The sequence below is a fragment of the Chiroxiphia lanceolata genome, chromosome 14, assembly GCF_009829145.1.
Source record: "Chiroxiphia lanceolata isolate bChiLan1 chromosome 14, bChiLan1.pri, whole genome shotgun sequence".
In the NCBI taxonomy this organism is placed as follows: domain Eukaryota; kingdom Metazoa; phylum Chordata; class Aves; order Passeriformes; family Pipridae; genus Chiroxiphia; species Chiroxiphia lanceolata.
The window spans coordinates 982,820-1,237,021 of NC_045650.1; the positions used below are offsets into that span (position 1 = coordinate 982,820).

The window sequence follows — 254,202 nt, forward strand, 5'->3', positions numbered from 1 at the left end:
CCACGGCACTCCCTGAGCCCACGGCACCCCTGAACCCATGGCACGCCCACTCAGCCCAGGGCACCTCCTCAACCCATGGCCACCCGGGAATGGGGAGGGCAGCAGGAGGGTCCGTGTCCCTACAGTCCTGTATCGTGGGGGAGTTTCGTGTCTCCTCAGGTGTGTGTGTGTGTGCTGGACAGAGCTGACCCCACTCAAGACTGATGGTGGCCAACAGTTCCAAAAAACCAAGTGAAAATTGGTAGTGCTGGTATCTGTCAGTGGGGACATTCACTCTCCTCCCCGTCCAACTATGGACATGCCTCCCCTCTAACCATGAACATTCCTCTCCTGTAACCATGGACATTCCTTCCCCCTCTAACCATGGGTGTTTTTCCCCTCTAACCACTGACATTCTTTCCTCCTCTAACCATGGACATCCCTCCCCTCTACCCACGGACATTGACTCTCCTCCCCCTGTTCCCATGGCAGGATTTCCCCTCTCACCTGGTGTTGTGTATCACAGACAGCTGATGCGCCATATAAAAGCTGGGATATTCCTGTTTTCCGATATGAGCCATAATTAGTTGCATGCCAGACTTCCCACGTTCTGCAGGGTTAAATTTGTCTGCAGTTTTTCCCCCTCTCACCACTGAAACTATCAAGGGCAGATGTGCTCCCTGCAGGATCAGCCCATCTCCCTTGTGGCATTCTGACAGAGAAGTGAAATCAGGAATTGGTGAGACAAAGTGGAAAAAAACCTTGTGGCTGAAAAGAAACAGTTTTGAGAGAAAACGCTACAGTCTGAGTTTTGGAGCCAATGACATTTAAGGAGAGGGAAAGGTAAAGGCTCTGTAGACTTGTCTCCCATAGAGGGATTCCCACTGAGTCTTGAGAGATCCCATTTTAATGCTTAAAAATTCTTATCATGCAAAGGCCTTGGAAAGAAGTTATCTTCATTTTCAAGCAATATCCCATACACAGAGAAAAAATATATTCCTGAGAATTTACACAGTTTCAGGAAACCCACAAGACACCTTTATTTCTCCTTTTGGCTGTTCATTATAATAGTGAGATTACTCTCAAATTGAGGAGTGTGTTGCATTTAAAAGTTGTTGACTGTTGCACAGAAAGATACAAGCCCAACTTTTAATGTAAATGAAGTGGGTTTATATATTCACAGTTTCAATTTCTCTGGTCAGACTCCAGAACTCAAAGGAGTTGCTGCAGTGTCCGTGCTAGAGAGGATTGTGGAGTAAAGGGCATATTTCTCACCAGTTTTACTTGCCACAGCATAGGATTGGCAAAGGAAGATTCCAAAATCATTAGTAACAGAGAGCAGAAGCGCTCCCAGTTTCCTCTGGAGCAGATGTGGGTTCCCAACTCTATTTTTGTTGAAATCATGGCTGGGCTTCGCGAACAAAGATTTAGGAAAGCTCTATCCACGTTTGTTACAGGCACGCTGGTGGCTTATGAGGCCAATACGAGATAGACATATCCGATTGCAAAAGGCACAGCAGAAAGACTCCTTAGGTGGTGTATTCTGCAAGGCACGATTCTTTCTGCGTTGTCTTTTCTCTTCGATGGTGATCCTGCATGTGTTCTCAAAGGAAATGGCAGCGATATAGATGCTGTGTCTCCAGGCCTCCCAATTGGAGGCCAGAGTAGACCAGTTTATGATGGTCAATATGGCCAAGGCTGAGATGTTGTTTCAGGGAGTCCTTGTATCTTTTCTTCGGGGCTCCTCTCTTGCGGCAGCCGGAGGCAAGTTCACCGTAAAGCAGGATCTTAAGGAGGCGGTGGTCCTTCATCCTTGAGACGTGCCCTTTTGTTGAAATAACCAGTACCTAAAATGTGGGAGTTTATTACAGCTGCAGGATAGGTCATACTTGATACAGCATGGAGTTGGAGTGACAGAGAGGTGATACCTAATCCAGCATAAAACTTGCTTGCAGAGGCTTCACCTGCTATGTTTTTTAAAGCAAATTGGAGTTGGGAGAGCGAGTTTAAATCACTTTAGTCCTTTGCATCATTACAGTTAGATTTACTATAGAGTCAAACCATGACCTAACAGCTCTGGTTTGACTGTTCAATGTGAGTAAAATTTAAGAAGAAAAATTAAGGAGAGAGTATTTAATGTCACAAAGTAATTTTGCAGTATTAGTGCACCAAAATATTTGTCATAGGGAAAAGTTACCTTGTTGATTATTATTGATTGTTTAGCCAATGGAAGGTGGAGCATATTCTATGAGCAGAGGGATAAGATGATGGTTTATGCTCCTGGAACAGCCTCTTGTTCCAGCCTCCTTATGACACCTGCCAAGTCATTTTGCTTGTCTATTTCTTTGCCCCTCAATAAAATACCTATAATTGATTAATCTTACCAAAAGTCTTGAAAATCATCAAATGGCAAAGCAACAGAGGAATAAAACATTGTTCTTTCCGTGTGTGGGTGAGCTCAGACTCTCCAGGCAGAGGTTTCCCGGTTTGCTGGGACATGAACACCCCACAAGGTGCAGAGATGGCTACTGGATCCTGCTGATTCTCACCTTACTGAGGGGTAAAAACTTGTAGCTGTGGTCCAGGGCAGACAGTTGAGGAAAAGTCCCTCCCTTAGTGTGAATTGGTGGATTTATTCCCAAATGGCCTCACAGGTACAGAATATGCTCTGATTTTTCAAAACCACTTAGTGGATTTCAGTATCCAGTTGACATTAATAACTATTAATGACCTGTGCACCCACATCTCCTTAACAGCTTTGACAAAATTAGGAGTGGTATAGCAGCATATTTCAAAAAGCTTGTAGGGGAAAATATATTTGCGTAGAGAACTTTGTGGTATAGGGAAAAAATCCAATATCTGTAGCAAAAGCATGGTGTAATTCCTACTTAAGTGTTTTCAATTTGCTACTGTATGTATAGTAAAAGAGAATTACAACACTTTTCCATGGTAAGTTTAATGTCGTTTCCTTCAATGAGGGTAAATAAATTTGCTTTAAATCCCTCAGGGTTTTAAAAACTGCTTATTAGGAATGCAATGATAGATAAGAAAAATGCTGGTTTGCTTTTTTTTTTCTCCTAAAAAGATATTAAAATAACTTATTCACAATATAGATAAGTAATAATCCAAATGCAGTGAGGTGAGGAAAATCTGAATCTCTTGGGAGCTTCTAAACCTGAAGCAAAAAAAAATTAAAAATAAAAGACCTGCCAAACTTAGATCCTTATATACTCAAAGTAATGGCAGAGTCAGGAACTAAGCAGGCAGATAAAGCCAATTTTCACTGATGTTCCAGGCCAGAACAAACTGGGCAGTGTAAAGGCAGAAATTCTGACTTTCTCCACACTACCTGGGGTTAAAGCTGGGCTGCTGTTTATTTTTTAGATTGAATTTGTTTTTCTGTAGCTTCCTAAAGAAAGTTACATACAAGGAGTGTGATAAATGCAGGATGTGTGAAGTTCTGTGGGATATGCTGGGTAAATGCACTGGAAAACAGAAATTCCTCAGGCTGCAGGTCACTGCTGCAGGTAACAAAAGAGAGAAAATATTCAGGGTTTTAACACACAAGCGGCTCTTTCAGGGGTAAAATCCATTTCCACTTTTGCTGGAGAGATCTGTAGGATGGATCTGTTCCTGCATTGTGGAAAAGGCCCAAAGGATTTCTCTCATGATGCTTACTTAGAGGCTGTTTCACCCACAAAATTCAGGCTATAGAAGATTGAGTAGCTGAAGCAGAGTGTGACAGTTTAACAACCCCAACATGGAGATGCTTGGCTGTGTAACCAGAGTGCTTTGTACCTGATCCCTGTTCAGGCCAGAACTCACCTAAGTCAAGTATTTCCCCCTTTGGCCAGAAAGGTTCCCAAACATGCCCTTGACAACCCAACAATAATAAAATATAGAAGAAACCTCTTGTAATGTCATAGAGTCACATCCAGTTTTTCTGAGATTGTCAGTCTCTTCTAAAATACTTTTGTCCAAAGTATGTTGGTGCAACAGGATGCACTTCTGTAGTTAAAATGGTGATTTCTGGGAATTCCTGGATGATTGATTTGGTACCTTTTGAGAGACACCAAAGGTCTCAATGTGCCATAAGTGTAGAGAACAGGCTGAGCAGGATCATGACACCTTGTTGTACATCATATTCTGCAGGCACTTTGACATCCCCAATGACAGTGTTACCAGTACCTGGTAACAAATTTTATTTTTCCCCCGTGGTTGGCAAACTGGTCCTTGGCCATCCAAGAATATCTCTGTGTGATTGAGTGATGGTTCTGTCCTTTCTTCCTGGAAAACTCTCACCTCTGCTTGTATCAGTTGTGGAAAACTTGTCTCCTACTGAAGGAGCTTCACCTCTATTCTGAAAAAGCCAACTCTGCCAGGTTTTAAACATAGAAGTTGGTGGATTTTATTAAAACCCCGAGGCAAGAAAGCTCATCTAAAATAGTTAAACGGAAATCAAAAGCTCCACGGGTACAAGAGAATGAAATCTTAGACTGGAAACATTACCTCATCCCAACAAACTCCTTACCAGATTAATTATTTTTTTTTTTTGTTAGCATTAACTTAGTTTAATTTTAAAGTAGTTTACTTCTAGTTTTATAATACTAATCCAAAAATGGTTTTTAATAGCATGAGAAAAATACTGTTTGAATCTTGGCTCATGGCAAAATTTTAAAAAATCAATTTATACCAAGTCTTAGTCTTCAGCCTTTCTCCCAAACACCGCCATAGCCAAAGGATTTGCTTTGCATTCCCACTGGTGCAGCTGACTAATGTGTGTCCTGGCACAGCCTGATAATTCCCTGCTCTGTCACCTAAACCAAGCAGAAAACCTCATCCAAGCCCCTGAAATTTGGAGGGTTTCCTTTCATTCAGGCCCTCCCCGTTCCGAGGAGTCTGACTGTCCATAAAGGTGGCAGACACTCACTCAGGATTGGGTACATCAGCAGCACTTTCCTCCTGTAGATGTCTGGAGGGAACTTGGCGTAGTACACCTTGGCTCGCTGGGTCTCCTCGTCGCTCTGGATCAGGATCTTCCCGATGCGGATGGACCGGCAGCAGTCCCGGAGGCCTTGTTCCATGGCCTCTCCTGCAGGGAGAGCACAGGCCCCAACAGCAAAGGGTTACAGGCTGAGAAACAGCCCCACTGCAGGGACAGGGACAGTCCCACCACTGCTGAAACAGCCCCGCTGCAGGGACAGTCCCTCCTCTGCTCCTCTGGGAACAGTTCTAAAGGGAGATTGTTTGTCCTCAGTTCTAAAAACACTTGATGTTCTTTTCCTTTTTTCTGTGCTGAGACAGAAAACCGAATCCCCTCGGTGTTCCTGAGCCCCTGGCTGTTGGTGTTCCTGAGGTGTTGGTGTTCCTGAGCCCTGGCTGTTGGTGTTCCTGAGGTGTTGGTGTTCCTGAGCCCTGAGTGTTGGTGTTCCTGAGCCCCTGGGTGTTGGTATTCCTGAGCCCCTGGGTGTTGGTATTCCTGAGGTGTTGGTGTTCCTGAGCTCTGGGTGTCGGTGTTCCCGAGCCCCTGGCTGTTGTTGTTCCCACACAGCAGTGCTGAGCTCTCAGAGGGCAGAGCTGGCAGTGGCAGAACCAGAGTGTGGGGTTTGGGGAACATCCGTGAGCTCTGCCTGGAGCCCCCCCCGGTGCAGAGTGTGGGGCAGGAGCTGTGGGGCCAATGGATTTGACAGCACAGATCCCAAGGTTTGCACAGCACTGGGAAATAACTCTGCCACCACAGGGCGTGGCTGGAGTGGGGCCCTGGCTCTGGGCAGGAGTGGGCAGTGGGAACCAGAGGAGAAGAGGCCAGAGGAAATCTGTTGCAGCCATTCGTTGCCTAAAATGTTAATGAAAGATACCTTCTGGACATTTGTTATCAAGGATATCTAAGAACAAATAACAACTAGTAATAAATTCTAATAAATAATGGGTTAATAAATCATTTAAGGAGATACTGTAACAGTAAGAAAAGTAGGCTTTGTCAGGTTAGCCAGATATTTTTCTTAATGTCATAGTTTACATGATCTTGTCTTACATCATTCCTCTTTCTCAATCAAAATATGGTGAAAGTCAATATGGCAAATATTAATTAGACTGAAAACTAACTGATAGGTCTCCAAGGGTAATTATAAGTAGAAGTACCACGGAACTCGGCTCCCTTCCTGTGGGATCTTGACCCCATACACTTAATGTGTGATTGCTGACCTGCAAGCAAATGCCAAATAATTATTGGTGATCTGCAGCTGCACAGAAGTTGGGGCAGGTCGCTGATACCAAACCTAATCTAGATCACTTAATGAGCTGAGCTTAAATAAACAACATGTTTTTCAATGCCACCAGATGTAAAGTCGTTAGCCTAAGAAGAGTGTTGCAGCTGGACTAAGGAATGGGTGACAAAGTCATGGAAAACAGTGACTCAGAAGAGGAATAATCAGCTGAAGATGAGCTCCTAATGAGATGCTCTGCCAAGAGTAACTGAAAAGGGAGGTACCAAGGAAGACAAGGGTCTATGGGCTTCAGGAAAATTTCTCTGAGGGCTTGAAAAAACACCTTAGTGAGAAAAAACCCAAGGAACACCGTTTACTAAGAAATAAAAGGTGAAGGGACATTTGAAATGCAGCCTCTAGGAAGGCACATGGCAGAGTTAACACTAAAGGGGGATGAGGCCCTGGCAGAGGTTGACCCATCCCTGGAAGTGTTCAAGGCTGGACGGGGCTTGGAGCAACCTGGTCTGGTAGAAGGTGTTCCTGCCCATGGCAGGGAGTGGAATGAGATAATTTTTAAGGTCCCTGCCAACCCAAACCAGTCTGGGATTTTATGATTTATCTGGTGAAGTGGTGTTTGGTAGTTGGACATCAATCCAGGTTGCTGGATATTTTAGGAATGGGGAAAGCTGTCCATTGAAACGATCCACCCACAACTGGTCAACTGTGGCAGTTCCTGTCACTGAAGAATTACTGGAAATACTTAATGAGATAGTTTTTTTCCAAAGGAAGCACTCTAGTTTGAACAAGAGTTAATTCAGAGGAATCTGGCAGCCTTCATTAGGCAGGAATTGGGAGCAGGTTATTAGAACAGCTCCTGCTAGATTTGTTCAGAATAAATACAGAAACCCTGTGGCTGCAGGCAGGGCCAAAGGGAGGGGTGAACCAGGCACAACCTCCCTGGCTGTGATGCCTGTGTGCTCCCAGGTGGGTGAAAAGGCTGTTTTCACCTAAACTCTCCTCCCTTCTCAGGCTCAGGCCATATTCAACCCTTTTCTTGCATTATGAACATTATGAGTGTGAGTCAAGGATGCCCTCAGCAGCACCATCCTCAGGGCAATCAGCCTTTGCAAAACAACAGCTACCAAAACATGCCTCTGACAGTTGATTGCTGTGCCTTTTGCCTTAACGCCATGCTGGAAGAGCAGGATTAGCCACTGGGAAACTTACACATGCTACAAAGTGAGAATACAACTGAGCACCGTCAGCTTTATTGCTGTCCCTTGGCATTTTGAAAGTATCAGGTGCCCACCAGGTCTTTGTTGTTTAGGGGAAGGAAGGTCTCTGGGCAGCCTTTATCCTTTCATTCATTTGTGTGGAGAAACCAGAATGCAGGTGTTAAGAGTCAAAATCCTTAGGAGAAAAATGCGAGGAAAAAAAAGTGGGAAACACAGGCTGGGGCTGGAGGAAGAGGGATATTTCCCAGATTTTTTGCTGTTCAGTGTTAATGGTCACCCTCTTACATCCAGAACACAGTTGTGATGGTCACTTACCAATCCTTATCTCGCAGCATGATTTCTGTGTCCCCTGTGCAGCCTGAGCTGTGTCAGGGCCTGGGCACTGCTGCCTGCTTAATCACAGTGCTGGCAGGGGGGACCCGCAGTGCCTTCTGCATGTTCTTTTTTGCAGCTGTTTCAACGGCAAATGCTAATTCCTCTCTCAATGTTTTGCTCTTTCTGGGAATTTAAAAATAACTTGTCTAATGAAGCAGTGCTGAGCAGCTCATATGTCCAGACAGATAGGAGTGAAATGCTTCAATTCAGAAAGCAAAGTCGTCCGTGGTGGCAGTGCCTTTGAACAAGTCCCCCAAGGCCCTTTTTCAAATAATCCCAGGACTGGCTGAAATTAATGCGGGAAGAAATTCAGAGAAGGGGGGAGAATCACGTCAAAGAGCCTGGGACTAGGGAAGGCATTTCTGGGTGAGCTGTAATCAGGCCCATCCTATGATATCCCTTTAGCAGTGCAGTTTAGTTGCTCCTTTTTGGACAGGGTTTGATGTATGTGTTCTATAGCAGGGACATCCAAGAACATGAAAGAAAAACGTGGCACTTGTTGAAGGCTTTGCAAAGATCAGTGAAGCTTCTTGTCCCTTGTTGGAACAGCTGATAGCTGAGCACAGAGTGGCAAAACTGCCTGTCCAAGGGCAGCCACAGTTTTCAGTCTCTCCCTCCAAACACCTTGTTTTGTTACTCACCTTCAGTTTTCTGTCTTCTGTACCTGGAGATCACCATCCTCGTTTAAGTTGACCCTGCAGTGGGCACATCTGCCTCCCCAGGACGGGACATGTGAGAGCTGTGAGGGGCGAACATGCAACAGGAGCTGTAGGCATGGTTACAAAATGAGCTGGGAATGATATGCTGGGAAGCAAACTTGCTATGGAAAGGCAGGCGTGGCAGACAGAGAGATACTTGGCTTCTTCCTTTGGGCCCAGGCTGGAGGCGGAAAGCCTTCCCTGCCCACTTCTAGCCACCTTAGCCTCTTGCATTGATTTGCAACATTATTGTTTTCTTGTTCTTTAGAATTAAATAATTTACCTTGAGGTTTCAGACTTACTTCTGTGGGTGCCATAATACTTAGCAGAGTGTAAATGCTACTCTTTCTAATATTTCAGTGATAAAACTCTTTTTCCCCCCCAGCTAGATGAATGATTATTACATTCTTCAAATCAATTCTAATTTTTTTTAATTGCTTCTGATGCCCTTGGCACTGTTGAGTGACAGGGTCTGCTCTCCAGCCTCGGACGCTGCAGGAGAAGAGATTATTGATCCTAAAAGGTTGGTGGTTTTATTTGGGGCAAAGAGGATGAGGGAAGCATCAATTTACCAGGCAGAGACTTGTGGTACTACCTATGCTAACCCTACAAAGATCCTAAGATCTACATCATATATAGCATGTCCATATGTTTTTATTAAATTGTTCTTAGGAGACGCCAGCTCTAGAGTGCAACTCACCATTCCCTTGAGTTTTGCATCAAAAATGCCATTCTGCAAAAGGATGAAATGAAGCCAGAACACAAGGATCATGTGTTACTTTATCTCTGTGCTCATGTCAGGGAAGTGGAGGACTTCTACCACTGGGATATGACTGCTAAAATCAGGAGCTTCTCTCCCTCTGTGTAGAATAATGAATTTCATCATCATCCTTCATCCATCTCATTTTATCCTTCCTCCATCAAACAAGAACGGGGCCTGTGTGATGTCCAGAATAGAGCAGGTAATGGCACATTTCCCTTTTTGAACTATAATCTTAACCTGGTTCATAACTATAGCCCTAAAATAAAACTTGTGATTGCTCCTTGCCTGACAACACAGGTGCTGTTCTCCATAGCCAACATGAGCCTCCATGTCAGCATGCATCCATCCATCTCATCAGGTTTCCTGTGGGATAGCATCCATCCATCTCATCAGGTTTCCTGTGGGATAGCATCCATCCGTCTCAGCATGTTTCCTGTGGGATAGCATCCATCTGTCTCAGCATGTTTCCTGTGGGATAGTAGACTTCACAGGCTTGGCAATAATTGAGAGATCTGCACCTTTTTGTTCTCAAATCCCAACCCTAACTTTAAACAACCTTGACCAAAGCCTTACAGTGACTGTCTCACAACAGGAGCTCCTTGGGCTTTTCAGATTCAGTAAGAAAACTGACTCTTCAACTCTTGGTTTCAATAATCCTGGTGTCAGAACTCCAACAGAGACTGGAAGCATCACAGAGTGGTCATGCCAAGCACCCACCTTCAAACAGAGCCAGGTCCAAATCCTGGGTGCCCAGGATCCAGCATGTAGCCAGAGGCAGACTGTGTCCTAAAGTGATTTGGGATGATGCTAAATCCCTGACATAGCTCCAACCACTGCTGGACAGATTCCCTCACTGAACATGCCAGGGGCTCTTTTCAAAACGAAACATCTGAAATAGTGTCCACAGCCAATGCCAGCATTTTGCTTCTCTCCGATGGGAGATGAAGGAGGGATAAACTCCTTGAAAATAATCCTCATGGTGTTAAATAACATGATTAAGCAGGCTGCCTAATTCTCCTCGGTTTTAAACCATCCTGTTTATCCCTGGTTTCAGCTCTGCCCCTTCACTGCCCTGGCCTGAGCACCCTGCTCTGCTGCAGCTCGGGGCTGCCTTGACATAGCCCTGTTTTAGCAGCTGCCTGCTGTAAAAATGTGCCCTTATCTCTCAGCCTGCAGTTTATGCTCAGTATCTTTATTTCCCTTCATGGAATCATCAGACATTTCTGCGTTTCATCGTGATAAATACCAGACTGTTGAATCTCTGGAGCTGCCAAGAAATGCATCTTGGCATAGCACAAATAGAGCTGCTATTTTTTTTCGTTCCTTCCTTTAGTTTAACATTTATCCCTGCTATTGTTGTCCTTAGAAGGATAAATAGGGCTGCATCTTGCTAGCCAGTTGCTCCAAATACATTAGATTAAAGAACAAATAACATGATAACCAAAGGTTATGAAGACTATATTAATATATTATATTGAGATAGTCAAGCAAAGATGTGATAATGTGCTATTCATTATACAGGTGCGCCAGTGCTCACTGCAGGATAAAATTAGATTGGCTCATCTGTAGGTCATGTACCTTATACAGCTCAGATTTTCTTCTCTCTACACTGGTAGTGCACTGAAACAGGAGCCCATCAGTGCCAGCCCTGCCCTCCACACTGAGGTTCCTGTGGTCACAGTGTACTGCACAGTGGAAGGCACAAAGGGTCCTGCTCGTCTCGGCTTTGGTACCTGCTCATCTCAGCTCAAGGCATCTTGGCCATTTCCACTTTTTAGATGCCACAGGTTTCTCTTTCCCCCGCTCTCAGAGAAGATGGAAGATGGGCAATGTGCGAAAAGATAAGAAACACATGGCACCTGTTGGACAGGCTGGTGTGTCAGGCACTGCCCAGGTTATTGGCTCTGGACCATGAGCTGAAGGACTGTTCAGTGATGCTGAGTGACTCTGAGGGGGTGATGCCTTGAGTGGCAAAACCAGCTCACAGAAACCATAGCTGACAGACTGAATAACAATGTGGGCCCTGCCCTTCCCTTCCCTTCCCTTCCCTTCCCTTCCCTTCCCTTCCCTTCCCTTCCCTTCCCTTCCCTTCCCTTCCCTTCCCTTCCCTTCCCTTCCCTTCCCTTCCCTTCCCTTCCCTTCCCTTCCCTTCCCTTCCCTTCCTTCCCTTCCCTTCCCAAACCTTCCCTTCCCTTCCCTTCCCAAACCTTCCCTTCCCAAACCTTCCCTTCCCTTCCCTTCCCAAACCTTCCCAAACCTTCCCAAACCTTCCCAAACCTTCCCAAACCTTCCCAAACCTTCCCTTCCCAAACCTTCCCAAACCTTCCCAAACCTTCCCAAACCTTCCCAAACCTTCCCAAACCTTCCCTTCCCAAACCTTCCCTTCCCAAACCTTCCCTTCCCTTCCCTTCCCAAACCTTCCCTTCCCAAACCTTCCCTTCCCTTCCCTTCCCAAACCTTCCCTTCCCTTCCCTTCCCAAACCTTCCCTTCCCTTCCCAAACCTTCCCTTCCCTTCCCTTCCCTTCCCTTCCCTTCCCTTCCCTTCCCTTCCCTTCCCTTCCCTTCCCTTCCCTTCCCTTCCCTTCCCTTCCCTTCCCTTCCCTTCCCTTCCCTTCCCTTCCCTTCCCTTCCCTTCCCTTCCCTTCCCTTCCCTTCCCTTCCCTTCCCTTCCCAAACCTTCCCTTCCCTTCCCTTCCCTTCCCAAACCTTCCCTTCCCTTCCCTTCCCTTCCCTTCCCTTCCCTTCCCTTCCCTTCCCTTCCCTTCCCTTCCCTTCCCTTCCCTTCCCTTCCCTTCCCTTCCCTTCCCTTCCCTTCCCTTCCCTTCCCTTCCCAAACCTTCCCTTCCCAAACCTTCCCTTCCCAAACCTTCCCTTCCCTTCCCTTCCCTTCCCTTCCTTCCCTTCCCTTCCCTTCCCTTCCCTTCCCTTCCCTTCCCTTCCCTTCCCTTCCCTTCCCTTCCCTTCCCTTCCCTTCCCTTCCCTTCCCTTCCCTTCCCAAACCTTCCCTTCCCTTCCCAAACCTTCCCTTCCCAAACCTTCCCAAACCTTCCCTTCCCAAACCTTCCCAAACCTTCCCAAACCTTCCCTTCCCTTCCCAAACCTTCCCAAACCTTCCCTTCCCTTCCCTTCCCAAACCTTCCCAAACCTTCCCAAACCTTCCCAAACCTTCCCTTCCCAAACCTTCCCTTCCCTTCCCTTCCCTTCCCTTCCCTTCCCTTCCCTTCCCTTCCCTTCCCTTCCCTTCCCTTCCCTTCCCTTCCCTTCCCTTCCCTTCCCTTCCCTTCCCTTCCCTTCCCTTCCCTTCCCAAACCTTCCCAAACCTTCCCAAACCTTCCCAAACCTTCCCAAACCTTCCCAAACCTTCCCAAACCTTCCCTTCCCTTCCCAAACCTTCCCAAACCTTCCCTTCCCAAACCTTCCCTTCCCTTCCCTTCCCTTCCCTTCCCTTCCCAAACCTTCCCAAACCTTCCCAAACCTTCCCAAACCTTCCCAAACCTTCCCAAACCTTCCCAAACCTTCCCAAACCTTCCCTTCCCAAACCTTCCCTTCCCAAACCTTCCCAAACCTTCCCAAACCTTCCCTTCCCAAACCTTCCCTTCCCTTCCCAAACCTTCCCTTCCCTTCCCAAACCTTCCCAAACCTTCCCTTCCCAAACCTTCCCTTCCCTTCCCTTCCCAAACCTTCCCTTCCCTTCCCAAACCTTCCCTTCCCTTCCCTTCCCAAACCTTCCCTTCCCTTCCCAAACCTTCCCTTCCCTTCCCTTCCCAAACCTTCCCTTCCCAAACCTTCCCTTCCCTTCCCTTCCCTTCCCTTCCCTTCCCAAACCTTCCCAAACCTTCCCAAACCTTCCCTTCCCTTCCCAAACCTTCCCTTCCCTTCCCAAACCTTCCCTTCCCTTCCCTTCCCTTCCCAAACCTTCCCAAACCTTCCCAAACCTTCCCTTCCCAAACCTTCCCTTCCCAAACCTTCCCTTCCCAAACCTTCCCTTCCCAAACCTTCCCAAACCTTCCCAAACCTTCCCAAACCTTCCCTTCCCAAACCTTCCCAAACGTTCCCAAACCTTCCCTTCCCAAACCTTCCCTTCCCAAACCTTCCCAAACCTTCCCAAACCTTCCCAATCCTTTCCAAACCTTCCCTTCCCTTCCCTTCCCTTCCCAAACCTTCCCTTCCCAAACCTTCCCACACCTTCCCAAACCTTCCCTTCCCAAACCTTCCCTTCCCAAACCTTCCCAAACCTTCCCTTCCCAAACCTTCCCAAACCTTCCCAAACTTTCCCTTCCCATTCCTTCCCTTCCCAAACCTTCCCAAACCTTCCCTTCCCAAATCTTCCCTTCCCAAACCTTCCCAAACCTTCCCAAACCTTCCCAAACCTTTCCAAACCTTCCCTCCCCTCCCCTTCCCTCCCACCTCTCTCCTGCCCTTCCCCTCCCAAACCTTCCCTTCTCCTTCCCCCCCCCACTCTGCCAACTTACAGCTACCGTTCTCGAGGCACTTCTGCCCCACAAACGAGCTATAAGATACCTTGTGCTCCGGAGAACACATCCCTTAAGTACTTTTCTCTCGGCAAGTGGATTTGCTCTCTGAAGCTGCCCCTGTTGTTATTTCCATTAAAAGGCTGGAAGCTTAGTCTTGCATAATCATGGAGTCTAAAAGATCTCTGAATGAAATCTGAGGGTAAAGAAAAAAAGGTGCAGGTATAGACAAGGAGAAGTAGAAGCATCTCTTGTGCTTCATGTGGAAAACAAAGAGATGCAAGACATAAAATTCCACAGAAAGTCACTTGTTTAAATCCTTCTGTCCCAGTGAGAGAGACCAATAAGCACCTGTGATGTCATTTTGGCTGCCTGGGTTGTCTCCCTGGGTGACTCATCTGCAGGAAAGGCTCTTGACTGGGTGCCCTGTCGATATATCTGCTGGCTGGTCTCTCTGGATGGCAATCACTTCCCCTTCTGCATTTTAAGATTGCTCAACATACAAACTTTAAAAGAAAAATCCAGTCAGGGCTTGTGATACCTTGAGATATCACACAAAAAGACAAAAAGACCTCAATTTTGGCACTCTCAGCTTTGAGCAGCCTAAGGGCAGACCTAAGAGTGCCACATGGTGCCTCAGCCTTCGCCTCTGCACAGTGTGGTTAAAGCTGAGGCTGCCTGAGCCATGGGCAGGATGGCCACACACATGCTCCTCCTCTGAACTGGGCAGGGAGCCCCAGGGTGAAGGGAAAGCACCAACAAAGGGCTGGATTTCAGCTTGTCTTGCCAATATACAGGATTCCCCTCAGAAAACCATTACCTGGACAAGCAGAAGCTTCCTCTTCCTCACCATTTTTTATGAGCTTACTTCTTACCCAGTGCCTGATCTCCCATCTGTGACCCATTTCCCAGCCACTGTCCTGAACGTTGCTCATGGTGGTCACTGCAGCTCACGAGGGCTGACCATGAAGCTCTGCCATCCCATCCCAGCAGGATCAGGTGTCTCTCTGGTCTCTCATCTCAGGTACTTTGGCACAGCCAGAGCCACCTTCTCCTCTGCCCATGGGCAGCAGCTGTGGGTCACTACACCCTCCTTGTTTGTCTGTTGGCTGCTGCCAGCAAAGCAATGACAAGGGTGTTTGGCTGCTTTTAGCAGTTGTCCTGGTTAGAACAGCTGGGACCGATTCATCACTGAATGGGTATAGCCCAAACTGTGTATTCTATAGCCCTCCATGCCATTTCCCAGAAACTGTTGTCAGTAGAGGCCTGCGAGGGGGGGGGGGGGGGGAATGTTCCTGAGCACCCTCATACCCTTTTATGGAATGAGCACCCTCATACCCTTTTATGGAATTCCCCGCTCTGAGGGAAGGACTAAACGCCCTTTTATGGAATTCCCCGCTCTGAGGGGAGGACTGAACATTCCCACCTGAACTGGAGAGTATATAAACCTGGAGTTTTGGAACCTTTTGGGACCACTCGTGGGATCCAGAGGAGGACCGCAGCTCATTGCTCTCAACCTGCAGCTCACCACCACCCTCGGCCGGACTACAATTACCACTTTTGGTTGGACTGCAGCAGCTCTCCCACCAGCAGGTTTTTCCCCTCTCCCTTTGTTTTGGACTCAAGGGGGGGCCCAGGTAGCACCGCTTTGTTTGCGCCCCGGGGTGCTGGGTTGTACATTTGGGCTTTGTGGGTTAGTGCCTGTTGCTTGTCTGTGTGGTCGTACTTATTGTATTATTTTATTAAATTGTTATTCTGACTTGTAATCTCTCTCTTTGAGTTGGCTTGGTTTCCTCTGCTGGTTAACTTTCAAACCAGCACAGCAGTAAAGCACAGGGACTGCTGGGCTTCTGAGGGGTATCACTGCTGAGTGTTGAAATCACAAAGTCATTAAGGTTGGAAAAGACCTCCAAGACCATTGAGTCCAACCTGTGCCTGATCCCCACCTTGTCACCCTGCCCAGAACACTGAGTGCCACGTCCAGTCCTTCCTTGTACACCTCCAGGGATGGGGACTCCACCACCTCCCTGGGCAGCCCCTGCCAAGGCCTGACCACTCTTGCAGTGAAGAAATTCTTCCTGATGCCCAACCTGAACCTTCCCCTGCACAGTTGGAGGCTCTGTCCTCATGTCCTGTCACTGGTTGCCTGGGAGAAGAGCCTGACCCTCACATTGCTACAACCTCCTTCCAGGGAGTGGCAGAGAGCAATAATGTCCCCCCTGACCCTCCTTTTCTCCAGGCTAAGCCCTCCCAGCTCCTTCAGCCATTCCTCATGTGACTGACTCTCCAGACCCTTCCCTAGCTCCTTTGCCCTTCTCTGGACACACTCCAGCCCCTCAATGTCCTTCTTGAATTGAGGGTGAATGAACTGGACACAGGACTCGAGGTGTGGCCTCACAAATCCTACACACTTTCCAGGCATGCAATAAACTAAACACCCTAACCAATCATTCTGGTGAGATTGCAGACATGGATGTCTTCTGAGCGTGTGGCAGCTTGTGAGCTTCAGAGACAGCTGTGGAGCAAGAAATGCAGGAGCCAATTTTCAATCCCCGCTTCCTTCTCTTCCCACACCTTTATGCTGAGCATGATGCCACATGGTCTGAGGTATCCCTTGGGTCAGTTGGAGTCAGCTGTGCTGGCTTTGTCTCCTCTCAGCTCCTTGTGCACCCCCAGCCTCCTCACTGGTAGGAGCAGCAGGAAAGGCCTTGATGCTGCTCAGCAATAGCAAAAACACTTTTCAGCACAAGTCCAAAACGCAACCCTGCACTGTCAAGAATGAACTCAAGAAAATGAACTCCATCCCAGCCAAAACCAGAACACTGTCCCAGTCCTGGGATGGAGAAAGCTCTCCAGTGACAGCAAATGCTACTGGAGAAAAAGAAAACCAGTTACTTGTTTTGCATTCAACTTGTTGGAGCTTGTTTATCTTTGGAATCCTTTTATTTTTCTCAATTAGATTAAATTTGTCAGAGTTCAAAAGCTATGGAGATGGTCCAAAAGACAGGCTGGCAATGCAATTGCAGAAATTCTCTTTCCTTAGGAAATCAGCCTACACCCTGTAATGGTTGGGGAAATGACACCACAGCCCATTAGTTGGTGGCCACTTCCATTTCAAGGTTGCTGTCACCGATGAGAGGGAGAGGGTGGCTTAATCCTTCCCTTCTTGTAATTAAAGCTTATGAGCTGGAGACTCATTTTTAAGGTGCTGCTTTCTGTTGATCTGTAATGCCACTTTAGAGGTTATAACTAATAATATTAGATTTTAATCAACTCAGATTTGGTCGTGGATGCTACTTTCAGCTGGAAGAATGTAGTTAACTGCCACTTGCCTTTTTCCTATTTATATTTTAACTGCCTTGTGTGAGAACAATGTAACATCTTCATTCAGACAGAATTAGTCACTTTATGTAGAAATCTTCAGCATGTAGTAATCTCACTCATATTCAGCCAAGCAGGTAAGCACATACTGAAGTCTACAGTTAAAATCCTTAATTAAATCCTTAAATTAAGCACATACTTAAATGCTTTGCTAAAGAGGAATGTAATCTCCAACATGCTTAAGATAAAGTGTATGCTTAAGTGCTTTATTGAACCAATGCTTTCGCTGCAACACAAAGTATATTTGCAAAGCAAAAGCTGCTGCTATAGGTGTAATCCCATAAAAAATTGGAGGGGGAGCCTGTGGGTGTTTATTAACATAAAGCACATGGCACCTGTTCTGACAGTTCACACCTGGCATTTTGTGAGGTGTAAAAATCCTCTTGAATGGGATGTTGCCAGTGGAAGGTGATCAGCTGTGCCGGGGCCATGGCAGTGCCACGGGAGGGGGGGGGGAGGAGAGAAAGGACAGACCCAGCATGGCTGCTGGGTTTTGCATGGCTTGCAGAGCTTACATCTGAGATTTGGGGCAGGCTTGGTCTCTGTGTTGACTTTGGGGAAGTTAAATATACTTCTAAGTTTGAAATATATTGAAGAGAAACACTTATGAATACCCAAAATGAAGCTATTCACTGTTTTTTTCTATTGACTTTCTTGCATGAAGACAGAAAATGCATCCACAATTTAAGCCCTAGAGGCCTCCAGCCTGCAAATGCTGCAGCACCAGGTAATTTTATGGGAATGTTCCCACATTGTGCTAACCTGTTTCAGCCAAGAAACCCAGGAGAGCCAGTGGCACGGGGGTGGTGGTGCAGTGTGAAGGTTTCGTTAGCGAGACAGACACCAGCCCACAAGCAAGACTTGGGAAGAAACCTTTTGAGTCCTTGAGATGTGATGTTACCAAGTCAAGGAAAGACCCAGCAAGGAGAAAAATGGTGCTGCAGGCCACCCAGGCTCTCTTTCTTTGGAAATGGGAGGTGAGAAATCCAGCCAAGGTGTCAGCACGGCACACAAACTGAAATGCTCAGCAGTGCTGGGGCTGCAGCATCTCCCTTCAGACTGGATCTACACTATCCCTAAACACTGCATAAAGTGAGCCCTTGGGGTGCAGCCTGGGCCTGCTGACTGGCACTTCTGACCCTTTCTGAGGGGTTTTGCTAAGCTCACTGGGCAGTTAAACAAAGTTTGGGTGCTGATGGATCATTTTTCCCATTGCTGCTTCTCTCACACTGTAGCATATTGCAAATCCTCCCCTGGCGTGCTCAGCAGCAAGAGGTGCATTAAATTAAAGCAAAAACCAAACAAGCAAATATATAGAGAAAGCTCAGCTCCTGAGTGGAGGTGAAGGTGTTCTAAACCATCCTATGAAATTGGCTGCAAAATTGTATTGCTGCTTCGGGATGCAAGGTCAACCCAAGAGATGCTGAGGCAAGACTGGTGTCACACAGGGCAGGTTTGTCCCTGTCCAGCCATTGCCAGCCAGAGAGCAGCTCCCACTGGAAAGATGGAGAAGCCAGTGGTATTAAATTACATCCTAATTAAATTCTGACTCTGCTTTCACTCACAAGGAAAAGTCACTGGGCTGTACGGAGCGAGGGATGACAGTTCATCCAGAAGTTATGAGTGTTTTAAGTATATGTGCTTATAATATAAATGCCCTAGATCAACACAAATGCATTTAACAGGCCCTTTCTGCGGCATTACTCAGGTATATGAAGGCTCTACTGTTAATTAAGTGTGTTTTGGTACCACTCACTCCAACTACAGACCTGCCACATCGCAGCCTCACTGGCTGGGCCAGCCCAGGATTGTGCCAGTGCTGAGTCTCCCTGCAGAAAGCATAAGATTGCAACAGGGTCCCCAAGGAATGTTTCTGAGCAACATAACCCTGATTTTGGAGACAACCTGCAGTAATAACTCAGAGAAACATCAGCCTTCCAGGTTTCTCAAAGCCCTGATCACCGTGGCCTTAGACACTTCCAGGGATGGGGCAGCCCAAGCTTCTCTGGGCAACCTGTGCCAGGGCCTCCCCACCCCCACTGTAAAAAATTTCTTCCTTAGATCTAGTGTGAATCTACCCTCTTTCAGTTTAAAACCATCATCCCTTGTCCTATGGCAACAGGACCTGCTAAAAAATCTGTCCCCAAGACTTGCACTATGGAGCTGGAACTATTTCCAGTCATGGGATTGATGCCATATAGGATAGACCAGACGGGTTTGGTGGCCATGGGCTTGACCAGTCCCTCTACAAGTTTTACTTACTGGTGAGCAAACCCTTCTAGCACCACATCAGGTTCAGTCCTTAAGCTGAGCTGCCCACGGGCTTCCCTGGCCAACAGCACCCCCCCAGCACTCGCCCCACTCGCTGCTCTGGCTCCCAACATCTTACATGAGGTGTTATTAAACTGTTAGAGAGTGTCCAAAGGAGGCAACGAGGATGGTGCAGGATGTTGATTTGAAGCCGTGTGAGGACACTGAGGGCACTTGGTGTGTTCAGCTGGAGCAGAGGAGACTGAGGGGAGACCTCAGTGCAGTTCCAACTGCCTGGGCAGGGGCAGAGGAGGGGCAGGGACTGAGCTCTGCTCTGGGGGGACCAGGGACAGCACCCAGGGAATGGCTGGAGCTGTGTCAGGGCAGGTTCAGGTTGGATCTCAGGGAAAGGTTCTTCCCCCAGAGGCTGGTTGGGCACTGCCCAGGCTCCCCAGGGCAGTGGGCACAGCCCCAAGGCTGCCAGAGCTCCAGGAGGGTTTGGATGATCCTCTGGGGCACAGGGGGTGACTCTTGGGCCTGTGCAGAGCTGAGGGTTGGACTCGATGGTTCTTGTGGGTCCCTTCCAGCTCAGCACATTCTGGGATTCTGTGAAGACACAGGGATCTGCATGACTGGCAGAAGCACTGAAATCCTGTGCCCTGTTTTGCTCATCTGACACCCTCCTGGGAACAGGCAGCTTGTGTCTGAGATACCAGCTCTGCTTTGGGGGATCATTTCCCAGCCCCTTGCCAAGGGATCCAGCTGCTGAACACGGTGTCCATGTCCTGCTTTCTGCTGGCAGGGCTTGGAACACCCCAACCTGAACTAATGCCTCTCCTGCCTCCACACTGTTGCTACCAGCATTGAGGGCTGATGAAAGGAACAGTCATTTTTAAAACAAGTAATTTTTATGCCTTTTCTATAAGAAGATGAAGACAGTGGCATTTCACTGCACCCACCTGCTCCTTCCCAGGGAAAGGCCACTCTGGGGGTGCTTCCTGGCACTGCTGGAATTCTGCCAGGATGGGGAATCCACTCCCCCAGCACAGGGGGCTGGGAAGAGCCTCCCCTTCCGACAAGCCCAAACCCATCTCTGCGCCCTGGGAAGGCAAAGTGTTAATTCTGTGTTGACTTGAAGTTTCCATTTCTCAATTAAAAACCAATTCCTAATATTCAATAAATGGCAGTTTTAATTTCTTCTTCATACATAATCTTAAAATGAGATTTTTAATTTTTTTATTTATTCCATAAACAATATAACAAAACTCAGCAAGTTAACAATATGACGTTTTCACCATACAGAGTCAGTCACAAATATTTAAAACCTTTGCAACAAGAACAACAAAACCCAAAATATTACAAGAATAATTTACAAGAGGATCTATAAAACAGCAAAGCGCTCACAAATTTTCCAGTTTCCTTTACACAATATCACTACACTCTTTCACAACATTTCTTTTTATTACAAAATTCCCAACAAAAGTTTAATTTTTTTCTTTGTATTTTGGTTTTTAAAACCAGAAACTTTTAAGTATACATCCTTTTATTAACACCCGAAGGTGCAAAAAAAGGGAAACCTCACACATACAAACACTTCACAGCACTTTTCTAAGAAAAATATACACTTACAAAATATTTTACAAATTGGCACACTTAAAAATATACAAGATTTTGTAGGCGTCTTAGAGTGATCCTTAAGAATTATACTTCAATTGACTCTACAGAATATTTATAAAGCTTATTCTAAAAGAAAAAAGGCAAATAATTTCCAAACATGTTAAAATTGCAGTGTAAAATGTGGAACAGAAATGGATATGTTACATTCATAAAAAGGGCCATTTAATAGTTCTTAAATGCTCAAGGGGGGGATAAAAGTTTTCTTTAGCACCATAAAACAGGAGCAACTTCCTAACGAGGTGCCTCTAGTTCTATGGAAGGGACTCAAGGAGCAGTACATTCACATCTCTGGAGGCAGCAGTCGAGGCGCCCGGCCAGCGCCGGGGCAGCGGAACAGAGCAGCTCCTTGGATTTCTACCCTGCTTCCCACCGGGAGTAAGAGACAAAAGGAGTTTCACCGGTACCTTGGTTTCTTTGTTGTGTGTGTGTGGTTTAGCCTAGGTTTAAGTCTTCCCTTTGTGCTTTTGAAGTGGACGTCTGTCTGTCTAGCTAGCGAAGGGTAGTGAAAAGACCAATTTGATTTCTTGTTTCCTTTTGCACCAAGTGTTTAAAGGCTCAGTAAACATGTCTGGCAACCCAAGCATCCTGCGAGATGGAGGGAATCCTCCTGCTTCACATCCCAATTCCCTTAGATGGCTGTTACTCCACTGTCATTAGTGTCACTTGTTTACCTGAGAAACAGATTTGAAAAGCCTTGCTTCTACCACAGACATTGTACTTTGTTTATTTTATATATTTTTCTTTTTTTTTTTTTTTTTTTTGCATTATTTCACACGCTGAAGAGCTAAAGAGGCACATTCTCAGACAGATGTCAGCGGCTTGAACCTGCAACCTCCACTGGACCCCCTGGGAGCTGCACAGGCAAATCCAACACATCGAGTTGAGAAAAGATCGAGGGCCTGATCCTGCACCAACCGAAGTCCACGCACCTGAATCTCTTCTCACCTACACTGACTTCAAGGGAGTTTTTCTTGGGATTTGACATCACCAGCCATCCAGGAAAGCACTTGTGGAGCCGGAGCCCCAGGAGCAAGCTCTCACCTAAGTGCTTTGCTAGACTGGGAGCTTAGGGAAAGAACGTGGTCCAGCAGGTAAAGGATGACGATGCTTCAAACATCTTTATTTTGGTTCATGGCTCATTTGAGCCATAATGCCAAAAAATTAACAGCAATCCTGACTTTTTAAAAGAGCAAACAGAGCAACAATGGTTTCTCAAAGCAACCACGGCCAGGCTGAGCCAGCCTTGGCTTTTCCTTTCCGAGCAGTCAGATGGCACAGTGTGGATGGGACAGCCCTGTGGCTGCCCCTGCCCTCCTTCTCCTCCTCCTCCTTGTCCTCCTCCCAAAATGCCTGGCTACCTCTGGTCTGCAAGTCATTATTCTCAAGACATTTTTCAAAAACATCCACCCTCTTATGCTTAGAAAAAGAAAAGCAAGATGTAAACCTGGTAAGATTATTTTTTTAAATAAAAACCCAATAGGTTTTTATTGGATCCCCATCAGTGATATTTTTCTATTTACAAAACCTCTCTACGCAAGTGTGTCCAGCAAACGATGGCCGTGGGGTGAGCCGGCTCCTGCTCAGCTGCTGCAGGGTTTTGTTCTGCAGGACATCTCTGCCCGGCACAGAGAACGGATCCTTTCCCAGACCCCGGGAGAACCACACCCCGTGGGACAGCGGGGAGTGCCACCTTCCCCTGCTCTCAGGCAGCTCCTGCTCCAGCTCCGAGGTGGGCAAGAGCCAAGGGCTCAAGCTGTGCTGCCCTGTGTTGTTCTCCTCTTGGACAGACTTTATGACCATGCTTTGGAAGCAGATGGTTCCTGCTTCTTAATGTCACTGCCAATTTTAAGCCCCCCAAACCCAGGAGAGCAGCACTGCCCACACCAGTGCTTGGTGGGACACATTGGAGTAGAAGTGGAATGAGATAAAGTAGAAAAGATGCTGCAGAATAAACATCTTTTGTGTGGCTTGGCTTTGTTGCCCCAGCCAGGAGCCCAGCTTGAAGGTGTGAGAAGGATGGAAGTTTCACTGGGAGCAGGCAAGAGGATGGGCCGAGAGGGGAGCCATTGCAGGCAGGCACAGGGAGCCCTGGGGTGTGGGGGTGGTGGGCAGGGATGGATGGGACCCACCTCCCAGTCCTGCCCCAGCTGTGAGCTGCGCCACGAGAAACAAAAATGCACCAAGAAAGGCAAATGGAAAATAAGAGCCTGTACAGTAAGGGACAAGGCAAAGGTGGGGAGTGATGAAAACCTTGAGGTAGCGATAGGCAGGTGGTGATTAATTCTAGGAAAACACACTTCCAGCTCTTTGAGGAGTTAGTCAATAGGATCCCCTGGGAAACTGCTCCCAGGGACAAGGGAGCAGAACAGAGCTGGCAGATCTTTCAGGATGTTTTCCATAGAGCACAAGGGCTCTCAGTCCCCAGGTGTAAGAAATTGGGCAAGGAAGGCAAGAGACTGGCATGGCTGAGTCAGGACCTGCTGGTCCCAACTGAAGGGCAAGAGGAAATGCACAGGCAGTGGGAGCAGGGACAGGTATCCTGGGAAGAGTATTGGGATGCTTCCAGGTTGTGTAGGGATGGGGTGTGGAAGGCCAAGGTGCGGATGGAGCTGAACTTGGCATGAGATGTAAAGAATAACAAGAAGGGCTTCTACAGACTGAAAAGGAAGGGTCAAAGAAGGTGTAACGTGACTGGCAAATGGGTACCAATAGATGAGAAGGCTGAGGCAACCTCTCTTCCCACCATCCTTGAGTGGATGAACCACAGGACAGGGACTGCAAGAGCAAAGTCCCTCCCATTGTGAGAGAAGATCAAGTTTGTGACAACCTGAAGAACCTGAACGTACATAAGTCTATGGAACCTGATGAGGTGCATCCCACAGTCCCGAGGCAACTGGCTGATGCAGCTGCCAAGTAGCTCTCCATGGTATCTAAAAAGTCATGACAGGTGAAGTCATGGAGAATGGGAAAAGCAAAACATTGCATCCATTTTGAACAAGTATAAAAAGTAGGACCCTGTGAACGACCGACTTGTCAGCCTCACCTCTGTGCCTGGAAGGATCATGGAACAGACCCTCCCAGAAGCTCTGCTGAGGCTCCTGGAGGACAAGGAGGTGATTTGGGACATCCTGTACAGCTTCACCACAGGCAAGTCCTGCCTGTCCAACCCAGTGGCCTTCTCTGATAGGGGTGACTCCATCAGTGGACAAGGGAAGTGCTACAGCTGTCATTTATCTGGACTTCTGTAAGGCCTTTAAACAGTCTCCCATAGCACCCTTCTTTCTAAACTGGAGAGAGATGAGTTTGATGGATGGACTGTTCAGAAGACGAGGAATTGGTTGGATGATCACATCTCAACAGCTCAATGTCCAATGGATATTAGTGACCAGTGGTGTCCCTCAGGGGTCCATACTGGGACCAGTACTGTTCAGGATCTTCACCAATGATGCAGACAGTGGGAACGAGTCACCCTCAGCAAGTGTGCAGATGACACCAAGCCGAGCAGTGTTGTTGACACACCTGAGGGACAGAGTGACAACCAGAGGAACCTGGCCAAGCTTGAGAAGGGGGCCCATGTGAAACTCACGAGGTTCAAGACGGCCAAATAAGAGGTGCTGCAGCAGGGATGGGGCAATCCCTGGGATCCACACAGGCTGGGGGATGAAGGGATTGAGAGCAGCCCTGCCGAGAAGGACCTGAGAAAGAAATTTTTTATGAGGGTGGTGAAACACTGGCACAGGTTGCCCAGAGAAGCTGTGAATGCCAGAGATGGCCCTGGGAGCATTCAAGGTCAGTCACACAGAGCTCTGAGGAACCTGGTCTAGTCAAAGATGTCCCTGTTCATTACAGGGGGGTTGGACTAAATGACCTTTAAAGGACCCTTTCAACCCAAATATCCCACAAAGATCAAAAGGGAAGAGGGTAAATGGTTGGCTCAGGACAATTTCCAAATTTTGAGGTCAAGTAGCAGAGGGATGACTTCGTCAAACCCCGGGAAGGGCCAGTGCCACACCATGAGGGACCCAGGCTGTTTAACAGAGATTTTTGGGGTGGAGATGGGATGACCACCAAAGATGGCAGTGAAATCAGAGTGGCGGGAATAAAAGAGAGAGCAACAAGGCAGCTGGTATTTGTGACTACCATCATCCTGAAACACCGAGCTGGGTTTTCATGGATCGCCGAGAAATATAAAATAGTCGATATGTTCTATGCCTGATCTTCATGCCCTATTGCACACTTCTCAAATGCAATAAATATTGCTATCCAGTCCTGTACAAGGTGTTTTATTACAAGTCCCATATTCATAACATTAAGCATAACAAGCACAGTGCAGGCCAGGTGAAATGTGCTTTCAAATGATGGTTTTGGGTGAAAAAGAAGGTCTGTGCCACATCCCAGCCCTGGACTTGACCTGTCTCCATAAAAGCAGCAGCCAGAACATCTCAAAGAAGGGAGCTGCCAGCCCCTCATCCTGCAGCACGTGGGACGAACGCTGAAAAAAAGGGATGTGCCAACACCACAGCAGTGACTGGAGCTTGTAGTATCTGATGAGCCTACGAATAGAAAAGAGCTGCTGGGGAAGTGGGGAGAGCGTGATGGCTGCAGGCAAGCCCAGCACCCAGGGATGGAGCCCTACCTCAGCTCTTGTCTCCAAAATAAATCCTGAGCATCTTCTGGATCTCCCTCCTGAAGCCAGAGCTGGGGTGGGATACCCCAGGGACCACTCTCATCCAGAGCAACTCACTCCGGGCAACGCCAGCATTTATTCCAAGAAAAAAATGAACTTAAAGGATGGGGCTTCCAAATACTATTTTTTTTCAGAGTTCTTTCTTTCATCTGTTAAATAAAGCACAACACAACTGCTGAGCTGTTCTCTTTGGGATCACAGAGCTGAACCTCAGCTACACCTCAAGACCTTAAGACCTGCAAGCGCTGGAAACATTTTGATTCAAAACAACACTCTGCATCTCCACTTTGATTACGAGTGCTCGCTCTTGTTTTTTTGCTAAACTAACTTCAACCAATTCTGCTGCTTTGCCTTGTACGTGGGCGGAAACAAACCTCCTAGTAAGGAAACCTGAGCCTAGTCCTGCTCTCGTGGGACACCATCTCTGCTCACAACCACATTGGCGACGTGATCTGTCTCACTGCTTTATTAAGGCTCCTCTTCCTCATCAGTTTTCTATTGCATATCAGTCCAAGCCTCGCATCCCTCTGCTCCCAATCACTCCCAGTTCGCAGGGCTCTTGCATATCAAGGTTTTTCGTAAGAAATCAGCAGCAAAACTCACAGGCTCTCAGTTGCACAAGGAAAATAGATATTGGTTGGGTTCGTTATTCTCATGGAGGGCAAGGGTGTGGTGAGTAGGGTTACAAATAAGGCCTTTTGAGAATACATTTAGCATTCAATACTTAATGCTGTTTTAAGAAAGTCCAGTCATGGATGATCCGGCCCTGATTGGTGAGATCACAAATAGCTCCATTGGTTGTTTTTTTTTATGAACTGAGTCAAAGAAAAGGTTAGGAGTTGTATTTAAAATGAATTACTTTGCTTTTGAAAGTTCAAACTATATTGGCATCGCAAGGTTTGACACTGAGGAAACACCAAAGCTATGATGGGAGAGCGCTTCTGACAGGCTCTGCATCGAAAATGTTTAAGAAACTACTCAAAGGAAAAGTAAATAGCAATCAATGTATGAAATGTATTAGTTCTGTTTTTATACCTATTTTAGAATTTATCCCAGGTTCTTATAAAATATATAAAACTGAGATACAAAGAATTAGCAATGTAACTTTGCATTTCAAATGATCTTCAGCTACAGGTTTTGCTTTAAGAAAACAGATACTTGAAAAGCAGCTGTTCTGTAGTCTCTAGATGCAGACACTTGAGTTCCTGGCAAACTTACCGTCAGTGGTTTTCTGAACTCCTCCACCATTGCAACTCTCTCCTAGAATTCAACTCAACATTTCACTATTAAGTTTATCCGCTCGTGGTTTCAAAGAGAGGATGTTACCATTTCCCAGCATCGGTTTCAAAGTTCCTTTTTCCTCCCCCCCCCCTTTTTTTTAGCTTTTTCTCTTTTTTTTTTTTTTTTTTTTTTTTTTTTTCCCTTTATGAGCTTTAAACCACAGGGTGAATCCATGAAATGAGGTAAGTAAATTTGGCACACTTTTAGTCATGTCCATAAAACTTTTGGTAAGTTGTATCAGTGAACAAGATCGTTTTCATCGTGAGTTACAGGTGCTTTCGAAGGGGGGTGGTTAGTACTTAACAACTGGAATGTTTCTAGTAAAACCAAAAGGCATAGCTGCAGAAAACACTCACAACCCAATGTTGATAGAGAAGTAAAAATATATACAATACAGTCACTTGTTCATAGTTTGGCACAATTTTTTGTTGCTGTGGGTAATAGTGCATAAACTACTGTACAACAGTATGACTTTTAAAACAGTCTTTCACAGAGAATACCAGATTAGGTTTGCTTTCAAATAATAAAATTCCCACAATTTCAAACTCTTCATTTCAGCACTTACATTTCAACAGACCACAAGGCAGATTTCGAAAAGGAACCGACGGGAAAAAAAACAAACCCAACTGAAAAAGAAATGGTAAGAAAAGAACCAAACATCAACCGTCTTTCTAGAAAAGGGAGTCTCTTCTTCAAATACAGGAAACCCCAAAAATGTTGTTTCTGCTTTAAGAAGAATGGAGTCCGATTCCCTGCAGGAAAAAATCAAACATTTGATGCCATCTTAGTTAGCTCGTCTGGAGTCACCACGACGGAGCGAATGCGCTAAAGGCGGGCGGGTAGAGAAGATGCAGCTTTAGATGATGCAGGTTAGGAGATACAACAGCAGAGGGGGCCAGAAAGCACTCAAAAATTGCCACGTGAAGCTCAATTAGGAACGAGTTCTCATTTGCAAAGTAAAGTTTCGAGATCTTGGCTTTTGGATGCAGAACCTCTTTTTTTTTTTTTGTGGTTTATTTTTTACAAAATGTTCCAAAAAAAAAAAAAAAGTCTTTCCTCGTCAAAATCATTAAAAAGAGCATGTAATCATGTTTTTTTCTTTGTTTTTGTTTTTCCCCAATAAATAAGTAATTAAAAACTGAAGAAGCCAAACAGCAGAAAAGAGTAGCCTTGTTAGTTTTTTTAACCCCAGCCAAGCCAGAAAATTGGTCATTCTTTTAGGTAGCTTGCAAGTCATAAGTATTTTCATGCATTTAAAAATAATAATAAAAAACCAACCAAACAAACAAAAAAAAGAAACCAACCCCAAAACCAAAACCAACCAAAACTGTAAAAGGGGAATGTCTTTTTTTTTTTTCATGCAACTTTTGCTTTCAGGAAGGAAAAACTGAGGAACAACGGGCCTAGCAGGTGGGAGGGAGGTTAGGGGCATTCCAGCCAGTTTGGTGCAGCATTACCTCAGTTTCTCAAAAGCAGCTGTCACGGGTGGGTCCTTGTGGGGCTGTTCGCGGTCCATCCGCTTGATTTTACAGTTCTCATCCCGCAGTGATTTCGAACTGGATTTATGACGGTAGAGTTTTTTATGGGTAGGTCCATTATTGCCTAAAGTGCTCAGGTTACTATAGTTTTTATCAAAAAAGGGAGCGTGAATGTCCGTGGTGAACCCGGTCGAGCAGTTGGGGCGACTGGAGTCGCAGGTTGCAGCTTTGCTGTTTTTGCTTGAGCCCTTGTTGTTTGACTTGTGGTTCTTCGCTGCCCCCGGCGAGCCACCGTTCGCCTTCTTCTTCGACTCTTGGGACGTCCCTGCCAAAATTTTAAGAGTTTTCAGTTTCAGGCTGTTGGACTCTGGTGACCGGAATATGTCTGGAACACTGTTGTGGCTGACAGGCCCCCACAAGGGCTCGATGGAGGCCATCATAAACCTCTGGACATCGGCCATTCCCGACGCGATGTTGGACAGGATGTTGGAAGGTTCCTCAAACTCCCTCTGATCATCGTCCAGGAGGCTGGTGGCATTGCCCAGGCTGGGTTCTGACCAGCCCGTGCCCCCCTCTTTTCCCAGTGGCCACTCTCCAGAGAGCCCATTGTGCTTGCCCAGCTTCACTCCGGCTGGGCCACAGTGCTGAGTGCCCTCAGCCAGGCCCTTGGTGGCCAGGGCCACCGTGCTCAGCTGAGGGACTGCCCTGCCACCAACAGCTGGAACCTTCTCACCGTTGACTCCCACCGCATTTTTCCCTTTCCTGGTGGATTTCGGCGCCTGCCTGGAGTTCTTCCCTTGTGGCTTATCGGTTCCTTTGTTGGTTTTGGGCGATTTTTTCCGGGTGGCTTTCTGGGAAGAGCTTTGGTTTGTACCCACATTCTTGCTGGATGAACTTTTCCTCTTCGATTTTGACACTTTGCTATTGGTGCTAATTTGACCAGATGGCTCATTAAATGTTGACAAGCATGGACTCTTTTCGAGAAGGCTGACAGAATCTTCATCGTTGAACATATGGAACTGGAACTGGTGATTATTTAAAGCAAACCCATTATCTGCCTGATCCTCGGTCTGTAGGACTCCACAGTTCCACTTGACCTTCTCGGAGCTGTTGAGGGCAGGCTGGGGGCTCTCCTGAAAGCCCTTCAGGGTGCCCAGAGGCTTGGCATCGGAGCCAGCTATCTGCGGGGACAGGTTGGGAGTGTCTGGAGGGGACATCTCCGAAAGTGACGACTGGCGGAACCTATCAGGCGTGAAGTTGGAAATGTCTAAAAGGTCTGTGGACTCCTTCAAAGGGGTGATTTCATCTATGCTCTGCTGGATCACTAACTTGGGACTGCAGTGGGCCAAGAAATCATCATTAATATCATCCTCGCCGTCCTTTTCACAAGACTTTAAACTTAAAGAACTGTAATTACTAGAACTAACTGACAATGAACCCACTGAATCAAAACTAATGAGCCTGCCATCATCTGTACTTAGTGTACCTCGTTGGAAATGAAAGCGCCCCTCTCCATTATTAAAATGACATGACTGATAAGAATCATCAGACTGCACTTGTTGGCTATCCGGCATGTAATTTTTTTGGTATAGCAATTTGCCGCTATTCAGATTGACTTGAGTGTATCCAGAGGCAGGGAGCCCGTCCGTGCCTGGGGTGCCGCCGCTGCCGAACTCGCCCGGCAGCCCGGCTGCCTCCGGCAGGTCACCGGGGAAGTCCTGGCGGTCACTGCCGGCCTTGGCCGGCCACAGGCTGCCGAAGCTGCTCTGCTCCATCTCCAAGTGGCCGGGCGACTGCTGCAGCTCCGACTCAGAGGGCGGGGAGAGCACACAGCTCTGTGCCGGCTGCAGGGCCGGGAAGGGCTTCTCTGGCCGGACGATGCTGGGGAGCGGGTGCTGCGGCTGCTCGGAGGGGTGCTGGGCGAAGTACGGGATACCCGTGTTGCTCGACAAATCCGAAGCATCTAACAACGTCTGCAGATACCCTCCGGGGATCAGGGGTACATTGGTGGTGATATTAGCAGATGGCAGAGGCTTGTCTGAAGAGGAGGTGGATGGTAGGAAAGGAGAATTTTTAGCAACCTTATCCTCGTGGCACTCCGGGAGATGGGAGCTGTCTGAAGCACAGGGACTGTTTTCGTCCTTCAGACGCGCTGCAGGGTCCTGGTTTTCCAGCGCTGGGGAGTCCTCCACTGTACTGGTAGCAGCTTTGATCTTCTTGCACTTTAACCTGGCCTCACTTTTGAATTTGATCCTGCGGAGCACTTTCCTTTCCGTCCCCTTGTGCTCCCGTTCCTGCGATTTGCATTTCACGGTGGCGATGCCCGTGATGTCGTGGACGTGTAATCCATTGGCACAGCTGGGGGTGGCGATGGCTAACGCCGGCAGCCCTTTCAGGCCCACGTCCTCCTTACTGCTGCAAGGCTGCTTGTGATCAGAGGAGCAAGAGCCCAGCTTGTTCACTGACTGCTCGATGGCTTTAATTCTTTGAATCCGGTGCCTGTTTGCTAGCTTGCATTTTCGCTTCCGTGGGTGAGGGAGGAATGAAGCATCTGAGCCGTTAAGATAGAAATTCTGTTTGTGGTAGAGAGACGATCTGAGCAAATCCAGCCGGCTCTGCTGCCTCTCCTGCCAGAAGCCCTTCAGTGGGGCCAGCTTCTTGTATTTGCTGAGCAGCTCCTCGTTCAGAGTAACAGTTGTCTCGTTGGCATCCACTTTGCTGAGCTTCACCAGCATATGCTTCTCCCCTTTAAACCTGTTAATGATGATGTACTTGATGATCACAGGGGGTTCCTTGCGAGAGACTTTTCGCCGTTTCTTGGGGCACCACTCGTCATCGTCCTCCTCCTTGGGCCCGTCCGGGAGCCACTCCTTCTTGTCCAGGATCTTCTCATTCTCGATGGAGTCCACATCGTACAGGTAGTCATCGCTGTACCGCACTTTCCTCTTTGCCCGCAACCCGTAGTTCTGCTGGATGAAGGAGCCAGAGTGGTCCCGGGCCAGGTACCGGCTGCAGTCCTTGATGTCCCGCAGTACGTCATAGGAGGACTCCGTGCAAGTGCTGTCATCACTGAACTCCCCGGAGTCCTCCGTGGAATTCACCGAGTCCAAGAAGTGGCTCCTCTTAGAGCCCACGTACTGCACCATCTCTGTGCTGTTGCAAGATTTATTTAAGGCAGCTTTCTCCTCCTCCTCGCCGTCCTCTTCCTCGCCATCCTCCTCCTCCTCCCCCCAGATGATGCCTTCCTCAGATTTGAATTGAGAGGGGTCAGTGGCACCGCTGGGCCCCCTTTTCAGGGTGCTCCTGCTGTCCCTTTTGGTGCAGTTGCTGAACACGCTGGGGAAGAAGTTGAACTGGGCATCCTCCTGTAGGGTGGTGGTCTTCTCCCGCACGTTGTCCTGGAAAGATTCGTATCTAATCTTTAGGGAGCAGACATCACTTCCCAAGGTGGAATCATCATCGTCGAACATGTAATTATCCACGTCTTCCTCAGAAAACAGATTCACAGAAAGCTCATTTTTGGAGCAGAGGTCAAGCAGCTCAATTTTACTTTCACTAATGAAAGATTCAAAATAGCCCCATTCCTGGTTGGGATTTGTTAGTAAAGGTTCCTCACCATTGCATTTGTCTAATAGTAATCCCTCGTAATAATTTTTCTGAGTGGGGTCCTCTGAATCACTGTCAGATTTTTCTGCATCTCTTTTGTCCGCTGCCCTCGATTTATGCATAGGGAAGCTTAAAAGCTGGTCTGAAAGCAGTTGATCCCCATATCTCATGGTTTCTCCTGTGCTCATGCAGTGAATCCCTATATCAGAGACTGAACAGGTGTCATAATCCCTATTTATATCCCCCACTTTCAAGCTTATTCCCGGCTCTGCATCAATGCCGTCCTTGGATTCAATAAAGCAGCCCAGACAGGTCCGGCTCGGCTGCATCAGGCAGTCTCCCGTCAGCGCCGACATTCCTCCGGGCTCCATCATGGTGAACGGAGCCTTCTCGCAGTCGCCCGGCAGCGACCAGGAGCTCATGCCCTTGGTCACGCAGGACGTGAGGGAGATGGCGTGGGCAGAGGAGTCATCCGAGGTGTGCTCGGGGACATCCGTGAGCCGCAGCGGCGACGGGGGGCTCAGCAGGCAGGGCTTCTTGGCCGGCGGGGCTCGGTGGCACGCGTGGTTTTCCCTTGGCGCCGCGGTCAGGGCTGGGAACGGCACCGTGGCCTCGCTGCAAGGCCTCTCATTGCCACCCAGGGCGTGTGACTCTGGGGGGAATAAGGAAGAGGGAGGGAGGAAAGCAAGAGAAAGAGAGAGGGGTTACTACCCTCGCAGGTCTGCTCGGGTTTGCCACCCCGCTCCCCTTCTCCCAGCATTTGGTGGTGACTTTTCCCGACTGCTCCTTTGGGAAGCAGCACATGCCCTTCCCACGAGCGTGCAGTCCTTCCCTCCTGGATCCAATTAACGTGGTGATGTGGATGGAAGGGAGAGGTAAACACACTCCCCTCTGCAGCAGCTGGAAGAGGTACAAGAGTACGTTTGAAAAACCCAACCCATCCACTCTTCCCTCCTCGTATTCATACCGTTACCTGGATACTGCCTCTCAAACCTGACAAGGTTATTAAAAAACAAAACAAGCCTAATAAAAATGTTCCCATTAACATTGAAAAAAATTAACAGAAAAATAAGATTCTTAAAGAAACGAAGCATCCCCCCCGTGGTGCCTGAGCTTACACACACCTGAGCTGCACTTCTGCTCCAGAGACAGAAAGTTACAGCTGATTTTAAAAACCCAGCAGTCTTTTTGTCACTGTCCATGCCAAGGGAAGGCAGAAGATTACACAGAGTTTAAAGCAATTATTGTTAGAATTATTGTGAGTTATGCCATTCTTCCCTTATCTGTAAAAATGCCTTTCTAATAATGTAAGGATTTTTTTTTTAACCTAAGGATTTTTGTAGTTTTACCTCATCGGGCTCTTTTATGGCAGAATAAAGTTATGAATGCACTTTTATCTGACTTCTGGCTCAACGGACGATATGACCCTTGAAATTTAAATACGACGTCTTTTCATCCACGAACACGCTCTGATATCTCTGTATTAAAAATATATATTCCAATGAGTGCATTCATCCCAGCCAGAGACCTGTGCCGACTCCGAGCCCAGGGCCTTTGTCATGGCTCATGTCTTTCCTTTTTGGTGGCTCCACTGAAGGCAGAGGCAGGAGAATGGAAGCAACGAGGCTTTCCAAGGAGGGACAAACGCTTTAAACCACAACCAGAGAACTAGGATGTGGCATTAAATGGGGTATCCAAAGGGATTTGGCTGCTGCAACCCCTCCACAAGTGCTTTTATTCCCAACTCAAAGGAAAGCAAGTCTCTTGAATCTTTGGCAGTCTGGGAAGGGAAGGTCTGTGTAGGCACATGTACCATGGCCATGATGGAAAACCCACTGAGCAGAGCAAGTGGGCAGGATGGAAAAGGAACAGGATGTGATGGAAGGAGTGGGATTCCTGCCCGTGCCAAGTGTAAAACTTAGAGGAGATCAGAAACCACCCAATCCCATCCCCAAAGCAGTTTTGTGCTGTGGGGGCCTTAGGGATGGACCCCACCAGTGAAGCCCAAACAAAGTACAAGCTGCAGCCAGAACCACACAGTGCTCTGAGGACTTTAAACCACTTTCCAAAGACTCCATAAATCCAACCAGAAGTGCAATGCAAGCATCTTCGACATGCACAACTTGTAAAAGACGAGCCTGGTTTGCTTGAAAAGGGTTAAAAAAAAAAAGAAAGAAAGAAAGAAAAAAGCTGATTTTTGAGTCCCTCCCACCAGTTTTCAGATGAGAAATGCAGAGGTGGTATCTTTTTCCTTAAGCACCAAAACAAATTAACCAGTGCAGTTCCACTTCAGAAGTAAAGTAAAATAAAAAACAGCTTGGAGCTGACAGGAAGCATGGAAAATTTGAGGATAAAAGAAGAATGTCTGTGAATGCTGTAAGACTCAAAGAAGGGGGAGGCAGAAAGCTGAAATTCAATCTGGAATGCTGCAGTCAATAGTCAGAGCTGCTATTATATAAAATAAACTGTCTCTGGGTGTTTCTTTAGGTTTATACTTGTGTGAGTGAACTTAACTCTTGAAATACAAATGCCAAAACTTGATTTTCTAGGGCCCCGTATTGGCCTAAAGTCAGGTGTATGTTCAACTGATGCTCCAAAAGAGTACAGTTCACACAGAGAAAGCTGAGAGGCAAAAACACTCTTCCCAGTTTAACTCAACATCCACCCAAAAGCACATGGGCAAGGGGAGGTGGTGGCACCAGAGTGCTGGCTCACTGCTTTGGATTCAGCAGCAACTCCTACACACCAAGGTTTAAACTGGAAGTTTAAACTCACAGAAGGGAGGTTTAGATGGGATACTGGGAAGGAATTCCTGGCTGGGAGGGTGGGGAGGCCCTGGCACAGGCTGCCCAGAGAAGCTGTGGCGGCCCCATCCCTGGAAGTGTCCAAGGCCAGGTTGGATGAGGCTTGGAGCAACCTGGGCTAGTGGAAGGTGTCCCTGCCCATGGCAGGGGGTGGGACTGGATGGACTTTAGGGTCCCTTCCAATCCAAACTGTTCTGTGATTCTATGTCTAATTAAAGCACTTTTTAAGCCCTGTTTAGTTGAATACCATGGATGTGGTATCGGGTTCTAGAAATCATCCCTCCTTACTAAGCAGGGAAGCACTGATTTTACTGTCCATGGGATCAGACAAGGAGATCATGGCTAGAAAATCCTCTTGCAGCTTCAGCAGCTCCAGCAGCTCCAGCAGCTGTGGATTTACTGTGTGTAGTCAGGAAAGAGACAGAAACCTCCCAAATTATACCACCAGCACGTGCTGCAGGGTCTCTATGGACACCTGTGTGTCTGGAGTTGCTCCAGGTTTTTGGTAATGGACAAGAACAACGTTTGTCTCCACACACCTTGTTTGAAGCTGACAGAAGGACCTGAACATACAGTGTGTCAGACGACCCCTGATATCTAACAGGATCAAATTTATATATAAATAAATATACATCTCAAGATTTATAGGCCAATAGAAAATGTAAAAAGCCATGAAATTAAGCAGAAAACATGCTTGGAGAGTGAAAATGTCAGGGTCTGTCTCCCCTCTGCATTTACTGTGGCCAGTGACTACAGTCCACATGACCTAAGAAACTGCTCAGAGGCGCATTTATTTCAATCAGGGTTTCAGACAGCTGAGCACTGTTACTTCTGATTAGTTATTTTGAAAGCAAGTCTGGAATCGATGGAATAGATACAAAGTTGGGCATTTTGGGCAGGCTGCTGGAAGGGGCTGATCCTTCCTCTCCAAAGCCGGTGGCAGCTGGAATGACTTGGTGACTCCCAGTGGCACCAGTGTGGCCAGTGGCACCAGTGTGTGTGCAGAAGAGAGGTTATGGGAGCTCAAAAGTCAAGTTTGCCTTCCCATGGGAAACAAACCATCCTGGTTTGCTTCTTCTACCCAATCTGTAATTGGCCCCCGCTTGTAGAGACTAAGTATCCTCCAGTTAAATTTTGCTAATATTGGGTGGTGGGTTCATAACTGCTGAGAGAGGGAAAGATTCCCAACATACAGAGGGGCTACACAGTCCTGGATGATTTTTTCCTCCTAAGAAACCAAACTAAAGTCTCTAATTCAAACTGCATGTGCACAGAAGCATTTCCAGCCACATCCATGAATGGGTAAAAGCAGTACTTGTTAAGACCTAAAAAGGTGTAGATTCATGGCAGGAGTGACACCTGTGCAGAAAACACCCATTTACCTCACTGCTCCACATTGCAGAGATACCCACAAACCGCTAAAATTAAACACACAGAAGGAATTAGGAAAATAAGTTGGCTTGCAAGTTGTCGCTGCTCCCTCATGTACCGTAATTAAGTTCCTTACCATTTTCTTTCACCCCATTAATCAGGATAGTTTCTTGGTCTTCTGAGGCACAATCCTGCTCTTGTTGGTCATCCATCAATTTAACCTCTTTCTGTTCACTCCATGCCCCACTGCATCTGGCCAACCTGCACATTTCCAGAAACATAACCACAGTCAGTGCAATTCCCAGGACTGGCTCAAGGAACTGTGAATAAAAAATAACAACAATAAACCACAATAAAACACCCCCACACCACCTCACATGCTGCCCCTACCCTTCTTAAGAGGACAAATCCGATTTATTTAGGCTCTTGGATTGTCACTTTCCACTCCAAAAGCCAAGTCCAATGTATTCCAGCAAAGTTAAAATGTTGTGTATCACCACTTCCTCCCCCAAAGTCCTTCCCTAGAAGGTGGGGCAGTGCTTGGCACCTCTGCAGCACCTTTCACATCGCCCGAAACCGCTTTGCAAAGGTACGTCAGCCCCGTCCAGCCAGGTGAGCTCACCTATCTCCAGATGGATGAGTGGAGAGATGAAGAGAGGAGGACTCACCCTAATTCATCAACACCAACTCTGCACTGGAGTTGGAAGAGAAACACAGATACCCAAGTGACAATTGCTTGCCCTAGCTCTCAGCTACTGCTCTTCCAAGTGCTGCCAGCTATGAAAAACTCCCCCAAAAAAGCAGGTGTTGGGGAAAAAATATTTCTAGTCTCTTCATCATGAGAGCTCCACCCTCAGAAGCCTCGTTTCCCAGGCCCCTACAACTGCCTGCACTGTCCCCACAGGGTGAAGCTCCACCTCAAGTGAATGACCACCAGTCAAGCCTGACTGGACTTGATGGGACTTCATCAAAGCAATGAGATCAGGATCAAGCCCAGAATTGTCCCCGTCCTCCATTGAAGATCCACCCACCCACTGAAACTCTGCCTGTGGAGAGGGAGCAGCTGTGCCAGTGATGTGTCTGAACCCTGGGCTCTGGTGGCACAGGACCCTCATCAGTGCTCTGATAGACAGAATTTCACCTCTTTGACTACAAATTCAAGTCAAAATCCATTTTATTTTCTTCTGGCAACTCAAACTCAATTTTTTCTCTCTCACAGAGCAGGTACAAGATTCAAGCACTGGTTTAGGTGTTTTTCTGGTTTTTGGGGGTTTTTTGTTTGTTTGTTTGTTTGTTTTAAATCAACATTTGTCAATGTCTGCTGTTCCCACAGTACTCACTGCCCTGGGCTTCAGCAGCCAAACTTCATTCATATTCAGATTTGCAGTGGAGTCCTCTTAATTAACGTGAAATCTTTACAACTGCCTTAGTAAGTGAAACCTTCACTGAACTTAAAGATGTTTTGACACCAAGAATAAGATAAGAATAACAAGCATCAGTAACTCCATTCCTTTACATATTTAACTAACCCCTACAGTTTTCCTTTGATGCAAATCCCCATTTCAAAGCCTTCCATGCCGGGCAGTTTGTTGTGGTAAGACCCCTCTCCCGCCAGCACCCGCCCCCTCCCCACACCCCAGCTCCCACCACCGCCAGTAAAGCTGCAGCATCACTGTCCTGTTGGAACAGGAGCAGCTCGAAAAGCCAGAGCACAGATCAGAGTTATCTCCATGCAGCTTGGAGGAGATTAATGTCTGAGTATGAAAGCTGCTCTGCATCTTCCAGTGACAGGCTACAGCTCCGTGCCTCCCTGATAATATCTCCTGCCTATTAAATGTATCTTAATTAATATAAATATTAATAAATTAAGTTTTTAAAATATCTATTAATGAAAATATTAATAAAATATCATAAGCCTCAGGAGAATCAGAGGATTCTCAGGAGACCAGAGACCACATGGACCAGTGTGGCTGCAGGGGAAGGGGCTGGTTGCTGCCTGAGGTATCACAGAATGGTTTGGGTTCGAAGGGACCTTAAAGACCATCCTGTTCCACCCTCTGCCATGGGCAGGGACACCTTCCACTAGTCCAGGTTGCTCCAAGCCTCGTCCAACCTGACCTTGGACACTTCTAGGGATGGGGCAGCCACAGCTTCTCAGGGCAGCCTGTGCCAGGGCCTCCCCACTCTCACGGGGAAGAATTCCTTCCCAGTATCTCATCTAACCCTGCCCTCTGGCAGGGGGAAGCCATTCCCCCTTTTGCTGTCACTCTGTGTCCCTGTCCAAAGTTCCTCTCCAGTTTTCTTGGAGCCCCTTTAGGCCCTGGAAGAGGCTCTAAGGTCTCCCTGGAGTCATGCAAAGTAAAAGGGGAAAGGCTTTGCCATGAGAACAGCCTCAGTCCTAGAAAGGACATGGAGTATGATCACCATTTAAATATTTAATGAGATTTATATCCACAGTATATCCACTTGGCAACATTTCAAGTATCTAAATATATAATGCACATCAGGACACTATGGAATTTTTCCTCCCTAGTCAATGTTTAACCCCCAGGTTGAGGGGTAAAGGTTGATCCAGGGTTGCTGTGGAAAGGTTCATCTTGCAAGTCAAGTCTCTGTTTATCAGTACGATGAGCTGAGACCTGCAGCTCTAAGCCCAGAAGCATCACCATCCTCTCTGCTGACCCAATTTTTGCTGAGTGTCCTGGTTTACAGTGATTTGGTGTAAAATGCCACAGGTGGCCTGTTTTCACCCCATAACACCATCATAGCCATGTTACAGTAATGGCCTGCAGTGAATAAAACACAGGACAAAAGCAGGAACAATAATTCTCTAATACTGTAAATTTGTCACTTCCAGCACACAAAACATCTCCAGGGAGAAAGCAACAGCGTCAACACAAACCACCAGGGAGCTCCCCAAGGAAAGTCCCAAGCATCTGAAAGAATAAGATGGTGCCATCCTATTCCTGCAGGGATTTCCACCAGGGGAGGAGGGAGCAGGGTCCCACACATGGTTTCCATGCCTCTGCCTGCTCCTCTCTTGCTCTTTCAGTCCGTGGGGTCGGTGGTCTGACTGGTTTGCAAACAGGTCCATGAGGAAGGCGTCTGCCTTTCATTGGTTGTGATGGATACTCAAGGGCCAACCTTAAGGGAGAGAGCAGGGCTCACCTGGGCAACAGACAGAGGGGGCAAGCATGGCAGCCAAGCAAACAGAGGCACAAAAAAAGAAAGTTTACAGACTTTTAATCTCGTGGTATTATTATTTTTTGGGATGAGTGTGCACAAGGGGGAGGGAAGTACATGAGGCATGTTTCTGGTGGATGAGATCCAAAGGCTGGAGTAGACAACGGAGACAATGAAATGTAAGAACAAAGGGGATGTGCTTGTGGACAACTATTTTCCTCGACTCAGAGAGCAGAGCTGAGCTCCAGAAACAAGATGGAAAGAACTGAGATGGGTCCAGACAGGGCATCTTCACGTATGGTCAGACAGACATGAAGTGTGAATGAGACAATCTGAGTTTTCAAAGACCTGCTGAATAAGGGCACCTTTGGGAGCAGTGAGACCATGGAAGGTGAGATCCCAAGAGGGACGGGGAGAAACAGCAGCGACTGGGAAAGAAAAGCTGACAAAGGGGCTTGACGTGATGCAGAACAAGAACAGAAGGCTGGGGATAACAAAGAGGAGGAGAACAGCTGGGTCCCTGGGAAGAAAAACTAAACCAGGAGAGGTCTGGGGGATAAAGGTGATGGGCAGAGAATACACTGGGTAGCAGAAGAGCACAGAACACAGAGTCATCTGCAGACTGAAGTATAAAAGGGAGAGAATATGTATTTCAGACAGTGTCAGGCCACTGAAGAGAGGTATGGCTGGGTCACGCTGCTATGAAGTGCTGGTAGGAGGAAAATCAGTCACCAGCTTGAAGTTTATGCACTTGACTGGAGTTAGAGTGGATGGAGGAAGAGGATGGCGGGTGGAAGGCGATGGTCAAAGACGTGGAGTCAGATGAACTCCAGGTCTCTGGAGGAGGAGGAGACAGGAGCACAGCAGGGCTGGCTGTGCTTCAAGGACAGGCACAGTGGGTTCAGTCGCAGGGAAGAATTCAGAAGGACTTTTGTTGATTGCACCACGTAGTTCAGGGCATTGGTCTGCTAAGATCACAGCTGGCACGACAGAGAAGGCACTGGCTAAGAAAGGAGATCAAAGGGAAGAAGTCACAGAAAGCAAACAGTGGAGCTAAACAACAATCCAAATAGTTTTAAGCACAAGACGGACAAATTAAGGGTCAGAAGGACGGGACTGCCTGTGACAGCAATATCCAGGGCTTGGTGACCTGGAGAAATCCCTTTCAGTCCCATGACTCAAGTCAGACTGCAAGTGCCTCAAACCTTCTGCATCACAACTGAGAAAATTCTCCATTCCTCATGATTCCTGTCAATTTTCCCACTGCTTGTGCTAACAGGGTTGCACAAAGGCTGCTAGTGACCAGGCCATGTGCACACCTCTGGAAAAAACACAAACACGGCACCAAAACAGACCCTCTGCTGTGAACCTCCTGCTGCCTCCGAGCAGGTGTCCTTCAGCCCAGGCGGCCAAGAAAACCAAAGCATGTTTTTGTTCTGTTTTAGAACTCCACATGATCCTCAAGAAGGTTTATGGGTGTTGGTGTTGCTGGAGTGGAGGCAGACGTGGTTGGAGATTGAAAGGCAATGTCCCAGATGAGGCCCCAATAGCTCCCACTGCTCCCAACATACAGCAATATCCTGGTGGAACTTCCCTTCATCAGTACCTTGGAGTAAAACCAGATTATTTCTTGTTCTAGAAATTCATAGAATCATAAAATTTCAGAGTTGGAAGGAACCTCAAAGATCATTTTCTTCCAACCCTCTGCCACCGAGTTTCTTATGCTCCCTGTAGGAAACAAAATCGAGAGGCGCTGGTTGTTCACCTGTAACAGAGAAGGAAACACCCAAATTGCAAAACTCAAACTTCTGGACATGTTCTCACATTCACCTCCAGTCAAGTAAACGATGGACCTTATGTCCACTTCTGGATTTAAGCATGTTCCTACTAACACTAATTTTACAGAGACAAAAGGGGAAATGCCACCATTTTCTACAATGAGAAAAATGCATCTGCTCAATGCCTGTCCTCTACAAAGAGAGCAACAATTTCCTTTGCTTCTTTCTCAGCCAAAAAATGCCCATTTCCCCCCAGTATTGGTGCAGCTTTTCTGAAGGATGTTTACAAAGTGTACAGGTCCATCACTTCTCTGCTGTCAGAGGTGCAATGGGGAGACGACATCCTCCTGGGCCTCCCCAGCTCCCCAGTGCCAACTCAAGGAGAAATTGTGCCAAGGGACCTGATGGAGAGATTTCCCCCCTCGAGGACTCTATCTGTTTATCTATCTATCTGTCTGTCTGTCTATCCATTGATATTTATCCACTGCTAGTTGAAGATCTCTGATTCCCATTTCCTGGGCACCACCATTATACCACTGAAGCTCCAGTACTCTCCTCACGAGCAGAGGAGGAAAAAAACCCCGACAAGGTAAAAATAACCAGCCCACGAGCCTGACTGAAAGCCCACCTACACACATGGGAACTCTATTAGATGGTTGGGATCATGCACCAGCAGTACCTGCTCCGTAATTAAAGTCATGAGAGTGTTTCGGCTTCGAGCTGAATAAACAAAAGGCCATGCACACCCAGACCAACCCCAACGTGCCAGCTCCTATTTACACACAGCTTTTACATCCTGAGTGTTGTAGATCATGAGGGGAAATGGAGAGGGAGTATCCAAAGCGAAGGAGAATCATTTTATGGAGAAGTGGGGGAAGAAAGCGAAGAAGAAGCGGTGGCTTTTTTCCCTGCAGAATTGTGAATAAGCGCAGGTGTTCCATATATGCAGTTGTATCTTTCAAAAAAAGAGCTTTAGAGAAATTAATTACATGTCAGAGCCTCTGACAGGTCTTTTAAGAATTGTGATACTTTTGAATGAAAACATTATACACTTAAAAAGAAATACCATGTAAATGTCTCCGAGATATTTACAGTCAGTGGAGTAATAGTAGGAGAGAATTCAGCTCTACCCATGGTATGGGCGGATGCTGAACACGCCGTGCACCTCCCGACGATGTCTCCTGCCTGTACAGGACTTCAGAAACTCTGCTGCACAAGCACAGAGCACAGTTCAGGGCCAGGAACTGGATTGGAACAGGTCCCAGGCTCTCCCAAGCTGCCTGTGCCACTTCCCTCTCCCCTCAGGATTCCATCCTGGAGCAGCCGGTTCCTCTCCACAGCCAGGACATCCCACCACATGCCTCCTCCTGCACTGCAGTGGGCAGCTGCCCCTCTGGACAGGACAACAAACAGGTGGCTTTCTGTTTGGTTGGTTGGTTGGCTTTTTTCATGGGTTTTTTCCCCCCCTTTTTTTCTCGGGGTTTTTCCCCCCCTTTTTTTCTCTTTAGTCCTGACAAAACCCAGGAGACAGGATGGAACTTCCCATGGAAAAAGAAGTGGGGCAGCACCAGAACCCACCAGAGCAATGGTCATTCACTGACCTGAATGGTGCTGTTTTCCTATCAGATTCTGAAATTCCCTAATCCCTTTTATTCTAGGGATTCCATTTGATCCTTGTTTTTTTTCCACTATAATTTGATAACAGGCAGGTGAAGTGATAAACATTTTCACCTACCAGCAAATGAGGATGTATTTTACTACTAAGTCTCTAATGGTATCTCTCTGAGTAAACCTGTGTTTCCATTACTTTACATTTCTATTTAGATCAAGGGTCTCTGAATTTTGCCCAGCACCATGATAAGAAAAACATTCAGAGTACTCCAAGTTTCCAGAACTGACAGGGCTGGAAAGGTGAAGTTCCTAAGGAAAAGTACATTGTGAAATCATCCTCCCACTCTGCCATCATGAAGTGCTGGTCCAGTCTATCAAAAAGATGTCAGACTTGAGGGTTCTGGCTTCAAAGCTATTTTCCCAAGAAAATCTTACAAGGAAATCATACCTCCCAGCAGTTCCCTGGGATTTTCCTATCGAGGATGGCGAGCACATGGGAGAAAAGGCCAAGTGAAGGAGAAATAGGAAACAAAGGGTTTTGTGGGTCAATCCCAGCAGTGAGACACCTAAAACCCTTCAAGAATGTAAGATCTGATCAAGCCAACATTAGCTGAGAATAGGTTCAGGTATAAATACAGATAAAAGCCTCCAATTAGGAATAAATCCGGGGGTGGGAAATAAAGTTGGTAAAAAAAAGAGTTTGCAGAGAAAATGGAAAACACAAACCCATGAAAAGAAGAAACAGTTTCAGAACTAGTGTGTTCCCAGAAGGTGTAAAGGATGGATGAGTTGTTAATATTCATAGCAAGCCTCCACTTTTCCTCAGCTGAAAGTAGATGCAACAATTACTGCAGAGCCCAAGCCCCAACTCCACCAGACCCTCAGATATGACATTAAGAACATACTATTTAAAGCCAGCTCTGAAATAAATGACAGTTTCTGACCTTACTCTGGGAGGACATAAGGTGTGAGTGTTTCAAGAACTGTCACAAACAACTTTAAGGAAAAAGGAAGGAAGTGAACAAAATTACAGCCTTCCTGACAAAGCACACGTTAAATACCGAAGGAGCTTTCTCTGTAAATGTATTCCCAGACATCAAGAGCAGCAGTGTATCATAAAGGGAAAAAGGTGGCAATTAAAATCCTGGAGAAGCTGAAATGCCTGAAATATGGAGTACTTCAGCATAATACTGTCCCGTGTTAGGGAAGGGAGAGCTGCTACATCCAGAGGAGGAGAGAAGCAAAATGCAAAACAAGAAAGAGAAGAATCAGTGAAGAATTACTGGAGAGAGGGGGAACCTTGTGGGGAAAAAAACAAGTTCAAGTTCTCCATGGAGAACAAGTCCATGGAGAACACAGAAAATGGGAGGGAAAAGGACAGTCTGAGGCCAAAACCAAAACACTGGCCTCGGATAAGCACAGCTCCACACCACATCCCCAGGGACTGGGGGTGATCAAGAACCTGTCAGAACCTTGGTGATTCAGGTAGGGAAGAAACAAATAACCCTTTTTACCAAAGGTGGAATGAATTACACATGGGGCAGAGTGACTATTCCCCTGGGAACAAGAAGGGTGAGGAAACACAGGAGCCCAGGTGGACCCAGAGGGGTTTCAGAGTGCACCCGACTTTAGGGTGGAGAAGCATAAAGAGAATTCCTGGTTACCATGAGCAAGGGAGGATTAAAAGGAGTTGCTGTGTTTCCTTTTGGCCATCCTCTCATATTTTATAGAAGTAGAAGGAAATGAAGCACTAATTAGTGTCACCAGCTGCACAGTTTTGAAAAGCACTGGGAAACGGAGGGGTAGATTTCCATCTCCTGAAAATGAGAGAGAATACAGACCAAAGTCTGCACTTAGCTGTGATAGCCAAAAGTAAAAACATTTCTCATTATCAGAATCACAGAAACACAGGATGGTTTGGGTTGGAAGGGATGTCAAAGCCCATCCCATCCCGCTCCCTGCCATGGGCAGGGACACCTTCCACTAGCCCAGGTTGCTCCAAGCCCTGTCCAACCTGGCCTGAGACACTTCCAGGGCTGGGGCAGCCACAGCTTCTCTGGGCAACCTGTGCCAGGGCCTCACCACCCACACAGGGGAAATTTCCTCCTAACACCTAATCTAAATCCCCCCTCTGTCAGTTTAAAGCTGTTCCCCCTTGTCCTATCTCCCTGTCTCCATCTCTTTCAAAGCTCCCTTTGAGTACCAAAGATGCCCAAGCGTTGCCCATAATGTTGCTTTTTGCCTTTCCTCTTTAAAAGCAACTGTATTCCAAGCATGTCATTTTCACTCCATCTCTGGAGATAAAGTTAAGATAAATCAGAAATGTTAAGGGCCCGGATTTCTGAGAAAATTGGGCTGGTATGATGAAAAACTCCAACTCTCATAAATCTGCAAACGTTGAAAATTCAGCACGATCCTGGGGTATTAACCTTACAAAAACACTTTGGAGGACTCTCCAAAGCTAATTATACACCAGTGTGGTCTAAAATAACAAAAGCCATTAAAGAATAGTTCGGGATGGAGATTTCTTGATGGGCAGAATTGCTTCATTTAAATGAACTTATTACCCAAATTCTCTTTCTTTTGCAGTATTTACGGGTCCGTTGACAAGGCAGCATCAGAAAAGCTTAACAAACTCTTCCTATGAACCTCATCTGGAAATATGAGAGACCAAGGTCAAGTGCAGTAAGATTACAGAAGCTGATGAAGAAAGGGGATGTTTCACAGTCCCTCACACACTGGATTTATCAAATAACTCAGCTGAAAAAGGGTGTGTAAAATTCTGTTTGAAGATATGGATTAATATGCAGCCAGAACAGCACAAGGAGATGCTTTTCACAGGGATATGCTGAAGAAAAGACTTAGTCCTAAACTTTACCATTACCTGTTTTTTAGAGGTCTCAAGGTTTCCTACTAGAAATATTCTCTTCTTGTCCCCATTAAAAAAAGGTTTAAATAAAGAACACCAGGTTTAAAAGAAAAAAAGAAGGAAGAGAAAAGGAAATTTTTTTCTGTACAAATTTGTAATATATTAAAGTTTGGACTAAAGAGGGTAATTAAGCTGGTACCAGAGGAGAATATGAAAGCTCATCAGGATATTTGCAGTAACCCTAGTGGGGTAAACATTTCTCTTTTCCAATATCTTCAGATTAGAAATTTTATAGGAAAAAAGAAATTTTAACAGATCTCGTTCGTCTCTTATTAGCAATTAGCCGATGTGGAGTCAGGATAAAAAGTGTTCATTTCTAAAGTACACATAATTGTCATGAAAGTACAGATAGGAAACCAAACAACGGAGTGCTTGGCTTAGGCACAGGAAGGAATGAAGCTGGAGCATGAGGACGAAGGGCTTTAGACAAAGAACTGGCCCAGGGATCTCTGTATGGACAATTCCTGCTCCTGGTGGGGACTGGGGGCTCCTGACCCCGTCAGATCACAGTGCCCAGATGTGGTGGGTAGAAGCTCCCATGGGAAAAGCCAGGAGAGCTCTGCCCAACCGGGCTCCCTCACTGACCCTCCTCTCCAGGATGGTCATTCTGGCCACAACACAGCATGTTATCCCCTAGGGAAGAAGGAGCTGCTCACACAGAGAAGGATTTTTTTCCCTTACTGTGGGACACAGCATCCCAGAATGGTTTGTGTTGGAAGGGACTTTAAACCTCATCTGAACCAACCCCCTGCCGTGGGCAGGGACAGGCCATGTGCTAAATCATGGGCCATCGTCAGCTCCAAGGAGCTATGGAAATGGGATTGCAAGGGTGACATTCTGCAGGAATGTGGAATCTTACATCCAAGTTTCTAGCCAGATCTTTTGAACGTTCCTGAGCAACTCGAAGTTTTATACGTATTTTTCCTTTCTAGGTACATATAAATGACTACACTGATAGCAGATGGGCCCTTCCATACAATTTCCTTTTTAAACTTTCAATTTGATGCAATTCCTGCGTATTCCTTGGAAAGGAAAGCCTGTGCTTTTATCTCCAGAGTACAAAGCTGGGGTTACTTCTGCTCATTGGCTTTTGCTTTTAAAACCTTTAACTACACAAGTAGGTAGCAACTCTTAAATACATCATCATCATCACCACCACCATCGCTTTTCCCAGAGACCACCTCGGTGTAGTGAGTCTGCCAGGCAGGGCACATCTAAAGTGACTTAACACCTGGGGAAACCATGTGGTACCTACTGACTTAGGCACATTTTCCTGAGTACTTTCCTACAGCTGACACAGCTGAACCACAAACTTCCCAGGTAAAATAGCTTCCCAGTCTCATCCGTGATGTGCACCTGAAGAAGTGAATGCTTCTAACTCAAAAGGAGTTCAGGCTAGGTAGGAAAAGGAAATGATCAAAACACTTATCACACCGAGAAAAGAACTTATTAGGCTCAATAAGGAGTTGGAATTGATGACAATTATAAGATACTATCCATTTTTAGCTAATAATTCAGAAATGGATGAATTATTTGAGGAATAATATGTGATCATTTATTTAAAGACTTACACTAGTGTATATGGTGGAGGAAGCAGAGCTGAGGTTGTAGGAACACTTAACATTTACATTTCTGGATGGTTATCCCTTTCCACTCAAATGCGGAGATTTAATAGCAGTGGATGTAGTTTTAGGGCCCTGATATAAAACATCAGGCCATTTTCCAAGGCTGTTTTATACACAGCCCACTTTTCCTTCACTTTCCTATTCACGTTTAACAAGTCCACCAACATTTTGCCTTTGAGAACTGGTTCATTAATTAAAATTCCCAAACAACCCCATCCCACTCCACATGCCTTAGCAGTTCACCAGATTAGATGGAAGCATCAATTAAATCTAAAGCCACAGCTCTTAATTTTACTTGGAAAGATTTTGGGTTCCGCCAAACACAAGAGGCGATTTCTGAAGGCAAAATCCCGCATTAAGAGAGACTACAGCTCCTAAGATATCGGTCCAAATCTCCATCCGTAACCAGGTAACAATCTGGAATGTTGATATTTAAGAGGAAAAATATCTGGACAGCTGCCCCAGCTCCCTGGGAAGCAATGTTTAGTTAAAGTCTTGGATATCACTGAAAGAAGATGTAGGGATGTCACACTGTGGCTGAAGCATTTTTTGAAGTGCTGAATTATTCACCCGTGAACCTCAGATGTGAAATCCAAATGCTCCGGTACTGCCCCGGCTTTAGACAATGGCTAATTCCTTTCTGTGCCACTGTAGGGTCTCTTCATCAGCTTTCTTTCATCTATAATCACAGCCAGGTCATGGATTATTAGTCATATTCAGTGCAGAATTCAAACCCTGCTACGCCAATCAGCCAGCTCGGGACTCCCAAAACGCTCCCCCGGCATTACCACCATGGCTCACCACAGCACCACAGGATCCCACCGCTCCCAGCGCGGCTTCACAGGGACACAGAGAGGGACAAATGGCAGCAGCCATCTGCCCAAGGCAGGAGGGACGAAGGGTCAAGCCGGGAAAGGACACGGAACAACCCGGGGCTTCTGTGGCTCTGCCTGAACATCCCACCAGCAGTGCTGGGCATGGCACAGAATCATGGAATGGTTTGGGTTGGAAGGGGCCTTAAAGATCATCTTGTTTCAACCCCCTGCCATGCACAGGGACACCTTCCACTAGCCCAGGTTGCTCCAAGCCCCGTCCAGCCTGGCCTTGAACACTTCCAAGGACAGGGTAGTCACAGCTTCTCTGGGCAACCTGTGCCAGGGCCTCCCCACCCTCACAGGGAGGAATTCCTTACCAATATCCCATCTAACCCTGCCCTCTGGCAGTGAGAAGCCATTCCCCCTTGTCTTGGTACTCCAGACCCTTGTCCAAAGTCCCTGTCCAGCTCTCCTGGAGCCCCTTTAGGCTCTGGAAGGGGCTCTCAGGTGTCCCTGGAATCTTCTCTTCTCCAGGCTGAACATCCCCAGCTCTCCCAGCCTGGCTCCAGAGCAGAGAGGCTCCAGCCCAAGGGCTGGTACTTGCAGAGCTGTGCAGCACCAGGACAGCAGCTCCAGCACCACACAAGTCAAACACTTGAGTGACAAACACTTCCATACACAGCGCCCTTTCCTGGGATACAAATTTTTTCTATTTAGGAATGGAAGCAAAAGGTATTTGATGGTTTGGGCTTCTCTTCCACCAGCCCAGGTACAGTGAGAACTGCTCCTCACCCCACATGGCAGAGCCTGCTGAGCTGCCTGATGTGCAGCCCCACCAGCACAGCATCCCCACTGGGAGCTCCTGGGGACTGGGGACCCTCCCTTATGTGGCACCAGCCTTAGACTGTGCTCATGTGACTGTCCCAGCAATGCCCTGCAGGTCCCACAACCATCCGCACTCCCCACTATCCAGCATCCATTATTTTCCTTTTGTATATATTTTTTTTAGACTAACGGGAAATCAATGTGTTTCCCCTCCACATGAGCATAGAGGGAAGGAAAAAAATCATAAAGGCAGGGATTTATCAGGCTTTGCTGGAGGTGTTACTTTGCATATCAAGCTGTGTGGATGCAATTGTTTCATTAGGACCTCGGAGATGTTTGTAACATTTAACGAGTCCTGCAGAACAGAAGCAAAAAATACTACAGGCACTGCCGCAGCAAAGATAAATAGGTAAACATCCTCTGCCTGACATTAGTTAATACATCACAGCTTTGCTCACTCGGGGCAGCTGTGAAATCAATTCTTCAGTAAAAATAAAAAATCTGTACACGAATGGGCACTCACGCAGGGACGACGTAACGGGGTGGGAAACCTCGGCTTGGCCGGATGCTCCGGGCCTGCTGGTTTGTCTCCACCTAATGCCAAGCCCTGCTAAGTGCTTTGTTTTTCACAAAATAAGATTTTTGTCCTTTTTTTTCCTCAGAAGTAAACAATCTGACTTGTTTCAAACTTTCTCAGAAGGCAGCAGCGACGTGTTCCAGCCTCTCAAGGACACTTCATTGTCAGTGCCGAAGTATCCCAGCTAAACTGGGAGCAATGATGTAACTGCTAAGAAAAAACAAAACCAAACAAAAAACTCCAACTCCTCTTTTGTAAAGCTACAAAACCATTTTAAACTGGTTCAAATCCCACCTTATTTCCAGATAAACTTCTGATCCTCACACTGTAAAAGGTAAGACTGTGACAAAGTCAAAACCCAACCAAAACCAACCTATTAAATGCCAGCTGAAGCAAGAATTCATGGTTTTATACTGATTCCCCTGGAAAACCAAGACCAGATCCTGCGTAGCTCATCATCTGCGATGAAAATGAATCTGTTGGAACTTCCTGCAGATCCTGCCATGGCTGAGAACAGGGTTTGCTCTTCAAAGACAAGCAGTCACGACATGCAGTGCAATAAGGCAAACCCTGCCCGGCGATCGCACAGCACAGCGGCACCACCAACACCTCACCTTGGATAAAACAGCCTTGGAACAGGAATCTGGCTCTGCCATGAGGATACCTGCTGTCCCTGCAGAGACACAGGTGACCACTACACACACTGGATTTTGCAAAAACAACACTTTCCTCCTAGGTGGGCTTTGCTCGTGTCCTCACTGTCACCCACCCATGTCACCCTTAAACACATGCAAAGATTTAAGGGGGGACCGCCCTCGTGGAGGTCCCTGGCTAAAAGGCTGCCCAAGGGGCAGCACATCTCAGTTTCCATGAGAAGGATGCATGTGATGGATGGGCACCTGGTGCCTCCCAACCCCAAATCTCCATTCCTCTAACAAAACACTGATGTTCTCAGACTTCTGCACACAGTGAAGAAAGGGGAAATACAAAGGAAAATGGAGCCCACGGGCTCTGACTTGGCAGTAGAAGTACCATGAGGAAGGAACAGTGTCATCCATGTGGCTGCACGGTGCCATCTGTACCCTGCAGTGCTCGTAGCTCCAGCAGCCGCTGCCAATGCTCTTGGCCTGAGCTGGACAAAATCCAGCTAATTCTACCCTCAAAGTCAGTGTTAGTGGATGACCAGGGTGCACATTTATTATCTAAAAGAGGAGAAAGTCGCTTCTCTTCTAAATCTTACCTCTAAACCTCCTAAAGCCAGGCCTACTGCTGGGATAAAAGGAGGTGGGAAGGACGTGACCTTCATATCCCGTGGCAGCTCAAGGAGACACAGCCAACTTCAAGGGATTTAACAAAATCCCTACACCACCTTATTCCCTGTTAGCCTTAACAATCTTATCCACCACTCTGCAATTAAAAGGGGTGCAAGGCAGGAGCTTGGGGATCCCACACATCACAGAGGCACCTCGAATCCTGTTCAGACTTTATGAACCATTCAGTGCTTTTTTGGGCAGCAGCCATCGATTCTGCAGCAGCTTTCATCTATTTTGAGCTCAAATTGATTGGCAATTTTGAAGAACGCGCCGCAAATTGCTCTGCTAATCACAGCAACTCCAGCCATGGAACTGCATTAAAATAACATCAGTGCTGAGACAGAAAACCGAGAATCGCCAGGGAATGCTGAGCCGAGCTTGCCTGCTCTGCAGTCTTTATCTTGCCTGCCTGGGAATTTGCAGCCTCCCTGTTTTTTCCTCCCTCTGCAGTGATGTGGTTCCAGACTCCAGATTTCAGGAATTTCAGACTTAGGGCTTCAGTATTTCCAGAGGAGCAAGGGGTTTTGTGGTGGGCATGGCCTTCCCCAGGGTGCAGCCCCCTGCCCCACATCCGCACACCCTGCTCCCCGCTGCAGCTCCAGATCTTCAACATGTGAGTGTCAACAGCACCTGGAAAAGGCCACTCATCCAGCTGACAAATAAGGTATCTCTCCGAGGAAACACTGTCAGACACAAAATAAGGAGAAGATTTTAAACTCCTCTTATGCCAAGTTGCCTCTAAATCCTTTTACTGGAGACAGGGAGATCGGACTTTGTGACAAGAGGGGGAAGAGTCTGCCCTGAGCATGTGGGTGCCATTGTCTGACCTCAAACCCTGGGCAGCTCTGCTTTCCCCCAGCTCTAAACTGACAGAGCCCGGGGGAGCATCATCTCCTCTGTTTCCTAACAGCCTGCCAGGAGAGTCTGTGTCTCCATCCCCTGTGCTGAAGATGGACATCTGTCTCCCTTCTGCACTGGCAGGTGAGATCTCAGCACCTCCCACCGGGGTCTGGAGAACTTGGGTCACCAACTCCCACTCCAAGGTAAGATCACACAGTGAAGCATGTTTGGAAAAGTGTGTTGTCTTAATTTCCAACTTGTCAGTTCAGATTTATAATAAAATAAAATTAAATGAAAAAGTTTCAGTTGGATAAACTAAAAATCATCCCTTAGATTCCAAGTAGGGACACTCACCCAAGGCTGGTCCTGGTCACTGCCACGGGTCAACCAAGCTGTGGTCATTTGGATTCAGTGTGTGGTGCAAAGGGGCAGGACCCTGCTTGGGAAGGGGCCGTGCTGCATCCAGGTTGTCCATGTGAGACAGGCACCAGAAAGCACAGGGGAAACAGGAGATATGGATTAAAATCCTTCCAGCAGACAAACCCTACCATATGCTGGAGGGTGTTCCAATTACTGCCTGTCCTAAACAAAATAGAGAGGGAAAGGGGACAAGCCCCCTCCATGGCTGACAAACACAAAGGTGGAGAGAGAAGGATAAATCACCAAGTTCCCCCTTCCACGCATTTCCCTTGCACTGGTGAAATATCCTCTACAATGGATGAAATCAAAGTCCATCGCCAAGTTCAAGAACACCTTTAATGCAGATCTATTCATTTCGAGGAGTGTCTGCACAATGGAGAGCTTTCCCCTTCACAAATTATTCCAAACCACACGCTTCCTTCTCATTCTTCGGCATCTTCACATTTAAAAAATATGGCACACTGGTAATGAAGAAACATGTTGTATAAACCACAGCCTTCTTTAAAAGGTAGATTTCACAAAGACCTGCCACGGTGCAGGGACAAGGGCCACTTGTTGATAAATTACTTTTACTCGGAGAGTGGAAAGACATATTTCTACACACCATGAGTGGTGCTATTGTTGAGCAATTTGATGGAAGTCCAGTAAAACACATTGTGCAGGTTTTATTTAACCTCATTTAAATCAAATTAAGTGACAAAGATGGTGTCTAGGGACAAAGCAGAGCCGTGCTCATATGTGCATCAAAGTGTGTCTTCTGAGTTAAGGAATATCTACATTGAATCACTCACTTTGGCTGTCCTTATCTCTTCAGGACTTACCTGTAAGAACAAGGACCTGAGCAGCTCCACGGTACAGGTTTTTTATGTTACATGAGGACGGGACAGCAGGAGACACAGCACACAGTGTCACTGGTTCAGGTAGCTCTGCAATGCCACGAAGATTCTACAAAACTAGAAACCTGCAAGGAGAGCAGCCTCTGCTCGAAGCTCAAGACACATCCTGGTCTCAGAATCACAGAATCATTTAGGGTGGAAGAGACCCCTAAGATCATCAAGACCAACCTGTGACCAATCACCACCTTGTCAACCAGCCCCGAGCACTGAGTGCCACGTCCAGTCATTCCTTGAACACCTCCAGCGACTCCACCACCTCCCTGGGCAGCCCATTCCAATATCTAATCACTCTTCTTATGAATAATTTCTTCTTAATGTCCAACCTAAACCTCCCCTGGCATAGGTAATGGAACAAAAAGTCTTGTGGAAAAAGAGAAGTCTGAGAGGGGATCTCATCTCTTTGTGTAACTATCTCCAAGGTGGGTGCCAAGAGGATGGTGCCAGACTCCTTTCAGTGGCCCCCCAGTGACAAGATGAGGAGCAATGGCCATAAAGCAAAACACAAGAAGTCCCACCTCAACATGAGGAAGAACTTTATGTTGAGGGTGGCAGAGCACTGGAACAGCTGCCCAGGTGTGGAGTCTCCTCTCTGGAGACATTCAAACCCACCTGTGTCACCTGCTCCAGGTGACCCTGCCTAGGCAGGGGTGTGGGACTGGATGATCTCCAGAGGTCCCTTACAACCCTAACCATTCTATGATTCAGTGATTCCGTGAAGGTGTCCCTGACCGTGGCAGGGGGTTGGAAGGATGGTCTTTAAGCTCCCTTTCAACCCAAACCATTCTGTGATTCCATGATTTGCTCATGGAAAGATTTGGTACCACTGTGAGAGTTGCAGATAGACACGTGCACAAAAAAGTAAATAACACCAAAATCCCTATGACCAGAAAGCCAATGTGAGAATGGAGTTGAAAGCCAAGATGCATTCAAACCACACAGGAAGCTTTCAAAACCAGACATGGGTATAAAAAGTGCACTGGGTAAGTGCTGCCCAGAAGAGTCTGGGGTTTGCTCTTCCTGAGCCCCAGGGATCTGTGCCAAGGAAATCCCACGTCCACCCCACAATGAGAAAGTTCATTCGGAAAATTTAGACTCCTGGAAATTAGTGCAGAGCTCCAGATCACAGAGATAACAGGCTGCCTAAAAATGACCTGGGATTTCATTAGGCCTGATAACGGTGGGAAAAAAATGTTCCCACATTTGCATTACAAATTCAGTCTGTAGAAACTGTTTCAAAGGTATCTCGGTTAAAGCAAATGATGTGCAGGCGTTTGATTTGCAGCAAATAAGTGATTCTGCCCCTGAGAGCAGGAGCAAGAGCTGCTGGGGATGGAGGCTGCAGGGAAAGCAGGGGCAGGCTGAGCCTCTGCCAGGGCGGATGGGAAGGAACCAAAAGGTTTGCCGTGGCCCAGGATCTCTGATGAACTCCACCTGCAAAACTGCAAAGCAGGAATTGATCCAATCTCCTCTCTGCTGAAAAAACTGCAGTTACAACACGGGAACCTTATGAACTCCAGTATGAGGGATGGCCACAGTGGGGATGAAGAGGGATGGTGAGTGGGCAGAAGTGCTGGGCTTGTGCTGCCACAGCCCCACGTGGTCACACACAACAGTCGCTGTCACTGCTGACTTCCCACTGGTGCCATGGAGATTATTTCCTGATTGAAGAATGGGAGAGGGTCTCCCTCGTGGTCTAGCAGACACCAACGTGGACTCATAGAACAATAAAACAGTTTGGGTTGGAAGGGACCTTAAAGCTCATCTCATTCCACCCCTTGCCAAGGGCAGGGACACCTTCCATTAGCACAGGTTGCTCCAAGCCCTGTCCAACCTGGCCTGGGACACTTCCAGGGATGGGGCAGCCACAGCTTCTCTGGGCCAGGGCCTCCTCACCCTCACAGGGAAGAATTCCTTCCCAATATCCCATCTAATCCTGCCCTCTGGCAGTGGGAAGCCATTCCCTCTTATCCTCCATGCCTTTATCCAAAGTTCCTCTCCAGTTTTCTTGGCGCCCCTTTAGTCCCTGGAAGGGGCTCTAAGGTTTCCCTGGAGCCTTCTCCTCTCCAAGCCCAGCTCTCTCAGCCCCTCCTCACAGCAGAAGTGCTTCATCCCTCTAATAACTTTTGTGGCCTCCTCTGGACTCTCTCCAACGGGTCCTTCCTGAGCTGGGCACCCCAGAGCTGGATGCAGTACTCCAGGTGGGGTCTCACATCAACCTTATGTCCTGGCAAGAAAGATGAGAACAAACTTCAGAGTGATGCATAAATTAAGTCGCAAACTCATCCTCTAGCTGTGCCCATGGCTCTTGTTTAAGGAAAAGGCATTAACACGGCATTTTAAAGTCACTGAGAGGATTCCTGGACATTTCCATGGTGAGGTGATACCGTGAATGATGCTGCAGGCAGAGCCTGCTTTTTCACCCTGGATCTTAAAAATGGGGATTGGCATGTCGAAGTATATTTAAAGCGCAGGGGACAGGCTGCTTTCCCAGCAGGACAAGGCCTGCAGCAATGCGAAGTGATGGCTTTTGGCTCGCCACGTTGGAGAGGTTAATGGAGAAGGTACCGGGTGGCACGTCTCCCAGGCTGTTTGCTAAACCGACATGATATCCCAGGCACGCTGAAAACCTCTGAGCAGGAACTGATAAATGGGCTGTGGAGAGCTCAGGGCTGCAGAGCTCAGTCTACACCCCAAGAAATGTGAGTTGTTTCAAAAAGAGCCAATTTGCCCAGGGCACGGCGAGGTGGAAGCTGTCACTGCCTAAATGAGAACAGGAGCTGTCAGGACTGGCCAGCCCCTCACACGCTCCTGGAGGCAGTTTCCAAGGGCTTGGGCTGTGCTCTGAAAGGTTTATTTGCAAGTTTGTCGATCCTTAAAAGCGCTGAGGGGCTGGAGCATGTCCAGAGAAGGGAATGGAGCTGGGGAAGGGGCTGGAGCACAAGTCTGATGAGGAGCAGCTGAGGGGGCTGGGGGGGCTGAGCCTGGAGAAAAGCAGGCTCAGGGAGAACCTTCTGGCTGCCTCCAACTCCCTGACAGGAGGGGGGAGCCAGGAGGAGGTTGGGCTCTGCTCCCAGGTCAAGAAGAAATGGCCTCAACTTATGCCAGGGGAGGTTGCTGGTAGGTATTAGGAAAAATTTCTTCAGGTGACAAGGGTTGTCAAGCACTGGAAAAGGCTGCTCAGGGAGGTGGTAGAGTCACCATCTCTGGAAGTGTCCAAAAACATGTGGATGTGGCACTGGAGGACATGGTTCAGCGGTGACCATGGTGGTGGGGCTGGTTGACTTGGTGAACTCGGAGGCCTTTTCCAACCTTAACAATTCCGTGAGTCTGTGAAAAAAAGCCAAACCCAAGAAAGCGAGGGAGTAACTGAAAACCACGGCTCAGGGTGCAGAGCTCCAAGGCTCAGATGCTCCAAGGCTCAGATGAACTAAAGACATCTTTAATATCTGAGAATATTAAACAGTTCTTGGTTGTTTTCTTTAATAGAGAGGCTTGTATCAAGGAGATAATCTGTGATAGGTTGCTCTTGTACCAGAAATGACCCACAGAACAGGTGTTGTAGCCACTGGGGGAAGGGTGGGGTGCAGAGGATGCTCGTGAGCCCCAGGGCTCACCCCACATCTCTGATGAGCTGCCACTCAACATTTGCTGCCCAGACAACAAATAACCAGCGTGGGGAGGAACAGGGGTTTTTTCAGCATCCTCTTGGGCAAAAAAGGCTCACAGTGGTGATTCTGGCCACCCATCCAACTTTCAGCTCTGCAGTGATGCTCCAGGTCCAGCCAGTCTCCCACAGAACCCCCCGTGCTGTCAGCCCACGACAAGCAGGACATTTCTATGTGCAGCCCTGTAAGATTTACTCATGCTGGGATGAGTCTGGTTCCACGTCTCAGTCTGCCAGGTGACAAACGTCCTTGGCTCCCATTTACCTCAAGATGTGCTGAGAGCCTTTCAGAATTAAACCTCTTTATTCCAAGGTAAATGACGCATGTTTGGCTGCACAATCTCGTTGCCTATTATCCCCCGTGCCCGTCACTGAATGCAGGTGTCACAGATGGTGCAACTCCATCGTACTAGAGGGTTTTCATCCTCCTTTCTTGGAGCCAGGAATATTTTCTCTCAATAGCAACCAGATCTCTGGGTTGAATTGGCTCAGTCGTGTTGGGTCACTGCTGCAACTCCCCTGTCTACCAGCACAGATTTCTCTTACTGTCGCTTCTCCTGGCATGGATCTGCTAATATTTCATTAACAGATCCCTGATATCTGTTCTTTGGATAGCTTGAGGAAAAAAAATGACAGCGTTCCTCTCTCTCTTTGGATCCGATTGTGGGAGGGAGGTGAAGCGCCATGGGATTCACGCTCAGCTTTAAAAGGATGCTACCAATTTGAAACTCAAAAGTACTTCCATGGTTTTTTCACCTCATTTAACAATCCAGCAGCCCTGTAGAAGTGAAGGATTTTAAATGATCTAAATTTAGTGCTTCCAGCTCACCCAGTGTGCTCAGCTCTGACTGTCTGGTGTCTTTCCAAATGCTTGAGCTCCTGGAGTCAAGTGATGACCTGACAGTCTCACCTAAAATAAAAGCATGTGCCTGACCCACCAGCCTGCAAAGAAATACTTGAAAATACGAACCAAGTGTGACTTAGAAACTCAAAAAACCAGCACACACATAAAAAAGATTTACTTTTAAAATTGCATTATTTAAGCCAGTCCTACAATTTCTGAGCATTTAAGAGTTCACCACGTTCCTTATCTTTTACTAGTTATCCAATCTGCCCACGTTTCCCCCCAAGTCCATCCTTACTCATCCACAGGAATGAATGGCTCCTGTTCTGATTTACCTGCATGATGTCACCATTGCATTAAATGATGCTGATTTGCTTGAAAATGCAAAGTTGCAAGACACTCTATTGTTTCTCCCTTTTTACAGAGTTTCAAAGTAAGCAGAAAACCCATTTTGGATGGCAAATGAAAATAGTATGCGAAGAGTAGTTGTGGTTGGTACCAATTTCCTATCAAAGATCCCTTTTGCACACATGAGCATTTTCTCACAAGACAAGCTAAAGAGAATGAACGGGAGATTTTTCTTGAAAATCTTGTGTCATCCATAAAAATACGCCCTAGCAAGTTAGAATCTACTTTTTAAAAACACAGTTCTAAAATGGCTCAATGGATGAAACCCAATTTTTGCTTTCTGTTTTTTTTTTTTTTTTTTTTTTTTTTTTTTTAAATTGCATCTGGGCTAACAGCTTGAACACTGAGCTGCAGCCTGTGAGACAGAAATACCAGCTCACTCTCACCAGTCATGCTGCTACCAGTTGCTGTAATGATCTTAATCAAAGAGTATTGTGATGATAAAAAAAGGGACTTTGGTTTGCCTGCCTTTGGAATATCCTGAGTATCCGTGTCCACATTACACACAATGCAGTCGGAGAAGTGAAAATTCCCTTGACAGCAAACCACAGAATCCCAGAATGGTTTAGGCTGGAAGAGACCTTAAAGCCCATCCAGTCCCACCCCCTGCCATGGGCAGGGACACCTTCCATCAGCCCAGGTTGCTCCAAGCCCTGTCCAACCTGGCCTTGGACACTTCCAGAGATGGGGCAGCCACAGCTTCTCTGGGCAACCTGTGCCAGGGCCTCCCCACCCTCCCAGGGAAAAAATCCTTCCCAGTATCCCATCTAACCCTGCCCTCTGGCAGGGGGAAGCCATTCCCCCGGTCCTGTCCCTCCATCCCTTGTCCCAAGTCCCTCTCCAGCTCTCCTGAAGCCCCTTTAGGCCCTGGAAGGGGTTCAAAAGTCTTCCTGGAGCCTTCTCCAGGCTGAACTTTCCCAACGGTCCCAGCCTGTCCCTTTAGGAGAGGGTATGTGTGCAGAAGGCTCAATATTCTCCAAACTCCAGGCCATCCCTCTATGCCCCAAAGCCTGTGGGAAGACAAGAGGAGAAGTGCTGCCTCTGGCTCCTTCCCCTCCTGTCATTCCCGCCACAGAACCACTGCCTGCTGTTGGCAGGGAAGGCTGCACCGGGCAAGAGGAGATGTTAAATGTCTATTAACATGCACTGCCCTCATGCTTCCCAAACCCAGAGTGCTGTGGGATTCCCACACCACGTTACCCACACACAGGCGCGTGTTCGGAGGCAGAGGCAGCACAGCCGAGCACCAGCACTTCCACCAGGATCACAGGCAGGAACATCCCAGCCAGAAGCCGCTGTGAAGGCTAAAGCCATGACCTCACCTAAACGGCATTTCAGGGACCAAAGCAACAAGTTTTTGATGGTGCTGATGGGTATTTCACAACATTGTCTGGGTTCAAAAGAATGGACATCTGTGACCATCTCCCCTTGTGGGATCCCTGCATCACCTTCCCTGCTGCCACCTCAGGGCCCTCAGACTCTGGGCAGGATCCAGCCCTGCAATGCCCAGAGCCACACAGGCACAATTTATCCCCACCGGGAAAATTTTACGGTCTAATTTCTGGCAAAAAGCAACAGGTGCTGTAACACAGGCAGGGGAATGTGAGGAGGAGGAGGAGGAGAGTAACACCAACGGGAACAAATGCCTGGATAGACAAGCCATGCACAGGGGGATGCTCCATTTAAATACTGTGTCAGTTCGAAGTTAAGCAAATATGGTGATGAAACAAATAACGTGCTCCTACCTCCCACCAACTGTGAGAAACCGCAGCAGAAATAGGTCGTGTGAGTTCAGATAATGAAAGCACATTGTGAAGTACTATTCATGCCACACACAACCCCACGTGGCTGTGGAGCTGCTGGATACAGGCAGGCTGTGTCTGGGGGAACACCAGGAAGAGGCTTTCCCTCTGTCAGGTGGGTTGCAGAGGAAGAGGTCTGTCTGCAGTCGTGTCTCCTGCGGGTCACACACACGCCAGTGATGCCACAGAAAACACTCAAAAACCTCACAACCTCCTGGGAATCTGCAGCATTGGGAAAAAGCAGGAGGAACATGGTTTTGAAGGCAGCCAAAGAGCTGGCAGTCCAGTATCTTGGGTTGAACCAATGGAGAAGGCAGAGGGAGAATCACAGAATTGTTAAGGTTGGAAAAAGACCTCCAAGACCATTGAGTCCAACCACCACGCCCACCAAACAATATCAGGAATTGCCACATCCACTTGTTTTTGGAACACCTCCACCACTCCACCACTGCCCTGGGCAGTCTGTGCCAATGCTTAACCACTCTTTCAGTGACAAAATTTTTCACAGTATCCAACCTGAACCTCCCCTGGTGCAACTTGAGGCTGATTCCTCTCATCCTGTCCTTTGTTCCCTGGGAGCAGAGCCTAGGCCCCCGCCACAGCTCCCCCCTCCTGTCAGGGGGTTTCAGAGTCAGAAGGTCCCCCGAGCCTCCTTTTCTCCAGGCTGAGCCTCCCCAGCTCCCTCAGCCACTCCTGTTGCTCCAGCCCCTTCCCCAGCTCCGTTCCCTTCCCTGGAGACGCTCCAGCTCCTCCATGTCCTTCTTGTCATGAGGGAAGGAGCCGTGGCTGACGCTCCCTCCTGGGCAGAGGCACTTTGTCCTGAAAAGCCTGGAACGATGGTGCTAAGAATAACCCCACCTCTGAGAGCCTGGCTGGATTTATACCGGGAAAAACAAAGAGGGAGCATCTGTCACCAGCGCTCGCTTGCCAAGATGCAGCATCCAAAGTACTCCATCGAGTCCAGACTGGCAGCTCTGGGCAATCCTGGCCGGAGCTGCATGGGTACATGATCCACACATGTCACCAGCCTGGGCACGGTCCCTGTGCCCACGTAGGTACAGAAACTCTAGAGTTCGAGTCTGTCTCTGTTCCAAGGCTCATTTGGAACCAAGGCTGAAGTCACCCTATTTACCCACCATGACTTTGGAGCTGGTTTGGAAGGTGGGGGGAACAACAACAAAAAGTTAAGGGCATCTTCAGAGGGAAATTCTAGACTTAAGCTGTTATGGTTTTTCCTTCTCCTGTCCTAGGCTAAATTCTCCATTTTTGTTCCTAATAAATAGAGAACTGCAAGGGAAAGCTCTGTGGTACTTAATTCATTAAACGACCAAGTCTTTTTTCAAAGGCAAAACAATGAGTTACTGAAGTTTTTCCAAGTTTGTCAACTTGGAAAGTTGTTTTGGTCTATTGCTTTTAATGCCTTCTTGGACAAGTCAACTGTTTTTCCTGCAGGATGCAATGGAAGAAGTACCCCATGTCCCCAAACAACACATCTCCTTGCACACTGGCATCTCCTCTGCCAAAGCACAGAGGGTGATGAGCCCAGGGATGTAGTGTTTGGGATTGCATGCCCCAACTCCAACTGCTTGGGCCTGTTTTTCTAAAATTATTTTTCATTGGGAAGAGCCAACGCATCGTGAAGCTACCTCAGCTCCTGCGGGAGAAACCGCCACGAAATTCAGGAGAAAGTAGAGAAGTTCAGCTCAGTTCATGGCATCTCTGTGCACAGATTCATTACTATGGTTTAAGTCACAACAACAGTTCTGCAGCTCCTGTGCCCAGAGAGGAAGAGAGATATTCCACAGGCAGGTGACAGAGATGCCTGAGAGGCTGCAGTAAATCCACCTTGGCTTTTCTCCCCACCAAGCCACAAGCTCTCCATCATTTCCCAATTTTCAAAGCAGACTACTCCCGTCTTTACAGCTGACACTTACACACTGTATGTACCAAGGATGCCAATATACAGGGTGACTTTCCTTCTGGGTGTTATTACTAAAATAACTATTGCTGGCTGCAGTATTATTGGAAATAAAACAACATTTTCATTTCACTCCGGAAAAGTGTCTTTGCAAGGCAGGAACATTCCTACCCTTGCACCCTGCCTATTTACTGGGGAAGCAGAGCACAAATAGAAATAGGAAAAAATGTTCACATGGAAACACAAGTAGGTTTAGGTGCAACTTCAGGCTTAATAAAACCTTTGTTTAACATAGCTATGAGCAAAATAAATGTTTCCTCTTTATTAGCTTCAATTAAAAGAGCTGTTTTGTCTGAACTTCTCTGCGTTAAAGTTGCACCAAATCTACAGTGTTGTTTGAAGTCATAAAATCAGAGAATAAGAAAATCAGAGAATCGTTTGAGTAGGAGAAGCCCTCTAAGATCTTTGAGTTCAGTCATTCCCCCAACACTGCCAAGGCCACTACTAACCCCCGTCCCCAGGTGGCACATCTGCACATTCTTTTAAATCTCTCCAGGGACAAAGATTCCACCATTGCCCTGGGCAGTTGTGCCAGGGCTGGACAACTCTTTCAGGGAAGTAATTTTCCCCAATATCCAACCTGAGCCTCCCCTGGCACAGCTGGAGGCCGTTCCCTCTCCTCCTGTCCCTTGTTCCCTGGCAGCAGAGCCCGACCCCCCCCCCCCCCCCCGGCTCCCCCCTCCTGTCAGGGACTTGCAGAGCCAGAAGGTCCCCCCTGAGCCTCCTTTTCTCAAGGCTGAGTCCCCCCAGCTCCCTCAGCTGTATGAGTGTGAAAGAAAACACCGGAAAAGTAACAAAACCTGGAAGTGGGACTGATGGATATTCACTGTCCACAACCAGCAAAGTGCCAGCAGCAATCAGTCCCCTCAGCAGTGAAAAGAGATCTGAATTTTAAATCCCTTTTATTTACACAGCACAATGCCATTATGGATATGCTGAGCAGAGATGAGAAGAGCTGACAAAATTCTCTCTTTCCCCCTTTTTTCCCTCCCAGTGCCATGTGTTGGGCAGAGGACAAGGTTTGCTCTTTCACACAGTTCCAGTGGAGGGAATCCCTGTGGATAAAGATGTCCAGTGTCAAACCAGGAGGCAGCGCTGCCTGGTTCATTCACTGACCCCAAGGCACACATGGGTCACTACTCATCACCCAGGCAGCAGCATCACAGTTGGGTGAGATTCTGCCCACAGGGAATGGAATGATGATGATGACGATGATAACGATGATGGAAAAGAAGAGGAATGATGATGATGATAATAGCAATAATAACAGTCATAATAATAAGCACCCCACTAATGAAATGAAAATATAAATATATAAAATATAAAGAAGAATATAAATTTATAAAATATATATAATATAAAATACATATATATTTTATATATAAACATAAAATTTTAAATAATTTGAATTAAAAAAATCATAGCCACATGAATAAATAAATTAATTTTAAATGGTGCCTTTTTGACCAGGAAGGGATGGATGCACACAGACGTGAGGTAGTGCAGGTGGGTGCAACATGTACAGGAGGCTTGGGGGCTTAGAGGGGTCCAGCAGGGATGGTTCTGGCACATCCAGGGCCTCTCCACAGAACTGGAGCCAGAATGCAAATCCATCCCTCCCTGTACTGCTGCCAGGCTCCAGTAACTCTGCTGATAGTGGAATAACTGAGCTCTTGCTGCTAAAAAGGCCCCTTTGAACGTGTTGGAGTGTCTTACATAAGATGGCAATAAACTGGTACCAAAAAAGAAAGTAAGTAATTACACTACTGCCTTGTAAGCTTTGATTCTGTGCTGTTTGGGAACAATCTGAGGATTTTTTGTTAGGCTTATGAGGGTAATGCAGAGAACAGCAAAGGTTTGGAGGTGGGGTGGTCCAGCTTTCAAGCTTCCATGTAAAAAGCAGGTTTCCTTAGAATTTCACAGCCTGACAGGCACGACTAGAGAGAAGCAGGAGACATTTCTGCCCTTTCCTAGCAGCTTATGTATTATTCCTTAAAAAATAAAAAATAAAAAAGGAAAAGAAAAACTTTCAGAGAAATGTGGTGCCTTTATTCCCTTGTGTTGTTTAAACCTTTTTTCATGGCACCACACAATGAGCTTTCTTCAGGAAGTAGAACAGTAGCTTTTCCTCAGACTACAGTAAAGCAGTTACAGCTTCAGTGCCTTGAGAAGGTGGTGGATAAAATAAAAAAAAAGGAGAAGAAGCAGCTAAAAAAGAGAGAATGAATGGGGAACTTGAATCGGGAAGAAAGGGAAAGGAAGAAAGAAGGAACAGGCATCAAGTGTAGGTATAATTGCAAAGCACCAGCACACTCTTGGCACCAGGGGAAAAAAGGAATTGTAGATGAATCAGGAGTATGACAAAGAATCCCTTCAACAAGTTGTTTTTTATCACAAGTTTTCTGCTCTACAGCTACACTGCAACCAAGAGAAATTGCATCATGTCAACAGCAAGTTTAGAGAGATAAACTGACTCTGCACCAGGGGGAAGATGCCGGCACTGACTTGTGCTTTGCTCACCAGGCTGCAAGGAACGGTGAGAACAGCACAAACAGGGGGTTAGAGCCAAAACACACCTGCACCCAAAAGGGGCGTCTCCATAATTATCCTGGGGCACCCATGGAGATGGAGAGGTCTGAACCTGAGTGTTTTGTGCAGGGAGAGGAACCAGCCCAAGGCAGGGACCGTCCCTGGTGCTGGCACTGCTGGGGCACCACCAACCCTGGGGGCAGTTTGGGCCCCTCAAAACAAGGACACTGAGGGGCTGGAGCATGTCCAGGGAAGGAGCTGGGAAGGGGCTGGAGCACCAGGAGCATCTGAGGGAGCTGGGGGGCCTCAGCCTGGAGAAAAAGAGGCTCTGCTCCCAGCAAAGAGAGAAAACGGCCTCAAGTTGCACCAGGGAAAGTTTAGGTTGGATATTAAAGAAAATTTCTTCATGGTAAGGGCTGTCCAGCCCTGGCACAGCTGCCCAGGGTGTCCCCATCCCTGGGAGGATTTAACAGCCCTGTGGATGTGGCACTTGGGGATGTTGGGTTAATGGTGGCCTTGGCAGTGCTGGGGGAACAGCTGGACTTGATGGTCTTAGTGGGCTTTTCCAGTTTAAACAATTCCACGATTCTGTTTTATGATTCCCTGCCTCTCTGATCCCTCACCAGCCAGCGTGGATGTGCTACTGCACTGAAGGGCTTCTCTGCTCCTTCCACAGGCTCCACCACCCTCCTCCCCGGCCTCTCCCCTCTGCTGCATCCCGGAGACCGGCTGCTGGTTTAAATGCAAATAGTGCACATGCAGGCACAGGATCTTTTTTTAAATTCTGAAAGCTGAGACTTCTAAGTTTATCTCAGAAGGACACTGGAAAGATGAATAGAGAGAAATTATGCAGAGAAAGAGAAAATATTCAAAGAGTAGAATTATGTATGCATAATTGCCTGGCTCCCTGGGGTGCACGGGCGAGTACACCAAGTCACTTTGTGAAATCATTCCCCACAACTCCTGTATCCTAATTATAGTGCCGTAAGTGGGGAGAAGCTAATTTTTAAACAGCCCTGATGGGGTAACTGGAAGAACCATGAGGATGCTGTTAACCCCTTGCCTACCAAGGGGATTCAAGAACGAAGCAAACACAGAAGGAAAAAATGAAATGCTGGTGAACACAATGCATCGTTCTCTGGTTGATTTAAAGGTGTCCACTATGAGAACCAAGCAAGCACAAGCCTTTATGCTAGAGGAGAAATAGGGCAGAGATGCAGATATAGGCCAAAATGAAAAAAACCCACTGGTAAACACAACCTCTGCCCACACTTGGAAGGAGTTTGGAGTCAGCATTGTGGTGCTTCTGTGTCCCTTTGCTCTGTACAGCACATTCTCAGCCAAAAGCTTTTTAAGTCCTAAATACGCTTGTGCAGGAACCTCTTTATCCATCCCGAGAACACAACCACGGCTGTGTGGGACCTCAGCACATCCCCCACCCAGGCCACCACGACCACCTGCAGCAGAAAGAGCTCCATTTGGTGCTCCCTGGAAGCATCTGGTTGGTTGGCATGGGAAGGAGCTGGTTCCAGCAGGGATCTGCTGATCTGACACCTTATCACACCCCACAGGTCGCAGACATGGATGAGGCAGCAAGAAAGGACAACACTATGTGGGGCTGATGCATTGCCTATGCAATGCTTAAACCTGACTTTATTTCAGGAAAATAAAAGGCAGGAGTAGGACAGCCCTGCTTTCAAGTCGTACCAGGGGAGGTTTACGTCGAGTATTAGGAAAAATTTCTTTACTCAAAGGATTGTCCAGCCCTGGCACAGCTGCCCAGGGCAGTGGTGGAGTCACCATCCCTGGAGGGATTTAAAAGATGTGTGGCTGTGGCACTTGGAGACGTGGGTTAGTGGTGGCCTTGGCAGTGCCGAGGGAATGGCTGGATTTGATGATCTTAGAGGGCTTCTCCAATCTAAGCACTTCCATGCTCTCACACTGCCCTGTGAGCTCAGCTAATGCAGAAATCAGCCATCAACTGTCTTTTATTCTCACCATACTCAACAAGGCAGAGCCAACTAAAAACACTGCAGTAAGTCCCTAAATTCAGATATTTTGAGTAAAACTATCACTAGCATTTTGACCGAATTCCCTTTAAATTTCTCAGCCTGGTAATGTTTGTTCTCATTTACTCCAAACCCCTTCAAATGTTCCAATTAGCATTGTTTTTCCTCTACTGGAACAGATGAAGGCACACAATATTAAAATAGAAAAAAAAAGATAAAATGCACCATTTACGCATTTCAGATAGGCAAAGAATAATTTTGTCCCTCAGCCATGCCTTGCACAATACCACTAAAAGCATGAAAACAACATTAGATCTTCCAGGGATGCAGCATGTGCTGTGGCTGCTTCAGCCCACTCCATGCAATACACCTGGACTCCAACATCTGTTGCTAAGGGAGAGAGAACAGCCACCCCAGATTGCATTATTTTGAATCCCCTGGGTATTCTGGTGTTTGTATTTCTACCATGCCCATTTGAGGAGACGGATCTCAGCAAAGCTCTCAGCCTGGGAAATGGAGGGCAGACACTTACAGTTCCCCTCTCTGAGAAAAGCCACCTCCAAAATTTTATAGATAGCCATGCAATTTAAGACCAGAAGACTGTTTAAGAGGACCCCCTACAAAAATAAGCAATTAAATCTTTCCCAGTCACTTCTTTGTTGAGTACAATTATTTGTTCAGAGGAGAATTTGCAGAAAGTCATGCTCGACTCCAAGCATTGATCTCAGCATGTGAAGAACTCTCAGCACAGTCTTACAACTGATGAACTCTCTGCCAAGCCCATATTAATACCTCACCCTCATTTTCTGAAAATTAAATATTCAACTCAAATTGAACAGTTATTTTTTTGGCCAAAGTAATAGACACAATTTTGCTACTTAATCCTCTCCCATTGTCTCAAGTTCACTCAAATTACAGCCATTTGAACTGTGATCTGAGCTCCCCTGTGCTCAACGAACTAATTAGACCAAGGACAGCCAAACTTCCCAACTTCCTGAATATTAAATTCTTTATCTGGCCAAGAGCCACAGGACGAGCACTGCATGTGTGTAAAGGAAGAGGAGGGAAGCAAAGAGTAGAAGCAGGTCCCAGATGGGTGACTTGGCTCCAGGGACATCCCAATGCTCCCCCCTCGTTCAGCTTCAAGGCAGGGGAACAACCACCATGAGCTGACAAAAAAGAAAATCAGTACTGAGTGGGAGACACAGTTATTCTCCTGCATATTTTCTATACTTTTCTATATCTTCTATACTTTCTTTGAAAGAAATGTTCTGAAGAAAACAGGAAAACCTGACAGAGAGCCTCAAAACCTTGCTCTTTGTGGCACTTCCCCCAAAAGAGGAGATTCTGGTTTCTAATCTCATTTTGGGTGGTGGTGGGATTCCATCTCTCTCCTGCTGATACTGCCTTCAAAAACCTCACCAAGGAGCCCTCAGTTTGCCTGAGTTCAGACTGCCCCTCGGGCCAGCGGGTCTCATTGTACCTCGTCTCATCCCCTGTCGTGTCCTCTCCAGCAAGGGCAGGATGACACAGCCATGCAAACGCGAGCAGATCTGGGATGGCACCCAGCTGTGGCACACAAGGTCAGCATGTAAAACATGGACTGACTGTGCAAATTTGCTTCTCCTGCTCTTGGGAGAAGAGAGGAAATAAGGCTCCTGGGGTAATAACATTTAAAAACAGATGCAAAGGAAGAGTTTGAGGATGAGAAGTAGGGCCGGGACCACAACATGTTGACAGCAGCACCTCACCTCTGGCTCAGATCTGGACCCAGAGCAGTAGCAAACCAAGAATTTCCTGAGACATGGTTTATTGCTGAGCCTGGGCTGAGCCTGACACAGAGATCAGCAGCACGGTCACCTCCTGCCTTACAGCACAACAGGAATGACAACACCTGAGCAGAAACTGAAACTGCTGTCTGGACTTGAAGGGGGTCCTGTCTGAACAAGAATGTGCAAATAAATCTGCACCACCGGCGTTAAGTTCTCCAGGTGAGCTTCAGGGTTGTCAATACAGGACTCACAGAATGGTCTGGGCTGGAAGGGACATTAAAGACCACCCAGTCCCACCCCCTGCCATGGGCAGGGACACCTTCCACTAGCCCAGGTTGCTCCAAGCCCTGTCCAACCTGGCCTTGGACACTTCCAGGGATGGGACAGCCACAGCTTCTCTGGGCAACCTGTACCAGGGTCTCACAACCATCAACCCCACTGATTTCATATTATCATTATGATACGTGAAATACCCAAAGAAGAAACACATACAGATGTCAGGACAACAGAATCCTAAATAGTGTTTGATGCAGCATCATCACATTTGCCATCAGCAGAGAATAGGGGATGAGGTCAGGGTGGGCAGAGAGGGCAGAAGGTAAGGAAGGGCACAGGTTCACTCCATAATTCATAATGCCAGATGTGTCTACTGCTCCTTCAATCCACCACTTCCTGCAGACAAGATGTCAGAGAAGAGGTTAAGGAGGATAAGAAAGAGGTTAAGAAAATATTCCTGCAGGAGCCTGTTCAAACCACTTTCAGTGTACCATGAGTAGGCCTGCAAGCGTTGGGAACACAGAGCCAGGATATTCCCCAGAAGACACAACAGGTGGTACAGAGACAGAGACCGCAGGACCAAGGACCACTGTGCAAGAGCAGGAAAGAGGAATCCTAGGAGAAGACTGAATTCAGGCAGACTTCCACAGGGATTTCCAAACTGGCTAAATGGGTGTCAGGGGACTGAGGACAAATTTGCTGTACTTGCTTAGCTGGGTCCTGGGCACCTCCTGGAGACAGATCATCACATTGAGCTGGGCCCCTCCATGGTGGGGAGGCTCCAGGATGGGTCACCTTACAAGGAAGATCCAACTAAGTCCTACCCCGAGTCAGGGCTCTTGGCAGCACTGACAACAGGCCCAGAGGAACAGAGTGCACGTGTCCCCCTTCCACCCCCAGAGCTTCCATTCGGTGCAGATGATCTTATAACAAGATCGATGAATCCTGATATAGCAGCACTCGAGATAAATGTTGCTTCAGAAGGGCTCTTGTGTGAGTATTTGGAGTGAAGAGGAGCTTGGGAGGGATGGATGATGAATGTGAAACAACAGAACATCACCAGCTGCTGGAAGCACTGTACCACCTTTTGTACAAACACACCTTTCAGGGTGATACTTGAAACTACCTGCAAAATTGTTTATTTTCAAGTCTACTTTCCACTGCCTTTACAAAAGCTCTTTGCATCCACACAGATGTGTATGGATGTGTCTGACACAGAGTTCCTCTGTCACTGGCTCAGTGTGCTCCTGCAGCTCCAGATCAGAGGCATCCACACCTCGCAGACGAGCACAGTTCCTCATCTCCAAGTGGGTGAGCGTGGGCTCACCTCCTTCCTGCAAGGCCCAGGTTCTTCAGAGGGATACTCTCCAAAATCCTGGGCATCTTGAACCTCACGTTGTGGACCTGCATGTGCCTTGGAGCATTACATGGGTTTAACATCTCCAAAAAGACCACGACAGGCTACATCTCCAAAATACCTCTAGTCAGGCCACAACCATGTCAACAGGAAAACAAGCATCCTGGTGCCTCTCGAGACAAAGCTGCCAGAGCGCTGCCCAGTGCAGCAGCACGAGCACCAGAGCTCACATCTCCGAAGGGCTGGCAGCACGTGGCATGGAGCAAACCCAATCCCTGCAAAGCCAAGGGATAGCTGGGAGTGAGGCACACCAGGGCATCATTTGAGCAGGATACACCACCTAGAATGGTGGTGTAGCACCTGCACTGCCTAGGACACAGATCTATACACAACAGCTTCTTCAGGAATTTGATTCCCACAATCATGTCATTTTTAAATTCCACATTGACTTTCATTAAAAAAAAAAAACCACACACACACAAAAAAAAAATCTAGGAATCTTCCCCCATCCTTCAGCCAGGTAAAATCCCCTACATGCTCTCAGCTCTGGCTGGCACAGTGAACAGTATCAGGAAGGGGAGGGAATGTTTATAAAATGGTTTTAACCAATTCAGTTTTAAGGCAATCTGTACACAGTGGCAGAGGCAGCCCTGACTGCAGCAAACAGGGAGCAGGCTGGATCAATGGCAGGATGGAGGTGGGGGCAGGAAAGCAGGAGCAGCAGACTGTGGCATTGAGGCTGACAGCTTTGGAACAATTTATTCAGTGAGAAATCCTGCCCAGAGCAACACGGGGGTCTGTGCAGGGAGTACGGCAACGCCTCAGAGGAAGACGGTCCCCAACTCCAGAGAGGATTAATACCAAACACTTCAGGAAAAGCAGGAAACTCTCCTTTTCTTACAAAAAGAAAATAAATAAATTATGGATTCATGGATCCAATCAGGCCCTCTGCAAAAACCAAAAAAGCTGCTGAAGAAACATCACACACAAAAATATACCCAGCAAGACAAAAGCTCCAGCGCTGTTGCAGCATCGCTGCTGGGACAGCCCCTCCTCGGAGCCCACACCCTCAGGGCTCCTGGCTCTGCCACCTCGCCCCCAAACAAAACCCTGCTGCCAGCAATGGGGATGGGCTCTTCATTTCCTGTACCAGTGACAAGCGAAAGGCCAAGGAAAAATTCCCAACCCCTTCTCCAGCTCGGTCTCACATCACTTCAGCAGCAAAGCTTTACCTGGAGACACAGTGTTCCCTCTCCCTGGTGGCCTCCATCCGTACTTTGGATGAATATTTAAGGAGTGGACAGGGAGAGCTGATTTTGGGATAGAACAAAGGCAAGTGGCTTGCTGGGACCCGGTTTTGACAAATGAGGGGAAGAATCGCATCCGATGGCTCCACACGCCCCACGACGCAGACTCGGGAGCTCTGGATCTCCACGCAGACAAAATTTGCTCGGAATCGCTCCTGCAGCCCAAGGATAATGCGATGCTCTTTCCACATCCCACAATCTCCATGCCCAAGCACATATGGTCTGGCTAAATAAGAAGCCTTGGAAAGGCTGTCAACAAGACTAGAGGAAGGTGTGCATCTGTGCAGAAACATATGCACACCCCAGCACTGCACAGTGAGCCACGGAAAGGGTCCTCGTGCCCAGAATCCCACCAAAACCTGCCTGGGTCCAGCAGAACTGGACCAGGGACACCATGGCTGCCACTTTCCTTTGTGCTGCATGACTGAAAACCCGTTGTTCTGCTTCCAAGGAGCCTCTTGCCAGGGAATCTAAGATGCTCCCCATATTGGTCCAGGATTTCACAGCATTGCTGCTCCGGCCCTCGTTTATAGACCCACTTATGTGTTTGTTTCAAAGTCTGTACTTTATGTTCATCTGTGAAAATCTCCCCCGTGGTACTAAAAGCAATGGAATAATCTACTACTTCAACCCTCATCCCTCAGAGAATTTTGCAGTTTAAAAAAAAAAGAAAAAGAAAAAAAAAACCTGGTTGAATTTGATTAAACCTTTGGAATCTCTCCAATATTTCCAGTTATTCCATCTGTAGAAACACTCTACTGGCACTTGGCACATTCAGAGCATTAACTGCCTTCTAAATCAGCAGCAGTTCTGCCTAACAATTTGGCATTTGCACAGTGCCTTGTAAATCACCCACCTTACATCTCTGGGTACGAGGACTGAACCCTCCAAAAAGCCCATTACTGCCTCGGAGAAATTCTTCAGGAAGAAAATACCTTCTTATGGGCTTGTCTCTTGACAAAAAGAGGGGGGGGTGGCATTCAGTGGGCACAGTACTAACACCGAGGCTCATGGTGTTACTATGGCAGTAAAATGAAACCCAATGCAGCCAGCTGGTTGCTATACTGCTATTAGAGCTTCTTTTCTGGTTTTGACCTTTCTAGAACTCTCCAAAAGGCATTAATCTCTACAAAACCCAGCCAGGATCCCAGGTGTGATGTCAGGTGAAGGTGTTGGTGCCGGGGTCCTCCTGGCGGGCTCCATAGAAGAGATGATTCCCATTCTGTCGGCCAGGATTTGCTTGTTGTTTCATTTTTATTTTTTTTTGTAAGTCAGGAACCAGGCTCAGAACGACTGCAGCTCCAAATCAAGCCACAAAGCAGCAGGAAAGCACTCAGCAATATCAGCAGTGATTTGTGCATTTCTTGGTTGCAAACAAAGAGCGGAGAAGGTCGGCGTTGTTACCTCCCGCTTCCACGGCACCTCTCCTCTTTTGTCTACCCAAATCCTTGGAGGCTAAAAACCTCCCCTTCCCAAACAGCTCCTGGCTCCGAGCTCTTCTGAAAACCCTTTCTCCTTATCTTTATCCACACCTGACCCTTTCTTGTGCCTCCCTATCGACAAAGTCTAGGGAAATCATCAAATTAAGCTCCCAGCTCGTGCCTTCTCCCTTGCCTTTGCCTCAGACCTTGTTTCCTGCTGCTGAGCTGTGCTCTGGTTAGTGGGTCCTTCCCAGCATGGATTTGGGCTGTGAACTGTATGGGGGGAGGAAAAAAACATAAGGAAGAAAAGAACAAGGCAAAAAAGAAAAGAAACACATGCAGTTAACTCTCCTTCTCCTCCTGCCCTTTGCTTCTAAAATCTGCTATATTGATTTGTACACGTACTGTGACCCTGCAGTGTCAGAAATCCAGGGTCACCTGAGGACTTTGAGACGGTCACTGTGCCCTGCAGTGGGACTGCTTGCAATCTGACAGCAAGACCGAGTTCAGGGTTTTGTGCTTAAAAAGGGCTGCCCAGGACAGTCAGGGTTGGAGAGGAATTTCTTATCTCTTGTTTTGCAGGTGGAGATCCAACACAAGGAGCTGAACTGCTCCGGGCCTGTCCCACTACAAGAGGCAGTAATTCCAACTAGTTTACTCATCATCATTCTTTTGGAATTAGTGGCTTAGTTAATGTTCCCCATGCTAATATTTAAAAGAATTGTATTTTTTCCATTCTTTGGTGTTCTGTACTCTTTTCTTGCTTGGTGTCTTTTTTCTTTTAACTCCAAGGAAGAATAATTTCCCTTGGTTGCAGTTAATTGCACCAAGCAGTAGTGAGGACCCACAGTCTCCTTCGCCCATTTTTAATCAGTTCATCAAGCAGAGCAGGGTCCCATCCTACACCTCACCATGGATCAGCAGGATCCTGTGCCACATCCATAAGCCCAGGGTCTGGGTTCTGAGGCACTTAGTGTTCCCCAGCAAATGGCTTAACCCACTGCTCTGCAAGGAGCTGCTGGGGACTGGGTGTCACTGGGACCCCAAAGGATGCTGCTCCCCCAGAGCTCAGCAACACACCCAGCATGTCCCTCGTGCTCCCAGCCCAGGCCCTGGGCAAGGTGCAGGGGCTCCAGTGGTGCCCTGGCACAGAGGCTGGAGCAGGATAAAGGATCCTGAAGCTTGGAGAAGGACAGTTGAGCTCAGGTAAATGCTCCCAACCAGGGCTGGGAGAGTGTGGCCAGCACTGGCTTCTGCAGCCACCAAAAAAACAGATGAGTCTCGACTCTGTGGCCACTCTGCACATGATGAAAATGTCTGCTCCCTCACATCCCCAAACCCTAAAAATAATAAATAACTAGAGCTCTGCCTGCAGTCAGCGATGCATACGAGATGACTGCCTTCTCAACACGAGAGCAAAAGGGCAAATGAATCACATTACACTCCATGAATAAAAACAGAGTCTTAATGCAACAGCGACTTAATGATTCTGTCTTGGATGCACGAGAGTTTGGCCTCATTGTCAGAAGTGCTGAGCATCCTAAGTCCCCCCTCAGCCCGTGGGGATGGCCAGCACTTGACACCTTGGGGCTGTCCCATGTCCCACCCGTGCTGAGGAAATCCCCCCACTTGGCAGGGAGGCTTTCCCTGAGGTTTGGGAAATTAAAAGCTGTTAGCAGCTGGCCTGGGCTAAAGACCTCATATCTCAACCTGCTGCACCCAAATCCACCTCCAGGAAGGTTTGCAGCTCTGTTTGAACTGTGCTTTTACTCCCTGCAAAGTGAAGATGAGCAAGTCCTGCCCGTGATGCTGCCCTTGGAGCAGAGTGCAAGCCCTGCACTCTCCAGAATGTTTACCACTGGCACCAGGAGGCAACCAAGGCATCTTTCCAGCCCAGCTGGCATATTCCCTATGCAGGAGTGGAAGGGGACAGTGGTATGAGCCTCCCAAAATGGAGAAAAGAGCATTTCCACACAACCCCGTTAGCAAGGTGCTCACAGAGCTGTTATGGAAAAGCACATGTGGAGGGACAGCAGAACAAAACCAAATCCCACTGTCAGGGCACTACTGGGAATGGGCTTCTGCACAGCCCAAGGCTGCCAAGCAGCAACACAAGAACACAGGGAGATCAGGAATAAACTCCTCTGGGACCCTGCTGGGGTGCCGAACACGCCACCTCCCCTTCCTGAGCTTTCTGGGCTCCCTGTGACATTTAAAACCAATCTTGTTCCCGCTTTGTTGGGCAAACCTCGCTGTTCTCTTCTAAACATCCCCTTACACTGCTGGGATTTCCCATAGGAAGCTCCAGTGTCACATCCCTGTCACAGTCAATGTGCCATCAGTGCCAACGTGCTGCACTCCGGCCCTGGCAGCAGCAGGAGGGAGGAATGAAAAACCCCCCCACCTTCCCTATTTTCCTATATCTGTTTGGAAAACACATCCCAGAACAGCCTCTCCAAAACAACATCACTCCTCTGGCAAACAAAAAGGAAGTCAAAGGCAAACTATTTATTGTCAAACCCTCTTCCTTGGTTGTAAAATACTGCTTAATTTTATCCCTTAGGCATCTATTATCTCATAGCCCATATTATTTTTCCAGCTATTACTGCTGAATTTTCCCCATCCAGAAAGTCCGTACAGACACCAGCCAATTTCCGTCTTGGCATAACTGTTTAGGAGAAACAAGCAGCTGTTTCACTGGGGTCCTAAAGAATAGAGGGGGAATCGATGCTTCTCTCTCCGTGAGCTGCCCACAAGAAACCTTGGAGGAAAGTCACGTGTTCTCTGCCACCAGCACTGTCACCCTCCCAGGGGACCCTTGGTGATCAGGGCATCCTGCAAAGGCAGGGAGGAGAAGCTGGGGGAATCCACCAGACCCCTCATTTACAACCCCCCTCTGTGGTAGAAATAAAACATATTTATGCTGAGCATAAATATGTCTTTTTTTTTTCTTTAAGTAAAAACTGCTGATTTGTAGTCAAAGCTTAAAATAAAAAGTAAAATCTATGGCTAATGGAATCTGCTTGTCAAAATGGTTGGACTGCTTCTGTCTCCCATTTTTGACAGAATTTGTTTTACCTCCTGTTGGCTTGGTTGGTTTTTTTTACCAGCAGGGTTTCTGTGGGGGCTCAAAATTCTGCAAAATGCTAACACTGGCCATGTAAGCAAGCACAGGACCTTCTCAAGGAACAAAGTCCCCAAGCCTCATTTTATGGAGACCTTGGCCACGTGATTACTGCTGTCAATTGGCACAGGAAGGACCAGCACACATCTGACAGAGGTGCAGGTTTGCAGAAGAGACCCCAGGAAACAATCTCTGCTTCTCAGACTAACCCAGACTGTAGCACAGAGCAAATGGCAAACAAGTCTAGAAACTCTCACTAAAAATATATATGATTGAAGCAATTAAGTAATAAGCAAAATTGCAAAATAATGTAAAGGCATACAAACGAGCCAGAGTTCCTGGTGAAAGCTGTAGAATACAAGGTGTGTCTGCGTGGGTGAGGTGGACAGAAAGCTGGGTGTCCATCCTGGTTTGCATTCCTGTGAGTATTTTCCATGCAGAAGTATGTCAGAGAATCAGAGAACATCCTGAGCTGGAAGGGACCCACAAGGATCATCCAGTCCCGCTCCTGGCCTTGCCCAGACACCCCAACAACCCACTTTGTCCCTCAGAGCTTTGTCCAAACCCTCCTGGAGCTCTGGCAGCCTTGGGGCTGTGCCCACTGCCCTGGGGAGCCTGGGCAGTGCCCAACCACCCTCTGGGGAAGAACCTTTTCCTGAGATCCCTGCCCTGGTACAGCTCCAGGCCATTCCCTCAGGTCCTATTGCTGGGGTAGGGATGTAATTCAGCCAAATTCCAATTTGGGTTAAACAGTTGCTGACACCATTTTCCCCTAAGACACAGCTATTTACAGTAGTCTTGGGATACTGGAGTTTACTTTTCATGCCATGCCTGCACGTCCAAGGACTTCCCAGTGAGTGGGCAGAAAGGGATTTGTGATAACAGAGAGGAATAGGAAAACGTTCCTTAGGGACCATGCAAAGCCTAAGAGAGCTCAGCACCTGGCTGTGGGCAGAGCATCCCCCACATCTTCCTTCATTTAAACACTTTATTCCTGCTTCCAACAAAAGACTTTCCCGTCCTGGCTTTAGATGCTCAATTAAAAAAAAAAACACCAGAGCTTTGCCACACTCCCATCCTGTCCAGTGGGTGTTCCCCCAGCAAACAGGAGCTGCAGGCAGAGGCCGCGTGGCAATGAGTCAGGGAGGCAGAAAGGCGTGAAAGCAGGATGAATGGAACGGCAATAAACCCGCAATTTTTCAGCGTGGTACTGAGCTCCTGGATAACCTCCATCCATCAGTGTTTTCGGAGCCTGGGAGCTCTCCAGGGCTGTGCTCACAGCGGGGCCACTGGCACAGAAGGGGCTGTGGCCACGCGGGTGCATCGCCGTGCCACGGGCTGAGGCCACCGTGAGCTGTGCCAGGGGCTGGGGTCATCCAGCCACTCTCCATCTCCAGCCCCTCGTATCCTCCTCCAGAACAACGAGGAAAACACTCAGGCTTTTACCAGCATCTCACCCGAGGCATGGGAGAAAACTGATGAGCAGCAAGTGCCCCAGGCCAGGAAATGGACCTGCTTGGGGACTCTCCAGGAAGGAGGAAAAGGGCTCACACATCTCGGGTCTGACCCCAGCAGCAAACCAGGTGCACTGCTTCAGGAACAGGAACCTGAGAAATATATTTAAAAAGGAAAGTTGTTCCCTGCGAAAAACTGGAAAACAATTCAAAAGACCAAATCAGAAAAAGAAGATTCTTCTCAAGTCACCCTCAAAAACTCCAGTGCCCTTTCATTCCCCATTTCTCATGGAGGCACAAAGTGTGACAGCTTCTCTTTGGGGCAATGATGGGCAACCTTCCCCTTCTTCATATCTACAGAGAGATTACATTAACATCACTAGGAAGCAGAGGATAGGGACTACCTCAATCCTTTATTTCCTGGAGCATCAAGTACAAAATACACTCCCAGCCCATTTTTAGAAACAGTCACTTGTTTTTGCAGAAGGATCTAATGGTTGCCTGCACCTCCTGCCATCACTGCCCGTATCTTGCTCTATCCCCTCCATCCTGGTGGGAGATCCATCCACGCTTCCACAGCACAAAGCAGCTGTGCACAGGCTCTCCCTGCATGTCAAGCTCATAGCATTACACAGAGAGCTGGCAGCCCCAAAAAACAGAGCTCTGCATCCCCCTCAACGACCAGCTTGGACACAGGTTGGGGCAACATGTCCAGGCTGTGAATAAAAATCTCCACTCTCTCCTCCAAAAAGAAGCTAATTCCCCATTAGTGCTGCAGCAAACTCAGGCAGTCAGCAAGAAAAAAGCTTTTTAAAGAGATATAACCAAGGATTTTTATATTGAAACACACGCCACAGATGGTGGAGCAGACGAGGATTAATTCATGAATCATATTTCTTAAATGATACAATCTCTCTTTTCACTTCCATACTTTCCCTTTTTGACTCAGAAGCAGGGATTTAAGATGCCCTTCCCAGATATGAATTTTGCATGAACTAACACTGCAGGGGTAAGAAAAAAAACCCCACAGCAGCAATAAACCAGAAAATCCAGATGTTTAAAAAGAAGATCACACATGTAAGCAAAGGCATTTCCTGTCCATCTACACAAGAACACGTGTGGAAATGCAACATATGCAAGCACAGAACTGGGAATGGGGTGGGGAAATGCATTCCCTAACATTTGGAGCTTACTAATGCTTCAGCCAGGGTTCTGAATTTCACAAGAGCTCATTTTTTATCTCCTCCTATTTTATTCACCACCCTCGCAGCAAAAGAAAAGCCTTAAGAGAAACATTTGTACTGAAAGGCCCTCCCCGCTCTGCCAGGCGGGTTTGTCCCTCCTCCAGCCCCCATCAAGGCCTTCCTTCGGAAAATCCCGGCACAGGCACCGCCAGGCTGCTCTCCAGGAAAAGCTCGTGGAGCCCCCAGAACCAAGGGACTGCAGAAACCAACAGAAGGCAAAACATCCTGCCCTGTGCACACGGAGCCCCAGCCCAGCTGAGAGAGGTTTGAAGCGGGAGAGAGAGAGAAGGAAATGACACGAGAGCTCTTCAGCAGCAGGAGACTCCGATCTCCCAGCTCCTGCTCAGCTGGGAAGCTCCTTCAGACCAGCCAAAGCCATGCCAAGCCCCCACCCTGTGCAGAGCCACTGCTCCCACCCAGGCAGGAGCAGAGATGGATCCAGGCTGAGAAGAATCAGTACCAATACTCCAAACTGGCGGTACCAACATTCCAAACCGCTAGCGCGCTGCCCTTCTGGGCACCTTCTCACCTGCAATACCTTTCTTTCACCACCAAATCAGCATTTCAGTCATTTTTTCCACTTTGCACACAAAGCAGCTGTGCATGTGCTTAACAGCTTCTTTACACAGTCCTGCACTTACTATTGTGGCTTTACACACAAAATAAAGGTGAAAAAAATTACTTACCCTTCAATTATTTCAACCTTTCCCTGCTCTGTGTGTGACGTGGGCTTCTCTTTTGGTTACTATTTCCAGATTTGGTCTTTGGGTAGGTGAATGGAAGAGGAGAATGAAAGGAGTTGTATTTGATGACGATGAAGACTGCAAAATAAAGAGAAGCATTTCAGTCAGAACAGTCCTCTCTATACATACAGATCAGATTATATTAAATTAAATTAGTGACACCTACATAAATGCTTCCTACTGTTTTTACGCACACATACAAATATCACAACTGTCAAGGAGAATGCGGCTGTCAGTGATACGGCAGGGGGGAAAAAAAGAGCAATTTCTAAAATGGAAGGAGAAAAAGGAAATCTAGGATAACAACCAGCATTTGAGCAGCAGCAAAGGGGCTGCTGCCGGTTTGCAGGAGCCCATGGAACTGCCCTGGGAGCACCGGAAAGGGCTTGAGCAGTGTGGAAGCACCACGGGCAGAGAAACTGCAGCAACAACCCCAACAAATGCTCTTCTGCTTCCCAAAATACCACATTGGCTTGTGAGAAAGCAGGGAAGGAGCCGAGTTTCAGAAGACACAATTCCCCCATCCCCTGGAATGATGGAAGGACTCCTAGAATGGGAAGGGATTAATAATTTGGTCACTGCACCAGGAAGCACCCCCCTAAAAACCAGATTAATCTCCCACCATCTGCTTTAATAGCAGAATTTCTGCTAAGTGGTTTTCCCCTCCACAGCCCCACACATCCATGTAAACAGACAAACAAACCATTTGGCCTCCTGCAGCCCTGGCTACGCAGCTGCTCGGAGCAGGGCTGCTGCCTTTGACTCCATGCCAAGGTTGAATTCCTGCCATCTCATTTCCTCCTACACCTCATGCCCTGCTCCCGTGCAAACTCTTGAGGTGCCTCCCCAAATCCCTGTCCATCTTACTTGGCAGCCTGGGATCCTTAAATATCATTTCATCGTATTGAGAAAAAGAACCAAGATGAGGAATGAGAGGAACCGACTTCCATGCTATTATTTTTCTCATGGCAACTGTCCCATCTTCTGGATGCAACTGGCACCTCCAGCACTGTGAACCCCAGCCCAAACACCAAAAACACGCCTGAAAAGCATGTTTACAAAATTACTTCGGAGATGCCATGCCAGGTAGTGGAAAAAATCAAATCCTTGAGTCAAGGAGACTGTCTCTTCGGTTGGAAAATCACAAAGGCCACCTCAAGGAGTATATAAAAATACATGCTAACATTGAAGAGGTAAAAACATAACACTAAATAACACTTTTTATACCCAGATCAGCATTTAACACTTGCCCAGAGGCCTTTGATAAATCCCAGGCGCTTTAACAAAGCAAGGAACCTTTTCACTGCTATTTAGCAGAACAGGGCAAGTAAAGTACAAGAGAATAAAACTGCTCAAGACATCAAGGACCAAGTCAGAAAGAAACAGCCAGGTCTCCACATCCAGCCCCTCCATCACCAAACACCCTGCCAGGCTGCTGGATTGAAACAGAAATACTATTGTTAGCCCTAAGCAACGCAGACTCATTAACATCTATTTTAGTGCTATAAAATATATTTTTAAATAATTGAAAAAATAATCTGGAGGAAGTGCTAAAGCCCAGAGCATATTTTCAGTATGTCCCAGCTTTTCCAGAGAGATTTCAGACCCGCTGGACAGACACAGACCCTCTTGGAGGCCACGGTGCGGGGACCTCCAGCCACCCAGAAAAGCAGCACGTGCAACTCCCTGGCCCTGCTCCTCCTCCCAGGTTGTTCAGTTAGAGGTAAATCTAAAAATGTCACTGATTTTAATTACTCGTGGACAGCAGAAACCCCAAAGTATCATTCCCCACAGGTTTTTAATGTGTAGGGGGGTTTATATGTGAATAACACTTGGAAAGTCAGAAACCCGATGCCCGCAGGGACACGTCCTCGAGGAGCTCGCCAGCAGAAACCCGTCAGCACAGACAAATCCTGGTGAACACCTCCCACAGAGCCACAGGTCAGTGTGCAGATCTCAGCACCTCATCCCAAAAGCTAACGGAGACAAACGATGTTTGCAACTTGTGGAGCAGAAGCATGACCAGGGAGAGGAAAGAAGGTACCTCCCCACCCTCGTGAAGAGCAGCAGTCCCCATCCATCCCATGAGCTCTCAGGAGAGGGGTTTGGGGTTGGTTAAGAGGAGCAGTGATTGTTCCAGCAGTATCCACAAGTATGTCCAGAGAAAAACACGGTGCGGGAGGATATTGAGCCACGGAGGCAGAAGAGATTCAGCACAGAGAACAGAACCCAGAGGGACACATGGACACACAGACACAGTGCCCTTCTTCTACCAAACCCAAATGTATCAAGAATGCAAAAGATGCACTTTATCTTGTATAAACACTTTATAAGGCAACTTCAGTTTTCCATCTGATCCAGCCAGCCCTGGACCATCTTGGATAAAAGAAAACGGGAGGAGACAAGGAGGGAGAAGAAATAGTTTTCTTCTTTTTTACTGTCAAAAAAATTTATCACAGACTTTGTGTTTCACAGGTTTCCCCTGCTTTCAGAGTGGTCTTTAATCGGTGTTCTGGTGGGGGGAAACAAAGAACCAAGACAATTTCTTCTGTTCCAGAGTGGGTTCAATAAACACCCACCGGGATTTGCCATCCCAAGCTTGGAGACAACACCTTCCCCAGGACCAAGAGGCCACCCTGTCCCGGGGCACTGGCCACGGTACAACGGAGCTGGAGGAGCCAATGCTCTGATATTTAAAGCCACTCATCTCTCCCCAGTGTGGAGAGGCAGGACGTGCTCTGGAGCCCAGCCACGGTGGTCCCTGGCACGGTGCAGATGGCAGCGGTTTGATACCCGGCGCTCGACGCAATCTGCACGAGCTGCAGCAGGTACCAAGTTCAAAGTCAAAATGAACATTTGTTCTACAACAAAACACATTGCAAATGATCCCTAACAAATTTTAGCTGTTGGTACAGTCAGATAAGAGCACAGTAGCACAGATCATCCCCGTTGTTACTGCAAGCTTTGTGTTGCTGAACATGTGAGTGGCAATGCAGAGAGCAAGCGATAGTTTGTATTTTGGTATAAATTATAGAGCAGCATAATAGACCTGAAGAGGCAGCTCCACTCTTCCCTGCATTGCTTCCCTCACATTTTGAAGCCCATTAAATTTCTTCCTGTTTAGTTGCTTTATTTTGGTTCCTTGCTGCATAAAATTGCTGCGCGTACGCCGAGCGCCGAAGCCGAATAAATAATGGCAAAACTTTCCCTGCAAAAACTCCGAGAGCTGTTATGTAAAGCAGAGAGGGTATCAGCGGATAGAGACAACTCAGAGGCAACCTGAGGGTTGGGATTCTGTGTCAGCTCGACACACAGGGGAAATAACCCTTTAATCCAGTGCAGTGTATTTCATTTACTGTAGTGTTATCCAGTTCGAAGATGTTATGAAAGGAATCCCTGGAGAGACTTAAGACTTCAAAACCAGCCTGAGTTTGAACTTAATTCCACTGTTGCAAAAGGCTGGAGCTGTGGAAGATGACCTTTTCCGTACCTTGCATGCCAGGAGCCATCCTACCTCATAATGTCACACCAAATTAGAATATTCTCTTTTTGTTTTACTCAGGATTTTGGTTTGTCTTGTCTTTTTAATTAAAAGCATCTGTCACTATTAATGAAACGGGGAAAAAAAAGAAAAAATATCAGTAACACAAAAAAAATTAAAGCCAGTGATGTCCAGAGAGATGAGGAGAGTCAAAAAGCTGGATAATTAACAGCGGAACTTTCCCCTCCACATGAGCTCGCCACCAGAGCCCAGGTGAGGACTGAAGGAGCATTGGTGCCATCTCCTTGCTGCTCATCACCTGTCCAAAACAAAGGGAGGCTCCTCAGATCCACCCCCCAAATCCCATCAGCAGCAGGACCTTGGGTGGCCTCTTCTTGGACTGGAAATGAGAGGGGAAAAATACTTTTAAAGTGCAGACCTCAATATTGCTCAGGTCTTGTCAAGGTTATCCTAAATAAAAGCTCAGATACACTTTAAAAACCAGACCATAAATCCACGTTAGTGAATCAGAAGCTGGTGGAAGGAACCTCTGTGATGGCAGGGATGAAGGTGTGAGGTCTGATCTTCCATCAAACGGAGGAGCTTCACTGCCCAGGGAATATTTTTAAGCAATCCTGCAGGAAACTTATTGAACAAGTCATGGAAACCCCAGTTAAACTTGTTCACTACTGTTAATTGCCTCCATGGACTTTACTGGTTAGAGGTGAACCATAAAAGGCCAGTTTTCACTTGTTGCATCTTCCAATTTGGATTGTGAGTGTAATTAAATGTACATTTATACTTTCCAAAAATAGGGTTCTCCCACAAAATACAAAATTAATTACAAAATGTCTTCCTAATGTGAAATTATTTAGCCTGTTAAAGTGGTACAAACAGCTTTATTGGATCATTAATGGTTAGAAATGTTCAGTCAGCACAGTTGGAAAAAATGTAAACTAAATATGTCAAGGATACGTTGCTTTCAACTCTCACTATTTTTTTCATGTCTTATTTCATGGTAGATAAGTGAAAAATCTTTTTACCTGACTTAGTGAGAGGCTCATTTACTCATGCAAATTTAAAACCAAGTGTCATAATACAATGAAATTATAAAAACATATCAAAAAGGAGTTAGTGAGTCACTAAATTTAGCTCCTAATGGAGTTCAAGCTGTCTTACACAGTTGTATGTGCTCTGGTGCTCTGTAAACACCAGAGCAGAGCTCGGAAACCATCCCATGTGCCTGGGGTTTCTGGAGAAGTCCTTCATGTTTCCAGCCCTCCTCACCTGGATCTAAGGGAAACTCGGATTTTGATTCCAGCCAAGGTTAGGAAGACACCCAGCATTAAACAAATTAAAATCTATAGTGAAGAGTTCTGGGCAAGCACCGGGTTCTGAGGAGCCACATTCCAAACTCCGGTACCAGAGCAGACCTGGGGTGATTTGCAGGTGAGATACTCAACATCCCTCGGGATTTCCCTGCTCCCTACAACACAGCGGGGCTGACACGGGGAAGCACTGACTTTGTGGGCTGGAAGACACTGAGCAACTCGAGGGCTTGGCTCAGATCTGCAGATCCACACAGCAAGGCAAACTGGTGCAGGTGAAACAACGGCAGCAAACCAGGTGCTGAGGCGGGAGCAGGATCCTGCCCTACAGCTGGGAATTTTCACTCACCCATAGTCCAAGGGCTTTATGTTCAGAAACACGTCATTCCAGGAGTAAGCTAAGAAGACGAAAGGATTGTAAGAGGAGGAAAAGGGAGGGACAAGGTTAAAACATAATCAGTCCGTCTTACAGACCTCCAATATTCATCAAAACCAAAGTACCTACTAGACAGAGTGGGGAAAAAAGGTGCCTCTGCAGAGCAACCGGCTTAAGATACTGGAAGGCAATTCCTCCTTAGAGACTCTTCTGGTACCTAAGGGGGTTCCAAGAGAGGTACTTTGGACAAGGGGGAATGGCTTCCCACTGGCACAGGGCAGGGTTAGATGGGATACTGGGGAGAAATTCCTCCCTGTGAGGGTGGGGAGGCCCTGGTACAGGTTGCTCAGAGAAGCTGTGGCTGCCCCATCCCTGGAAGTGTCCAAGGCTAGGTTGGAACAGGGCTTGGAGCAACCTGGGCTAGTGGAAGGTGTCCCTGCCCACGGGAGGGAGGTGGAACAAGAGGAGCTTTAAGGTCCCTTCCAGCCCAAACCATTCTGTGATTCTACAACACCCCTGCCCACCAGGCCAGGCTTGGGTTTGAGTCCCAGCCTTAGGACCCCCAGATCTGCACAGGGTGGATGAAGTAGAAACCACAGGAGGGGAGGGACGGAGCAGCACTGCCCCAGGCAGCCCCCATGAGCCCCTCCACCACAGCTGCAAGTGCAAAACTGTGGCCCAAAGTCCCATGAAAGGAAGAAATAAATATTACCAGTGCTTCCTGACTTAACAGAAAATTGTGAAAATAAGAGCCTGTAAGGAGAAGAGGCAAAGGAACTAATGGAGAAACATTAAGTTGCATTGAGGGCTGTGTTAAAGGTTTATAACGTAGTCTCCAGACAAGTCCACTGATATTTCTGAAACCTCATCGATTCACAGGTCAAACCGGGAACAAAAAATATCAGTTTTAGAAAATATCACCAGCTGACATACAATAAACACACCCCACTCCTATGCACAGGTAAATACGGAGACCTTTCCACGTGAGAATAAAATCCACTGCAGAGCTCGACTGTAACTATAAAATCACTGACCTGTCCTCATCTGTAACATACACAGGCTGATACAAGGAATTAGGGAGATGTCCTACATAACTGCTTTAATTAATTTGTGAAATTTTGCACCCTTCTTGGAGGTGGGCGACATGGCACTTTGTGCTCCCTTGGATTGCCACCACTCTCAATTTTATTTTTATCCTGAGTTCAATATGAATCAGGCTCTGCAAAAGACAAAACAACCCACTGTAATCATCCAGCATGCCAGTTAAACTTAAAGATACCCTGGAAATTAAAATTAAATGCCATATCTATGAAAAGAAGCAGACAGCTTCCTCAGAAACAACAAAAAAAGCCCATATTATAGGAACACGACCATGGCAGCCCAAAATTGTCACTGAAGCTGTTATATAACTTACTACCATCCTTCACATCTGCATAGTGTAGATCTTCATCAAATTGGGTATGTTTTTGCACATTTATCATCAAGATTTATTGAAGTTGATTCCATAAATTTCATTGAGTTGTTCACTGCTGCTATTTGTTTCCAAGGCAACAAATGCACTTTGCCCAAGCTGCACAGTCAATCACGACTGTTCGGAATTTAGGGGTCCCTGCCCCTCGTGCCACACAACGCCTGCACCTCCCAATGCCAACGGCAGTGCTGGCTTAGTGGTGGTAAGAATTAGCAAATTTGGGGGGGATCTATCAAAAAATAATCCCTGTTAGGGTAGAAAAATGTCAAATGAAGCAGGCAGGGAGCGGGCTGCCGGCAGGAAGGTGGGATTCGTGCGAAGCCCCCGCTCCCATCTCATTTACACCTCGGATGGCTGGAGGTTGAGAAATCCATTCACAGGTTCAGGAGGAGTCAGGAGGCTCTTTCCGCACAAAATAATGACAGAAAGTCGTCTTCTGGTTGCAGTCGTGGAAAAAGGGACAAGAACAGCAGTGAGGGGAAGGGAGAAGCAGAGGATTTACAAACACTGACCATGTGCCCACATCTCCCCATCTGATGGCGACGGCACTTGCAGGGACCGGGAATAAGAGCCCAGGCACAGAGAACTTGCAGGCAACCTTGGAAAAGTTCAGCTTGGGATAGGGAAAAACAAGCACCAACCTGAAGGAAGTGTTATTTATCACCCAATTTCATGCTATTCAAAAAGCAGCATCAAAGGTGTCCTGGCCCCATCGGTGCTGGAAGAGCTCAGGAGCCACCTGGGAGTACCTCTCCCTCCACACCACAGCCCTGCAGTGGTCACGAGGCAGAGGGACAACCCACCATGTCCCACACAGCATCACCAAAACACCTTGGAAATACAGGGCAATGACAGAGGTAACCTCAGCTGCAGGAATGTAAAATTCAAAAGCAGGAGGTCGAGGTAAACCAGGCTCTGCTCCCAGAGGCTCCTCTGGGAACAGCCTCCTGCAAAAAGCCATTACATCAGCATTTCTAAAAACAAAGCCAATCTTGGATGCGATGCCAGTGTTTTAATGGGACACAATGTTTTTCCAAAGACAGTGCAGTTATTTTTATTGATCTGCCATAAGCAAATATCCACGACTGCAACAGAGGTGGCTGCCAAACTCAGCACACCAGTGGTGGTCAGTATAGACCGAACTGCAAACTTCATGGTGTGAATCAGGGAAACCTGAAAACCATTCAGCTTCCAAACCCAGTCACAATGTGCCATGTAGCTGCAGAGGAGACAGCCCCAATTATCCAGAGCACAGGAAGCTGCAATCCCTTCTCTTTTCCCCGTTTTTTTAACAAAATTGCTCTTTGCTGGGTAGCACATTCCCTTGGATTCCCAGAGTGATCAGAAAAGACAGCATCCCTGATCACAAAAGCCACTCGTTCTGTTGCTTTCAGCCTCAGAAATGTTAAAGGATTGTTTGCTTTTTAAGTGCAAGTCCACATTTAAGAGGAATAAAGAATTTCTCTGGCAGGCTGGATCAATGATGCAGCAAGCCAAGCATGCGACCTCCCGCAGGGAGCCTGGGTCCGGCGCTCCTGGAAACAATAAAATAACCTTACACTGCTCCTGATCGACTGCACAATGTGGGAAATGGGGGAAAACTTACTCCTGACCCTTGATGCAACGAGCCACCTCCTCCAGCTGTAGGAACTGATTGCTTTCATTAACACCACTGTGGTCAGGCATGTTCATCTCCTTCTCCCCATAACTGCAGCAACTCGGACTGGCATCCGCAACGCAAACACAGCTTTCACAGCTGTGGCAGTGGTTGCAGTCCATGAATTGCCCTCTTCTTCCAGGAACAGTGTTGGAAACATATGGCCCTGCAGTCGGGTGACGGCTGAAGAACATCCCACGCTGCCGAAAACATCTAATATAAGGATATTCTCCAGCCAGCAGCACAAAAGCAGGGAGAGGGTATAAATAGCCTTTGAGGAGGGTGTATAAATAGCTGTAGGTAACATTTGTATGCTATAAAAATCCTTCATTTTTGGCCCAGCTTTGCAAAAGTGAGTTTCCTTTCCCAGCACTTCGCTCATGCTTTGGAGACTGGCTTTCCCTTCCCTTCCAGTCAGCACAGTGGGGAGAGGGCAGGGGCTGCTCCCAGTCCACCAGTGCACCCTTGGAAGAAAGACAGAAGCGAATTTCCCTTGCCAGCTGTTTAAAAGAGACCCTATCAAGGCCTATCCTATAATGTCCCTAATAAGGAACCAAACCTTCAATACACTGAGATAGATCCTTCTCCAGGTGGCAGGTGTGGGGCAGTGTGGGGCTGCAGGGCTGGAGGACAGTGCTAATTTCCATGTCTTCCTCAGACGTAAAACCCAAGTAACTACACGCACGCACATCTCCTGCTATCTCTCTCTCCAGAACAAATCCTATGTGCCCCCTGAAGTAGGAATTGAGCTGTCAGCCTGGGAGCTGGGTGAGCCCAGCCTGGGAGTGCAGCTGGTGCGTGTGCAGTGATACAGACATCTGCATATCACGCCACCCCTCTGCCTCCCTCCCTCCCTCCCGCCCTCGCCGGGGCCATTCTTACAAACCCACAGAGGACAAAAAAGCGCTCTTTAAAAGACCTTATTTTCCTCCCTGGCTGTTTGTTGGCGATGCAGCCTGTGGGTTCACACGGCCAAAGGAGTGGGAATTTCACACGGTGACAGGCTCAGCTCAGCAAGGCTGTCCCCTCTCCTCTGCTGCAGCACCAGCATCCTCAAGATGCTCCAGCCCAGCCCCATCACTCCCAACATTCCCCCTTGGCTCTCCCCACATGAAGCAGTGTCCTGGCATATCCACACAGCCACGATCCCACCTCGCATCCCTCTCCAAATCCCTACTGGGGGCAGGGTGAGGCCAGGGAGGGAGCAACCCCCTCCCGCGCTGCCTCCCTGGGAAGCGGGGCTGGAGAACAAGGCTCGGCAATGAGCGCTGGCACCGCTCGCTCGCCACCCGGTGAGCGGCTCCCCGTGGTGTGCAGGTGGCTCCTTTGATTCCTGATTACTTGTCAGCCTTCCTTCGGGCTGGCACCGTGCCTGGGTCAAACTTTGCAGTGAGCGGCTCACCCCACCAACCAGCCTCTCCAAACCGCCTCTCAGAGCTCCCACGCCTGCGGGAAGGGAATGTAGGGCCTGAGCAGGGAGGTACAGCTGCAGCCCGGATCACCTCGTGGTGGATGGGACCCGTGGTCACAACTGCCCCTCCAGGGAGGGCTCCTCACCATCATCCATTGAGTGATACCCCAGACAAAACCTTGCATCGCAAGGAGAGTGCACAGGTGCTGTAGAGTGGAGCTACTAAAAAAAGTCGTGTTGAATTTGTCCCCCAGTTCATCAAGGCCAAAACGTTGTGTCAGAATGTGCCAGTTTTAGCAGAAATCTCACCAGGAATGTCTTGGAAAGCCCAGACACCCGGAGTAACTCACAAGCGTCATCTCCCAGGCAGGAAGACCTGGGTCCAAGTCCCTGCCGTGTCCAGTTCCCACCACGCATCAGGTCCCCCACCCCTGCCAGGGCAAAGCCCATGGGGCAAAACAAGAGGAGCAAAACCATTCAAGGGAGTGAAGCAAAACCATCCAGGGGTGTGGAGCACCACAAAAAGACACAAGTGTCTGGACAAGCCACTACAGAGCAACAAACCACTGTGTCTCATCCGCAGCTCCTCATGCTGGTAACAACAGCTACCCCAGTCCCACGCTCTTCAACAAAGCTGGAGAGCTCAAGACTGTGCTGGGGAGCCCCAGCATCCTCCAGGCAGCTGGTTAGTGTGGCCTTTTTTAACTTTGCCCAAACCCTGCTTTAATTCCCCCAGCATTTTGGGCACATGGTGTTTCCCAGTCTGGGTTTGACCCTTCAGCTGAAGCCCTCCGTGCGTGAGTGTCTGTACCAGCAGGGACTGCTTGTATTTGTGGGAGAATGAAGGAGCTAATTCAGGGCTTTGGTGAGATGAAAGGAAAAACCTTAATTAAAATAAGTTTTAAAACTCATCAAGATTTTTTTTTTTTATCTTACTCAGATTAGCATCCTAAGATTCCACTCAGAATCCAAACGCAATGCTTCCCCTCAGCTGCTGTGGGCTTCGCACACAAAGCCCTTAAGACATCAAATCCCACACCAACATAATAAAATAAAAATTGGGGGAAAGTACATCTGACAGTAACTAAAATTACATAGACTGTCTCCAAGAATGCAAGTAATGCCCTTATTTTGTGAAACCTTCCTTCCCCCAACCCAGCTCAGAACGAGCAACATGGAAGCACTCTGCAATTCATGGAGGGTCCAAGCAGCTTTTCTTCTTTGTGGAATCATGGAATGGTTTGGATTGGAAGGGACATTAAAGCTCATCTCATTCCAAACCCTGCCATGGGCAGGGACACCTTCCACTAGCCCAGGTTGCTCCAAGCCCCATCCAACCTGGCCTTGGACACTTCCAGGGATCCAGGGGCAGCCACAGTTTCTCTGGGCAACCTGTGCCAGGGCCTCCCCACCTCACAGGGAAGAAAGGGATGGTTCACACAAGGGTTTCCAAAATAACAACATTCATTTCCCTGCAGATTCTCTGGCAGACACCAAGAGGAGCAACTTGATTGAGCAACTCCAATCACCCCATGCTGGGCTGCAGGCAAAAGTCCTCATCCTCAGCTTAGGGAACCTTGTTCCAGGGTAAAAGCAGGGGTGGGATAAGGATACCTTTCCACAACAGCCTGATTTTTTAAAGAAAAATCCCAAACCAGAGGCACTGAAGCTCTGCATGTTTGCAACACTCACTTTGATCCTGACAGAGACAGAGCAATGAGTGGTCATGAGTGCATGAGAAAATGCCATTTATCATCGAGGTTCTCCAGCCCCTGACTCCACTTCCACCATTGTGCACGATCCCCAGGCATCCACCAGCACCTCCAAGGGAGGATTTTTTGAGGAACATCTGAAGAACTGCCTCACAAACGTTTTATAATGAGGAGCAAGCACAGAGAGGGAGAGTCTTCCTGTCATAATTCCAACTAAAAAGATTACATCAAAGGTGACAAAAATCCTTCCTGCTCAGAGGTTTCTCCAGGAATACCAGTCCTTACCTTCCAGTACCCAACTGTCCCCAGTCCTGGAGTACAGGATGGAATTTGGATGCTTGCTGTGATGTACAGCAAGGCAGGGAGGAGGAAAAGCAGCATTTCCCAGCAAAATATTTGACAGATACTTGTTCTCCACCTCACAGCAGCCTGAGCCACTGCTTTACCTGTATTGCATTCCAGGTACCATCAGTTCGATATTGAGTTTGCTTTAAGAAAAAGAAGAATCAAATCGATTTCTTGCGAGGATAAACTTGCAACTAAAGGGAAAAACTACAATTACACTTTTCAGCCATGAAAAGTAAATCAGATGGTGCTGAAATCCCAGCAGAAAACACAGATTAATTAAAGTCTGCACTTTCTAAATCTGTTATTCAACTAAACACAGCTGTTAAAAAAATGATGCCTTTGCTTTAATTTCCATGTACATTCATACCACCGAAATACTGCAAAAAACATTATTAAGTGTGTTCAGTGGTTGCTGGAGTTGTACAGGAAAGGAAAGTACACATATATGCTCAATTATGACAAGGAATGCTTTATTTCAAAGAATAAATTTTGCTTGGGAGCTCGAATACTTCCTCCAAGGATGGGATGGAATTTATTACAATGAGAGGAGGGCAGGAATGGGACCTTGAGGTGAAGCAAACCAGCATCATCCTCAGCAGGGTGGGAGCTCGGGGCACTCCCTCCTCCTGCATCACCAGTCCATGCCCACGGCACGTGGATCCATCAGCCACATCCCGGTTCTCCTTCTGCTGCAAAACCACTTGTACTTCCAAGTGCTTTTGGCCATCTGTCCATCACAGGCAGTGCTTCCCAATTGCACTGATTTCATTAACCCTAATATATTTTAAGATCTCACACAGATTAAAAAAAAAACCCAACCCACAATCAGCTTTTTTACAGGGCCTCATCTAAAGCCTATCAAGGCAAAGAGAGGCTCGTACTGCACCCTGCGAGCTGCAGATCAAGCTCTGCTTCCACACGGAGCCAATTTATTCATCAGGAGATGGCACAGTCACTGATGCAGGGAAATCATAGAGGAGACACAGCCCGGTCCCCTCACACATCCCAGCCCCGTCACGCTCCAGGGGGGCTCTGGCAGGGTGTGTAAGGCTGGCACAGCACAGCTACACCGACACCCTGTCAGCTGGGGACAGCCCAACATGCACGAAACAAAAGCTTTCCTTCTCTCTTTCCCCCCTCTTTCCCTCCAAGCCTACACGAAGGATCAAAGTGGAGAGCTCCTTGCTCTGTCACAGGGGGAAGTGAAATTGCAGTGATTTGAATGGAACCTCAAAGCCACTCTGCGATTCAACTCAATCAGGAGAAACTTCCTCCCCAGCCCTGACGCAGCTGGTCCTCCCCTATGGAAGAGAAAATAATACTTGAACCTTGTCTCCTCTGCAAGGGGTAGAAGGCATGGGAGAGTCCTCACTGCCTCTCAATCCTTCTGAAGTCATTCCAGCTTAAAATATAATTAGGATGATCTAATACATTAATATATTAACGTTGGCAATAGCTCCTCGCCCCGATACCAGCCCGGAAAGCCTCTCGTAATCGAGACTTGTGGTCGCTCCAGGCAATGGTACGATGACAATGATGCCACCAACATACAGGTATTGACATCAGGAGGGGACTCGGATCTGTGACCTTGCAGTGGGGAAAATCCAGCAGCTGGATTGCCAGTGCTGAGTCATGGTACCTCCAGGAGACATGGTGTGGTCACCCAGCACCGACACAGCACAACACCTGCAACTGCTGGCACAGCATAAAGTGTGACAGTCATTTTCTTAAAGTACAGTGAGTCCTTATTTGCATTCAACCTCAACAAAAATCCCTGTACTTTCATTCCCCTCCCCTTCCTTTGTTGTTTTATTTAGGAAAGCAAAACTGGATAGGAAAAAACATCTTCAAAGTTAAGGAGGCTGTAAAAAAACCATTCTCAGGTCCAAGGAGACCCCTGAGTCTCCCCGTGGTCAGTCAGCTGTGTGGAACAAGAAACACGTTGAATGAACTGGTCTAAGTGACTCCTCCACAACTTCACAGAAAAAGACACTTTTCAATAGGTTTTATTGTCAGTGGCTTTTGCATTAAACACCTCACTGCATCTACTTATTATTGTTCCCCTGCCTAGTCTACTCAACCACAGCAAGTATGCACCTTCTGCAAATTCCTGAAACATGATCAACTAGGAGAAAAAAACTATTAAAACCAAGGAGGTATTGGTTAAAAAGAGGAGCTGTATTTCTCAGGGATGAGCGAGATACACTGGTAGTGAAGTACTTCCTATAATCTTCCATTACAGGGTGAAGGTTTTAATAAAAAGAAATAAAAAAAGCTCACATTTTGATCTTTTCCCAGAGCTAGACATGGTTTAATTAGCTTGATCTCATTATGTAAACTGGAGAGGAAAAAAGAACACCATTAAAGCAATATCCCACTGGCAAATGAGACAACCTTGACATCAACTACGATATTTTCTTGGAAAAGTCTCCCCCGCCTGCGATGCAGCTTCCACACCTCTTCCTCATCACCAGGTCTTCATCATCCCACCTCTTCCAGCTGCCCTCCTCAATCCAACAGCATTTCTTGGTTTTTGCTTCCCTCCAAGCAGCCTGAAAGGTGCTTTAAGGAAAAACATCCAGCTCGATGTTGTCTCGGTTCTATTTAGCCCAAGATCATTCAGTGTGTTCTTTAGAAAAGATCAACTGGAACTAAACGCTGCCATAATATACTCCATCTGGTAAAGTACATACTTTTGTAATAACACATTCAGAATTCAATAAGAAAAGCCAGAATTATAAACAAGGTGTCCATAATGAGCCTCAATATAATTATTAAAGCAGATAAAGTAAGGCTGGGTTTCAATACAAGGAAGTTATTTGTACCTTAATGATAATGAAAAGTAAAAAGCATCTGTAATTTCCGCTGAAATGTATTTCAGAAAGTCAACTAAGTGCACGTCACTTTGTTAAGACTATTCTTATTATTGTGTTTGCACTGACAGCAAAATGCTTCTTAGTTCCAACTCCCGGGTTATATAAAAATATGATTAGAACACTATAACAATACAACAATGGATTAATTTGCCCAAGCATTACATTTGGATCTGAAAGACTTTGATAATTTATTTTACCAACTGAAAGGTGGTTATTTTGGGATCCTGGCTTATAACTAAGTAGTTCAGTGCAGCATTTTCAAATATTTTTTTCATATATTTCAGCACTGGCAACACTGTGAGGTTCCAGTGACTTCCACCTGAGCTTTTGTGCTAGTCCTACACCAAGCCTTATCCTGGGATTTAGCCTGGGCTGCCTACTCCAAAGGGCATCACACATCCCCCAGCCTGCAAAACAACCAGACAGTGGTGATTTATGTGGTAAAACCACTACCCAAGTAAAAGAAAATGACATTTTTTGGGGATGCTGAACAATCGTACCTACAACAGGCAAGGAAAGCATAGAGAACTAACCAGTGTTGAACAGTGCAGTTAACAAACATGGACCAAAAGGTGTTGCCTGGAGGACAAATGATATAAAGGAAAATAATTAATAAGTCATCTGTTCAATGTCAACCAGAACCACCCTCTAGAACAGCAAGATTAGCACGAAATAATCAGAGATTATTAGCAAATTCAGGTGTTCCACCTCAAATTAGATGGGGATTAGAAAGGAGTGGAATTTGCCATTTTAAACTAAAATGGGGAGCAGAACCACATTTTTTCAACAAAGCAAAAGCCCCCAGGACCTCAGTTATTGGACTATTCAAAAAGAGAGCAGGTCTGCAGAGGCAGGAACAGCCCAAGGATCAGAAATAAAGACCAACCAGAAATGTCCAGCACTGGTGCCAGAGCACGGACAGGACAAGCACAGTCCTGACCCTGGGGTTCTTGGAGGGATTTCCCAACTTAAACGATTCAGTGAGCCCATGATCCAAAGATCATCGGATCCGACCATTCCCCAGCACTACCAAAGCCACCATTAACCTGTGTCCCCAAGTGCCACATCTCCATGCCTTTTAAATACCTCCAGGGATGGGGACTCCACCACTGCCCTGGGCAGCTGTGCCAGGGCTGGACAGCCCCTACCACAAAGAAATTTTCCCCAATATCCACCCTGACCCTCCCCTGGCACAGTCTGAGGCCGTTTCCCTTGGCCTGTCCCTTGTTCCCTGGGAGCAGAGCCCAACCCCCCCGGCTCCCCCCTCCTGTCAGGGGGTTGCAGAGCCAGAAGGTCCGCCCTGAGCCTCCTTTTCTCCAGGCTGAGCCCTCCCCAGCTCCCTCAGCTGCTCCTGCTGCTCCAGCCCCTTCCCCAGCTCCGTTCCCTTCCCTGGACATGCTCCAGCCCCTCCATGTCCTTCTTGGAGTGAGGGGCCCCAAACTGACCCCAGGAATTGAGGGACCTCGGCCGTGCCCGGCACACAGAGGTGGTCACTGCCTTGGGCCTGTGGCCACACTACTGCTGATACAAGCCAAGATGGCATTGGCCTTCTTGTCATTAATTAATTGATTAATTAAAGCAATTTCCCTTTTAATTGCAGTGGCAAAGCAGAGAAAACAAAGTGCCCAGGGAGGCTGTACTTGCTCACGCTCTCTGCTCACAGCCAAGGCAGACTGTCTTGTCCTAACTCAAGTTACACTGAGATCCCACAAACTGGGAGCTCATGTTGGCCTTCCCCGGATTTAACCCATCACATATGGCAAACACAACTACTTCATTTCTGGATTATTGTTTCAGTAATATCCTCAGCTTTCAGGCAATGAAATTTGTTATGTAGCAAATCACCCAAATCTTGAAAGAGGCTTTTTTTTTATCCTAAGGGAGATTTTAAAGGAGTAAGAAATTTCAACTTCTTCCCTAACTCTAGTTATCTTGCAACTAACTTTTATGCTTATTTTTGGGTTTTACAAAGGTGAATTCAGTAAAATATAACATGCCACATGCCCTTTTTCACTTGAGAATTGAGTAAAACAGACTAAATCTTCCAGAAGAGGAAAATTTCCAGGAGAGGGGAAAAACTATGAGGTCAGGCTCAATGACATGACTGTTAAAAGGTGTCAGTGAAGTCTTCTGAAAGGTCTCATGCTCCAAGTTTTAATTAAAAATCATAAAGCCTATAAATGTTCTATTCCGGGTTTTCTTCCCCGGAGAGTTTGGGGCAGAAGCTCCTGGGTGAGGATTACAAACAGGACGTGCAATTGGCACCTCAAAATGGGCATCAAGAAGGATGGGTCTGAAAAACCTTGAATTTTGTGCAGTTTTGAGCAGCCTCAACTACTGTGGCTGGAATCCACATGTAGTGTTTTGTATAGGTTTTGTCCCCTGCCAGCAGCAAGACTGATTTACAAGCTAGACAGTGGGATAGTACAGATTTCCAAAAGGAAGAAGAGAATAAAGGACAAATGCAGACATGTCTACACACAGAGTCATTTTAAAACTCTTCCCGCCTTGCTTTCCATGTGAAATCATGTCAGTTTCCCATTCATTACTATCAGTGCTCTTGCTGGATTTGGAGGATTGCCCAATTGCTACTGTTGCCAGAAATCCAAAACATCAGAGGGGTGATTCATCTGATGCCTTGACAGCTCGGGAGCTGGGCTGGGGTGGGGGAGGACCCAAAAAACCAAACACCAGGATGGAGTCAAATCCTCAAATCCTGCCAGAGCCACTGACACCACTAACACGGGCAGGGTCATCACTTCCAGCTGCCCCTGTCCTGGGCACTCCATGACCAAAGGATGGCTCTCCCAGGAGCAGCAGCAAACACACCTTTATTACTTTTGTCAGCACCTCAGGAGCTAATTGTCACAGCAGAGCAAAACTGTATTCCCATTCATTCCATAATATCTGAAGCCATCAGAGAGTGTCCAAAGGAGGCAACGAGGACGGGGAAGGGCCTTGATTTGAAGGCGTGTGAGGACACTGAGGGCACTTGGTGTGTTCAGCTGGAGCAGAGGAGACTGAGGGGAGACCTCAGTGCAGTTCCAACTGCCTGGGCAGGGGCAGAGGAGGGGCAGGGACTGAGCTCTGCTCTGGGGGGACCAGGGACAGCACCCAGGGAATGGCTGGAGCTGTGTCAGGGCAGGCTCAGGTTGGATCTCAGTAAAAGGTTCTTCCCCCAGAGGCCGGTTGGGCACTGCCCAGGCTCCCCAGGGCAGTGGGCACAGCCCCAAGGCTGCCAGAGCTCCAGGAGAGTTTGGATGATCCTCCGGGGCACAGGGGGCGACTCTTGGGGGTGGGCCTGTGCAGGGCTGAGGGTTGGACTCCATGATCCTTGAGGGTCCCTTCCAGCTCAGCATATTCTGGGATTCTGTGATATGAAGACAGGCTGAGAAAGTTCAGGCTATTCAGCCTGGAGGACAGAAGGTTGTGTGGAGACCTCACAGCACCTTCAAGTATCTGAAGGGGCTACAGGGAAGCCAGAGAGGGACCGTTCATCAGGAACTGGAGTAACAGGAGAAGGGGGAACAGATTCAGACTGAAAGAAGGGAAATTTAGGTTGGATATTAGGAAGATGTTCTTCCCTGTGAGAATGGGGAGGCCCTGGCACAGGTTGCCCAGAGAAGCTGTTGCTGCCCCATCCCTGGAAGTGTCTAAGACCAGGTTGGATGGGGCTTGGAGCAGCCTGGGACAGTGAAAGGTGTGGGGGGTGAAAGGGGGTGGAACATCTTTAAGGTCCCTTCCAACCCAAACCATTCTGTGATTCTATCCTGGCAAAGCTCTTCCACTGACACGCCAGTTAAGTCTTGTTTATATGGTGCTCGCTCATCCAAAGAGTTCACAACTAGAGAACAAGGGAGGCTTTGTACCTCCTTGCTCTGCTATGTTAAAAATTGATTTAGCATAATGGTTTCAAAGAGATTTTGTAAATCAAAGCAGGAACTGTCCTGACTCACTTCTCCAGCAGCAGAATGGAACCTGCTGAATTCCGAAAAGGACAGAGCCTCTGTTAACACACATAAAGTGATGAACCAAACAAACCCACAGTTTAATAAGCTGCATTTCACTGAATGCATCTGCTCTCCACTAAGACGGGATTTTCATCTGGAGGAGAACAGGGAGCATTGGGGTCACACACAGCTTCTCAGGTACCACTGTCCAGCTGTCCTGCTCAGTGTGGACAGCTACTCATGGCAGAAACATGAGATACCTTCTCCTCCAAGAATTTATCATCATTCGGGATTCAGCATTGCACTATTCCCATTCTATAAATGGCTTTCAGCATTAAACTTGATTTAAAAAAAAAAAGTAAACAAACACAAATGGGCAAAATAAGATACACTGAGATAAAGCAAAAGGGCTCTTGCACACGTCCTAAGACCTCCAACACACAAATTACCTCCTTCAAGGAAAACACATTCCCTTTAATACACTGGATATGCAGAAATAGCTGTAAAGCAAAAAAATCCACACGTTCAGAATCATTTATAGTGAGTATCTTTGATGGTTACAGCATCTTTTGAAGCAAAACACAGCCATACTTGACAGAGTCTGATTCCAGGTGGGACAGAGCTGCTCGGTGCTACTGACAGCCCAGCACTCATTAGATCTTTGAGACAAATTCCACATCATTCCTTACAAGCAGCACAGAAATCCTATCACTAATTCACATATGAACAAGCAATCTGAGCTTTAAAGAGTACTCAAAGCTCTACACAGGCACAGAAGAAATTTTGCATATTCCAGCTCCTGCGGTTACACAGATGAGGTAGAGTTTGGGAGGGGTTCATTTTGTTTTCTTTTAGAAGGAGGATATTGACATTTTCCCTGGCTTGCTTTTTAGTGCAACACTTAGCCTTGTTTATGCTACTTATTTCTCACTTAAATCAAGAAGATCTCTGTGCTACTGCATGGAAATGTTTTGTGTCTCTCCACAGTTCCCAGCTCCACCAAATCTACCCTATAAAATCCCTGTGGAAAGATGAGGACTTGTCCCAGGGACATATCTAGGGAGGTCTGGAGCCACAGAAACAGAAGACATGGAGGAAGACATCACGTCACAAACATTATCCCAAGGAATGTTTTAAAGCTGGGAGCAATGAGAAATTAAAGGAATTCATACAGAGAACAGTGCAGGCGGGGTTGGTGGAGAGGCAGCGTCAGACTCACGCTGTGCCCCAGGATGCAAAAACTGGGAAAGTCCTGGCCAAGCCCAGATTCCAGACAACCATTGTGAGATGGTTGAGAAAAAGTGGGCGAAATTCTTCACTCATCAACACATCCTCTTTTATTCTAGTGTCCCTGGAAGCCCCCATGGCAGCCAGGCATTGCTGGCTTTGCATCCTCCTAAGCCACCTGGAAAAATCCTGCTTCCTTCTCAGCTGGCCAGTGGTACATCCCAGCACCACGGTGCTCTGCTGGCTCAGGCACCCCAGGAAGGAGCCCCCCAGGCTCTGCAGGGATGGGTCTCCCAAGCACAGCAGGTCTGCCAGCCCCGCCTGTGAGCCGGCATGTGCCACCGGAGCCCGTCCCCAGGAGCATGGAACCCGTCCTGGTGTGCCTCAGCCAGGGATTAGGGGAGGGGAAAAGGAAGGAAGAAATTGTTCCTCCTTCTCCTACTGACATGTGAACCAAATACAAACATCCCTTAATTAGTAACACCCTCCAAATCCCCGGCAGCTGCAGTTTTGATGGGCATTTCATCTAATCCAGCAATTCTTTGCATGAAAAACAACCACCTTAGCTCCACTTGGAGGATTATGGATTTTGGTGGATTTCTGTGGGTGCTGAGTTAACTCCCATGGAGCACCAGTCACAGCGAGACAGTCAGCAGGTCCCCAAGGTGCAGATGAGCTGCCTCAGCTCCAGCCAGGGCTCCCAGCCCAATTCCAGGATTTCACAACCAGCAGAGAACTTGCATGATCACACCAGTACAGCCAGAAAAAAAAAAAAAAAAGTCTTTTTTTCCTGAAAAAACTGTGGAGGAATATTTTGGAAATGCTGCCTCAACATGCCTCAACATGTCTCTCTTCCCCTCTCTCATCCTCCTCATCATCAAGAACCTTCAGCGCACAGCAGCACCTCTCACCTCACAAGGTTTTTGTTCCATTGCTTTTATCTCAAATGAAGTTAGAAGGAAAATGATGGGCTGTTATTTCAAGAAGAAAATTATCTTCTCACTGAGAACTCCACATCTCTCCCACCTTCCAGGCTCACAGGAAGGATCCCTCTGGGAGCCACTGGCTGCCACAGACCCAGGACACTCCGAAGATCCTGGCCCACCACTCCTCACGGATGAGGGCCCAGGAAAAGGTACTGTACCAAGAGCTGGCCTGAAGCAAGGAATTTATGCAAATGAGAAAAATGAATATTTAAATAAAACATTTATTAAGAACAGATTAACTCTGTCAATCACTTCTCACTTTTGTTTTGCTGTGCGAGTGTTCGGAGGGGCTGCACAATAACCAGTTTCGGTTTTTCCAGGGTATATTTAGTTCTGTATTTAGAAGTGCAGCTTCCTCAAAGATTTTTTTTTTTAATTTAAAAATGAAGTGCATTTCCTTGTGCAAAGGAGAACAAATTGCTACTTAAACTTTCTTCTATTGTCTATTTGCCTGCAATTTCCACCTCATTTACAGCTTTTTTGTGTCTGCCCTTTTGTTTAGTTTTTACCTTTGACACTCTCTTAATTTCTCTTCAGAGATACCTGACACCTTTACATTAAACTCACAATACGCATAATTCGGGAGTTTTTAGAGAAAGGCTGCTCAGCAGCAGCAGCTCCCAGCCAGGCTGAGAACCCTGATGTCAGTCAAGTGGGACCATTTGGAAAACCATTTCCAAAATGAATTTTTATTTCTCATCTCCAAAGTTTGTAGGGAGAGGAAAGAGCACTGGCCCACTGTGCTGGGCTGGCCCCAGCTGGACACCAGGTGCCCACCAAAGCTGCTCCATCCCTGCCCTCCTCGGCTGGACATGGGAGAGAAAATATAAGGAAAGGCTCATGGGTGGAGGTAAGGACAGGGAGAGATGACCCAGCAATCACTGTCATGGGCAAAACACACTCGACTTGGGGAAATTCATTTATTACCAATTAAATCAGGATAATGAGAAATAAAAACTAGACCTTAAGAACACTTTTCCCCCACCTCTCCCTTCTTCCCAGGCTCAACTTCACTCCAGGGGCTGTGGGCAGCTCCCAGGGATCCTGCAGCTGGAGCAGGTTCCCAGCACAGCACACACAATGGCACCCACCCTGTCCACTGGCACAGCAAAGGAGGAGGGACATGAACCACGTCTGCCCAAGCTCCAAGTCTGTGCAAAGACATCCCTTCACCTCCGTAACTCCCCCTTCCTCCTCCTCCTCCCAGTTGTTTCCTGAAGTGACCTTGGTGCCTCACCACTACATCTGCCCAAGGGTCTCAATTTCTTCAGAACTGTCACAGATTGAAAGACTCAGCCCATCACTAACACTGAGAGGATCCACTGGAGTGGGGATCAATCCTACCTCAGGAACAATCCCACCAGCAGAGATCCCACTCGTCTCTCCCCAGTGTCAGTTGAGCTGCATAATCACCAGCCACCTAAATCCATCCCACCGTCTCCTGCAGCCCCGCCACTCTACGGCAGGGGTGGGAGAGAATCCACCTGAGCAGGTTCTGCTTCTCAGCCATCCCTTCCCCAAGGCTCCTGTGGGTCTGCAGAGGATGTACAGCACCCATCTGCAGCTCCCTATTCAGACATGGGCACACCAAACCAAAGCATTTTGCTGCATCTTTGTCCTTTTTCATCTCAGTTCCCTTTCAATGAGTGTTCCAGTTCAGCACTGCTGATAACAATAGGGTTATAATATATTGCTGTCAGAAGAAATAACGAGTCTCCTCCACCTCGGCGTCTCCTGGAGCCCGTGGAAGCTGGAGTGGTACTTCACTGCATACCAGGAACAGGGCACACTCTAAATGGATATTTTGAAAAGCACTGAGCCCATCACCCCAACCCTCAGCGGATCAGTCGTTCTGCTTTTGCTAATGCTTCCATTTTGTTTGCAGAATAAAGTGAAACGGGTTTTCCCCTAAATGTTTACTCCCTCTCTCTCTTCAAGCACTCCTTTGCTCTTGCTTTCTTCCCTCCCAATCTCAAACCACACCAGCTGTTCAGTTTTGCTCCCCAGGCAGAACAATCTGCCCATTCCCCTTTAATAAGAATAAAAGAGAGGAGGGAGGGAAACAAGCAAACAAAAAACCCCAAAACACAAAACCAAGGACAGTCAGGAACTGGCATCTCCATCAAACACACTGGCATGACAGTAACATCAAAAATAAAATCAACAAAGAGATTCTTGACCATGAAAACATGCATTTCCCATCTCCCGAGGCTGCAGCAGTTCATAAAATTATAGAATGTGTTGGGTTGGAAAGGACCTCAAAGATCATCCCTTTCCACCCCCTGCCATGGGCAGGGACACCTTCCACTAGCCCAGGTTGCTCCAAGCCCCGTCCAACCTGGCCTTGGACACTTCCAGGGCTGGGGTAGCCACAGCTTCTCTGGGCAACCTCTGCCAGGGCCTCCCCACCCTCCCAGGGAAGGATTTCTCCCCAGTATCCCATCTAACCCTGCTCTCCGGCAGTTTGAAGCCATTCCCCATTGTCCTGTCACTCCATGTCCTTGTCCAAAGTCTCTCTCCAGCTTTCCTTGCCTGCTCCCAACACTCAGGAGCGAGGACAAGGCCCTGTGAGGTGTTGGCAGCACAGCTCCCCCTTCCCCGGCACTTCCTCCTGGAAATGCCACCACCGGGACCGCGGAGCACCAGGTCGGAAATTCTGAGCGCGCTGAGATTTGATTTTCATCTACTTTGTTAAATTTCTGCTAATTGCTTTTAACGTACTTCCTCCGCCAGCGTCTTTATAGCTTAATTCCTCCTGGGCATTCACTCCAGAGCTGTGCTAAGTACAGCAGGAAAATGCAATCTAACCACACACTGGTGATGTAACTGCTCACGGCCTCTGGAACAAATGGACGAGGTTTTTTTTTTGGGGGGGGATTGAGTTTTTTGTAACCAATGAACGTCATCAAAATGTGTAAATTGATGAAAACGGAGCAGAAGAAGCTGCAGTCTCATAAATACCAGAAGCAGCCAGGCTGGATGTGATGTCATGCAGTCCAGTATTTTATAATTATTTTATAATTTTGCAATATGATAATTTCTTATTTATAGTACATTCAAAAGTACAATGGAAAGACTCTGAACTGAAATACTTGAGCTCAAGTTGGCACAGGTTGCTCAGAGAAGCTGTGGCTGCCCCAGCCCTGGAAGTGTCCAAGGCCAGGTTGAACGGGGCTTGGAGCAACCTGGGATAGAGGAAGGTGGCCCTGCCCATGGCAGGGGGTGGGACTGGACGGGCTTTGAGGTCTCTTCCAACCCAAACCATTCCACAATTCTGTGAAGTTTTAATAAAATTCATCACTACCTTCCTGGTTTAGACTGAGAGAAGTTGTCACCACAAACTAAGGAACTTCACATCGTTTTTGGTCGTCAGCAAGCTACAGGCAGCAGGAATTAATGCATTAATGCTCCTTTACTCTCCGACAAGAAGGATGTAAGATCCATAACTCCCAAACAATATTATGCATCGCACATAGTCTTCATCATTACGCATTAATAGATTTGGGAGTGAAAGTTGGAGGGGTGGCGTTACATGTCAAAATTAATTATAATGCCAATAAGCTGAAATTCAACAGGGAAGATCAGGTTGACTAAATTATTGTGTTGAGTTATCAGCACTGAAAAATCAACTGCAAGAGGTTGTAGCCTTTGGCTGCAAATCCAAAGGTAGATTGAAAAATAATGAGAAATAAAATTAAAAAAAAATTCCCAGCCCAACCCATTGCAGAGGATTTTAAGTGACTGAGAGCAGTTCCATGTTAGGCTGAATTTATCTTTGATATAATTTGGCATCACAGCTGTTGGAGAGATCAACTGGATCTTAACTTTTCATCACAGGCTTACTAAAATTTGGGACCAGTGGCCACAAACAATGTCAATTCAGGTAAGTCAGGTTATTTGCTTCCTTTGTACTGTAAAGCCATGGAGGAAACTCCAGCTCCGTTTCTTAGTGTCTTTCCAGATGAGGCACCTCTACCATCCATAAGGACAATAAAAGGGAGACCATAAATTCCACCTGTGCTGAAAATGGGCCATTTGGCAACTTTGGAATACCATGATTAATATAACATTGCTAAATCAAAACCAGAAACAAAAAAATACAAACCCCAAACAACCTCAAAACCCTACAAGCAGAACCTCCCCTGGACCCCACAGCATTTAAGCATCCATTGTCTTCCTAAGAGCTGAGTAATAAGGAAAATGCTACTGTGTACAAGGATGAGAAAAAGCAAGGAGCACATTTAATTCCTCCAGACTGAATTAAATGGTAACAATAAAATACAGTCTGAGTTAAGGCTGGACAAAAGGATTAAGGAACGAGGGAGGACTTATTTATAAACATACAAACAAAAACCTGGTTAAGAAGAAGTAGGGGAATTAATAAGAGATAAAAAGAATGATTCCAATATGGCTAAGAAGGGGAATTCCTTTATTAAATTTGTCTTCAAAAGTAAATTAAGAAAAGATGCCTGTGCTACCAGAGTGATGGTGAGTTTTTAAAAATAGCTTCCACTGAAGGAGGGGAAAAGGGAGTATCTGGAGAATGCAGACAAGTGCCAAATCACTCAATCTGTGCAATTAACCAACGAAATCAAGGGTTGTTATTTGTGAAGAATTATTTTTTAAAAGGGAAATTTAGCAAATTCCTTCAAAACGTAAGTCTAATACCTAATTCTGGAAATCGCTTAAATGGATGGATGCAATTAAGTTCTATTCCTAGTAAAAGAATGGGAAAAACATTCTGGAAAAAGTATCTTTTGCAGAAAGCAGCTCAGCAAGCTGCAAGCAGAGCCTTGCAGAGAACGCCTTGTTAGGCACAGTCAATTTGTTAGCACAAACTATTTATTTAGGGAAAAGAAGAAAGGAAATGCCACATGGATTAAAGGAGCATTTCACAGAGTCAATCCTAAAATTAAAAGCAATAATCCTGCAAAAATCTGAGCAGCCTCGATTCTCCCAACTTTAGAAGGGATTAGGATTTAGCACCTGCAAGGCCAACTGGAAACAAAGGAGTTGGGCGAAATAGCCAAGGAATCATGTGGATCTGTGTTAGATTTAATTTTAACAGCTTTGCTAATGGTGTAGGAGAGGAAAGAATACAGTTTATTAAGTTTCATCTACTATGTAGTGAAATGCTTAGCAGGACTTGACAGGAAAAATCAACACATACAAAGGAAGTATTGCTTTGATGGACTGGGACATCATAAATTCGGGAAGGCGCCTCACTTCACTCAGGATCACCTTGTCAACAGCATTCAAAGAAGAAATGTCCCTGTCCTCTGCAGGAGGCCTTCCCAAATCTGCCAGATCTGAAAGGAGATGTAAAAATCAGAGGAAGACTTTTCCGTTTGGAAAAAATAAAACCGATGCTGAAGCAATTGATCACCAAACCACAGCCATGCTCCCAGAAGGAGCTGCTGGGAATGCATACATCAAACAGGGACCTGGGAAGGCACAGGGCAAGCACAGATGACATTGCAGAAGGATGTGGCAGCTAAAAGGACAGTTTGGTTTCAGAGACAGAACACGCAGAAACACGTATCACAAAGCAGGATGTTCCTGTCTCCTCTCTCCAGATGTAATTAATCCATAAATGGAATAATGTATTCACTTCTGGACACCTCATTACCAGAAAGACATTGACAAATTGAGCAGAGTACAAAGAAAACAACAAAAATGTTTTAAGGGTTTGAAAGGAAAGATTTCTACGGGCAGATCAAAAGATTTGAAGACGTCCAGCTCTGAGCAAGCACAGCTTAGTCAGACAAGATGTGTATCGATATGTGTTTGAAAGGTGTAAACATCAAGCAGAAAAACCAGCATGGGGGGCTATTAGGAGGAAAAATGGAATCAAATTATAAAAAAGGAAAACTTAAGATGAAAATCTTGTTGCCCTATCAGTCAGTCTCGAGGGATGCAGTCAAAGTTCGTGAGAACCAGAGTGGACAAACCTTAATAACTGCACAGCTTGGATAACTGCACACCAGGCACTGGGGTTGGGAACCTGCACTGCTGATCTCTGACAGCTGCTTCTCCTCTTATGTTAGGTACTGATATAAAACCCAGCTGCAGATTTTCACATAAGTACCTTATTTAAGGATCTACACCAACATAGTAAAACAAAGAAAAGGCGTATTTGCATTGCTCCCCCAAACCAGATATAAACTAAAGGACTCATTCCTTTACACTGCAAAGACAGACGAAATGGGGGGGAAATTGTGTTAGACCTGCTTTAAACAACCTAAACTGCTCTTACACTCACCCCTGCCAGTGCCACAAACATTTCCCAAACACTGTCTCCAAGTCCATCAGATTTTGCCCAAGGAAATCCTGCCAGGTCAGATTAAGCCTTTGTATCACAACATGTTCGATATCAACATATTCCTCCTCTTCTGCTCACCACACAGTGTACCAACTAATTGAAATCAACCTTATATTGAAAGAAGATAATTAAAAAATTACATTAGGCCAGATGCAAGCCTACAGCATCTTTTAATGACTCCTGTCAGTAAAGTCAGATGGACACTTGGTAGCTGTGCCCCATCCAGCAGGATGAAGGACTAAACCATGAAATTTTCTTTAAGGAAGGGTCTTTCAGAGTGGTGAGCAGGGGAAAAACCCCCAAACCGAAACATAAATAAAATACCCAACTTGATAGGAAGACCCACACCAAAAAAGCCTAATGTCATCCTCCCCTCTCTGCTCCAGCAACAAGTCTCACCCAGGCAATACCCTCCCATCACCAAATTGTGCTGCCAGGCTGTCCTTGGCATGTGTTTCTGCAGTCAAGAGCACTGACAACATGATATGTGTTCCTCCTCCCTAAAGGATGACAGACACCAGCTCCTCATCCAACCTGCAAACCTGAGAACCAGGATCCTGGACTAAACCGAGCCTCAGATAGACATGGAGCCATAAAACACCTCTTACTTCCTATTTCCCTTTTTTTGTATTCCTAGGAACTTCAACAAAAGGTTGAACTGTAAAAGAAGAAAAATCTGCACGACAGGTCATGTAATGGCTCTCTCTGGTGCCTGCACAGGGCTGTGTTCACAGCTTGGTGATGTGTCTCAGCCCAGGTCGCTGCACGCTCAGTGCCCAGGGTGTCTCTCTTTTTCTCCAAACATTCTGCTGGAGAATAAGAGGAACCTCTGCAGAGATCAGCAGCCTGTGCTGCCCAGGCACTGCCTCATTACCATGACAAAGGGAGGTCTGAACATCCCTCAGCAAACCAAGGCTCCCTTCTCCAATCCCACTGAAAACCTGGCAGTGAACATCTCCAGCTCCTGATATCCTGTTTACTCAGGCAGAGGAACAGCAGCAAATACATTTAGGACCCTTCACAGTTTCTCATGGAACTGTCTTTTCATTCCAGGATTCTCCCAGCCTTGCAGCACTGCCATAGTCCCGTGTCTGCAGTCCCTGTGGAAGCTCACAATAAGGACATGAACTTCATCAATTTTGCCCTTCCCAAAACACTACAAGGAGAGCTGGCAAGATTTTACCACATGAAAATGTCAATGTTTGTTGCTTGCTGAGGCAAGATTTACAGTGAGCCTGAGCCAAGCAGCTTGTTTCACACCTTCAAATTTAAGGGGAACAGTGTTCTCCTCTGGAAAGCACGTCCCAGACGCCGCAATAACACAGACACAGATATGTCAATCACCACGGATGCAAAGCTGTGAAAGCTTCCAGAGGAAAGTATTTAGCTTCCAACACAGAATGATCAACTGAACACCCCACCACGCTGCTCCCTGCACCATCCCTGTCCAGGACTGCCCCACAACCCAGCCTGCAAAGAACAGCACAGGAAACAGGATGCACTGGAGTGAGAACAGTGCAACGGAGAAGACAGTCCTGAAAAAGAAGAGGATTTTGGTAGCTGTGTTATGACACCGTGGGCTAATCTCCACTGAAAACATAGACATTCTACTAACCTAAAGACAGAGCCCAACCTAAAGACAGAGCCAGCAAGAATCAAGTGCTGTGGTTGGCAGGAAAACTCAGGGAGCCTTTGGAGGGCATATTCCTGCTGAAGTGAAAACAGATCTGCATTATCTTTGTTGGGAAGGTAACACCACGTGAGATGATCATGCTTAAGTGGCCGCTGTCCTGAGCCTCGGGGGTTTTGTGGGCTGGATGAGCCTGGTTAAACTGCATCAATCTGCAGCCAACAGGCAGGCACTGCAGTTCTGACTGTCCCTCCAGCCCTGAAGTCGAGGCAGGTTCTTTCAGTTGGGCTAATTTGGAAGAAACTTCAGCCAACACCTTCAAACCTCTAGACTCACAAAGTAGGATCTGCACCAGACGGGATTTCAGCAGGAAAGCAAACACACGGATCCTGCTCTCTCTCTTCTGCAAGGATTGTGCCTCACCATGCTTCCTGTCACCACAGGCATGCCAAACAAGACTCTCTTCAAAGGCTCCAGTTTTCTCCCATGCTGCACCCAGGAAGAAGCTCAAGGGTGAAGTGATCCCACAGTTACTCTCCTGTTTGCCCATGCCCAGCTCACAGCCTGAGCCCTCAGCACAGTCTGGGGCTGTGTCCACTGTCAGTCTTCCAGAAGATCTCCACAGTCATGTTCAGCTGTGCTTCAGAAGGTCCCATGGCCTCTCTGGACACCCAACTGCCTAAAGTTTTGCCTCCTGTCAAACAGGTTCCACAGAGACATTCCTGAGCTGGAAAAGGCTCCGTTACACATGATACATGTGCTTCTTGCCAGAGTTATTTCAGCATTCTACAAGACTCTCCACCTGTGTGAAGGAGGGGGTTTTGCAGGGGGTTTCTGTGACTGGGTCTGGGTACCCACAGAGTGGGCAGGCAGCCCTGGATGCTGCTCTCCTTGGATGCTCCTCTCCCAGCTTGGCTGAGCCCAGCAGGGGCAGGTACCTGCTGTCACAGTCAGGCTGGGGGTGACACCACCACCTCCTTGTCTCCCGAGGCTGCTTCTCACCCCCAGACAGGCTCGTGCCTCCATGTGAACACAGCCAACATCCTGACAAGTACAACAAGTCTGCCCCAGCTGCTAACAAGACTCTTACTGCTTTTATTTTATTTTTCTAGATGTTCTGCACAGCACAACCAAGTTTTGCTGTATAAATTGTAGGTGCTAGAAAACAAGGCGTTGAAATGACTTTGATTACACTGAAAGAATATCCTACTGTGTCCTTAGGGAAAGGAGAGAGTAGAGAAAACACATTTTAAAAAAAATTGTACTGGCTCCTGTGTAAACCTACTCCTACACTGGGGTAATGTTTAAAAGAAAAAAAAACAAACCACTTTTGTGCAAGTTCACAGAGGAAGAAGGTGACTCCAGTGAGCAGCTTCGCTCTCCTACTCAACAGATCACCAGCAAAGCCACAGAAAAGGATCATGGAATGGTTTAGGTTGGAAGGGACCTTAATCTCATCCCACCCCTGCCACGGGCAGGGACACCTTCCACTAGCCCAGGCTGCTCCAAACCCCGTCCCACCTGGCTTTGGACACTTCCAGGGATGGGGCAGCCACAGCTTCTCTGGGCAACCTGTGCCAGTGCCAGGTCCAAGGCAGAGCTGAGCTGTGCAGGGATGCTCTGCAGATGGAGTGATCCGGGATGTGGAAGGAGGAACATGAAATCCAGGCTGCGGCTCTGCAGCCACTCACCCCCATGTAACTCAAGCTGCCATGGGAAGAGGCCATTTCAGTTGATTTATTTTGTTCAACATATCTGAACATTTTGGTTTTGAGGTCTTAATAAATTTTTGCCCTAAATTTCTCCTGGAGCTTCACCAGCTCCGCTTACAGCAGTGCTTGTCACCCCATCGGGAAAAGATAGCAGGCATGGATTAATTTTTGAGGAAAGCTGCTTTCATGCCAATGCACTTGGCAATAGAGAATACAAGAAGAGCTATCCCAAAAATGCAGTATTTATGAGAGGAGTGGTTTCTAAAATTGTTTTCACTATGGATACCAAGAAACACCACCTGATTCCTGACTCCCCTCTCCTGCACATGTTTTCATATGATTATTTTTAAGGTGACTTGAGCATCTATTGCACAGACTTCCAATTCAAAGCAAAGCAGTCCCAGTTGGGCATCCAGGATGACCCGTTTCCAAAAGTCACTGAGGAGAGTTTGCAAATGGAAACTGCACTTTTATACCTACAGAAAAAAATAAAATGTTGCCTGCAGAAACAGAGAGAGATTCTCTCAGTGTGGTTGTGAATCTAAGATTTAATTATCTCAGCCCAGAACTGCAGGTATCAATGCTTCAGAGATAAAGAACAAACAAGGCAATTATTCCCAGAAGTCCTCCTTTTTCCCCTCTAACAATTGCCAGGGTTACAAACATGCCAAGGTCAAAGAATGTGTAATAAAGAAATTTATTTCCAATTGGAATGCACAGAAACCTTGCACTATAATGGTGGAAGAGCAGTGGTGTGAAACTCAGCAGCACTGAGATTAATGCATGGCTAAAGATCATAAGGACTAGCACGGAGCCGTGTCTGAAATGACAAGGAATAAAATTAACAAGCATCTTTCCAACCAACTCCAACTCCTTCCCCCTCCAGTTTCCCGCTGAGCCCGGAGCTGTGCTGTCCATTAGCCATGTTCTGTGTGTGCCAGGGATGGCTCCAGGCTGTTCAGGGATGCTCTGGGTGGGAACCTCTGAGAGTTCATCCTCCCCAGTAAGAACAGATAGGATCAGGGAGCAGAGAAAGGAAAGCCCTATATGGTGGCAGCCTCAGAATCGCCTAAAAGCAACACAGAATAGGACTGAAACACCTTGTTCAATTCCCTGCACTTATTCTTCAACTGTCTGCATTATCCTAGGACTCCACAGGGAATATTTGTGGGCACCCACCCCAGCAGCACAGACTGGAGCCAGGCACACCACGAGCAGGGCAAGCATCAGGCAGCAACTCAATCCCTGCCGGTCCTTTACATGGACAACACAGGCAGGTGACTGTAACGAGGGCAATGACACACAAGGTACACTCTGTCATTTAAAATTGCTTTAAAAGGATGTTGTTTATCTATTAAAACAAAAAGCCCAACTACACTGAGACTAAAAGTACCCATGCCCTACTCCAACACAGCAAAGCCTCCAGCATCTTATTTTTCTGCAACACCAAATCACAATATTTTCAGATACAAAGGCAGTAAAAGTGTAATTTGGTCTAAAAGAGGGGGAATACCTTACATGTTCCAGTGGCCTGAAACCTACAGTCAGATCACTGCACTACAGCAAATTGTTCACTGCTTACAGCCCAAACTAAACTGAAAGTGAAAATAATGATTTCAACAGTTTCAAGTTTTATACTTTGGAGTTCTTAAAAACCCTGCAAAAATAATACAATTTTTCTTTCAAATGGATACGTTTCCTTGCTTTCAACTTGCAACACTGTTTGAGTCAGACTTTCCAGCTGGTTTCCTCTCCCTCTCAGCCAGAGCCTAAACAAGAAAGCTTTTGCCATTGAAGTTATAAATTTGAGAAGTTTTTGAAAATAGCAAAACTATTCATATACAGTTTTATGCAAAATATGCATATAGAGAAAAATGAACATGGACCATACCTAAAACAACTTTTCAGCAGGAGTATCTCCTCTGTGCTGGCGCTGCTGAGGCACCTTGAATGTGGGGTCAGCTTTGGGCCCCTCGCTCCAAGAAGGACATGGAGGGGCTGGAGCGTGTCCAGGGAAGGGAACGGAGCTGGGGAAGGGGATGGAGCACCAGGAACAGCTGAGGGAGCTGGGAGGGCTCAGCCTGGAGAAAAGGAGGCTCAGGGGGGACCTTCTGGCTCTGCAACCCCCTGACAGGAGGGGGGAGCCGGGGGTGGTCGGGCTCTGCTCCCAGGGAACAAGGGATAAGATAAGAGGAATTGGCATGGGGAGGTTTAGGTTGGATATTAGGGAAAATTTCTTCACTGAGAGGGTTGTCCAACCCTAGCACAGCTGCTCAGGATGGAGGGTTGTCACCACCCCTGCAGGGATTTAAAAGCCGTACAGATGTGGCACCTGGGGACACGGGTTAGTGGTGGCCCTGGTAGTGCCAAGGGAATGGGTGGACTTGACCATCTTAAAGATCTTTTCCAATCTAAATGATTCCATGATTCTATGTTAAAGCACATTACACATTATTTTAAACATTCAACCCCCAAATCAGATGAGCACAACCCGCTTCATTGTGTGGATGGGCATTCAGTCATTCACCAAAAACAGTGCAGAATAGCACAGTCAGGACTCAAACACAGATATTTGAGCAACCAGTCCTTCCAGCCTCCCTGAAACAATGACACTGGACCTGACACTACACAAAATCCCAAGCACTTTTGCTCTCCTTTGCTAGAGATGTTCTGCTGGGCTGAGTCCCTCTGGCTGGTTGGATGTAAACGACAGGAAAAGCGCGGGTGGGCTCATTTGGATTTGGCTGTGTGCATTACAACTTGCTCACTGGCACATGCACGGTCTCTATGCCGTGTTCTCAACTTTTTTTTAAAATTGAAAAGTCTGAATTTCTTGCAAAAAATCCCACCCATTGACTGCTCTGTGTTTGGCAGGGAAGGCAAAAGGAATAAATAGAGGATGCAGCATTTAGGCTGGAGAAAAAAAATAGTATCTTCATTCCAAACAATAACTTTACTAGAATAATATTGCAAATAAAACTCACACAAAATTAAGCAGTAGTTACACGTGTTTGAACTTTGCCAGTCTCTCCCAGCAGCCTCAAGCCAGTTCCTAACCCTGGCTCCCATATGCAGCCTGAGCCCAGTGATCCCAGAGCCTCACTGGCCACCTTGCTCTCCACAGCTCAGACTCAGACACCCCACTAACAGACCACCCCAAGGACTTCTCATATTCAGTGAACAAATTTAAGCAAAGACACACAACTTTTTAGCAACAAGGAAGAGAGAAAATACTGTGGGTATCTCCTAGAGCACAGGAGAGACGAGCAAAGCTCAGCCAACACTCTACAGGTGTGTTTCTGCGGGGCTTTGTGCACACCACAGCCCTACAACATGGGCAGGCACACCAGCAGCAGTAGCAAACCTCACCTAAAGGCAAAAAGCTGTATTTTTCGGTTGAAATCCACCCTCACTGGCAGAAGGAGGGATTTATCACCTCTCTCAGGTGCAGCAGGGCTGCCAGATGCCGCCGTCACATCAGGCAATGTCCTACCACCCAGAGCACAAAACAAACCAGAGAAGACAGTGACAGAACAAGGGGAATGGCTTCCCATTGCCAGAGGGCAGGGTTAGATGGGGTATTGGGAAGAAATTCTTCCCTGTGAGGCTGGTGAGGCCCTGGCACAGGTTGCCCAGCAAAGTTGTGGCTGCCCCATCCCTGAAGTGTCCAAGGCCAGGTTGGACAGGACTTGGAGCAACCTGGGCTAGTGGAAGGTGTCCCTACCCGTGGCAGGGGGTGGAACAGGGTGGGTTTTAAGGCCCCTTCCAACCCAAACCATTCTGGGATTGTAAGAAGGGTGGGTGCATCAAGGCAGATGAGGAGAAGGATGAGGAAAGCTGAGGGGCTGTACTGAACTCAGCCCCAAATCAACCTGCTCCCCCCACACAGGTGGGGCACAGAGCAGTGGGGTGAATCCCAGCAGTGTGACTGCAAAGGGACTCACATGAGCGTCATGTTAGTGCCACCAGCACTGCAACCTCCTGGCAGGAGCCTCTGGCTCCATTATTTTCTTTGTACGGAGGCAACTGCAGAGATGCCACCACTATTCCCAGCAAAGTGGGAAGTAACAATGGGGGAATGCACCAAAGCCTGGCTGGAGAACTGCGGGATGAAGAGTAGCACTTTATAACTCTACCTGAGCCAGACAGTCCCTGCTTCTTCCTTTCCTGGGGAGAGAGACTCACTCCTGACTGAGTCTCTCTTATTACAGTGACAATTCTCCACCTCTCCCCGGGGACCAGCCGCACGGAGCTCGCTCTCTCTCTCTCTTGTTGTTGTTGCAGCTGCTGTTAAACTGTGCTCACCGATTGATCCACACCTGAAAAAACTTCAGGAAGCACACGCTCCTGGTTGAGCCCTGCTAGGAGAAGGATCTTCCATGTCCTGCCAGAGGAAAGCTCCTTTGACCCTCTTCCTACACCATGGGACAGGTCACACGACCTGCAGACCACAGAGAGATGGAAGGGGTGGAAAAGCGGGTGAAACAACAAGTTCTCCTCATTTTCTACCTGCACTGTGCAGGGATCATTTTGGGTGTGATGGCTTGGCCATGCACAACCACGTCAGGCACTCTTCATGAACCAACAGTCTACACCAATTTTCTACTTATTTTTGTCTTTACAAACAGGCAAATACAGGAGATCAAGGTTTAGGCTGTTGATTTCAGACCTTAGGTTGCTATGGACATTTTTAAGGTGTCCATAGGCATTACCATTTCCCTTCTCAGGACACTGCAAATGCTGCCAAGGGAGCACCCTCACATCCGTGTAAGTGCCTCATGGGAGCCATCTCCATGAAGCTCCTGGCTTGTCTGGGCTCCAGAGGGGCAGGGAGAGACCACAGCTGCCCACCACGGTCCAGGGAGCAATGAGGGAGTTTGGCATTGCCCCTCAACAGTTTTCTCAAGGAAAAAACAAATGATGAGCAGAAATTACCAGCACCAGTTCACAGCTCAAAGCAATTTCATCCCAGGATCAAGATTTCCTACTGATGTGCAGACTGCTCAGAGGTACTGCAGACAGGCAGATTTTTCATATATTACCACAGAAAGGCAGTCCCCGATAACAATAACACAATTCCTGGCACTTCCAAAAGGCGCTTCACAACCCTGGCTCCAGATGTACAGTGGCTTCTCCAGCTGTTGCACAAACAGCAGCATTTTCAGCCACTTCCACAGCCCTGGAAGGAGACAGGCACAAATTCAGTCTGCCTGAAACCTCCTTTCTTCTGCAAAATGCCACCAGATACAGCGCTGACCTGATGCTTCCAGCGGTGACTGAATATTCGCGTTTATTTCTGTTTTCCAGAGGGATTCCGAGCCCGCAGCCCCCCGCAGGACATACACAAAGGAGGGAGGACCACCACGGCTTCTCCAAAGAGAACGGAGTTCCGGAGGTCTGAACCAGCGTGGCACAAAGGTCACCTCATTACTGCAGTGCTGGTGACTGGGGGAGAGCAGCTACGGGTTAAAATATTTGGAAAATAAACGCATTTGCTAATTCATTTTTATTCTGTAGGAAAATGTAAATTGGGTGCAAAAATAAAACAAACAGAAGAAGCCTAATTATTTATACAGGCATTTTAATCAAACAATGAATAGCACACAGCAACCTTCTACATCAATTAATAAAGCTGGCTTCTGCAAAACAAAAGAGTTACACCATGTGCCCTAATTATAAAATCCAGCCTGGAGATGCTGGGGGTTTTTTTCCCTCCCCCCATACACCTGGCTTAATATATCCCCACTGCATTCCTGAGCTGAGGACACTCGTTAGCCCCACTCTAGTTACAAATTCATTACTGTGCTGCATTTTTCCTCCTGGCTCTGACAGTAGGAGTGGTCACACTGCAGCACTCGCAGGCAAACCAGCAGCTAATTGAAGGCAGGGGCTGGGGGGGGCTGAGAGGAAGGTCTGCCTCCCTTTCTCTGTGCAGGAGGCAGCTGCTTCCACTTAAGCTTAGCACATTTCAGGAGATGAGGATAAAATAGGAGCTATTAGACGTTTGCATTAGATTCCAGGAGCCACCTCGATGTTTTGCATTAACAAAACGTGCTTTACAACGTGTTTCTTCCCGTCTTACCTTGGGCTTCACTCGATCAAACATCATTCACCGTGTGACCAAACTGGCTAATGATGAGCTGTCCCCTTTTTGACAAATCAGAGCCTGTGCCCTCTGAGGGCTGAACTAGCAAAAGCAGCCCTGGTGCCTCAGAGCTCCCAGCACATTCCCAGGGCAGGGTGTTTGGTCTCAGCCTCAGAAGGGCTGGTGCAGCAGGGCAGGAGTCACAGCATCTCCAGGCAGACAGTTCAAGCTGAACTGCCCAAGTGTTAAATGCATTTTGTCCCCAGTTCCACAGGGTTTGGGGTGCACGGGATGCTGCTTGTTTATTTTTAAGTAGCAACAACAAAAGGTAACATATAAATTGTTATGTCTATTTGGAATTGTGGGATTAACCGCAAGTTAATGAATATTTTATGAATCAACCACACCAAAACAACTTCTTTGTGGCTCAACAACATGTGGATTGACCCAGAGCACATGGAAAGCAGGGCCATTGAGCCAGAACAGGCTCCTGCACTGGGGTCACTCTTCCCTTTAAAAAGCATAAATGAAGCTCTCCCCCATTCTCATCTCAGCAAATACAAACACACCCAGAACTCAGAACATGCCTCCATTCATGCTTTCAAAGCACCTCTCCCTGCAGCTCACCGGTAGGGAAGATCATGTGCAAGGGTTCCCCAGGAGGGATGAAATCTCACTGAGGGGATAAAAACCTGGGAAAACAGGGCAAGGAGCCACCTGAGCAGAGAGGGGCACCTGAGCAGAGGAGTGGGGACCCGGCCATGGAGGACACGAGCCTGGGCTGGGTTTCCCACCGTGCCCAGCCATGTGTGTCAGCAGCACCAGGCCTACCACAGGTGACACTGGCAGGGAAGAACAGCCCAGTCTACGCTCACAACACCAGGATCAACCTCCAGGGAGCCAGGTCCACCTCCTGGATGCTCATCCAGCGCTTGTGTTCCTCTCTGAGTCCACGGAACCTGTCAGCACTGCCAGGATTCCGCAGCTTCTGCTCAGCTAGGCCAGGCTGAAGGCTTTGGGCTGTACAAATGGGTTACGAGTACAGAGTGTTTGGAGTACAATTTCTAAAAAGGACAGCTCATATTTTGTGTTCGGCGTTGCAGAACATCTAAAAATGGTGCTGAAGTCAGACTGGCATTTATCCACACAAATGGAAAAATATTTCTGTAAAATAAATCTAAATACGAGAGACAGATTCGCTTTTGTCTCTTTTAGCAGCACGAGGCAAGAGACTGATAAATTAATTTAAAAGATTGCATGCTAGAAAAATCACACTCATTTAATAAATTTGGTCTAAATATTAATCTAGAGGAAGTTTCACATGCTTTAGGAGTTTGGGGAAGAGAACTTTAAAGCCTAAAGTATGTGTTTACAGATTATGTTCCATTTCTCAACAGGTAGGACAGGCTGGTAAACAGTAACAAAAATGATGATTATCCTTGGCCGGCACCTTACTGAAACCATCCGGATTTACTTTGAATACGTCCTTCATGCAGAAGTCAGGCACTGCAGTGCCAGTACTGCAGAGGTACTTTCCACAAGGCATAAAAATACAAATACAGAAATGCAACTGCAATTGAAATCAATAAGAATAAATGGATTTTTTAAACACAGCAAATGTAATCAGATATTATTGAAATTCAATTATTCGTTGTTATTTTTAAAAAATTTTGTTAATATGTATTTGATTCTCCTAGAGAATATCACTCAATTAGAAAGCTCTCCAAATTTCACAACTGATGCTTATGTGGAGTCAGTGAAAATGTTCAAAAATGTACTTGTCAGCTCCTGTTGCATAAGAGAGCGGGTGGCAAAGGAAAGCAAGTTGCACCCTCAGTGCCTGCGATTCCAAATTACCAACATGAGTCATGTTCGGGGGTCGACTACACAGAGCTGCCTTTTGCCCTAACTCTGAGTTACAAAGTTTAAACAATAGAGTTTTCAACAGCCCTGGCACTGACAACAACAACAAAAGAGACACCACAGAATACTTGATAGAGGAACAGAAAACATCTTCTTCTCCTTGTTATATCTTGACATTGCAATTCCAAGAAATAAATAGTGGAAAAATCAGAAGCAGCTCCCCGGTTGCTCGCCCTTAACTCCAAATCAGGGTGTGTAACACAGGCCATGCAAGTGGCACCAGCTGCCACCCCTGGTCCTGGCCACACTAATGGGCCAAACAGACACCTGGATGTTACCAATTAAGGATAAGATGGAGCTCCTCTGCTCTGGAGCCAGGCTCGGAGAGCTGGGGGGGTTCACCTGGAGAAGAGAAGGCTCTGGGGAGACCTTAGACCTCCTTCCAGGCCCTAAAGGGGCTCCAGGAGAGCTGGAAAGGGATTTGGGACAAGGGCCTGGAGGGGCAGCACAAGGCGGAATGGATTCAGACTGTTAGAGGGCAGGGTTAGATGGGAAACTGGGAAGGAATTCCTCCCTGTGAGGGTGGGGAGGCCCTGGCACAGGTTGCCCAGAGAAGCTGTGGCTGCTCCATCCCTGCAAGTGTCCAAGGCCAGGTTGGACGGGGCTTGGAGCAACCTGGGCTAGTGGAAGGTGTCCCTGCCCATGGCAGGGAGTGGAACTGGATGATCCTTAAGTTCCCTTTCAGTCCAAACCATTCTGGGATTCCACAATTAAAAGCTAAGATGGTAACAATGAGTTACGGGTCCATTCCACCAGTAAAGGATTTCACTGATCTGCAGTCATCAATGTACGAAGTTCAGTATCAACAGCAAGAAAAACCCTTTCCCATTTCTTCCCATCCCCTCAAAGTCATCATCAGAAGCACAGGACACGACCACTGAACAGCATCACTGTTAGCCAGAGAAATATTAACACATAATCACTGTTAGACTGTACAACCTGACACCAACCTCCTCTAGACCCCATAACCAGCTCTCTAATAACAACATTTATGAGTGTCCTTTAACAACTCCTGTAATGATTCACTTAAAAAAGAAAATAAATCATTTTTTATTGCAGTTTCCTGCCTCTTCAGGAAGATACAGCATCCTGACAAATAAAATGTACCTACTGAACAACAAGACCTTAGCTGTGACATTGTGAGCAGTGAAATAACACTCGGAGAATAGATGTATTCCAGAACCAAATATCCCCAGGGAGCTTAGATGTTAAAAGCAACAGCACTTGCAATTTTGGATATACACATCTGAAACGTCCTTCTAGGCTATACCACAAATTTCACAGGTAGGAAAGACAGAAAATAAACCCCAAACCCCAAGTACGAACCAGAAATGCGCTTCAGAGAGGAGAGATGCTGCAAACTGGGCTGCTTTCTCAGCAAGCAGCAGGACTTCCCCTCTTTGTGATTTACAGATACTTAAAAACAAGTAGGTTAATGAAGCAACAATACACTGACTGCAGAGTGCTGATTAATACAAACTTCCCAGCACAGTGATCCATGAGCCAATTCAGCACCAGGGCAATGTCCAAGCTGATTGCTGGGCTTATTAAAAAAAAAAACAACAAACAAAAAACAAGCCTTGAAAAAGCAACAATAGCATTTATTTAGCATTAACTAAGTAAAATAATTCCTGAGAAATAACTGTATACATCTCCACTGTATGGGGACTAAAACCATACTGATAGTTTACAGCATTCTACTCTTCACTCTGCATTTTGAGCTTGGCTTGCCTCAGAATTTTCACTACTAGCTTTTTAATAGCTTAATTTAGAAGGAGCTCGGTCCACCAAGCTGATTGCACAGTTAACCACGAGGGCTGTAAATGGCACTCAGTGAGTCTCTGCCTCAGTTTCCTTCTCTCTGAGGTAAAGACAATACCCTGGGTTGGGGATTAACCACAAAAACACTTGGGAAGTGTCTTCGACACTCACAAGACGTGTAATCTCACTTTCTGTCAGGAAGCACAAGCCCATCCACTCCTCACCTAGAGGACCAGGAGCCCACAGGCCACTGGCAGAGGAGCCTGGCACAGCCCTGGCAGCTCTCACTGGCACCTTCCCCCCAGGCTCCCGACCAAAACCATTTGGCTGGGAGGAGATGGGGATCATGTGTTTCTTTGACTTTTTCCCTTCATCAAAGACAATAAGATGCAGAAGCGTCTTCAGAATTCTTCAAGCAGCTTTTTTAGGGCTCAGTGATGACTTAAGGGAGACTGAAGGAACAAGGCCCCCACAGCCAGGAGCGCAGCAGGGACGCGTCACCTCGGCTGTTGGCACCAGCTCAGAGGTGCCCTCGGTCCAAGCCCACATCTACACACGAGCTATCCAAGCATCCCTTCCCAGGGCTGCCTCAGAATGCCTGATGCCATGCCCTCCTAGAAAAACCATGCTGCTGGAAAAGAGAAGCCACCCAGCTTCTGTCAACACCCCACCCCAAGCTCCCAAACGCTGCAGTCCCTCCAGCAAACCTCAAGATACCACAGCGACATTTTACATTTTTCTGTTCATTGCAAAACAATAGAACATTTCTTACTTGTATGTCAGTATTTCTACCTGTCACCCAAAATGAAGGTTTCCTGAGTCCCACCAAAAAAAAAAAAAGAAAAAAGAAAAAGGACAGAATTGAAGAGGGCCTTGAGTGGGGTTAGTAAGACCATATGAGGTAGGTTTTTTAACCCGCTTTTCCATCTCTGCCAAGGGCGTAGCCAAGCCCAGAAGTGATCTGCACTGCACGGTGGCTGTTTAGTAGTCAATGATACACTACTGGAGGTCTCAACCCAGTTCTCAGTGAACAAACGGTTGTATAAAAATAGCCATTACCTAAGACGACCATTTTCATTCCAGGACAAAAGAACATCAGGCTGAAAATTGCAGAATTAATCCCTTGAGTCTGCAACCCACCACAAGGTCTCGTGTTTAATTTGCAATGGAAAAAAAATAATCACATCATGGAGACCAAGAACAAAGGACACATAATAAGAATTAATTTCAACATTAACGACCACTGAAACAGAGGGCAAATCGTGCCCTCCCCTACACGTCAGACCAAAGGCTCGTGGGCATCAACTGAAAGCAAAGGTGCAGAGGTGCTCCCTCTCACTGCTGCTGGAATTGTTACAAAGGACATGGAACTGCTGGAGCAGGTCCAAAGGAGGCCACGGAGATGCTCCAGGGCTGGAGCTCCTCTGATCTGGAGCCAGGCTGGGAGAGCTGGGGGGGGTTCACCTGGAGAAGAGAAGGCTCCAGGGAGACCTGAGAGCCCCTTCCAGGGCCTAAAGGGGTTCCAAAGAGAGCTGGAGAGGGACTGGGGACAAGGGCCTGGAGGGACAGGACCAGGGAGAATGGATTCAGACTGCCAGAGGGCAGGGTTAGATGGGATATTGGGGAAAAATTCCTCCCTGGGAGGGTGGGGAGGCCCTGGCATGGGTTGCCCAGAAAAGCTGTGGCTGCCCCATCCCTGCAAGTGTCCAAGGCCAGGTTGGAGCAATCTGGGCTAGTGGAAGGTGTCCCTGTTCATGGCAGGGGCTGGAACTGGATGATCTTCAAGGTCCCTTCCAATCCAAACCATTCTATGGGATGATTCTACGATTCTTTGCTATCAGAGCCAGCCTGGGATCAAAGGGGGAACAGGCACTAAACACAGACGGTCACGATGCAACAGGGGAAAATCTGCTCTGGCTTGTTTACCAGTGATCTGCAAGACTGGAAGTGTGGCTCCAGCACCAGAGTCTTCTGCTACAGCAGTTGATACAATCCATAGACTGAGTTTGTCACCATATAACCCACTGCTTAAGAAAGCGCTAAAAATAACACCAACAATATATTAACAAAGCAAAATAAAGGGTTTTTTTTTATTATTTCACTCCAAATGTCTCTGCTATTTGGAGGTTTTTCCTTTTTTAAGTTTTTAAATTTACATCTACCATCACTGAAAGCAAAGGCACTAGCTGGAAACAATGGGTCACCTAAAAAAAAGAGCCCATGTGTTCCCTTCCACCTACCCTACTGCATCTCCTTGTTCTTCACACTAAAACTTGCCAAATTTATGCCAACAACAACCACCTGTCCTTTCAAATCCTGGGGAAGGGCTGCACTGGGACAGAAACAAAAGGCTACAAATCAATCTTCAGGAAAGCACAGCAGGATGCAAGGGCCATTTAGACAAGCAGAGCATTCATTTGTTGTGACTAATATTGTTAAAATGAGTAGCAGATTAGCACCAGGTTAGAATCAAACACAGCAGCTGGTTTGCAGTGACTAACCAGAGCAAACGGGGATAACTGTCTAATGAAGCAAGGGAGTCTGCCAAAGCAATTCTCCGAATATAAACCCAAGAGAGTGAAGGTGTAGAAGGACAAGGAAATGATGATCTGAATGACAGAGCAGCCTCTTTTCTCATGGCTGCTGTGCTGAACCTCATGAAAGATGCTGCTGAGTGATGCCAGCTCCAAGGCCTTGCCCCCCCCCCCGTGCCCAGCCCCACCACAGCCTCCGAAAGCGCCAGCCACGTCCACCCTCCTTTCTTACCCACTGTCCCTTCCTCCAGTGCCACCAGCCCTAAAATCAAGCTGTTGCACATGAAGGATTAAAAGGATAAAAAAATTTTAAAATAATAATAATAAAAAAATCAGTGAACCCATTTGTTAGGGTTCACAGAGAACCTTTTAGGCACAGCCGAAACGTCAGGGTCACCCTGCAAACGCTGGTCTGCAGGTGGCAGCTGCATCCTGCCGTGGCTGGATTGTATTGAAACCATCCGAGCACGCTCCTGTGCTCCCTGCGTGTTACTGAGTGCTTGGGGAAGCTCTGGCAAAGGTTATCCCTAAAAGTTTACCTCTGAATGGTTGTTGATAGGAATGAAAAGCAAGCAGATGTTGGATGACTAACTTGAATGTGCTTGAACAGGATTTCGGAGCAGTCAGAAGACGTCCCTGGGGGATTTATCTAGATTTGCTGTTTAGCATAGTGCATATTGATTAAAAGCACAGTCACCGGTGTAGGTATGTGCTAACACAATATTGGTTTAACACAGGGAGAGACCAGGCCTGACATCTCTAAATTAGGCATCTCTGAACACCTCTAGGGTGCCCCACCACCTCCCCAGAGTAACGACCCAGCCCTGCCTGGGGAGAACTGCCCTGGGTGGAGCTTTTGGGAAGTCTTCAGGACAGCATATTAATCCCAACATTTTTCAACACGCTGCTTCTACCCTGTTTTCACAAATACAAGCCTGATGTGTCTCTTAAGGACGTCTCTCAGCTCCAAGAGGAAGCAGTGATTTGTTTGGTTCTCACTGTCCAGCTGGGAAGAGTATTTTGAAATGGAGAACACTTGCAGCTTTCAATGCCTAAAGAGGGGCTGCTAAAAGAAATGAGGAAACAGAGACAAAGAGAGTGACTGATATGCATTTTGACTCTAAAAGACTGGTAAATCTTCGGTTTAGCCCAGTTGCAGTTGAAGTGTCTGCTGCACGAAGGCAGCAGGATGAAGCCCTGAAGGATGAAGCCTGTAAGGGTGAGCAGTCCCCGGGCAGAAATACAGGTGGAGGGGATTGGTGTCACCCCAGACAGTGGGACACAGCCCTGCTAGGTCACTGTAGAGGGTGGAAACTGATGCCAGATTCAGACCACGTACACACCAAAAGTCACCTGGTCCATGGGCTCCTGTCTGCTGCAGACAGTGGCACAGCCCACCCCGTCTGAGCAGGCTGCATACCACCACAGCTCCCACCCTGAGACCATGGCTGGGTCACAAACAGCACAGGGAGAGCAGTCAAACATCTCAAGAACCAAGAATTGAATGCAAAGGCCTCTGACTTGAGGACTTGCTGATCCTGATTTCAGACAGGGGAGCAGACATCCAGCCAGGAGGGTCAGCAAGGTCACTGGCACCATCCAGCCCAGATCATCATACCACTGTACTCCCACAGCTGACAACCACAGAATGGCTGGGTTGGAAGGGATCTGAGAGATCATCTCATTCCACCCCCTGCCATGGGCAGGGACACCTTCCACTAGCCCAGGCTGCTCCAAGCCCCGTCCAACCTGGCCTTGGACACTTGCAGGGATGGAGCAGCCACAGCTTCTCTGGGCAACCTGTGCCAGGGCCTCACCACCCTCACAGCCAAGAATTCCTTCCATCTAACCTAAACCTGTCCTCTGTCAGTTTAAAGCCATTCCCTCTTGTCCTATCACTGTCCATCTTTCTTGCAGCTCCCTTCAGGTCCTGGAAGGCCACAATTAGGTCACCCCAGAGCCTTCTCTTTTCTCCAGGTTGAACAATTCCCAATTTCTCAGTCTTTCCTCATAGGAGAGGTGCTCTACCCCTCTAATCATCTTTGCAGACTCCTCTGGACTTGCTCCAACAGGTCCATGTCCTTCAAATAGCACTTTAGCACTGTTCCTGAGTACATGCTCTCCTCCTTCACTGCCCATGCATCCTGACCCCTCAGGAACTTCAGCCAAGAAGCTGAACACCATCAAACTCATCGCAGAGCCCCACAGAAGTGCCCACTTAATCCCCTCACCCTTGATTTTATACATCTGCCTCTTGCAAAGCCCAATTTCTGATGCTGGAATTCTCTTTTGCTACCACAACCTTTGGATCTACAGCCACATACTGTTATTTTTAACACTGGTCATCTGGCACAACACAAAGAAACTCACAAATCCAATGACTCAAAACTCCACACAACAGTTCTGGCTACTGCATAGCAGTGGGGAAAAACACACAGTAAATCACCCGTGTGACTGCTGGGAAAGGTCCAGCTTTCCCTGAGAGCCTGGCTGGAGGCAGCACTTTCACAGGTTCTCCACAACAGGCTGCTTGAATTTGCTCTTTAACTACCCAGAGATCAGACATCAGCCTTTGCTGGCAAAATAGTCTCCAAAAAACCAAAACAAGCCCAAGTACTGGTGTGCTGCAGCTGCATGTGCACGTGCAAAGGTGCAATTCTGCAGAGCCTTGAGGGTCCTGGGTTTTGAAAGAGGACCCTACTACAAACAAATGGTAAGTAAAAAAGACCCAGATCTATTTAGAAATGAGAAAGCAGGGATAGAGCAGTAAAAATTTAATAAGATGTGCAATACCCCACCTCTTTTTTCTTTCCTTCCATCCCGTTTCTTTCCACCTATTTCATTCACCGGTGGCTCCTCCAGAGCAGGGACTGTCACTCAGTCCTGCACAAGGAAGGACAGCGTCTTACATACTCTTGGAGGGGAACAGATGTTCAGCAACTGCCTACATGGCTTCAGATACTGTTCTGGCACACCAAAACCAGAGCCCTGTACAAAATGAGCTTGTGAATACCCACCAGGAGTGAAAAACCACTGGATAACAGTTAGAAAAGAGGTAGCCACTGCTCACACACAACATAAATCTGATCTATATGGTGTATAAAATCAATCTAAGAGTAAAGCAACCTCTGTCTCCACATAATTTTGGGGTGTTTGCAGCATCTATACATGATTTTCCAAACACTATCTGTAAAGAGTGCACTCTGGAGAGAAACTGAGGCAGCAGGCTCAGGGATCCAGATATTTCATTTCCATCTGTGTTTAGCCTGTTTCTCTGCTCCTCTGTGACTCACCAGAAAAATAGAAGGCGAGGAAACTGCTCAGAGATTAAGCTGAAAAGCAAACACAGAGAAAAAAGGGATGACTTCATGCTATGGAGTCTGGGCAGTCCAGTAATACTGCACACCAGCTGCTTCTCAAATTTACCCTGGTAGCATTTATTATCCATCTTCAATGAGAAAAATCACAGGGAACATGGTGGGCTGCATGCAGTGGTTACAGAGGACTATATGAGTCTCTTGATGCAAGCCCAATATTTTTATATGGAGCCTCCAGGCACAGAATGTCCTGAGGACAAGTGGTCTCATAATTGGTTAAAAAAGGCAGAGAGGGTCAATCTGTGAAACATTAGGCCTGTGGCCACCTCTGTACTCAATTTCAGCACTATTTCTCTTCTCTCCACAGTCAAATCCTGCTATTTATTTCCACCTACATACCATCAGGCAGATGGGAAACACTCAACATAATTCTTCACTTTTATCCCTCCCCGTGTCCCTCCAAAACCTGATTTGATTTCTTATGCAGCAAGACAAAAATCATATTAAACTGCAGGGGAAAAAAACCCACAACCCAACCAGCTATGCTACACACAGGATTTGCATCTGATCCCGAATTTCCTTCACAGCCAGTGCGTATGTTTTGCAGATTTCCACCGTAGCAGGACTTTCATCCCTCCCTCTGCACAGCCACTACTTGTCTTGCGGTGTGAGATTGAAGTAGACAAGTGTGAAAGAATCATATAGGGCTCAACATCATTAGGCTCACCCTGAAAGCACAAGAGTTGACAGGTCTGAGGAAGCAACTTCCGATTTTCCCCTGGGGCTCAGATTTGGGAGCTTGGAGGTTGGGGAGCGAAAGGAAGATCTTTAAAAAACAAAGCCAGGGAGGCTGGGTGTTTGTCTTTTTGCAATCTTGGGGGAGTCGTGAGGCTCCCAGGATGTCAAAAATTATGAAGAATTAAATAGCTATGAAAGACTCAAGTTAAACCTAAACCCAAGCTGCGAAAACACAATGAAAGTTCAGCCTGTTAGAAATAATGTGCTGGGCAAAACATTAACACATTTACACTTGAAAGTTGTGAAAGAGTCAGAATCATCCTGCTTAAAATGTATCAGACAGACAGATCTGATTTCAGGACAGAGCATCCTGCACATACAGAAGAGAAAGTACTTGAATAGGCGTCATAACACAAACATCCATTTATTTCTGCCAAATAAGATCAGTGTTCTCTCTCCACAAAATAATGCTCCCTGCAAAACACTGGAGCTCAGCCTCCTCACTGAAAAAGAGCTCACAAAATCAAATGGCCACAAAATATTTCAGTTATCAAATAGGCTCATTTGCACACTTCAGGGCATTTGTTCTCAATTCAGACTGCTGAATTTATACAGAATAAAACATAAGATACCCTCACCCTAAATACTGGCAGATCAGCTTTGCCTGAAAAGTCAACCAGCCTTTTCCTGACTGAATCAATGGCAAAGTTAAGATTCTGCCCACTGAAAAATCCCAGTGGTTTCCAAATTGGGGTATTACATATGCAGCAATTACCTAACCGTCATTCCTGGTAACCCACATCTTCCTCAGTGGCTTCTGGAAGGATAACTGGCATCTCTGAAATGGGAGCAGCAGATTGAAGCAATAATTGTGGGGGTCTGGTGTGGGGTATTTTTAAATTTATTTTGCATTTGCATGTGGAAATAAGTGTGAACGGCTGAAGATCAAGTCAACAACACCAATGACTATCACCCCAGGATCAAGTGTGATGCCCATTGTGTACCAGCTCTAACCTCTCAGCGGCCTTTCAGCCTCACCTTGTTCAGAAAACTCCATAACAGCTCAATCCAGACAGCACAGAGAGGAAAGGGCACTGATATACAGCCAGAGGAAGGAGGTACCTGAACACACCAACAGGATCTATCAGCCTTGGAACCCCAAAAGCAACCAACATGCATCCCACAGCTCAGAAACTAGAGGAGAACTAAAAAGCAAACTCAGGTAGTTGTGTAAAAAGTATCACCTGATTTTTGGGGAGGCTACTTCATGATTTTTTCAATAAATACATCTGGCACGTGGGTTGCAGTGGGAATATACACTCATTAATTTCCAGCCTGGTGTCAGCTTTCCAGATACCAGCGTGTCCCAAAACAATGACTGTAACAGAATACAACCTTCCAGATCACTGTTGTGCCGGGGGTACTAAACAGCACTGAGGAATAAAAGGCAGAATAAATATTTCAAGGGTTTGCAGCAGCAAGAGTAATAGACAGGGATGAGAATGGAGCAGCTCCTGACCTGAGTGGTTCCAAGGCACAAAGTGGGCTGGCTGTTTAAAGCCATGATTCGCCAAAATTTCCAAGAGCAAGTCATGGCATCCCCATTTGTGACCTGTTCAGGTGAGATACTCCATCTGCTTGGTTTCCAGAGGATGGGCATTCAGCACTTCCAAAATAATTCCTCCCCATCACACACGGGTGCCCAAACACTGATGCTCCTAAAAAACTGGTTTTATCTTTCTGTGTCTCAGTTCCTCAACTGCAACATGGAGGAAGTTCCTTCAGTTATAATTCCATCGTTTCTAAGATTGCTGAGAGGTCCTGACTGAGGTCTCCTCTTTGTCATCTACTGATCTCTGATGCCCCCCAAACTGATTTAACAAGTCCTGCTTGTAAAAGTGAAAACTAAACAGGCAGAAACTCTTCTTGCTATTCAGGTGCTTGCCAGAAAACTCAGTTGCAAATATCTCTGTGCAGCACCAAAAGCCTCTCCCGAAACCTTTCATGTGTCTCTCTACACGTCAAGCTCCCTTTCTTCTTCCTTTTATCTTCATATTTAGATAATTCTCACTAAAAGCAAGGTGGTCGTTCTTGCAAAATTACCATAACGTCTCTTGATGGACTTTTAAGATCTCTGCTGCTTGTTACACAGCGCTGCGATGTGTTTTGCCAAGAAGCTAGACATTGTTTATTCTTGTATTAGGAAGACAAAGTGTTTCCCACTTAAGGGTTTCATCTCTCCTAAAACGCGGGCGTAGCAGAAAGAGTGGCAGAGCTGAAGGGAGGAGACTCCTGACGGCACCGGAATTTCAATTCCATTGATTAGCAGCATCGCCAGCGTAAGGAGATTTAGTGCCGAGCCCAGTGTAAATTGGATTCCAATTGCTGTCCCTGTGTAAAAGGGGGTCTCACATAAAGGATTAAACGCAGGCCAAGGGTGCACAATGAACCCACTGGCTCATTCACAGTCAGCTTTGTGTACTCATTAGAAAAGGGAGCTAATCACCCCAGTTTGTGCTGGTTTCAGAGCTGCCAGCACAAAAGGCTGTGACCTCCCACTGTGAGTCAAAGACAAAATATCCCGCTTTCTCCCATGTACCAAAAACTCTCATTTTGTGCCTCCAAAATTCAACCTTCTGATGGACCCACAATGAAAATTAGCTATGGTCAGCAAGACTCAGCTACCCTTAAAATCCCAATTATGTAGCTTAATATAGGGGATGAATCAGGAAAACTAAACATCTGTCCAGTAAGGAGTCTACCAGTGACCTAGTTCTGTCCCAGTGTGTGGCTTGCTTGTAAATGTGTTCAGAGCATGTGCAGTGCAACAAAGCACAGAGATTTCCTAGGCAATCTCCCAGGTAATCAAAAATCACATTTTAAGCAGCACGTGGAAGCGTATTCCCACATTTGTTGGTACAGTCCAGAAAGGCACAGGAGTTAAACCAAAAATCATACATAGCAGAAAAACAGGAAACTTTGCTGCAAGCAGAGCTTTTGGAACAGACAAAGCACTGGCCAGGAGGTGGGGAGGCACATGGGATGTTCCCCCACAACTCCTTTGGCCCTACAAACAGCTGTTTGAAAAATAAAAATACTCGGAGGCTGGACAGCAGCCCTTGCACACTACACACCTCTGTGTCCAATTTATGGAGTTCACAGCATCCCACAGATCGGGGTGATGGGCACCAACAGACAACATGTGTCCTTGAACTCTTCACGTTTCCCCAGTGAAACAACATCTCCTCAGCCTCCCAAAAATGGGGTGACTCCCATGCTGAAGTCACCCCCCATGGCCTTCCCTTCAGTGACAGCCCCAGTACTGCACTGCTGAGATCCCACCTTGCAGATGTTCACCATGTCTTGGGAGGGGCAGAGGAGGGGCAGGCCCTGACCTCTGCTCTGGGGGGACCAGGGACAGCACCCAGGGAATGGCTGGAGCTGTGTCAGGGCAGGGTCAGGTTGGATCTCAGGGAAAGGTTCTCCCCCCAGAGGCTGGTTGGGCACTGCCCAGGCTCCCCAGGGCAGTGGGCACAGCCCCAAGGCTGCCAGAGCTCCAGGAGGGTTTGGATGATCCTCCAGGGCACAGGGGGTGACTCTTGGGGATGGGCCTGTGCAGGGCTGAGGGTTGGAGTCGATGGTTCTTGTGGGTCCCTTTCAAATCAGCATATTTTGTGATCCATGGACTCCTGGCACGCTTTTGGCCACCACCTTTCTCCAAGCAGAGCTGCACCACTGCCCCTCCCATTCATCATCTTGAAACAGGTCTGTGCCACTGCCATGAAATGCAGGATCAGCACTGTGGCTGAGGATTTGTAGCACAACAAATGTTTTGTCCTTTTAGAGATGAGTTAATTGTCCTGTTTCCTTTTGCTCCTGTTCCTCCCATCTCCTGGCTGTTTGGCCAGACTGTCCAGTTTGCCACACGGCCAAGCACGTGTCCACAATGAACAGTGAAGGTGTCACCAACCAGCTCATAAAAACACCATGGACACTTCATGGTCCAAAGCACCTCCCCGGCCAGGAGAGGAGCCAGGCCAGCAGCCCATGTGCCCCCTCTCACTGCACACCTGTACATGCCTAACCATGGTACAGGTATCAACAAACAGCAGCACAGAGGGACACCACTGATGGCTCTCAATGCCGGAGTAAACCAAGACACATTAATGCAACAGAGATTCCCTCAGAATCTGACCCAGGTTGTGCACACAGAGGAGTCAAAAAGACCAGACCTCCATAAGCAATAAAATCCATCCACTTCATGGTGATTTCAGGGAAAAGTAAAATATAAGAACAGTTTGGATCAGCAAAGGTTTAGATCGATATTACTTTACATTAAGTTATCCTTTGCCTAGAATATAACTCTTGGTTTCCAAATTCTCTTTTACTATGAAAAGCTACAGGCCAAAGGAAAATTCCCAGCATCCCTCTATTTACCGATTAGGAAAAAGTTTGAAATCACAGACAATCTGAGAAAATAGGACCAATTAACACAACATGCTTTTGTCATGCACAACTGCCTCTGAACAGAACCAAGGGAAGCAATTCCTGTTTCCTTGCAAAGGAAATGAACCCAATGCAGCCCCAACGATGGAGATACCACAGCACTTCTGCAAGGAATGACCAGTGCCAGGCATACCACAGATCTGCCACACAAGCTTAAAAGAGAAAATTGAATGGTTCATCCACTTGCTGCTTTTTATACCCCTCCCAAGCAAGTGTGGAACCACAGGCAGGCACAACCCTCAACGTCGTGTCTGCCCTCCCAGCTGGCTCCCAGCCCCGGGCTGTGGGACACAGCACTGGCATCCCAGAGAGAGGAAAGCAGGTCAAGGCAACTGAAGAAATACAGAGGAAAAGGTCAGAATGATAATTTTCATATTACCTGTAGCATAACTATTTTATTTTCTTTAATAGAGAATGTTTAATGATTTGGAGGAAATCAGTGGACCTTTAAGAAGGAACAATTCTGAAGGAAGACAGTTCAAAAATATGCTGAAGGACCACTCCTGTCAATGGGGAACAATTTGTCTGTCCACAGGGACCTTTGTCAGGCAAATAAAATCTTCTGTCAGCAGCTGCACAGAGAAGCTCCAGTGCTGGAGGATAAAATCTGATTGTGAGCACATCTGAGGAGATGGTATCTATTCACTACCTATCGGTGCACAATGTGCTGGGTAAAAACAGTTTAACCTCAAATCTCATTCTCCTCTTTAAAAAAAGAAGGAAAGAAAAGCTGTAGGCCCATGGCAGCAGCTCCAGTCTAGATGTCTCTCACTGCTGATTTGTATATACATAGCAAGTGTTTTATTAAATGATAACCTCTTGGCAATAAGAAGGCAGAGTACTCTGGATGCTTTTCAGTGACACCAAATTAAACTTTTTCTTAAGATATATGAGAAAAAGCCAAATCCAAATGACACGCAGAAGCCACAGAGCATTAAAATTACCCTGAGATTTTAGACTGAACAATCCCCCAATGTCTAGTGAAAAAACCACAAGATTTTTGTTGTTGTTGTTGTTGTTATTGGAGTTGCATTCATATGCACCAGTTTCAAGTCACTGTGCCACTTAATAATATTCCCTGTTTTATTATCCTGGGAAATCAGTGCTTAGAAGCATGACATTTCACTACCACAATGCCCTTATGACATCCTGAAACACTTAAAAAATTTCACCTCATACTTCTGCCACTCGACCAGCACCGTGCAACCAGCACACGAATCTCTGCTTCTCCCTCAATATATTCACAAGATTCTCCCACCAAGATGATAATACTCAATCTGCACTTATTTTCCAGATGATCAACTGGACTTCTGCACGCCTTACAACCCGGCCTTTGGCATTCTCAGCAAGAGCAGCATTAGGTCCAATGATCATTATCTCCATGACTTCAATTTTCCTCTCAGCCTCTTGCAATCTCAAACCAAAGCTTTCCAACTCCTTATCCACTGCAGCATGAATAGCATCTCGCTTTTCTATAATGTCTGCCAACCACTTAGTGAGCCCAGCACTGCCTGATAAGCCAAATCCATGCCTCCTGACAGTACGGAGCTGAAGGCAGTCAAGCCTGACCCACCCAGCCAGAAGGAAGTCTGAAAGTGAAATATCAGGTCCTCAGAGTGCTCACTTTGCTTCATTTTTCCCCAGCAGCTGCTATCACCAAGAGCACACAGACTCCAACATCCCACTCCAGGGTCACACCACCAGCTCCTGCAAGTTGCCCACATTTGCAATGCAGCAATTATCAGCCTTGAAGGTCTACGTGGGTTTATTGCAGCCGAGCCAGATAAATAAGCTGTCCACTTGTAAATACTGGAGTGCACACACCACGTATTATATCCCAATTCCAGAGGTAAAAATGGCAAGGCAAAGAGGGAGGCAACTGTATAACTTGGCATTCAGAGCTACAAGAGGTGAGAGAAGTGCCTGAGGCACAAGTCCCTTTCCCAGCATGAGCTCTGCTGCCAAGAGCCCAAACACTGCCATCCTTTCCTTACAGCTCCAGACATGTCAATCCCAGATGCACAGACCAGACAAGTTCCTTCCTACATCGTGGAGAGTTAAGGAGAAAGCTGTGCAGGTATAAAACCCACATGCCATCTCCCTCAGAGTTATATCCTCCGTGATTTCCCTTTGACAGGTTAATTGTGGTCCCCCACATCAGGGTTCAGGAGCAGCGTAGTTCCCACTGCACCTCCCATGGATTACCCTCACTCCAATGACAAGGCTGATCTCTTCTTACTGATTTAAACCTCTTCTGCTTTTTGTCAGGCATCTACGAGGAATCAGCTGTGGGCTAAGGAAAGAAATTCTGTAAAATAAAGAAAGATTCTTTGGGGGGGGGGGCCTGCAGAAGAAGGGGGGAGGTCAGAAAAGGCATGATCTCTAAAAAGTCAAAATACAATGGACTAAAATCTATTTCTTCTGTAAGCTGGAGAATTCAAACAGCATCAAACTGCACACACTCCAGGAAACAAATACCTGGAGGACTCCAACAGAATATTTGATATACAACACCAACTCAGCTCTGAATTGCAGCCTCTTCCACTAGGAACAAAATGGAATCACAGAATCATTAAGGTTGGAAAAGCCCTTTAAGATCATTGAGTCCAACCACTCCCCTGCACTGCCAAGGCCACCCATGTCCCTAAGCACCACATCTATAGGGGTTTTTTTTAACACTTTCAGGCACAGTGATTCCACCACTGCCCTGGGTAGCCTGTTCCAGTGGGAAAAAAAATGGATGTTGAAGGACCAGGAAAGGTTTGGAAGACAGCTACCTGTAATCTTTCCTTCTTGCTTCTCTGCTCAACCACCAGCACCTCCTGACACGCTCTTGTTCTCCATGTGCCACGGACATTTGGAGGCTGGTGCTCGGATTTAAAAGTGAGAACTTGGAGAGCTGGGAAGAAAGGATCAGGGAAGGATGAGGGGGCCCCAAGAGCCACTTCTGGAGATGGGAACAATGACTGCAGTGAGTGGAGGACATAAAGATGGAGCAGCTTCAGAATGCTGAGAGATGCTCCATCCCCCAGCAAGTCCCTGTCACAAGAGAGCGGAATCCAGCAGCGTGATTTTGTATTTGTTATTTCTTTCTTTAAGAGCCACATAATTGTTCTGACTAATAATAATGGACCTGTTACTGCTTCCACTATCCCCAAAGGGAGCAAAATCAGGTTTGGCATTTGTAATTATGAAAGCTAAACCAGGAGTTATCAAGTGTCATGTTAAGAGAATAGAGGGCTTGATCCCGGGCAGTGGCGAGTGCTCCGAGCATCGCTCAGCGTAACGATCAAGCGTCTATTAATTTATTTCTTTTAATATACCCAAATTCATTCTGCCTCATCACAACCTGGCTGAGAACATGAGGCACAGTGGAGGCTTTGCTGGCCACAGCTGGAAGCAGCAGGGGACCTATCATGGATCTCAACCCATGTCCTCCATGGGATTGGCTCCGCGTTCAGGTGGGCATGTGACAGAGCAGGAAATCAGGGTCAGACAGAACCCATTAGACTCCAAGAGTCCAATCCTGAATTGTACCCTAAAGGACTCCACCACATTTGTTGCTGGAGCTAGTGGATGTCTCATCCTATTTACATAATATATGACCTAATTTTGTGTTCACTGAGTATTTAATTACAGCTGATTGAATGCAAAAATGACTCAAAATACTCCCAGCACCAATAATTAATGTTTTAATCGTGGTTTTTTGGTAGGGTTGTTTTTTTGCCTCACATGCAATATTTAAATAATTTGAGCATATACCAAAAAAAAATTCAAAATGAAAATGCACTGCTCCTCCTGGAGCCAGCTCAGGAGGGACAAGGGCTTGCTCAACATAGTGGCCCCTCCTTTTTCTCCACGGAAACAGAGATTCTGTATTTCACACTCTTGCTACCAGAATTAATAATTCCAGCCCATTTTGTGAACTAGAACCTCTGTCAGTTCACTCACCAAACTCCATCCCTCTGGGACAGGGCCTTGTCAAGCCGTGGAGCATCATCTGGTTGCCTCTGGCAGAGCTGAGACACAACTGTGTAGAAAGGAATCTGAGCACAGCTGCTCAGCAACTGCTCTCCCAACACAAGACAAAGTGTCTCTGTGAGTAACATCAACTACTCATCAGTATTTTCAAGATATTTAATAGTAATCTCCTTAGTAAGTGTGTATGTCCGTCCCACACAGGGCTGGAAATCCCCATCCCATGGCCAAACTTATCCCAGGAAATCCAATGCTGACCATTTCTCAGAGCAGAGTGGGAACAGCTCTGTAATATTGTATTTCAGCTCATCAAAAGGCTCTGGAAAGAAAAGACCATTTAATCAAGCCAGTTCAAAACATTTCCAGAACTGGTTCAACACTTCAGATAGTGACAGTTTAAGAAAATAAATAAAAATTAGCAAGAGGACTAATAACTGTAGAACTGTTCACATATCTTAAACTAAAAGGGCTCACGTGTTCTTAACATTTAAGGAATTACATGTTCTTAACATATAAGAGACAAACCCTTCAAGGAATCACTACCATAGTGCCCCAGTATCAGTCCTCCCGCAGCATCTCTAATAGAAGTACTCTTCGTGTTTTCTTCCCTGGGAATGACTCAGATAATGATAGCAAGTGGCAAATTAAATCATACCAATGCTATCAGAGAGCTGCAATCCTTTATAATTAGGGGGCTTTGTTTGTGTAGGAAAAAAGAATCACGTTTATAAAAAGCTTATCTCAAGGATAAGAGGCCATTGTTTTTTGACTGTTTTTATAATAATGTCAAGTCTTTAAAAAAAACCAAGCCACCAAACCAAAAACAAACTCTAAAAGGTCTTCTAAGCAGAGGTTTATCATAAATAAAACAAAGCATTAGCCTGTAAACCACTGTTACTGCAGAGCCAAGGAGTGCTCAAAACACACGCAATATGTTAATCCCACACAAAGTTATCCACCATTTGTTTTCACCTTAAAGCAAATTAATTATTATTTTAGGAATTACAGTTTACTGGAATCATAATCTCCTCCTCCCGATTCTTCTGCTGAAATTATAATTGCACTATTATGTGGCCATAAATGAGTAATCAGACACCAAGAAAACAGATAGTTGTAGAACAGCCTTTTAGCTTTTGAGATCAATAAAAATTATTATGCTCAGCATTTCTCTTTCAATATACTTAAACCATGCCGATCACCTCAGTATCCAAGTTCAATACAAGAAAAGCAAAAACTTGTTCACAACACAGCATATTTAATCTTCAAATGCTTGACAAGCACCAGCCAATATCCAGAACTCCCTGGTGGCTGCTCTGAAGGAGCAACTGGAGGGCTCACGTTTGGAGGCTGAACATGGAGAGGGTCTCGGTGCCTAAAATGGGGCTTGGGCCAACATCAGGCTTCTGAGTCGAGAACCCTGGTCCAAGAAGTCCCCATGTGTAGCAGCCCCCTAAATCTGCAGGTCCCTGAGCTCACAGCCACCTTCCCTACAGCATTGAGCCCGAAGCTTCCCTTCCCATCTCCCCAAATCTGTTCCCATCATCCCTCTGACTGTAAAGAAAGAATTGTCCTCTTGGTCCTCCTCCTGCCTGGACAACTCTGGAAGGTGTTCCAGGTCCTCCAGGCTTTAAATAATCACCCTGTCCAGTGCCAAACTCTTCTGTGCCCTCTGTATTTAACTCAGATTTGGGGCTCCACTCGGGGACCCAAGCACTTCAAAATATGGTGCTGCAGCAGCCAAGTCTTTTATTAAATTTAATCCCAAGCAACCTCCAACATCAGAGCCATGGTGACTAATCCAGCAACTGTCAGTGAGTGTCTCTGGTCAACAATCATGAGGAAAAAAAGAGAAGAAACAATCTCAGGATTTCGGTCCTGGGGAAGCCTGGCCTGGTGCCTGTTACCCACACGGATCCTTGGGAGGGATAGCAAAGTGATGACTGTGTAATCACTTAGTGGTTTTTTGTTCAAATACAAGAAATACAGGAAAAGCAGTGTTGGAAAAGGCACCTCACAGGTAAGTCTGTCAGGGACAGAGAGTCCATGGCAGCAGTGACAGTGGGATCTGCCTCTGCCATCATCTGCCGAGGTATGAGGCAGGTCCCCTTGACCCGGAGGTCTGGGACACTCCAGTGCAGGAATAAAGATCAACATTGCCTATAAATACCCTTTAACACATAACTCATTGTTTCTAATGCCTCAGATCAGATTTGGTTTCATCTTTAAATGGAAATTAGATCTTCATCAACCTGGAATGCTCGCTCATGATCTACCGCTTACACATATTATCTGTTCATCCTTGCTGGGCTTTAGGCAGGATGGCTTGAATACCACTTGGAAAAGAACAGCCCTTTGTTATTACTGGTCTTGATTAATAAACACAGCCTCAACCAATATCAAATTTGACTTCTAACCACAGGGACCTAAAAAATAATCTTACATTTTGTAAGAGTACAGAACATGGGGAGGGGGAAAAATTACTATCTAGTATCATTCAATTCTTCATCAGTCATTTTCTGGTAAGGTTTTATTAATTTTAACAGCAAACACTCAACACAAGTCCATATATTCATCTGCTTTAGTCCCTAATTAACTCCTGTTAAACAACTTCTGACTGGAGCTTGGACACAGTTTTTTCTCACTGGAACAGCTATGAAACTTCCCAACCTCTGTGTTTACAAGGTCCACAAACATTTCCAGGAGAGGAACACATATGATATTACCTAAATCGTTATATCCAGAAGTTAATCAATGGAGGATGATTCAGAAGAGAGTGGTTAAAAAGCAAGGAGGAATTTCTAACCTCCAACAGTGGCTGGACAGTCGCACACCCCCCTGCTTCCTCCTGCCCAGACCAGGCCTCTCCATGCAGGAGGATAAGGAGAAGCTGGGGAGGAAAGGAGAAGAAAAAAATAAAGCTTCCTTTGTCTTCTGTTTAGTATTTTAATGAAATATTTACTTTTCTTGTATTTTATGCTTTAATTATTCATTACTAAAATCAGTTTAAAGAGCTGTTATGCTCTTAAATGAATATCTTGGAGTTCCCCATTTATTGTAGTTTAGGGACTTTCATGTCAAGTCTGCTCTGCTTGCAAGCCACAGGGCCTCTTTCCTCTTCACCAAGATGTGACAAACTCATTCCAAACGAGGAGGTTTCCATTGTCCTGATGCCACTTCCACCAGCACAGTGGTAAGGGCTGCCTACAAATCACATGCTGGAGTAGCAGCAGATGCAGAAGTTGGCTCATTCTGCCCCAGCATGATGGTGAAAGGCCATCACTGTCTGACTGCAGGGGTAGAACACCCTCAGGGGGTGTGGAAGGGCTTTGGTGTCAGCACGGGTCCACCAGGGGTGTACGACACAAGCAATAGAGACAATCATCATCCAGGAAACTTCAAAGGCAAAAGACAGAAAAAAAGAGGGCAGAGAGAACTGAGTTGGAGACACAGGTGGGAGCAGGGCCCACGGACAGGCTCCTCCACCCACAGCCAGCCTTCTCCTCAGTTCCCCCCTCCCTGTGAGAGAGGTCTGCAGCACATGAAGCACCCGAGCAGGAGAGGGCTGCTGGGGGTTTTGCAGATAAAACCTCATTCCTCCACACTCAGAAGAAAACAGCAAAACACACCCGCAGCAAACCTGGGTGCCAAGTTTAAAGTTCACCTGGCAAATTTTCACACCAAGAAGTGTCTGTGGACAACTCAAAACCCTGTTGCATTGGCAGGACCTAACAATAAAATCCCTGCCTAAAACTTCTCAGTTTGTCTTTGTGAGGAAAACAAGAGCTATCATCACCTCACCTTCGCTAACCCAGGGCAGCTTTCAGAAGCAAAGTCCCACTGAAGCGGGCAGTTTTTGACAAATGACCATGGTCAGACGAGCCTGAAGGTCCCTATCACTTGCCAGAACATCTGAAAATACATTCCTTGGTCTCTCCTAGAAGTGAAGCTCATGGTGGTGATGACAGAGAGTCCCAGCTACTGGTGCCACACAAGCACTGAACACTGAGACAATTTCAGCTCACAGCCCAACTTGATATGACTCTTAAGGGAGAGGGGAAATAGGAACAAGCATACTAAACTGGTCACTATGACAGTCATTTGTCACCAGCTGAACTGTTGACAGTTTTGGGGCGTTTCATTTTTTTTGCTACTTCAGCATCACAATGTCCGAGATGATTCCCAACAACATCACGGTGCCTGGGCAGATGTGGAGAGAAGTCTCCCAGGAGAGAAAGCAAGATGTTTATTTGAGTGTTTTAAGAAAGGAGCAATGGAAGCACAAGCTCGAGGATGGTTCTTGTTACAATCACAGAATGGTTTGGGTTGGAAGAGACCCTAAAGATCATCCAGTTCCACTCCCCTGCCATAGGCAGGGACACCTTCCACCAGCCCAGGTTGCTCCAAGCCCCGTTCAACCTGGCCTTGGACACTTCCAGGGATCCAGGGGCAGCCACAGCTTCACTGGGCAACCTGTGCCAGGGCCTCAGCACCTCACAGACAAGAATTCCTTCCCAATATCCCATCTAACCCTGTGGCAGTGGGAAGCCATTCCTCCTTGTTCTGTCACTCCAGCCCTTGTCCCCAGTCCCTCTCCACCTCTCTTGGAGCCCCTTTAGGTCCTGGAAGGGGCTCTCAGGTCTCCCCGGAGCCTTCTCTTCTCCCTACCTAAGGGAAGAGAGGTGCAGAGGTAGCTGGTGCTCTGTGTCCACTGCTGCACATCACCCAGGCCAAGCAAGGAATGGTTTGTGTTCTGGAGAAGGACACCTGATGTATCCCTACCATGGGCAGAACTGCTCAGGGTAGCAAGCAGCCTTTGGGATTGCTGCAGGCTCCTTTCTTCTCCTTTTTGTTAAGTAAACTAGGATAATTAGCACTTGGAAAGAAGGAAGTGGAGCAGATGGAGGCCAAACCAGGCATCCCCCGAGTGGGAGGTAAGAGCAATAAAAGGCCCTGAAAGGTTACTTATGCAGATCATTGGGGACACTCCAACTGGGATTCCATATAAAGCCCAAGGATGTGTTTCTGTCAACTCCTACCTCCTAGAAGGAGCAATGACAGTGGGAGAGGAGGGTGTGGTTACAAAAGAAAGAGAGAAAAGACATTGTTTGTTTAACTAATATTTTGTGCTGTATCTGTTGAAAGACCTAAATAATCATTTGCTAAAAAAAAAATCAAAGAATCATACAATGGTTTGGGTTGGAAGGGACCTTAAAGACCATCCAGTCCCACCCCCTGCTATGGGCAGGGACACCTTCCATAGCCCAGGTTGCTCCAAGCCCTGTTCAATCTGGCCTTGGACACTTCCAGGGATCCAGGGGCAGCCACAGCTTCTCTGGGCAACCTGTGCCAGGGCCTCCCCACCCTCACAGGGAACAATTCCTTCCCAAGATCCCATCTAACCCTGCCCTGTGTCAGTGGGAAGCCATTCCCCCTTGTCCTGCCACTACATGTCCTTTTGAAAAGCCCCTCTCCAAAATACACAGTTATTATTCAAGGAACATCAAACACAATGTAAAACCAGACCCTGAGAGTAATTACGAGGTTCAGGATAATGCTACTCTTATTTCTCGTGCTCAGTTTCTCTGTCTAGTGTCTAATGCATCTCAGCAGCTCATTATTATCTCAAAAAAAATAATGTCTCTCTACCTAATTCATGAACTGTGAATACTAACTACTTTCAGATTGTGCTTTGTTTGTTGTTGTTCTTTTTTTAAGAACTCAAATTTTCAAAACATCTAGAGGGCTCCTAAGGAGTAGCATAAAACAAATACTTTGCATTTTCAAAATTAAAATTCTGGAAGAGGCTATAAACCTAACACCAAACACTTATGCAACTTGAATTTTAACCATCTTCACATCCTTAATCTTCATCATGTTTAGTACATTATATTTCTTTGACAATTAATCAATCAAAGGCATCATACCTTCCGTAAAGCTGCCAATTTAGTGTCATTTTGCCCTCTCTCAACAATGATGTATTTTCTGCAGAAGCTTCCTTGTTTATTTTACATATATATATAATTTATATATACATAAATATAGCAGAACAGATAGGGAAATAAGAAAAGCAAAGTAGCCAACACAATATTGCACTATTCAGGACTGTCAAGAAGAAATCCATGGATTCCACAGATCCACAGCCTCAGTCAACAAATCATCGAGGACATCCCCCCGACTCAGTGTCCAAAAAGCGGAAGCAAAGAATTGGCTCTAAAAGGACTAAGAAGCTCTGGAAAGAGGCCATGAAAGACCCAGCAGCAGTAATAAGCTCTTCTGAATGAACAGAGAGGAGCAGTTAACAGCTCTGGCACAGGAAAAGCAGGAGACGAATTTGAAATACAGGCTGCTGGTTGTGCTCCGCCAGGATAACGCTGCCGAAAATAAAACCGCGGAGCACATCGCTGTTTGTCCACGACCTGACATCAATGTCATAAAAGATAAAGGAAGAGTGGAAGGAGATCAACATTAAATACTAACAGAAGCAACAGCACAAAACTACTCAAGGAAATGGCAGTTCCAAAATCGCAGCAAATCTCCCCCAAACAGGAAGGCGAACATCAAGGGATGCCCACCAAGAGCAGATGTCTCCAGGGGAATTCTGCCTAGCAGAAAGGTAGATCCCTCCGTTAGGTTCTGCTCTTCCTAAAAGCAGGGGGTTTTCAAAAGAAGATTGATTTCCTTAATGGGAACACCACCACAGACTAATTCCATTATTTTCAAGGGAGCTGAATTTGAAAGGTCTATTCAGGTGTGATGGCACCTTCTGGGGAAAGACGGCAAGGAATCAAAGCACGGTGATTGAGGCCATTTAAAATACAACAAAAACAATCAAACCTTTCACAGCAATTCAAAGAACCACTCCCTAAAGCACCTGATAGCCACAAGATCATCCTTGCTGCAGCACATCTGGCCCCATCCCTGTTTGCCTCCAGACACTGCTGCTTCCTCCAAGGTTTCTTGGTATTCCTGGGAGCACATTTTCCTCTAGACAGCCTCAGGGTGAGGAATGCAGACCCAGGGCTTGCTCTCGCTAAGTGGCCTGAGGGAATGGTGGAGGGCCATTACCCCTGTAGGGCCTTGGAAAGAGCAGGAAAGGGAAGGAGAAAAGGCAGAAATAATGCCTTGGAAGCAAGGGATGTCAACACTGACTGGTAGCTGATATAAAGATGTATCCAGCCTACAAGCCTCCCCCTCAGCGTTAAAGCAAACCCATCCCACACCACGGCAGCGTTCCTCTCAACCAGCTTTCAGAAAAACCCAAGGATTCCAAATCTGAGGCTGAATGACTGATTCAAAGAGGAGGGGAGGGCGCGGGGAAGGGAAGCTTCCACCTGCAGGAAAGGCTTACAGCTGCTCTCAAACTCATTAGCAGGAATCTGCACGGGAAGATAATAAAATTCGAAATTCAAACACACAGTTAGGGAGGGCAGCTGGGCACACAGCAACCTCCCAGCTCTTGTGGTATTTTTGTTAATGGATACTCATAAAATTTACCAAAACTTTCCGGTTACCTTGGCAGTTCCCCACCAAGCTGCTGAGTGCTGGGAGATCTGGGTGGGTTGCAGACTGACCTTTTCACACCACATTAGTGCCCATAATTTGCTGAACTAACATTTCCCCCTGCTGCTTTTGAATATATATCAAATGACTTTTGAGCTACTGATCAAGTCTTAAAAGCTTGTTACAACCCCCCCTTTGAGTCGGCTTCAATTCAGTGTGCTGGGCACAGAAATCTTGCAACGCCCTCTGAGCCCTCAAGAGAGAAAGTTCTGCCTAAATTTTACACTTTACTGGACTGGCACTGAGAAAATAAAATTAAGTAGTCCAAGGTCCTAGTAGGCCCTAAAAGGCCTACAGGTACCTCTGTAGTGGTTTGGACTTTGTTTTCCCCCAGAGGATAAGAAAAGTGGTAGACCCCAAGGGGTGGAAACCCCTGGAAGTTTTGAAATTCTGTCCAATGAGCGCTCCTGCAAAAATGTAAACATATCACAACCAAACGGAAGAGAAGAGTTGTAGTTTTAGGGAAGAAGAAGTGGCCATGTTGTGAAAGCCACAAGGAGAGGGGCAGGAGCCCTCTGGGGGGCCTCTGCCCCCCCCCCCCAGCCCCAGCTGGGGGCTACAGAGACTTGGAACAGTGTTAAGATGGACTATGTGTCTGTAGCTGTGAGCTGGAGGATGTTTTCCATCGTGAGTGAGCAGAGACAGAGCAGAAGCGGTGGCAGCGTCCAGAGGTTGTGGCTAAAAGCCAACTGATAAGACCTGAACCAGCGAAGCAGCAGAAACAGCATGCAGCCAAGGAAGACTCAGAGTTGCTCAAGCCGAGGTAGAGAACCGGCAGCAGAGAACAGAACTAAGTTCTACAGAGAGAAAGCTTGGGGGTAAGAACTGCAAAACTCCCCTAAACTTCCTTGGAGATCCCTCCAAAAATGGAGGGAGATGGACTCTTACCGATTAGAAGTCCTAAATGGGTAAAGGAGCTAAGAAGCTCGGTCGTCCTGAGAACTCAGCCAGGACGGAGTGTGGGAGGTTGGCCTTGGGGGCCCTCCCTTGCTGCAAGCTACAAAGAAGCTCGCAGCCTGAGACAGGGCACAGAGGCCCTGCAAGGAGCTTGAATCTCCTGGAGATACCAGATCGTCACGAAGACCCCCTGTGCTTCGTGATATGACGTGGTGAAACGACCTTGTCTGGGGTTACGAAGACCACGGAAGACCCCTCGTTGGAGAGACGAGTGGCCGAGGGGGATACCCCCTTGTGTGTGCTGGCAGAGATCCAGCTATCAGCTGCTGCAAGAAAAGAAGAGAGAGCCTGCTGCCTTAGAGACATTGCTGCTTCTGAGAGTTGAAAGGATCTCTTCCTTCTTCCCTCCTGGACTTTTATTTGGAGGGGAGAAGAGATCTGATCCATTGTAAATACTTATGTCAATAGTAGAGACAGTTAAGGTTGTATATCATGTATTGTAGCATTTACTTGTACAGTCACTGTAATATATTCCCTTTCCCCCATTTTGAGTCTGGTTGTGTTTTGTCTGGAAAAACCCATCTCACATTGGGTTGAGATGTGGGAGGGGGATGGAGCTAGGGAATTGGATTTTGGGCTATCTCAAACCATGACAACCTCCCATCTCATTTCTAGAAGTTGTACCCAATACCTTGTCTTCAGAGATTCTTGTAGCTCCACTTCCTCTCAATGAGACTTCAGTAAAACAATTGTACTCTTACACTGCACAATTTGAGACACAAAACTTAGTACAAAAGCTATACAGTACGTACTTTCTGTGCAATAAAATGCATCAGAATCCAGATTTCATTATTGTCATTGGTTCTGATCACGTTTCAAGGGTCCCTGTGAACATCACAAAGAAACAGTAATTCCTCCACTACAAAAATAACCCTAAAGGTCAACCCAACGAGACATCAATGGCTGGGCAACTGCCTCTCCAGTGTCAGGAAGGCTGGTCAAGCCTAGAAGGAACTGTTATTAGCTGTCTGTGAAAGGATGAGCAAGGAACACCCAAGAGCTGGATGATGAGGGGACGGAGGACAAAGAGAAACTATCAGATATTTATCTTCTAATAAATACAGACATATTTATAAACTCATACTTACCACCCTCTACACTGAGTAGCTCAGGAAACACCTTACACAGGAGATCTGGCATCTGTTAAAAGGTGTAAGACAACACTGCTCTGACCTCGAGGTCCTGGACCACTGCAGTGGCAGGTGACATGTTCCCACAGCTGTTCCTCCTTGCTCTTATTCTAAGGAATCCTGTTTACTCTGCTCCTGTGTGCCTCCAGACAAAAACGGCCCTTTAGCTACTGTACATCTTATTTGTCCTTGCTTTTGCAATAAGTACTCACATCAATGAGCGTTTAAAACACTGCAAAATTCAAAAGAAACTCCCCTAGGTGGTCTATGCATACAAATAAGTATATATTTTGCTTTTTTCATAAAAAGACACCCTGCAGGTTTCAAGCTTCTCTCACTGCAAGAGATATTCTCAGGCAACAATGCTGATTTGGTGTAAGCTGATCCGTATCACTGAATCCTGCCTTTGTTTTTGGCAGTCCCCTTTCAAGGTGACTAAATTAAAGTGAAAGTACAGTTCCAGAGAGCCCAACAAGGGGCAAGACTGTTTTGCAACATCTAAAAGGCTAAGTATGATGAAGCAGACCTTCAAGCTAAAGAAGCTAAAGAAACCCAAAAAAGCCAAAACAATAATAAAAAAAAGCCACCAGAAAAAAGCCACACCACCACCCATGATGCTCTGAGAATGTCTTGGTAATCACGGAATCAGAATCACAGAACGGGTTTGGTTGGAAGGGACCTTGAAGATGGTCTCATTGCACCCCCTGCCACGGGCAGGGACACCTTCCACTAGCCCAGGTTGCTCCAAGCAACCTGGTCCATCCAACCTGGCCTTGGACACTTCCAGGGATCCAGGGGCAGCCACAGCTTCACTGGGCAACCTGTGCCAGGGCCACAGCACCTCACAGATAAGAATTCCTTCCCAATATCCCATCTAATCCTGCCTTCTGTCAGTGGAAACCCATTGCCCCTTGTCCTGTCACTCCAGCCCTTGTCCCCAGTCCCTCTCCAGCTCTCCTGGAGCCCCTTTAGGCACTGGAAGGGCTCTAAGGTGTCCCCAGAGCCTTCTCTTCTCCAGGTGGAACGCTCCCATACCGTAACTGGCAAGGCTACACCAGCCAGGTGAAACCAACACATTTAATGGTCAAAGGCAGAGGTAGAGTTTAAGAAGCTGCTTCCTCAGTGAATCTGATTTACACGAACACACCTGGTCCAGCTCACAGCGAAGCAACACAGTGTGTCACCCCAAAACACATGGCTTGCCACTGACCGCAACCAGTGTGCACTGCACATGTAAACAGGTAAATGAAAAAGGTATCTAAGTTCGTTTTAAGTGTATGAGCCTGAAATTGCTAAGAAAAAATATTTGCTGTCTGCACCTGTGTGAAATTGAGATCGCGGCTCTAAGTGCTCTCAGCACCGTGCACGCTGTGGCACCAAATACACTAATCACTGAAGGGTTCAGCAGCCCTGTTAAAATGCAACAGCAAAGAGCACATTTCCCAATCTAACACGACTCCAAGGAGGAGCTGATGCATCCTTCCTTCACAGTAAAACAAGGGCTTGTCAATATGGGGCCCTGTGTGCACCCTAAACTGAGATTCCAGTAAATAAGGCCCTGCCCCATGTGAGCACTGGCCACACACCCCGTTCCAGAGGTGCTAAAGCATATTTTCAGTTTTTTCATACAGTAAATCACCTCAGATAGACGTGTTCTTCACATACATCTACACTGTCCCTGACAGTCCAGCTCATCGCACATGAGCTTTCAGTTTGTCTAAAACCCTCACCCTTAAAAAAGTGCAAGTGAAAGACTCAAGGTAGCCTTGGCAAGGCTTGGATGGATCTTCACAGCACTACAATCCCAGCAGGAGATCTGGAAAGCAAAGTCTCCAGGTATGATACCTCCTCCTCCTGCAGAGACTCCCCCGTGCTGGAGTAGCTCAGCAGCTCCTGCTCAACCCCACCCATCACACCTGCCGGTGTCCTCTCAACCCTGAGCCTCCTCCAGCCTCTAGGAAGCTGGAGAGTGAAGCCACATCCCCAGCCCAGAGTGGGTAAACCAGGCCGTGCCACCAGAAGCACATCAGAGCTGAGCCCCACCACGGGCAGGGCAGGGCCTGGGTGGGTCCCACTGTGCCAAAAGCTCGGCAAAGCCCCGGAGCCGGGGGAGAGGCTGGGGAGGCACCGCTGCTGCCACGCTCCCTGCACCACCCCAGCCAGACTGCTGCACACCAAAATAGCTGCTGCATAAAAGGCACAGCCAGCTCTGCATATTCAAGATCAGAGCGGAGATAGATGATGAGATTCCCCGTGCTACGCACAAAAGCCAAAAATCACCAGTGCATTTACAGTTCAATACTCGCCTAATCCCATCTTTATTTCTGGTGCATAAATGAAGCTCATTACAAATTATTTTCCTCAGAAACCTACCAGCAACCCAAAATAATTTATGAATGTGCTGTTTGCATTTATACATCCTTGACACCCACAGCAAACATCAAAACAAGGAATTCAGTCAGTCGCATTGGTTGTAATACATAATTCCTCTTTTCTCTGTGGATTCTGTCAGCTACACCCAGCAAACTCCTTCAGCAGCACCTTTTATGCTATTAGGAGTACACATATACAAGCACACATTGTCCACTTTGTGGGGGCTCATTCTCAGCCCACCTCGCTTTCCTGCAAAGGCATTTTGTGACAACACACATACACCTACTGAATATTTATTTGTACAAAACAAATATTAAAAGAACAGGGCAAATATTTTCTTTCTTAGTATTGACCAAACACAAAGCTCCCTGCTCTCTGTGTTCCAGTACCATGGAGTGCCTCCTCTCCTCGCTCTCACACACTACACCACTTCCCCCCAGCTGCAGTAAATCCTGCAGCTCTGATGTGCACAGACACGCTGGTGATGGCAGCGAGGTGCTGTCGGTGCAGGAGACAAACAGCACCACAGCCTGTCCCACCTGGCGAGACCTGGAGCTCCTGCCAGCCAGGCAGGGCTGGGATAGAATGTTACCCACACCTGAAGCACCTGCCAGCCCAGGAAGGGATGGTACAAGATGCTACAGTGACCTGGAGCACCTGTGAGCCCAGGAAGGGCTGGTACAGGATGTTACCCAGACCTGGAGCACCTGCCAGCCCAGACAGAGCTGGTACAAAGTGCTGCCATCTCACCCGCCTGCTGGGTCACTCCCTCCCAGCACCCAGGAGGCAAAACTGATATAGCAGGACTTTGCATCTCCTTCCTTGAACACTTCCACTGGATACAGACCTTTACGAACAAATTTAGAGATAGAATTCCCCTTCTTTTAATTCTTGTCATTGTAAGGCCACACCTGTCCACACCCACCCCACGAACACATGCCCACGCAGAGCCAGGGCAGGATAAGCACAGCCAGACGTGCAGGGGCTGCACAGCTCACACAGGGACACAGGTGGCACATGCCCAGCTGCCTGCTCGGGGCCTGGGTGAGCACAGGGAAGCACCTTACCGGCCCTGGCAGCTCTCCCACTGCCCATCCCACCAGGCAGAGCACATGTACGACCTCTGAAGCCTCTCCAGTCACTGTGTATCTTTAGCAAAGAACACAATGAAGTGTTAAGCAGCAAAGCCGTGGCAGGTGACAACTGAGCAGACACACGACACGCTGGGGAGGAGGAAAGGAAGTGCAGAGGTGCAAGAGAAGCCCCCACACCTCCCTCCCCTCAGGGCTGTGCTGCAGGAGAGACTGTGGTCAGCAAGGAAGAGCAGGCTTAAGTTAGGGTGTGGTGCCAGCAGGAGGGAGAATCCAGCCCTGCTGTCTTTGTCCCCTTCAGCCAGGTTGGAAGGGGCTCTGAGCAACCTGGGCTAGTGGAAGGTGTCCCTGCCCATGGCAGGGGGTGGAACTGGATGAACTTTAAGGTCCCTTTCAACACAAACCATTCTATGATTCCATGAAGATTGCCAGCAAAAAGACCCACACAGGTCCCAGCAGCTCTCACAGTACCCAGATATGCAGAAACCAGATCTCCTGCTCCCCCAAGTCAGGTGCTCTGCAGGATCTGATCTGGCCACCTGAGAGAAAGGAACCACCATAGCCCTGTCTCAGGGCTTTGTTTGCAAGAACCAGACACGAAGAGGGACTCATTACCTACTCTGCACTGGACACACACACAGAGTCCTCCCGACTGCACCCACAAGGGAAAATGAAGCATCATGAATTTTCTTCAAACGTCATATTAACCCCACTCCATCAATCAGCAGAAATTTCCTTCTTAATCCTTGAAAACTGGTTATTTTATGCAAAATGCAATGTTTGGACTGAGCAGTATGGCAATTTAGGAAAAAAAAGGAGGAAAAAAAAAAGAAAAGAGAGAATAGTACATTTAACACATTTGGAAATACAATTAGTCAAATAAAACTTCACAATGAGCAGTCCCCTCTGCCCCCAAAATAAAAAAGAAAAAGAAAAACTTGAGTGCAAATTTAGGAACTGAGAATGAAGCTTGGAAATTTGCCACTAATGGAAAAGAACGGATACAGCTTATGAAATAACCCCACCGTTTCTGTGTATAATCATTATTTTCAGTTTGGCCTCCCTAAATTAAATCAGTTTTAATCTTCCCTGCTAAACTGGCACAACATTGACTTCAGCTTTTGGGTGTCCATTTGTTCTACCACATGACATCACAAGATGCCTGCCAATAACAGAGAGATGCCTAAAAGCCTTGAAATTCTTGGCTATGGGACTCCAGGTTTTCTGAGAACTGTTAATTTACTTTGGCTTAAATCCTAGATTTTGGCTCCACTTGAAAAAAGTATTTCTCACACAGTAATTAAACTTGTAGTGGACAACACTGAAGCAATAGGAGACGAGCTGCGAAGAGAAGATGTTGTCTAGGCACGTTTTTCTGAGGTTTCTCTTCTCACAGTCATGAGAAGAAAGCAGTGAAGGACCAGTAACACAGTTTAAGTCCTAATTAGACAATTATGGAAGAAGAAATGGCGCTTTATAGACAAAATTTTATCTATCATTATGAAACTGAAGAACACCAAGCTGTCAATTAGAAAACAAACTCAGACCATGTAAAATTCAGAACAAGAAACAGCAGCAGAGAAATTACCTTTCCCAAAGCAACATTTCGTGGGGTCTGAGCAGCATCCTTGTGGTGGTGCAAAGCAGAAGCCTCACCTCTCCCACCTGCATGGGGATTCACCTTCAAAACACAGGGGACAGCACAAAGAGAGTGTATTGACCCTCAAAACCATCAGAGGGACAGGCCCTTGGCTGCTCCTTCCCCAGAGCTTAAGAGGAATTTGGCTGTATTTCCCTGCACTGCCTGTGGAGCAGGAGAACAGAAATGGCACAAGACTGCAAGTTCAAATACATTACAAAATAGTCTGCAAAAATAGCTGGGCCTTGTAAGAAATATCCTTCTCCATGGAAACCACCAGACGCTCCAAATTCTGGCAGACTAGAGAAAACGGGTTTGTATTATTAAAGGAAATTTCTCTGTACTTGGGCTTTTATAATTCTAACCTTCAGCAAGACAGGAGCAATTGCTGGTGTCCAGCACAGGTCAGCTGAACTTCCTACATCCTTCCCTCTCCTCATCCAGGGCCAGGAAATTCCCAGGGGACAGAAGGATGGGCGGGGGGTTTGCTTTGCAGGTCGCTGCAGTGCTTTTAATTACAGATACAGAATGGAAAGAAGCAAGAATAAAAGACTCCCTGGGGTTTTAAAACACCTGTCCATACAAACAAGACACCTCCACATATTTTTGTGTGGAATGAGGCAAAGCAACTCTCCTGTAATACACTAATGAATGTGGCATATATATTTCAGCATCTGTGTATTCCAAACCTCTCACACTCAAGCAAGTGTAAGATAAGCCATTACTATTCTCTCCCTCACCCAAAACACTTTCCACTTTGGATGCCAGGTGGGGAACTATAGATTAATTAACTCCCAACTGGCACTGATGGGATAATTACAGTCGCCTGTCTCTGGATTTCGCTATTTCCAGCTGAACTGCCACACCAAAAGCAAATCCAAACCATGAACCTTCACTTCTCCACTGATTCCCAACAAGGCATTGACCTTGTACCTGTGGAGGCTGGGATACACAATTCAGAAGAACTTAATAGAATATTTTTAAAGAAATAAAAGTGCTGCAGCCTCAAAACATGAAAGGGCTGGGCTACAAAGGAGCACTCATATAGAGAGCAATTATAGTTTTGATATCTAATGGTTCTGCCTCAGGAAGCAAGAGCTGGCTAGCATCAAACTGTATAAAAGAAAGGATTATGGGCTCATGAAAAAAGAATGCCATTTTGATTTAAAACCCAGCAAAGCATAGTGCAGATTTGTTATTTTAACTCTCAGAACTTAATTCCTATAATAAGCCCGAATGCCATTAAGGACGAAAAATACACAAAATACTTTTGGTGCAAGACATTCCCAGTGACCTCACTCCTCATCCACGCTCCGAACACGCCGTTCCTGCCTCTCCAAACCCTCCTGCACCCGCACAGTGCATCCTGGCCACACAACACTGCAGCAGGAAAAATCACAAACAAAACAACTGCAACTCATTTCTGAGAACCCGCTTCTCCCCAGCATTCCCAGGGCCAGGATACGGTAACTCTCAGCCAAAGGAGCCCAAACCCCCCTCGTGGCTTCCCAACCAGCTTCAAGAGCAGCTCCCACCTGGCTTCTGTGATTTTTACAAGGCCACAGGTACCACAGTCGAGTTTTTAAAAGAAATTCTCAGCATTTAATCCCCAATCCCAGCAATCATCATCAGGGGTGAAATACAGAACTTGCACAAAAAGAAAAAGATTTAGTTCTTCCTCAATTCAAGAAATTAAAGGATAATCCCCAATTATTCAGAATACTTTTGTAGTCTGGTATCTCAATTTGCCTTTTACTTTCATAGTGGGGTTTTGGATGGTTTTGTTGTGGGTTTCTTTTGAAGTCACTTGTGTCCAGAGGATTTAGAAATTATGCAAAACTGGCTGCTGCTCCCTTTTTTAAAGAAGGGGTGTTTTCAGTGTGCCTAGTTTAATAAAGCAGCATGGGATATGAGCAAATAAAAATACATTAATTATGTTCGTTTTGCATTAGTCCATTAAAAAGGGGGGGAAAAAACCAAACAAAAAAACAAAAGAGTTCTAACAAGCAGACATGGATTTGGCACCTGCACCATCCTCACACTGACATGTGACATTGGTCAAAGACGAGAAAGATGGAAAACAGCCCAAAGCACAGCATAGGGCTGGAGAACTAAATCTGTGCTAAAATGTGGTGCTTTGGGGAGGGGGAGCAGCGGCACAGATTGGCTGCAGGGACTTCTGACAAGGGCATGGAGTGCCAGGACCAGGGGGAATGGCTTCCCACTTGACAGAGAATGGAGGTGGATTAGAGACTGGGAAGAAATTCTTGGCTGGGAGGGTGGGGAGGCCCTGGCCCAGGTTGCCCAGAGAAGCTGTGGCTGCCTCTGGATCCCTGGAAGTGCCCAAGGCCAGGTTGGACAGAGCCTGGAGCAACCTGGGCTGGTGGAAGGTGTCCCTACCCATGGCAGAGGGTGCAATGAGATGGGCTTTAAGGTTCCTTTAACCCAAAACATTGGAACAGGGTTTTTTTCTTTCTCAAACGATCACCTCAAATCATGTTTGAAACTTCCATTTTTGTTGGGTAAGCCCTAGATAAATACACTGGTAGATAAATAAATACACTGTAATCGTTAACAAACCACCTTCTGACAGGATCGATAATCCATAACGTCCACGTTATTCTTCAGGAAGGAGAAGGATCACCTCCTGTCACACCCCATCTATCCCAACCCACTCCATTCCCCCCAAAATGCCATCTTCATCTACCCACTCACAGGCTTTTAAAAAAGTCCCATCTTCTCCACACTTAACGAAAGCTGTACAGACAAACTTCCCAAGAAGATTTCTGTGAAAACCTCGGGAATGGTGTCAATGACAGAACAAGGAGTGTTCTGGGGAGAGGTGCAATAGCAAATGCCACTTGCTTTCTGTTGAGAAATGACAGCTGTATTTCCTCAGGTGACTTATCTCTGTGGCCATCATTTTCTTACAAACCCTCCTGAAAACCCAGTCTCTGAAACCTTACACTAAATTATCCAAAGGTATGAAACAAGGAAATGTCAAATTATTATGTCAAAAATTAAAATTAACCAATCTGAGAAACAAGTCATCCAAGAGCCATCTAAATAACTCCACTCCTTTTTTCTCTCTCTTTCCTTATCCCAGGTCTCAGATCCCAAGTGCAGAGGCTGCTGGAGCAGGAACCTTCCCAGGCTGCAGGATGCATTTATATATTTTGGGGGTGCAGGTCACACTGTTTTGACTAATTCCAGCTGGATCAGCAGAACAGAACAAACATCTCCATGAGATTTAGGTGCCTCAACCTGGCTCCTTTAAGAATGCTCCTATAAAAAACAACCAAACCAAAACCATCCTCCAAAATTACCCTCTCAGTAAAAGTCCTGGGTTTATTTTTCCTAAATCCATACAAAAAAATTTACTAGGGCTTTTATGACTCTTTTGATTTTTATAAGAGCTGTTTAGAAGGGAATAAAAAACCCTACTGACTATTCAGGAAAATAAAAATTTTATACAAAAAAGAGCTGTCAAAAACATTGGCTAGTTAAAAAAACTTGCTAATTTCTTTAAATCACAGTAAGCCTAAATTTTGGGTGAAGCCACAGCAGGTACATAAAGGTAAAACTGTAGTTCTCCTCTTGATGTCTTTAAAACAATCAGATAAATACAGAAGAAGAAGAAAGAAAATTCACTGGTTTAAACTGATGGAGTATGTTTCTGAACAACTACAAATTAATACAAATTAATATTTAAATGCAGGATCTGAAGACAAAAGGCTGATGGAGGACAAGTGTAAGACTATTTGTTTGCATCACACCAGAGTACCACGGGTCAAAAGCAAAGTAAGATGTTTGCTCCTGACCCATTTGCTTCTAACCTTTGAGAAGGCTGGAAGGAGGAAGATGATTTTGCATAATTTTTTGTGTAAAGGTACTTCCAAATCCTTATTGTTAAATATAATAATGAGTAAAAAAACTCACAGAAGTTGCAATTAAGCTTCTGCATGATTCCAGGTAGGACTGACAGAACAGAACCAACCCCAAGCAGAGAGAAGAAACTTCACTGCATTAACCCTGAATGGAAGTCCAGCACAACAAGCAGCTTCTCCATTGACAAGTGTTTCACCAACATCAAGACCAGGTTTTTCTTGGGTTTGTTTTTAAAAGCTCCCAGGGAAAGCAGATGACTGAAAGAGCCTCCCTTCCCCACGGCTCTGCACCAGCCAAATTCAGATTTTTACCCTCTGAACACTTCACACAAACTCACGCCACCCTTCCAAAGACCTCTACAGCTGCCAGCAGTGGAAAAACATCGGGGAAGTACAAAGATCCACACAAATACATGGATCTCCCTGTGCCCGCCGGGGTCAGGCTCTGGGACAGCCCCAGCCTGGCTCAGCCTTAGAGCAGGTGCCCCGTCAGGGGGAGCTCTGCCCAGGTCCCATCCCCCTCCCACAGGAGGGGCATCTGGAGGATGCTGGGCTGACATGTGCTGGAGGGACCCATGTGCAGACAAACCACCTTTTTGGTTGGTACACCTCAGGAAGGTTTACAACTCATTTAAAGGCAATATCTTGGATTTTTAATACTGTTTAAAGCTCCATTTTTACAGGTGCAACAGTATCACAGCTCAAAATCAGTCATGCTGTGCAATGAAAGGCTTGTAAGAACCAGCCCACTGCCTCATCCCCTGCCCATCTACACACAAACAGCACCATCCAATTTGCTTTGCTGGGGGAAGAGGGAAACTCCTCAAAAATACCTTTCAGTACTCACCAATATTCAGCCAGAAAGCTGCTTACTCGCCTTGCACTGACCTGTATTTGCAAACCTGCACTGAAAACATTTTTTCCCTCATTTTAATTTAATTTAATTGAGAAGCAGGTGCCTGCTGCAATCCCGCAGGGCACATTTATATACTCCTGCTGACGTTACAGAGGTTCCCTGCCATTCCTGCTGCACGAGCCAAGCCTGGCTCGCCAGCCAGGCAGGGGCAGGATCAGCTCTTCCCAAATCTCCACATTGGAGAGGAAAACTGGTGCAGCCTCATGTCCTGATGAAGGACCCACAGCTGAGCACTGGTCCCAGTCCCACCAGAGGGATGGATGGACAGACAGCCACCTCCTTGGTCCTGGAGAACAGGTGGTAGTTCCCAGTGGCAAAGGCTTCCCAGAGTAATTCAGGCTGCTCCAGGTGCCCAGAGCAGAGCTGTGCCCCAGGCTGGTGGCCACGGGCTACTGGGGTTTGGTTGAGCTGCAGTAACTGGTTTATTCATGACCAGTTCACTTGCAGGGATCATTCTAAGCATTAGCTGATCATACATGACTTACATATTTCCGACATAAAGAATTAAAACCAATGGCCAAAATAAAGCCTCAGTGGGGGTGACACATAATTCAAGCCAAGAAGAGCAAAACAGGGCAGGATGCAGCATGGTGAGGACAGACCAGGAATGGAAAGTTGGAGAGGCTCAGCTGCCTGGGAGATAGACCCCCCTACAGATGATACAATCTACTGTTTTCCCAGGTTAATATCACGCCAAATCCCAAAGCCACATGAAGGTTGCGGGTTAAAGAGTCAGCTTCCAGAGACAAGAGATCTCAACATCCATGGCCCTTGGCATGAGCCGTATTCCCATACACAACTCATGGATAACAACACTGCCCAGCTCCTTGTCTGTTGGTGCAGATGCACAGCAGGACCAGGGAGTTTGGTATCATTAGCTCTGTTTTACCAACTGCAAAGCTAAGACAGTGAACTGAAAGCTCTTGTCCAAAACTAATCCTTGCAGAGGCAACGAATCATAGAATCACAGAATCATCAGAGCTGGGAAAAACCTTCAGGATCATCAAGGCCAACTGTCAACCCAGCACCACCACCATGTTCACCACTAAATCATGTGCTCAAGTGTCCCATCCACTTGCTTTTTGAACGCTTCCAGGGATGGTGACTCCACCACTGCCTTAGGCAGCCTGTTCCAGGGCTGGACAACCCTTTCAGTGAAGATATTTTCCGTAATATCCAATCTAAACCTCCCCCAGTACAACTTGAGTCCATTTCCTCTCATCCTGTCCCTTGTTCCCTGGGAGCAGAGTTTGACTCCCCCAAGATCCCCCTTCCTGTCAGGGAGTTGCAGAGCCAGAAGGTTCCCCTTGAGCCTCCTTTTCTCCAGGCTGAGCCCCCCCAGCTCCCTCAGCCACTCCTCATATGCCCTACATTCTCCTTCTCTGGACATGCTCCAGCATCTCAATGTCTTTCTTGTAGTGAGAAAGCAGAGACAACCCAACAGGCCAGAGCTTCTTTTCATCATTTTATGCTTTGGTTAACACCTCTTGATACTCAGAACAAGGCAGAGTTCACTAAAAGGACACACTGCCAGGAGCTCCAAACATTTCATATCCAATTTTTAGTAATCTGAAATCCTCTAAGTCAGAGCAAGTATTTCCCTGAAACCACATAACTGCATGCCTTCGAGTTTTTTCTTCTTTTTTTTTTTCTTTTTTTTTTGTTATTTCCTTTTTTACAAGTATTTAAGTCAAGAATATTCAAACTCATTCCATCCACTCCTTAGGAGGGTGGGTAGGTATTCAGTGCCAAAGGTATAATCAAGCATTCAGATAAGCTTATGAGGTTTAAAGGGAGACATCAGTAATAAAAGCAATCAAAGTCACCAAACTACTAAGAAGAGCAGTAATGGGATTATCTGTCAACACAAACAAAAGGATAAATACAAGCAAACCCATCAGTCCCTGAAATGTAATTCTCATGTTAATCTGAGACTATGGCAGGGAGATTAAGGAACCTGAGGATCAAATAAAAAGTTACTGATCGTAAAATTCTTGCTTTAAACAAAGTATGTGTTTATGGTTTAAGATAACCAGGGTCTAAGTGTATGGCAGCAGCTAATTTAACCACAGTAAAAGACTGCACCATTCCAATCCAGCAGCAACCACAGGGATATAAGTCAGGAACTTTCCTCTTCCAGAGGAAACTTCTCTCCCTTTATCACATTCAAGCAGCAGGAAAAAAAACCAACTCACCACTAAATCACAATGTAGCTGAAGGCAGACACACAGTGGCATTCAAATCCCCCTTTCACTTGGGCAGCTTTACTCGTGTGAACAGGCCAAAGCTGAAACACTCCTTCAGAGCCCTCGCAGTGGGCAGAGCAGCCCCGAGACTGCGGCTGCAACCCCCCATCCCTGGGAGAGAGGGGCTGATCCCTCAGACTGCAACCCCCCCAATCCCTGGGAGAGAGGGGCTGATCCCTGAGACTGCAACCCCCCCAATCCCTGGGAGAGAGGGGCTGATCCCTCAGACTGCAACCCCCCCAATCTCTGGGAATGAGGGGCTGATCCCTGAGCCAGTCCTGTGCCCAGAGCCCTTCCCAAGCCAGCGTTTTCCAGCATGGCATCACCTGCCTCTGCCTCAGAAACATGGACTTTGTGTTTGGCAGGAAAAGTGCCCCTGGGCTTCTGCACGTGCTGGCAGGTGAGCAGAGACAGGTGCACACACACAGACACACATGAACACACATGCACATACATGGTCCTGACAGGCATCAGAACATGGGGAGGGAATCAGCCGTGTTTTCCTTCCTCCCACTCTCTCCCAGCAAGCCTTGCCAGCTGCCCTCTTACCTTTCATATGTTCAGCACAGCTGCCAAGGCTCCATCCAGATGAAAGGTTTCAAGCATGACACACAAGCATCTACCCCACTTGCCTTTCAGTCCAATTACTGGATTCACCTGAGCACACGTAGGAGGGAAGAGAGGGGGCCTGGGAGCGGGAAAAGGCTGTGGCAGCTCCCAGTTAATTTGATGGGACCCATCTTCTGATCCAATTACAACCCAGCACGAGGGGACTGGCAGAGCTGTTTGCAGCGCTGCCGACCCTTCCCACCTGGATGACTGATCCCAGAGCTCACGGCTCATTGCTCAGGGCTGGCATCCTCGGATGCTGCAATCAATGAGGAGATCCTCATTTATTTAATAGGGTGAGATAAGGCCCTTGTTGCACAAAAAGCCACAGTGACGCCAACAAGACCAGCATTGCAGTGCCTGGGAAGGCTGTCTCAGATACAGACACCTGCCTGTGCCTTGTATGAACAGGAGCCTTGTTCCCCTGCCCCTGCTCTGTCCCAGATGCTCTCTTCCCACACCAGGATTTCAGATCCCCACACATTTTTAGGAATCTGTTCCCTCCCCTGTTTTACACAAATGCCTCAAGTCCACTCTGATCCCTGAGTGACAGGCACAGCTCCAAGCTCCCAAGGAAGGGTATTTAAGACACCAGAAGGCTCCATATGCATTTTTCATCTTCTTATGCAACCATGCCCCTCTGCACATGGCTGAGGAGATTTTCTGCACACAGTTCAGCCATCCACCTAATGCTTACTTAATGGGAGTGTTTTCAGAAAAACACTACAAGAATTTTCAAATAGAAACAATTAGCATTCACAGTAATTTGCATCTACTTTTCCCCAATTCTAAAGCAGCAGGCTCTGCTTTAATATTAACCCCTGCTTGCTCCTCAAAGCCCAGTGCAGGGGAGTGAGCCACACAACTCCCACTGGAGACCACGGGAGCAATTCAGTTCAACGGGGAGGAGATTACACAGCGATGCTTGAAACTTTGGGGGCGACCCTTTGTTTGTAAGCATCCTGTGTGCCAGTGGAACGAGCAGCTTCCATCTCACCACAGCTATTCACCAGTGTTCCATCCCCTAATCCATTCTCCTGTGCACCCAGGGACTAGTGATGGGATTTACATGTGCAGTATTCACCAAATCCTCCATCATCTGAGGTGCCCTGAACACATGATGGGCTGAGATCAGAGCAGCCAAGCTCAAAAAAATCCTGGAGCCTGGGGTGAGGAACAGGATGGAAAGTTTTCATTAGCCTCAAATTTTAATCCCAGCTCATTCTGAAACCCAGTTATGCCATGAACATTTACATCTTGGAAATCAGAGTCAACACCTTTACACTGGGAAGCCTAGGTTTTCCAAAACATGAAACAGCAGGTCCTACCTTCCAGATTCTGCAGAATAACAGAAGGTGAGACCCTGGCTCACTCTGCAGATCCCACCCCTGCAGACACATCGTGCCTCGCACCCACAACTCAGTTAGTGGCCCAGGCAGGTCGGCCCCTGGCCCAGGCACCATCTCCTGTGCCCACATGACGCCGAGGAAGGTGAGCGGATGGGGACGAGAGGAAGCTCAGAATAATTCCCGCGGAACAAGAGGTATTTGCAAAGGTGCCCAGGAGAGTTACGGCTCAATCAACACAGACGAGCATACTCTATGAGGCAGAGAAGAAAGGGAGCAGCTTCTTATTAAAACACAGCAGCTTTTTTGCTGTCTAGCAGAGAGCTCTGCAAGAGAGTAGGTTTTTTTCCCCCCTCTCTTCAAAAACCCTGAAGAATTCCATGTAAAATAAGTCCAAGTTTAAAGACTCCACATCTGACAGCATCTAAGCAGAGCTCACTTGAGCAGTGCGGTGCTGTCCTCTGTGTACATGCACTGCTATTCAGTCTTTAAGAGATCACATACTCCTTTTCCTGCAGGACCTCAGCCTCCTTCAGCTCACTGGTTTGATGGGAAGCAGCAAGTGATGCAGAACAAACAGGAAAAGTCTTGTCAATCTCTGCCTGATCCGGTAAGAAGTTCTGTTGGCAGGGCAGGTGTGGATTTACACTCATGTTACTGAAACACCTGAGTTCTGTAAACAAGATGGCTGGTGTGCAGTGAGAAGACAGAGATTCAAGGAGGATCTGGATCATTCAGAGGATGCTCTGGATTATTTCTGATGAGCTCAGAAGCTGGTATAACACTGTACACACAGAATCAACAAATTCTCTCTGCTCTCTGGTGACCTGAGGGAGTGGCACGAAGCTGTGTCAGGGGAGGTTTAAGATGGATCTCAGGAAAAGGTTCTTCCCCCAGAGGGTGGTTGGGTACTGACCAGGCTCCCCAGGGCAGTGGGCACAGCCCCAAGGCTGCCAGAGCTCCAGGAGGGTTTGGACAACGCTCTGAGGGAGAGGGGGGTGGGATTGTTGGGGTGTCTGTGCAGGGCGAGGAGCTGGGCTGGATGATCCCTGTGGGTTCCCTCCAACTCAGGATACTCTATGACTCTATGAAATACTGGGTTGCTTAAACCATTACAATATAAACTGTAGAACTGAGGGATTTCCAAGAGATCCTCTTCGCAAAACATATTCTTTTGACATAGGTGTTGAAGGGCTTTTTGGGTAAGAAGGTTTTTGTTTGGTTTTTAAGAAGTTGAAATAGTCAAAATCACTAAATTACCTAAACGTGTCTGGCATCAGTAAGACATGTAACAGACTGAATAACAGAGTCCCATGTCAACATCTCCTGAACCAAGTAAATGCAACAGGTCTGATCTCCTGATAAAAGAATTCCAGGGCACAGGCTGCTGAAAGCACACCAAAAGACATCCCCCTCACCTTCTGCTCCCCAAGATAATTTCAGAGCCTCAAATGATGCTACTGGGCATCAGGAAAAGGGTGTATTTTATCATCACCCAAGCAGCTGATCACAGGAACTGGGTAACAGCCACATACCACTCCTCTGGCAGGACCCTGCAGAGCACTGACACTTCTTGCATATCCTGATATCACTATTTCCTCCACATGCAAATAAATATAGTTAAAGATAAACCTCGGGAAAAGGTAAAACTAAATATCACACCAGGCTTTGCAAACACCTGTCTTTGCCTACTCATTGATACAAGTCCTATCCTGTAGTAACAATACCACCAGAGAAATGAGGCTGCTGACTGTGTTTCCATTTTCCACGGACACAAAGCTCAGAATGAAGTTCCCCTCCAAAAGCCACACCATGCTCTCCTGCTTTTCCTGTGAGCTCAATTAAAGATCTGCTCAACCTGCCTCCATACAAAATTCAGTAGCCTGGAGGACTTTGAAATGCATTATATCCTGGTGTGGAACAGCCACTGGATCATTAATACTCTACTGCAATGTAAATGTTTAAAAACTATGCAAGAGTTGAAAATGAGATCCGTCTCCACCAGTTTGGTTTGTACACTGTGAAAAGTCACATCTTAAAGACTTCAAACTGCCAGCAGCAAGTACCTCCAGCACAGTGCAAGGTGATGCACCAGCAATGAAACAGCAGAAAGCCTTGGCTGAACCCAGGTCCAGACCCACGGTGGGCTCCAGAATGAAATCCAGAGTGCAAGGATATTTGTAAAATCTAGAAAATTAGCATTCCCACAAAAAATTCCTTTGGAAATGAGCTTCCACCCTTGAAATTCAGCTGCTTATGCTTGCTTTTTTCTTCCCAACCACAGAACACAAAGAAAGCAGAGATCTTGTCCATCACCTGATGATAAAGCACAGGAATCCCAAGTCTGCCTCCTCATACTCTGGCTCATTGCAGCAGGTAGAAGTGCTTGCCAAATAAATCACAAAATAAATACATCCAGAAGCGTTTTCCTCAAAGTTTTGGGAAGAGGAAGAACCCATGCAGCTAAAACACTTCCAAAACCATTTTTCAAAGGAATATCATGAGGATAAATTGTTATTTAACTTACCCTGAATTATTTAACTTTTTTTTTTTTTGAAGACAAGAAGCTATAAGGAAAGTCTAAGGAATAATTTTCTGGGAACCCAGTCATCTGCAGCAAAGTGTTGGACTGTTTGTGCACCTCCAAAACTCTAACAAAAGGGGGGGATGGGGGAAGAAGAGAATCTAACATGGATTAAATGTCTAGAGTTCCTATACCCATACCTGTGGGAATGCCTAAAAACCAAATAGTGACAGAATCCCACAGTGCCAGGTGTGCAAAAAAGGAGTTTGCAGTCTTTGTCAATACATGTTGGAGTCCATGAGATATTAAGAAAGAAAAAGGTGCTTAGCAAACCAAAACAGCACCTCCAGTGAGCTGGCCCAAAACAAGATCGAACCAGAGGATTTTACTGACAGGCACAGTTGGGAAAATAAAGAATTTTGAAAAAATGAAGACAATGAGGGACAAGGCAGAGGAAAAGAAGAAAATATGTGGAGTGAAGACAAGGAGAAGAGCAAGAGGAATGACAGCCAGTGATCCCAGCTTCTTCCTCCCCACACCACTCCTGGCTGCCCCAGAACAATTCCACACCTACTTTTGCCCCCGTGCCAGGATGGCCATTTTTCCCTTTCTAAATCCATGTGGAGCGTGAACTCCCAAAGCAGCCAGCGTGCCCTCGGCACCTCACCCGGAGCTGAGACAGGGACCCTGTCACAGTCCCCCGGGGCTCTCGGGGGCTCTCGGGCTCCTGTTCAGGAAGCTGCCGCCCCCCGGAGCAAGAGACTTCCACGGATCCGTGGGCTGGATGCTCCTGAGGGATTAACTGTGCAAATGATGAATTCAGAACTAATTTCCTCCCTCCTCTTTTTCTACAAGAGGTCTCAGCAAGGTAACTGCAGGCCTAGGAATATTTGGGGTTTATTTGGGACATCTCCAGGTATTTTTGGAGGCGGAAGGTGGGTTTACCTGCCTTGTTTTGGAGATGTGAACCGGGAGAAGCCAGCAGTGAGTATCTGCCATGTCTGTCAGGACCGGTTGGGAGGAAACAACGGTGCAGTTTGTAAAGGTCAAAGTCTGTGCAATCATACATTTTGCATGGGGGAAAGTCACTTCTGTGACAGAGGGAACAAAAGAGTGACAGGAAAGTAGAACAGCAGTGGCAAAATTTCAGTATCCCAGGTAAAAAGACAAATTGCTACTCTCCAGTTTGCACACTTTTGGGAAGGTGGTTTCAAAAGCAACTTTTATATTTTCATAGATTAATCCCTCATTTTCTTTTTAATACACTTTGTTTAGAAAAATCTCCTGAAAGCATATTCTAGATGTCAAATATTGTATCAGCAACAATGGAAAATAAAGGCTTAGGCAAAATATATATTGCAAACATCACCTTTTTCAATTGGTTGAAGTCATTTACTCCAGTAACACTGTCATGCTGAGAAAATGATCTTTTGTCTATAACTGCTACATAGCTATTAAGTATTTTAGCATATAAGTATGATATTTTTCTTCTTTACTGTGCAGCTCTGCTTGGATAGAAATAAGGTGTGGGGGAAAATAAAATCAACATTTAAGCTTGGATAGGAAGTTCAAAAAACAAACACACAGTCAACAAAGAGACTGTGTTTACACTGTAGAGAGAGAGAATTAAAAAAACATTTAAGTAGATGCACAAATGGCTGCCCTGTGACAAAATCAACGATAATGCCACATCTGTGGCTTGTACAGTGGGTCACTCACTAAACAAAAGGTGCTGCTTAGAAAACACCAACAAGAATTTGCCCCAGCAATCTCACACCTGGGGGTGCTGATGAAGTAAGAGGTATCAAAGCATGGATGTCTTAATTTACAAATCATCCTTATCAAGCAGAGCAACTCAGTGCTTGTTTTTTCTTTAAAAAATAGCTCAGAAAAACTTGAAGTATCTGAACAAAAAGAAAGTTCAAGTGGACACCCACAGACATGGGAGAGGAGGGAGCAGGAAAGAAAGGAGAAGCAAGAGACACATCCTTCCTTTTACTATTCCAAGGTGCAAAGACTTCTCCATCACGACAGATTTTTAAGAAGCTATCACACATTCATAACACTAATTGATTTTCATAGCGAAGAGAGCAGATGAGGTCTCTTTGGGAACTGCCTGCTACATTTCTGCTTGAAAGGAGATCGCTGCTGGTGTGCCTCAGCTCCTTCATAAAAAATTTAATTAACAATATCTCCAAGAACGAACCCCCAGTCAGGTCCCCAGCTATCATGTGACCGCCAGCGCCGCGCCGCACCACGGCAAATTAAACCTGAGCACACGATACCTGTCGCACGTGACCGTCTGGGCAGGATCTCGGGGAGGAGCAGGGATGTGCTGGGAAGCGGGAACGCACACAAAGGGACTGTGAGATGCCTGCATCCAGCCTGGCAATGACAACTTGTTTTCCTAGCTGCCACTTTTGATGGTTACACATTTCTGTTCCTGATCCGGTGGCAACGCCAGAAAGCAAAACACGTAACAAACCCTGGTTCCAGCGGATGGTTTTCACAGATCTACATTGCAGGAACAGCGGAAACTGCACGTGTCAGCTCATGGATACAGAGGGACAGCCGTGTAAATGGAGACTGGCGTGTCCCACGGGAGAGGGACATTCATCCCCAAACGGCACCAGGAATAGAAGCCACCATGTGCCGGTCTGGGAGTCCCATCTGGCAGAGCAACGGAGGAGAGAAGACAAAACTGGATTTCTCTTCTCTCCATCCCCACTGCCGCCCTCGCTGCCGTACCCTGGAGGAGCTCTCATCCTTGGAGGAGCTCTCACCCTCCGAGAATTTGTTCCTTCGACAAGCTGAAAGCAGGGGGTGGGGGGAGCAATCTGAAAATAGCCACGTCCAACCCTATAAACAGTTCACCAAACCACTTCTGGTCCCTGCACGTGCACTCCAGGCTCACACGCAGCACAAGGAGTCACACGTTTGAGAATTTTCCCAACTGCACAGCAATTAGTGCTGATTTACAAGGAACAGTGTGGCCAGCGGGCCCAGGGAAGGGATCGTTCCCTGTGCTGGGCACTGCTGAGGCATCTTCAATCCTGGGACACTACAAAGAAGACACTGAGGTGCTGGAATGTATCTAGAGAAGGACAACAGAGCTGGGGAAGGGACTGGAGCACCAGGACCAGCTGAGGGAGCTGGGGGGCTCAGCCTGGAGAAAAGGAGGCTCGAGGGGGACCTTCTCACTCCCTGACAGGAGGGGGGAGCCGGAAGGATGTTTGGCTCTGCTCCCAGAGAACAAGTGACAGGAGGAGAGGAATCGGCCTCAAGCTGCACCAGGGGAGATTTAGATTGCAATTTAGGAAAACATTTTGCATGGAAAGGGTTGTAGAGCACTGAAACAGGCTTCCCAGGGCAGCAGTGGAGTCACCATCCCTGGAAGTGTTGAAAAAACAAATGCATAATGCACTTGAAGACATGGTTCAGTGGTGAACACAGTGGTGGTACTGGGTTGACAGTTGGCCTTGATGATCTTAAAGGTCTTTTCCAACCTTAATGATTCCATGTTGGCCTCTGCCGTATTCTGGGCCCCCGTTCTGTTATCCTTTAAAAACTTTTACCATTTCAGATGCAATGCCAATGCACTTGACTTATTATCTATAATGTCAAAATTGAAAAGGTTAATCACCATTACCAGTGGAAATGAGGCAGGATTATCACTTGAATGACAACGCTGATAGTGGGAGCAGCATACGGGAGGAAGGGCAGGCACATGTGGGCACCACTGGCACTCGACCTGGCCAAAGCACAGGTTCTCCACCCAGCCTGCAGCACAGACATCACCCACAGCAGGGTCAGAGTCTGAAGTGCCTCCACCAAACAAAGACTACACTAAGAACACAACAAATTGATAAATTTCCTGCAGCCTCAGAAGCACTAGCAAGGTGCACCGGTGTTACAATTCTCAGTTATTTAAGGTACCTCCAGCTTTGCCCGCCTGACAAAATTCAGTTGAGATGCTGTGCCAAGGGCCACAAACCTGGCAGAGGTGGCTCTGACCAGGGAAGGGTTTTGGAAGCAGAGTTACACCAGGATAAGGGAGCAGACACCCCTCACAGCCCATCCCCCCCTGCATGGCCTGGTGCCATCCCACACACACGTCCCCAGCCGCGCCCCGTAACTGCAGCCGAGGTTCCGCTCTCCAGCCTCAGCACTGAACCGAGCTGGGACAACTGCTCTGATTCACCTCACAGGGAACTGCACTTCAGTCTCGGGTAAATTTATCCTTAAGAATGAGCTGCAGACTCCAGCGATGCTGAAGCTCCTTTGAAAGGAAGGCCGGGGGAGGAAGGGAACATTACAAACACACTAACTATCCACCTCGCTCGTCTCCACGGCAGTTGGCAGCATTATCTTTTTCTTCAGCAGTTCAAAAAAAACAACCACCAAACCAGCACCACTAATAGGTTGCAAGCAGAACTATTTTTATCTATGTTGCCTTTTCCAAAAGCCCTGTCAAGCCAGTAACCTGGGAAAGAGGAGCTCCAGAGCACCCTGCTGCACTACCTGTGTTCTGAAAGCAGCAGGAAAAGGGGTTTGCTCTGAAACCAGCAGGAAAACCACCAGCAGAGGCCAACCCACCCTGTTTCCAGTGGAAAGGACTGGACCCAGGTGTAGCAGCAGGGTGTTTAGCTCGATGCGCCCAACCCAGGTTTAGATAGGAAAAAGCCCGGGTTCCAACAGTTCTGGAATATGATAATTTATGGTGGGATAACAAACAGTAACACGCGTTTGCAGAGATAAACAAAACTGAAAAAAGACAAGATGAAGTTCAAGGATATTTTAAAATTAGGTCGAGATGGTATTGGCAGGAAGGTCAAAAAACAAAATTCAGGCATAGCATTTAATTGCTGTGATAGTTGTACCACCACCAAAACACCCAATGACACTCAATGTTGTATTTCCACAGGATTACTGTGTTTTGAAGGTCTGTTCTAACCTGGAATTCAGTAACAAAAAACCAAAGCCCTGGATCTACTCTGGGATCTACTTTCCAAAACAAACCAAGTGTTAATCACACACAGGTTTTAATGCTTACGTAAAAACAAAAATGAGATTATGCTTTGCAGTTGGTGATTGCTAATGCTGATCCCATATGTGTTTGTAGGGTGGGACACACAAAGAAGTGACTTCAAACAAAAAAAATAAATCACATGTTCATAAATATGTCTATCAACTGTTTTCAAGATAAAGGGACATTTAATAAAAACCTATTTATTGTGGAATTATATGCCATTTTATATTCATAAGAACAGGCTTTAATTTCACCATTTTTGTGTAACCAACACTGTCTTGGTGATTTTTATTAAACAGATTTAAACTCGAAAAAACCAGTATTTACATTAGTCATTAAAATTTGAGTTCTGTGTAACAAGCAACTGTGGCAACTATTTTTATCTCTTTCTCATTATTAAGTAGAGCAGTCCAGTGGCAAGGAAGGCATGCAAATATAACTTGCAACATTTAGGCTCAGTGCAGCATCTCTGAGAATTAAAAAAAAAAAGAAATTAAACTTTGAGAGGTACAAGGAAGGTGGAGGTGAGTAAATCAGTGCTCAGATCCAGACAGGTACTGCTAGTGATGGGGTAAAAAAATCCTCCAATTGATGCAGAAAGGTCAGTCTGGCCTGCAATTCCTCATTTGAGAGGTTTGTCATTCAAATTTGGGCAAACGCTTGGCAAAGGTAAACTAATGTAGTTCCCAAAAGGCCCCACAACCTATAATTACAGGTGATACCAAGTATTTTCCCTCTGCCTTGCTCTGAAAACAAACCACAAAACCCAAACTACAACAAAAATATCCAAACAAAAACCCAAGCGCACACACAAAACAAAAGAGGGGGAGAAAAGCTGCAACACAAAAAACCAACCACAACACCGGGTGGCGGTGAACCATATGTTTCCATGTAACGCTCAGGGATGGAAATTCAGCCACTAAAGAGTTAAGAGACACTCTAAAAGTATCTCACCCTGATATGCTGCGAATTTGCTGGGATCTCACGGAGAAACGGGTGATTCTTACATACCATATGTTCTGCAAACGCTCGCAACAACACAGAGGGGAGCGGGATGGAACTCCACCTTGGCTGGGGAGCTTTCCTGCGTTCCCGGAGCTGGGGAGGCCGATGGACAGGACGGGGCTGAACCCGGCAAAGCCCCTCGGCCCAGCGGGACCCGAGCCCAGCCAGAGCCAGGCTGAGCCGGGCAGGGAGCCGGGCTGGGGGGATCCAGGGCTCTGCCCGGGCTTTGCCACCCAGCCCAGCACCCACTGCCAGCGCTGCACCGTCCTCGGCATCACCTCCCCTGTCCCGGCTCCTCCATCTCCCCCGGGCAGGGCGACAGCTCCGAGAGCTCCGAGGGACCGCTGCAAACGGGCGGGAACAGCCCAGGCTGGACCACAGCGCTCGCAGAGGATGCAAGACTGGACCTAAAGATCCCCCTGGGAATGTTTTGTTCTGCTTTGCTCCCCTTCCCCAGTGTGTTGTAACCAACTTCAGATTGGATGCCAACAAAGGCAAGGCAGATGCACTTTTATTACACTCATAAATCAATGTATATCCAGAAATCTCTCTTGTTGCAAACCTCCACTTGCTATGGATGCAGTGCCAGGCCATCCCTTGGATTTCCTCTCCTCAGCTATTCCTGGGGAGCAGGAACTCTCCACTCTGTGCAACATGATTGTCACCATAAAGTTACTTATTTTACAGCTATGAAGTAAGTTTCTAGGTGTGTAGTAGGCTTCATGTTACTTCTTGTCCGCTGAGGTTTTCTGCAAGGGAAACCCAACTGTTGCATTGATTTCAGTACTGCATGAATAAATGCAGACAAAAATATCCTAGAGGAAAAAAAAAAAAGAGAACAAAACCACAAACTGGAATCTGTAAATAACACATCATGGCCCTGCAGTGCACTTCTAAGCTATTGTGAACTCATCTCTCCAAGAGTTTCCACATCAAGAATTCATCATTGATGAAAAACACACAGAGAAAATAATTTAATTTTATTGTTTATATTACATGACACTACCTGGATAAGATTATAAAATAGAAGGCCAATCAGATTTTTAAATCTATTAATATTTACAGCACTTGGAAGTAAATGTCAAGTCCTTCTGCCCCAGGTTCTCCCTAAGAATTTACAAATAATACTTTTTTCCAACATGAAGCCTTTGTTCTTTACTGCAGCTGTGTGAAAAATCTATACAAAATAGGAAAAACTCTACTTGTACCCGTATCTTCACAAACATAGATGGGAAAAATACAAGAACCCTGATGATCTTTTCTCAGGATTGCTTATTTTAAATGTTACTTGCAGCACTGGGAGGTAAAAAAGCCTTCTTATAAACAACAAATTTTGAAGGTGATGACATCCCTTTGCAAACAGTAGCTGCTGCCAACAACTAGCCACACATTTTTTTCTTCCTTTCTCCCATACCTACACTTTTAAGGAACACTCCTTTTAAATAGAGCGAGAACACACGACATGGGAGGCCACAGGATTGTGGTCTAAAAGCCATATGCACGTTTTTGCTGACTAGAAAGCTGCTTTTTTTATTGTCTGGACAAAAGAAAAAAAACAAAACAAAATTTAAAAATAAAATCTAAAAAAACAACCTCACCACAGGACGCGAAACCAAACCCAAACCGACCAAACAAAACAACCCTCAAATCCCTCCACCAGCTCTCCCCCAACATTCAGAAAGTAATGGAAAGAAGGCAGGAACACAAACTCTTCTGCCTCTACTTCTTGGCCAGAGCAACCCATGCTGAAAGCATTAGCTGGGAATTAATTACCAGCATTTAAAACAATTTCTATAGCCTCAGATACAAAAATTCTGCAATGCATTTCTCACAGAGGTATACTCAAGTATGGCAAATGTGAAAGCAAACATGTCAAAACGTTCATTCCAGGGTGCTCAAAATGTTTTTCATGCTAAATTATCACATGCAAATACAGGCAAAATGACATTTTTTGAGGTGAAGGAGCAGGAGGGGAAGTTGGAAGAGGTCAGTTACTTAAAACTGGGCTTTGCTTCCCAAATTTGATGCATTTGATTTTTAGAGTTAACACAGCCTCCGAGATGAGCCTCTAAAGCTCATGTCTCAATATGCTGCCTATTCAGTACAAAATGAATTAAGAGATTACACACTGAAGGTCACATACACATCTACAAGGACTGGAAACAATTTTCTAGTGGGAAAGAAAAAGCTTAAACCAAAAAGAAAATAAAATGTGCCACTGGAATATTGCTGCTGGAGAGCAAAGTAATGCCCAACAAGAGCTATGTTCGTTTTAGATACCATGCCCTGGAGAAACCCATTGCAGCCAAAACATCAGCAGCAGCAGCAGCATCATCATCCCCAGCTGCAAATCAACAGGACAAAAGGGTTCCTGTGAACTACTCATATATGCTCACACTCTTGACAACATGAACTGCAAAACATGGAAAGTTTGGAAGTTAGAGAATTACAGAATATGCTGAGTTGGAAGGGACCCACAAGGAGGATCGACAACTCCTGGCCCTGCACAGACACCCCAACAATCCCACCCTGTCCCTCAGAGCATCATCCAAACCCTCCTGGAGCTCTGGCAGCCTTGGGGCTGTGCCCACTGCCCTGGGGAGCCTGGGCAGTGCCCAACCAGCCTCTGGGGGAAGAACCTTTTACTGAGATCCAACCTGACCCTGCCCTGACACAGCTCCAGCCATTCCCTGGCTGCTCTCTCTGGTCCCCCCAGAGCAGAGCTCAGTCCCTGCCCCTCCTCTGCCCCTGCCCAGGAAGTTCAAGCGTTCTGGAGCAAACCAGCTGGTTTTGGCTGGTTTGGAAAACTGCCCTAGGACAAGGAAGAGGAAGAGGAGGAGGAGAGCCTGAGAACATCCCCCCACGCCGACCGTTCGGTGCAAACAGAGCCGGTGGAGGTGAGATGCCAGGAGGCCATGGCAGTGAGCTAATGCAGGCACACAGCATGTGCTCCCCACTCCAACTGTTTATCAGATCCGAACAGCACTGCGGCATCCAGGAGCGGGGATGTGCTGTTTTGTTCACATTTTAATGTGCCATCTTGCAGTAGATGCTTGCACAGCAGAGTAAATAAAATCTCTATATATACCCTGCGTGGGCGTCAGGGGTTATTTCTGACTGTCTTCATTACATTTCATTGCCAATTTAAACGTAAAAAAATAAAACCCTCAACAATTCTCCGAAGTGATTTCAGTCTGATTTTTATAATTATTTCCAGAACCTTTTCATTATGCAATTTTGAATACTTATTGAAAGCTCTCTCTTACAAAGTTATCCTTGATGCAAGTCAAGCAAACCAGACAAGCTAAACCTTCTCCCTCTTCCTTCTTTATTAATAAACACAGACATGAATGACATTCAGTGTTTAGCCTGGAGAACAGTTTAATAATAATGCGGCATCTTGCTTTATAGGGAGGAAGCTAAAAAGGAAACTCAAAGGCTAATAGGTACAAATATTGTGTTTCAATTGCAATAAAAAATAGTGCTGAACTCTGGAATGTAACTGATAGCAGCAATCTGAAAGATGTGGGTTCTGGTAACCCTCAAGCTAAAGCCGATTAGGTTTTGTTACATCGGTCCTTTGTGTATTTTTGTGCTGCTGTACCAGTTAAATTGACCTCTACAGGCATGTGTGTTGCTTTTATCCTTTAATGGCTTCCCATTCCAAACCTAACTTAGGCTAAAAAATCAAAATAAATGAAAAATTCCCCCCTCCAACCTGGTGCATGTGTTAAACCCACCTGTGAAAGGGAGATGGCTGCACGGGAACACCATGCACGATAATCTAGGGAATGCCAAGCAATTAGCACGATGGAAGGAGGATGTGTGAGCTGTCAGGCGGGACACTGGGGCTCCAAAATGGAATTACAGTCGGAAACCAGGCAGAAATACCAGGACCCAGCCAGCCCAGCTGCCCCACCAAACCATGCTGGGTCAGCCAGGCAAGGGCTGTGCCTTCCCCACCCTGCAGTAGTCAGGGATTAATGTTTTGCAGGAGACACAGACATTGCAAAGCACAACACAAAGAAAAAATTCTTCCCAGAGTTTCCTTATTTTTGATAATTGCTTGTAGAAGTCTGTAATCAGCTCTACAAATAAAACCCAGCAACTCTGAATGAAGCCCTTTGTAAATCCAACCATTTCACATCCAGCAGAGCAACCAAGCCCAGAGTTGGTCCATGTTTCCTGTCTGCAGCAATAATGCAACCAGCTGGCCCACTCTCTTGCTCTGCGTTCTGATTTTTTTTTTGAAAAGCAGAGACCTGAGGAGTTTATTCAGGAGAAGTTTTATCCATTCAATGATGTAAAGGAGCCCAACCAGCACATCCACAAGCCCCCTTGGCTGGAACGGGGCACAGCTGCCACCAAAGACAGGCTCAAAAAAAGGAGAGACAGATGGGAAAATTCGTTCAAAATTTTCTCATGTTGAAACACCTCTATTTGCCCACTTGGAACAGCCCAGCCTTAGGGAAACGTCACTGAGTCACTAAAGGGAAGTTTTAGCCTTGTTCTAAATATGTGTATTTTTCTGGAGGAAGCAGAATTAGTCAGTTTGGCTACGGGCCATAAAACATAATTAGTTATGTGAAGTATACTAAAATATGTAACTACAACTGCTAATAGGAGTGTCCAGCCCCATAAATGATATGATGGGCAAGCAGCTGGGCACAGGAAAAACGCCGGAGATGATTCCCAAAGGAATTAGCACCTCTTCAGAAAGAGAATTCAGAAATTGCACTCTAAATAATAGCACACAGTGCTGAAATCAGTAAGGAAGGAGGGCAAAATGGTGCATCTTCAGAACATGTGGAACATCAAAAAAAGATAGTTTGGGTCCTTTGAGAAGAAAAGCAGGAAAAATCTGCTCGTGGAGCAACAGCCTGTCTCCTGCCTTCAGGCGATTTAAGGATCAGTGGACAACAAACTTCCACTGGAGACACAACAGCCACAAGCCAAAACCTCCAGAAAACATCACAGACACAACAGCCAGTGGCCAGAACCCCCAGAAAACCTCCCAGACACAGCTGAGCAGTAACAAACCTGCAAGATACTAAAATAAAAGAATGGTGTATTAAGTGATGTGGTAACTGCAATTTGTCATTTAGCACCGTGAATCTATGGATTTTAATGACAGGGTCTCATTTACATTTAACAATCAGTGTACTAGAACATTTCTTGGGAACTGGGGATATTTTCTTGTCTCAGTAGGAATATATAGAAATTCCTTTCTGATTAACAACGGAGTAAAGGAGTTCTGCCCTCAAATCTCAGTCCCTTGGTTTCTGTCTAGAGCTGGATGAATATCAACACACCAAACTGCAATCCTGACAAGAAAGGAAAATTCAGCTGTTTGTAATAATTATGTATTTAACAATTCTTCCACAAGAATAACATTATAAAGCACCTTTCATTTTATTGTTCATTTATACCACACATCTGCTTTAAAAAACATTAGCAGCATATCTTGTTCTTAATGATACATTTTGGATGTGACTTTCAAAAGCATTTACAGCAATTTAGGAGCATAAATCCCACTGATAGTCAACAGCATTTGTGCCCTTAATGCCTTTAGCCATTACTGAAAATCTCATTCTTTTCCAGAGCTTTGGAGATATTCCAGAGGTCATACATGTAGAAAGAAATGGCAAGTGTCACAAGGTATTTCATGTTTTACTGAAATGCTATGCAGCTTTAGGACAGGCATCGAGAATACTGAATACACGTATCTAAAACAATAATGGGAAGTTTAGGAAGAAGGGAAAAGTTTCAGTCAAAATTAGCCAGTGAATTTGGGGATAAGGTTGCTCTTTGTTACATTCAAAGGAGCAAAAGTGGGATTCTCATTCTTTTTTCTTCCACTGGCTCATGGGTCGAGCTGCAATGTGACTAAACAGTTACAATACCACTCACCACCAAGTACCAAAACATCCTCTCCCTCTTAAACAAGAACAGTCAAAACTTTAGGCCTTTGTTACAGCTAAATTAAACTGCTAAACACTTCAACTAGGCCATTTAAAATGCAAATTTTTGGGCAAGTCCTAATTAGCTTCCAGCAAGTACAAGAAACCCCAGCCTTGATTAACAACCACCTCACTACCTGCACCCATCACTGGAGATCAGAAATTAGCGTGCAACTGCAGAAGATTTTAAGTTTCAAGTAAACGTGCAATTTTACATGGACCAGACAATCAAAGAATCCCAGAATGGTTTGGGTTGGAAGGGACCTTAAAACCCATCCTGTTCCACCCCCTGCCATGGCAGGGACACCTTCCACTAGCCCAGGTTGCTCCAAGCCCCGTCCAGCCTGGTCTTGGACACTTCCAAGGGATGGGGCAGACCAGTTTGCAGTGGCTCTTGTAGCTGTCACTGCTTCAGGTTTTCAAAGACCATCGAAATAAAAATCACTTCAACAAGATTCATGGATGAACATCCACCAGGTCCTATTCCAAGGAACAGGTCAATCTCCCAGCAGCTGTACAGGAAACCTGGTTGCACTGCATGATTTGACAGGAATACACAAGCTTTTTTTTGTCAGATTACATAACCTCTGCAGCCTGATTCTCATCACCCTCACTGACATCCATGGGAAGTGAGGACCTACAGCACCTTTACACAACTGGACCATCAACTTCCTCCTCTCATTTTAACCTTCTGTGAAAAAAGGATTAAGACTTGTTGATGAGCATCACCAGTATGTAACAGGGCCACAGTGTTGTTTCTGCAGCCAAACTGGCTCAGTTTGATGGATACCGGGAGCATCTAGCACTTGTACACAACTGCACAGACATGATGTTTCTGTGGTAAACTTCTACATATTGTAAAAAGAATTTTTAAGAAGCAAGTGCACAGGAGGTTGTTCACAACAGACTTGAAAGCTGTAATGTTATTATGTCATCAAGTGAGAAGCAAGAGTAAAATAGAAACTTCCCAGTGAACACAAAGAAAAACTTATGCTCCAAACATCTGCTTATAAACTGCTTAGAATCAAGCTTTTTACAAGCTTTTTATTCCCTCCTGCCCCCCTTCCATGCCATCACTTTTGTCTTGCTGATTTAATTTCTTGAACATTTGTGCACACTTACAAGTTTGACTGCATTACTTGCTTAAACCAACGACAAACTCTGGGAAGCTGCATTAAGGAAGGAGACAGACCATAATGAATTTTATGGGGTGTGTCTCTCTCTCTCTCTCTCTCTCTCTATACACACCAACATTACAGGCTACTGTATTCTGCAGAAGGGTCCTGCAGGCAGTCAGTCAGTCCTGCTCTGTGGGAACAACTCAGCTCCGGTGGCTGCCAGTGCCAGGTCACTCCCAGCACCTCCCCATTACCATCTGCAGTCTGAGACGCTGCCTCCACGCCAGGAACACAAAGGATAGAGGCAGGGGAAGCCAGGGAGACAAATCAAACAGCCAGGCAGTGCCCAAGCTTTCCTGCCAGCACCTTTCCAGGCCAGTGTGACCATCCAACCCCGCGTGGATCCCCACGATCTGCCAGTGACGGCACAGCCGCTGGAGCCGGATGGTGCTTTCCGAGCTGTGCAATTCCATAATCACCACCACTCCCTTTGCTTCTCCTTAAGAGCAGCTCTTGACCTGCCAGATGGCTAAACCCATTCCACAATACTCAAGAGACACCACGGCCAAAGAGCATCCCAGACTAGAACCGTATTTCTTGTAGACGGCAGAGTGATGCCCCCTGCACCTCCAGCTCTCCCTTCAGGCACAGCCTATCATGCCAAATTCTTTTGCTGTACTCCCTTCATGCCCAGGAGGGCTGGAAAGAAGACAGAGCAGCAGCACAGCTGCAGAAGACAAGTGGTCATTCCTCCTGCTTTGGCTGCCACCTCAGAGCAGGCCAAGGAGTCCCAGGGCTGCACTCTCCCCCAAACCCGATGGTCTGGGTCAAACACACACATCTGGCAAGTGACTTCTAACCCTGATTGGAACTGCTGATCCATATTAAACAAGCTGTGTATCGTTTCCACACGACCTTGATTCCTCCTCTTGCAGTTGTGTTCTGGACATACTTCAGATATAGTCTGAGACGCTCTCAAGAGAACACGCTCGAGTTGTCAAATCGAGACCTTGAACAGACTCGCTGCAAATACACTGTTCAACTCAATCCTTAATTAGGTTTCATTTTTTAAAGTAAGGCTTCAACAATTAGCTCAGAAGAAACTGTAAAAGCAGATGCCAGGCCACCAAGGACTTCTCCCACACACATCTCTACTAGCTACACATTCCTACCCAGCTCTTGCAGTCCATCACCCTCCTGCCACCCAGCACGGACACTTCCCTGCCAGGAACTGCACACCGAGGGAACTATGGACAGGAAAGAGAACTGACACCTGCTTTGAGCCAGAAAAGAATCGTACATCTTCTTAATGTCTGATCTACAAATGAGGGCTTTATTGTTTTCATAATTTATACTGTTTATGCACACAGTTTCATAAAACTCACCACTAACAACTCACTTCCATAATTAACTGAAGTAGGTGGAAACCGGAGTAAGGTTTAAAGAGAGGTTTCATCAGCCTAACTCGTTCACTCAAAGGTGTCTTAAGTGAGCCATGTACCTTCCCCGTGCTGCCACTGCCCTTGTCTGCAATCCTGCTGCCGTGGGGAACAGGGAGCACTTGGCATTTTGGCACTTCCAGTTTGTTCTCTCTATTTGTCTGCATACAGACAGAACAGCCACCCATGGGAATTAGCAAAGGTTTGAGTTTTAACTCCAAATCTGAGCTTTAAATAGTAATTTTAAAAACTCTCCTACAATGTTTTGACTTTGTAAAACATAAAACTCCTTAGATAACATGTATAACCACTAGGAACAATAGCTTAAAAAAAATAAAAATAAATAATGATTTAGGACTAAACCCTAATCACACTATTAATACCTTGTCTGTGCATTTCCTGCTCTGACAGGAGCCTGCCAGCAGTCCAAAAGCAACTCCAACCCAGGTCAGTCAGTGAATTGTTGCCCTGGCTCCACATTTTCCGTGGCCAGCACAGCAAGCCTGCCCTGGGGGGACTAACAACAAGGGTGGAAACATTCACTTTATTCCCTTCAAAACACAGAGCATGAGTTCAACTCACTATTAAGTTCCGTAGTTGGCTTGTCCTCTGCCTTTTTCCCCCAGAACTCCAAGATGTTCAACCATGTACTCCATGGACACAACCCCCGCGGCTTCCAAAACAACAGACAACTCCCAAACGTGCTGCTCTGCTTTCACCACGCCCATCTACACCAGCAGCCACTTCTAGAACAGCTCCAGACCCTTCCATTGAATTCTGTAAGAGCCATACTCCTACAGACAGACAGGTGCTCATATTCACTTTTCCTGAAACATCTGTCTGAGAAGTGCTGATTTTAATGGTGTTATTTACAACTAACAATGCTATAATCCATACAAGCATGAGTTTATAGGTTTCTTTTCTGCAGTAACGTTTATCTGACAATAATTTTGTGGATCACATATTTACAGAGCAGGGAAACCTGGTCACCAGTTTCCACTGAAGTCCCATTAAGTGGCAGGCAGTGGTACCACTGCTCACCCATCCTCACTTCTTCAACTCAGCCACCTGAAAATTCAGGTTTCCTCTCCCTCCTTTACCTTTATGTCTTGTTTTATTGATGTTACTAAAACTAGTCATCTTATATGTATTTATCTGAAATCCCTTTCCATTGAGTTTCCATGAAACTGTCTCTATAACCCTGCTATTGTCTCATGACTTTTTTAAGCTTACACCAGTCACTCTCAGCCTGCAAAAGAAAACTGGCAAACTTAAACTGAACCACCTCAGTTCTCATTCAGTTCCAAAGAGAATCCTGTTCTTGCAAAACAGAAACGAATACTGGACAGTCCTGGACAACTATGCCATGCTCTCCAGGTGAATTAAAAATTAATGAAATCCCAGATTTTGGAAGAACAGCAAGAACTGTAGAGCCGGTTTTGTTAACCTTGAATAAATATCCTGAATAGGAGTAGTGGAAACACAAAGAAATCGTGGAAGAATAAGAAATTGTAAGAAATCATGCACTTAGCAAATGGTTTCTCTTTCCTGCACACATTTCAGGAAAAACAAGGCTCTCTGTTAAAATGAGCCTATTACATCACTGTCACAGCCAGCCCGAGCAGGGCATACTGTCATACCTGGAGCTTTTTGACTCTTCATAACCAAAGCCCTGCCCAAACCCAGCCAACTCAGAAGGAATTGGCACAAACTACCAAAACCTTTTTGTTCCCCACAACTTGCTCCTGTTGCTTCCCCAGGAGGCACCGAGCTCAGTGCACCTTGAGATCACAGGAAGGCCATTCTCACATGAGCAAGGCAAATGGACACTTCTGTATTTACTCACAGACTACACCTGCCCCTCACACTCACTTCAGCACCTACTATACTGTGTTTAAATGATATGTGGGTCTACAGGCACCTGGATTTGCATTTTGACATATTTACTCCAATGCTGGCAGGTTTGATGCATGCTTTCCAGAGGCACATTTTTAAAAATAGAGCAATAACACCTTGTTCTTACTTAAAAGTTTCTAAAATATTTGGGTAGACAGAGATCCAATTCCAGGCTTTAAACTGCCTGATAGACCTTGACAACAGGGTTGGCTTTTATGCATCATCTTGTAATGCAATAAATTTCACTTGAAACATCCTCACCTGTGCACCAAGACATGTCACTGTGATATAGAAAACCTGACATGGAAATAAAAATAAATTAATAAATTAGTTGCTCAGAGAACAACTGTCTGAAAAACACGCCTCCTATGAGAGACTCAAGGAGATAATCTTATTTTGTTTATTGAAAGGTAATTTAAGTGAGGAATAATTATGAAGTACAACTAATCAGGCAGCAAGTAATTCAAGAGTAGAGACAAAGGCATGAGAGCTGATAGCCACAGTCCTCCAATTTCAAACTGGAAATGCAGTTAATGAAAAGCTGAGATTCCAACCTGAAGTTAATATTCTACCTAGAACGATGGCATAGGAAGTTTTGAAGGTGTAACCTGAGCACCCAGTAACAGAAAACAAACAGAAGAACCTGACATTGCTCAGTTTTTATTGCCTGTGTTTCTGCATGCCTGCTTTTTTGAAGATCAGCGTCTTACAGAAACTCTCTCCCTTTTTCAAGCTCACATTGTTTGCCAACCTTCCTTCTCATCATTTAGCCTCATAATTCCCCCCTTTCACTTAGGCACTCTCTGCCGATGGTGTTCATGAAAATCCTCTGAATTCTTACCCTTCTCCTCCCTTTCAAACCCTCCACACACAGACATTTCTTCTTAACACACAAACATGTGAATCAACACAATGATTTGGCCACTTCCCATTGGGGAACATCACCAACATCCAGAACAGATTCAGGAAAATACATTTTGAATTCCCAGCCACCGCTCCCCGTTCAGTCTCCCGGGCCAACAGGCAGGTGCCCACACCTGGAGCACGACCTGACACTCAGAAAGCTGCCAGGACCAATTCTACACACTGTCTGGAGGTGCTTCCAGCCTACCAGCACAGGCTCTGTTCCTGGGAAAGGAAACCAGTGTTTTCAATAAAACCCAGTCTCTCCTCTGCAGAATACAGCTCTCTGCATATATCTGCTAAAAACATCTCAGTATTTCTCCACCCCCCTCCCCATGTTTCTCTTTTTTGTCAAGCTCTCCAGCATTTGTTCTGGGATCTAATTAAGGTCCCTTATCACCATGGCAAGAGGGGGCAAGGTCTAACAAAACAGCATTAATGAACTGATTGTTTTCATTGGGCACACACAGAGTTCTAATCCCCAAGACTGGAACATATCTGCAGTTGGAAAAAAAAATTAAATCTAAAGGAGTCTGTGTTGTTTACATTTTTACAAGACTTTAACTAGAAGCCCTGTAAAACTGGCATAATCCAACAGCACCTCAGAACTTATTTTTAATGGGAGATTTATTCCTATCAGAACAGGCAGCTTCATTTGGTTTCCTCTTCCGAGCATATGCAGAACTCTCGCACCTACCACGTGACTCTCGTTCAAAGGGATGAGCTTCCCATAAACTTCATTACTTAGATGCCATTTTATAGGTAATTCAGAACCTCTTCCCACCTTTCTGGGTTATTAAATCTATTAACATCCCAGGATACTGTTATGTAAGTACTGCTCATCTCCATTATGCAGCAGAATTAGACGAGAGCGATTAGAACCAAGTTTGCCTTGTTTCATCTCATTCTCTGTGTGAACTCAGACACCAGAAGCAAGACAACCTCCAGGGGATGCAGCTTTGATACTGAACAGAAAGACAAGCGAAGGAGAATGGAAGAAGTCCATGAGTGGAAAGTAAGGTAGGCTGATGAGGTGAGAGTTGTAAGGGAGATGGTACAGTTTTCTTGTCCTGCAAGAGTAAATTCTTCTCTGCCTTCATCTTCAATCCAACTTCCAGTCACACCCAAGGATTTCAATACCACCTACAGTCAGCCTAGACGACCCCTTGGAAGGATCCCCTCCAAGAAATGTTTGGTTTAAATGCTACAGAAAGTGTTCCTTTTAACTCTACCCCCTCCCGTTGCTTTAGGTTCAACTGGCTTCCCAGATGCTTTTTGAAGAAACTGCTAAAAGAGGTTAATATTTTGACAAGAAATCAGTCCTGTCCACAAGTAATCTGCAGAAAGATCTCTTCACCTTTTACTAGAATAGGAATCTTGAAAATAGTATCATGAACATTTTAATTAAGTGTGCTAGCTCCTCTATGCCATTTAAAGGGGAAGAAGTTTTACAGCCCAAACTCTGAAGGTTGCCTTATTTTTTCAGCACTTCAGAGTATGCAATTGAGACATGTGGGGTCTGTTTCCCTCAAGGATCTAACAGCTGGCTGGTCCAAAAGGCTTCATCTGCACTTGCATTGGAACTATTTGTCCTCAGAGAACATGCCAGCAGTCACCACCCTGTCTCAGTGCTGGAGATAAGGAAGTATTTCTCTCTCAAGATGTCACCTCACATCTCCAGGTCCATCCCTCCGTGCTCCTGTTCGCCTGCCTGCTTCCCAGCTTCCTCTAGAGACACAGATCACACTGTTAAGTGCTGGAAGGATCCCTCCTGGTCTAAAAACCTTCTTTAAACAGCAGCGATGGTGGATCGTTGCAAATATGTGTCAGTGCCTGTGTGACCCACGGGCGCTGCTCCGCCAGGAAAGCACAACCAGGAGGCTCCAGCAGCACAAGGCTTCTTGTCTCCTAGTCACATTCTGTGTAATAACACACATACTGAAAATCTGAGCCTCAAATGCAGGATAAAATACAATGTTTACAAAGCAGGATGCATACTAGAAGAGTATAGGGATACAGCACAAAAGCAACAGGAAAAATGTGAGGAAACTCCAACAGAAGAAGAAATATTTTTGCTAAATAAAAGGTATTTTTAAAGCTATACTTGTAATAATGCTCAGCACTGAGAGACTTCTTCAACACACTTTTCGTACCTTAACTAATTATCATGACACTCCTGGGAAGCAAACACATCCATATTAATAATCCCATCAAACAAGGGGGGTGAGCAGGACAGACAAATGATGCCACTGTTGTATGGCCAAGAGAGAAGCCAAAGTCAGTGCTGGGGCCAGAGCTCAGTTCGTTGGCTCAGTGAAACCTCCTGAGCATTTTAAATGCAAACCCACTTCCCTTGTCAACTGTTCTACTGTCATCACACATTTTGGAAAATAAAAGCCCATGCCACAGATGGGGACAGTGACTTTAGCTCACTGCTTCAGATCCCATCTACTTGTTAAACACCTGCCGCCCACCTTGGTCCCCTGCCCTTCGAGACAGTAAAGTATCTTCTAGTGGGAGCTGTTCTGCTCAGAAGAGCATCAAACAATGCAAATAAAGCTCATCATATGTTGTTTGTTTCCCCATCCTCTCTGCGGGAGAGAAGCATGTGCAAGAGTTGTGATGTTTTTTAATAAATCTATGTTTGCAGGCAGTGTGGCACAACAAGAACACAACATACAACTGCTAAGAACACAAATACCAGCATACGTGTTTATGTAGATGGCAAAGGCAAAGCAACACCCTCACATCCCAACCTGCCTTGGTTTTGTCACTGTCCTTTGTCATGGTCCCACTGACCTGAGCAAGTACTTGTTACATGACACAGGTTTTTGACACAGTGGATTAAGACAGAAAGTTTTGCTGTGTTGAGGAGGAAGCAACACTGCCAGGTGCAGTCTTATCTTGAAGCCTCGTTAGGTCTTATAGCTATCATATGCACAAAGCACTTCCCTGAAGACAAAAACATTGAATTTCATTCAAAATTAAGCAGGAGGCTGACAAAATAAAGAAAAACTTGGCTGGGTTGCAGTGGGTGCAGCACAATGGGTACAACCCATCTTTCTCTTCCCAGTCCCGCCTAAATGCTGAAGACTTCGTAGAATCACTTAGGTTGGAAAAGACCTCCAAGTTCAAGTCCAACCACTAACCCAGTGCTGCCAAGAACACCATTAAACCATGTCCCTAAATGCCACATTTTGGACGTTGACTCTAATAACGTTTCTTGTACAAGAGTGCTCAACCTAATTTTATTTCAGGCACAATTGTACTACAACTATTTTTTATTAAAACACAGAATTAGTGGCTAACTTAACAAAATAAAAATGGCCATGAAATTCAGAATCAGGGTATTCATCAGCAAATCAGTGATTTTTTGGCTCAAGCTCTCCCCAAATGTAAATTCACTTACACTGACAAATGCCACAGAATTACAACTCTGGCCTATTGGCTGAATAAAGTCAGTGTGATTCCAAATGATTCAAAAGGCCAGGAGCTGGACTTGATGATCCTCGTGGGTCCCTTCTAACTCAGGACATTCTACGGTTCAATAAAATTCCAGAACTCCTGTGCTTACAGAGACTCTCTACCCTGCACATACATTCACAAACTAAGTACAATATATAGAGGTAGTAAACAGATTTGTAATGGGTGTCACTTATCCCTGTCAACTGCGCTGATGAATAACACTGCTAACATGGCTCAGATCGCCCACCAACTACAAATCACAGCCTTCCCATGTCCAAAAGCCACGTGCTTCTCCAATTATTGCTCAAAACTAATTGTCAGATGTCATTTTCAGTCAGCAGTTTCTTCTTCCTTCCTCCTCCTCCTCAATATATCCCTTTTCACGTGTTCCCCACAGCACCTGACTTGCTCAGCCATCTTCCTCCCTCCCTCCCTTACACACCCAGGCATCATGTCTTAGACCTAATCTCTCCTCACAGCTTTTGAGCAGAACTCTTCCAGGCAGCTGACATTTAAATAAGCTCTGTATTGACTTTCCTCTGCTGTATCTCAAGTCCTCCTTGTTTTCCTTATGTTCATATTCTGACTCAGCTGCCGTGCAGCTCCTTCCGAAGGTAACGGCAGTGCAGCTGGACTGATAATCAATAAATACCATCACCCTGCAACCCCTCAGAGACAGAGCCCACGAGGAGATTCCCCTCTCTTCCCATGCATATTCACTATTTTGGATAAACTTTAAGAAGCAGTAGAATGTTTCTCCCAAATCTGCAGTATGTCTCAGACAACATGAAGCCTGTGAACTTTCCTTTAACTCCCATTAAACCGATACAACTTTTAATTAAAAAAGTAATTTTGAAAAATTGCTTGTGCGGTGCAGAAGGTGATGTTCACACAGCATCACTGATCCCTGGAGTTCCGCAGCCTTGAGTTTAATAAACTGAATTTTCAAAAGTAAACACAGCTTGCATCAGCACGAACCTTCTCTTTTAGCCTAATATTTTCCATCCATTCCTCGTTTAGCCAGAGGAGGACGTTTTCAGAGCTCCACGCGCTCAACATTGCATGGGTGTCACTGGACTGGAAAGGGAGACAATTCCCAGATGCTGGAGCTTTGTCCAACAGCCAGCTGAGGAAGCCCTGCCTCTGATGGAGGGAGGGAGGGAGGCAGGGGAGACACCCCTTCTCCCATCCAGGGGGTCACATCCACACCCAGCACCAGCAGGGCTGTGGGACAAGGGCTCCAAGGCACAGCTGTGGGAGCTGAGGAATAAAGTCACAGCCCACCTGCTTCTCGGTGAAGGAAACTCCAGAAAATTTACACCTGAGCCTCTGCAACCCCACACTCACACAGCAAGCCCTGCCTCCTACAACTCTAAGTCAGGATTTATTTTGCCTAATTCGTATTTCCTATAGCAGGTAACCCAGCAGGGGGGGAGGGCAAGGGGCAGAACAAAAGCAAAATAAAAATCAAACCAAAATACCTTGCCCTAGGCAGAAACAAGTAAAAAACACTCTCAGGTTTCCTTCTGTTTGTTTTTATAACTGTTTACCTGGTCTTTTTGCAAGTTCTTTTAAATGAACAATTTAAGTTATCTTTAATCCAAGACTTCAAAAAGATGCTCCATGACAGTAGGTGCCATTTCCTCCTTTTCTCTCCTCTTTCCCCCTTATCAATTTATCCCAATTATCCTACTGCCCAGCACACAGGCACAAATGAGTGCTAGGAAGTGAAGATTCTTGGGTTGGTTTCACAACTGCATTTCTAGCAGGTCATTAATTGCCCCATGAGCTGGTTTGCTCCTCTATACAACAGAAGAGGTGGGTTGTGCAGCAATATCCATGGTTATAAAACAAATACTCTGTGAATCAAGGAACACTCTGCTCATCTGAAACACCAGGCATTCTGATACTATATAAAAATAAATATAACATCGACCATTTTCACTCTACTTCCATTTCTACTATTTTAAAACTTCTAATGTTGTCAGAAATACCAAAAGGAGAACACTTCATGTTCTCATGCCCATTCCACCGGGAAATGATAGGCCTGAATGCAATTTTTTTCCTTCTGCTGAAACCCAGTATATTTCTAACTGTCTCTCCTCACTCAAACCTTCACAAGAAAGCAGCTTTAAAGGTGATGTTTGCAGCTGCAGTGACATAAACACTGAAACATCCAGTACCACCCATGCTGAGTGAGGTACTTCCTCTTCACATCCCTTAACTCTAAGCATCACCACTGATTATCCTGCAAATCTTAATTGTGGACAACGTTTTATTAAATATACATTTGGATTTGGTCTCAGTTCCACAAATATTTAAGCATGTGCCTAAACATTAAGTACTCCACCAAGTTCAGATTTTAGGCTGTCTGGTAACACATTCAACAAACTCCAGAAGATAAAACACATTCATTCTTTATCTGAAGAGCTCCACTCCACAGATCAGCCTTTCGGAGATGTGCCAGCTTCGACTCTAACAAGCTCTTCACACTTTTTTAAGACTAATAGGCTCCACATATTCATCTCCAAAGGGTATAAATTCCCTTCCTCTCTTTCTCTTTTAAATATGTCAGGCAACGTTACAAAAAATAACATCTGTGCCACAGTTATGCAATAAGCAGCACGAGAACCATGAAACTGCACTTAATAAAGAGTGGGCTGAATTAAAAAATAAAACAACAATAACAACAAAAAAAAAAAAAAACAGGAAAAGAAAGTTTAAAAGTTCGCTTTTAAACCTTGAGATTAGGGAGGTTTTCAGCACTACCTCTCTTTCTCTTCCTTGCTTATTCTAAACTCCCTGTTCTGCTGTCCTTCTTCATTGGCTATTAATGAGAGGCCTGACTATACAGGCCATGAACACAGCACCATCAGACTGAATCCAGCTGGAAAGGGCTGAAGCATTCAGTAAGAAGGTGAAGAATCCCAAAAGTGGTTTTACTATGTGTGTACATTTTGTCAGAGTATAGCAACAGCACCATATATTCTTTTCTTGCAATGCTTAGCAAGCCTTCTCTTGTCATAAATATAGGTCAACAGAGCTAAACTCTGTTTTTGCCTCAACTCCCACTTTAAATGCATAAAAAATTAGATTTTTAGGGAGCAGAATGAAAGAAGTGGTGTATTTCATGCTATTATATACTCAGCCAAGAATCCCAAAGGCTTTCTTTGGGCTTTAAAAACAAAACAAAACCCCTTGGCATTTGTCAGACTAAAACCATTTTTCTTTGGTCTTTGCACAACCATCCTTTCCAGATTTGAATAAACAACATCAAACAAATTATTCTGACTTCCATTACCATGCAATGCACAAGAGTTGTTCAAGGAGAGACAAAGCAATGTGTAAAACCCCTGGGGACTCCAAGGAGCTTCCTGCATAGCCACCATCAGATCCGGAAATACTCATTCCAACCTCTCTACTACCCTCTTGTTATTTAAGCAGCCTTACATTGCCCAAAAAAGAAATTACTCAAACAGCACAGAGATCAAGTTTAGGAGTCACCACCACAAGGTATGGCTGTACCCATAAATACATGTGAGGGAACTGAAGATATTAGCAAAATAACAAAAATACTGACTAAACACTGAGCTACACATCAAGTTTTCAACCTGACTCTTCAGTTACTGCCACTTGCAAATGTAGGTGTGATTTAATGCAGCCCCTTCAGCAAATGCCCAGGCCTAACTAAATAACAGAATATAATATATAATAATATCCTTAAATATAATTATGTATTATATAAATACAACATATTTTTACATATATTCTGCAAATATAGTAATACCCTTAAACTCTCTTTTGTTTTAACATCAGCCCCCAGAATGCAGGGTGAGAACTCGCAGATGATATTGTCAGCTGCAGATATTTTATGCTTATTACACGTTGCAATGGGAAAAATAAGCCTTACGCTTCCACATTAGGTTCAAGGCCCCACATTAACCATTTCTGATACAATATTTGGACTCCACCAGGCACAAACTTACTGATCACAACCCAGATGAAGATTTTTCCACTCCACACCTGGCAAACAGCTTCAAAGCACAACTGAAGCAGCATTTTCCTCTTCTCCCCATCCCTGAAGCTGAAATGTCACATGTACTATGTGCTCCAGCATCACCACCTACCCTTCCCAGGAGCCACCTTCCTCCATTCCTACTCTTGGCTCTTTGCTGGGGTTGAGAGGGTTGGGGTTGTTTTGTTCTTAAGCCACTCATTTTGCAGAACGTCCCCTCCAGACCAGCTACAGTGGTTAAAAAGTTAATCCAAGATGCTTCTGAATTCATCCTGAACTAACCTTTAGGAAGTCTTAAACCTGTCCTAGTGTTTGTGGTGAGGAATCCAGCATGCACACTGGCAGACTGTGTGTGCAGAAGCAAATACCATGAACAAGAGAGGAAGGGAGGATGTGGTTTACAGGGGAAAAAAAAGCAGAGAGGGACTGGGATACCAGGGTTTGCTTCACACATGAATTGGAATCAGTAATTCCACACACTGGCAACCAGAACCAGTAATTCCATACAGCAGCAACCACATAACAGTCGATGCATCACTCAACAGCTGACTCTACCTCCAGCTCCGCAGCACAGCCAATACCCATCTTTCCTGCAGAGTCAGAAATGCTTCAGAAGGGGGAAATCAGCACTAAACCCTGTTGATCATTAAGCACCAGATCTTAAACAACCGTCTGCAGAAGAAGGGGGAGCTGTAAGTAGCACTCTCAGCTTCACTCTGTACACAGACATAAACTACAAGCTGAAGGTAAACCCCGACACGCGACTTTGCGTTGCCCAATACAGTGATAAACTGTGACACTGAGCCATCAACCCAACCAAAAATTCACCCTTCCAAACCAGAGACTTCTTGGAAATACACTGGACTGCCTGGCCTCCCATTCACCTTCCGAAAGGCTGGCATTTGGAACTGCTGCTGAGGAAGGCACCGCTCAAACCCAGAAAGCAGCAGGCAAGGAATGAGCACAAATTAACGAAAGAAACAGGCAAAATAAACAAAACTCTTTTTCCTGCAGTACAGACTCTCCATCAAATGATAAGCTAACCAGACAAATAAGACAATTAAGTAAGTGAAGGTTACTGGGTTAGGACAAATTATTTGTTCTGCGGGAGGTTTCAGCTGACGGGTTTCTCTGCATTTGCCACGCCTGGTTGGCTTTACACCACGTGGCTCCTCTGCTTCCCAGAAACTCGTAGGCACCGTGGGCTAGGAATGGTCCTAAATGCCACTATTATACATTAGCCATGCTGCTCGTACCATAATCTGCTGAATTTCTGCCCAAGTTGGCACTGAATGCTCAATGTTCTTCAGAATTAATCTCACACACACAAAGAATCTAAGACAAGTCACTACATGGACAGGTGATTTTGATATAGTGGATTTTCTCAGAGACAGACATAAACAAACCATGGGAAATTACTGTGCGTTGCTCCCTCAGAGCCAGCGGTGGCAGGAAGGTAGGAGTTTGCTTGGTTGCTTTAATACGAGCTGAAAAATTGTGGTCAGCAGCACTTTCCCTTCTGATCTTCCCAAAAATTCCGCCCATCCTTCCACAGGCACGGCTATCAATGAAGTAAACCTGTCCATGTCATGTAAGCAGAAGCACCAAAAAAACCCACCACATCACAACTTTTTGTAGCTAAAATCATCCCACTCCACAACAGTTTTCTCCACACAAATGAGAACAGAGACCACCCTGAAGAAGGCAATTTTCATTTTTACTCTTGAGGTTCAGAGAGGGCCAAGATTACCATTCCGTGAAGCAACATGAAGTAAGACCAAGCATCCACCTGTTTTACCACTAAAATACCAGCATGACCCTTAAATTCATATTCAGAGTATATTAAAACGTGACCTTGCAGGCTACCAGAAAAAATGCTGCTCGCTGGCCAAAGAGACACCAGATTCACCTTGTACTAGTTAAATTCCCACCCACACCCCTTCTTTCCATGAAGCAGTTAAGTATTGCTCTGAAGTTATTCAACAACTGTGAAGGTCAAGCATTGTCCTACCTGGCCACTGCCAAACAAACACACCTTTCATGTCAGCCTATGCTTCAGCCACAGCGTAAAACCCCAGCCAGAGGGGAAAACCACAATGAATTAGTAGCAAAGGCTACACACCTGGTCTGTAGAGCACAGCTGGTGCTTGCAGAGGGTCTAACTGACCCAGCAAGAGACCTGAAAGCTGGGGCCAACGCAGTGGATGGGAAAGAAATTTTTTTTTTTTTTTACGTATAAAACTCATAGTTTCAGCTAAAACACGAAAAATTAAAAAAAGAGCTTCACTGGCACTTCTGAAGAATAAAAAAAAAGGATTTGGAAGCTTTAGATTTGAAGCTTCACAAGCTTCTTATGAAAAATGCAAGCTTTGAAAAACTTCTGAAGAATTAATATTCTTACTTTGGGCTCTTCTACTGCCAACGGACTACAGATGCTGTAACTAATAAAAAATAATTAATGCCAATAAACAGGCCCTTCATAAGGCTTCAGCTTCTCTCCTTCATCAAAGACTCAAGTCATTCATTGGGACATTACACAGGAAACAAAATTCATCCAGAGAGCTTGTCTTTTCCACATTTGATTTTTCTGTGCTGTAACTCACAGTCAAAAACCTTCCAAGTGTGAGGAAAGAAATTTGATTTTTTTAATAAGGACACAGCTCCAAAAGCAACTCCAGAGCCTGGCAGAGACCTTCCCTAGAATGGAACTGAGAGCTGGGAGTTTGTGTGCCAGCCCTCCAAAGAGCCCAGGTCCCAGGTGAGAACAGAAGCGCTCATGAAAGAACCAGGCAGGTTCTCAGCAGTGCTCAGGTGAGCTCCACCAACGCACACCCTGGCTTTCCTGAAAGTCTGGCCATGTCCTGCAAGATTCACAAGAGCTGATTTTTCTGATACCAACTGACCATCCAAATGCCCCCAAAAATGCAACAGTCTCAGAGCATCAGACACCTCCTCACCAGATTCAACACGGCAGGAGAAGGACAGTGACAATGCTTGGGTTTCAGCAGGTGAGAAGCTCCTTACCCCAGGAGAGAGGGGAGGTAAAAAATTCCTCAGCTGTTTTCCTTTATTTTAGAAATCCTGACACTTCTCTCTCAGAGGGACTCAGTGGAGAAGGGTGTAGCAGCTCCAGACACCAGCAGAGACCACCACAGAGCAGGAAGGACGACCTTCACCCCACGAACCCGCGCCCCGCGCACGAGGAGCCCTGCTGTGGAACACAACCCTACAGAAGCAAGGTAAGAAAGCTGATAAGTTGGCAAAAAAACCTAACTGGTGTCTAGGCCAAGCGTGCAACCCCTGCTGCTCCTGCCAGCTTCAATGACACGCTGCAGACCAGCATTGCAACACCAGCCAAGGTGACATCCAGAAGTCAAAGCTCTCTCAAGACAGAGGCACTCGTGGTCTCAAGCCTAAGGAAAACAGAGACAGTGATCCCAGTAATGACAATGACAATTCAGAGGGGTGTTAAAACTGATTTTCTAAATTAATGAGCTGGGCTCCAAGCAGAAGCATTGCCAGCCCTGTTGGTCCAGAAGACTGTGGTCCTACCCTCCCCCAGGGCAACAGCAGTAAGTCTGGATAAGAAGACTGATCAGAAACTTCTAGTGACACATCCACCCATATTTTGAAGATATGGCAAAAACCAAAGAAATAGAAGATCAGTGAAAGGCAACAATTAGCCCGCAGAATTTTCTATCATGGGAGACTATTGAGACAAGAGCTTGGATAAATTAAGCAAATAGGGCATCTTGTAGTAAAAAGCATTTTCAGAGCTTTGTAAAGGCCAAACAAGACTGCAAATGTGAGCTCAGACTGCTGGGCACAAATTACCTTCTGAATACTTAAGGGTCAGAAGAAAACTGCCCAGGGACAGCATCCCCCATCGCTGCCCTCTCCCAGATTCCCTCACAGCCAGACCCCTCCTGTGACTGGAGGGCACTGGGCCACAGCCCTGGATTGCTCCCAGAGCTGACGTAGCAGTGCAGACACAGAGCCACCTCATACGTGTCGCTGTTTGGAGCCTGCATAATCACCCAGCTCAGCCCATGCAGGAGCAACATGAGGAACACCTTCTGTACAGAAGAAATGCTCGAGATTTAAAGTTTTAACACAAGCTAACAAACGCCAGGGATGAAAGAAATCCTGGGATGAAAGATCTCCATGACACCTGCTTTGAATAAAAAGACATTGCTACAAAAATATCACAGACCTGCTGGTCTAGAGCCTTTGCTACATGTCATTCCCCAGACATCAATTTGCAATAGAGGCACACAAAAGCAGCATTACACAGATTACATGCTACTCCCCTGAACTGCAAACAAAATCCACCCAGCACTACTGTCACAGTCCAAAGCACCACTGAACCAAAGCCACCTTCTCGTGCTGTTCCTAAGAGGACTTTGTAAGGATAAGGGGTCAATGCTCGTTTGCAGAGCTGACAGCTCCTCCTGCAAACTTCGCTCCGGCTCAGCTTTGCCCAACACTCCCCATTTTTCCTTATGTCCACAGCCAGGGAACTGGTGGTGCCAACCCCCTGGCACTGAGAGCAGGACAGGTTATCCCCAATTCCTGCATCCTTCAGGCAAAGCCCACGCCCACACTTGGATGCTCAAACCAGTTCATCATCTTCAGCATCTGTAACTCCACCACTTTCTGCGCAACACAACACATGGTAATGATTTAATGTTTTGTTGCAACGGCACCCAGGAGCCCTAAAATCAAAAAATCAAAAGGCTGAGATCCCACCACACCCCTCACACCACACACAGGTAACAGATCAAGTGGGTCCCTGTACTGGAACAGCCCAGACCCCCACACAGGTGACACTGCGGGTGTGTACGACCAGCTCGAAGGAAAGAGGGAAGAGCAAGGTACCAACAAAACATGGTTTGCTCGGTTTTATGCCACATGGCTCATTTACTCACTGCTGGCAGCTTCCACAAAATCAGGCTCGTCAAGCACCTGACTGTATACACAGGTAATGATTATAAAGCCAACTCAAGCAGGGCTAAAAGTACACAAAGATCTAGCATAAAATAAAAAAGTGCAGTCCTCTCCCAGGTGGAAAACAGGACTTTGAACGTAACAGGTGGATTATGTAACAATTATTTTGCTCCCAATTCTCAAAATATTATTTTTAAAATACCCTCACAGACCAAAAATTGTCATTACTGAGATGCAATAGCAAATTTACTCTGTTTAACATCCAGAGTTACCCACCCCTCCCAGGGCCAACGACAAACTCAGCTACGACAGCATCTGCACAGCCCCCATGCGAGGACTAGGGCAAAGCCTGGAGTATCCACAGCTCTCCTCCCTGGATTCTGCCCAAGGAAAAGATTATTTCCTAATGCTGCTTTTTGTTTGTGACAGGGTATAAACTTCACGGGGACAGTTCTCTGTTGTGCCTGGGGAAAGCAGCACAGCTGGTTTGTCATCACTCTGGCTATGATGGAAAGGCCTTAATATCCAAAAAATGCACCTCGCATCGATGGTTCTGTCCCACACCAAGGATGCCAACCTGAGCTGGACTCTTTTGTTTGAGAACGCTTTCTTCCCAAGCCTGTGGCCTCCTTGGTCCTGCAAGCACATTTGAGTCTTTTCAAACGTCTCTTTGCAGAGACAGGAAAAAATACACACGTGATCCATCACAAAAACATCCATGAGGCCTCACCATCTCAGAAGAAGAGGACACCATCAAGGCACTGCCCTACACAGACATACTCCCTGTCCCAGCTACAGAAGTTAAAACCCACTGGCCACAATCTTTTCCCTATTTTTCAATCTGAAAGAGACTCCTCAGCATTCAGAACTCAACGTTTAAGTGAACTGCTGGAGCCTCGCCTCCAAAAGGCAACAGCAAACACAAAAAAGCAAAAACAAAACGAGAGAAATCCCCCCTCCCCACCCCCAAAGCCGAGCAGAGGGTGAGGTGCAGAAAGGGAAAGGGGCCCGAGGAGCTCGGGGAAGCCGGCCGGGTGCTCCCCTTTTCTGCCTCCCTTTTATTCCTGCTGAGTGGAGTAACACTTGAACTGGCTCTCTTTATTTGCAGCCGGATATGCGCTTTCAAAGATACTGTACTACTGTGTAGGCCAAGCAGGGACTCTCTTTCTTCCCTTGGTTAAGGCTTTTGGGAAAATAATTATTCACCAGAACTGCCATCGTGAACAGAGCAAGCTAAATCAATGTAGCTTTGTATGGGCCATTGCCACTGCAAAGCAAATACTCCATCAAGACATGGATCAGTGAGAATTTGATCACTAGGAATCCTTATGCACATCTTTGTGTATTTTTAATATCCACCTTATTACTTGGCGTGCCCCTTCCCTCCCCACGCTCCTGCACCCCACCCTCCCCACGGATTCGTCTTGTGTCACTGGCAGCTACGGGGCTTGGCCATGAGATTCACATCAGTAAAAACATCTTAAATACACAGGTTTATTCTCCTTAAAAAATAATAATAAAGCATTGGTGCAGAGGAGATTTATTCACTGAACAGGTTGATTTATTTAACAGACCTGACATACATCAAAACCTACTATAGGCTTACATAATTGTTATCCATTTAGCAGGTCTGGTTTTTTTTGTCAAGTATTTGTTTTTCAAAAGTGATTCACTAAAGAGTGCTGCCTTCTGCACAGCTCACATACCTTAACAAATGCAGTCTTGCATGGGGTATTAGCTGGAGTGACTTTAAATTGCATCCTACCTGCTTGAGTGCTGCCGTTATTTTTTTTAGTCTCTGTATTATTCCATTACTAAACCGCACCAAAAAAAATAATAAAAAAAAGACAAACAAGAAGCACGAGCGTGTGTAGAGCCACAGCCGAGCCCCTTCCCAGCAGAGCCTGCCGTGGGCTCGGTGTTACCGCAGTCCCGCCGTAGCAGCGATCCCAGCAGGTACCTCCGGCCCGGAGTACCAGGATGTTGATGGCTGCACGGAGCTCTCGGGGCCGGCGTGGGGCAGGAGGGACGAGCAACGCGCCGGGCGGAAGCGGGGAAAACCTCCGGGAGGATGGAAGGACCACAGAGCCGTTTTGTTTTCCCGCAAAAGGCTCATTGAGGCCTCGGCTCGCACAGGCGCACCGCTCCCTCCGGCCTCACGCATCCACCCACGGCCGCGAGCCCCCAAATACGCACCCATCCTGCGCGGGTCCCCGGTGGGAGGCGGAACCCCCGGGAGCATCCCCGAGAGCAAACGGATCGCCCTGGCGTTCATCGCCGGTCCCTCACGGCTTGTTTGGGTTCATCTGTCGCACAGTGCCTCGCTCGCTCATCGCGGAGCCGAGGATCTCATCCCACCCTCGCTCCAGCATCCTCCTCGCACACACACACCGGGCACATCGCGGGGCTCGGGGATGGCAGCGCCCGGGTAAGGACCGCACGGACCCGGCGCTCCGCCGCCCGCCAGACAGATGGTTAATTACATTCACAGCCGCATTTTGCGCTGGGATAGAGTTTCAGACAATGAGCCAGTTTTATTTGATTAGCCAGTTCTCTAGTTTAATGCGCGCAGTGACAGCTACTCCCAGAGCTCGGGCTTTTTTTTTTTTTTTTTAATAAAAATAAAAATCCCCATCCCCCCTCCTTTTATTATGTTTTTGTTCTGGCCGAGGCTGAAGTGAGGGGGCCCCGGAGGGGACCCGCTGCCCCCGGGCCCGGCGGGGCGGCGCCCCCGCCCAGCGCGGCACCTGCCCGGGGAAGGGGGGGGGATACGGCGCCAAGTTACCGCCCCCCCGTAACCTCAGACCACCCTCACACACACACACCCCCCGCAACTTCCCCGCAGGCCTCCGCGCAGGCCGGCGCTGCCATCCTGCCATCAGCATCCCCTCCTCCTCCTCCTCCTCCCGCGCTGCCCCCGCGGTGCCGGGGGGGTGTGCGGATGCGGCTCGGCCGCGGCGGGACTCACCTGAGCGCGGGGCCCGCGCTGGAGGGGGTTCCCCCCGCCCGGCGGGCGCTCCGGTTCCGCGGCGCTCAGCGCGGCTCCTCCATGCGCCCGGGGCCCGGCGCGCGCAGGTGGACGCGCCCGCCCCCGGCCCCCGCCTCCCGCCCGGCCCCCGCCCCTTCCCCCTTCCCCCGCCGCCGCCGCCCCACGGACGGGCCCCCCGGCCCCGCGTCCCTGCGCAGGGACGGGCGGAGGGCGGGAGGGAGGATGGGGGGGGGGCGGCTCCCGCCTCGCCCCGCTGCTGCCGCCGCCTCCTCCTCCTCCTCCCGCTCGCCGCCGCCGCCCCCCCCCGGGCCTGCGCCCATTCAGGAGGTGCCGGGCAGCGCCAACGCTGCCATTGTTCGCTCGCAGCGGTACCGGCTCCCGCCCGCTCCCCGCATCCCACACACAGACACACGCACCGGGAGCGCGCACCGGCCATAAAGGGCGCGCGGCCGCGGGCCCGGGCAGGTGCCGGTGCCGCCCCGGGAGCGGGGAGCGCACCTTCGGCGGGGATGCGGCACCGCGGGCAGGCAGGGACGGAGGATGGGCCCCGCCGGGAAGGGAGCGAGGGAAGGGAGGACGGGCCGGGCCGGTGGGGAAGGGACAATGGGAACGGCCCCGGGGGCTCAGCCGGAGCCCGGGAGTGAAACTCGCTCCCAACGCAATCCATCCGGTTTAATTCTCTACACTGGATATGGGAATCACCTTAGGGCTTGCAACAGCCCGTCTGATTTGTTTTCATTATCAGATTATTAATAACAGCGTCTAAAAGTATGCTTTACCTTCAGATGCCCATTAAGAGGAGGAGGCTGCCTCATCTCAGGATGGCTCCGGACTTGCCGAGATGCCGGGCACGCAGGGGAAGGCAGGGACGCACCAGACACAGCCTTTTGCAGAGCGGGAGGGCGACAGGAACAGGCGAGGCAGGAGCCTACACCTACCCAGTGGGGAAGCTTACAATATACAGCCCTTTTCGCAGGACCCCCAGGGCAGCTCGGAGTCCTGCAGCCCTGTTTCTCTGTGACATCCTCACACGTGCACCACGGCCCAAGTTACCGCACTGGGGACTGAAGGAAACTTCTGTTATTCCATTTCGGAATCAACAATATGGTTTAACAAATAGAAGGCAAACCAGACACACCTATTTTGACTGCAATGGAAAAAATGCAAGTTGAGTATTAGCCTTTTATTTAATTTCACTTCGATATTTAAGAGGGGTTCCTAGTTTTAAGTTACCACTTGAGTTCACATGAAATTTTGCTGCCTTTGCATCTTAAACAACAGGTACAGTCTACAGTATTGATTAGGTAATACTGTGACTAAAATATTAAAGTATCAAGCACTTCAGTCGTTTTTCCCACAGCAGTGGAGACCCCCACACATGCAGTAATGAAACAGGAACAGCACATGGAATGCCCTCTGAATTCAGAACACCTTACACGTCAGCGTGCAAAATAAGCAACTAATCTCATTTGTCCTTCATTAAGAGTGGTACCCAGGACATGCCATACAGCACCATGCCATACCCAGTCCTATCCTGAGTTAAGGTTTTCCTCTCCAGCTTCACCACATTCCTGTGGGAATTACACACTTCAGTCCCTGTACCTTTACATACTTGTAATGCTGCATTTTATTTCACTACTACCACCCCACCCCCCCCGCTCCTTTTCTTATTAGAAAGATTCAATTAATATAAATCAGGGTCAGGTGAGACAGCACACCTGGCAGTGCTCACTAAAATAAACATGCAGGTGGTGGTCATGAACTGCTTTCCAAATGTCAGGAACTCAGGGCGGTTTTGCCCTCAGTCTCTGCCCCTGGCACACTCACGTATGGGCTGGTACCTTCCAAAGTGCCACCAAAGGCACACAAGTAAATCTGGCAGCTCCTCTGCTGAGGCACCTCACGGGGCAGGAATTACATGGCCAGAAGCACTGGGACACCAACACCTGGTCAGACCTGCCCCAGCTCCCTGTGCCTTTGGAGAGGAGCCGGCAGCTGTGCCCGGGACTGGAGGTGATGGCAATCAGCTGAGTGTAATCACCAAGGTAAGATTAGACCTGAGCGTGGGGAGAGCCTCATGGAGATGAAAAGACACATTCAATTAAATGAGTGTTGCACCTGGATCCAGTTTAGAAGACGACAACCCAAGTATTTATTTAAGTGCTGTATTTTAGAGGGAACACAAACATTTTAAGGCTCAAAGATTATCCTTGGAGCTGTGATACAACATAATGCCTTTAGTTTCAGTTGTCCACACCCCTCATTTAAGGTCCTTCAGGTACAGAACCACCACAATACTGATCAATTGGCAGCACAACATTCTGCACAGCATCCCGGGCGATCTGAAAAATTAGCAGTCTATGCACTGGGATCTCTTCATGAACTGGCACAAACAGATGTGGAGGGTGCACTGACATGATGGAAGCACAGCTACATACCTTGGCTGGGTATTAATTTTCCAGGCTGTCAAATAGAGACTCACAGGTGCGAGAACAAGGTGCTAAGAAAGCTCCTTTTGGTAGGAGGAGATGAGCAGCCCCCCGAGCGAGGAGTGATTGCGGTGCCAGCCCCGCCTGGCTCTGCCCTGCTGCCCCTCCTCGCTGCCCTCCCACCCTCTCCGGTACCGCCCCGCTGCAAGGGCATCACAACCACTCACCACAGCCTGTGCCACGGAGCAGACATTTACATCTGGCACATCCTGACAGCTGTCTTCACACAAAATCCACGTGCCCAGACATGGGAGCCTCTGCTTGCTGGTCTCTCTAGGAAGCAGGAGTTGGGTCTGAAGTAGAAGAATGTGGGTTATGGCAAAAGGCCAGTGCTGTGGTTGTTTCCAGTTCTCCAAGTGCCCATTTCCTGATCATTCCTTCTTTCCATCGTCATTCTTTCTTTGGTGCATGGGGCCATCACTGCAGCACACCCAATGAGCATTAAATCCTTCATTTGGCATGGCCCAAATAATTTCTGCCATACACAGCCCCCCTGCTAAACCAGAGGTTCACGACAGAGTTCTGTTTTGCCTGTGGCACAAGTACAATACAAATGTGACTTTCAAAGACCTCAAATCCTACACTCTCAGGTGAGCCTGGAAAAACATGGTTCAAGCAGAAAGCTGCCCAGGTGATGTGAGCCTTAAAAACACACTGGAAAATGCAACAGGACAACGGGAGGCATTACCCTCCTATCCCATCCTACTGCAGAGGGCTGGAGAGGATTTCTTCCCTTTGTCAGCATTCCAGAACCAACTTCTGAACAAGAACAGTGTAACATAGACTGCTGGCAGTAAAGGGAAGCACTCTGGGAGGCAGGATGGGGGTTTGATTCAGGTGAGTGAAGGACTCACCCTCTCACCTCCCCCTTCCTTCCCAGGTCCTGATGTGCAATTCAGAACCAACCCTGTGCTGTGGGCAATAACGCTGAGCCTGCAAACAGGGAGTCCTTCTGACTGAGGCTGAAGCAATTCCTCAAGAAGAAACAAAGCTGGAACCATGGACTGTCACAGGCTGAATTTCTCCTTTCCTCTCTGGCACACCTGGCAAGCCCTAGAGCTTTGTCAAAAAACCGTCCCAACCCGCCCAAAGCAGCTGCTCAGCGTGAACCCCCCTGGCTGCAGACACACTCCCCCAGCACTCCTGGCTCTTTGCAGCCCCTTCTCAGAGTACTGTCCCAGAGGAGCTGCAGGAACAGTGCTGCTGCTTAGTCCACACCTTCTCTTGGCCCTGATGTTCCACACACACTCAGGACAAGCTCAAGGCTGTCGCTGACCTTGCTGGACAAGACAAATTTCCAACGGGCCTGACAGAGCTCTGGAGGGACAGAAGGTGAGGAGGGTCCCTGAGTAGTCTCCAGGCCTCTCCATTCCTCGACAGGCTCTTTGCTCCACCAAACACCCACAAAACACCCAACCCTGCCTTGCAACTCCTTCACAACGTTGAAAACCCCCCTGTTCAAGTCAGACAGTTCCAGCAGGTTCACAGCCCCCGAGCCTCCCCTGGCCCCCCACAACATTCAACTGCTGCTGGCGGGCTCTGATCCCCCCACCCTGTTCCCCCCATCTCCCTCAAACATTTCAACTTCAAATTGAAAATCTCTCTCTGCATTGTGCATGTCTCTTACCACGTTTCCATGGCCAAACCCCTCACTACTGGTGGCTTCTGAGCAGCAGGAACCAAAGTTAAGAAAAGCTCCCTCTTGTGCCTGGGCCAGGGTGAGTGCTCTGCAGACAGAAGGCTCTGTGTGCTCTCACTCCCTTGGCAGGAATAACAACCTCGGCCACTTGAGGGGAGGTGACTGGATTAGCAGGGGAGAAAGGAGAAAAAAAAACAGAAAGGGAAAAGGAAAAGCAACCAGGAACAACCAAAGAGGCTCGAGCGTGGCCTGGTATATTTGCAGTGAGCCAGAGCACAGGTTAGAACAAAACCTGGAGAAGGCAAAGGGATCAGGACATGACAAATCTAAAGCTGCTGTGGATTCACTGTAGGTTTGATCTACTCACAGGCAGTAAATCCATGGCCCAGGCGAGGCCTCTGCTGTGCACTGGGCTGATGAACTGCAGAGAGGCAGGAGAGTTTCTGGGTATCCCAGAGTCCAAACCCAGTTGCTGCTTTGGCCGAGGTGGCTGACACCTGGAACTCCTGAGTGAAGTTGGCAGGGCCCAAAGGCTGGCCAGCACTCTTTGATAACAGTGGAAACTCAAATTCTGTTTGACATTTCCATCCTTCCCGTTGTGCTGTGAGTCTGTCGGGGGCAGCTGTACAGACCAGCAGAAAGCCAAGTGCTCTTTACTGCTGATGGAGCTGTTACTTGGAGTGTTCTATAAATTATGTCCTTTCTTTAGGAAACATGGCTCTTTGTGCCTGGAGACACCTTGTGCTTTATGCTCTTGCTTCAAGTGCAGAGGATGCTTCAGTGGTGAGCAGAGGTCCCAGAGAGCAGAGATGATGAAAATAGTTGTTTTGAACCCTGATGGGGCAACCACATACCGTGGCCGCGGAGCTCCTGCCATCCTCAGTGCTGCTTGGCCAGCCTTCAAAATAAACCCAGCCTTAGACAAATGTGTAAAGGTGAATCCCTCTGGCCAGCAAAAGTGGATGTTCAAGGACATCCTGAAACTACTTCCTGAGGCACTGACACCTCAGTGAGTTCCAGGAGCTGGTTTGCAATTCCCCTCTGCCTCAGCCTGCACTGAGGTTCAGCTCTCTTTAAGCCCCATCTAATTATGCAATTTAACTGCAGCAAGAACAACAGTTTTGCTGAATATGCAACAGTCTCTTGATTGTATTTTGATGTGGGGAGAGAGAAGGAAAAAGCTGTTTTGTTTAAAGTTCAAGCATTTCTACAGGACTTGTCTGATGTGGAGAAGACAGAGCTCAGTCTCCTGTGCCTGAAGTCACAGACCTTTTCCTGGTGTGTCTTGGATGCATCCACACCTACCTGAACAGAAAGGAACAAACCTTGGCATTTTTCCTGCCCATTTTTCTTCCGGACTGTAGTTCATTAACTCCAGTAACGCAGTTTCATTAATGTGCATTAACCAATGACTTTCCCATTACTGCTGCTGTCTCCAATCAAAGGCTCATTTATGGAAAACAAGGGCAGAGGGAACAACATGCTTTGGCAGCTGTAAGATCATACGCCCGTACCCTCCGTCTTATATTTTTACGTTAAAGTATCACGAGCTATTACCATATTTTTCATTATTATTTGTGGCACTAAATACTGCAGCTCCCAGTGCCAGATGGCGAATATTCAGAATAAAAATATTGCAAGGCCAGTCTTAGAAGGACTCGATGGGAGGGTAACAGCACACATTCATCCTCCTCTCTTAATGCACATAGTTAAAATATTAGCAGACTTAAAATCTGGTTTTCCAATTTAGAGGACTCACATATTAGAGAATGATATGCATGCATATATACATATATTTAAATATGCACACATAAAAATTTTAATTTCTTTCCATTTTATTTGCATGTTTCAAGGGTCTTAACATAATATGGGCACATCTTCTTTCACTCTTCACAAGGTTATTTTAACCAGTAAAGAAAACCAAATAGTTTCGAAATGGAACACAAGCAAAAACCTTTTCCCAGAAATTGTTATTGGTACAAAATACTTCTTTTTAATATATAAACAGCTTGAGTCCTAAACTTAACCAGATGGAAACGTGCCTACAAAGCGTTGGATCTAATTCAGAAGAGACTGACAGCCAACAGATGAGCCAATTTAGCCCATCCCATGCCAAAAATGGTCAATCATGTTATCTTACGTGTGACTCGACTCTGGCAGATGCCAACTCTATCCAAACAACTTCAAGCATCTCTTTGGAAGACTGGATTATTTTACACACACTTTTAAAAAAATCATAATAATGCCTGATTTTTCTGGAAATGTTCCACTTAGTTTCAGCATTTTCCCAAGAGATTTTTATTAATTTATTTTAAGGATAAATCTTTTTTATGTTATAGCCTAACAGAATAAACGCTTTCCAATCCAACAAAGCCGAATCAAAAAATTCCTAAATCGCAGTTCAGTGACAGACCCCCATTTATTTAAATATTCATACAAGGAAAGCTTTACACCTGTGCAAACCACTTTAGCTTCTTCTTTAAGCCAAATATTTACTTCCAGCAACACAAAGAAACACAAGAGTAAGTACAAATTGAAGGTACTTCCTGCATCCCTCATCACCTTCCTCAAAATTAAGAGTAAAGTTAAAATTAAAGGATTTTTTTTTATGGTGAGTGAGGGGTTTTTATAATTTGTAATTCATAATTTCTCTGTGGATTTTTTTTTTCCTTACTTTCCAGAAGACATATGGACAGACACACTGTTCATCTGCTTCCCACTGCAACAGGAAAGGACTTCCACCTCTGCCTCCTCTGTAACCCACACACTGGCCAATATAGTGCTGGTATGCTGACTTTTTTCCCTTCTTGCCCCTAATTTGAATAAGAATAGTGAAAAGGAAAAAAACTGACTTATTCAGTGATTAATCCATCCTAAAAGCATAGGACCATTCAATTCACCTCCAATGCATCACATCCCTGGAGTTAAGCCCTGTACCTGCTGTCAGCTTGGGCTCTGCTTAAGCTCACTCTGAATTTTAGCTTCCCACTAACACCCTAGGGTGTCTCAGATGATGAGATTTCTCCCTCTGTTAGACTGAGAGCTGCAGAAACCAGTGTAAACACCTTTCACAGGACACCTCGAAAGGCCACATTTTAAAAGATGAACATCTTCAAATCTCTTGTTTCCAGAGAGAGCAGTGCCAGCTTTCCTGCCACAGCAGAGGGCAGTGGTTCTGCTCAGAGCCTGTAGTTTGGGTTGTCTTCTTGACAGTCACACACAAAGTTGCAATTTCATTTTCCATTTGTACAGGAGGTAATTGCTGTGCCTGTGTGAAGTGACCTTCCTGCACATGGCATTCGGGAGCCAGGCAATTATCCACAGGACTCACAGCAACCTCTCCATTTCCAACCTTTTTATAGAGCCCTTTGTGATGACAGTCCCATGATTTTGAGATCCACAGGCATTCATCTAGGCTGAAGTCTGGACATTTGGAAGGTTTCAGAGATCTTCCTTACAGGGCTAACATATATCTCAGTCGTGTGATCATTTCCTTACCTTGTTCCTGCTTCTCTCTAACTAAAGACGGTGTCAAGGTGTGTGTGACCAATGAACTTGACTGCAGGTCAAACTGGATGTTGGACAGGAGCCAGCTCTCACAGAAAACATCAGACACATTAAAAAGATTCACTTGTGCACTTCTCAGGCATAAAACACTCAGTTTTCAGTGGATGTGAAAACCAGGGTTTAGGTAACCACACCCTGCTCACATCAAACTTGTCCCTAACTAGTCCTAGCTAGTTTGTAGATTATAGAATTGTGAAATCATAGAATCATTTAGATTGCAAAAGACCTCCAAGATAGAGGAATTGTAGATTATAGAATCATGAAATCATAGAATCATTTAGATTGCAAAAGACCTCCAAGATAGAGGATTTGTAGATTATATTGTTCTTGTACCTTGGCAGCACATAGGGCTCCACTTTAGAACCATTCCAAGATGTTTCAGGTAATCTTTAAAAAGCGTCGTATTTCTGACTGTTTCAGAAACAGATCAGCCCATCAGTGTGACTGATCCACAACGATCCCTGTGGTTTGATGTGCCACAGACTGATCCACAATGATCCCTTCCCAGGCTGCATCGTGGAGCAGCTTCAAGGTGACTCATCAGTGGGACCAGAGATGCTCTGTCCTAAGGCTGGTGGGAAGGTATGGAATCCTTGAAAAGAACCACAAACTTCTGGAGAAGCCTTTGGAAAGAATGGAAAAGTTAAATTTTATCCTTTAGGTGGGTTTGGGTTTTTTAAATAATAATTATTAATTTCCTCTGTTTATGGGTCAGTGAATAACTCAACACCTTAATCAGTCTCAGACAGGCTTATCCCAGCTTGTCTTCAGTTCCAGATAAATCTCTGCCTGAACAGCAAGAGGCAGCTCAAGACAGTGCAAAGGGTTTCCCTTCATACTTGTTTCCACACTCACAGCCCCCGCCCACCTCTGTTGTATGGTCTGTGATTCAAAAACTGGGTCTGCGATGCAAAAACTGTGTTGGCAACACATGGTGATTCAGCAAGTACAGTTTTTTCTCCAGCCATGTTCTTTTTTGCACCCATTTTAAAGAGCATCATTGGCTGATGTGAGTTGTCTGTGCTGCCACTACCTGGTAATCCAATGTTTTCTTCTGTTTCTGTGCCGCTGCTCCACCTGGTCTTACAGCAGGTTCAGCAAGGAGAACTTTAGACTGAGTGTGTTTTAAAACAAGTAGATGTTGCCTACAAAACATATAACAAACTTTGCTCCACTGCGAGGAACCATAGACTTCAATCCCAGGGCAAAACATACCATCCAGCAGGGAACCTTCCTGTAGAAAGACACAGCTCTTCTACTGCCCTGGTCACACTTGTGCATCTCGCACGTTCAAGGCCACCTGCACTTTGATGACATCAGTGCACCTGGAGTTTACAGCTCTCCTGACACTGCCCATTTTGTTTTAAATCATGGCTGAGTTGCTCTGACCCACGAAGCCATTAGCCAGCATTCACTCCCCACACAGCCAGTGCTGGGCACTGCAAGCACTCAGCACCGAAGGCTTCACGAGGCTCTGCTGCCTCCTCTCCTGCTCCTGCAGAGTTCACAGGCCAACTGTTTTCACTTCATTACCTCCTGCAGTCAGGGAAAAATAATCTGTTGAGAAACTTCTTTTTAATCTGGCTCAAGTATTCAAATGTGTTCTGGTCATTTATAAATAGAAATTCACCTGAAGGATGGCACAGGTCCTCGAGGGACACTGTCGGCTCCCGCTCTGGAACACAGCCGCTCCCTTCCCATGAAATACTGCTCACATCTCGCTGCAGTCAGTAGGAATAAAAACAAGTGTGTTTAACAGATGTCACAAACTGTTCCCAGGCTGTCACAGCTTTCCAACATTTTCCAGTGGATTGTTATTACCAGATCCCTGTAAATCAGCAGCGAGCGGTGCCGCCTCTGACTCGGCTCATCCCGTCCCGACTGATGACGTGAGCTGTCAGACTGTAAACTCAGAGTTGTCAAATAGCTATAATTTGCAGATTTAGTAAAAGAGCTTAACATTCCTTTGAGTAAAGTACTTAAGAGATGTATTCCATGGGATTTATGGGCTGTGAAAGTCTGTGTGGTTTTTAGTTAGAGCAGGATCTCCATAGGATGGCTCCAGTGTCAGTAAAGCAGCTTTGGCCTAAATCAGAGGCTGCCAATAGACATGAGCTTATATTCCACTGAAGGAAATTCCACAGAGACTCTGATATCAAGTCTGAAAACAGCCATTTGGAGGATTTGCTTTTCTAGACACCTATTTGAATCACATGGACATTTATTTGCTGGAGCTTGACTGCTTCCCAGTAGACTAAATAACACTCTAAAGTTTAGAGCCTTAAATTCAAATAAAACAAAGTCCACAAAATAATCAACAAAACCCACTTCTTGTCAGCTTCAGGACCTGATCATCCACTGAAAAGTAGATTTCTGCATTTCCCTTTTGTTTTCACAAGTGTTATTTGCATTTGACTTGCTGTCAACAATTCCTGTGCCATTTCCATTGGGAAATCCTTTTAGTGCTGCAGCACAGTTTCCATTGTTCCCTGTTTCTCCTTTTAACTGGACATACTTAGTACATATATACATACCAGGGCTTGGTGGCTTTACCTGTATGAATTAGGAGTTGAGAGCATTACTCACCTGTGAATTTCATACACATCTCCTGTGAGAGGACACAAAGTGCTGTAAACACCCCACACCAGCACATTCTGGACACATGGCTCTTGTGCCAATCAATGCTTCCCAGCATGAGGCCATTGCACCATGGAACTATCCAGCTAAATTTAGCAGAATTAGGGTTTGTGCACAAACCTAGGACACAAACCGCACAAAGTCCTTGAAATGTTTAAGCAACTTTCAGCCATTTTTTGGTACAACAGATTTTGTGACTTGAGAATCCAATACCTGATGGAAACGTCAACCATCAGTTTTGCCAGGAGCATAGCTCAGAGCAATTGCTTTTAAAAAAACCACCTAATGGGGTATGATGAGGGGTATGATCCCATGCTGAGATTCAGGAGGCCACATTTTAGCCACAGAGTTCTACATTTGCTGACAGAAGGTTTCTGTGGTCAGTTGAAGATTTCTAACATCAAAAATTCCAGGGACTTGATAAGAAGTGATGGAGGCTAAACTCAATCACAGCACATACCGGAGCAGTACAACAGTGAAATACACCTTCAACAGACAGGTTTGCTCTTTGCAGCAGCACAGGGTTCTGGTAAACACTGATTTTTGGTGGACAGGACATTCAAATTGATCTTTGCACACTGTGGGAATCAGTACCTGTGCCGCTGTCTGCAAAGCTCCCTGGCCATTTTGGAAGCACAGCTACACAACCCATCACATGCAGAGGGGTTGCTGGAAATGAAACCTGTGGAACTCAAGTAACACTGGAGCCACCACGGGCAGGGACCGCCCGGAGCAGGGTGTCCTCAGCAGCCAGTGCTCTTCAACATCTTCATCAATGATGGGGTTGGACTGGAAGGGACACTGAGCAAGTTTGCAGATGATACAAATCTGGGAGGAGCTGATGAGTCCCTGGAAGGCAAGGAGGCCCTGCAGGGAAACTTGGACAGATCAGAGGGCTGGGAATCACCAACCATAGGAAATTCAACAAGGGGAAGTGCTGGATTCTGCCCCTGGGATGGAGCAACCCCCAATGGACAGACAGAATGGGAATGAGAGGCTGGAAAGCAGTGCTGGGAAAGGGCCCTGGGGGTCCTGGTGGGTGCCAGTTGGCCCTGAGTCAGCAGTGCCCTGGCAGCCAGGAGGGACATCCCTGTCCTGGGGGCATCAGGGAGGGGATTGTCCTGCTCTGCTCTGCCCTGGGGCGGCCTCACCTCAACATTGGGGCAGTTTGGGGGACACAATGTAGGGAAGGGATTGAGTCATCAGAGAGTGTCCAAAGGAGGCAGCAAAGATGAGGAAGGGCCTTGATGTGAAGGCGTGTGAGGACACTGAGGGCACTTGGTGTGTTCAGCTGGAGGAGAGGAGACTGAGGGGAGACCTCAGTGCAGTTCCAACTGCCTGGGCAGGGGCAGAGGAGGGGCAGGGACTGAGCTCTGCTCTGGGGGGACCAGAGAGAGCATCCAGGGAATGGCTGGAGCTGTGTCAGGGCAGGGTCAGGTTGGATCTCAGTAAAAGGTTCTTCCCCCAGAGGCTGGTTGGGCACTGCCCAGGCTCCCCAGGGCAGTGGGCACAGCCCCAAGGCTGCCAGAGCTCCAGGAGAGTTTGGATGATCCTCTGGGGCACAGGGGGTGACTCTTGGGGATGGGCCTGTGCAGGGCTGAGGGTGGGACTCGATGATCTTTGTGGGTCCCTTCCAGCTCAGCATATTCTGGGACTCTGTGTTTCAGGTGATCTGAAGCCCAAACTGGAACGTGCAGGTGCCGTGGCAGAGCTCCCCAGGCAGCAGTTCCCAAAGCAAACCTCTCCCTGCAAGACAGTGGCTACAGAGGTCCAAAGTCAGTGCAAGGGTTTTCACCATGTCCCACCAAGGTCACCTGAAGAGTCTCTGGAGGCAGCACCCCTCCAGAGAACACGAGGGGAAAAAAACAGCCCTAGGACAGAAGCTGCTCATGTTTCCTCCAGTTTATAGACAGGAAATGTTTTAGGGAGAATTACAGGCCAGATATAGGAAGAGGGAGGAAGAAGAGGTAGAGAGCAAAGTAAGGTCATATCTGAGGAGAAGTGATTATGCCCAGCTCCAGGAACACCCCTGCAGCAGGAGCCGTTACACGAGGCCCAGATCAGTGTTCAGAGTCTGCAGTGAGGGGACTGAATGTAGAAATCTTCTTTCTCCACTAACCCAAGCTCAGTGCTCTGAATTTCTCTTCCTCTGACATTTAAGTACTGTACAATATTGTTAAAACAAAAAGTCACTGCATTGTACAACTTCAGGTCATTAATTTTTTAGCCTGGAAATGTAGCAAACACTGTGTGTGTGTGTTACCAGCACAGACCTTGTGTGGGCTTTGAAATGAACCAATTTGCACAAAGCAGAAGTAACAACTCCAGCCTAAAATACTTGTGCCTTGTGCTCTTCCCCCTCCCTTGGATCCTGCCAAATATCCTGCAATCCCATCTCAAGTAACAGCATCGACATGCGATGTCACTCATCACCTTTTGCAGATTCTGCAAACATTATTTTCCCCAGGAAACATTCCCTGGTTTAAATTGTAAATAAGCTGAATCTTTTATCTGTGTTTTTCGAAAGCCAGGGAGTTTTTTAAATTGCTGGAGAAATAAAGATTTTTACACCCCTGTGTGAAAGCACATGAACATGTATTTCCATGCTTTAAATTCACAGCCCATTCCATAATTACTGCATAGGCTGGAAACATCTCCTCCCAATTGCAGACTGACCTTCATGTTCCATTTTCTCTGACGAGTGTAAAATGGAAACTTTTCATCTGTTCAGCCTCTACTTTTCTAAATATTTGTTGGTGTGTGCACAAGGCACTCAAATCTTCAGCTGACAGTTGCAGAGCACTGACAACACACTCAAAAGGACACCAGAGCACCTGATGTATCCAGCTCAAGCTCCTTCTTCCTCTCCATAATGGAGGGGAAAAACTTCTCTCCTTTTCCAGCACAAGACTGGGACTTAAATGCTTTACTTGGCAATTTTGTAAAGGGCTACAAAGCATTAAAAACTGGAAATGAATGTGGGGGAGCAGAAATGTTTCAGGATTCTTCCAGCTTTGGGGATCCTGTTTTCATTTCGGCCTGAATATACCAGTAAAGCATTTTTGCTCTTCTCCTTTTCATTAATGCACTGTGCAACTTAGTACAACTGACACTTCTCATCTGAGGGAGATCCACACCCCAGCCTGCAGACCTGCCTCCGTAGAAGTCCTCTCTCTGGCTTTCTGCTGGTTTTCTAGGATGGATAAAGTTCATGGCTTTTCCCCGAGTTTAGCCCCAACATCTGCAGAAACAGATCAAAAGTCACACAGCAGGAATTTAAAAAGATATTTTTCGAGGACTAACCATTTAAGGGTTTTCTTATAAAGACATCAAATTTATACAGTAGCTGAATTTTTCAATATCTGTTCTAGACATTAATGTATTATCTACAATTTACCACCTCCATCATTCCATCGATGACATGGCCATTCCACTAATAAAACACCTATACACTGCAGCACTGCCACATCACAACACTTCAAAACCCATGCAATTATTGTTTTAAAAAAATGCCATGGCTCCTTCCCAGAATCACAACAAACTCCTCAGTGTGCTGTAAGAAAGCATCCAGTGCCACCAACCCTCCAGCAGTGCCACCAAACCTCCCGTCCTGTGCAAAGCTGAAATGATGAGTCCCAGCAGATCCCAGGACTAAAGGCTGGGAAGACAGTTCAGATGCTCAATGCACCAAAATAAACATAACTGGCAAGTTCTGACTGGGAAGCAGCACATAATCCATAGAATAGTGAATTGTCATTTCTGCACCCATTGTTTGAGCACCAATGGGATGTTCAACGAGCATAGTAACCTCAGGGTTATTCCTAATTTATGTGAAGATTACCAAAAGCTGGATTTGCAATTACTGTTTTCCTTGATGCAGACATGCAACTCAAATTAGCACTAACAGAAGTTACAGGTATACATGAAGAAAAAGCCCCAAATATATTCCTATTACAGCTCTTTCCCCTTAAAAATCAATGATTTGTTTTGTCAGTAACATTTATGGAGCACTCCTGCAGTATCACTTCAAGATTTAAAGACAGAGCAAATGAACTCTTAGAGACAACAGCTGGGAGTTCATCCAGTCAACTTGAAAAACCCCAGGCTGCTCAAGGATCTTACATCCAGCCAGCCAGCCAGCCATCTATCCCAGACATACCATCCCTTGTACATGATGACAGCAGGACCTGTGGCTGTTGTAGCTCAAATCAAATACAGTGCAGTGCACTAGAAGAATGATCAACATCACATGTAGATAGTTAATAATAATAGCAGCATTTCTTGCTTTCTGCTTTGAGTTTGAGCTGCTTAAAGCAGAAACCCAGGCAGTGATTACAGACAATGAATGTCATGTCAAGGGCTCAAGTAGATTCTTAGAACTGCTCTATTTCTACTGATCACAAGTTAAGAGTTTACATTTATAAAAATAGTGTTTACAGTAAGAAACAGTCAAGCTTCTCTCAAGTATGTTCATTCCCATCAGTGTGATGCAGAAACACGAGCCCTTCTCCTGTTCTTACAGTGCCACACACACAGTGCAGGGGATGGAAAAGCTGAGTGGGAGCAGAACTCGGGTGCACTCTGTGAACTTCCCTTTCTGATGGATCACCTGGAATTCAGTCACCTTGTGCCACCCCACACCCCTGTGAGTGGTTACCAGCCCCAGCAGCACCACCAAGCACCACAAACAGCTGCTGGTACTAAGACCCACATTCCACAGCAGTGAGTGACTGTTTTCTCTGGGAATTGCAACAAAGCCACAGAGCCATTGTGACAGGACACCCATTTCTATTCACAAAGATAAATCCTTTATTTACTAAGAATTATCTATACACAGATGAAGGACAGGAGTCAGAGTAAGGAGTGTTCCAGCAGAAGGGTTACACAGTCTGATCTCAACTGAGCTTTCTGTGTTGTTCTGTCACCTTCCTGTACAATGTAAATTATACACTTCCATTCTGAAAAGAAACTTGAACACCATTTAAAATGTCAGTGTTGAGATGCAGGTAACTAATACTCCATGGAACAGAACAGCTGGGATAACCTGAGGGATCATCTGCAAGGAGCAAATTGTGGACATCCATTTGAAAAAAGCACAACCACCTGCCCACAAATCACTCATTAAGTTTTCTAACTTGGAGGTTAAAATAGTCAAAATATTGTTTGTTGTGACTTCATATCCCGTGTCTAGTAAGTTCTTACGTGGAAATTAGAATTGAATTCTGTAAGTTCACAGTTAACAGATCACTACACACTGCAAGAAGCAGCCCCTTTTTAATGTCCAATTTCCACAAACACATTTCCTTTAAAAACAGAAAATGAAGGAAAAAAAATTATATGGCTTTTCCACACTAAAACTGCAGATAAAGATTTTATAATGGGAGTAGATGACTTGAATTTTGAAAAACAACCAACTACAAGTCCAGAATATGAAAAGCTGCTGTTTAGAAAATGATGTCCCAGTTTACAGTGGAGCAGAATTACCAAGATCCACAGAGGCTGGGAGAGAGCTCCAAAATCAATCTGTTTTCTCTGTAAGGTTTTTCCAAGAGATGCCACGTAGATTGTCCCAAGGATCAGTGTGCCACAGTGAGTTTCTCCAAAGCCATGGCTCTCCCATTCACTGTTTCAAACATCTGCTTCAATGGTGGCACTTTGGAGTCATAGTGCAGGAATAAAAATTCAAAATAAAAATAAAATTTAAAAAAAAAAAAAGAAAGCAGACGTTTGACTTTGTAGCAGACAGGAGACTCACCAAGTGTTGTTTCTGCTTCTCCACAGCAATTCACTCCAATACAGCCACCACCAACCCAGGAATGCTCATCCAGCAACTCCACGACACGGGAAGTTTTCAGTCATCTGCAGAAACTCGCTGCAGTTCTTTAAAAATGTGTTCTACCGTAGGAAATGCCTTTGTTCAGAGTTCCCTCCTGTCATTCCGTTTGCTTAAAGCTGGACAGAGCCGCAGCACATCCACTGGCATCGGAAGGGTGGCAGAGACAGGCAATGGCCTCGGAGCTCCATCAAACCCGTACAGATTTAGACAAATACTGAGCATTCCTGGCACTTACCAACTGAAAACAGTCCTCATTCCACACCTGTACTGCCCAAGACTCTGAGTCCTTGCAAAATCCATTCCCAGTGATAAAATCCATCAGGTTTCATCTGAAATTGGCCCCTCACAAACACAATCAAACTTTGCATTCAAACAGCTTTTGGCTCCGGACATCTCACAGACGATTCCTGATCCTGAGTGTTCTGTAGGGACCTGCTGGGATGTCCAGGCCCTGCAATAGGGAAAACTGTTCATTGAAAAAACCCTTCCCCTGCATCTCTCAGACCAGAGACATTTTTAGTCCTTGTGCCAGAAGAAAAAGATCTTAGGATTGAAATATTCCTATTTATAACCTTTGCCTGTTCCCTGCTGCATGAACAGTAGACAGATTAGTTAATTCCAAAAATGAGTTCTTGCAGGGTAGTTTCAATAAACTTTTGCTGTTTCTGGCAGCTGGAACATAATTGCACCTTCACAGTCCCCTCACTGCTGTCAGCTAAACCAGGAGACCATTAGGGAAAATAAAGGGAAGGCTGTAAGCTGGAATTCTGCACTGCCACTACATTAACAGGACTTCACTTTGTTTCTGCACTCCAAGGTTGAAAATTAAAGTACACTTTTAAAATCATTTTTAACTGCAGACTGATGCTAGGTTGCGTTTTTTCACCCATCATTTTAAAAGAGAGAAAATTAATAACTAGCAAAGGTTTTGCTCCTTTTAAGTTACTGTTCCTATATTTAGTTGCAGGGGAGGGTATAACACAAAAAAATAAATGCTATTTGCAATTAAATTTCCAGAAGCACCAAATTCTGCCGTTCCCTAGTGCCCACACTGAGAAACCTTGCATCTGATTTACAAACGTAATTACATCAGTGTAATTATACTGGTGTAATTCCCCAGAAATAACAGTTATTTTTCAACATCCAAGAGAAAGATTTTAATTCTTGAATTCAACATGAAGAATTACACCAGAATAGCTTGTGCTAAATAGAGATGGTGAATTTCCCCGAAGAGACATGGCCTAAAAATAGAGTGCTGTTGTGGTGGGCTGGCCCTGGCTGCACACTGGGTGCCCACCAAACCCACTCCATCCCTGCCCTCCTCAGCTGGGCAGGGAGAGGAAACATACGGAAAGGGTCCTGAGTTAAGGACAGGAGAGATCACCCAGCAATTACTGTCATGGGCAAAACACTCAACTCAGGGAAACTCACTGAATTTACTGCCAATTAGAAGTCTGAGTAGGGTAATGAGAAAAAGAAACCAAATTTTAAAACACAGTCCTCCCACCCCTCCCTTCTTCCTGGGCTCAACTTCACTCCCACATTCTCCACCTCCTTGCAGGTGGTGCAGGGGACAGGGAATGGAGGCTGTGGTCAGTTCATCACATTGGCTCTACTGCTCCTTCCTCCTCACTCTCCTCCCCTGCTCCAGTGTGTCCTTCCCACGTGTCTGCTTGCCACGGGGTCAGTCCTTCAGGCACAGGCTGCTCCAGTGCGTGTCTTCCATAGGTTTACATGTCCTGCCAGTACCCTGCTCCAGCATGGGCTTCCAAAGAGGTCCCAGCCTCCTCTGGGCAAATCCTCCTGCTCCAGTGTGGGGTCCTCCATGGGCTGCAGGTGGATCTCTGCTCCACTGCCTGGAGCTTGTCCTCCCCTCCTTCCTCCCTGAGCCTGGTGTCTGCAGGGCTGTTGCTCTCACATATTCCCACTCTTCTCTCCAGCTGCAGTTGCTCTTATGCTTACAAGCTTTTCCCTCCCTTCCCAAATACATTATCCCAGCAGTGCATTGTCCCATTGCTGGTGGGCTCAGCCTTGGCCAGCAGTGGGTCCATCATGGAGCCGTCTGGGATTGGCTCTGCCAGACACAGGGGAAGCTTCTGGCACCTTCTCACAGAAGCCCCCACTGCAGCCCCCCCCCCCAAACCCAATACACCCCCAGTGTCCTGCAGACACTGAGGTTTCCTGCCACTGGAGAAGTTTGGGCTGTTGAAATGAGGAGATTATTATAGCAATGCTTTCAGTATTATCCAGGTCATTTTCTCATACATTAATGAGATAATAGAAATTTATGGAAGTCTTTATTGAATCTTAATTGCTCCCTAAGACCGTGACTGAATTAGAAAGAGCAACTGCCTTCTGCCTCAACTACTACAGCAGATGCTGAGGATACAGAATCCTAAACTCAGATTTTTTCATTTTTCATTTAAAAATACTATTAGTTTTCCTTTAGAATGATACCAATTCATTTCCTGATAGTGCCGTACAAAAGGTGCTTCTGAAGGGTGAGATGGATAATTCCAATATTTAGTTTGCTACTAGAAGCCTCTAATGTTTTGTTGAGGCTTTTCTTATTCTTTATGAGGAAGAACATTTTAAACCAGAACACCACTGAAGAATTTAAATGGCATCTTCCTCACTAGCAAATGAGTTCAAATTAGCCCAATTACAATTAAAACATGACATATTTATCAACCATTAATGATGACAAATAATGTAAATCAAGGACAAATCTGTTTACAATTTAATAATCCACATCAAGCGACTACCAGGAGAATTTACCAATACCTAAAAATTGCCATAAATTACACTCTTAGTTGGGAAGTTTAAAGTTTTTGAAAAGCCCAGCTCTTGCAAATGCCACTGAATATTACAGATTTCTAAAGATGCAAAAATAGAACTCCTTTGGTTGAAATTATGTCCCTCTGTGAAACTGTAAAACCCAAAAACTGCAAACCCCAGAAGTTTTTGAATGCTGACTTAAAAACAAGAGCTGCATTTCACTGTATTCTTGTGCATTTTTAACCTGCTATACAAGACCGATCCAGGGTCGTTCTCAGCATGAACAGTTCCCACAGCCTTTCACACTATTCATAATTTCTTCTTCTAGCTTCTTCCTCTCCTCCTCTTTGGATGTCCGGTTATTCCTCTCCTCCCAGCTGGGATTGCTGTGACTGTGGAGCACTTTGCTGCTCTGCGTGTGCCACATTTCAGAGTAGAGGTTGCTGGGACTCGCGAGGAGCTCTGTGTGTGTGCCACGTTCCACCACCTTACCCTGCAAAACAAGGAGCAGGTCAGGAATCCACATTACCAGATCTTTAGGAACATGCCAACACATGGGCCACAATTGCACAGTATAGATTAGAGCAGTTATTAATGACAAGGAGCTTGGGACAGCACGGAAAGACTGAATGCACAGTTCACTCAGCAGCATATCACACTGAAAACATGGAGCTGTGCTCTTCCCAGACTTAAAGGAATGGGAATCTACGTAACTCTTGTCCATCTGGGCAAAATTTAAAGCCCACCAACATGGAAACTTTTACTATCTTAAATAGAAGATCTACCTAAAGTAAACATGGACCTCTATATGAGGAGCAAGGTGCAAAAGCCACACGGATGTACCAAAACAAACACCTATTTGTTTTTGCTCAGTAACAAACACACGGGAAGAGGCTAAAAAAAGGGCAAAGAGAGAGGGATTTGTACTAGACAAGCGAAGCACATTTAAAATCAAATCCTGGAAACAATTAGTGTAAACTGTGCTTTTATGGGTGCTCCTGTGCCCCTGCAATGGCCACCACGACAATGCCCTCAGCAGTTCAGTTCATCTGGGCTGTTCTCAAGGGAAAGATGATTTATTGACTATCACTGTGGAAATGGGAAGGAAGAGCTGGAGAGGAGAACTCAAGGGAACTCCAGCCTTACAGACAGAGAAACACCACCACTCTTCAAAAAACCAGACTGATCTTTTCACTTTGAGAGACACATTCACTGACTTCAAATTAAACTAATGTATTTGTTCTCTAGCTACTCTTTCTTCTGGTAAAGGACAGAATTATACAGACAACTATGTGGATTTGATGTTATTCTACATTCTGATCTACAATTAAATCTACCTCCTTGATAGCTGCTGATGGATATGTTGGGAAAAAATGTGGGTCTTGGCACTTCCATTAGTAGTTATGCCGGTGGAATCTGAACAAAAAATGTGATCAAAAGAACTGCAGAATTTACTTAAAACCTTCAAGGGGTTAATGTGGAGCTCATTGTAGTAGAGACCAGGCTTTTGAATTATGGTGCTTTTTTTAATAACTCTTGACCAGTCATCAAAAATGCACCTTCTCTGTTCAGCCCCACAGTGTTTAGATCTGCATCATTACTATGTTGTTTACTCACTCAGGAATGATTCTGGTTTTACCTCAACAAAGGTGCTGGAGTTGTGACTCCGTGATTGCCATGGCTAAGCAAAACCAGTCCTGACCATCCTGTCTCATCCCTGCTCCTGAGCCTCTTTCTGTGGCTGCCCCAGGTCCGTGCTGCAGGGCTGGCAGGAGGCGCAGCCTTGGGAGCTGTGGGGCACTGCCTGCCCCATCCCCAGTCCCAGCAGCATCCCTCAGGAAAGGCAGCACCCCGGCTCTTTTACAGTTCGAGGCTGTGCTTTCATTTTTAATTTAACAGTTACACTCTAACACAAAACACACTCTTAGTAAGCTGTGAAAACTTGCATCGAAAACAAAAAGCTGCAGATCGCCTTGTGACACTTTAAAAAACATTTGCAAGATGTTTTAACGTGCAGTTGGATAAGGGATACACCTTAGGAAAGGATTTTCAGCAAAAGCTGAGAAAACAAAGCCGATCAAAACTGAATAAAAACTCCATGGAGCACTGCAAGTGATTTATTCCACTACTTCATTCTGAGATTCATATAAAGCTGAGATTTGTGTAGCAAAAATAGTCATGAATGTCACCATTTCATAAGAGTTTGTTCTAATTCCCCATGAAACCACTGAATGTACTGTAGGAATAATTTATTTGCTTTTAGATGTGTATTTTAAGTCACTAAATACACCTATGATCACAAGCATATAAATAGCAACTGATAAAAATGAATGCAAAGATAAATTTAACATCTATTATCAGCAGATTAGAGCACTGTACTTTCAGCATTATCAGTTAAAAGAGTAATTATGAAGTTATCATAAGGACATTTGTTTATTTTAAATCTCTTGCCAGGTATGGAAAACAGAGAAAAAAATTGGACTTTGGACACACTGAGCATGAGGTAACAGCTCAATAATGGTATTAGCAAATTAAATGTTGAAATTTATTGGTTTTTTCTTAGAAGAGAAAGGGAATAATCACATTTTTCTACAGGTACAACAGAGAATGGTGCTCAGATTTATAACATAATTAGGTTGAACAATCCTGCAGTCGTTCTATCTGCATGGAAACAGAACATGCTGTCCTGTCTCTTTCCATTGAAATGAAAAAATGGATGTATGTGAAAAATAGACGCTCACTGAGCAACGAGAGTGAAGCATAAATTGGGGGAACACTTCAGTAAATTCATCTGACAGAAGCATGTAATAAATTAGATCAAAACCATGCAACAGTGAGCCATAAAAAATAACAACATATGAGAGAGTCACACGTGCAAGTTTGTGAAGAGAAACGTATAAAAAGCCAAGCTTGAGCTAGAACTTTCCAACATGGCTCACTTCCAAAGAAAGAGCTTTCAGCACCTCAGTGGGAGTGTGATAATTCAAACTGGACACAGAGAGTTCCTAAAGCAAACACTGCCTGGCTGTGGAAGCCCCACACCCCAGGGGATCCCTCACCTGATCCAGCACGATGATCTCATCTGCATCCACCACCGTGGACAACCTGTGAGCAATGAAAATGGACGTGCGGTGCTTCACCATGGCCCTCATGGCCTTGAGAATGTTCTGCAAGATTGGAACACAGACAAACTCTTACACACTCCTGGGTGGCATGAGGAGAAATAAAATGCTGCTGGAAATATGCAAATTATTGTAAATAAGTTTTGAGAAACACTTCTGGTACTGCTACAGCTTCATAATAACAAACAGCCAAAAGCATCTACCAAAGACACAGATGAGTCCCAAGCATGAAATATCTGTGGTTCTGATAAAGCCTCAAACTGCAAAAAAAAAAAAAAAAAAAGATTGTATTCACAGAAAAACACAGCTATCCCAGGGACAAAGGAAGAGACAGGTCACTAGATTTCACGAAAACCTTCCCATGGAGCATGGTACACAAGCAACAAACAGCAGTAAAAGCATCTGAAAATAACTCATCATCATCATAATACTTTCCAATGAAAGTTAAAGGAAAAAATCCCCCTCAGTGTCATGCCAAGGTGGAATATAAAGTTAAAGCAATCTTGGGAATCATCTATCTATGCAGTGAGCACTCTGCTATCTTCCCAAACCACATTCCTCTGCAAGGAGCACTGACTGGGAATTTGTGCCCTCACTATCATCAGTCAGGTGTCCTCTTCAGTTCCCTGAAAACTTTCTTTTTTGTCCGAAAACATTTCTATTTCCAGGCACAGTCTTGTGGAAAGGGCTCACTTGCATTTGCTAACTTTCAAGTGCATTTCTGCTGTGAAACTTTCAGCTTTGCTTACGACTCTTGCAATAGATAGAGGAAAACAAGAGAAAGAGTCCACGTGCTGTTCTGCAGGACTGTGTTATGGACATTGCTGGTCCACGAGGGAGCTGTACTACATTTCAGTGTTGTGCTATATGGATATACAGTTCATACTCTGATTTCTTTGTATCTGGAAAATGAAAGTAATGTAGTGAGTACAGGTCAATAAATTCGCTCAATAATCTGCATAAGTGAACACAGCCACAGCTTAGCTCTAGTCCTTGATGACATTAGTTCAGGAAATTACTGCTGGGGCTGAGGGTTTTGTGCTTAAACTAAGATGTTGTTATGAAGCCTTGATGCAGTTCCTGTCACAGTGTCACAACATCCATGTCACAGCCCTTCCTGGGAAATGAACACCAGCACTGCAGGTCACACCTATCTGATCTGCATCTCAGAAAGATGCTGCACAACAAACAAGAGGTTTTCTGTCCTGCATTATGTCACAGTTATTTATAAGACATTTTTAAAGGAAGCTAGACGTCATCTAAACACCTTTTCAAGTGGATTGGAAAGCTTCACACTTTAAGACCACCGGAGGTATTTGCACTAGTTTCAAGGGATGAATGTGAGAAGGTGAAGGAGACCTCCAGAGTGGACAAGAAAATATCCCAGAGACAGTTGATACCCCTCACTGTGTCTCCAGTAGACACACTAAGCATCTCTGCTGCGGTCTTTAGGACAATGGCTTAGACACAGGATCTCTTAATACTACTGAGAAAACACTTGACAGCAATTTGGCGAAAAGAACAGAATTCTTTCTGAGAGGAAAAGAACAGGGAAAAAGTATTGGAATCAGACACCATTGCACCACTTAAATTTTAGAATTTTTTATCCCAATTTACCTCTTCTGTAATTGAATCTAAAGATGATGTGGCTTCATCATAGAGAAAAATATGTGGGTCCTTTAACATTGCTCTAGCAATTGCAACTCTTTGTTTTTCTCCACCTGAATGAGGGGGAAGAGGGGAAGAAAGAAAAAAAAAAGTTAGAATTGTGACAGTGTAAATTCAACAGTAGATGTGACTTTTGAGGGTTGGTTCTTGGGTTTTTTCTTTTTTTTAACAGACATCATAGTTACTGCTGACAAAGGCCTGACATGTTACATAAGATACCACACAAGTTCCTGCTCACTGGTGATTCAAGATTGCTTATCCTTCTGGAAAAGGACAGAGAACTATTTTGTATCTGCTCTAAGGCAGGAGTCTGGCCTAGGTCAGTACCAGTGCTGTACAGCTGGTCACTCTGTACACCTGGAGCATGAGCCCTTTTCCCTGGCCTGAGCTCTGCCCCATCCCGTAACTCTGCACACACAAACCCTGTTTTCTCTCCCAAACAACCAGTGCTCTGTCCATGCTGCTGCACTGCATTTCATGCATCTTGCTCACACATTGTGTCTTTCAGGTCTCTCCTTGATATTTATCTAACTTTGCACTCCACGATGGTAAATGTCATTCAAGAACACAGTTAGTGTGGTACTGGAAACCACCTTCAGTCTGCACTCTACAGCCTGTTGGTTTCTGGTGTAACCCAGTTTCAGACTAGTTTCCCTTCCTTCAAAATTCTTACAGCCAACATCTACTCAAGAATAACTCGGGGCAACTTTTACAGACAGGAAAACAGGTGCATTTGAGAACTTAAAATCTGCTAAACATTTGGTATGCGATGCATACACGTCACATTTGTGCACTTGTCCTCCTTTGTTTTACTCAAGACTTCAAAACATTCCATTTAATACCATTATATCCTTGTTAATGTTCCATTCCTATCAGGAGAGAACATGCTTTCATAAACCATTTAAAAGGCTGATGGAAATGCTGCAGTTCACATTTTAGACTGTCTTTGGCAGAACTCAGAGCAATTAGAACTGTACAATTTACTCAGTCTATTTTAATGTGCTCTTCCTCCCTCTCCTTTACAGCATGTTCAGAACTCACAGCTTGACAATATCCACGTTTGAAAGACATACTGCAACAACAAAAACCCTTTCATTTGTAGCACATCCTTATTTCATGCTCTTCCCCATTCACACTCAGGACAGCAGCACATTAACAGTTCCATTCATGGAGGCAGGGGTTTGGCTCTGTCTATCACAAATCTATTAGAAAACACTGATATGGATTCTACTTGGAAAAACCCAAACAATTTGTTTTTCACTCTGTACTGTTAATGAATCAATCACTGAGACCACTAGGAACTGCACTAAATGCAACTAAAACCTTAGTTTTCCATCATGCACATAAAACACCTGGATTTCAAAGAGGACTCTTCAATTCACAGGCCTTTCACCCCCACTATTTCTGCCACAAAATACTATTTAAAAACAAGACATAAATCAGGACTTTGTGCTTTCCTTAGACCAGAAGTATACAAAGCCTCAACCAACTTAAAAAAAAACCCAAGAACAACAAACCAGATGCAGAAATTAATCCTTTATAGGAATAGAAATTAAACTTTTCTAGGAGTTTAGGGAGCCATTCTACTATTCAGAAAACTAGAGATTCCAAGTAACAGATGCCATATTTTTACAGAGCTACTGAAGGACCTCAAAGATTTTCATTTGGTATCTCCAATCCTCAGAACAACTTAACCCCTCCTGAGAGCACTAGCCCAGGACTCCTGCAGCCTGACTGCACACATTCCTGAAGCTTGGTTACTACTGTTATTTGCCAATGTTCATCTAAATGCTGAAAATAAGAAAGTGAAGCTGCTATTTCAGTGGCAGATACTCACTCTAAGCTCTTTTTCTGTCCCCAAGGAATTCCCTTTTCTTTCTCCTAAGTATTTTACATACTCTTATTTTCCTTAAATACAAATAAAGCAGGAAAAGAACACATTTCCACACTTCCTTTCACTTTCTAAACACACTTTTGTTGAAGCACTGGCAGATGGGTGTTTATGACCATCACAGCGGCAGCACAAAATGAAGGATGGAGTAAAGGCAGAACCCATTTTCAGACAGGCTCTGTTACAGGAGTCTCAAGGTCAGAAGGGAGCTCTGACATACCCACACACAGTGCTCCAGATTTAGAATGGGACATTGAATCATGGAACTGTCCAGGTTGGAAAAGCCCTCTGAGTCCACTGAGTCCAACCATTCCCCCAGCACTGGAAGGCCACATCCCCAGTGCCACATCCACACAACTTTTAAATCCCCTCAGGGATGGGGACTCTGCCACTGCCCTGGGCAGCTGTGCCAGGCCTGGACAATCCTTTGGGTGAAGAAATTTTTCCTAAAATCCAATCTAAACCTCAACACAAGGTTAAGGCTTTGAGCAACCTGATCTAGTCTCTGCTCAAAGCAGGGGGGTTGGTCTAGATGATTTTTAGAAGGTCCCCTTCAACACAAACCATTCTGTGCTTTTACAAACACCAAGACATTTCAAATCTATTGTTAGTCAAATCTTTTTTCTAGAAATTACTAGTGTGGGAAGACAGGCATCACATTCTCTCCAGTTCTGCTAGTACCTATTTTGTATCTTTCTCTTCCCTCACCCAGATTTGTGCTTCACATCTCTTATCTCCCTTGTCCCCTTCCTTGTATTCGCCTTCAGCTGCTGTGCACACTGCTCTGGGGACAGGCTGTAACTCTGATCTGCTGTTACAAAGAGACCAGGACTCCTGACTGCAGCAGCTGCAGAGTAAGAAACACCACACAGGGCTCTCCCTGCACCAGGTAGGACTTTTGCTGCACCCCCTGCACCCTCTGCTCCTGCCCTTCAGCACAAACAGGGCTCAAAGCACACACACAGAAGGTTCCCCCTTTTATGCCACTAGCCAGATTATGAGAAAGAGCATTTTTACATAGATGCATATCCATGCTTACATATCATCTCACACAACGATATCCCCTGAAAATATACTCCTTTAAATATCTTGCAAACTCCAGCTGCCTTACACTGTGGATCTTTATATTAATATTTAGCCTTTATAGTTATGTTTTTTGGTCCCCTCACTATGAGGACATTGAGGGGCTGGAGCATGTCCAGAGAAGGGAACAGAGCTGGGAAGGGGCTGGAGCAGCTGAGGGAGCTGGGGGGGCTCAGCCTGGAGAAAAGGAGGCTCAGGGGGGACCTTCTGGCTCTGCAACTCCCTGACAGGAGGGGGGAGCCATGGGTCGGTCTCTGCTCCCAGGGAACAAAGGAGAGGAGGAGAGGGAACGGGCTCAAATTGTAGCAGGGGAGGTTAAGGCTGGATATCAGGAAAACCTTCGTCACTGAAAGAGTGGTTAAACATTGGCACAGGCTGCCCAGGGCAACAGTGGAGTCACCAGCCCTGGAAGTGTTCAAAAAGCAAGTGGATGTGGCACTTGGCACTACGGTTCAGTGGGCATGGTGGGATTTAATCAAAGGGTGGACTTGATGATCTTGGCGGTCTTTTCCAACACTAATGATTCTGTATCCTAAGGTAAATAAGCTAAAAGCAAGTTTGACTGAAGAATAAACTCTGCATCAAACTTTGGGGCAGCAAAAGGGATATAAAGAACTTGTGTGTTTGAGATCCTACCTGAGAGTTTGAGGCCTCGCTCCCCAACCTGGGTGTTGTATCCATTGGGCATCCTCAGGATGGCATCGTGGATCCCTGCCAGCCTGGCCACCGCGTACACCTCCTCGGGGCTGGCCCCGGTGTTGCCGTAGAGCAGGTTGTAGTAGATGGTGTTATGGAAGAGAACAGCATCCTGCAGGGGTGGAAAGAACATTTCGAATAAGAAACCATGACAAAAATGTCCCCAAACCATGAAAGAAAGCAATACAGAACAGCTTATATTTTTCTACAAAGCCTGAATGTTAAAGTGTTTGGGGAAATTTCTTTCCCCAAAAATGGGATTAATATATTTTGTGTCCTAAATATGTATGTCATGCATAGTTTCACCACTTTGCTAACTCATTATGGGTGGTAATCAACTATAGAGCTAAATCACTTAAAGCTGGAGGCAGTTTCTCATGGGGAGGCTTAAACACATTTCAGAAATTGGATCTGTATGATGATGCACATAAAAATATAATATTTCCTGGGGAAAAAAAAAAAACAGGCATGGTGACTTTCAAAGGAATTAAGAGAACACCACTGCATTAGGATTGACCTCCAATGAACCACAGTACCAGAACACTGAGAATTACTATTGCAATGGACTGCTAGGGAAAGGAAACATGGAATACCTGAGGTACAACTCCTATTGCCTTTCTCAGACTTTCCAAACTGACATCTTGGATGTTCTGTCCAGCAACATAAATATTTCCTTTCTGAGGTTCATAGAAACGAAATAATAATCTCACAATTGTGCTTTTCCTGGAATTGAAAAGAATTGAAGTTAATGTTACATTCTGGTTTGCCATTTACAATCTCCAATTGGAATTGATGTCACAAACAAAAATTATAAAAAGCAAACACAAGAAGCACTGTGTTTAAGAAACTAAATTCTGCATTGATTGGCATATTTAGTCCATTTACCCACCCTGACCCACTACCTCCTACAATGGCCACTTTCTTTCCTGCAGGGACTTCAAAGGACACTCCAGAAAGGACTTTCTGCCCCTCAAGGTACTCGAAATGCACATTATCAAAGGCGATGGCAGCAGTCTGGGGGGTGATCTGCAGGGGGGGAGCCAGCTCTTTGTCCTGTTAAAAGAAGAGTTCCACCTTATCTGCTGCCCAGAAACTATCTCCAATGGTTCAACAGTCCATTCCCAGCTCAGAAAAAGGCAAACAGCCACTCCAGCTTGGATATGTGGAAAATAATTACCATTTGCTGCACAAGTGACATTGGTTTGCTCACCCTTTCCCCCAAAGGAGGTAAAAATTTCTGCTGTGAACACTCTGCCTCACAACTTCTTTTGCAATAATAAATTCTGCATCATTAATTACCAATAAAAATTCAAGCACGAGGCATGAATACTTAAATAAAAAAAATCTCAGTACAAACACAGCTTCCATGAAACATCTTTTGCTTCTCTGCAGGAAAAATACTCAACTGCTACTGCAGTAACTGCACCTAAAGAGGAAGCAGAACAGCATCCTTACACAAAACAACTCATTCATGAATAGAAATTAAACCTGGAAGGTAAGAAAATGGGATGAAATGATGGCATTGCCACAAACAGCCCTATTAAATACCCAGATATTTTAAGAAAATAAGCTACTACTTACTTTAATTTTGGTATCTACACTGAGAAGTGTAAACAAGGTATTCATATCTATAAGTGCTTGTCTTGTCTCTCTGTATACTGTTCCCAGGAAGTTTAGGGGAAGAGAAAGCTGGAACAGCAATCCATTCACCATTACTAGATCTCCAACAGAAAGGCTGCCTTAAGACAAAATGGATGTGAGAGAATAAGGAGACTTGAAGGGTTGTCTTGTCAGGAAGTACCAAAAGATTCAAAAAAATAATCAAGTCAATCAATTCTAGTTTCTTTTACCCCATTTCTAAACCTATATGTTTAAATAGCAAACAAAACCCATTCCCAGAAGATCAGATTTTATATAGGAAGGTGCTTGAAATGAATGGCAATGTCTGTGTGGATTTCACTTTAAAAAAGATAAAACAGCACTGGAAAATAAGGCAAGCAGCATATAAAACATCGGATTGTGCAGCTGTAAATTCCACAGAGAGAAACATAAAGGCGCCTAAATAAGTTAGAAGGGGAGCAGGTAATATATGAGAGCACAAATCAAGAAAGACAATCTTAAGTACAATTACAGACAAATGCGACTGATAGAATTTGTCATGATCATACTATAGACCACAGAGCTGCTAAAACCCACAGTGAGAACCTCTGGGCAGCTTAGTATAAACAGGCTGATGAAGGGAAAACTCAGGATGACACACAGCTAAAGGTAAGTGCTGAGTCAGTTCAGCTGAAGCAGGCCCAGAAAGATGATTTAAAGCCATATTTCTACCATCCGGTTTAAAGTTATTCTAAATTTTCCTAAGAAGAGTCATGAACTGCACCTCCTGACTGATCTGTTCACAGGGTAACCCTTCTCTGCCCTGGTATCTCTTAAAAAGGGAAAAGCAGATGCAAAAAAGACCATATGGTATAAATGTCTGCCCTTTGAACTCCTCTGGACATTAACAGTGTCTAAAACATCATTGTTTTTACTCTAAAACCACCTTGCTTTAGCTGAGCCTCACCCCAATACTGTAATTGAATCGTACTTTGTCTTCCTAAACAAGCAGACTTTTGTAGTAAATTAGACAAACACAGATTAAAAACCCTAACTTATGGAAACAATTGTTTGAATAATGTGCCTTATTAATCTAAGGAAAGTGAAGGACACTGGTAATAAAACTACTGAGACAAAGCACATGAGTATATACACTTTGGGGTAAAGTCCTGAGTCTTGCCAACATGGAAAGGAAGAAGGGGAAAAACAGAGGGTCTTGGCAGAAAGCCCACAGAAGTATTTGTATGTTTAAAAGTGTCTTTCACAAGTCTTCAACAAAAACTTCCTGAAGTGACATTTTCTTGGGATCTTTCTCTAACTGCTTAACTTTTAAAATGTTTTTGATAAAATCATACTAGTTATTGCTATATATATACATATATATCATGGAATTAATAATACTACAAGAAGTAGAAACAGGTAAAACTCTTAAGTAAAAGCTCTCAAACAAAACCACTCAAAATAAACTATCACATCAACCACAGGTTAGTTAAAATTAACTCCTCTCTTATGGATGAATCATGGTAAAGGAGAGTCATCTTTAGCTTATACACAGATAAGTTACCTGCAACAATGCCCTGGCTGGCAAGCACCATGATGGCTGTTAAGCCCACACTAAATATAGCGCTCTGTCCAAAGTTGAGGAGAGCTAAAGTAGAGGTAGTCTTCAGAGAGGCATTTTCATAGATCTTCAGGAACTCATCATACCGTTGGGCTTCGTATTTTTCATTATTGAAATACTACAATATACACAAAAATGGTAAATGTGGCAGCCTCAAACATCATCAAACTGTTTAAGTTGTTACAAAATAGAATGCTACATGCACAGATACACACACAGCTGCTCTCCAAAAGATCTAACAACTAGAGAGAAAAGAATCAGAGAATAGGCTGAGCAGGAAGGATCAACTTCAATTCAGTTCAACCCCTGACCCTGCCCAGGACATCCCATCAATCCCACCCTGTCCCCGAGAGCATTGTCCATACACTCCTGGAGCTCTGGCAGCCTTGGGGCTGTGCCCACTGCCCTGGGGAGCCTGGGCAGTGCCCAACCAGCCTCTGGGGGAAGAACCTTTCCTTGAGATCCAACCTAAACTTCGTTTTCAAGACTAAGCTTACATTTTGCAGAAACTGATGGTGAAGGTGATTTAGTCATGAAGGAAACTTCTCACTCTCTATTAGCAAATAGATTCTTTCAAGCCCCACTAAAACCTCTGTGCTCCTCTGTCCATGCCATGCAGTGCTCTGCAAATGAATCATGTTTAAAACCAGGCTATTGCTCTAAAGTCATAGCCCTGTAAAACATGAATCTTATGACTCACTGACACAAGTAAGACAAAGAGCTTGGTAGTCAAGCCTGGCCTTACCTTCACAGTCTCATAGTTGAGCAGTGAGTCGATGGCAGCATTGCCAGCGTCGTTGTCGGCCTTGTTCATCTCGATGCGGAACTTGGTCCTGCAGAGGCAGGGTGGGCACGGTCAGGGTGGGCACGGTCAGGGTGGGCACGGTCAGGGTGGGCACGGTCAGGGTGGGCACGGTCAGGGTGGGCACGGTCAGGAGGGCATGGTCAGGGTGGGCACGGTCAGGAGGGCACGGTCAGGTGCCTCAGTGCCCTGGGGGGAGGGCAGGGCCTGCCTTACCTCCACTGGGTGATCCCGATGGTGAACGCTGCATAGGCTCCCAGAGTCCCCAGGGTGACTAAAGCAAACTCGGCACCACATTTGTAATACTGGAGTATTTCAAACAAAATAAAAAGGAAAAAGTTGTAATCATTTTCAAAACTTCACTGTTTTCTCCAGCTAAGCCATTCTAATTTTGAGACAAGGGCTCTGATGGTCCCTCCCAACACAATCCCTGCTCTGAACAGCTTGAGGCTAAACAAAGGCATAAACTCAAAAGGAAAGCAGCAAGAAGGATTTAGATAAAAAGATGGGAGCTGGTGTAAATAATACTTCAAAGTTATTTCTGCCATTATAAAACATAAATGCTGCTGATGTTTGTGCTGTTATCACAATTAAGTATTTCCTTCTATGCTTTTTGGGTGGATTTTGAAAGAAAGCTGAAGACTGTGGAAGAAAAAATAAATGGCCTTGTAAGACAACTTATGAAGTGTCTCCTCTGCTTCAGAGCACATCAGGAGAGAAAAGCCCTGAGAAATTAACGCATGGTGGTAGTTGGCTGAGAGCCAGCTGGAGCTGCAACTTCCAAGGGTTATAAAATGTAACCCAGCATCAACAGGCATTTTAACTGATGTTGTTACATTCAAACTTGAGTAAGTCCTTCTAAAAAGGGAGATAAACAAAACAAGATTCTTGGTCCTAATTTAGTGTAAGCTATGTAATCAAGATTTAGATTTTAGCACAGAAACAGCCAAAGATCCTGATTTCAAACACAGGAAATGTGATTTATAAAAGAAAAGATTAAAATTGAGCTTATTAAGCAAGAAGGAGAAGCCAATTTTCCAAAAGCTAATTTTCACTTTGAAGTTCTGGATAAAAAAAAGACAGGAAAGAACCAATAATCACTCCCTCCTCTGTCATCAACACACTAACCCACAACATTCCTGGACATTTATATTCTGCTTCCTCCCTATTTACCTGGATATATTTGACACTTGTGTGCATAGTTTACTTTTCTGATTTCATTTTTTCAACAATTCATAGAATCATAGAATCAACAGAGTTAGAAAAGACCTCTGAGATTGTCAAGTCCAACCCTTGAATTCTGAAGAAAAACATGGGAAACTATCCACATAAATACCACTGGCTGAAGACATGAAAATAATTTTAAATAAGTTGATTCAAAGTAACTAATATTTGCAAATTATGGATTGCTCTCCTTTACAGGAGTTGCTTTCACAACCACCTTTGCAATTCTATTATTATTAATACTCAGTAGACTTTGGTAAGAGCAAATCAATGTATTAATCCTAAATGAGACAATTCTAGCAGTGAACAGACAACACTCACCAGAATTCCACTGACCAGAGCCACTTCAAACATTGTAGGTCCCAGATTAAACACTAAAGCACTGAGGACAAAACTGATGCCCCTCGTGCCTCTGTCGATGGTTTTTGACAGAGCTCCTGTTTGCCTGCTCAGATGGAAGGCCAAGTCCAGGTTGTGAAGGTGCAGGAAAACATTCTTGGCGATCCTCCGGATGGAATTTTGAGCTACTTTCCCAAATACTGCATTTCTTGCTTCATTAAACAATGCTGCCCCCGCTCTTGAGATACCATCTAAAAAAGGATGAAAAACTTTACAAAATGAAAATAATTATATTTTCAACTTCCCTTCATGCATGAAATTACACTAGACTCATTCTTTATATATTTTCAACATTCCTAGTTCAAAGGTAATTTATACTTAATTGGTCCAAGCTTTATGCAATTTTTCATTTACAAACCATTGTGTGCACATTTAAATCAGTTTCTTTTGCAGCTGGTTATGAGAAAGGGCAGGATTTTTAATCAAGAATAATTTCTGTAAGCATTATTTCATTTTTTAATTGGAATACCAGAAGCAAGGTCAGAGAATATTGAGAAGAGACATCAAGAGAGTAACTATGAAATAGTTATGATGCTGTGAGGGCTGGAGCCCCTCTGCTCTGGAGCCAGGCTGGGAGAGCTGGGGGGGTCACCTGGAGAAGAGAAGGCTCCAGGAGACCTAAGAGCCCCTTCCAGGGCCTAAAGGGGCTCCAGGAGAGCTGGAGAGGGATTTGGGACAAGGGCCTGGAGGGACAGGACAAGGGGCAATGGGTTTCCACTGCCAGAGGGCAGGGATAGATGGGATATTGGGAAGGAATTCTTGGCTGTGAGGGTGGGGAGGCCCTGGCACAGGTTGCCCAGAGAAGCTGTGACTGCCCTTAGAAGTGTTCAAGGCCAAGCTGGATGGGGCTTGGAGCAACCTGGGCTAGTGGAAGGTGTCCCTGCCCATGGCAGGGGTGGAACGAGATGAGTTTTAAGGTCCCTTCCAACCCAAACTGTTCTGTGATGCCATAAAATAACCACCCACTGTGCTCAGCAGTGCAAGGGGCAGAAGCTCTGCTGTTCCCTCCCTTCCTGAAGGACATTAACACATCCCCAGCTTTGGGAATGCCACTCACAGCCCACGAGAACAGCAGTTGCCAGGGTTGCCACAGTGCTCGGTGCATCGCCGAGGTTCAGCACGTCCCCAGATACCTGATTCAGGTTGTCCACTGCATATTTAAACATGAAGGGAACCAATATATTCATGGCCTGAAAGCATGAGAACACCAATTAGTGTGCATTAATGCATTAAAACACCTCTGTGTCCATGACTACTGTTTGTGAAATTGATATATTGTTATATTTAGTCCTTAAACACTTACTGCAGGTAAATGGCTCTTTACTTCAAGCACAGTATTCTCCACACTGTTAAACCTTTACTGCTGGGACTGCAGGGTTAGTTTGTGTCTCTCACTGTCTCCTTTTAAGTATTGATTTCTACCCTAAACAAACTGTACACTGCAAAGGCCCTGAACTGGGGCTGAGCTCTCAGGACAGCAGGGCAAGCCCAGGAGATGAATCAAGCAGCAGACACTGCATGACACACACTCGCAGTGCTACTAAACTACGTCGTCATTAAAGGCTGTTTGCTCTTTGTGGTGCTGACAATATTCAGTATGAACAACCCCTGTTACAAAGGAAACCACTCACCCACACATTGCTACCACGGGGTCACCAAGGTGTGTTAAACCAGAACTCCAGTGAAGTCAAAGAAAATAAGCTGAGCCATCCTTTGTCTCCCTGACTGTTAATACCACCTTAGAATTAAATAATGCTTTCCATTTGCAACATCACTATAAACATTATCTACATCAAGCCTGGGGTTTGGCACAGCAGCACAAAAGACTTTCTGTACAGTCTACAAGAAACCCCAAATTGCTTTAAAAATAGGAGCTTTCAAACAAAATCCCGAAGTCATATCCACAGCTTGTCACTGCACATCTCTGGAGGAGCAGCAAACCCCAAATACATCTCCTCTAACAGGGGTGCCCCCTGCTTATAAAACCCCAAACAGCTGGATATGTGAACATGCCAACTTTAGGATTTTTTTATTTGCATGATGTAGCACAAGAAAATATTGAAACCCTTATAGAAAACATAAAATTCTCAAGTCTTGTATATGTTCCGTTGTTACATCACTAATTCATACCAATAAGATAATTTGCTGACAAACTTCATAGAATTAATTAGAATTCCTTCATTCCAACTGCTTCTAACTGTCAAGATTTGAAAATATGGACACAAGTTTTTTAGCAGTTGAACAAGTCTGTTATGACCCACAATTTTACAATCACGGCAGATGCTTAAACCTTTACAGTAAGTTAACTTTTTTAAAGCTGGTGGGTTTTTTTCAGTATTTGGAAAAAATTCTGGGTAGATGATAAATTGTTTTACATGAGAAGAAATAAAAACACAAAGCAGATTGAGACAGATATTTCTGCTCTCTCCACCAAATGTTTTGGATATCCACTTAGATCTCAACTGTATTTAGGGACATCTGTCAGAGCTGAAAGCCCAGGAAAAAACCTGCACATTACCTAGATAAAACTAGGTTTTGAGAGACAAGAGTGCTAGTATCCAGTATCCTATTACAAATTATTATCCAGTATTACAAATTATGGCAAATAGCAGAAGACAGAACTTCACCATGGGGAGTAACTGGAGTTTTGACAATATTTTTGTAAACTATAGGATGAAAGAAAAAAAAAAAGTTAATTTTTGGAATCTGTACTGTTAATTTTTTTTTAGACAGTGTTTCAGGCAAAAGATTTAAATGCAAATGAGAAAGGAATCCATTTTCTCCTTTTCCCTTGTGGCTCTCCTATGAAATACAGTAAAAAAACCACCTCCAAATTCTCAATACAGCATAATCTAGACTACTCCTGAGAGGAGACAGATGAGATCTGAGGGCACGTAGGTGAGGTTATTGCTGGATAGTTTGTGACTGAAAAGAGAAACAGCTGAAAGATCAGGTCCCACCTCAAACACATCCTTTTGAAATGTACCCAGGGCAGCCTGAGAGTCCTTCAGAACAGCTCCACTTTTAATAGACTGGAATTGTGGAAGTCTCAAATGCCCCCTCCCTTCCCCAGTATAAACAAAAACCCCACTTTAGAGTTACCAAAACTCCATTTTTGGGGTGGCATTTTGTTCTTAATAAAGATGAATCTACTACCATGTGTGTTCCAGCGACAACCAACATGACAAAGTACAGGTTTTCCTGGGAGAGACTTCTCAGGAGAAAATAAGAATATTGTAATGCAGACTGTCTTGATTTGCTGCTGATTCTCACAAATCTCTCTGCAGGGATTTTATTCTTCACTAGACTATACTACACTACAGGTAGTTTTGAAATAAAACTACAGATATATTTTAAAGTCCATTTAAAGAGAAGAGATGTATTCTTTAAACTGCTGTTCTCCATTCACAATTAATTTAACCAGTAACAGCCTACAATTTTGCAGAAACGTCTTCTTTTACATGGATATAATTCTTCCCAATAGAGTTTTAAATGAAATTTAAAGCCTGGTCTCAGGTTATAGTTGTTCTGACTCCTGGAGGGTAAAGCCTGAATAAGAACAAGGCAGCATGGTATTGCATTTCATTAGCAATCAAGACAGTCTGCTTTTCAGTAATTTAAAAAAGAAAAAAGTTAATCTTACAAAGTTTATAGCAAGCGATGAGAGGCGATTATTAGAAACAGGCCTTTCCTACTCAATTTGTTAAGTCAGTGAAATTACGTTCACAGTAATGGAAACAAAATTTCATCCTTCTGCATAAATTCACATTTCTCTCTTTAGATTTGCTGGCATAGAACAAAAAGCTTTAAGCACACCTTGGTAGACTATGAAAATCTACCATGAAAAACAATTGTCTTACACAATGTATCTATACAGGCATCCCTCCTCTGCCTAATGCCTGAAAGCTTGATAACAATTCCCATTAAAGAGACTCTTCTAATATGAATTTGTACATTTTCTATTTCTGGGTTTGAATTAATAGCTAATCCTTGCCTGAATTTATTGGAAAGCAAATACAGCACCCATGAAGTCATCCCAACTCAACTGCCCACATTTAACAGCACATTGCACTGTAATGAATCATGCTTAAATGAGTTCAAACATTTTCTTTAATGACTGCACTGTTTTAAGTTGACAATGCAATATCATCTCTATTCCCCCATGGGACTACACTACTTTTAAGGCAAACAGCCTTATCTTTCATTTTGCTCTTCCCAGTGTTTCTTGTTTAATAAAGATGATGAATTAGTGACAGGCTGAGCCCCAACAAGATAAAACTGGTACACAGTGAACTCTTCTTCTGCCAATAATTCAATGAGAAACGCTGACATGAAGATGACTGAATTTATCTCTGGACCAATATAAAGGTACACATCCAGCTACTCCATTTGGGAAAGTACAAACAGAAACCTCCACACCCCTTGTGGAGCAGAGGCTGCTAAAGCAGCTGCAAAATGTGGTCCAGATGAGGGAAGAAGCACCTGGCTTCGGGGCTTCTTCAAATTTAAATGACCTGAACTAGACTTTTTCCAGTAAGAAAAACCTCCAATTTTAAATACTTGTCACCTGAAACATCTCGAAAAGCTAAAGGTTTATTCCAATTATCTAACTCCACCTGAGCCCCCAGAAAGGGCTCAAACACCCACATCACAGTACAAGCTTCACTGATCAGACAGATTTTGCTATCTTCGCACACAGTCTAAATTTGCAATTCAACCCTTGTGTCCTGCCTCCTCAGCCAAGCCATTCCTGCTCCTGAATTAGCAGTCAGGAGAAATGCAGATAGTCTGAAAGGCTTCTCTGGCTCATGAATAACACAAGCCTGGTCTGTGACCACCAGGCCAAAAACCACTCCAGGCTGACAGAGGTGACAAGCGATTTTGTCATACTCATGTGTTTAATCCAGCTCCTCAGCAGCCACAGCACTTCTCCTTGTGGCACAGAAGAATAAGGGATGAAACAGAAAAGTAAGGAAGCGTTTGCTATACATACCTCAGTAGAGAAGACAAAACGTGGAAAAAGACAAATGAGATCTACTGAACGTGAGCAAGCTAATTCTGGTGTCTGACAACACAGACACTGCCTTGTGTACTCCTCTCACCTGCCTTCCTCTGGCATCTTTCAGATCACACACACGTCTACAGAGGCTATAAATATTTAAGGTAAAAATTTAAAGCGTGTCATAATAATACAACAAATCTTCCAAGGAAGAAAAGACCTCACTAGCCCCAGAGCAGACTCCATCCTGTCATAAAAAGCCAGACTAACAGCTGGCTTTGAAGGCTCACAATCCCACCAGCGGTTACGTGGAGACAAAAAGGAACCAAAAATCACAATCATTTGCTCAATGACAGGCAACTGGGCCCCACAAAGGGAGTCAAGACAGATTGTAACTGCAGGCTCTTCAGTAGTAGCTGCACACAAACTGGCTTTTGTTTGGAAAGTGAATTTTACTGAACTGGAAGATTTAAAGAGACAAATTATTTCTCCAGCGGCAGGAAAAGGAGGAATGATCTCCAGCTGTTTTCTGGGTAAGTAACCAAATCAAACTGGGTGTGAACTCCCAGTATTTTTCCTGTGGCTGAGAATTTTATAACCTACCTGTCCTCTGTTATTCCTCTCGAGTTTTCTTAGAATAAAATTGAGGCCACCCTACAGCTTCTGTCTTTTAACTGGAAACCTAACTTTATCAATACAGAGGTGTAAACCCTCACCAAAGTCTTCTGCCAAACTAAAAGGCTTACAGAAGCATTTCTTCCTCGGGGAGGTGACTGGTAGAGCCATCATGATCACCCAGTTCGCTATGAAGCCCCCCCAGGAGCACCAGCCTTTAGAACAAATTCTTCAGATACAGGATTCACTTTGTTCCACAGTGAACAAAGAAACGCAGTGAAGAGAAAAACATGCTGGTGTTCTTGTGCTGACACAATTAAATTGCAGAGAAACTTTAACAAACTGCTTGTGTGGTCTATGCAGTACATCATAATTAACCTCACAAGCAGCCAGAACAAAGGGCTCCCAAACGGCACAAGGAGTAAACATCACAGAATTACACACGGGCCAGGAAAGCGACAGGTAAACTACTTTGTACTTCGTTTTCCCTAGGACAAAGTGACCTTTTGTTTGCTCTGGAAGAGCAGCAGATGTTCAGGGCTCAAAGACATGACAGACTTACCTCAGCTCTGTAGCAAACTACTGCACATCAGTTATGTCACAGTAACTACACGCACGCTTAGCACATGCAAAGTCTGAAGCAATTTAAGAGAAGTTCTTTCCACAAAGTAAGAGTGAGTACAGCTCAGGACATGAAGGGTAACTTCTTAAATCGCAGATATTCAACCACAGCTTTGCAATGACAAAGATCAGGAGCAAAGGGCAGATGGAAGACATCCATGAAATTTTTTACTCCAGCCAGTTATAATCTATATTTTCCACTGAGAGCTTGCTATGTGTTTTCCCAATGAGATCCTTGTTTGCCAAAACAAACATTCTCACAAAACACTTTGGCTTTAACAAGCATCTCCTAAAACCTGGGCAAAGCTCAACAGGTTTTCTGCTTGGCTTCTAGGAATCTGCTCGGGACATCAGAGCTTCCAGGCTCCCTTGTACAAACCTGAAGTGGGAAACTTAAGAGAATATTTAAGAGATCCAAACATCCAGTTACTTCCCCAAAGGGTAATTAAGTGTCTGATTTTTTGGTGGGGGAAACACCTCTATCTCCCAGTAGAAATACAATAACTCTGTTTTACACCAAATACAGAGTTCTTTACAGGCATTCTGGTCATCAATTTTGTTTTCATAACACCACAGAAAGCTGCTTGAAATATTAATAGACTTCTTAAAGGCAAGGTACACTGCTGCCACATGCAGGATTAGATGCTGGATTCACGGTCTCCATCATATTCATATAACACTATAAACTAGGGAAGGGGGGAGAAGAAAAAAGTACTTCAAACGTTTAGAAATTGCCTTCAGTTTATTATTATTAACATTACTAATAAGAGGCTTTAAAAAGAGCTAGAGGAGTTTTCATATTCACCTGGTAAATCTACATTACAAAACCTCAAGGCATCTGCATTTTGAGCAGAGTTTCCCCAAGAGTTTTTAACTAATGTAAAGCACTGCTGTGTATTTTGCACAGGACACGAGAAAAGGGGGAAGTTTACTCGCACAGACCTGCCATATTCTGCATGTCATTACCTGCATTATCAGCAACGTCCTGAACAGCAGCACAACCCAAAATATCTCCTGCAGACAGTACCCACGAGTACCTGAGAGATAAACAGCTCTTGAGAAAGAGCTGCAGACCACAAGACTGGACTTCCCTCTCCAGCTCAAAAAATAGGAGCACATTTCTCTTCCAAGCACTCCTCTTTTAACACTCACACTAGCTGAAATTTGTTTCTTCTCTCTTTTCATAACATGGCAATGGTGCTGAGTGCTCATAAGTTGCCAGTGCCACAAGCTAAGTGCTACACCTCCTTGCCAAGCTTACTTACTTTGGTTCAGCAAGCCACTACCATTAGCTCTATGTTTAGTAAAAACTGCCATAGAAGCAACCCATTTGAGTCTGTATGTCTCAACGGAATGCACACAATTTTCTCCCAGTATTTTACAATCAAATATTTACTTTTTTTCTACTGCGAGAATTAGTTTTTTTGCAGGAAGTTAACATCTGCACTTCTGAACTATTTTAAAGGGTTTGCAGAAAATTTGAAATATATCCTCCATTAATGTGCAGAAAGCTTTTGCATGCCAAATTCTTTATAAGAACAAATGAACACTAATTTTGTTGCAGGCAAGAGTATAGAGATCCCTTCACACAATGAAGTACAGGTAAGAGCAACCCTCCATTTCATAATCAAGGTTACATGAAAAATCACTTGAATGAAAGTATGGTTCTTAAATACACAAAATTAGTTACACAGCTTCTTTCATTTTAAAAACAATAAAATTGCACTGTCATCTAATAGAGAAATATCAAAGGACTGGAGCTCAAATCTCCTTTCCATAGGAAAAGCAAGAGCTTTGAGTAGGTACCACCACATTGCTCAAGTTAAGGGTTGAGAATGGATGCAGAGCCTTGAAGAAATCCTGTTTGACACATCCAGCATCACACAAGAAGGTCTGTAGGCAACCTTTAACTCAATTTCCCATAATCTCTGAGGTAAATGATTCACAGAATCACAGAATGTGCTCAGCTGGAAGGGACCCACAAGGATTATCCAGTCCAACTCCTGGTCCTGCACAGGCCCATCCCCAAAAGTCACATCCTGTGCCTCAGAGGATCATCCAAACCCTCCTGGATCCTTGGGGCCGTGCCCACTGCCCTGGGGAGCCTGGTCAGTGCCCAACCAGCCTCTGGGGGAAGAACCTTTTCCTGAGATCCAACCTAATCAGCAATGGAAAACCCTGGGCTAACCTAATGGAACAGAAATAAACCAATGGAAATAAAAATTTTGGCTGTCATCATCATCATCATCTCCCTAAACACACATCACCTGCAGACACACCCTGTCCAAAAATCCAAGCTATTATTTTTATTACTATACACACCTTGCGCAGGAAAGGGACATCTTAAGAGTGTAAATCCCTTAAATAATAAAAAAGCCAATTATCCCTTGTGCAGCTGAGCAGTAACCCGGCAGTGCAGGGTGTGTCCTCACCTTGGCACTGGCCAGGAAGCCCAGCGACAGCGCGACCCTGGCGCGCAGGTCCGGCCGGTCCTGGGGCCACACGTACGACAGCATCGCCCTGATGATCTTCTTGGCATCGATCTCCCTCAGCTGTTGGCAAGAGCAAAGGCACTGCATTATAGACACTCCTCAGCAAGCAAAATAACAGCAGAAATGACAAGGAATTTTATACATTTAGATCACTTCCGTATTTTATTTCATAGGCAACAGACACTTCACAGTGTTTGAGAGTAGGACTGCCCATTAAAATTTCAAGCTGTTTGTATGTTTATATCCATGACACGCTGCTAAAGCTCATGAGTTGTTCTTAATTCACATGTTCTGGAACTGAGAGCCACAATTCACCACACTGAAATACTTCACAGAGCAAATAAACCGACCCTTCTTTATCTTCTCAAGATTTCTGTACGAAATGCAAGGGCTTGTTGGTACTTCTTTTTGAAAGATGTTTTAAAATAGCTTCGAAACAACATGAGGGAAATGCAAAAAAGAAAAAAAATTAATGAAGCAACAGAAAAACCTAAGGCAAAAAGGAAGTGTGAAAGGTCTACAAGAAACCTAAGTAGTATGGAGAACACTCCCTGATGTTGGGTAATCAGCCTTCTGGAGGCAAGTGATGGACATGGTCATATGTTGGCTTCACTGATTACATCCATTTGAACTGAATTCTTCAGTTCTCCTCCAAACCTCAAACTTTGCTCTAAAGACCACAAGCCATCTGGAAAAATATTACTTTTTTGGTTTGGGTTGAAGTTGTGCTTTGGTTGTTGTATTTTTTTTTGCTGTCGTTGTGTTTGGTTGTTGTATTTTCTTACAGAAATGTAAAGGCTATTTTCCAGATGGATTTGGTATCACTGACACTTAAGATATATTTCACTAAACTCATGAACTAAATTCTCTGGAGCCTAAACCACGTTTCCTAATCAAGAATAAGAGAACATGCAGTAACAAAGCACAGGTATTAACAACTTGCTTTTCTGGGTTGGCTGCACTGGGGTTAACTTGAAAAGAAATAAGGGTTATCTAAAACTGAAGGGAGGGCAGCAAGGGCTGCTAATCTCTCCATTTCAGGCAATATTTTATAGTTGAGGGGAGAGATGGGAAAAAGTTAGTGCACTCCTTTTAAAATGACTCTTCATGACGGAAGTCACTACAAAGGGGGACTCTTAGAATGTATCTTAATTCTTGAGGATAAACTAAACTAGAATAGAAATACCCTGTTAAGGTGTGAATAAGCAAGAAAGGAGAGGTCTGTTAAAAGGCAAAACTGATGAGGCAACCAGGGAAGCCAATCCTATAAATACAAGCTTTTAAAAGCTTGCATTCATCTTAATGTTTCTAGTCACAGCTTCAAAGAAGACCAAAAGTGGCATTTTGCAGTCAACAACTGCAAATATACTGGATAAGCACATTGCAAATGACTGTTAGAGAATGGATATATGGAGGATTTGTAAGTGGAGAGAGGATGTGAAAGTGTTTCTGTGGTGTCCTACCCACTCAGGAGATGGAGGCATCTGCTGCGACATACACACGAATCTTTCCATGTGAGCCAAGGATATGCATAAAAAGCAGTTCAAACATTTGAAAAATACCTTTCATCACCACTTACAGGTTAAAAGGAAGTTAAAAAAAATTGATATTACATTAACACAAAAGATACTGCTGCAATCAGAGCAGTTCTAATTATATGTTGCTATTGGCTAGGCAGACTTTGCACAGAAAAGCTATTAAAAGGAACAAAATACACTGGCTGCAAACAAGGACTATTTCCTTTTTCATGGCTCTGAACGGTGACAGAAGTAAAACTGTTCAGAAAAAAGTCAGAAGGCAGCCAGTCATTTGCCAAAGGCCTTGCAAAGAAACAAGAAGAAATATCAAAGGATGCAAAATGCACACATATTACATCAAAGTTTACCATGAAATAAACGTTACTGTTGTACAGAAACATGAGTTAAAAATTGTTTAAATATGCAAGTGGCAACATTAAGAATTAAAATGAGCAATCTGTTCAATGGACTCAGGCCCTTTTTTGATTCTCTGAGGCATATAAAAAGGTTAAGAGATGCATTTATTTTACCTCCTTTTAAATGGTAGTAATGTTTTACATTTCCTTTCAAGGTCTATTTCTACAGAAATGGAAGGAGTGGAAGAAAAGGTATTATAAATCTAATACAGCAGGGAGCAAAGAAGAAAAGTCTTTTTTTCTCTTTGAATGCAGCATGTTTTCAAAACATTACCAAATATTGAAAACTATTTGCAAAAGAAAGAGCATTGAACATCTTGCTGTCCCCTCTACCCATCCCATGCAGTTTCTGGACCTTTTGAAACACCTAAAGAGGGGGGAAAAAAAGAAGGTCATCATTCCTCTTCCCAGTCTCCAAGGTTACTGAGCATTGCAAAGCATTCCTTGGGCTGGCCCCATCACTGTGTGGATAAAGCCTGTGCCAGAGGTGTGGTGGAAGGAAATGGCAGTTTGACTTGCATTTAAGCTTCATTGCTGATGAAGGACAGCCCCAGTTGCGGCTCCCGTGTGCTCACTCTGTATTTCCCAGCACGAGCTGCACCGTTATTCTCCCAAGCACTAACAGATGTCTCCTGCCCTGCTTTCTCCTCTCTTTCCAGCATTCCACTGGACCATCCCAGCCCACTTCTCACCACCTCTGGAGCCATGAAACACCTCGAGGAACTGACTCAGTGCATGAACCTGGCAGAAAACTCTTTGGATGTTTGTTGCAGGGTTTTGTCCCAGTAAAGAGTCAGATAAACCTTCAAATTCAGCAGCATGAGGAAAAACAAGCTGAGAACAGAATTTTGTTATAAAAGGAGGCACTTGCATTGCAGGCATTGCAGTCCAGGGCCTGCAGCTTGCTGGGAGAGAAGCAGCACCAGTTGTCTGGTTCCCACCATTTGGGCAGTTATTGTTCAGCTCCATCACTTCACGCTGGTCACTGTCTGACCACACCGTGACCTACGGAGCACCACATCGAGGGGAGGGAGGATTCTTATTTCAGTTGCTTTATCAGCTTAAATAAATGTCAAACCAGGGCCCGAGTTTTCTTCCAAACTTTGGGGAAAAAGGCACTTAGTCTTCTGTCTTTGTGCTATCCCTCCCCTCCACAGAAAGCAAGTGATAACTAAAAATTAAAGAGCAGGGAGTGAAATGGTGCTAGGGGAAGGTAAGTTATCAGGGCTCCATCCTCATTACCAGTCTTTCCATAAGAAAGGAATGTATGTCTGGCATCATGCCAGGCAGCACAGTTTTTATTCCAGTCCATTCTGTGTACAAAAGACTAACACACAAAAAAACCCCAAAGCTGGTAAAGAACGGTACTGGTTTCAGTTTCAGTACTCAGCACATCAGCCACTGCTGCAGTCAAAGTTGTTTTGCAAAAACAGAGAGATGTGTAAACTTCTCTCCTAGTTACATATGAGATGAAGGAAATGTGCCCTTCACTCTGTGTTTATCCTTAGTATTCAGTTCTGTACCCCTGAAGCTGCTATAAAAGGGGCAATTTAAAAATATCACTCCCAAAGTCAGATTCCGAATGAACAGGCTGCTGGTTTGTCAAAAAAAGTTTGGAATAGAGAAAGCTGTAATATAGTTGACATATGTATCACCTGCAGTTCTCCTAAAAGCATAATCCTAGGGGGAAAATGGGTAAATTGGGTGCCAGTATTTTTATGTACTGAATACAAGTACATGTATACATGAAACATAAGAACTGCACTTGGAATATCATATTTCCTTCCTTTCATATTTGCTGAGAAGCTCCTGGCATCTGCACACAACATTACTTTGTTTTTTTCTTTCACTCTTCACACATTTTACAACTTCTACAACTCCTGCTGCTTTCTCCTGGACAATCCTAACAGATATTTGTTTAGTTGGACAGCAGCCTTAACTGGCAATGTCCTGTATTAACCATGCTTTATTGGAATAAAAAACTCAGGGAATTGCTTTACACAGGAATAGCTGCAAGTAATGAGTGAAGGGAGGATGCCACTGGAATATTTACATTGTCTAGTAAACTAAAAAAATATCATCTGGCATCAAAATTTCTGGATAACGTATTCCTAGTGAGTTTTAAAGTTAAGGAACATCCAACATTCCTTAAGGCTACTACTGTTTTGGTGAAGAGAACTTTCCATTTCCTTTCTGAGCAGAGAAAACCCTGAAATTTAAATGTGAAAGAGAGAAGGATAATCTGCTAGGTTTGAAGTCTGTTTTTCCTAGGAAGTCTCTGAAAAGAGCCTATACCTGTTGCAAGGAAGGTCTCAAAACGAGTCTAAAGTTAATGTTACATGCAGAGCCAGTGGTACCACTGACTGGAGATGGCCAATTATTCCATTTCCCCCTGTGTCTCATGCAGAAAAGATCACAGATGTTTGCCAAAACAAGCTGGCTACACTTCAGGTTATGGAATTCCCTCTTACTCTAAAACATACACCTCTCCTAACTTCTACCTGTAACACAGACAGGTTGGAATTCAATGAAGGGACAACTCTCAGATGAAAATTTAAGAGGAAAATTTAGGTGTAACTTTTTAGTTACTTTACAAATGAGGCTGTAGGAAAGGCATCCTCAGAGCACTTAAACATCAGCAAAGCAGCCCTGAAAGACTCTGCAGCGAGGACTGTTTGTCATGTACGTGGTCCTCACTAATTTTAGGAAGATCCCACCCGAGTTTGAACAAGTTATACCCATCACACAGAATTGTTCTGCAAATACACAAAGCACCAGGAAATGAGAAGATCAAGGTTACATAAACACAAGAGCTTTGCTTTGGCAATTTTAGTCATGCAGTTGATCCCGTGTTGTTCTAACCCAAAACTGCCTCTAACTGGGATCATTTGGGCTAATAAGAGAGAGTTCTCCTTACATACCACCATCCTTACTTTAACGTGTGCTTCCTGAATAGAAATACAGTCAAAATATAACAGATGCATTAATATTAAATCCAAGTAAAAATATACACAGTTCAATTACTTCTCTCCCCTCCTATTGCAAGTGTGATTTTACCAAGTGGTGCACTGACTTGTACCCACAAACTGATTTCTACTATCCTGAATGTCAAGGATAGTAGAACATCCAGGTGAGCAAACCACAGTAAATTATTGGAACATAGTTTCCATCAAAAGAATTTTACATAACACAGGCCAATTTCAAAGGGGTGTGTAACATTAAATTGTATTTTTAATAAAACAAATGAAGCCCTTGAACACAGTTATTACAAACATTTGGTGATTTAAGAGTTAGCAAGTCTACATCGACAATTAAACTGTATCTACTCCACTACACTACTCACATATCAATTTGTGCATAGTTTTTCACAAATTGTTGCTGATTTTTTTATTTTAAAAGCAATAGTAATGAAGCCATGTTTTACCCCTTCCTTTGGATCTGTGTGAAGCCCTCCACCTGCATGGCCATGCCAACACATCCTCTTCTCTATCAGTCGCCACCTTGGCAGGATCTGGGTGAAAAGGAAGAGTCAATTTGCAAGAACCTCAGGAAACAGGCACATAAAAGCCAATAGAAAGAGCAACTACTGGCCTGTTTTCCCTCCCCCATCCTCCAACTGGATCAGCTTGCTTTAGTCAAAGATTTTTCCTCTCTCTAAAAACCCTGCCTTGCTTAAGAAAACAATAATAAGAAAGGGACTATAACTCTGGCAGCAAAGAGCACGTTCCAAACAGGCAGGAGGGAAGGACAGATCCTTAAACATTTCAGTTAAAAAGACACCTAAAAATTGAAAACGCACTGAAAAACATAGAAAAAAAAAAGTTTTGGGGGATAACCATGCTGAGGCACATTAATATGTAAAGTGGAACACATTTCAGCAATAATACTCTTTCCATGTACATAAGAGTAACTTTACTTGAGGGTAAAATAAATAAGATAAATCCACTTTACACTTCTCTTTCCCACCAGGATGGGAATGGCCTATTGGTGCCATAAGTCAGGTACAAATTACCCCAGCCCAGAGCCCCTGCTGCAATCCATGTACAGGGGCAGTTTGGAAAAGAACCTGCTTGTTAAATGCCCACTTCTCTCAGCATGTGGTCAAGACTCCTCTGAGAAAAGTTCTGAATTTATTCACACACATAGACCAGGCATTTCTCCAAGTTCAATTTCCAAGTGCCTGCCACAAACAATGGATGTGTTAAAGCTTTTCAAAAAGTAATCTGCATTTTGTTTAAAAGATTTGTTACATGTTCACAGTTTTCAGGTTCAAGTTACATAAAAGCTCTTTGGGAATCCCCTTTGATGTATGTTGGCTGATAGCAGACCCCAGGATCTGCTATCCAAATCAAAATGTCATTTTTCACATTTTAAAGGAAAACATTATAAAAAATAATCTAAGTAGATTTTATGCTTTGAAGCCCGAATGATCCTCAAAAGATTTTAGCTGCTTAAGTCAGTTCTGTTATAACCGGTGAGTGGTCATTATTTTATAATTAAAAACCAAAAAGAAAAGCAAGATAAATACATTTCTTAGCTTCATTATGTGTCATGATTATTCCATGAACAGGAAAAATTACACCTTCCTTATGTTTACACTAGTTTTAAGGCAAGCAGACCTCCCAGGAGGAGGGAATGAGAATATTCTACAACCTAAGTAGAATTTTAAAGTAATAAGGCCTTACACACTCAAGGAAAACTCACAATCTCCTGTGCCTGGGTAATCCTTAGCTGGGTATTTTCCATGCTTGACAACATGAATCTAAGTATCAACACACAAGACCTGCATTTTTAGGGACTCTTCTTTGAAAGTTACTGTAATATCACTAGTTTCTAAAGATTCAGAAAGACTTCTAGGGGCAGAAACATAACCTGTCATTTAATCTGCTGCACTTCAGAACCGTAAATAGTGAAATTAATAAAAAACCCCACAAACCCAGCAGATTAAACTGAAAGATGCTCCAAGGGCTTAAGTTTCCTCTGACCTGCAAGTAGGAAGAACCAATTGTACCCACCTCTGAAGGCTCTAGTAATGGCCTTGAGTAATCCCCTGCCAGGCCCTGCCACGATCTTTGCCTGCAAATGGGTGGAATCTACAGAACAAAAAGGGAGAAAAAGAAGTGAAAATGGAGTTATGCAGAACATGCATTTCACAGTCAGAGAATATTCATCTGGTTCATGTAAACAAGCATAACGAAAAGAAGGCAGATAGCTTTGGTTTTTAACAACTGACCACAGAAAAAGCAAACTAGTGGGGAGCATCTGTAAAACAAACTCCATTCACACATTGAAATGGTCAGTGACAATGAACCTTTCCCTTCCCTGAATCCACACTCCCATCAGACTCTGTTTCTTTTGTACCATGAAAGCCCAAAGTTTTCCCTTTCGTCTCATTTTCATTTTCTCCCAGGTTGTCTTCTGACTTCTTCCAAACAGTCCTTTCTCCATTTTTCATCATGCAATGCTACTTTTATGCTTATAGGTTTTGCCATTCCCCATTCCTCTTAGCTCAGCTCATGCCATGCTTGTCTCCACCAGGCAAACCAAAGCTACAGCTCTGAGCTGGGAAACACTGGGACTGTCAGAAATTGGAGTAGGGCTGGCAACAAGTTTTAGGTTATTAGGACACAAGATACCCATTATTCACACATCTGCCAACCTTAAGAGACTGCTGGCACCAACTGTGCCATGCTCTACACATTACCTTGCAAAGCAATCCATATTCTCCTCAGCTGGGCTAATTGGCATTGCTTCCCTGGTGGCAAGACACAGGGAGCTCTCTTCTGGTCACCACTGATGGTGCCACACCATCTTTGACACATTCAATAGTAAATCTTTTACTGTTCTGTTAAGATATTAACCATCCACTATGTAACAATCACCACTGCAGAGCAAAACAGACACATGGTGCTCATGAGCCCACAGCAAAGCACCAAGGGCAAAAAGGGGAAAAAAAGAACTTGGTCACAAAAAAGCATTTTTAACCTTGACAAACAGCAGCACTGGCATCTATTTGATCTCTTGCCTTAAACATTCCTTTGTTCTTATCTTAAGACATATATCCTAAGTTACAATTTTAAAGAAAATTAAAATCATTCCTGCATAAGTCACCACATGTGATCTGCTTGCTCCAAACAATTCCATTACATGGCATTATATACAGAGGAAAAGTGAACATCCCAATTACACGCCCTTAGTAGAGCTAACTGGGCTGGGTGAACTGTCCTGATGCTCCCAAGAGCTGGGTAAAATGAAGGAGCAGCATTTCTAAAGCACTTCATTGTACATACACTCATAACTTTACAGCTTTGTGTCAGCACAGAGGATTCCATCTAAACCAAGGCACCCTCCACAGGAACACTGACAGTGCCATAAACAGAAAATATCATAGAAAAATTATAATGCTCCAACAGTTATCGGAAAGAAGCTAATTACTGTCCTTCTAGAGTTTACTCATAGGATATCATAAAAACATTTTACTAATAATTCATATCTTTTGACCTCAAAGTTCTCCAGGTTCCCTTCCAATTGAAGTATGAGGCAAACAACATCACAGAAAGAATTTGTACTGAAACACCAGCAGATCTGGTCTCAAATCCTGCTTTAGAAAAACAGCCCAATTCCTTGACTGAAACTACGAACTGCCATTGGGTTAAGAGACGAATACAGCAAAAGAATTAAAAGATTTGCACAAGATACACAGGAAAACTTGTTCTTATTTGCAAACTTGAGCCTGGAAGACTGGAGCTTTCAATCCTCTCCCATCTCCTGCTAAAAATCAAATCTGAGTGAAGAAATAAAGAATTAAACAAGGTGAACAACTGACTTCACCGATAATCCCTCTGCCCATCAGAGTATTGACAGCAAAACTGCTCAAAGGAGTGGGGCTCAAGTTTTCCCTACCACTCTCCACACATTCTGCAGGAAGAGGACTCCACTCTCCTCATTGTTTTTTTTCCCAAGAGATTTAAGACTACAAAGAAAAGCCATACTTGAATCTTATCATAACAGATCAAAGAAGCAGGTTGTTTCTTTAAAGGAGCAGGAGAGAGTCCTGCTTATTTCTGCATTTCTGAAATTATGCAGAAAACTTGAATCCTGGCATTTCCTAACTTTTGAATGCCTGATTCTGCACTATTATGCCCTTTTAATGCATTTTTGGACATGATTCTATAAACTCTAAAAAATGAAACAGATGTCTAGTACTGACTGCCCATAAAAGTCATGTTGCTAATGTCATGACTGTGAGTAGCAGCTTAAATACTACAAATGCAAACATGCAACAGGGATAAAACACATTTGCACAAGGTCAAATCCACACTTAAAAGGTTCCCTCTGGAATATGATATGTACTGTTCCAGGCATGCTGCACTCATCTGATGGGGACTGGTTGTTTTAAACTAACTGTAACAGCAAACACAACTGAAGGTGGGATCCAAGTACCTGTGCAGTGTTCAAGTCCCACAGTTAATTTTGCTGAGTTTGCAAGGCAAGAAAAGAAATTATGAGTAGGAAACAATGGAGGAAAATGAGAGAGAAAGTGAAAATATTCTGGTATAAATCTAGACTAAACTGTCACCAATATGAACAGTATAAACTTAACTGGAGCTACATTTAACAATGGCCAACGCGCCATTGCTCTGTACGCTCAGATGAACGTGCACAGAGCAAAGGAAAACAAGGAGATGAACAAAAAGATACCTTAAGGAATTTCCCCCACAACACCTTCTAATATACCCTCACATTTGGCTTTCTTGGTAAAACACTTCTCAGGGGCAGAACAGAAAACCCAGAGAGCACCCCAGTCCCCCACTGCAGGGAGTGCAGCTCAGCCTGTGCCCCCCGTGTTCCCCAAACCACTTTCAGATCGAGATCTGTATTTCCCTCTCTTCTAGTTCAGAGAATCATAGAACACTTGTGGCTGGAAGGGGCCTTAAAGCCCATCTCATTCCATCCCCTGCCATGGGCAGGAACATCTTCCACTATCCCAGGCTGCTCCAAGCCCCGTCAAACCTGGCCTTGGACACCTGCAGGGATGGGCCATCCTTCCTCCCAGCAATTTTAGATGTCCATTTTTCCAGGCAGATATATGGGACTGCTGATCTGCTCAGCAGCAATACTTCCCTATAAAGGGATTTTAAAATTCAAGGAGTTTCAAATACAGGTATCTGTCAGTGAAGGCTGCTGACTACCAAAGACATGATTTATAGTTCCCAGGCATTGTGCTGTTCAACTGCACATTCGAAGTCTAGAGAACTTAGCAACACACACCAACACATGAAATGTCTGGACAATAAACATCAGTATAATTTTACAGAACAGACCAGGCTTTGGGTAAAAATAAATAAATAAAAAAACTAGGCAAAATATAAATAAAATTAACAGAAATACCTGAAACTTCTCTTAGAACCCCTTCCAGAGCAAGGGATATTATTAAGTTGTGCAGAAGAACACACTCTTTATCACTGGCAGCTGGAAGGGCAAGATAATGCAAAGAAGAAAAAAAGTTTCTTCTACTTTTTACCGTTACAATAGTTTACACAGCCCTGCTTTCTATCACTGCCAAAGTTCTCCCTGAAACTCCTCAGTGTACTTCTTCACTTATAAAGATTCCTAGCAAAATAATTATCCTTAGTTAAAGTGTGTTGGACCTTTCCAGTCAAATGCTATTTTCTTTCCATTTAGGTCATTTAAGTTCATTTAACTAATTTTTAGATTCATTTAATTGCCATATTTAGACTGAACAGAACCTGCCATTGCTTTTACTTTGGATACAGGCAAACTGTTCTACAAAAAAAACCAAACAAGAAAACCCCCACAAGCTTCCTAGGAAAAAAAACTCCAGCAATTGTTTGGTTACTTATCATACTTCACCAAGCCAACGTGCCAGTTCCCTACTCAGCACAGACCCCAAATTCAACATACAAGTTTTGACAGGATGAACCCCTGCCTGCTCCAACCGCAGGAGCTGTGGTTATGGAAATACAAACTGATCTCAACTCGGATCACAGGTCCACAATATTTATGACACCTGTCTTTGCCCTCCATAAATTTAGCTGTTTTACTCTTCAGGATACAAAAAGTTACAAGACTGCAATCAAAAGTACTGAAAAACATACGTGTGAGGGAAGATGTGGATCTGTGATGCAACTGCACCCAAAGAACTGCTATACTTGACTCTCATGGCACTAAGTGCCACAGAAAATACAACTAAGCTTACAATTAATTATAAGCTTAAAAAATGCTACAAGAAGACAGGGGATCAAATACCACACAGATGCAAAGCAGAGTAAAAGGATCACAGGCAAGTCTTTAAAATTACCTTTGTCAAAAAGAATGGTTGGCAACTTTGCTCTTATGGTCATATTTCAGCAGAGTTCTTCCTGCCTTTAATCCTCATAAGTTCAGCTATGGCTGTGCTGTTTACCAGTCTGAGTTGTATAATGCACTGCTCCTGACACAGTTATGTTGTCCCAAACCTCTGCCATTTGTGTAGTTACACCAATGAAAGCCCAGCTGTGGTTGCAGAGCTGATTTTACTCCCAGCAGTGAGAAGCACTGGTGTAACCCTGTCACATTAGGGGTGCCCTCCCAGGAAGGTCCTTCCTATTTAGGAACACTTCAGGGAAGACATGCCATTAGAGCCAACTCTCTGCATTCCACAAGTGGTTGGGCCCTGCCAGTGTCCCATCCTATGAGGGATTAAAATGCTGGATCAGGAGCACTTATGTCACATTTACTGCCCCTGGAAATACTGAACAAACCAGTGCAAACTCTAACCCGTATCTGACACCTACAACACAGCCAGGAAGGTAACAGAGGGTAAGAGCTTTCCCCCACACTCAAATATACACACTAAGATGTGTCACCACATGGGAGCCTGGAGGCTTTCACCACAACACCTGCTCTAACACACTGCTTTCATCACCTCGTTCCCATTGACTGTGAAACACACAGCTTGGGACCATGGCAATCAAGATTAAGTTGCTTTAAATGCAAGCCCAGGTGTGTTTCTTCAATTTTTTTAATATACAGAAAAGCTTTCAGAACAAGTCCATTGAAAATATTGACAGTCCCCATTAGTGTATGAGCATAGCAAAATAATCAAACAACTGAAACTAAAACAGGATGCATATACTTGCTTCCAAAAGGTTTTTTTAACTGCTGAATTACCTAATTTATAAAAATCAACGGCTAATCACTCTGAAATACAACTGCTGAAATGCCTGGCCAACTTCTCAGAGTCACTTCCCTTTGTGCAGGCACAGTATTTCTTGAACTAGCTGAAAAATGAGAAGAGGAAACTGAAATTGCAGGACAACACAGCAATTTTAATTAAATGTTTAAAAAATCATGTCCCAAAATTTTGAAGGACATTATAACCAAAAATCCAGAACCCTTAGGTTTCTGCCTCCTGCTAGGTAAGAGTCAAATACTCTTGAACTTCCATAAAATGTGTTGCCTATTTCTCATAACATGGCAATTTTTATTTAACAAAATATATGACCTTGTTCCTGTACTTAATAAATTGTAATTTTCAGTCAAATAGAGCTTGATGCAGAAGTGAAAATTCATCACCAGACCATAAAAAATGCATTCATTGACCACTTTCTAACAAAAAAATGCCTAGAAACTAAAAGGCCAGAGAGATGAGCATATATATATATTCCACAAACATCGCCTTGGTTTTCTAGATCAGAAAATGTAGTGCAAATCCACATTTAGTGACATGTGGCAATTAAAACTGATCAGCAAGGACTGGCATTCCCAACATGAAAATAAAAACATTCAAAAGGAAAACAGGAATATAATTAATGCTTCTATTCATCACCATGATAACGCTGCTATTTGTTCACTCACAGCTGAAATGGGTTTCCAGGAACAGGGACAATACTGAGTGTTCAGGTATATTTTAATGTATGCAAATACATGGGTTAAATATTTGATATGCATCAATATTAACTCTCGCCTTCTTGTCTTGCTCGACTTCAAAACTAAACCCCCCTCAAATTTATCACTTCAGCCCTGCCCATCTCATCTACCAAACAACATGAAGTTGACTGTAGTCACTGGTAGAATTCTGCCTGTCAGGGAAAACTAATCAAGGTGACAAAGAAAAGCTACTCATAAACAGTGGTAATCTGAGGAATACAAAAGGTAAAAGGTTATTATGAGACAGAAATCAGAGCTATCTGAGATCTTATGGAAAGTCTTTGGGATAAGTTCATTCCCTCTACCTTTGGGATACACTTCCTCATTTGCTTTGAAAAACGCCTATGACTTACACAGCTCGAGATATGTGCTCAGTTCTTTGCTACTTACAAAAAAATCATCCCCTGGGATATGTTACAGCCTGCCCAGCTGACAGAGAGCATTCCGACTCCAACTCCCTTTCCCTACAGAGGGGCAAAATCAGCCGCCAACACAAGTATTCCCTATGCACACATCCTGCATCTCTTCACAGACACTGGGGCTTCCAATGCTCGTCCCCAAAGAGCCCCCGCAGGGCCTCCCGGGGCCCGCCCGGGCGGGGGGCGCCGGTTCCGGGCAGGCAAGGACGGACCGGGCCGTGCTCGCAGGGCCGGGGGCAGCGCCCCTCAGAGACCGCCCCTGACCCTCCCTCATGGACCGCCGCTCAGGGACCGCCGCTCAGGGACCGCCGCTCACCCTCCCTCAGTGACCACCCCCGCCCGCCCTCTCCGGCGCCCACCACGCACCTGTCCGCCTGCCGGGTTGGCGCGGGCCCGCCGCCCGGTCCCCGCTATCGCCCCGGCGGCGCAGGCGGCGGCGGGCGGCGGCCGCAGCAGGGTCAGGGCGAGCAGCAGCCGCCGCTTGCGGGAAGCGGCGGCCACCAGGCCCCGCGGTGCCCCCAGCACCGCCATCTTGCGAGTGCCGGGGCGCAGGGCATTGTGGGGCGGCGGCGGACCCGCGGCAGGGAAGGGGCGGGCCCGGCCGCCCTGAAGGGAAGGCGGGGCAGGGGCGCCATGGCCGGGTGGGGTAGGGCAGCGTCGTGGGCATCGCGTTCCCTCCCGGGGCAGCGCCTCTTGGCTCTCGCCCGCTGGGGCCACTTGGTCTGACCGGTGGGCAGCGGTGGAGAGGGAGCGCGAGCGCTGAGGTTGCCCTGAGCCCCGCCACGGCGCCCTGAGGGGAGCAGTCCTCGGCCCCGCCACGGCGCCCTGAGGGAGCAGTCCTCGCCCCGCCACGGCGCCCTGAGGGGAGCAGTCCTCGGCCCCGCCACGGCGCCCAGAGAGGGGCTGCCCTCAGCCGTACGTGGTGCCCCGCAGTGAGCTGCCCTCAGCCCTGCCATGACACCCTGAGGGGCACAGACACCTCCCTGCCGAGCCGGGAACAGCCAGGCCTTTCCGAGCCATCTCTCCCTCAGGAAGGTTTGTGTTCTGAACTGCGCAAATAAAATCCCCCTCTTTGAGAAACTGGACTGCTGAAACGCGGGGCCTTCAGCCCAAAGCAAGCGTCGCTCATGTCGGTCCTTAGCTCCGTCGGTGCTTCACACAGGTGCTCCTTCCCAACCGCGGGCAGCGCTCCCTCCGCGCGCGGGCGGACACCGACATGGCTGCAGACAGAGGAGGTGCCCCAGCTGGCACCTCCCTGGCCGTGGAGTTTGGGCCCCCGCGCAGTTTCCTCGGCCGGGGCGCAGGCGAGCCCCGGCCCGCAGCGCCGTGAGGGAGCATCGGCCGGAGGGGAAGGTGGACACGGCACGTGGGGTGGCAGTTCTCTGCATCCCGTCTGCACCGACCTCATCCTGCATTCCACACCCTTCCCCGGGCTAAGAACCACAATAACACAGCAAGCATAGGGTTCCTAATTAAACGCCGATTTAGGGAGGTGGAGCTGTGCATGGAATACGTTTACGGTGGCCTATATACTCCCATCCGACTGGCATGCAGAGCCGGGAGGAGGCTGGAACTCTGTGTGGCATTTCTAATCACATAAAGATTTCTTCAAAGCTGCCAGAACTTGACTACTGATGCTCTTGCCTTGAGGGAGAGTTGTAAGCTCGTTTGCAAGGGAGAAAGATAGACAGACAGACAGAAAGGAAGAGGACAATTGGCTTAAAGTCAATTTTTAATGAGGCAGGATTTCTCTAGCCTGTGCTTTGATACTCAACTTTGCTTCTGACCAGGATCCGCTTCAAACGACAGAGGCGATATTTCTCTGGCACTAATCTAATTCTTCATCCTAATTGCATTTGGCAGAGCTGGGTCTGAACAGTGCCGCCTTGTGGCATCGTTCAGAGAGATAAACAGGAATTCTGGGCTTGTGGCTGCCATACATCTGTTTCCTTCAGCATGCTCTGCTCAACATGGGATTTTGACCAGGCAAAAGGGGATAATCGTGGCACTGTCTGGGGCAGCCTGAAAAGACAGCCTGGCCAGCACGGCAGCATCTCTTGAGAGATTTCAAATGTCTCTGCCATTTCTCCACATGCATTGCTGAGGTGCCTTCATGCACACAGAGTTTGTATGCACATACAGTGCTTTCTGGATCGATCCGACCTGCAGCACAGGCTCTCAGTTCAGCCCTGTGCTATGTGTGCAGTATTCCCACCATCTCAAGCTCTCTGGACGTGAGCTACATGGAGTATCCTGCATGTGGATAATGGAACCCTGAGCTGTGGTATGGCAGGGTCTGATAGAGCTCCAATGCCTCTATCAGAGACGTGCAAATCTCCTGACAAACATATATTGTCAAACTTCCCAACACCTTCCTGAGACAGCTGCATCATCACAGCCTTGTCGTTCAACAGCGAGAGACAATATCCAATGGCTGTGTGGCATTGGATGGAAATGTTATAATAATAATGTTCATAGTCCATTATCTTGGCCCGAGCAAAAAAATCAGCTTTGGCATTTCCATTTTCTGTGCTAATGTATACCATTTTATTTTTTCTACACTTTTCAAGCATAGAAGGTACTTAATATATTTGATATGAGTATTTTTCCTGCAAATTTTGTCTTAACTACTCTTCCTTCTTTAATAACTCTCCCATGCTACTGCTTTCATTTCCTCCTGCTACCCTTTCAGTCTTGTCTCCAGTTCTTGTCTTCTCTTTCTCCTTTTGTTTCCAGTTTATGTGATTCCAGATTACTGATAGTTGTACAAGGCACTGCACCAGCCCTGAGAGAGACACAGAACAGAAAAGAGCCCATATCCCTGCTGTGGGCAGAAACATGACAACCCCTGTCCCAGAGTGACCGAACCAGGAGAACAGAGCTCATGATAGAGACACAGAAAGCCAACAGAGGAGTTTTATAAACTAAAGTAGCTTGCCACAAAATAAATATCTGTTTCTCTGCAGATTTAGCTGTGGAAGCAGAGGATCTCCTTGGAGATAGACAGAAATCAATGTCTGGTCCAGAGCTGGCACTCTGGAAAGATGACAGAAGCAGCTCAGTCGAAGAAGTAGAAGCTCTGGGAATGGAAATAACTCACTACAGTGGAAATTTGTGAATAGAATCCTAAAAGATACTTAATCTGGCCTTTTTGTAGGAGCTGTGGAGACAACAAACCAGGGCTTGAGAACAAGGTCAGTTGATTGATAGCACATTATTCTTTCAGTTAGAAAAGTTTGCAGAAGCAGCTCAGCAAAAGAGGTATAGGACCCATCCCATGGAGGTGAAATAACACCTTATTAGAGTGTATTAAAGGTTTTTAAGTTGTTTCTTATTAAAGGTGTTTAATATGATTCTAACATTGTAATGAATTTCACTTATAGCAACAAGTATCTATTTCTTGCAGCTGTGAATAAACAGAGTACAATTTCATACAGATTACTCATAGAAGTAATCCCAGAGCTGTGGAAATCAAAATGAATTCAGGAGTCAGGGTAAAGGATAAAGAAAAGTGACAATATTGAATGATAATTTCGGACCAATGGTATTGGAATGGTATGAACACAAGAAGGCCAATGCTTCACCAAAGCAAGAGGGAAAATTAATGACAAGAAAATAATGAGAATAAAAATAGGCAAACAGGACAATCTGGAGGAGGATAGAACCCATTGCTTAGAGGTACAAATTAATTTTGGCAAGTAGAATTTGTGCTGAAAGGCACAGTGCTGATCTGGAGATAGTGACTGTTACACTTATTTCTAGAAATATATGAACTATAAATCTTCAGACCTTGCATTTAAGAACAGAGCATCTGCACACACACTGGAAGTGCAATGTGAATTGTATTTCATAGTCAAATAAATAACTAGCATAAATGAGCTGTATTTAAAGATGTTTGATTACGTTATAGGCATTGGAAGGGGCTGCTCAGGTAGGTGGTGGAGTCACCATCCCTGGAGGTGTTCAAGAAACAACTGGATGTGGCACATCAGCCCAGTGCACAGCAGAGGCCTCGCCTGGGCCATGGATTTACTGCCTGTGAGTAGATCAAACCTACAGTGAATCCACAGCAGCTTTAGATTTGTCATGTCCTGATCCCTTTGCCTTCTCCAGGTTTTGTTCTAACCTGTGCTCTGGCTCACTGCAAATACACCAGGTTGCAAATACACCACGCTCGAGCCTCTTTGGTTGTTCCTGGTTGCTTTTCCTTTTCCCTTTCTGTTTTTTTTTCTCCTTTCTCCCCTGCTAATCCAGTCACCTCCCTCAAGTGGCCGAGGTTGTTATTCCGCCAAGGGAGTGAGAGCACACAGAGCATTCTGTCTGCAGAGCACTCACCCTGGCCCAGGCACAAGAGGGAGCTTTTCTTAACTTTGGTTCCTGCTGCTCAGAAGCCACAGTAGTGAGGGGTTTGGCCATGGAAACGTGGTAAGAGACATGCACAATGCAGAGAGAGATTTTCAATTTGAAGTTGAAATGTTTGAGGGAGATGGGGGGAACAGGGTGGGGGGATCAGAGCCCGCCAGCAGCAGTTGAATGTTGTGGGGGGCCAGGGGAGGCTCGGGGGCTGTGAACCTGCTGGAACTGTCTGACTTGAACAGGGGGGTTTTCAACGTTGTGAAGGAGTTGCAAGGCAGGGTGGGTGTTTTGTGGGTGTTTGGTGGAGCAAAGAGCCTGTCGAGGAATGGAGAGGCCTGGAGACTACTCAGGGACCCTCCTCACCTTCTGTCCCTCCAGAGCTCTGTCAGGCCCGTTGGAAATTTGTCTTGTCCAGCAAGGTCAGCGACAGCCTTGAGCTTGTCCTGAGTGTGTGTGGAACATCAGGGCCAAGAGAAGGTGTGGACTAAGCAGCAGCACTGTTCCTGCAGCTCCTCTGGGACAGTACTCTGAGAAGGGGCTGCAAAGAGCCAGGAGTGCTGGGGGAGTGTGTCTGCAGCCAGGGGGGTTCACGCTGAGCAGCTGCTTTGGGCGGGTTGGGACGGTTTTTGACAAAGCTCTAGGGCTTGCCAGGTGTGCCAGAGAGGAAAGGAGAAATTCAGCCTGTGACAGTCCATGGTTCCAGCTTTGTTTCTTCTTGAGGAATTGCTTCAGCTCAGTCAGAAGGACTCCCTGTTTGCAGGCCTCAGCGTTATTGCCCACAGCACAGGGTTGGTTCTGAATTGCACATCAGGACCTGGGAAGGAAGGGGGAGGTGAGGGGGTGAGTCCCATCTTTCTTTTTCTCCTCCATTTCTTTTTTTTTTTTTAAATTAGCTTTCTAAGAAGAAAGGTTGTTTATATATATTTCTGCCACATTTTTATGGCTCTCTCATTTTAGAGCATTAATCTCTCTATGTTGGGAAATTTATAAGATAATTATACTTTGAGATTGCCTGAAATGTTTGGTATTTTGAAAGACAGGTTATTCGTGCTTGTTCCATAAACTATATGTGAAAAAGCTGTGATATTGATATCATTTAAACCCAACTGCTAATTTACTCTTGACTTACTCTAATTTGAAAGGGAAAAATTTTATTTTGGGGTCTGTCATCATTTCAGCTGCACTTGGGGGTGCTTTCAGTAATAGTATTTACAGGAGGATGGTTTTTGACATGATATTGCTACTTGTGCCTGTTCAGAGACCATCAGTGCAGAAAGCTGCATGGGTTAATTGAGCTTTACCCTTTTGGAGAATTGCTGCCACTCAATTTATTAACTCCTCCTTTTTTTAAAAAAAGGAAGATTTCAGAAATCAGAAACAACACAAAACATTTCCCCACCTGA

At 45.8% G+C, this 254,202-nt stretch overlaps 2 protein-coding genes across 6 annotated transcripts; both read right to left on the reverse strand.

The window, feature by feature from the left end:
• Nucleotides 1-20,532: 20,532 nt before the first annotated feature.
• NEXMIF (neurite extension and migration factor) lies at nucleotides 20,533-194,237 on the reverse strand. 3 transcript variants are annotated; one of them, XM_032702059.1, is made up of 4 exons: nucleotides 193,361-193,461; nucleotides 78,952-79,086; nucleotides 36,401-36,525; nucleotides 20,533-32,741 (listed from the first exon to the last, which is right to left on the reverse strand). In XM_032702059.1, exons 3-4 carry the CDS (start codon nucleotides 36,474-36,476, stop codon nucleotides 28,459-28,461), a joined length of 4,359 nt encoding a protein of 1,452 aa, XP_032557950.1. In that variant the 5' UTR covers nucleotides 36,477-36,525; nucleotides 78,952-79,086; nucleotides 193,361-193,461; the 3' UTR covers nucleotides 20,533-28,458. The 3 variants fall into 3 exon arrangements, with proteins under 3 accessions (XP_032557950.1, XP_032557951.1, XP_032557952.1); XM_032702060.1 differs by lacking the exon at nucleotides 193,361-193,461 and adding an exon at nucleotides 194,161-194,237 and having other exon boundaries at nucleotides 28,093-32,741; XM_032702061.1 differs by lacking the exon at nucleotides 193,361-193,461 and adding an exon at nucleotides 192,589-192,812 and having other exon boundaries at nucleotides 28,093-32,741.
• A 14,261-nt stretch (nucleotides 194,238-208,498) lies between these two features.
• On the reverse strand, nucleotides 208,499-248,974 carry ABCB7 (ATP binding cassette subfamily B member 7). 3 transcript variants are annotated; one of them, XR_004359586.1, is made up of 17 exons: nucleotides 248,810-248,974; nucleotides 242,108-242,185; nucleotides 240,517-240,603; nucleotides 235,100-235,219; nucleotides 227,490-227,622; nucleotides 226,355-226,623; nucleotides 225,026-225,114; nucleotides 224,753-224,840; nucleotides 223,951-224,125; nucleotides 222,369-222,526; nucleotides 221,677-221,840; nucleotides 221,381-221,510; nucleotides 220,728-220,899; nucleotides 217,067-217,170; nucleotides 215,387-215,494; nucleotides 209,469-212,820; nucleotides 208,499-209,366 (listed from the first exon to the last, which is right to left on the reverse strand). XR_004359586.1 is itself a non-coding variant. In XM_032701850.1 (17 exons), exons 1-16 carry the CDS (start codon nucleotides 248,972-248,974, stop codon nucleotides 212,602-212,604), a joined length of 2,259 nt encoding a protein of 752 aa, XP_032557741.1. In that variant the 3' UTR covers nucleotides 208,499-210,000; nucleotides 212,590-212,601. The 3 variants fall into 3 exon arrangements, 2 of the variants coding, with proteins under 2 accessions (XP_032557741.1, XP_032557740.1); XM_032701850.1 differs by having other exon boundaries at nucleotides 208,499-210,000; nucleotides 212,590-212,820; XM_032701849.1 differs by having other exon boundaries at nucleotides 208,499-212,820.
• Between the last annotated feature and the right edge of the window lie 5,228 nt (nucleotides 248,975-254,202).

What these genes read in the sequence shown, in the direction of transcription:
- NEXMIF (XM_032702059.1), bottom strand. Translation starts at nt 36,476, where the DNA reads ATGGATGACCAACAAGAGCAGGATTGTGCCTCAGAAGACCAAGAAACT. An exon ending in TAATGGGGTGAAAGAAAATG is followed by an intron (nt 32,742 to 36,400) that starts GTAAGGAACTTA and finishes TATTCCCCCCAG; the next exon opens with AGTCACACGCCCTGGGTGGC.
- ABCB7 (XM_032701850.1), bottom strand. Translation starts at nt 248,974, where the DNA reads ATGGCGGTGCTGGGGGCACCGCGGGGCCTGGTGGCCGCCGCTTCCCGC. An exon ending in GCTTCCTGGCCAGTGCCAAG is followed by an intron (nt 227,623 to 235,099) that starts GTGAGGACACAC and finishes TCATGCTTTCAG; the next exon opens with GCCATGAATATATTGGTTCC. An exon ending in TAGATTCAATTACAGAAGAG is followed by an intron (nt 215,495 to 217,066) that starts GTAAATTGGGAT and finishes CCAATCTTGCAG; the next exon opens with AACATTCTCAAGGCCATGAG.